This window comes from Heloderma suspectum, chromosome 1 (assembly GCF_057233095.1).
Source record: "Heloderma suspectum isolate Gila_16-S chromosome 1, 16-S_ref, whole genome shotgun sequence".
NCBI classification, from domain to species: Eukaryota; Metazoa; Chordata; class Lepidosauria; order Squamata; family Helodermatidae; genus Heloderma; species Heloderma suspectum.
Window position 1 is genome coordinate 129,874,262 of NC_139458.1, and position 254,153 is coordinate 130,128,414.

General features: G+C 43.1%; 2 protein-coding genes and 1 non-coding gene across 11 annotated transcripts; 2 read left to right on the forward strand and 1 right to left on the reverse strand.

The window, feature by feature from the left end:
- Positions 1 to 362: 362 nt before the first annotated feature.
- On the forward strand, positions 363 to 79,177 carry HRAS (HRas proto-oncogene, GTPase). 3 transcript variants are annotated; one of them, XM_084857291.1, is made up of 7 exons: positions 363 to 729; positions 35,713 to 35,839; positions 49,808 to 49,962; positions 61,326 to 61,504; positions 68,381 to 68,540; positions 72,653 to 72,777; positions 77,078 to 79,177. In XM_084857291.1, exons 3-6 carry the CDS (start codon positions 49,852 to 49,854, stop codon positions 72,770 to 72,772), a joined length of 570 nt encoding a protein of 189 aa, XP_084713417.1. In that variant the 5' UTR covers positions 363 to 729; positions 35,713 to 35,839; positions 49,808 to 49,851; the 3' UTR covers positions 72,773 to 72,777; positions 77,078 to 79,177. The 3 variants fall into 3 exon arrangements, with proteins under 3 accessions (XP_084713417.1, XP_084713395.1, XP_084713406.1); XM_084857269.1 differs by lacking the exon at positions 35,713 to 35,839; XM_084857280.1 differs by lacking the exons at positions 363 to 729; positions 35,713 to 35,839 and adding an exon at positions 49,407 to 49,515.
- An 11,416-nt stretch (positions 79,178 to 90,593) lies between these two features.
- On the reverse strand, positions 90,594 to 227,268 carry LOC146357860 (uncharacterized). Of its 7 annotated transcripts, none has more exons than XM_084857303.1 (15): positions 227,069 to 227,268; positions 136,475 to 136,795; positions 126,260 to 126,333; positions 124,333 to 124,418; positions 123,550 to 123,589; positions 122,439 to 122,519; positions 114,413 to 114,520; positions 108,117 to 108,226; positions 106,010 to 106,058; positions 101,552 to 101,672; positions 100,235 to 100,329; positions 98,500 to 98,565; positions 97,987 to 98,086; positions 95,567 to 95,719; positions 90,594 to 94,060 (listed from the first exon to the last, which is right to left on the reverse strand). In XM_084857303.1, the coding sequence occupies exons 3-15, from the start codon at positions 126,323 to 126,325 to the stop codon at positions 92,373 to 92,375; spliced, it is 2,763 nt and encodes a 920-aa protein (XP_084713429.1). In that variant the 5' UTR covers positions 126,326 to 126,333; positions 136,475 to 136,795; positions 227,069 to 227,268; the 3' UTR covers positions 90,594 to 92,372. The 7 variants fall into 7 exon arrangements, with proteins under 7 accessions (XP_084713429.1, XP_084713438.1, XP_084713447.1 ...); XM_084857321.1 differs by having other exon boundaries at positions 91,701 to 94,060; positions 114,413 to 114,484; XM_084857312.1 differs by lacking the exon at positions 136,475 to 136,795 and having other exon boundaries at positions 91,691 to 94,060.
- Positions 227,269 to 227,609: 341 nt separating this feature from the next.
- TRNAA-AGC (transfer RNA alanine (anticodon AGC)) lies at positions 227,610 to 227,682 on the forward strand. Its single transcript has one exon. It is a non-coding gene; the product is annotated as a tRNA-Ala (tRNA).
- Positions 227,683 to 254,153: the final 26,471 nt, after the last annotated feature.

Genomic DNA, 254,153 nt, shown 5'->3' on the forward strand with positions numbered 1-254,153 from the left:
AGCGGCGAGCTCTAAAAATAAGCTCTGCGAGAGGCAATTCCCCTCGCTCATCGCGCTACGCCCGTTTCCTCCCTCCTTCTCTCGAGCCCCCGCAGACCTCCCAGCGCCCAGGCCAAGGCGGCGGCGGCGGCGGCGGCGGGCGGGGCCAGGGGAGAAGCGAGCTCTTGGGCGTGATTGGCAGGTCCCGCAGCCCACCACGAGGTCGGAGTAGCGGGGGAGCCGTGGCCGGGTGCCCGAAGGTTTCGCTGAAGCACCTATCAGCTGCTCCGGGAGGTTGTGAGTGACGAGTGGGCGGCGAGCGGGGTTTGGGCGTGTGCTGCTGGCTGCCTGGGGCTCGCCTTGTGCTGCACGCGCACTCACGCACACACGCATTGTCCAAGCCGCCGCCGCCGCCGCCGCGGTCACAGCAGCCTGTGAGCGGGCGGGCGCTTGGGCGTTGGGTGCCAATGCGGGGAGGGCGCTGCAAGCAGGGGGCTCCTCCGCCGCCGAGGTGGAAAGTTCGCCCCTGCACCGGGCCAACGGGGAACTGACGAAGAGCGAGCAGCCGCCTTGCAGGAGAAGGGGCCGCCTCAGGATTTATCCAGGACGAGGCTTCCAGCCCCCACCCCCATGCAAAGTTTGCATTCTCCCCCAGGCTGCCTTTAAAGAGCCCCACTTGCTCCCCTTGGAACGCGCCGCGTTGCTCTTCTGCCTTGCAAAGGAAGCAGAGCCGTGGGGAGCGGACAGTTGGTAAGTAAACCCCTTCCCTTATATTTTGCTCTTTTGGCGCTGGCTGGGAGTACACTCCACTCTCCTCTCCGGCCGTTGATTCTTCTTGCTTGTAAAGTAATTCGTTAGCAGCAGCGAGCACAGGAAAGGCAGCGCTGAAGCGCCTGTCGCCCTGTGGGCGTCCCCCATCTCTTCTCACCCTGCTGGGAATTGTTCAAGGGGCGGTGGGTTTTGTAGAAGCCGGAGGCACTGCAGTGGCGCTGGCGGCGTGTCCCAGGGCGCGTGTGTCGACCGTGGGGAGCTGCTGCTAGCCAGCCGCAGCCTGACGTTGCAGAGCTGGGCTTTTCCTGAGCCGAAGGGGCAAAAGGCGGGCTGGCTTTGGCTGTCTCTTTTCCTGGAACTCGGCTGCAGCAGCTGTAATGCGAGTCTCCGAAGTGAGCTCTGAAGGCCAACCCTACCCCCACCCCCCGTAGCTTTGTTTATTTTCAAGTAGAAGAGAGTCACCACCCAGGGTGGTGGTGGTGGCAGTTTGGGGGGCGGCATGCCGTTTTGGACAGAAGAATCTTCAGGGGAGGGAGAGAGGGAGGGGTCATACAATCTGACAAGGAAGCAACAGTGGCTGCGAGTGTGAAGGAAATGGCCTGGCGTGTGTGCGAGTGTATGTATGTGAGAGAGAATCGGTATACAGTGGGGTGTGTCTGATTGTATATAGACTTAGGGCAAGGGTGGGAGCAGAAATGTGCTAAGAGGGTCGGGGGGAGCAGCCGCTTGTATTCTTCAGGCATGTGGGTTTCATTCTCTGGTGTTTGACTCCTCCCCTTTGTTGTGAGTCCTTCACTTGTAAAATCTGATTTTTGTTTTTTAAAGTGAGGTTTTTCACGGCTCTTTTTTACACCGGCTCCATACGTAATGGATCGCTGTTTTAGAAAGCTATTGGTCGAGACGGGCTAGTGTTTTCCTCTTGTGCCCCAGTTCAGTAGCCACCTTATTGCAGCCTCTGACGGCTATGGACCTGCACTTGTTTGCACGAGGAAATTCAGTTGCCAGGCGTAATACTTTTCCTGCTGTTCTCCTGAATCTGCCACTGGGTTGGGGCTAGGGGTGGGAGGGTTAAGAATCACCTGCTCCCCTGTCTCTCTGCCTCGGTTTACAGTGACTCTGCTTTCTGAAAACACATCCTGTCAGCCCACAGAACATTGTGTGTGGGGGGGGGAGGGGCGTTGCATCCTCCAGAAGAAACCTCCAGCCAGCTGTGATGCTTCCTTTGCCTGTTCTTTTCTTCCAGAGTCTTTGCCCCCTTGGCTTTTTGCCAGGTGTCTGGGTACCTCTGCATTTATTATCACTTATTTTTCTGAAATTCATCTCCAATGTAGGGAGTGGTCTGAGATGATAGTGAAGTAAGTTTGTCCACAGCTGCAGATCAAGGTGGCTGCTGATATTTTGGCATGTGAAAATACGGACTATAACTCTTGATTCCCATTTATAGTTCCGAAAGGCTTTAAGGGAGAAGGAGCTGGTTACCAGCAGTGTTGTCTCTGTCTCTCCTGCCCCTTGGAGAGACTTAATCCTTCCATTTGATGCGGGTTGCTTTCTAGCCTGTAGTAGCCTTTTGGTATGACTGTGCACTGAGTGAGGAGGGGTTAACATGGCTTCCTTCCTTGCTAGTTGATGCCACTCCCAATGCTGTAAACTGTCACTTGAGAATAGTTCCTGGGGACTCCAATTCTCTTAGTTAACGGTGGGGGAAATCCCAGGTGCCTAGTTGGCCAGGATCTTAGCACTGTCATGCTGCATGCCCAGGAATGTCACATCCCCAAAGCCTCTGCGCTAAATGTTGGCTGCTGGATTTTGAGATTTGCTGCTGCCAGTGCCTAAGCGTTTTAAACAGGTTTTCATCCTTGCTTGGGCTAAGCAATAGTGTCTGCGTATATTGAGCTAGGAGAGGAATGCATTTATTCCCTGTAGAAACAGTGTAGGAGAGATTCACATCCTGTTGCTAAAAGCAAAAGTTGTTCCAGGCAGTGGGATCTGGCCACTGACTAAGTGTATAGTGGCTCCCAATGGAACACTGTCTTCTCATTCAGAATCCACCTGTGAGCCCCACCCATGAAAGAGGATGTTGCTGCTGCTCCAGGGCACCTTGTGACATGTTGCTGTCTCTGAGCACTTGGCTTTTAGCAATCCACCAATCTGGTGGGGCCTGCCTAATGTAACATTTGCAAATTGGCTGCCTAGAAAAAATAAGCAATTATTTAGCATGCTAAATATATCTGATAAGAATCAGAAAAGCCTGAGCTACGCAGCCATTGCTCAAATACATGTGCGTGTTGCTGCAACTTCTCCTTGGGGATGGACTGAGGCTGCTGTCCTACATAATTACTTAGGAGCAAGTCCCATTGAAATAAGTGGGGCTTAGGTCTGAGTAAACATGCATAGGATTGTATTTGTTAATTGAATATAGTGACATTGTTAATCTGCAAAAACAGTCCTTCTGCTTATGTCAATCAATGATGAGGTCCCTTTCTCTTAACTGACAGATTAGTAGGAAAAATCAACAGTTTTAAATCATAGTTTTGTTGCTTACTCACTAAAATAGTTTAAATCACTGACTTAAATTAGTTAAAATATGAGCCAACAATGTGATATGGCTTCAAAAAAGGCCAATGCTATTTTGGGCTGCATTAATAGAAGCATAGCTTCCAAATCCCGGGAAGTACTAGTTCCCCTCTACTCAGCACTGGTTAGGCCTCATCTGGAGTACTGTGTCCAGTTCTGGGCACCACACTTTAAGAAGGATGCAGACAAGCTGGAGAGAGTTCAGAGGAGGGCAACAAAGATGATCAGGGGACTGGAAACAAAGCCCTATGAAGAGAGACTGAAAGAACTGGGCATGTTTAGCCTTGAGAAGAGAAGACTGAGGGGAGATATGATAGCGCTCTTCAAGGACTTGAAAGGTTGTCACAGAGAAGAAGGCCAGGATTTCTTCTCGATCATCCCAGAATGCAGGACATGGAATAATGGGCTCAAGTTACAGGAAGCCAGATTCTGGCTGAACTGCAGGAAAAACTTCCTGACTGTTAGAGCAATACGACAATGGAACCAATTAGCTAGGGAGGTGGTGGGCTCTCCCATACTGGAGGCATTCAAGATGAAGCTGGACAGCTGCTTGTCAGGGATGCTTTGACTTGGATTCCTGCATTGAGCTGGGGGTTGGACTCGATGGTCTTATAGGCCCCTTCCAACCCTACTGTTGACTTCTACTTCATAAAGGAAGAACTTGGCCTAGAAACAATGGTTTGTTTTTTTTAAAGAGAGGTGCTTGGTCTTGCATCTATCTAGAAGCCATGTCCTTGCCCTCGAAATCCTGTACCTTAATCCCAGATGGTAAAGGCTGGCCGCTGTTTCTCAGTAGGGAAGGAAAGCCATGCTATATATGTGGAAGAACACATGTTATCTTTAGTCATATTTTGCTTGATGAAGTTCTGGAGCTGAGCTCTGGCTGAAATTAAGTCTTGACTAGGCAATGAAAGTTTTTTCTTGCTCTGGTAAGGCAGGGCTGAGATATACTGATGCAGCATTTCAAAACAGCAAGACTATTTTCAAATGAAAAATGGGGTTAAAAAAATATTTAATTGTACTTATTTTGTGTGTGGATGGATGTTACTCTGAGGACTGTTCCCCCCCCACCCCCAGTTAACCATACTTTTATGGAAACTATGGGCATGTGCACCTGTTACTTAAGATGGAAGGGAAACTGATTTGTTACACTTTACTGGCATCACTGAGAGCCAGTGTGGTGTAGTGGTTAGAGTGTCAGACTGGGACTCAGGCGATCTGAATTCTAGTCCCTGCTTGGCCATGAAGCTCACTGGGTGACTCCAGGCCAGTCACTACCTCTCAGCCTAATCTACTTGCCCAGGGTTGTTGTGAGGATAAAATGGAGAGGAGGAAGATTGTGTAAGCTGCCTTGGGTTCCTTGCAAGGGGAAAGAAGGTGGGATATAAATGTAATAAATAAATCTAAAGGTCTTGTACTCAGGGTTTGAAAAAATGGAAGCTTCTTCACCTGCGTAGAGATGATTACACTGCTGATGCATGTATGGAGGTATGGATGGGGAAAATGTGTGGCCGAATGTATAAGGCTTTGTATCTTGTTATGTACTAGTTATAATATGAAGGGTTCATAACAAGATACAAAGTCTTTAATAGGGAGGAGCTTTTATGGAATGTTGAAATCACAAGGATCTGGAGGAAATGGGGGACTTTGGGTAATGGGGATGAAAAAACATGCATAATGTTTCAAACAACTTTTTATTCACAAATTTGCATTAAAATAATTTGTCACATGGGATTAATATTATGATACAAACATTGATTTGACAGCTTGGAGCTGTGGCTCTGAATCCAAACTATCCTATGGCTCCCTAAACTCTGTCTAGGGGCCATAGGATTGCTCCCGCCAACCCATTTGTTGTTGTTGTTCAGTCGTTCAGTCGTGTCCGACTCTTTGTGACCCCATGGACCATAGCACGCCAGGCCTTCCTGTCCTGCGCTCTCTCCTGGAGCGTGCTCAAGTTCATATTCATTGCATCAGTGATGCTATCTAGCCATCTCATCCTCTGCCGTCCCCTTCTCCTTTTGCCTTCAATCTTTCCCAGCATCAGGGTCTTTTCCAGGGAGTTTTCTCTTCGCATTAGGTGGCCAAAATATTGGAGCTTCAGCTTCAGTATCTGTCCTTCCAATGAGCATTCAGGGTTGATTTCCTTTAGGATGGACTGATTTGACCTCCTTGCAGTCCAGGGGACTCGTAAGAGTCTTCTCCAGCACCACAGTTCGAAAGCATCAATTCTTGGGCGCTCAGCCTTCCTTATAGTCCAGCTGTCACAGCCATACATTACTACTGGGAAAACCGTAGCTTTGATTAGACGGACCTTTGTCGGCAAGGTGATGTCTCTGCTTCTTACTATGAGTCTAGGTTTGCCATAGCTTTCCTCCTAAGGAGCAAGCGTCTTTTAATTTCATGGCTACAGTCACCGTCTGCGGTGATCTTGGAGCCCAAGAAAGTAAAATCTGTCACTGCTTCCATTTCTTCCCCTTCTATATGCCAGGAAGTGATGGGGCCAGATGCCATGATCTTAGTTTTTTTAATGTTGAGTTTCAAACCAGCTTTTGCACTCTCCTCTTTCACCCTCAACAAGAGGCTCTTTAGATCCTCTTCGTTTCTGCCATTAGGGTGGTATCGTCTGCATATCTGAGGTTGTTGATAATTCTCCCAGCAATCTTAATTCCGACCTGTGATTCATCCAACCCGGCATTTCTCATGATGTACTCTGCATATAAGTTAAATAAGCAGGGTGACAATATGCAGCCTTGTCGTACTCCTTTCCCAATTTTGAACCACTCGGTTGTTCTGTGTCTGGTTCTTACTGTTGCTTCTTGACCCTCGTACAGGTTTCTCAGGAGACAGGTAAGGTGGTCTGGTACTCCCATCACTTTCAGAATTTGCCACAGTTTGTTGTGATCCACACAATCAAAGGCTTTAGCGTAGTCAATGAAGCAGAAATAGATGTTTTACTGGAATTCTCTTGCTTTCTCCATGATGCAGCGAATGTTGGCGATTTGATCTCTAGTTCCTCTGCCTCTTCTAAACCCAGCTTGTACTTCCGGTAGTTCTCGGTTCGCATACTGCTGAAGCCTAGCTTGTAGGATTTTGAGCATCACCTTGCTGGCATGTGAAATGAGCGCAATTGTGTGGTAGTTTGAACACACTTTGGCGTTGCCCTTCTTTGGAATTGGAATGTAAACTGACCTTTTCCAGTCTTGTGGCCACTGTTGAGTGTTCCAGATTTGTTGGCATATTGAATGCAGCACTTTAACAGCATCATCTTTTAGGATTTTAAATAGCTCAGCTGGAATACTGTCATCTCCACTAGCTTTGTTGTTACTAATGCTTCCTAAGGCCCACTTGACTTCACTCTCTAGGATGTCCGGCTCAAGTTCAGTGAGCGCACTATCATGGCTATCAGGGACATTCAGATCTTTCCTGTATAGTTCTCCTGTGTATTCTTTCCACCTCTGCTTCTGTTAGGTCCCTGCCTTCTTTGTCCTTTATCATGCCCGTCTTTGCACAAAACGTTCCCTTGAGATCTCCAATTTTCTTGAAGAGATCTCTAGTCTTCCCCATTCTGTTGTTTTCCTCGATTTCTTTGCATTGTTCATTTAAGAAGGCCTTCTTGTCTCTCCTTGCTATTCTCTGGAACTCTGCATTCAGTTGGGTATATCTTCCCCTTTCTCCCTTGCTTTTCGCTGCCCTTCTTTCGTGAGCTACTTGTAAAGCCTCGTCAGACAGCCACTTTGCTTTCTTGCATTTCTTTTTCTTTGGGATGGATTGAGTTGCTGCCTCCTGAACAATGTTACGGACCTCCGTCCATAGTTCCTCAGGCACTCTGTCTATCAGGTCTAATCCCTGAAATCTATTCCTCACCTCCACTGTATATTCATCAGGGATATGATTTAGGTCATGCCTGAACGGTTTAGTGGTTTTCCCCACATTCTTCAATTTAAGCCGAAATTTTGCAAGAAGCAGCTCATGATCTGAGCCACAGTCAGCTCCAGGTCTTGTTTTTACTGACTGTATGGAGCTTCTCCATCTTTGGCTGCAAAGGACATAATCAATCTGATTTCGATATGGACCATCTGGTGATGTCTATGTGTAGAGTCGCCTCTTGTGCTGTTGGAAAAGAGTGTTTGCTATGATCAGCATGTTCTCTTGGCAAAACTCAACTAGCTTTTGTCCTGCTTCGTTTTGTACACCAAGGCCATGCCTGCCTGTTATCCCGGTGATTTCTTGACTTCCTACTTTAGCATTCCAATCATTTACACTAACATAAATCCTCAAAGTGACATTAAAAGATCCTGTATTCAGGCTATTGGTTCCTGTACCCGAGACTACCACCATCATTAAACATAATGCTTTTAAAATTTTCTATAATCAGGTTATGATTAATGAATATACACATGTTGATTTGTTATGTTTTGTACAATTTTCATAGAAATGAAGTTCCCTAAGGGCGCTCCTATGTGCGTTTAGACAGAAAACATGTATAGGATTGTGCCCTTAGTTGCATTTTAAAAAAATGAGTGGGTGGAAACATAATATGGGAAAGAGAACACCTTTGCCTAAAGAAGAAAGAATGGAGGCCTGCATGTGTTGTTCAGAAGTGAACATGCCTTCTATCTTTCCATGCTCCTTCCTTGCACACTTGGATGTGGGCGCTCCTGTTTCAGAGATCTATGGCCTAAGCAAACTTTTTCTAGCTCATAATTAGTTGCCAGCATAGCTTTTTGCTATGCTGTGGAGCAGGGGTGCAGAAACTCAGGCTCAGGGGCCAAATCCGGCCCATCTGGGTTCCCCTTTCGATGCCTCCTTTCTCCTGAGCCCCAGTCATTTGGTGGGTTCTCAGCTTTTTGTGCAGTTTTTCTCCCATTGTAAAACATCGAGATGCCTCTCCTAAGGCTTAGCTACTGGCAGTAAGAGTTTAAGCTGCAATATGCTGGTATTTTCGGCTCAACCCCTTTTGCTTTTGGCCCCACTCACCTCAGAATGCACCCCCCAAGAGCTCCTCCAAAATAGAATTCAGTCCTTGGACTGAAAGAGGTTCAGCAGCCTTGCTGTTCAGTCTCCAAATACCAGTTGATAGGGGGGGAAAACAAATGGGGGCTGTTGTCTTCATGCCCAGTTTCTAGGCTCCTCAGAGGTATCAGTATAGCCACTGTTGGCAATAAGCAGCTAGGCTCTTGGTCTGATTCAGCAGGGAGGTTTTTATGCCCAGTCAGTTGTTGGTGTTACAGTACTATCAGCAGTGATTGACAGCTTTACATCCTGACAAAAAGTCTGGAGAAATCACAACCACTGATTGCTGAGGCACATTCTAGACATTTGATGCAGGAATTCATTCCCCTGTACTCTTGTTCCTTATTTCTCTGTTGTTTGGTTCCCTCTCCATTCTTCTCTGGATGGTGCCACGCAATAGGAATTTTGAAGTATTTTTCTGTTCCTGGTGCCATAGGTATGGGGGCTTTATTTTCAGAAGGCAGGGTATTTTTAAAAATAAAATCAAATAGCACTTGGAAGACCTTTAAGAAGCAGTACTTTCATTGTTGAGTGAAAGAACAATGTATGATTGAATGTTTAATTTTATATTGGTTCACCTGTATGGTTCTCTAAACCAGCTAATTATGCAACCCTATTCCATAAGCTAAGGCAGCTGTCCCCAACCTGGTCCCCTTCAGGTGTTTGGACTACAATTCCCAACATCCCCAGCAATTGACCATGCTGGCTGGGGCTGATGGGAGTTGAAGTCTAAATCCTATGAAGGACACCGGGTTGGGGGAGGCTGCCATAAGCTGTGGGCACTTTACATTTTCAAAGTGTTCCAAACCCTGTTAATATAATTCTAGTACTGTCCCCTGCCCCATCTCTCCTTAATGTCCTTAAGGCTGTGATCCTGTACATTAGGAATGGGGAGTATGTGGCTCTCCAGATGTTGGACTGCAACTCCCATCATCCCTCACCATTGGCTGTGCTAGCTAGGGCTCATTGGAGTTGCAGTCCAACACCATCTGAAGGGCCACATGTTCCCCATCCCTGCTGTACACACTTATCCAGGAGTCAGTCCTATTGAACTCCATGGGACTTTACAGTAGATGTGCATAGGATTGCACTGAAAGTCTTGGGTTCTGTATTTTACAGTAGAGATGCATTTAAAAAACACCCAAACAAAGCGTGCCTTCTGCTCTGTCTTGCTTACCGTGTTGTCAGCATATATAAACAAATGTTATTTCCGTGGTCCTTAACCTCGCTTCCACTGGCTTGTTTTTTATTTAACCATATTGCCCCTGAATTTCCCTCCCTTCTCAATTTAATACTGTCCCCCATAAGCAGAGTATATGCCAAAGGTCGCCACCACATGCTGCCCCTGATATAATGACCTTAAGGAACTATCAGGAGCCATAATGAACTTCTGCAGTAAGGAAGTGGGGAGAGCCAGTCCTGGGAGCAGACTGAAAAGTTGATGGATGAGGAGTCTCTGCCCTTTGGGAATTTTGATCCCTGGCCTCCTGCCAGGCCTCCTCCGTTGTTACATGAGGCTAGATAGCAAAGGGGGTCTTGGCTGCAGTGCCACAGTTGTAGGTGATGTTTCTCAGAATGAGGGAAGACAGCCAGGTGGAAATTGTGGGCTTCATTAGTATAATTCCTTAAAAATCCAAGCCATTGATTTCTAGTTTCTAGTGCATTTAGCACGTACATTAAGTTTCTAGAAATAATCTTTCCTGAAGGGGTAATGCTTTCAATGCAAGCTGATGCAGCCACAGAATGGTATCTTTGGAAACGCTCCTATTGTGTATTCAGAGAGATGACATCATATGCTAGTTTATGCACAAGAAAACTTTGTATTTGAAAATCTAAAAAGCGTTTGGAACTTATGTGTCTCTAGATTTTCCCCCCTCAAATCTGCATTTGACTCTTCCATCTCTCCCTGCTTCCACCGACCCAGTGGAATCTTGGAAAGTGATTTGGGAAAGAGTATAATGTTAACTTCTTGCAAACACTTCCGTCATACAGCTGGATCCTATGTATGCTAACTTTGAAGTAAGTAACACTGTATTTAATGGGACTTCTTGGTAATTGTGCATAGGATTGCAGTTACAGCCTTGCAGGTGATAAAATAATTTGTACTGCATGTTTCACGGATTACCAACAAGAATTCCAGGGAATGAAATGGATGTGATTCATCAGTAAACCAGTATGAGGGAACACAGCTAAGAGAAGATGTATATTTACTACTTCTCTGTGTGTAGGTTGTTAAACAGCAGTTAGATGAAAAGTGGAAAAAGGTCAAATACATTTAAACTTCACTGGCTTTCAATACAATGGATCATGTCCTATGGCATTTTCATAAACTTTTAGAGATCATTGAGAGTCACAAGCACATTTTAGTCTAGTTAATTGATTTTCATACTGTCAAATAATATATTGAATACTATTCTGCTTTGCTTCTAAACTGTAAACTATGGTGGATAATTGTGTTATTTTTCAGTGAGAACATAACTGTTATGTTAAATTGCTGTTTTTTTGTTGGTATAAAAATGGCAATAGAATGGGGTGCAAGGATATTGTACAATAGTATTATTTCATCAAAGTTCCCCAGGGAGCCATCATCTCAGTTTTGCCTCCAGTGCATGCTGTACAGTTGGGTAGAGCAGCCTTTCTTAACCTGGTGCCCTCCAGATGTGTTAGACTACAGCTCCCCTAATTCCCATCCAGGATATCCATTGGTCGTACTGGCTGGGAATTGTGGGAGTTGAAGTCCCAGACTTCTGGAGGACACTAGGTTGGGAAGACTGCAGTAGAGGTTTTCCCAGTTAGCTGAATGGAATCCATCAGACCTTGGTTAATTTCATTGCTTCCTAGTTATTGCTGGAGAATGCAGTGGACTGAAACCATATCAAATTTGCACTCTAGTGTAATTTAATGGGAGCTGTGACATCTTGTCACAGTGATGGGTTGCTTTAACACTGCATTTTAAAGATATACCTGTGAAAGTGTAGTGGATGAAGATAACAAAGCTAAACTTCTAAGGGCGCAATCCTGTGGGGATAGGCAGCCACCTCTGAACTCAGAGGCGACCGCCTATCCAATGCAGGGCAGGAGAGGCTGTTCTCGGGAAGGCGGAGTGAGGGAAGTGGTTGCCAGATGACACATAGGATGTGTCGTACCGGTATTTCCACCTTCCCCGCCACACATCCCGGAAAGCCCCATTTTCACTGCTCTGTGCTTCTCTTCTGTGCACGGAGCTTTTCTGAGCTGCCTGCAAGGCAGCACGGGAATGGGGGAAGGTCGGTTCTCTGGGAACTGACCTCAGAGCCTGGGCTCCAAGGTCGTTTCCTGGAAACCAACATATTCTATGGCCATCTGGCTGCTGACTAGCGGCCATAGGATTGCTCCCTAAGTTCATGTTTATGCAGATGCATTCATCAAGACATCGGGATTGTCCAGATCTCCTTAGTGAATGTGTGCTTAATGGCAACCATAGGTTTACTGAGACATAATTTGTGAAGCAATTTTTAGTGTCATAAAATCAAATTGAGAAGGTGTAGCAGCTTTGGAAAATAAAAAACCTCTTTGGTAGAGATTTGTTTTAAGTGTATTTTAAAAAAAATCCAGTGTCACTGTAGCAATCCTTCCCTTACCAGTACAAAAGATCAGCCATTAATTGTTATTTCACTGTTATCTTCAATCTGTGAACATGGTTAGAAGAACACATGAAAAATGTTTATCTTACAACAGCTTTTCTTGGCTGTGATTCTAGATATATTTAAGTAGGAAGTAAATCCCATTTAACGCAGTAGAATTTACTTCTGAGTAAATATGCTTAGGATCAGACCAAAAGACTTGTCACAAACTCTGAAAAGCAAATTTTAGCCTCGCTTGGTCTCTCTCTGTAGTATGTACATTGCAGTCTAGGTTTCACATTTCCCGACTGATTTAAGCAAAAACTCTCTTAAGCTTTGTGTTGAAAATGGCCAAAGTCTTTATCACTTCTCCTATTTTCATATTTTCTGTAAACTGAAAAATCTTTGTTCATGGAAATGATATCTTTGTCTGAGATTTGACTTCTCCTCCCATTGGTCACTCCCGCTGTTTAGTTGCATGAATCAAAGCTCTGGGATTTTGCTTGTCAGGAATGGCAAAAGGAATTTAAGCTGCTTGACCTGTCGTGTTGTTGGGATTCTGAGCACCTTTGTGGATTTTGAGAGCATAGGTATAAAAGTTCTCTTTTCCTTGGCGAAGATCTGAAATGATGAGAAATACTTAATCCTTTCAAAATTGCAGACCTACACATGAAGCTGCTTGCTGTACTCCTAGAATAGGGGTAAGTGACTTGTGGCCCCCCAGATGTTGTTGGACTACAACTCCCATCAGCCCTCAACTTTGGCTATGCTGGCTAGGGCTGATGGGAGTTGCAGTCCAACAACATCTAGGGGGCCACAAGCTGCTCACTGCTTGACCTTGGATCTTGCTATTTTCTGTCAGGAAGTCCTGATGCTGTATTGTAGGGGTTGCAAATCTTGCTCAGAGGCAAGGAGCAGGCATCTTACGTCTGGTTATACAGATTTTAAGTAAGATCCCATTCTCTTCTCCCCTTCCCAAACAGAACTGGTTTGACTGACATAGTAGAATAGGGATGGGTGAGAAATTCATTTTGCATGTATGGAAAGCCATACATTTCCAAAGTGTGTTTTTTTTTTAAGTGTTCAAAGGGCAGTATCTAAGAGGGCCGTTGCACAAGTGGCCTATCCTGCTGATTCTGTTGCACAAGCAGGACCCATTCCTTGTGCAATGGAGATTTATCACTTCCTGTAGGAATCCCCAAAATGCGTGGAAATGCTCGTTTTTGGATCGGGTCAGGTTGGCATACAAGTACCCTTATACGAACTCCACTGGCCTGCCCCGTTCCAGAAACGATAATTTCTGCTCATTTCTGGTTGCTCCTTGAAGTGCTGAATCTCTGTTGCACAAGCAGTAGGTCTCACTTGTGGGACAGAATCGGAAGGGGCACAGCGCTCGTTTGATGCTGCCCCCCACAACACATGCATTTCAGAATTGCACACAAAAATGCATATATTTAAAAAGTGCTCATATAAATGTGTATATTTACAAAAAATGCACAAAACAGACACTTTATTGAATGGGGGAAGTGTGCACATTTGCAAAACTGCGCACAAATGTTCATGTTTGCAGAAAAATGCACACAAAATTTAGGTCTTTAAAATGCACAGGAAAATGTATAGTTTTTTGTGCAGGCTAAAAAAAAATGGTGATCTCATAGAATCATAGAAAGTAGGGTTGGAAGGGGCCTATAAGACCATCAAGTCCAACCCCCTGCTCAGTGCAGGAATCCAAGTCAGAGCATCCCTGACAGATGGCTGTCTGGCCTCATCTTGAATGCCTCCAGTGTGGGAGAGCCCACCACCTCCCTAGGTAATTGGTTCCATTGTCGTATTGCTCTAGATTCTGATGTGGAATTGGGGCAGAACGAATGTAATGTTGGAAAAATGAGAACCTGAGCAAAATAGAGCTTGACAGTTTTGCCCATCCCTATAGTAGAAGCAACTTGCTTCAGGCAGAAACAAGTGCTTGACCTGCGGAAGCATGATATTCATTCCCCATCCTCACTGTAAATAAAAGATCTGTATAATTACATATGGCCTGATAGAATATTTGCTACCAACAATGCGCTTCATCAACCTCTGTTATATTTGGTATTGAATTTGGGGTTTTTTTAGTGGTGGGGAAGGGTTCAGTGAGAATATTTTATATTAAATGCAGATCATTTGTACTGGTGAGACATGTCACCTTCCGGTTTTCATGTCTCTAAGTTGCCCTGGATGAGATTAGAATGTGCATTACCTACACTGCTCAAAAGTTAGAACATCAGTCCCCAACCAGGACTTGGCGCAAGAACTGTTGCAGCTTTTGTGATGCAAGTCATTGCATGGACTCAGGCAGTGCTCAAAGGCAACTGGACTGTAGGCAGACATGAGCTGGCCCAGCTGTGTGGTCTCCATAAGTTGACCTAAACACATAACATCCCCAAGGACTTGGCTCATTAACATTTTGTGGACTTGACAGTGCTGTAGAAATGCTTTGCGCCATCTCTCTTCCACTATAATGGGAGTATGACAATTAATAGGGTTGGGGGGAATGGAGTGGAGGACTGCGGTTGGGATGGAGTGAAGGGGAGAGGACAAAAGGTGGGTTGAGGACAATGGTTTAGCAATTATTAAAATGAATGAATAAAGAAGGCTGCAATCCTATGCATGTTTAGACAGCAAAAAGTCCTACAACTCCACTGCTGGCTGGGGAATGCTGGGAGTTGTAGGACTTTCTTCTGTCTAAATATGTATAGGATTTCACCTTGAGATAGTCTTTTCCTTTGACCAACCTGATTATTTGCTGATTATTCAGAAACTCTGCTGGTTGAATTCCATTTTATTTGTTCAATCTCCCAAATTCGGCTGCATCTTTTGATGATGAGATATTCTGGAGTGAGATGTTTTAAAGAGTTTTTTACATTGCTTCTTCTGCAGCATCCCTTTAGCATTGGTTGTCCTCAGCATAATGCTCAATCATTTCCCTTATGACCTTTCATATTATTGGGACAACCCCCGCCCCCAGTTTTTCAAGTTTGAATTTCAGTCATGCAAGCCAAGCTTCTCCTGTTAGGACTGGTTCATGCCCTCTCACAAATTAGGACATTTCTACAATGCGATGTGTGCATTTTCTACAATATGTGGGCAGTACAACTTAGGACCAGGTTATCTTAAAGATCATCTCCCGCTATATAGACCTGTTAGACCAGTGGTCCCCAGCGTGGCGCCTGTGAAGCTCTTCATTCTCTGCCCCCTCCAAAAATTTATTTTTTAATAAAAATACCTTAAAACATGTTAGGGCGCCAGGTTCTCCTTCCTGTTCCTGAACCTGCTGCTGATCAGCAAGCAGGAAGAGAAGGAAAGAGTTCCTTCCTGATCCCATCCAGTCCCCTGTGTGCTCTCTCGCTCTCTCCCTGCCCAGTTTCTAGCCTTGCTATTTCTCTCCACCCAACCCCTTTCCTCCCTATTTGTCTCTCTTCCCTGTCCCTAGCCTTCTTTTTCTCCCTTCCTTTCCCCTAGCCTTACTCTTTCTCTCCCACTCACTCCTTTATCTTGCTGTTTCTCTCCATTCCGAGTCTCTAGCTTTGCTATATCTCCTCTTTACCTCACTGTTTCTCCCCCCTCCTAGCCTCTAGTCTCGCTCTTTCTCTACCCCTTTGCCTTGCATTTTCCCCTCCCAGCCTCTAGCCTCACTATTTCTCCCCCGCCTCTTTTGACTAGCCAGCCCCTGACAGCAGCCATTATGCAACTAGCCACATCCTCTGTGGGAGCCATTTTGTGGTGGTGCCACTTTCAAATTCACAAATGTGCCCACGGGTCCCAGGAGGTTGGGGATCCCTGCGTTAAACCACTGTGATCTTCAGGGCAGTCCTTGCTGTCTGTGTCACAGCCTGCAGAGTCCTATCTGGAAGCAACCCAGCAATGAGCCTTCCCCATTTCTCCTTCTGGAATGACCCCCCCCCCTTCTGTGACACATCAGGCACCCACAGTCATGTACTTTTGATGATGGCTAAAAATTTCCCTCCCTGGCTTTTAAACTTATCTAAATGTAGTTCTGCTTTTAATGATGTATTGTTTTGTAATACGTTGTGAACTGCTTCAGGTTTTTTTAAATGGGAAGTGGCATATAAATGTTCTAAAATAAATAAATAATGAAGACAGAAATACATGCCTTGCCTTGATTTGTATCGGTAGCTCCTATACAATATATCGTAGGCTATAGAATTGTGCCTGCTGCTCCAATGTGCACAGAGGATTACTGGTTCAATGTGTGTAAACCATGAATGGAGCCCTATCAGTTTTGCACAAGCTGACTTGAAGAGCCAAGCGTCAAAACATATTTAGCCCAGTATTGTTCAGCAGCCCTTCAAAGAACCATCTATTCATAATGATAGGGTTGCCCTGCACCCCGAGCCAGCTACCTACCCATTATCTCCTTTTTGGCCTTGCAAGCTGGGAGGGATGTGGGGCTTCTTCACAGACACTGGGTACTTCCTGAACTTCCTTGATTTTCTTTTGTTGGACTCGAGCTAATGGCTAGCTGTGGAGGCAACTTAAATCAGAGCTGGAATTATTCTACAAACCAAACGGTTGCAAGGAGTGGGAAGTTCCATTCTGGGACAACATTGGGGTAGACAACCTGGTGCCCTCCAGGTGTTTGGATTACAGCTCCCAGCAGCCCCAGCCAGCATAGCTAATGTTTAGGGATGATGGAAGTTGTTGTCCAAAACATCTGGAGGGCTTGGGTTGCCTATCTCCAGGCTATGTGGTTACAGTCACTTCATGTGTTTGAAGACAATTCTTCAAAGTGCTGTGTAGCTTTTTGTTTAACAGTCTGATCTGCAGACACTGGCGGGCGATAGTGTTTATCTCCATGCTGTGAAAAGCTTTACCTGCTGCTTTCTGCACATCAGGCTGCTGATCAAGGCATCACAGCAGAATACGTGGTGATTTTCTGTTCTTTAAACTTGGTCATTTGGAAACTCCCTAGCACAGCCTTTGCCAGCCTGGTGCCCTCCAGATGTGTTGGACTACAACTCCCATCCACATCAGCCAACATGGGAGTTACAGTCCAACACAGCTGGAGGGCACCAGGTTTGGGTAGACTGCCCTAGTGTATGGAGAAGGGAAACAGGAGAGACCTACTTACTTCAGAGCAATGGCACACAAGTTTGGGAAAGGCTCCAGTACTTATGGAATTTTTTTATTTCTTTAAAACCATGTGAGTCTTCTCCAGACTCTAGAAATACTGATTTGACGATGGAAGGGTATGGGAGATAACTTGGAAATAACTGTGTTAATGTTCTGATCTTCGATCTCCTAATTCCTTCAAAGATTTGTCATTTAAGTGAATGATTAATAACCCTGAATACAACCAGTTGCTAATGTAAGAATGCAGGCAACCTACATCCAGGCATTTAACCCAGCTATTCATGATATTTCTTTTTCATTCATTGTACATTAGGATCTGCTTATTATTGGCTAACTTTATATATAAATTTAGTAATCACAGTTGCAAAGTATGGATGATCAAACCTTTTTCTTAAATTCACGTGCCTCTAAATCTGCCTTTGGTATCCTAACTGTTAATATTAAACTAATTAGTTCTTGTTATTCTGTAAGTTAAATAATTGAGGACACAATCCAATGCAGGTTTAGACAGAAAGTCCTACAACTACTAGCATTCCCCAGCCAGACATTGTTGTAGACTTAGTTCTGTCTAATCATGCATAGGATTGCACCTTTAGTATGTGTGAGATGTGGCCATGATAATTCAAGGAAGAATTGATGGATTTCAACCAAATTTGGTACATAGTACTAAGACAAGATAAAACTGATAGACTAAACAATCCCTTGTGCATCTGACATGAGTAAATATTCTACCACCTTTTGGTACTGTTCATTGTACCTGCACATCTTGGTACATAGTAGACATGCATCCAGACAACTGTGCCTTCCAGAGCAATGTCTCTTCTTTTATGAGCATTTGATCAGGAGTAGAATGGATTGCAGTTCTAGGGGATTAAGATTCCACACTATAGCTAACTGCACTCCTCATCCCTCCATGCATAGTTGGGGATAGAAAATATAGTTGTACCTCACTGGCATGAACCCCAAATGTTGACACATAATGTGCTCTTGTTTAGTTCCATTAGATGGATGCGGTTCCTCCCCTTCAGCACGCTTCTGTGTTAACAGGTGTCAACTGAGTTTTGAAGCTTTTCTTTGTGGTATGTTATAGCTATAATGTCTGCATATGAATCTTTCCAGAGCCTGAACTATTTCATAACAAGGAAGCCATGATTCATGGACCAATATCTGAAATGCACACAGAATCTGTGGCAGAAAGGTTACAAATGTTTTGAAGCTGGTACCTTTGCTTTTTCAAGAAAATGTGCTGGTTGTATCAGCGCTAGTAAACACATGAAAGCCAAGGAGGGCCTTGGCCCTTTGTTCACCTACAGGCCCCATGTTTGGGCTGATCTGGAGTAGTGTGCTTTGTGAAGCACTTTCCTGTCATTAACCAGATGTTTGGGTGCCAATGCACTGGCACCAAGAGAAAATTGGTGCAAGATGAATATATGCTCAACTCTCCTGAAGGGGATTTTTTATTGGTATCGATGCCACGAAGAATAATTATTGTGTCAGCTTCCTCCTGGTTGTGCTGATGAAGATGTTCAGACAATCTGCCATTGTTGCAGTGTGCAGTTTCTGACAACCACAAACTGTCATTGTATTTTGAAGAGTGTATTAGATACCTCTCAGCCAAATACTTTGTTCAGTCATTGTTTCAATGTGAGACTGAAATTGCTTCAATGGAATGTAGTAGATAATCGTACTGTCTCAGCCACATGGTACTATACCTCACCACCTGTGTCCTTATTCCTCATCTTCTCTTTCAGAGACACTTGCACAGTCTCACTTCATGATGACCACCTGGGCAACACTTGTTACAGAACTTTCAGCAAAATTCCTGCATGTTTTCATCTGATCAATTTTCTGTGTTGTATTTGCAAATACTAGTCTATCCAGCAGAATGGATCCTTTTCTGAGATTGTGCAGGTGTGACATCTGCTGGTTGCAGGGTAGTTTTTACCTGTTCTTCTATGGCTTTCATGCCTTTTGACTTGTCCAATTCAAGGGGCATCTGGAGTGAAGAGTGATATTGGGGGAGCTGAGAACTCATTTTTTTCCTAGTGCCTTTTTGTGGTCATTGTGCAGCTGACTTCTCATTACAATGATGAATCTAGCTAGAAGATTTCTCTCTTCTTAAAACTCAGAACTTTTGGCCTTGATCTTGGTGTTGAATAATTTGAAAGAATAGTTAAATTGCTTCAAGGAGGCTTTTTAAAACTGGGGACAAGACTGGCTGCTGTGGTGTGCTGATTCTTTCATATATGAATGTTTTGTGTAGCTTTGCCCCAATGAAATCCTTATTAGAAATGTCATGTTGGATATTGTCTGGCATTACTGCCTTTGTCACAACATTAACAATGTTGCATGACTTGTAATGAAATGAATTCCCATGTTCTAAAATGATTTCGTTCATCTTTGAAACATTGGTGAACGCTCTGAAATGCTTGCACCCTGTGAATTCATGGTGCTTTCATCTTGTTGTCCTTCCGAACACCATCATGCCTTTGTCTTTCATGTTTTATTCCATGATCAGGAACAGTGGAGCAGAAAGGATTGTCACTTTAGTTCCCAGAAAAGTCTCCCAATTCAAGAGCATGCCATGAGTCAAAAAGGGTGTGCTGAGGCTCCTGCATCTGTGCACAGCACACTGGACTCAAATGGGCATAGTTTATGTGGTCATCAGCAAGGAAGTACTTGTTAAGTTCTTCTTGGGCTTAAAAATGCAATTTCTAATCTGCTTGCCTTGAAACTCTTGCATGTAATAGGATGGCCTCCAATTTCCTTCTGTAGTTCAGAAGAAACTGTACCATTCCTTGGCTCTTGCTCCCAGACTCCTGCACCTTGTAAGATAGATTTACCCTTCCCATTGTGCCTGTCGTACTTTTATCCATTGCTTGCTGCATTTCTTTTGTCACCAGCTTGATGATGTGTCTCTTCAGTGGGGTGTTTCTTCCACAGTTCATTGAGGAGCAGATCATAGAGTGCCACTGATGTTGCTAAATGTGCTTCCATAGATGAATCTAACTAGAAATGCTTGTCCTCCAGCATTTGACGAACTGTTGTTGAAGGGCACATGTCTGCTTCTATCCACAGCTGGCCAAGTCCACTCCCTTCAATGTATTACTTAGGGCTTTTAGGGAAGAAAGTATTGTGTGGTGCTCTCCAATGCAAAGAAGCCTTTCATATTGCCTCAGGACATAGTTCTCTCTAGGGCTGGTGCAGTTGTGGCTGCTGAAACATGAAGCACTCCCTAAGGCTGCTGCAATTTGTGCAACTTATCTCCTAGCATCAAATTATCTTTCCTCTAGAGTCTTAGTATAATAACCTGGGTTTGTTGTGGGGCTCAGAATTTTGGTGTCCAACTGTGCAGGAGTAGGGGTGGACTTCTTTGAACCCCTGCAGAGTAGTGCCTCTGTGATTTCAGGTGGACCAAAGCTTATGGTGGAGTTTACAGTCCCAGTTCTTCATTAATTTCTACACATATTGGCTACTACTGGCATGGGGTCACCATGCTTGACAGTGTCTTGCTCCCAAATGAACAGTTGGACACAATCGTATGCAGTCTCATAAAGGACACTTTCCTGGAGATGATGGGGTGTAGTTTGGGGTGAGCTAAAGCTTATTGTGGGATAGATCCCCCCCCCCCGAGTTCAAACTGGAGTTTTGGGCAAGTTGTTGTTCTATTTTTTAAATTTAATTTGAGTTCAAGGAGAATAAACCTCCAAAATGGCAAATAAAAAATGTCAAGTGCTAACATTTTTCTCTACAGAATCCACACAACACATTTCTGTAATAAAAACAATTTTAACATTCCAGTCACATGGAACCAAAAACATGGACATAACAGGCCCCACTGTCATTACTGTCACTAGGGAAAGGTCAGAGGGATGGAATAAGGTTATAAATCTGGGTGGTTGGCTAGCATGTTTTTGTGTTCTTGTTTATTTTTGACCAGTGGAAGCTGGTGGCTCCAACGTCAGTGGGATAGCTTATTTAGAGTCTGACTGGTTCTGACTGAAACCTGGAGTGGATTCGCTGCCCCACTGACATCTTGGCCATCAGCCTCCACTGTTTTTGACCATATGATACTTTAGGAGTTGTCAACACCTCTAGGCTGGAGTGTGTCCCTCTTCCCCCACCTCTGCTGTCTCAGTAGGAGGAAGCCAGTGGAAGCCTCCATCAGATGCATTGATGTTGGCCTTTGTGAATTAGGGTGCCTCCAGATGGATGGCTTTTAATGCTACAAATGAAAAGGCATTGTGCAGCTATTTTGTCCTTCCTTAACAGACTATCTGTGGTAAGGAATAAAATGGAAGAAGTGGTGAGAAAATATGGGAAGGTTATGAGTAGAAGACAATGTTGCTTGGACTTCCTGTAAAATTCCATGAATGAGGCAGGGTGAGGGCACCGTAAAAGCCCTGATCTGGAAGCAGTTGTAGTCTCAGTAAATTAGCCTTATTAGTCTAGCAGTGTGTAATTGCATTACTGTGGTGCTTTTTAATAAGCCACTTTCCTTTGACCCCTTCACTGATACCAAGAAACTGTTAACACAATGAACATGTGGTATAATTGCATGTTAGACTTCAACTAGAGAGACCCTGCTCAACCAAGAAACTTGCTGCATGGTTTTGGCTTCAGTGGGACTACCTTGCCCATCTCAAAGGGTTGTTTGGGAGGATAGATTGAGATAATCCCATGTATGTGGCTATGGGAAGGCACTAGTCCAGCCTTTCTCAACCTGGCACCCTCCAGATATGTTGGACTACAACTCCCATCATCCTCAGCCAGCATCACCAGTGATGGCTGGGGATTATAAGAGTTGTAGTCCAACACATCTGGAAGGACACCAGGTTGGGGAAAGCTCCTGTAGGCTGTGTCCTGAATGAAGCAAGGCAACCATCCCTTGGTGGCTAGAACCTGCACCCAGCTCTTATTTGCATTCATGTGTCGTTGTGTTCTCAAAATGTGGTTTTAGGATATCACTGAGAGTTTGAAAGCATCTCTTAAAAAAAAAAAAAATTCAGGAGTTGTTGCATTCTGCTTACCATGATTTACATGGTTTTAATTGATGGCCTGGACTATAGACCATTATTGTGTAAGTGTGACTCCTGGTGCCTAAAAATTCGATGTGCATCAGTTGTGATGACTTTATGTCATTGGAAAAGCACCATCTCATAGTTGCTAACATCTGGTCTATTTTGCTACAAGCTCTTTTTTAAAGCATGTTTTTCACTGTTGGCTCTCATTGGACACTTGAAAGTTGATTGATTTGGGTCACTTCTCTGATTAATAGAGTCTAACGAAGTGATTTAGAAAATACGTGAAATAGTTAAAATACCCAATGCAAAAATATTCTATTAAAAGATGTTACTCTAATTAAAATATAATATGGCTGAAGACCTGTATTAGCTTGTGGGTTAGTGAAGTCTGTTCCTTCTTTTGTATCTCTTTATAGCATATATGCAGAATAACTGAGAGCATAGGCCTCCCACTCTGGTTTTTGTGGTTGAAGCCAAATATTATTAATAGCAATGTGTATATTTACCTGTGCAGCCCCAAATAGTGAGAAGGAACCAGAAGGGAAATACAGAGCATGAAATTAAACAAGGAGATGCCCAATGAAAATGAGGTTTAGAAACTGAGAGAAGGAAATTTAATCTTCCCCAGTGTATAATGAACAACTCTTTTTGCCTTTAGAGTTCTTAAAGTGGATTGCATGTCTTTGGAGCTTCACATTAGTAAGGGTTGATTTAAACATTTCAAAAAGTATCTCAAACTGATTTTAACATTCTTTTAATCCAAGTGGAGTATTGCTTCTTGCAAGAAGAAGAGAAAAGGGAAGGGGAAGAGGGAAGACATAATAATATTGTGTTGCATCAGCTGGCTATAGGTAAAGTTCTCTGGATTGGAGCTGGGTGGAGTAGCTATTAAAGGCCTCAGAAAGATATAAGGAAATGCCAACCTCAAAGAGCCATTTGCATCCAAGACAGAGGGGAAACACTTTGCTGGTGGTTCCTCTGCGGCTGGCCTGAGCAATTTGGAGCTTCCTTCTAGTCAGGAGGGAGTGATAGGCAGGCATGTTGGTAGGCCTGGGCTCATGGGGCCCCAGCCCTGAATCGATTTCCAAAGGCCCTGGATCTATTCCCCAGAGACCTAAGTGTCCACTGGAACCCATAAAAGGCTTTCTTCTCAGCTTAATTGCCATGCAGGGGGCAATCTTCTCGGGGGGTTGCAGCTGGGGAGGGAAGGGTTGACCCCCCCTTCCATCATGCTGCAATGTCCCCAACCTTCCCTTTGCATGGTAATTAAGCTTTTACAATATCTTTCCATTGATGCTAATGGGATATTTTTCTTCAGCTTAGCTGCTGTGTAGGGGAGAGGGGGGATTTCCATCACAATGCGGAGGTGGGAGGCTCACTCTCCCTTTCCCGTGCATTGTAAAAGATAAAGGTAAAGCTGTCCCCAACCAGTCGTGTCCGACTCTAGGGTGTGGTGCTCATCTCCATTTCTAAGCCGAAGAGCCAGCGCTGTCCGAAGACGCTTCCGTGGTCATGTGGCCAGCATGACTGAACACCGAGGTGCACGGAATGCTGTTACCTTTCCCGCCGAAGCGGTACCTATTTATCTACTTGCAATTTCTTGCTTTTGAACTGCTATCTGTGCATTGTGCCCCCCCCCCAAATCTTCCCTCTGCATGGTAATTAACCTTAAAAGGAATTCCATTAATACCAATGGAAAGAGTGGGCCCTGAATCTTTTAAGTGCCTAGCAGCATCCTGGATGGTAGGGGTGCCAAAGCTGGTAGCCTCTTGGTTTTGAGCACAGTTGTTCATCATACCTCATGCAACTACAGATGGAAAGCCAAGAAAAGAGTGCTAGTGTATAATGTGAAGCTGCACTACTAGAAAACTTGGTATGGAAGCACTCTGATCAGGCCTTACTGTGTCATGCAAACCTAGCAAGCATGGGTTATGCAAGGGTTAAACAAAAACAGACCATTGTGTAACCCTTATATAACCCATGTTCATTGGGTTTGCACAACAACAACCAAGTGGGGACTGCATATTCAAAATGGCAGCTGCATGCACCGCAGCCTCACCGTGGGTTAAATAACCCACAGTGGTCTGCTGTTGTTTCTTGTGAACAACCCCATTGGCTGGGTTCACACAGCATGACAATCTGCACTCAAGGCTGAGTATGGGCTAAATATGGGTTATTATTGAACTGTGGGTTGTTGTTGAATCATGGGTTGTTGTGTTGTGTGAACCCATCTGCACTAACAAACCATTGTTTGTTAACCACGGACAACCCATGAAGAGAACCCATGGTTTGTTGTTGGGTTGTAGACTGTAGGTTGTTTGTGATTAACAAACAATTGTTTGCTTGTGTGTCTGGGTTCACACAACACAACAATCCATGGTTCAACCTCAACCCACAGTTCAGCAATAACCCATATTCAGCCCATACTCAACCTTGAGTGTGGATTGTTGCATTGTGTGAACCCAGTCATTGTCAGAAAGGTGTTTCCATGTCTGATATAAGAGTGTTTCTTGTTTTAACCTCACTGGGTACAGATGGTGCTAAATATTTGTAAAGGAAAGTAAAACTATGCTCACATTTTGGATCATGAGGTAAGTCATTGCATAGCAAATGTATTGCTCCCAATAAAACACTATATGAAGCAAGATTGAACTGAAGGACAGTTGAAACCAAACACTGCTGTGCCAGATGACTTTGATCTCAAGCTTGGGTACTTATAATCATGACATTCCATTCACTTCTCCCAGTGGCTGAAATTGTGGAGGCCTGATACTGGGAAAATCCTGGAAGCATGTTCCTCCCATCATGCAGTAAAGGTGATACTCAGGAAGTATCTATGACCCAATCTTTAATATCTTTCAGGGATGACAAAGCTCTTCAGGAGAGGAGGGATAAGAGAAAACTATGATAATCACACAGCACCATCTCTTACTCTTTTTAACCTGAGCTGAAAAGAGCATCAGTGTCTTAGAAAGTTGATGCTAAATTCTGACACTAATAACTCTGCCTCCCAAATTTATATGCCTAACAAACCCGGTGCTCCTGATCTCTTAACCAATTACTCCCGATCTCTTAACCAATGGAACCAATTACCTATTGACTTAACCAGTGGGCTCTCCCATACTGGAGGCATTCAAGATGAAGCTGGACAGTCGCTTGTCAGGGATGCTTTGACTTAGATTCCTGCACTGAGCAGGGTTGGATTCGATGGCCTTATAGGCCCCTTCCAACCCTATTATTCTATGATTCTATGAACCATGCTTGAGATGGAGATTGGCAGATGAAATTCCAGCAATCCTGCTCCTCTAGAAACATTGTGTTTTTCTAATCAGACTGCCAAATTGTAAAAATGTTAATACTCTCTGGTTTGTAAACTTCAGGACTTCCAGCATTAGAATGTAGGACAGCTTTTCAACAAATGTGGGGATGGAATGAGAGGACGTAAACATAGGTTTCTAATCCATGGGGGAAAATGCTGTGTTCTAGAGTTCTAAATAATATGGCAACAATATAATAATAATAGAGCATAATTATCTTACTTTGTGTTGCAGTAGCTTTGTGAACAAAGAATATAAGCAAACAAGGAGGAAACTGTCTTTACTCATGGCAGCATGCACGTTAAACTTGCCCTGAGGCACACTTTGTCCTTTTGCTTGCCTGGAACGCTGTTGCATGTTAGTGCATGCATGCACGCGCCCTTTCTCATAAGAGATCAGTTTTAAATCCCTTCATGGAATGTATGCTGCCCAGGTTTTAATTATGTTATGATGTAACAGTATATCATGTGAAAGCTTTAAGGATTATCTATCCACATCCTAAGTTTTACTTTACAGTGTATATTAACAATTCCTAGAGGCACAGATCTCTACTGCAAAGTTTTGAACTAGCTGTTGCAACTTTAAAATTCCAGTTCCACCATTATTTCCCCTTATCAGGATAATTGGGGCTTCGAACAGCAAATCAGCATGCCCCATGAAACACTAGGGAGGTCGGACAACTACATAAAAAGGTTTGTCTTAATGTTTTTGCTGAAGCAGTTCAGAGAGTGGTGTTTCTCACGGACCATGCAAGATTGAACAGAAGAGCAGCTGTTAGTAAAGAGCTTGAATCGTCCATAGTAACTGAGGGTGGTGGTGGTCCATGACTTCCTGTGTGAATTGCAGATGCCAGAGAGAGCTGGAAAGCATGTATTTCAGTAACTTCAAAATTTCGTAGTGTAAGAGAACTGCTTGTTGTATGATATGATTCTAAAGTAACCCATCTTCAGAGGAGACTGCCTGCTGCATCTCTGCATGATACGCTGCTTTGGAAGGAGATGTGGCCGGCCAGCCTCTGTCAAGGGCCTGAAGAACTTGTTACATCTCTGCTGTGAGTGCAGTTGGATGATTGAATTGCTTCCAGTGCAGAGGAGGCTGCCCATTGTGACTCATGCAGAGACACTGTTCTGAAAAGTGACTTATATAGAGGGATGATGTGGGCTCCGCTGTGGGCAGATAATTGTTACTTTTGTGTACTCTGCTTTTGGGCAGAAAGAATGAAGGATGTGTTCATTATAATTCAGAAAAAAAGTGCGTCTTGGCTATCAGGAATTTAGACAACACTAGTCAGCTACTTATAACATAATAGAAGAAAGATGAGAATGAGTGATGGGATTCCTTTGCCCGAATGGATTCATTTCCAGTCTTTGGGGCCCCTTCATGCATTAAGTGTCGGCAAATGTATTTTTCATCATGAATACATGCAAGCAAGACCTGCAACTAATCCAGTCTCATCTTATTACATGTCTGTCCTGTCCTGCCAGTATGCTTAGGGTGGCATACATAGTTCTTCCATCACTTACTTTGTTCTCACAACAACCCTGTGACACATGTACCCTTTTTATCATGTATGTGGTTGGAAGCCTACGTGTTGTTATATGTGCCCATGTTAAGTTTTAAGGTGTTCACCATAAAAACGTGTATTTGGATCAAGACCTGCTGATCTGCAAGCAGAAGGATTATTCTGTGCCTAGTAATGACTCGGATCCAGCAGGGGCTCCTGCCTCTGCAGGAGTGGGTGGTGGTGAAGTACTCTGCCCATTTCCCCTTCCCCCTGTAGCTCTCAGTGCCACCTCCCATACTATTCTGGAGATTTGCAGGGGGCAGAGAGAAGGGAAAATGGCGAAGATTGTCTCTTCCTTATCTGCCTGCAGGAACATCCAGTTAGCTCATTTCTGCTCTGCATAATTCTGGACGCAACCTAAGGAAAACAAGCATTCCTAAAATCCCATTAATCAAATGTGCTTTGTGTGTGTATCACAGTAAATGCAGTCTTGCATCAGCTGCGCAAAAATCATATTATGGAGACCTGGCTGGCTGAGGCCGCTGCTCCAACTCTTGCGGTCATGTGCCCAGCCGGATTTTCATACGCACAGCAGCCGAGGGCTGGGGTTCAGGGAGGGACAGTGGCTGTTATCTACCTGGAGTCCTTGGTCTTCACCAGACCCCCTTCCTGAGAGACCAAGGTTGCTGAGTGCATGTACTGGAGGTTGGGCCTGAAGGGCAGTGTGGGGATTCTGCTCATGTACCGCCCACTCCGCTGCACGACTGACTCCCTGGCAAGGTGCTTGAGATGGTCTCTGATGTGCGTGTGCAGTCCCCTAACATATTGATCTTGGGGGACTTCAGTGTACATTCAGATGCTGTCCTCATAGGGGCACCTCAGGACTTCATGGAGACCATGGCTTCCTGGGAGCTGTACCCTATTCTAACTGGGCCCACCCATGTAGCTGATCATGCAGTAGACCTTGTGTTTGTTTCTGGAAAAACGGGGAGTGATCTGGAAGTCGGGGGTATATCCACCCTCCCCCCTTGTCATGGTGAGATCACTATCTGGTGACGTTGGACTTCTCAGTTCCACAACCCCTCCGCAGGGGTGGAGGACCCATTAAAATGGTCCGCTCAAGGCATCTTAAGGATTTGAATGTGGATGCGCTTGGGGATTCTCTGGAGCATGCAAACGGCCACTCGATCGAGACCCTGGTGAGTGGCTGGAATGCTCCAATCACTGGGGCATTAGATCAGGTGGCTCCGAAATGCCCTCTCCCCCTGAATAGGGTTCAGACTGCACCATGGTTTAATCCATGGTTACAAGCTCTGAAACAGGAGGTAAGACGGCTAGAGCACCCGTGGCGGAAGTCTCGCTCTGAAGATGATTGGACATGGGCTAGAGCTGTATCTTCAGCCTATCATGTGGCGATGAAAGCAGCAAAAAAGGAATATTGTGCTGCCTCTATCGCGTCCTCAGAGTGCTGTCCCAGGAGGCTGTTCCAAGTGGTCCGAAGCCTGGTTGGTCAAGTTGCTCCGGAACCACTGGAGCATTCTAAGGCCTCCTGTGAGGCCTTGGCAAGGCACTTTGCAGATAAAACTGATCAGATCAAGAGTGTTATTCCGTGCGCTGTGGATACAGTTAGCAAGTGAAAGGTGGCCTGTGGCAAACTGGTTTTGTGGGATTGGTTCCAGCTTCCTTCTGATGAAGTGGACAAGGTGCTTTCATCTGTAAAGCCGACCACCTGCTTACTTGATCCCTGCCCATCTTGGCTCATTATGAGCTGCAGAGAGAGATTGGGTGAGGGGATCAGGGCGGTGGTGAACGCTTCTCTTGAGGAGGGAGTGATGCCATCAGCCCTCAAGGAGGCAGTGATAAGACTGCTCTTAAAGAAGCCCTCCTTGGATCCCCAAGTTTTGAACAACTTTCACCCAGTCTTGAATCTGCCATTTTTGGGCAAGATAATTGAGTGGGTGGTGGCGATGCAGTTGAAGGCACACTTGGAAGAAGCCGATAATCTAGATCTATTTCAATCGGGCTCAGGCCTGGGCATGGGACAGAAACAACCTTGGTCACCGATATGAGGAGGGCTTTGGATAGGGGCGAATGCCTTCTTTGTTCTCCTTGACCTCTCAGTGGGTTTTGATACCACTGACCACGGTATCCTCCTGGACCGCCTGGAGAGGTTGGGCATTGGAGACATCGTATTATGGTGTTTCCGGTCCTTCCTCTCCGGCAGGTAGCAGAGGGTAACAGTGGGAGAGAAGGTTTTGGACCCGTGGCCGCTCACTTGTGGGGTGCCACAGGGTTCCATCCTCTCCCCGATGCTATTTAATATCTATGTGAATATTAAATATTATATCTGCTGGGGGCTATCATCAGGAGTTTTGGGGTGCGGTGTCATCAGTATATGGATGACACGCAGCTCTACCTCTTGTTCAGATATTCACCAGGGTTGGCCGTAGAATCCCTGTCCAAATGTCTGGAGTTGGTGAGTGGCTGGATGGGGAGGAATAAGCTGAAGCTGAACCCTGACATGACCGAGGTACTTTTGGTGGGAGACCAAGAGGAGGTTGGGGGATGTTGACCTGGTGTTGAATGGGGTACGGCTACCCTTGAAAGACCAGGTCCGCAGCCTGGGGGTCATTTTAGACTCCCAGCTGTCCATGGAGGCTCAGGTGTCAGCTGTGAGCCGGACAGTGCTGTACCAACTCCATCTGATACAGCGGCTGTGCTGCTGTCTTCCCAACCATCCGCTCCCATCGGTAGTACATGCCCTGGTCTCCTCTCGTCTAGACTACTGTAATGCGCTCTACATGGGGTTGCCTTTGAAGTCAGTTTGGAAGCTGCAGCTGGTACAGAACACAGCGGCTCGCCTGATTAAAGGCAGCTGCTAGCGTGATCACATCACTCTGGTGATGAAGGAGTTGCACTGGCTACCAGTTGTTTTCCAGGCCAAATTCAAGCTGTTGATTTTGGCCTTTAAAGCCCTATATGGTTCCAGCCCAGTTGAAGGAGTGCTTCCAGCAATACCAATCAGGCCACTCAACAAGATCTGCCTCGGATGGCCTTCTCTCTGTCCCATCAGCCAGGACAGCTAGGCTGGTGAGGACGAGGGAGAGAACCTTCTCTGTGGTGGCCTCCACACTGTGGAACTCCCTCCCTAGGGAACTCCGCCATGCTCCCTCTTTAATGAGCTTCTGCCATGCATTGAAAACTTGGCTGTTCAGACAGGTATTTGGGGTGGGGTAGGGTACTTTTAGACGATGTTTTAATGTGTCGTTTTATTGTTTTAAATTGTACTGTTGTACATCGCCCAGAGTGGCTGGGTGACTGGCCAGATGGGCGATTAAGAAATGTAAATAAATAAATAAAATTTGACCTGTTCTAAAACATTTGTAGTTGTTTCCAAAGAACCTCTGACTTTATGTATAAAACCACAACAATGAAACATCCACTCCTCCCTAACTTCCTAACCTTGTTGCTGAGAAAATCCTGAGAAGATGATTCTATGGTTTGTCATCTCAGATCATGTCATCTCAGGCCCAATTCTTATATGAGCAGTTTGGACACTGCTTCCCTGCGGCTACATCCTATGCCACTTGGAAAATGCATGAAATGGGTGGGGGGAGAATTTGGGGCTTGTGGAAGGTTCCCAGGACAGTCCGACCATGGTCTGCCTAGCCCAGTATCATCTACTTGACCGGTGGTGGCGCTCTAGGGTCTCAGGCAGGGTTTTTTCCTCGGGAGGATTGAGGGCTCAGGGTTGGAACCTGGGACTTCCTCCATGGAATGCACGCGCCCTGCTGCTGAGCTACACCCATTCAGGTTTAGCAGTACGTGTTTCCGTAGACTGGGCCCCTCTTGTGCGAAGTACAATTTCATGCATTATTAAAACAGTATGGATGTAGAGGTGGCGCCACGGCTGCTTGGGCAACAACTGAATTTGGGCATGAGGCCAGAATGTTTGTGTTGTAGAGAATGACATATCAATTGTCCAAGCTGTAGATCAGACATATGATTGCTTCATCCCTCCATGCAATTTCAGGCGGAGAAAGGGAGGAGTAAGAATGGGCAGGTATCGGGAACAAGATGGAGAGGGAGTGTGGTGCCGCCTGGGCTTGTGGAGAGTAGAATCAGTGATTGAATGACTCTTTGCAGAGGGTGGGCTATGTTCGTGGGCTGGAGTGATTTATTTTAATAGAGTTGGAGGGAGCCTTGAAGAGCATCTAGTCCAAGCCCCTGCTCGATGCAGGAAATCCAGAGACAGAGCATCCCAAGACATGATAGCTCTCTGGTTTCAGCTTGAAGGCTTCCAGTGAACTCTATCTTATTTAAATTACAATATTTAGTATCCCACTCTACAATCTTGGGGGGACTCCCAGAGCTCCTTACAAAAGGGGTTTTAAGCAGCAGTAAGCAAATAAAGTAGTAAACCAAGCAAAACAAGTAAAACAAAAGTAGCTGAGTATTTTTAGGCTTCAAATGGAGGTTTAAAAGTAATAGGTCAGAGAATCCAAAATGTCTGAGCAAGTAGAACGGTGTTCATCTGAGATGAGTCTCTCCAGGAAGAACGTTCTAGAGTTGGGGTACCACAACCAAAAAGGTCCTTTCCACCGGTCACCACCTGCTGGAGGCAGGGGGTGGGTAGGGTGGCTGAGGCCTGGGGTAGGACCTCCAAGGAAGACCTTGGTGCTTGGGCAAAATCATGCAGGAGGTTCATGTTGGCAACCAAGAAGTGTTGTCCACTAAATGAGCTAGTAGATGGCTTATCTGAAGGGTTTTCTTTCATACTGTTTGCTGCATTGCTTAACTCATGGTGGTCTAGGAATAGCATGCTTGCACTCAGCACAATACTCCATCCCTCCTTTCTGTGGTAGGGGACAGGTAGCTCAGTTGTAGAGCACATGCTTCGCATGGAGAAGGTTCCAGGTTTGATCCCTGGCATCTCCAATTAGGGAAGGAAAAATTCCTGCTTGAAACCGTGGAGAGCCAATCAGTGTCAACAGTACTGGGCTAGATGGACCAACGGTCTGACTCAGTCAGTGTAAGGCTGTTTCCTATGTTCCTATTTCCTTGAGCCTGAGTGCCCGTACTCCTGCCCGCTGCTTTATATTAAATATATTGCCTCTGCAGTGTTTCACAACTTCCTTGCTCCATCTCTGACCAATTATATGTTCCCCAATGGAAGAAAGCATGTAAAATAGGGAAGCATACAATACGTCTTTGATGCTAAGCAGGAGGGCTTGATATAACTTTGCAGGGAACATGATTTTAATATAAGACTGGCTCTGGCCCGCTTGCACTGGCTGCCTGTATGTTTCCGAGCCCAATTCAAGGTGCTGGTTTTAACCTATAAAGCTTTACGTGGCTTGGGATCACAATACCTGATGGAGCGCCTCTCCCAACACGAACCTACTTATATATTACACTCAACATCTAAGGCCCTCCTCCGGCTGCCTACACCGAAGCTCGGAAGATGGCGACAAGGGAGAGGGCTTTCTCAGTGGTGGCCCCCAAATTGTGGTCTGATCTCCCCAGTGAGTTCCGCCTGGTGCCAGCTTCGTTATCTTTTCGGTGCCAGGTTAAGACATTTCTCTTCTCCCAGGCATTTGGCAGCATATGATAAGTTTTAATCGATCCTGGAATGTCTTATGTTTATGGTTGTTTGCGTTTGAGATTGTTTGTTGGAAGTTGTTTTAGACACATGTTTCTTTTGTGTATATTGTCCGTTCATGTGCTTTTATGTAAATGGTTTTTAATCTCTGTATATTGTATTTTTAATGTTTTTAATCTTTGTAAACCACCCAGAGAGCTTTGGCTATTGTGCATTATAGAAACGTTAATAATAATAATAATAATAATCAACAAGATTTTTGCTCTAGGAAGAAATAGCGCTAAGACATTTACAGGGATTATTTCCTAACTAGAAAAATCTGAGTTGCAGCTGTGTTAGGTTCTCATTCGTTAGATGATGTCTCTCCTTCTGTCTTGAAGATATCCCACAGCACCCAGGTTGCGAGAGAGCTTGTTCATCTCTAACAGGGATTCCGTTGAGCGAGCTGTGCTGATCAGTTTCCACTCAGATAAAGTGTGCTGGCTCATAGCTGTGCTGATATTCTGGATGCTCTGCTATATATGGGGAGGATGGGTCAGGATGTAAACAAATGCAGTCAAGAAGTCAGGAAGCTGAATATGAGATGGGAGCACAGTGGCTCCAGCCTTGCTGCACAGACTCAAACCTACTTTTGAATGTAAAGAGCTCTAAATACAGGATATCAGATTCTACTAAATGGCTTGCCTGGTTGCCAGGTTGATTAACCCTTGTCTTTGTTAATGCTGCAGAAAGACACACATGCTCCTCCTCCTTAAAACATTTCCTCTCCTATGTGCTGATTTGGGGCTTTTGTCCAAGTTAGCAAGAAGGAGAAGGTAGTTGTGGCTGAGAAATGTATCCAGAGTTCTCTTGACCTGGGCTTTCCAAAAACATCATACCAGCACAGGGCACACATGTTTGTGTGAGACAGAGGGTGAGCATACATAGTCCACGTATACAAGAAATTGGGGTTATAAATTCATTTAATTCTTTTGTGATTGCTTTCCCCTCCCTCTAATTAATGCAGCCCATGTGGTAAATTCACAAAATGTCTTCCACTGAAAATACTGCTTTTTTTTTACATGTGTGTACAACCCCGCCCACCTTTTTCTTCATGTGGGTGGAATTTGTATATTTATTAAAATGGCTCCTCGCCTTCATTGTGCAGCCAGATAGGGGCAGGGCAGAGACTCTATAAAATGAATGGCTGGTAGGGTTGATCCCTCATCTTGTGGTTGCTCGTTTTGAGGCTCTTCCTGGTCACGTGATCCTTGGGCTTTTCAGTGCAGTTGGGCATTGGCTGGTACTTTGTGAGTATTTTCTCCAGCTGCAACAAGGAGGTGTGTGTCATGTCTTCCGTATTTGGGGTGCAAGGCTGTTTGGGAGTTCCTCAGCAGGATGCTGACAAGCTGGTATTCTCTGGACCCAGGAAGCATTGCAGAGCAGTATTTCTCTAACTTGCTGATTATTAATTTTAATTTTAATAATTTTATTATATTATTTCATTATTTATTTATTATTACATTTCTGTACCACCCAGTAGCCAAAGCTCTCTGGGCAGTTCACAAAAGATGATGAGCCTGATCTGAACTGCCAGGGTTCAAGAAATAGCAGTGCTCAAGTTGTAAGAACAGTGGTGCTTCATGACGAACCCTTCTAGAGCAGATTTGGGGGCCATGTAGGTGACTGTAGGGATTAGACCTGACAGAAAGCCATTCTCTTTCTCACTCTCTCTGTCTGTCTCTCTCTCTCATGTATTTTTTTCCACAGGGAAAAAAATAACACTCGATTGACTCTTGCAAAATGAAAAGTAATTCTGTGCAACAATTTCTTATACTTTTCAGAATATTTGTTTAAAATGACAAGAAATGGTTTTTTAAAACATTTGTGAAAACTTTTTGAATAATTTGCACACTGGGAAGGGAAAAACAGCTTATTCCCTGACATGAAGAAGTTGTGGTTTAAGTAGACAGGCTGTATGTACAGAATGGGGCTAAAACTGCTGAGTTAAAGCATTTCTCAAGTTCCAGCCGGTTTCCAGTGGGCAGGGTAACATTACTTGATGCCCTGTGACTGACTGTAGTTCTGTGCAATTCTGGAAGACAGTGGCTCTGAGCATTCTCTGTGCCTGAAGCTAGGTCTTATTCAGGTGAGGAGAATGGCTGGCTGGATTAAATTGTTATCTGAAAACAAATTTATTGATACCTGTTAGAGCGATTGTGTGAATCTTCATACATCAACGACCTCAGCAGCTGGCTGCTTAGCATTTTGCATTAAAACATCGCTGAGGAATTTCTTAGGGCTTCTTCACATGGAACTTTTATCCTGCTATTGTGATTGGTTACTCACCGAAGTTTGTGGGTCCTTTAGATGATGTCATCAACCTCCAGGCCGTCTCCCACACTAAATGACCTTTATTCCATTTTTAAATAGATCGGAGATAGTGAGCAATCTAATTACTGTGCTTGAGCACTGCTTAAGTTCCCTCCATGAAAAGAGGAAAAACCTCAATAAGAGGAACTAGACCACTTAGCAGCTGTATAATGGAACTTCTGGAAGATTCAGATAAGGGGGGAAAGGATGGGGAAAGGCGGGGGGGGGAGGAAGTGTGTGTCAAGGGAGTCTGTTGTGATCCTGCATTTAAAACAGAAGCAGAAAGCCCTGTTTTAATTGCAGGATTTTAGGCTGGTGTAGAGATGCTCTTAGCTTCAGGACATGATGTGAAGCATTGTGGCAGAACAGATAATGTTGAACTTTATGGTTGAGGAGACCTGGGTTCAAATTCCCGCTAAGACATGAAGTTCACAAGCTTGACCTTTGGCAGGCTGCTTTCTCTCAGACTTACCTACCTTACAGGGTTTTGAGGATAAAATTGAATGTCCCCACATATTTAGCCCTGAATTTCTTGGAGGAAGAGTTGAAAGCAAATCTGATTAAATGAACGACGTGATTCAGCCTATGTTAAGGCAGTGAAAAGCCTCATTATTTCAATGGGAGACTTGGACATGCACTTAACTCTGCTTAACTCTCGCTGGGTTGTGCTCTAAATGTGCGTCTGTTTAAAGCATGTTTTCTTATTTCCGCAGTCTGCTGCGTGATAACAGGATGATTCTTAGAAGGGGCAAAGCAGTGGAGGCTGTGTCTTGGGGCCTTTTGACACAGTTGGTCCACCGCGTAATAAATGTGCCTTTTGTTTTTCATCTGCACACAGTCTTGCCTCAAGGATGAGCTTCTGCTGAGGAGAGACCTCTCTGTGGCTCAAGTGCTGGGAAAGTATTTTGTACCTGAAGAAAACAGCGATTGGTGCGTGGAATGCGGGTGCATAAGTGTTATCAGAGGTGTGTCTGTGCATGTGATACGAGTAGTGATGGGGAACAGCTCTTTCTATTTCCCCTCCCCTTTAAAAGTTTGTTTTATTTGTTAACACTTCGGAGCTTTTTGTTTCTTCTCTCCAGTGGTTGACCAGGAGAATTGCAATGGGGATTGCCCCTGTGCAGTAAGGGTAATGCCTCTCCCCTCACACAAATTAATTACATGGGCAGTGGCTCATCAACAGCAATCATAACACCTTCTGAAGGTCATCTCTGCCTAGGGGCCCAGCGAAGAACTCTCCTTGAAGTTCTGTGTGCATCACAGAGACCTTGGAGGAAGAGGGATCTCCCACCATACCAGATGGGAGAAACAGGTACCCCCAAGAAGAGAATTCAAAGGAGGGTTGGATTCAGTCTCTTTTTGCACCAAGCTACGACTGAACGACTGGACAACAACAACAACAACAAGGATGATATTCAGAAGTGGAGCAAACCGTTTTCATGGCTTCTGGTTATTTCCAGAGTATGGTGTGAAATGAAACCTGACTTCTCCCCTTTCCACAATATTCTACATCAGCCTTCCCCAACTTGGTGCCCTCTGGTTTAGGGAATGATGGGAGTTGCAGTGCAGCATATTAGGAGGACACCTGGTTAGGGAAGGCTACTCTACATGCACCACAGGATTTGGGACAGAAGTGGGGTTTGTGGTAAGCACACAAATAATAACGAGCCGCTAAGGCAAGCCAAAACTTGTAGATCCCTGGCATTGGATATAAATATTTTGTAACTGAAAATAAACTTTTCAGGAGTTTATTCCATAAGTCTGAAATGTGACTTGTGTGTTAGATCATCACATGGTAGACTCCAGCTTGTTACTATAATGAGTGCTAATTTATTATTAGAAATGCAGATAATATTTCCTGCTTAAAATAGTGTTGGTGTTTTCCTAGTCATATGAATATTGTACATTTGCTTGAGCGCACACAGTTGCTTATAGCTTCTGATTGTTTTATTAACATGCAAATTAGTTGTTTTTGGTTCTTGTCTTTCCTCCACATGTTTTCCATGCTGCTCCTTCCTTGAGTGTGTTGTGATGGCCATGGCTGCTTGCTTGTAGTGTTCACCTCTGTTCCTTTTGTGACAAGGTGATGATTTGATTGGAGTAATTGGAGAGCCCTGATCTTGAAATGAGCCTTTTGTCCTTGCGCCTTGATTTTCTTCCTTCATCACCCAGGGAAGCACTGGTATTAGAGGGAAGCTGTCAATTCTAATGAGTCTGAAACTGCTTTCCTACTCACTCTGTGTATGTGGATCCTTTTCATGGAGAGACCTCTGTGTGTACAGCATAGATGAATGTCAATATATTGCTCTGAAGGATTCAGGTTCCTGAAATCTTTTTGGATCTGCCACCAACTTTCTTTAAGGCATTAATGCAACTGTTTTTTCAGCACCATGAGTTAATTATGGAAGTGTAAGTACACAGTAATCGCCAGTGGTATCTGATGTTGACCAGTGCTTACTGTGGATGAATTTGTATTTCTGAATGAAAAATAATTACTGAGGAACTAGATCATAGCAGATTTTCTTCCCGACATTAATTAATTTATGCCATTAATGGCTGGCTTAGGACAGAGTCTGATGCATGTTGGTATGTATCATATGTATAGCCATTTATGGGGGGAATGGCCTGCCAAGAGGTGATTACCTCTCAATGTATGTATGATGAATACCCATTGGAAATGTAACATTCCCAATCTCTTAAACATGGTTAGGAGATCAGAGGGCATTTGATGGATGGATGCATTCCCTCCTTTCTCTCCTCCCACCCCATTCCCCCTTGTCTTCCGTATTTTACTTTAACCAAAGTGCAGTATTACATTTGCTTCAGCACCAGCCATGGGTTACTAATGTTAAATTGTCTTTGTAATCAGAGTTTGAAATCAAAGTTTGAAGTGAATTTGCAAAGTATAGTTAGTGTTAGTACAGATGTCATGCTTCATCTATAATAATAAAAGAGGATGTGTGTCTGTCCTTAGCACTATAGTGCCAAGATCATGAGACCTAATCACCTGAAAATTGGTGTGGATATTAAGAGGACCCTAGGGGTGTGCACCTTGAGGTTATTTGGATTTAAAAATGCATTAATAATTTAATTTTGTGTGTTTGAAGCCTGCAGTACTGGCTTCAGTCACTAGGTGGCAGATCTCCCTAACCAGCACATAGCATTGCAGTTGATACAGTTTGAAGCTGGGGGAATAGTCCCAGGGAAAGCATTATGTAGCTGCCCCCTTCTGTGGGGCAGCCCTCCTTCAGGAAAACGGAGTGGACAGACCCCTCCCTTGGGGCTATCAGGGTTCACTATGTTAGGGGCTGTGCCTAGGGGTGCCAGTAGGCATGGCTTCCCTCAGCCAGGGTGGGCCAAATGTGTTTCACTCCAACAGCTGCATAACTTTGCTTGAAGGCTTTACTGTATCAAACTAAGGGCTATTCCAACCCATGTGAAGCTGGGTCTGTTAGCTAATTATGACTAAAACCATGAATCAAGTGGGAAACTTACACAGGACAGAGCTCATGGCGTGTTTTCTATCCCCTAATCATGGTTAGAGTGATTTGAAACATTACACATATGCACCAGGGTTTTGTGACAGACTCCCATGTGATACAATTACATGTTGTCACATCCTGAAAATATTGGAAAATTAGTGATCTGTAAAATGTTGCAATGTGGGACTTTACCACATCATGGGTAGGTGGATGTTCTTTGTGGAAGGGGACACAACCACTTTATCACTTGAAAATTTAAGAGAATAGTCACCTTGTGATGTGTTTTTTCAACTCAAAACTAGACACATGATCTGGCCTTAAGGTAGCAAAGAACAACAGGCTGCATGTGATAAAAAATGTAGATGTTCTTTGTAATGGGAATAAAATGTGCATGCATGCGTGTGTAATAAAAATACCACTTGGATGTTTTAATACAAATCCTCATGATCGTGTTGTACTTTTAATCTGTTCCATAGCTCTGCATTTTCCCACTATTCTTTTTATACACATAGCATGAGGCAAGCTAGTGTAGGAAAAGGGGGTTCTTGGCTCAGGGTAGGGGGCATTAGCAGAGCTGTGATGGGAGGATGGGACACATTTTCATTTGTAAAACAAATTCTGAACAGCTGAATTTTATATTTCCAAAATGGTGGATCCAACATTTTTCCCTGTCTTGTTCCCAGCGGCCCTAGAGACGACATTGTAACCATCACATGACCTCCAGTACCTAAAATGAATGTGTGTAGACCCCTCCTTCCCCACTTCAGCTTGGGAGGCTGTACATGCAGATGTGTACATGTCTCGTGTACATGTATCCCTCAAGTCAATTTTTCCCCCTATTTCTTTTCCCACTCCCCCACAAACCTACATTTTGTAACATCTTGCCTGATGAAAAGATCTGGAGAACTCAAAGGTTTGTTGCACATTTATAAAAATAATATTGATTGATTTTTTCAGAGAATTTCTATACCACTTTTGCTTTTTAGAATATGGTTTTTTAAATGTCATTCTGTAATGTTAGTTCACATACACTGGGACTTTGGCAAGAAAGACCCGTCTATCCCCCTCTTTATTGTCCTTCCTCTGGATGGTAGAGTTCATCTCTTCCCTGCCCTGAGGTATGGTTTTATTGCTGTATTGTTCTTAGCTTTCTTACTGGCTATAGTTTTTACGGGCTGGATCCAGATTTCACCATGTTTGACTGGGCTGTTGGAACCCGCTGCTCCTCTCCATGGCAGCCCCTCCAGCCCTCTGAAAACGCTACACAGAGGGTAGGGGGACCCTGCTGAATTGGGTGAGCTCTGGTGTGGGGCGTGTGAGTGAGAGGGGGGGTTCTCCAAATTTGTGCAGGGGCACCTTGCAGAGACCTTCCATCTATGGAAGGCAGATCCTGGATCTAACCCACCATTAAATATTGTTATGGTTTTATACTTAGAGAGACATCTCTAAAATCAAAATGAGCACTTACGAACATCACACAGTAGAACTTGGGTTCTTCAGAGCTGGTGTGGTGGCTAAGGATGTGAGCTCTGGCCCAAGAGATCCATGGATCTGCTCTCTCAACACAGCCATGATCTAACTAGGCTGCCTTTGGCAGATCATTATTCACTTAAGCATCTGCTGTATAATATTAGCCTACCTCACACGGCTGTTGTAAGGTTTATGAAGCTAATGTATGATAAGTGCTTGCTTGGAACACTCTGAAGTGCTAAGTACACACTAACCAGTAATGTGGGGTGGAAAATTTTTCCAATGCTTTATTTTTCCATGGGAACATTTCCATTTCATAAGTTCATTAGTAACAATGAATGGATGCCAATTGCAAATACAATATTAGATAAGCTTGACAGTTTCAAAGTTGTAACAGATGTTTTCAGGTGAGTATCCTTGGCAATATGTGTGTTTGTGTCATTGAAACATATGTCTCAGTGTGAAGTAGAACTAATAAGTAGTGACAGCAAAACTGAAGGTGCCCCAACAACTGTAGTGGAAGAGAGTTGAACTTCGTTGAAATAGATGAGTGGTTGTTAACATATCGTGCACAGTTCTTTGGGTTACTAAAATTAGTGTGTCAACTGTTTTCAGCACCTTTTTCTTCTTAAATATAAATAATGTAAGGGAAGAATATACTGTTGTCTTTAAATGTTTCAAGTATTCCAGTAAAAAATTCTACATAATATAACATTTCATTCACATTAAGTGTGTTTAATTTTCCTCCTCAGATATTTCAGGTCAAATACTTGTGGTGTATTGATACAAAAAAATGACTTGGGATGCTTTGAGTATTATCACTAAGTATTATTACAAGAATCAGTTCAGATATTATTGAAAAGAGACTCTGATGCAAAGCCCTACTGACATGCCCTCTGGGACATGCTGGGAATTGTAGGACTTTTTTCTGTCAAAACATGCATAGGGTTGCACCCTAAGAACACAAGCAGGTACGGGAAGTTGCGCTCTTTCAAGTATTTGGGTCCCAAGTAATTTCGTTCTTTAAAGGTAAGTACCAGCCCCTTACATTGGACCCAGTAGCGAAAAGGCCACAAGTGCAGTTCTTTTAAGATCGGAGTGCTGTGAACGAATCTGGCAGTACCATTTAAAATTAAGTTAGCTGAATTTGAACTAGGACAGCCCCACATTCAAGGACAGCCCCACATATAACACATTATAGTAATCCATCTAGGAGGTTACCAGAGCTCAGCTCACCATCACTGGGTTATGCCTGCCCAGAAATGGTCATGGTTGGCAGACCAGCGAAAACTGGTAGAAGGTACTCGATGCCACTAAGGCCACCTGAGCTTCTAATGACAAAGCTGGGTCTAGGAGCAACTCCAAGCTGTAAATCTCTTCTTCCAGAGTGAGTGCAACCCCGTCCAAAATAATTTCAACATCATTTCCTTGGACCCAAGAACCACAGTGCCACCCTCTTGTCAAGAAAGAGAAAAAAATCTAAAGTGTAACGACATGCTTTAAAAATCTCAGTTTCAATAATTACAGCATTCTAAAAAAGAAAAAGAAGTAGATTATACATAAACTTCAATAAAAGCAGACCAAATATTCATTTATAGGGCCATTCATGACTGTCACCTAAATACCACCCTTTCATATGTTGCTAGTATGTTAGGTCTTCAATCCATTGCATTATAGGAGGTGAGCATCTATCTTTCCAGTGTTGTAGAATCAGTCTTCTAGCAATCAAAAGGGTGTGAAAAATACATTTACGCTGACCATGTGTTAACTTCCAGGAAGCAGGTAAATAATTTAAAAGAACATGTACATCGGTATATTTTAAAGTGTTTTCCAATACAAAGTTTATCCATGTGATAACTTCCTCCCCAAAAGAGGCAACTATTGGATATTTCCAAAACATGTGGTTAAAAGAAGCATTAGCTGTATTGCACCTCTAACAGTTAGCCGAGTTAGACAAATCTTTATTAAAGAGAAGCTGTGGTATCCAATAGACCTGAAACGAGAGTTTTTGCTTAATAAGATGTAACTGAAGATCCATAGACACATCAGATACAGATGCCGAAGCGGCGATCTAGTGATTAGGCAAAATAGGACAATCCAATTTCCTGTTCCATTCCTGCTTAAGACCCTGTGTATCATATTTATTAACTGATAATAAGTATTTGTAAACATGAATCGAGGGTTAATATATCTGGTCAGCTTCAATAAGTGTTTCCGATAGCAAAGGGGACTCTGAGGCCATGAAAGCAACGAGACTGAATCTAGTTTCTAACAAATGTTGCAATTGCAAATATTGCCATTCAGTTGTAGCGGGCAAATCAAATTTATCCCACAAAGCCAGGAATGACAAAAACTCATCAACACGCAATAGTTGATCCAAGATAAAAATCATCTTATGCATCTAGGTCCACCACAAAAACGTTTTCTTTCCAATTTGTAAATCTGGATTTCGCCATAGATTTAATTTAGCATGGGAAAATGGATCGAACTGTAACTGGCGTGACATTATATGCTACACACCTCTGACTGCTGAGATTGCTGGAAGAACTCTGTCCGCTCTAATGTGCCGAGAACCTAATGCCATCCATTTGGAGAGAGGCTCCAGACAGGAAGATTCCAAAACTGACAGTATTCAACTGACCAAGGTGGAAAATCAAATTGAAGTGGAAAAGACCAAAATTTAGTACAGGCAAACAAATAAGCCTGATGATATATAGCAAGATCCGGAAACCCCACCTTCTTTGATTGGGAGTTGTATCCTTTTCAAATATATTTTTAGTGGAAAGGACCCCCCCCCCCATTTGCAAAACGAAGCAAATATTTGCCAGGTATGGGACATACAACATAAACAATTTGAGGCATCGTATTCATAGAATCATAGAATAGTAGGGTTCGAAGGGGCCTACAAGACCATTGAGTCCAACCCCATTCATCTTAACTACATTACATTAAGTACAAACTCAACTTTAAAGATGCCCATCTATCTATATCTTGTGAAATCTCATTAATCAACTTATTTAAATTTAGCTTAATCATTTGAGATATATTTCTAGGGATAAGTATTCCCAAAGAAGTAATAAAATCTGGGCACTGTCGAAATTGCCAATTAGGTACATTCTAGTGAAGTTGCTCTCTCCAATCGGCATCATTTCAGACTTTCACTGAATACCTGGACAAATCACCCAGAGTATTAATTAGTTTCACCAAAGCTGGAACAGATGACTGGAGTTTTGAAATAAACAGCAAAAACTCATAAGCTTAAAAAAATAATTTTGACTTCTAAACCAGTGTGCACAAAACCACGAATACTACTGTTCTGTCTAATAGCAAGATAATAGAATACTACTGTTAATAGTACTACTAGTAATACTACTAGTAATACTACTAGTAATAGAATACTGATATATAATAGAATACTACTGTTCTGTCTAATAATGCCAGGGGTTCCAAACATAAATAGAATATCAAAATGGACGTCCTTGCCAATGTAGTAAAAATAAATATTCAATGAGTTTTGTCAAACTCCGTTTCTGCATCCAAAGAAATTATAGCTGCCTGGTCAGTCCTTTCGGAATTTAAGGTGACCAGATCAACAACTAATCTAAGATTATTAGCTCCCTGTCTGTTTTTAATAAATCCTACCTGGTGTGGTTGAACCAGTGTTGTAATAACTTGTTGCAGTCTATCAGCCAAAATTGCTGGGAATATTTTAATCTCTAAGTTAATTAATGATATAGGTTGATAGTTAGCAGAGTAGGTATGATCCTTGCCAGGCTTAGGAATCACAGTAATATAAGCATATAAGTAATATAATGAGTGGGGTACCGCAGGGCTCAGTCCTGGGCCCAGTGCTTTGCAACATTTTTATTAATGACTTGGAGGAGGAGGAGGAGGTGTAGGGAATGCTGATCAACTTTGTAGGTGACACAAATTGGGCGGGATAGCTAATACCTTGGAAGACAGAAACAAAATTCCAAGTGATCTTGATAGACTGGAGCACTGGGCTGAAAACAACAGAATGACATTTAATAGGGATAAATGCCAAGTTCTGCACCTAGGAAAAAGAAACCAAATGCACAGTTACAAGATGGGGGACACGTGGCTCAACAACACTATAAGCGAGAAGGATCTTGGAACTGTTGTAGATCACAAGCTGAATATGAGCCAACCATGTGATGTGGCTGCAAAAAAGCCAAATGCTCTTTTGGGCTGCATTAATAGAAGTACTTCCAAATTTGGAATTTGGAATAGCTTCCAAATCCCGGGAAGTACTAGTTCCCCTCTACTCAGCACTAGTTAGGCCCCGTCTGGAGTACTGTGTCCAGTTCTGGGCACCACACTTGAAGAAGGATGCAGACAAACTGGAGAGGGTTCAGAGGAGGGCAACAAAGATGATCAGGAAACAAAGCCCTATGAAGAGAGACTGAAAGAACTGGGCATGTTTAGCCTTGAGAAGAGAAGACTGAGGGGAGATATGATAGCGCTGTTCAAGTACTTGAAAGGTTGTCACAGAGAAGAAGGCCAGGATCTCTTCTTCATCGTCCCAGAATGCAGGACATGAAATAATGGGCTCAAGTGACAGGAAGCCAGATTCCGGCTGAACATCAGGAAAAACTTCCTGACTGTTAGAGCACTACAACAATGGAACCAGTTGCCTGGGGAGGTAGTGGGCTCTCCCATACTGGAGGCATTCAAGATGAGGCTGGACAGCCATCTGTCAGGGATGCTCTGACTTGGATTCCTGCATTGAGCAGTGGGTTGGACTCAGTGGTCTTATAGGTCCCTTCCAACCCTACTGTTCTGTGATTCTATGATCATTTAATGATGAAGAACGGGAGTCTGATTAAAAAAAACATTCAATTTATAACCTGCCTATATACAAATACTCTCTAGTATTTGATTATAAAATGTGATTATAAAGGCAATAAAGCTTTAGAAAAGCTGGAAAATTTTTGTACCACTCAATTGGGAATCCGTCTGGACCTAGTATTTCCCAATATTCATATTCGTAGTTGGTTTCATGATTTACTCCAAACGCAAAGACGCCAAAAGAAGCTGTTGTGAGAAATCTAAGCATGAAAGATTAATGTGAGAGGAAAAAGCATCCATATCGTGCTCTGATATTTCGCTACCAGTGCTATACAGATCGGTATAAAACTTCAGAAATAGTGAATTTATATCTATAGTATATGTAAGTATATATCGTGTCACTGTCATCTTTTATAGCTGAAATAACATTTTGATGTTTTTGCTGTTTAAGACGATATGCAAGGATCTTACCGGGATGGATGTTCACCATTTCCCCAATATGCCTGTCGTAAACAGGTCCACCCATTACCAAATTCAGGCACCAATCCAGCGCCTGCACAGCCACTCCTGACTTGGAGGCTGTCTTCATGAGTGATTTAGTGCAAAGTTAGAGCATTTTGAGTTCCTTCATGACAGATGTCATTGTCACCAATCTGCTGCCAACCAGCCACTTCTCTTTTGAAAAGTCACATTTTCTGAAACTCCTTTTACTTTGACTTCTTTACTGAAAGCGGCTCTCTGGTGGTTTTACCACAGTGTGCCATGTCCATCCCCCTGCACATTAAATCTTAGGTGTGCCTCTATGACTTGGCACTGACATGGTCAAGGGGGTAGGATCCCCCATTCCCTCTTGTTTCCCCAATGGAAGTAGTTTTTCCCATTGAAAAAATCCCCAGGAGCACAGCAGCGACCCCTCACATTACGCATTTACTTTAGGTAGCCTGCTTTTAATCTTTAACATATGCCCACTTCTGTGCAAGTTTACTCAGAAGTAAGAAATAAATCTCCCTCCCCTGCAGTGAAAGGGTTAAAGGCTAACTTTAGTAACTCACTCTAAAATGCTCTTTCGCTTCTCCATGTGAAGCTTAAATCGATGTTGTGCTTCTTTGAAGTTCTGCAGTTTCAAGTCATTTCTCTGTAACATAAAGTCCCTTCCCCGCTTTATCACAGTAACAATCTTTCTAAGGATCTTTCGGTTTATGGGAGCTTCTCATTGGGAGAGGGAGAAAGGGGGGCAGGGGTTGGAAGCAATAGGCAAAAGTGGACACGGGGAAAAATGGGGTGGGAGCAATTACTCTGCTGCAGATTGCTGGAATGCGTTGAAATTGGGGTGGGGGAAGCTCTCAGGGGGAGCCTTCAGATGCTGCACTGGAGAACTGGGGATTTTGGCTTCTTCAGGGAAATCTGCACACATGGGGAAAATTAGTTGCTCTGCATTCATAACAATGAATTAGCAGGGGGAGCCGGACAGGGATGGGAAACAAGCCTCTCTCATTGGATGAGCAGCCCCTGCCAGTTTGGTGATGTTGAGTTCTACTCCCCCCACCCCACCCCACCCAGAAGTATGTTCCTTTCAAGCACCATGTGACCCCTGAAAACCAAATTTCAAAGGTGTCCTACACTCGGCTTATCTTGCTTTGTGTGCCCCCGACAGACCAAAGCCGATTCCATGAGAATCCAGGTAATACTCCAACATGCTTCTCATTCTGGTGTTGTGAAGATCCTCCCCCCCAGATGTCAAAGAGAAACAGAGCTGAGTGTTATGAATGTACTGAGGACACTTTCCTCCAAAACCTTCTCCCAGAGGCTTCATATAGACTACATTAAAGTGCATGGGGGATAGAATGGAACTCTGCAGGACTTCATAACATAAATGTCATGGGGACGAACAGAAATCCCCCAATGCCACCGTCTGGAAATGGACCTGTAGGTAGGAGCAGAACCACCATATTGCTTTCCCCCTACAGAACCCACAGAACTAATCTAGCAAGTCACTGTGGTCAAAATGCTGTGGAAGGCATTGATGCTGGGAAGGCAACTGAGCCTCTCTTCTGTTATAAAACTTAGTGAAAAATTAAACTGAGAGTGAACCTGGGGCTAAGATTAACAGAAAGCTATCTAGGATCAAAGTACATGATAGGTTGTCTGCGTGACCTTGATGCCTATGCTGCTTGGCCGGGGTCCACTAGTGACTTATTTATTGTAATTATTTATTTTTGCTGAGCATTGACTAACAAGGATGCATGACCTTTATTCCTCATTGTGTGTCTGTGTGAGCAATTTGGGCCATTCCAGCCATTGAGATGAAAATGAGCCATCTGGGCAACAGCCTTGGCACTTGGCCACCACTACCTGGTTTCAAATCATCAGCATTTGACCTTTTTGTTGACTTCTGGCAGTCGGAGAAGCCAGAGGGTGATGGTGGGCTGGGTTTCTATTTTGAATACTTGGGGGGGTTGTTTGTGGGAATCTCTGCCTAGTCCCTTGTGCTAGTGCTGCTGAATCAAGTTTTGTTGCTTTTTCCCATAGAAAAATTGGGAAGAAGTTAGAGCCAGGAGAGGGAAATCTTGCTGGTAATGGCAGTGCAAATTTGGGCAGCGCTTTTGCTCTCCCCTCCCTCCACTCATGGGCACTGTAAATGGCCTTGGCCAGCCTATTTTGTTCCAGTTCAGGCAGTGTGCTCCTCAGCTTCCCCTTGAACGTTGTGTCTGGGAGATTGGGGAGTATCCCCATGAGAATTAGTTCATTTGGACGTCTTGCTAACTCTTGTGTAGAAACAAATATGAGGCTGCATGAGGAGGAATGCTGCAGCCCTTCTGAAGCCTTAACCTAACCGATGGGGCACTGCAGTATCCCTGTTATAGCCAATGGTATCCAGGGACAGGAGAATTTTATGTCTTTGGAAGGTTGAACTCTCTGGAGAGAGTTGTGTTATAATGCACCCCAGAAAATACATAGGCTTGTATCCAGTGGTGACTTTTCCTTTAGCAGAAAGTGTTTCAACTAGCTTAAGTTGGTGTATGCAATTTTCACATACCCCCACCCCACTGCATCCCTCCATGCCACATCCTGTTCTATTCCAGAGGACCCCCAACCCTCAGAAGCAGGGTTGTAGGAGTGTGTAGTGTGTGAGTGTGTAGGAGAAAATTTGGTGCCTTGACTTGCACGAGTGGAAGTGCTTTTTACAAAGGCAAAGCCACTGTTGAATGCAACTCTTGGATCCAAAGCTATCTTCCAGAGGAGAGATACAGCCTGATTGTAGAAAGCTTGCTACTTTCAGTGGAGTTCTTTGTGTTTGTACTGCTCTGTTGGTACTGTAGTATTAGTTAGAAGTTGTAACTTTACACTGATATTTGTAACTGTTCTTAATTGTAATTCTTTGTTATGAAATGTAAATTTTCCCTGAGGTCCCATTGGGGCCATATGATGGTGTATCAACATGATAAATAAAAGATAAAGGAAAAACGTAATAAAAGGCACCCAGCTGCTGCTATTTCTCAGTTCTGTTGCTAAGTGCTTGCATCTGCCTTTAATACCACCACTTTCTTTTTCTCCGGCCCCTCTGTATTATGTCTCTTGATTACAAGTTGCTGTTGATTGTTTTGTTCTACCCTTGGACAGTTTCTCTCAAAAGTACCAAAGAGGACAGGAGAAAGGGAAGCCTTTATAAATCAGGGACAGTTCAGATAACAACCTGGTTCACATGACACGCTGGGCTCACCATGGGTTATTTAATCTACAGTGAGTTGCAGTACATGCTGGGCGCCTTTTTGAATATGCAACCCCCAATGGGGTTGCAGCATGTCATCCAAATCCAGCCATCCAGGGTTATGTGCGGGATAAACAATCCTAGCATAATGCCACCAAAAAAAATCAAGGGTTTAACCCTTGCATAACCCCTGATGGCCGGGTTTGGGTGACATGCTACAACCTCATTAGGGGTTGCACATTCAAAATGGTACCTGGCACACACTGTGGCTCATCGTGGCTTAAATAAGCCACAGTTAGCCCTGCGTGTCATGCGAATGTATGTTCTACATAAGAGCAATCAGGATCTTCCCCAGGCACATACTTGTATGGGTTACATGTGATGTGTGGTGATAGAGCTGGCATCAATTCCTGTGATTACAGCAGCACTTTTCTAGTTACTTTGATTGTGGGAATTGTTGCTGGCTGTATCCATGGCTTCTCTTCTTCTCAGGTTATGTTACCTACACAAATGTGTGCAAGAAATAATCAGGACGTAGTGTGTGACTAGGCCCCAAATTGTGAATAGGCCCCCAAATGGTGATTTTTTTTAAAAAAAATGAAGAATCCCCCCCTCCAAAACGTCTTCTAAGAAATCCATCCAACATTGACAGTTAATTTCTGGCATTGATCATCCTTCATCTGCTGAGAGAGAGTGAACTTCATCGTGACATGTGGAAGAGCAGAGCAGGCATTCCAACATCGTTAGCAGTAGTTTCATATTTCCATGTACAAAGTGTTGATACCGTTCATCTTCTAAACATCAGCCGTGTGAGGTTAAGTTAGGCAGAGTGGGGTGGGGAGAAGTTTCATGACTGAGTTGGGGTTTGAATCCTGTCCAAACTTGGCATTCTCTTTGCTGCACCATGCTGGCAATATATTTTAAAGTAAACTACTAAGCACTGATTAACTGGGCTTGAATAATGAATAGCATCCATTCCCCACTTTCTGCATGTCCTTCACTTTGCCTGCCCTATATTGTGTTTATGCAATGCCTAAAGAGAGCTGCTGTAATCCCCTTTAGGGCTGCTGAGTGTTGAGGGCCATTCATGTAATGAAAACAATCTGCAGCTGGTGGGCTCTTGGATCAGCAGAAGAACCTGAACATCAGTGACCATAACTCCGTCTTCCAGGTGCCTTTCCTGCAGTTCAGCCTTCTCCAAATGCTGCCCCCCAGGTGAGTTGGAGTAAATTCCCACAATCCCACACCTAGCTATGCTGTGCTGGCTGGGAGACTGTGGGAATTGCAGTCCAACACATCTGGAGGGCACCAGATGACAGAAGGCTGCTATAGGTGTTCCTGCTTCGCCTCATTAGCTCTTGCGTCGCCATACTGTGGTGCTCTTACTGCGCAAATAGTTGTGACAAGGGAAGAAAAGGCTCCTTCAAGCTTCATGGTGTTTATGCATTTCTCTTTTCTTTCAGCCAGCTGTGTCACAAGGGGACCCTGAGCTGGGGCTGGCCAGAAGATGACGGAATACAAGCTTGTGGTGGTTGGCGCAGGAGGTGTTGGGAAAAGTGCTTTGACCATTCAGCTTATCCAGAACCATTTTGTTGATGAGTATGATCCTACGATAGAGGTGAGAAACCTTCTCGTTTTGAGAAAAAAAAAAACCTTTTACCCCCCCCCCTTTGTTTCCTCCTTTTTTCTTAGCCTTAATTGTCTGTGTCTACTGTGTGGGCTCCTGAAAAGAGGTCAGATATGACATTTATCCACTCTCCCTTCCCCACTACAGAAGTGAGGTTGACAGATGATCTACAGATGAGAGGCAGGGCAGACACTCTCCATCCTTGCACATTGACAGATTCTCCAAAGGAGTAACAAGCACAGAAAGAGATATGCTATGCAGGTAGAATGCAGTCAGTTTGAAATAAATTCTGCTTGAAAGAGAGTGGCTGGTAGAAAATCTTCTATCATCACCACGTCTTCTGCTAATGGATAGGGTGCTAGCTGAAGGAGTTTGGAAACCTGGCACATGCTTTGTGTGTGACATCATGCTAATCTAGGCATTCAGCGAAACCGTGAACTAGAGCAGCCTTCCCCAACCTGGTGCCCTCCAGATGTTTTACACTACAAATCACAGAATCTGGCTGGAGGATTCTGGGAATTGTAGTCCAACACATCCGGAGGGCAACAGGTTGGGGAAGGGTGAACTAGAGTCTTTCCAGAACTGTACCACTTCAGGCTATGGGGAAGATTGCATTATTCAGTGTTTCCCCATGTAAAAAGCCTGCATGTGGGAAGCCAGGGAGAGGTAGGGGTGTGCGTGTGTCAGAGCCATTAAAAATATGATTTCACCACCACCACCACCTACAGTCAGCTTGCTATTCATAAAATGGTGGTGGTGGGGAACAGCAAGTAACTGTGCTTGAGGCTATTAGATACTATGGCAGTATATCACAAAAGTTGCTCATTGCAGCCATGCATGGTGATAATGGCAGGGGTACACATGTGGCTTTTACTGTGGAAACGAATGATCAAGAAATTATGGCTACTGGATTGGATCCAGATTTAGGCATGTGCAACTGGGCTGGCAGAAGCAGACTTCACTTCCCCTCCTCCCCACTGTAGCCCCTCTAGCCCTCTGAAAATGCTCTACAGGAGTCCAGGGGACCCTGGTAAATGGGATGAGCTGTGGTGTGAATCCCCAGAAGCCAGGTGGAGGCACCTTTTGTAAGCCGAGCCCTTCCGTCCATGGAAGGCAGATCCTGGACCCAGCCATTGTGTTTAAACTTTCCAGGTTTTAGTCCTCCAAAAACAGCGAACTTTGAATGCCTGTGGACTGTTTCTGCTAAAGGCTCAAAGAAAAAGGTAATCTTGCTACTAGTTGGCTTGGATTTTTTTTAGTCTGATCCTGTGCATATTTCCAGAGGCAAATCCTACTGAGTTCAGTTGGACTTATTCCCGAATAAGTGTGCATATAATTGCAGTGTTACTCCCCAGGCCTATGCATGTTTACTCAGAAAGATGCTCCACTATGTCAGTGGGACTGACTCCCAGTTGTGAAGCCTTAAACTGCATGATGTGCCCCAAAAGTGAATTGCACATTCACGGTTCTTCTTAAATCAGGTTGGCACATGCGTACAACTGCCATGCGTGGCCTTGGAGGAGGCGGGGGCTGCATAAGCACACAATGTTGCCAGTGATTTAAGCTCTTCTCGATCAGCTGTGTTACCATTCGGAATGAATAATGGCCTGCTTTGCAGAACAATAACATACCGTTCCACCTTCATTTTGCAGTGACAGTAGTGATGTGCCGTCAGCGTGAGAGAACTTGCTGTACTTTAGGAGGAAGAAAGGGGTTGGCATAGCAATATAGTGTGCAGATGTTCTGGCACAGTTATATGAGGGTGCTTGCCTGGGAAGGCAAGGAAAGGTATTAAGAATGTATTAAGGGAATTAGCACATTAGCCAGGAGCTCCAGGTTTGAGGGATTTCAGACTTGGTCAGAGGTATAACTGAAGATGAGAGCCAATTGCATCTGGCTGTCTATTCAGGATTTCAAACAGGAGTTAAAATGAATGTGTGAGGAGAAGGAGTACGGTAGCCTCTCTTCTCTCCTCCATCATGTTTGTGGCCCTCTACTCATGGAGGGTGACTGTCTGAAGAGGAGAGCCCCCCTCTATCCGTGGGGGTTCTCCACGTGTGTAAGAACCCTGATTTTCCAGCATTCTCAATTGTGTGGAGACTCTTCAGACAGTCACCCTTCAGGAGTAAACTGTGACAAACGTAATGGAGGAGAGGGGTGGGGAAGAGCACTCCTCCTCACGCATTCAACGCCTGTCTTGTCTGTCTTGTCTGTCTATGAAATGAACTGCATTGGGCTCCTGCCTCCCTGTTTGTTGGTTTTTATTTAGAAAATGTATAAGCTGCCTTTTAAGGTAGAACCCTCCCAAGGCAGCTTCCAGTAGTCTATAAAGCATCAACCATCTACAATTTCAAAGCAATAAGGGCCAGCAAATAAAACAAACTCAAATATTTAAATCCCTTTAACAGTTACAGCTAAAATTATTTCTACTCTGCAGCCCAATAAACCAAATTAAGGTAAAGCCACTAAGAACAGCTATGTTTTTAAGGGCTGTATGTAATGTTGGTCTTACTTAGAGTACACCCATTGAAATGAGTGGGTCTTCAGTTAGTTATAACCAATGTAACCGCCATTCATTTTGATAGGTCTACTCTAAGTAAGACTGACATTGGATACAGCCCGATGGTTTTGGGGCCTGCCGCGAAGGGTCCTGCCGCACCCCATGAGGCAGTGCATTCCACAGATGTCAGTCCGCTATCAAAAGATCCCTCTCCTTTGTGCCTGCCAGCCTAGTCTTTCTCAGAGGCAGGTATGTAAGGAGGGCTGCAGTATAGGTGTCACACGGATCAACCATCGTGCCTCCACCAGTATGGGCGGCCCCATTCTGCACCAGCTGACACTTCCAAGCCGTCTTCAAAGGCAGCACCACATAGAGCACATTATATAGCCATGTTTGGATGTCTCTCGTGCATGGATTACTGAGGCAAGGTCCATCCATTGGAGATAGGCTCAGAGGATGATGGGAGTTGTAGTCAACCACTATATGAGGACCTGAGGTTGGGAAAAAGCTGCTCTGTGCTTTAGCTAGGCCTGCCAGCCAGTCTGCTCCTGTCTACATCTGCCACAAACAGCTGTTCTTTGTGCCACACGTTGCCATCCATTGCCTACTGATTTCGGAAACTTCCCTGCTTATTCACATGGCATGACTGCTTATTGCCTGTGTGTGCGTCTTCCTGTTTTTCCTTAGAAAGAGAGAGCCTGAAAGGCTAATTTATACTGTCCCACTACAGCATTTCTCTCTCCTCTGATATTGTGGGGATCAAGGGTTAAATGAGCCAGACTGAAGGGAGGCAGGCAGGCCAGACATAGACTGTCTGGGGAAGAACCGTCGGAGTGTGTGCGAGTGCTGGGGCCTCTGCTTTGTAGCTCCAGTGTCTGGTTTTGTCATTTTTAAAGTGCAGAACAGGAGCTTGTATTGTGCTCCATAAGGTCAGTTGAGAGGGACTGTAATAAAATGAGGAGGAAATAGGGTCGGGAGCATTCTGCTAATGCACTTTTAAGTGAGAGCACACTTGGTTGTTTACTGACTTTTGTGGGGCAGGGCGCGATCTCAGATCCTCTCCCCACTACCCTTCATATTCATTCATAGTTGCCAAGGTCAGTCCATCATTGTGTGAGGGGGACAGACACTGTGGATCACTATTCCAGATGTGCTTAGCTCCCCTAGGTAAGCCATCAAGGACAAAGAGAATGTTTCTGTTGCGTCAACTTCAATGTAATCAGTAGTGCGGGCAATTTCCTTCCCTTTCTGGTGTGGTTTCTCTTCCTGTGTGTACTTGTGTTTTTTTAATTCAGCCTTCTTATTTTCCAAACCTTTAGTAGGTCCACTAGGCTGGAAACCCCAGGAGCACTTTAAAAGTTCTGATTTTTCACTTAAACATGGTGTTGATATAAGCAGCATATGATCACCTCCAGACACATGATAGTATATTTCAAGAATTTGTATTAAACTTTGTAGAGCTGATGAAAGCAGATCTCCCTGTGACAACGTCAAGAACATTTCCCACCTGTAAATTCTTCCTTACTTACATAGTTTGGGCCCTTTGGAAGTAGCTTGTTAGTATAGGAGGGAACACTGGGGGTGGGGCATATTTCTGAATTTGGGGCTTTCCCCAAATGCCAGGGCACTATTAATACATTAGTCCAGCCTTCAAAAACTGGGTTGGACTACAGCTCCCATCATCCCCAGTTATGGGATTTGTATTCCAAATCTGGAGGGCACTAGGATCTGGAAGGCTGTCCTAGCCTCTTGGCTACGTGAGGCTTTAGAAGTAATTTCTTCAGTGAGGAATGGCGTCTGTTCCCGCTGCATCTCCCAGATTAGCTTCTGTTTGCTTTTTATTTTATTTTTCTTTACCACTTGCAGATCTTCCAGTACAATGAAAACTTGCTGAGTCAGACTCCCAGCGACTGCCTAGCATGAGACATTAAATTAGAAGAGGGAAGAAGGACACTATGAAACTATGACTGTGATGATGATTAAATGGCTTTGACCTCTAGGGTCACTTACAGGGATTTTTTCTTCCTTAGGAGCACTCCGACTGGTGTGAACTGAAGGGGTTTTTTTTGTTTTAAAGAAGTTGGATTCTTGCTGCACTTCTCGTCAGTCACAGGATTTCAAGCCAGGATCTCCTACCATGCTGAATCCTTAGTGCAGTTTGTGATTTAGAAGATGCAACTAGGCTTATCTGTAAAAATGGTGATTGCTTACAACTGGAAGATAACAATTGCACCAGTACTGTACGAATGGCTCAAATGGATATGGTTTAATAATGACAAAATTGATGAGCTATGTTTTGAGTACAGGGCACTAAGAGAGGCCTCTTGGATAGTTTTGTAGAAAAGTGGGCTCTTCACTCAGTCATTTTTGGAATGAAAAATACAGTGATAAGGATTCATATGTATTTATTTTTCCCCCTCACTATGAGAAGCTGATGTAAATGAGAAGATTATATGTCCTTTAGAAACAATTTTAAAAGGAACTTCCAACAGGAGGAGGCTGGCTCCTGTAAATCATGACCAAGGAATTAGGCATATCTGCAAATTATGTCATGCATTGGGGAATTCCGTATTTCATGATACAAGTGCAGAATCCTGAGAATCGTGAATTTAATTTTTTTGAAATGATCCAAGTTTCTAACTGTTTTGGTTGTGAAGAAAGCTTTGAAAATGTGCTAAATTTGGCCTGTTTAAAGACTAAAGGGCGCTTGTGCAATTTTTGTTACTGAATGACTGGAAGCTAAATATGTGAGCTGCCTTAATGGAAAAGTATTGTGTGTGTGGTGTGTTTGAGCAGTGTTAAAAGTTTTTCCCTATATTCTCATCATCATTAGATATTGAAGTCATTGACAGATGACTGTGCAGGTGTGAACCTGACCATAGCATCTGGGAAGGGTCTGCAAAGCCTTCCTTTGTGTGGTCTAGCTTGAGATCATTTACTTTGCGGAATTTGGAGTGTTCTGGTTGGGAGGTTTCCTTTTTTTCCGCAGAAGTGCACACCTCTGCAGTGATGGAGCCTAATAATATTTCCTAGTCCCAGTTCCAATGTCACCTCCACTGGAATGCTTTTGAAACCGTTCCCATTGGTATTATGTGTCTAACATGTGGCATGATCTCAGAAGCTAAGCAGGGTCAGCCCTGGGTAGTACTTGGATGGGAGACCGCCTGGGAATCAGGCTTCCTGCACTGAACAGGGGGTTGGACTCGATGGTCTTGTAGGCCCCTTCCAAACCTATGATTCTATGTCCTGAAGAGGTTTATGACCAGGAGACCATTCCAAACACAGGCCTTTCTTGATGAAAAGTTCTTAAGTGAATACCTGTCATGCTTATCCTGGCAAGCTTTTGTTGTGTCACAAACTTGGACCTCTGCAGGTTTATACCTGTAAGACATTTGGCATCCTGAGTGTCTTAAATCTAGGCTTTTAACTTGGCAACTGGTCAGAGAAGTGCATCTTAATAGAAATTTGCTACCCATTTCGGGAGTAAAACGGAGCTGAACTAACTTGGCCATTTCACTTTTCTGCTCCAGTGAGCCGCAGAGAAGCAAGAAGCAACTGTATACGAAGATGGAATATAGTGGTTGAGCAACCAAAGAGACAGTTTCCATCATGCTTGTGAAAAGCCACTGGGGAGGTTCCTGATACATTATTGATGGGAGCATATAAATGCCTTTCTCTTGTGAAAGAGGGAGATGCCAGTCATCTTGAAAGCAATTGGGATCTGGCCAAGCAGTCACTCAGTCTTCATGGACTTTTCGGCTATTCTGTCTCCCGAGTCCCCCTTTGGGAGTTGGTTACTAGGATGATCACAGTGAAGCCTATCTAGACCCACACTGTTTTTAGCATTGGCAGTTTGAATATTTAGACCATAGTCTTGGGCTCTGTCAGAATGGTTCTTCCTAGACTAGGCATTCTAGTGAACTACTGAGTCTCCTACTGATTTCTAGAGGAATTTGGAGGCCACTCTTTATAATTTGGTTCTTCTCTGAGATTAAAGTGTTCTCTTCCCTGCTCTCTGGTTTTTCTCCAGAGGCAAGACATATCCAGGCACAGTGACTGCACAATGACTTAGGTACTGGGATTGGGGGCACCTTCCAAAGCAGATTTGGGGGGCAGGGAGAGGTGGCATAAATCCTGTTGGGTGGGTGGAAGTCCACTTGTGTGACATTGGATGTTGACCATATAAGGGATGAGCAACTTGTGGCTTTCCAGATGCTTTGGCCTATAACTCCATGATCCTTCACCATTGGCTATGTTGGCTAGGGCTGATGGGAGTTGTAGGCCAAAACATCTGGAGGGCTACAAGTTGCCCAACCTTGACCGAGAGCTAGGGGTGAGCAATGAAATGGCCAAGTGTGCTGGCAACACCAAATTATTCAGGGTAGTAAAAACAAAAAAGGATTGTGAAAGAGGTCTAAAAGGATCTCTCCAAAATGGGTGAATGGATCATAAAATGGCAAATGCAGTTCAGTATAAGTAAGTGTAAAGCAATGAACATTGGGGGAGGGGGGGAATCCTAACATACTCTGATGGGATCTGAGCTTCAGTAACTGAACTGGCCATTTTCCAATGTATTCTATGACAAAATGCTCCACAATCTCAAATGCGTCTGTGGTGTCATAAGAAGCGTGTTCTAAACTCAAAATATTAGAAATACTAGACAAGTGTTATAATTTTATTACTAAAAACTAACAGTGATGTTTTTCTAACCCTATCTATCTCTGATGAGGTAAATGTTCCCCCAATGACGTCCCATGGCATGTGCGAAGCTACTGATACCCAGAGTACTTAATCCTGCTTCCCTAAACCAGTTTTCTTTGAAAAAACCCATGGGCCATTTTTACACCCCAATGCGTTGCTTGTGTTTGGGGCATAAAGACACCTGAATGGCAACATCAATAGATTCACAGGATATTTTATCCCCCAGGTGTGTGTTTGCTTCCAGAAAGAAAACGGTAAGTAGTAAGAGGCTGAAATTTGGGGACATTGTGCAGCTGGTCGTACCCAACAATATCAAGGGAGGCCTGTGTTGTAGGTCTGCTTCTGTGTTAATTCCTCAATGTAAAGTGCATTTGAGGAAAGTTTGTCACCCCACCTGATTGGAGGAGGGTATTAATCCAGTCTGTAGCAGTTGTGAAAAAGGTGAATTCCATGGTCAGGATACTTAGGAAAGGAATCAAAAATAAAACTGCCAATATTGTACTGCGCTTACACAAATCTATGGTGTGACCGCACGTGGAATACTTTGTAAAGGTCTAGTTGCCACATCTCAAAACGGTATTGTAGAGCTGGAAAGGATGCAGAATAGGGCAACCAAAATGAACAGCGGGCTGGTGTAGCACCTGTTTGAGGAAAGGTTGCAACATCGGGGGGGGGGTTAGTTGAGAAAAATGGTGAGTAGTGGAGTGAGGGAACATGATAGAAGTTTATAAAATTGTGCATAACGCTAGATTCCAGGGCCATCAAATGAAGCTGAATAGTGGGAGATTCAGGACAGATAAGAGGAAGTACAATTCAACTGTGCATAGTGGCATATCTAGCCACTGAGCTGTCCTTCTGGTTCCAGTTATGTATATTGGGCTGGAAGGGTGGGGAAAAGACAATTGTGCTGCCTACCTATTCTCCAGGTTGCAGAGTACACGCATCTTTGTACACCAGTGTGGATCTAAGGGTATGAATTCATAATGTTAGAAGCAGCCCTTCTGTATTCAGGCTTCTGGGTGAGACCTCAATTTTTGAAAGTGGCAAGCACAAACCCCCATGCTGTTTAAAAGCTGACCTGAAAAATCAATATAGTTCATTTCAAAATCTTTTTTGGAACAGCTAATGCTGGGAATGGGGTTACTAAAGTGAGAGATTTTAGGGACAATTATTGGGATTTGAGATAAATATATAAAGACATATACTCTGACATATACATATATAGTACCTTTGGGAATGGACAGAAGCCCTTCAAATTAAAATATTTATAGCCAGGCAGAGTTGGATTCTAGAATCAGGGCCAGCATCAAGGGTAGGCATGGTTGGGCACCTGCTGAGGGCCCACCACCCGAGAGCCCTGTGGAGATGCTCGTCCTCTTCACCTTTGCATCCTGCTTGTTTACCTGCCCCTTGCTCTGGTGCAGACAGCGGTGGTGTTGAGAAGGACAAGCAATAGGTACCACGGCCTGCTTGCTCCCTGGCTCTCTGTCTGTCAAGCAAGGAAATGGCAGCAATGATGAAAAAGAGGAGGAGCAATAATAGCGGGTGACAATGGCAGGGAGAACGTAGACTTACTGAGGGAGGGTGCCTTGACCAAGGACCCTTAAAAATCCTGAAGCCAGCACTGTCTAGAACAGACATCCTGGGTATTTTCATAGGTGTAACTTGGTTTTGATGTGAAGTATTATGGAACAGGCAAACAGGAGGTGCTTATGCTGCACACAAACTCCACCCAGAGCTTGCCATCGTTAATATTTACTCACTGGCCTGTATGTGGTGCGGCCACAGGAGATGGCTGTGACCCACCTCTGAGCCAAGCTGCTTTTAAAAGGATTGGTGTACACTAAATAAAGTTAAGAAAATAGGTGTGTTAAGGCTGGGTGGCTCTGGTGTCAAAGGCATGGCTTGTCTGTCAGGAGACAACACTGTCAGTTCCTAGAACAAAGCCTGGCTGTTTTAGTAGCTATGCAGGCAGCAGAGGTGTGACCTGTACGAATGTCCCTACACCTTCCACTTTAAGAGACTGGCTTTGGCCAGCGCTGTAACTGGTTCAAAATCCACTCAGGCCAAGGTGGCTTCCTGAGTTGTTAACACCTACTGTTCTTTAAGTTCAGGGGTTAAATACTGTTGCCTGCTGGAGAGAAAAGTCCACACACCACTCCTGCCACAAATCTTCTGCTTAACGGCCCTAGACTTGCAATATGGTTCTGGGCAGAAGGTCCTTCCCCAGGTGCCCCAAGAGAGTGTGAGATCCTGGTTGTGTGTATGTTGTGTATATGGCTGCTCTTGATCTTTGTGTGTCTCTCTGTACTGTGTTGTAGTGTACAGAGAGGTGGCACTTAGTGTGGGGCTTCCCAGCCTGCTCTGCTTGTGTCTTCCTTTGTGCGTAGCTATATGTATGTGGTGGGGCTTATGAAGGGGGAAGCCACAGCTCTCCACCACATGGAGAGACAACCCAAGAAACTGCAGAGCAGAGAAAGGGGGGAGAGAGAGAGACTTCCATCCCCACTGTCTCTGCCTCCTCTTCTGCTTTCTCTTTCTGGGTTCCCTCTGTCTCCCTTCATGCTGCCCATTCTATGCTCCATCCATCCCCTCCCTCTGATCCCCCCCAAACTGCCTGTCCCTTCTTCCCTCCCTTCCAGCCTCACCCCCTACTCTCTTTCTTAATCTCCTTCCTTGCTCCCTTTCCTCTACTTCCTCTGCTCCTTCATCCAGCCACAGTGACTTACTAACCATCTTATGATATGAGAACTGGGTCAGAGGGAGAAACCGAGTTTGGACGATCAGCGAGGGAAACAATGCAGCATCAGTTGTTTCCCCCGCATGTGCCGGTTGCACGACCGGGATTACCCTAATTATCCGTGCTGCATTATGGGTTGCCGTGTTGTTCCAACCCAGTGCGAGCATAGTGATTTTTCACCCATTCTACAACCCACGGCTTGCAGTAGGGATTGTAGGGTGGGTGAAAATTCATCACGTCTGCACTACATGCCAGGTTCAGACAACATGGCAACCCATGACATGGTGCAGGTAATTAAGGTAATCCCAGTTGCACAATTGGCATGTGTAGGGGTCAGAGACTCGGTTCACATGATATGACAACCCACCATGGGCAGTCAGCCATGGTGTGTTGTCGTGTCATCTGATCCTGGAGCATTTTCTGTGAGGTGGCTTATTTTTCGTGCACAAGCCACACTGAGAACCCATGGCTTTTTGTAGGGTTGTTTGTGCCCATGGTGGGTTGTCGTCCTGTCCGAACCCGAGAAATCAGTTTTATTGTGGGTTGCCGCAGTCAGCTACAGAGCCTCTTGGCAAGAGTGGCAAAACCCCCAATGCTGCTCGCTTTTCACGATCTCGCGAGTGACTGCCCTTCCACCAAAGCCAAAACTGCACTTTAGAAGGACTGCCACTCATTCCCATTTGGCTGTTTTCCATTTTTTGGTGCTCAAAAATGCGCAAATGGGGTCATAATTTTTTGTACAGAGCATAGAAGTGGCCAGAGGAGCTTACAATAGGCAGACATAACATGGGGTTGAGGGTGAGTACAATTGGATGGCATAGGAAGGGGCATGGGGTGCAAGAAAGGAGAGACAAGGGTGGTTCAGAAGAGGCTTTGATTAAGAAATGGGTCTTGTGGAGGGATTTGAAGGAGGAGGTGGGAGTGTCTTGACAAAGAAAGAGCACAGAGATGGGAGTGGGACTGTGAGAAAGGGAGTGTGGGTGACTGGCAAGCTTGTGCCGAACAGGAGGAGCAGCACTGAGGAGTAATAAGATGAGGTCCACAGGCAGAGCGCTCTGAAAATATGGACTAACGGTTCAGTGATGCAGAGAGACTGTGTGACAGGGAGCCAAGATAAAACCTTAAGGAAGAAGAGAGCCCTTGATGACAGAGGAGAGAGTGATTATTTTAGCAGAGAACTTCTGAAGCAGCCTTCCCAACCTGGTGCCATCCAGATGTGTTGGACTACAGCTCTCATGCTCCCACAACACATCTGGAGGGCACCAGGTTGGGGGAGAGGTGTGGAAGGGAGGGAAGTCAGCCAGCAAGGTAGGGTGGGGTTTGCAGCAGTGGAGGTAAGTGGAGCATGTACGGTGTACGTTCCTGCTCACTTGCTGTCCTCCTAACACCTCTTAATTCTCTCTTGGCTTGCAGGATTCCTACAGAAAGCAAGTCGTCATTGATGGAGAGACCTGTTTGTTAGACATCTTGGACACGGCAGGCCAAGAGGAGTACAGCGCCATGCGAGACCAGTACATGCGGACAGGAGAAGGCTTCCTTTGCGTCTTTGCCATTAACAACACCAAGTCCTTCGAAGACATTCATCAATACAGGTCAGTAGAAATTAAACCAATTGATGCCAGTGCAGGACACCCCCTTTTTTTTAAGGAAAAGGAAGGCCTGGAGGAAGGGGCCATGCCACTGGTGCCCCATTAAGATTAACCGAAGTGGCAGCTTTCCTGTCCCCCCAAAGAGGAGCCTTTCCCTGAGGACCACATTAAGCAGATAGCTGATATCAGTGACTCAGGTGAAACTCCATCCAAGGGGATTGCTGGTTGACCAGGGTGTGGGGGCTCAATAAACGTAGCATTTTAGTGTTTATGGTGACTTATGCAGCCTCTCCCATTTCCTCCCTAATCAATGGAGCTGTGCTGCTGTTAGTGAAAGGAATCTTGTGGTGCCTACTGCATGAGAGGGAGGGAAGGAGAGAAGGGGTTGTGTGCTACTTCAGGGAGAAGTGAATGGGTTGATTGAGGCTTTGATACTATTTTGCTATGGTAGCTCTGATGGTGCCCAGGCTGTTTTTAGAAGATTTGAGTGCAGTGTTCCAGGGGTCAAACTACAAGAAAGGTTAATTGCACAGTGTGTAGCTGACCTGTTTTTGTTTTTTTTTACTTGAGAGTAAATGCACAGCCCCAATTTGGATTGGGACCAGCACACACTAGGAGGGGGGAGGATTAAACCATCCCCCTGCCCCGCTTTTGCTTCCTGAAATTCTGCTTCTTTAAAAAAAGAAAAGAAAAACAACTGTGCATGCACGTGGGGTAGGGGAAGTCACACAGTACAGGGTCTGTGACTTGCATGGCTCCCCACCCACCTTCACGGCCAACGGGGGGATCACAAGGCCAGCACTGGCAGTATGCCCCCAGCTCCTCCACGTCTCTTTTTGGAGATTTCCTATGGCTTGTTTTGCAGGACTTGAGGCTAAATTGGGACATCCATGATTGTGCCTTGCTATGGCCCTACTTCATCAGAGGCAGGATAGCTCTGTGGCTACAGTAGCTTCCTGCGTTCAGCTAGTGCCCTGCCTCTTCCCCTGTCTGCCAGAGGCGGTTAAAGTCCTGGCTTAGAAAAATGTTTAGGTTTCTGCTTTATTGGCAGTGAATTGGTGAGTATTAAGAAAGGGCACCGCTCACTGTAACTCCTGGACAAGCTTCATAAAAATGAATGGGCATTGACAGATTTTCAGGTGTTTATTACAGGGTTGCAAGACATTTTAGTGTAAATACAGTGGGCAATGTCCAGTGGCCAGGGGGCTGCATCCCCCCCATCACTCAACTTGCCGCCATTCAGTTGCACAGCAGCAGGAAAAAGCCCCTGCAAGATACCATAGATTCTTTTTAAAAGGATAGATTGGTAGTTTGTGCCAAACCTTGGCAGCATGGCAGCAGCAAAAAAGTGCAGTTTTGCTTTACAATATACACAGCTAAAGTAATATCTGAAATGGATGTTCAACAAGGAAGACTGTATACATGGCTACCCTGTTCATGAAATTCCCCCCCACACACATTCCAATTCTGAGGAGAAAGAATTGTGGAAATTGGAGGCCATTTGTATACATTTCCATGTAGGATACTGACAAGATTCACAAGCTGAATATGAGCCAACAATGTGATGTGGCTGCAAAAAAGCCAAATGCTCTTTTGGGCTGCATTAATAGAAGCATAGCTTCCAAATCCCAGGAAGTCCTAGTTCCCCTCTACTCAGCACTGGTTAGGCCTCATCTGGAGTACTGTGTCCAGTTCTGGGCACCACACTTTAAGAAGGATGCAGACAAGCTGGAGAGGGTTCAGAGGAGGGCAACAAAGATGATCAGGGGACTGGAAACAAAGCCCTATGAAGAGAGACTGAAAGAATTGGGCATGTTTAGCCTTGAGAAGAGAAGACTGAGGGGAGATATGATAGCGCTGTTCAAGTACTTGAAAGGTTGTCACAGAGAGGAAGGCCAGGATCTCTTCTTGATCATCCCAGAGTGCAGGACATGGAATAATGGGCTCAAGTTACAGGAAGCCAGATTCCGGCTGAACATCAGGAAAAGCTTCCTGACTGTTAGAGCAGTACAACAATGGAACCAATTACCTAGGGAGGTGGTGGGCTCTCCCACACTGGAGGCCTTCAAGATGAGGCTGGACAGCCATCTGTCAGGCATGCTCTGACTTGGATTCTAGCATTGAGCAGGGGGTTGGACTCGATGGTCTTATAGGCCTCTTCCAACCCTGCTATTCTATGATTCTAAGATTACATTGCTTTGGGGGTGTGGTATTGGGGAGAGGCTCCTGCACTGCTTTTCCATCACACACAACCTGTTACTGCCTGGTAAACATCTGAACCAGGGCACAGAGTACAGGGAAGGTCAGTGACTTAAAGTTATGTGAATTTTTCCAGTTTGGCTCCTCCAGCATTCTTGTATGAGCAATTGGACTGAACTAGTCACAGTCCAAGAATAGTGTGGGAATGGGGGGTGGGGGGGGAATCCCCAGGGTGCTGTGTACAAAATATTTAGCCAAGAATGAATTGGAAGGACTCTTTAATTACAACTGCACCTCTTCTTTCTTCTGATGGTAGAAAATGAGTCAGGAATTCCTTATCCTTTTATCAAAGAAATATTTGCATTTTCTGATGTTCATTACTGGAAATGGTGCAAGAAGTTACATATTAGTGAGTGAGTGAGTGAGTGAGTGTGTGTGTGTGTGTGTGTGTGTGAAAGAGAGAACGAGATGGAGGGAGAGAGAGAGAGATGTACATTAGTTGTACCTTTCCTTGAACAAACTCATTGGGAACCCCTGAGGTTGATGGAGAGAAATCGGCTCTGACAAGCCCTCATGCATCTCTTGGGTCAGTGTCCTCCTTGGTGTTTACATCTTCTTTCAGAGCAGGGAGCTGAGCAGCCTTCTGTTGGAGTAATGGAGCTTGGCTCTTTCCTGAGGGACATAAGGAAACATCCTGCACCTGGACAGCAGCCCAGTGGCTTGGGGATATGGCACCAAGCCTGGGTGTAGTTTGTTGTTGACAAAGGGTTTGTACTCACAACCTGAGCTCGGTTCTTTCTGCTCAACACAGTGGGGCCACCACACTCTATCTAGCAGGAGTTCTCAAACTTTGTCCTAGCAGAGTGTCGTGAGATCAAGAAAAAGAGAAACTCTTCTGAGTCTCCACAAACATAAAACAAGTGAGGCTCTTTGTGGTGGGTGAAGGCCAGGCTCTGCAGATGCTGTGGGATGAAGAAAATAACACGGAAAATGATAACTGGGTACAAATTCAACTTCCTCAGAATCTCAGCATGCTTTCTGTGTTTTCTTTTTAACAAGCAAGAGCTTTTTAGTCCTTATGGTTGCAAAGATAAGCTTGAAAACATGTAGGCCAGCCTTCCCCAACCTGGTGCCCTCCAGATGTTTTAGCCTGCAACTCCTGTCACCCCTGACCATTGGCCATGCTGGCTGGGGCTGATGGGAGTTGTGCAAAACATCTGGAGGACACCAGGTTGGGGGAGGCTGACATAGGCAATGCCTACTGAGTTCTTGAAAACCAGGGATATAGCAGAAAATACAACTGGTGTTTGGGAGCAGGACCTCAGTACTCTTCCCAATTCCTTGCCCTACTTTATGAATAAAAAGGGGGGAAAGGCAGAATAGATTATGGAAACTATACAAGTCCTTAATTTGCATAATGTATACAGAATCCAGGTTTTCTGGATGCAGAATCTGGATTGCTTAGGCAAAACAATATTGTTTCAGCATAGAATGTGCACAGCCCTGGGTATAGCTCTGACAGATGAATGGGGAAAGCATAGGTGTCTGTCAGGGAAAGGCCCTCTCAGAGATGCAAATAAAGATGATAAAGGAACAGCCTCTGTCAAGGGGACATGGCCATGTCTGTTTCAGTGTTTAGGATGTGGCAGCAGCTGGGTTTGCACTGACCTGCCCTATGGAAAGGCAGTCTGCCTCACACTTGGAGAACCTTGGCTTTAATGGCTAAAGCTGTCCTTTTACATCATTCTTGTTGACCTAGTTGTACACGTTCTTTGTATTGTGATCGGAGGAGCTGCCTTTGTGCCAAGTCATACCAATGGCCCAGGTGGCCCCATATTGCCTCTTCTAAATGGCCGCCACTCTCTAGAGTCTTGGGTATGTGGGTTTGGCTCTCAGGCCTGAGATCATTTTGGTTGCAGATGTCAAGGATTGAATCTGGGAGCTTATGCATGCAAAGCCTGCGCTTTACTACTGAGCTATTTTCCCTACCCCCCACCCTCTTCACCCTACACACACAATCATGTATATAATATGCACTATGATGGCTAGTATGGAATAAGACATGCTGTGTGGCATTTTAGCTGGCAATATTTATTTCTTGAAATCTACAGATTCTGGTGGCACCTTCAAGGTGGACACATTGATCATGGAATACATTTTCATGGGCTAGAGTCGACTTCAGCCATTGCTGGTTGAGGCTGTTGGGAGTTGGAGTCCAACAACCTCTGGACTGTCACAGGTTCCCCACCTCTGGTTTACTTCATGCATTTGTATCTGATGACATGGAGTGTAGCCCATGAAATCGTATGCCGTAATTCATTTGTTAGTCTTTAACGTGCTACAAGAATCGTGGTTGCTTTTTCCCCCAGTAGACCAACACAGCATCCCCCCTGGAAGTTTGGTTTTTTCGGTTTGTAAAATAAAGTTCAAAAAAGTGTTCTCTGAGATCTCAGAACGCAAAGCTTTGGGGGGTCTCGGGCAGGGATTCCGCACTCGGATGATACTAGGAGAATTTCTGAGATATCCCCCTTCCTTTTTCTGCCCCAACCTCAGTTTCTCTGCCCCCTCCCCATCTCGCCTTCTTTCTGTTTTGAAGGTATACCTTTCTGTTCCATTTTTACATCATCCCTGTGGTCTTGATCTGCTGGGAGGCATGAGGAGGTAATGGTCCTGCCTTTTGTGGGTGGGTGGGGGGTTTAGATGAGTAACCTTTTGGTTTCTTCCAACTCTGCAGTTCCACAACTTCTCACACTTCTACCACTCCAGTGTTTGCCCCAATGTCCCTTGTTCAGCATAAGCAAATACTGTGCTAGCAAGCCCTATTTCCCTTGAGACACCAGGTTCTTCCAGCAGCAGCAAAATCAGCTTTTAACACTGAAGAAAAACTGGTCAAATGTGATCGCTGCTGTAGAAGAGACAGTGTAGTAAAGTGCTAATCTGAACACCATGCCCTTGATAACTTCCTGCATGATTTGTTTTAAGTAAAGAATTTGAATTTCTTTGGCATGGGGCTTCTGGGGCAGAAGGGTGGGTTGATTTAAATCAGCAAGAAAAAAGGTTGATTTAAATCATGTTTCCAATGGAAATTTTTTCATATATTTCCTGAATAATGGTGCAAAGCCGACCACTAAACAATGTTAATTGTCAACTAAGACTGCACTCCTGTGCATGTATAGACAGAGAAAAGTCCTACAACTCCCAGCATTCCCCAGCCAGTTTCTTTCTTACAAGCAGGCTTTGCATCTCTGTTTCACTGTATATATTTTGCATGCTTTCCACCTTTTTTTTTTCTTCTTTTTTTTACTATAGAGGGAATGTCTTTAAAATATTCCTATATAGGGTCTTTCTTATGACCAGCACCTATGACAGTTTGAAGTTAAAAGCACAATCCTATACATGTCTATTCAGAAATAAGTTCCATTGTGTTCAGTGGGGCTTACTCCCAGCCAAGTGGTTATAAGAGTGCAGCCCAAGTGTAGGAATACAGGAAGATGCAACAAAAATGAAATGCCCATGATTGATAGGTAAGAGTAGAGTTTGATAGTTATTGGGTAGGCTAGAACAGTTTATTTCATCAGGCGAAAATGAAATTCCTAAAATTGGTTGGTAGGCTGTAAATATTCATATTTGGGAAGTGATCAGATTGGTTTATTTCCATAGAAAAGCCTTGTTTAACTCAATGGCCCTGTTCGGATGTAACGGTGGTGTCTAGCGGCAAATCATAGATTAATTAATGTGAAGAAGCTGCTTCCTTTTTGCATTAACAACCATTGAAGGCCACATTTGAGGGTTGTCTGTGACATCCAAACAGGGGCACTTGGGATTATTCGTGGGTTAAACAACCCCAAGTTAACCCAAGAATAAGTCTTTAATTAAGCCGCAATTTGCCATCAGATGCCGCTGTTACGTCTGAACAGGGTCAATGTATCTGATAGAAGTGTTGCTTTAGTTTAGAGATTTAACTGTATGGCTAACATATTTATATTGAAATAATTTAATGTTAACCTAGGTATTACTTAAAAGAAACTTGGTATTTACATTTTTTTAAAAAATACGATTTTTCTGATAGATTTATTTATTTTTAATTATTTATTTTGCTACATTGTCTTTTTGTCTTAACTAACTCCTCAGCCTTGCTTGACCCAGCTCCACACAGAACAAGCCTATCCAGCCTGTATATTTGCACATGTGACTTTAATGAGAGAAACTGAAAGCTCAGAACTTTCAAGAAGGAAGAGCTGGTAGTTAGGCTGGAGAGAGCCATTTTTATGAGATGGAAATGCTGAAATTAATGTCCATGTTTGATTGGTGGGTAATTCAGTGTGTGTGAGCGTGACACACTATTTTTTATGAGACTGTAAGTGTAGGTTTAGCATGTTTATCATGAGATTTAATTGTAACTATGTAACTTTTAAAATGAGAAATTTAGTATTTTATTTGATTTTTTAAAATTAAATCTGATTTTAATTAAAACAACAATCATTTCTATCCACCCTGATGGGTGAGGCGAGGCATGGATTGCGACTCCTCCTCCTCACCAAATTGTCAGGCAGAAAATGTCTCTGGAGTACTACTCTGCTTCTTTTCATCTTCTCTGTTCAGGCTCCTAAAATAAGGTCCTCCATACAGCCAACAATGGCCTTTTACTAATGTGCCTCACTTCTGGTTTCTCCTCTGAAGGGAGCAGATCAAGAGAGTGAAGGACTCTGATGATGTCCCCATGGTGTTAGTGGGGAATAAGTGTGACCTTCCAGCTCGGACTGTGGAAACGCGGCAAGCCCAGGAGCTGGCTCGGAGTTATGGGATTCCCTACATAGAGACATCAGCCAAAACTAGACAGGTACGTAGTTGGCAAATGTGAATGAAATCCCTTTCCCCACCTTCGGAATTGACAGAAGAATCCAGTCTGTGCTCCCCATGAAAGTCCAGTCATGGTGTGTTGTCATCAGATTCTCCCATGTGAAAATCAAGCTAAGCTTCTGCAGAGCACGGGTAGGCAGTGTGGTGCCCATGGGCACCAATGTGCATCTGCACACCTTTTTCACCGCCCACCAAGGTGCCCTACCTCTTCCACTTTTAAAAAGAATTAACACATTTTCTTACTGGCACCTGGGATTGCTTCAAAGCAAAGTCACATGTGTATGCCTGTATGTATGCAGAGTTTGCCTTCAGTGAAATAGGTTTCTTTTGGCACTGAAAACTGTGTGTTCAAAGGAATTGTTTAGCAGGTTGGGACTCAGACCCCACCTCTGCCTTGTACTCAGTCTTTGGGCAGGTTACTTGTCTTTTTCTGTGCTTCCCATGGCAGCCATTTTGTCTTGGCGCCTGAACAGTTTCTCAAGTTGCCAAATGCGCCCCAAATGGTTGCCTACCCTGCTGTAGAGGATTTCTGCATCTTCATGCATGTGAAGGAGATGGGGATTCTTCCCTCCCTGGATCACTTAGATCTCGGTATATCCGAGTGTTGAGACTAATGTAGTGTGGAAAGTAATGCTACTTTTCAGTGTGAATTATAAATAATTATAATTATAAATAATTATTTAGTTACAGGAGAAACAGAAACGTCACATCTTAGCCTCCAAGTTTAGAAACCTCCTCCTGCTGGTGGTTCAGTCCTTGCTATGGCTGAGGGAAACTGGCTAACTGTCCTTGTGACAGAAGACTGTCGCCTTCCCTCCCTCGGCAGTCTGCTTACCACTCTGTGTTCTGCAAAAGGATGGCTATTGCGCTTACCTTTCCCCTTCAGACAGGGCTACAGTTGCTGCCCGCCAGTGGTGAGGCTGGCACATGGCCCTGTTGAGCAAACAACATACGTTTGCTGTCAGGCTGCCAGAGCTCCAGCTGTTAATTGTGCAGCAAGTTGTATAGCCTCTGCTGATGGTCCCTGAGCATTGCGCGGGACGAGGGACAGCACTGTGGATTGCAGCAGGCTTGGGCTCAGGTTGTTCATTTCTATTAGGGTGACGCTGGGAGAAAGCTGGCAAGTGGTCTGGCTGAGCTGCAGTCTTCTGGTGGTGGCAAAGGTGAAGTTTAAGCCAGAGGTGAAGGTGGTGCTCTAGGGACTCAGGCTGTGCTGTGTGTCCAACCTCTTCCCTCTGCCCAGCTGCAGCAGCCACCTGTGACTAGTCCATGCGGTTAACCGTCTCTCCCAGTGGTATGTTCATGGCCCACTTAGCCTGTGATTCTGTGGAGAAATGGGATATTAGATGAGCAGTGCACAGATAATTGCTGGCAACAATCCTTTTGATTGCAGAAGATGGGGAAAGGACTGCTGTGATCACAGGGATTGGTGCCAGCTGTATTCACATGCAGCCTAGAACGGGGCGGGCAGAAGGTAGATCTCCAGATGTTTGGAACTTCAACTCCTAGAAGCCCCTACCAGCATGCCAATAGTCAGGAACAGAGATGTAACATTTCCAGAAATTTTGAGGCTGGGGGGACATTGGGGGGGGGAACATTGGGTGGGTGGGTAAAAAAAGGAATTTTGCGGGGAAATAAGCAGTACTTTTGTAGAGCTCTTTACAGATCTAAAGTCACTTTGTTGCTTTAAGACAGCCTTCCCCAACCTGGTGCCCTCCAGATATTTTGGACTTCAGCTCCCATCAGCTTCAGGAAGCATGGCCAATGGTCAGGAATGCTGGGCACTGTAGACCAGAACACCTGGAGGGCAGCTTTAGAAACATAAAGCAGCCTTTCTGTTCCTAAAGTTATTTTATGTATGATTTAGTTTGCTCATAAAATTATCATTATATTTTAAAACTTTTAAAAATAAACTCGGTACATTTCTAATTGTCTGAATAGATTAGAACTACATTACATGACTGCTACAGCATCAGAAACACAAGATGCTATAGAACAAAACCCGTCTGTCAAGAATGCACATTTACTGTCAAGAATGCACAGTGGTGACTCTACTCACATGTTGGGAAGATGAGCATAAATGTCTATCAATAAAATATACTTTAGATCAATAATTTTAATAAGGAATGAAAGAACTAACTATGCTGGGAATCTTACAGAGAGTATTAAAAATATTTTCCCTGTGGCTTCATTATTTCCAGACATTTTACATCTCTAGTCTTTCTGTAAAAGCATTCTTATTACATAGTTTTTAGTAATCATTTTGGAGGGAGTAAAGGCTGAGTAACTATATATAAATGTCTTAAATTCTAAAAGAAAATATTTCATAATCCAAAGATCTTTAATTTTTTCAGTTTTTCAGAAAAAAGCAAAAATGGTCCTCAGGCGGGGGGACATGTTTTCCTCCCTGAATTTTCCAGGTTTTTTTTCTGGGCCTTCACATCTCTAGTCAGCAATGCTGGGAGTTGAAGTCCAAAACATCTGGAGACCAGGGCCCCATCTACCTGAGCTTTTTACTCGAGGGCAGCTGTGACTCGAGGTCCCTCACGACAGATGACGCAGTCGCCACTTTGCAGCCATCTGTGGTTTTCTCCCAGAAAATGTGGATTTCCGAGGAGATGTTTTGATGTGATTTATTTATTTATTAGGTTTATTAGCTGCCCATCTGGCCGGCTACCCAGCTACTCTAGGTGACGTACAATACAAATAACACAAAATACAACATAATCAACAAAACATGCCTGCCTGAACAGCCAGGTTTTCAAAGCCTGGTGGAAGCTCATCAAAGAGGGGGCATAGCGGAGGTCACTAGGGAGGGAATTCCACTAAGTGGGGGCCACCACAGTAAAGGCCCTCTCCTTAGTCCTCACCAGCCTAGCTGTCCTGGCTGATGGGACAAACAGAAGGCCTTCCGAGGCTGATCTCGTTGAGCGGCATCCCTGGTGTTGCTGGAGGTGCTCCTTAAGGTAGACTGGACCCGAACCGTATAGGGTTTTAAAGGTCAATACCAACACCTTGAATTTGGCCCGGAAAACAACTGGTAACCAGTGGACTTTTGGTTTGCTGTCAGTTTCCCTGCGGTTGCGAGCTATCTGTCCCTTCCCTAAACCTACTTTGCATTTTACAGAGGGCGTGTTGTAGGCATACATAGTGCTTGCATCACTCTGTGACGCCCCTTCACTCCCCCCTGTCCCTTCGCAGCTGTGCAGTTGCAGAGGCACAGAGAGGCATTTTCATTTATTTAATCACACCTTTGCACATTTTTGCAGCTTTGTATCTTCGCAACGGTTGCTTTCAGACTCAGTGCCCAAGGGCCGGGTGGGGGGTGTCTTGGGAGAGGACCAACTTCTCTCCGGCCTCCATTTCAGAGGGATGGGTAGGTGAGAGTCTCAGGCTGGGGAACTGACAAACAGATGGCGTGGAAATGAAGGAGCGCAGAACACCCACTTTTTACCCAACGAGGGACACAAAGACACAACAGAACCCCTAAAATACAAAACAGCCACTGAGGTGTCGCACCCCCATGGTCACAGGGCTGCACAGCTGCGCATTAAAGTAGAATGGCAAAAAAAGGGCATGGCGGAGTCTGTTAGGGAAGCGCACAGTAAATCACGAATGTATCCCAACAGAAGCTAATCCAAAGCTGCAGTGCTGCGCAGTTGCGATGGGGCGGGGAGTGAAAGTGGTGCCATGTAGATGGGGCCCTACTCTCTGCCCACCCCTGACTTAGATTACACTTGCTTTCTCCATGTGATCTTGGGCACATGAAAAACACAGAGCGCAGCTGCTTATGTGAAGAAATGAGTGTGTGAACAGCCCTGAGCTGAGCATTTGTACTAGTTCACAACAATGGGATAATGTGTGTCTCTTCCAAATCTTCTGAATCGAAACACCCACCTTTACAAAGCTTTATAATTCACATTGAAAAGTAGCATTACTTGGTTTCCACACTACATTAGCTATGTTCACACATTCAAAACTACCCCTGTCAACAGTGGGGAAGGTATTGTTAGCAACCCTTTTGAATAGACCCTTTGAAGTTTCTTTTTCGTGCATGATTTGTGTTCATGACACTCTCTTGCTCTCTTCCAGGGGGTTGAAGATGCCTTCTATACTTTAGTGCGGGAGATCCGGCAGCACAAACTACGCAAATTGAATCCCCCGGATGAAAGTGGCCCAGGCTGCATGAATTGTAAATGTGTAATATCATGACCAAGGTAAGTCACTGGGGAAAATTCCCCCCCCCCCAATTATGCACATCAGTTAAGTGCCTGCAGAGTTCCTTTTGCCTCCTGAATGGGACCAGGCCAGAGGCAGTGAGAATTAAAGGCAAACAAGCTCGGTTCCTTAGTTATTTTCCCAGTGGGTATTTTCCCTCAGCTATTCATCTTTATAAATTTGATTTCCCTCAAGTATTTTGGAAAGTAGGATGGGGCTTGTCAAACACGGACTGCAAGCTGCACAATTTTGAAGCAATTAAACCAACCAGGATTCTTCGGAGAAGATGCTTTGAACAAGACTGTCAAGAATAGGTTTGCCTTTATAAATAATTTTGATTAGAACCAGAGTTTCTGTATCTATCTCAGCCCTTCCTAGCTCTATTCCTTATTCTGAATGCTTCTTTCTTGATCGCTGCCCCACCCAATTGCATGGTGCTTCCTGTTGCTACTGGTGTAGTGGGGTTGCAGGGATGCAGTGCCAGGACTTTTTGATTAGCAGGGGACGCTGATGTCATCTGCCACCACTCTCAGAATTCCCTGTTCTCTCTGAGCTAAGCTGAAATCCTCACAGTAGCTGGACCGGGGTGGGGAGACAAGTTTCTCAGCAACAATATATAATTCTGAGCTATCCCTGTGGTAATGCGCAAAGTATTTTGGGGGTGGCCTGGTCTCGAATGGACAATTTAAGGCCATTAGCTTTATAAAAGACCTGCTCCTAGCAAATGAAAAGGGTTAGAACTGGATCAACACAGCTGCAGTGGCATGGCTATAGTGGCAGTCTTGATGAGCATCTGCACTGCAAAATCTACCACTGCAGCACTGTGTGTTGCTCATCTTAGGTGGTGGTTGCACTGCGGTCCTTCCACACCTTAGACGTAACTGTAATGTGCCTCTTTCTTATGGAAGCTGTATGAAGCACATGTGTGAATCAGCGAAGAGGCTAAATTTGTCCTGGATTGAGTGGTAGCTGGAGAGACTGTGCCTGGGCATGGTCAGTGGCCATTTCAGAGCTTCTGTGTGGTAGAGTTAGAGCTGGGCAGCTTTCCATACTCAAGTATTTTAAATTCATATTCTGATGCACTGTAAACTGTTTCTCAACTCAAATACAAACAGAAAATATATTGGAATGATTTGAAGATGGTCTTTCAAAATACAAGCGTTGACACTTCTTGAGATGTTGACACTCTTTGCTATTGACACTCAACACTATTGATGAGCATTGACACGCAAGCCTTTATACAGTAGTGGTGGGAGAGACATATAGCAGAACTCTCCATTATCTGCCCTTACGGTTGCAATCCTAAATGCACTTATCCTGGGATAAGTCCCATTGAACTCTGTGGGGGTTATTTTTGAGCAGACATCCATAGGATTATGCTGTAAGTTACCTAAAAGTTACCTTGGGTATATAGATTCACAACAGGGAGTCTAACATAGTCTGCCACATCTGTGTATTGAGATCCCTCCCTCCCCGGTATCCAGGTGGCCTGGAATAAAGGTAAGCAAGGCCATACACTCTTGACTATTTGATATATAACTTTGGAATGCCTTTTTTGATTCCACACATCTACTATCCCCCATCGCCCACGCTTTCAGAGAAAAATAATAGAAGCTACAACTTGCAATAGAGGTAGAGAGGGAATTTAGGCCTTGGATGCAGGTGGTGGGGGCAGCAGGGAGACAGAGACAGCCTCAGATATTGAGATTAGCTTTGCCCCATAGCAAAGGTTCATGCTGTTGGGATCATCTGAAGAAAGTTCTCTGTTGGTGTCTGCAGTGACTCTCTTTCCTGGTTAGAGGTGCGGCCTTTTGATTTCTATGCATAAATATTGAGGTATTTATAGGATGAAAATAGGTAGGATGAAAACCTTTAAAATGTGGCATTGTTGCTTATTCTGCACAATCTAGCAATTCTGATGGAGAGAGGCTAGCAGTTGAGAAATAAGCAGAGCTTTTTCCTCCTTCTCCTCTGGAAACAGGATTTAGTATGTTTCTTTATAAAAAATGAGAACGACGCTTCCCTCCACCCAAAACATTACAATTGAGGAGTGAATGGATGTCAAGTAAGTCAGCTGGGATCTCCCAGCAGGCTCAATTCTTGAGCTGCACCTAGGGCAGCTATTGTTATTAAGGGGGGTTTCCAGATGTGCAAATAATCCAGATGTCTGATAGTATTTCCTCTGGCCGGGGATGTGAGTTGGGTGGGTGGGGGGTTATTTCCTGTTCTTTTGCTGCTGAAAGTGCACAGATGAATCTCAAACGCTCCTTAAAGTGCCTGCCCGGGAGAGATGCTACTGCCAAAGGCTGTGGGGAGGAGAAAGCCCTGCATTTGCCAAGTGTGCGTTCATTCCTCCGTCCCATGCACTACCTACATTGTGTGTGGAAATGTAGAGCTCTGGCCATTCTGAACTCTCTCTTGTTAGAAAGCTGCCAGTGAGGAGAGCATAACTTGGCAATGCACTTGTAGGTGTGGTCCCGGCTCCCTTTTGTGGAGGAGGAAATGAGAGCTGGTTTCCCCTTAATTATTTGCAGCACAAGTGGGATCCAGCTTTATGTTGGACAGCATCTTTCTGACAAAGCAAGCTGACCCCATAAGACTTGGAGAATTACTTAACCAGAGATAAGGCCGCAGGAAGTGTGGTGTGTAGTAAATGGGGGCTGGGGGGAGGCAGGGGAACAGTGGGGTCATTCACAGGAATAATCTTCCAGCCGCTTTTATATAAAGAGTCTATATGGAAGGTTCACTCTTTTTTCTTTTCCTTTTTGTTTGGCATGCTGTCAGTTCACAGTTCATGACTTTACAAGTGTCCCATATTAGAATTGTGTATGAAGTTTGGTTCAGCTATTACTTGCCAGGCCAGTTCCAGAGAATAATACTGGATGCCTGTGCCTCAGCTCCCTGGCAGTTGAACTGTGGGGTGCCACAGGGCATTATTTTGTTCCCAGGATGGTTTCACATCTATATGAAGCCATTGGGAGTGGCCGTTAGGAGATTTAGGGCATACTGATGATGCCCAGCTCTGTTTCTCTACAACATCTCAGTTAGGAGACTGTGCACATTCTGAACCGGTCGGTGTCTGGATGCAGTCATGGGCTGGACAAGGGCTAATAAACTGAAACTGAATCTTGATAAGACAGAGACCCTATGAGTGAGTGGTTCCCAGGTCTGGGAATTACCTGTTCTGGATGGCATTGCACTCCCTCTGAAGGAGCAGGTCCCTGGCTGAGGCTGCTCCTGGATCCATCTGTCACTGGAGGCCCAGGTGAACTCAGTGGCCGGGAGCGCCTATTACCAACTTCAGCTGGAGCATCAACTGTGCCCAGGGGATAGCTTAGCCACTGTGGCTCATGCACTGGTGACCTCACAATAAGACTACTGCAATGCACCAGCTAGGGGTGGTGAGTGAGACACCCAGCCATACTCACATTAAACCTCTGTTAAAAGAACTGCACTGGCTGCCTATTAGCTACCAAGCCTCGTTCAAGGTTCTGTTAACATACAAAGCCCTAAATAACTGAGGACCAGGATACCTAGCATGGTAAAAAAAGAAAAGAAAAAAAGTTGGAAGTAGCAGTGGGAAAACACAGGAGGATTATGAGTGGAAAGCAACCGCGTCTGGAGCCCTGTAAAATTCAGTGAATGAGGCAGAGCAATTGCAAGAAGAAAGCCTCATCTGGAAGCATCCAGGGTTCCCAGGCACTGATATGGAGAAAGGGAGAAATAGAGGCAATTGTCAAAAAGGACTGGCTTTTCAGTAGCTACTAAGTAAGTTCAGTACCACCAAACCAGTCCCAAAATAGACTTGGCAGTAAGCAGCTTGCCCCTGCTGCTAAGTAGTACATCGCTTTTTACTGGCTACATAAACTCTGCTTGTGAAGACCCAGCTGTAACAGAGCATAATGCTCCTGTTCTAAGTATTAGCCCCTTCTGCACTAAGGCAGCTGTTGCTATGCACTGGCTGTGCAGTTGTGAGTGGTAATGTGCCTCAGGGCCCCCGCACCCACACAGACCAAGCCAGTCAATTCTTGAGCAAGAGCAAGTTGAAGAAAAACTTGGTACACAGCTGCTTTCCTCCAAAGCAAACGGTCTTTTCTGCAGATCCCCTGTTCAGCAAAGTTCTCTCTATCTCCCGGAGTAGTTTTAAAGCAATGCAGTATGATCTCTTCTCTGCAGAACCTCGTTCTTTAAAAACAGTGTGTGTCTGTTTATTTAAAGCGCTCTGAAATCAATTATGTATTGGGATTCTTTTTTTAAGGGAATGGTGGGCTGTCCTAATTCCTGTTTTCTCTGTTCCAGCTGACCAGAAAGTGACTTGGAGGGGTTTCCACTATGCGTAGCGCGGAGATGGAGGCGATGTGAAAGAAGAATCAAATGGATTCAAAGGAAGGGGACAGACAAGATGGTGTTTGCAGGCCCCAAGAGCTCCGCATGGACTGTCTCAAAACTTCACCAAGGCCTGCAATGAACTCTTTTTATTTTTTAAACATCCCTTCTCTTCCCTTTTGGCCTCCTTCCCATCCCAGCAACTTGTACAAAGCCACAGATTGAATCGCAGTAAATTATTATGAGATGGTCTTGACACTGGTTTCTGCATCACTGTCCCTGGTCCAGAGGACTGACTGGCATTGCCTGTTCTTTTGGAGCAGGCATTGGCAGAGGGGAGGGGGGCCCAGGCAGAGCAGGGGTGTGGGCTGTTCCTTCAGTCAGTTTGAGCTCAGCTTATCAGGGGGCAAAGACTGGCTCAATATGTGGGTGGGCCTGGCATTTTAGAAAGGGAGCAGATGTATAATTTCTGTGTTGAATGGCTGTATCTCAGAAAGAAGGCTAGCTGTTGTTTGCAGAAGATCAAGCCTCTTTGAAGAAGTTACACCTGCCATTGCCTATCATTCCATAGTGGTAGGGAAAGCTAAATGCTCTCAAGGGGTCTCAACCATTTTCTGTGGCTGGGAGGTGGGATAGGGGGAGACATTAAAAATACCTCTTTTATAAACAGGCTCCATTCTAATTTCAAATTGTTGTTCCTGGAGCTGTTTTCCACTCACCCCTGCCCATGTTGGCTTACCCTGGTGTAAACAGGGAAGGTAGTTAATTCTCTTATTCGTGGCCACTGTTACTCTCCCCTATGCTAGAATAACCCAGAGGGTTGTCCTTGCAGAGAGAAGTAGTTCTGTCTGGTGAAAGTTCCCTGCAGGCCTGGCTTGTATCCTCAAAAATCCCCGTGGGGAGGAGATAGCATTTCTTTGATGTATGTCACTTTTTTATTTTGTGGCGCTGGGAGGACTTGTGTGTATGTGTAAATATATAAATGACTCTACAGCAACATGTCAACAGAGAGTGAAGGACCTTTGATTCTACAACTCTTAACCCATGTGTTTCACTGAGCCCAACTTTTATTTTGTTATTTGCCTGGTGGGGCTGAGGTTGAAATAGCCCCTCCTTTTACCCTTTGGGGGCACTGGGGAGGGGAGCTATACTATCTTTTTCTTCCTTTCTTTCTTCCAAACCATTGTGTCTTATGGGATGGTGTAGGAGGGAGGGATATCTAGTGGGTGAGAAATGGTCACTTGTTGGCTCTCCTGTTTGTTGTAAGCTTGGCCCTTTTTCTGAGCAGTTTTTTACGCTTGTTGCCTGTGCTCGGGCTGACTTCATTGATGTGCTTATTGCAAAACTTGTGTACTTCCTGGAGGTGGAGCTGGTCTCTGGAGACTCCGGAGCTTGTTTCCTTGTTCCTGCTCTGACCTCCTCTTTCCTTTGCAGCCGCTGTGCCTACGCTACTGCATGCACAGCTCCAGTTCCTGCTCTTCAGGTGGCAGCTCCTCTGTATTACTGTGACTGTACCAATTATACTTGCTGTAATTAAAAGTTTTTCCAGTAAGAAAGCAAAACCAGGTGCTTGGCTCTGGTTGAATGATGGAAAATCATTCCCTTCCAATAATTAGGCAACACGTATGATTTTTAAAAAGTGTTGGGGGTGTAAAAGAGAACCCAAACATAGCCTTAAATGTCATTAAAAGTGTTTTGTTCTCAAAGGTGTGTTTATTTTGAAATTCCAGGCCTGTTCACATGTCGCATCTCCCTTGGTTGATGCCTTTTATCCAGCATTCCCGTGGGTTAATAAGCTGCCTCCTCTGTACTGATGGATGGCAGATTTAGCACTTCTGGCTGTGGTATCAGTGATTTGGCCACACATTTTTCTCCCCTGAAATCAAATGCCTTGGAAAGCGGCAATCAAACCATTTCCACCACACCTTAGAACAGACTGATTTATCTTTACCCTGTCCAAGGTTTTTCAGTTTTTTCTGACCGTCTTGAACCCTGTCTGTCTTTGGAAGACTGTTGGGTCGCATTCATAGCTGCTACTTTGTAACAAGAGTAGATGAGCTGTAATATGATACATGATGTCATGAAAAATTATTTATACACACACTTACGGATCAGTCCTATTCATTACAGTGGGGTGAGGAGCCTTTTTTCTGTCAAGGGCAGCATGCTAGTGATGGGTGGGGCCAAAGCCTTGTCTGTCTGTCTGTCTGTCTGTCTCTCTCTCTCTCTCTCTCTCTCTCTCTGCCACCTCCTTTTCTTTTTCTCTCCTCCAGTGGGCTTCTCACAAAAAACCTGTTCTCCCCTCCCCAGGGTTTTCAGAACAAAATTGGAAATTTTGGGAAAGATGGGAAAATATGCACGACATTTTTAGTGCCATTTACAAGGTTTCTGATGAACACTTGCTGAGGTTAGGAAAGCAGGTAACACTAAGAAATGGGGACAGGTTCTGCTATGGGACTCCTTGAAACAACATTCCATGTTGGCAGTTCACCGTTTTAGTACTGAACTGGAGGTTGTGGGAAGCATTCTTGAAACAAGCAGGCACCTTCATTATGATGACACCTTAAAACCACCTACCAGTGCAGAGTTCAGTCACATGCCTCCTTGCATATAAACAGGTGTGCCATTGCTACAGGCTGAATTGCATGCACACATGTATCTTATACACACACACGGGCACGTGTTGGCTATGCTTCCAGCTCTGCTTCGATGGTAGGTACAGATGCAGCCTATAGTGAATGCTCAGCTATTGTATTGCTATTTGTTATACTAATTGAGCTTCAGTATTATTATGGAACAGCAGCAGCTGCCACAAAGGAGAAAGAAATGACTTACAGCTTTGTGAATACTTTTCATACTCTGAAGTAAATGTGGACAAAACTGTGCTGATGGCCCTTGCGTAGCCCTTCCAGTGGTGGTTGCTTTTACAATATAGTCAGCATTATGCAGGGCAATCTAAATGATTGAATCAGAGTACTCCTACATGGTAGGCTTATAGAATGAAGCTGTAGAACGGGTGTAGATGATCACTTGATAAATGCTGGGGTTGTTGTGCTTGGGGACACTTGGCTGCACACAGCTGGAAACAGGATTCTGGAGAAGATAAATGTTTGGTGTGGCACAGTGGTTCTTGTGTTCTTAATGTGTGTGTTTTTTCCAAACTGCAGATACTACAGCATTACTTTAAAGGAAAGGATAGTGTTTGAAGCTTTTAGAGGTCTCCATCTACTCGTGGCTGCAAACTGTATATTCCTTACTCTAAAAGAGAATTTCAACGTGTTGTACATCGTTTCTCCCCTCCCTTCCCCCTGGGATTGTTTCTACTATATTTCTACCAATAAACCAGCTCCGAGGTTGAAGGTTCACTAATAAACAACCCCTACCTCACCATGTCCACTGCACTCATGGGGAGGTGAAGAGCACTGTGTCTGTCCGTCCGTCCATCCAGCATCACTCTACCGGTTAGTGGTGAAGCTGAAATAGGAAGTTTCCTTTTCTTCATCATGCAGATCCTGGCTAAAGCAGCCAGAATTCCACATTTGCAATCACTTCTTTACAGTTATAAGGATCAGAAACTTGCTTTTAAAAACAAAAGAGCTCAGCATGCTGCCTGCACTCAAGTTAACAGGTTAGGCTTGCATAGACACGTGAACAATGAACTTTTCCTCCTTGCTGTAGCTCTAGTCACTTTAGTACATTTCTGTAAGATTAGAGCAAGCCACTGTTGATGTGGTGGGGTTTTCTAAACAAAAAGGGGTAGAAAACCCTACTATCATGTGGTCCATCCATTCCACTGTGCCTTGCCTTCTGTCCTGCTGTTACTCCAAGTTAAAAATAGCCCTAAGCATTGTTCTTTGTCCTGAGTCTGCTCCGTGCCCCATTTAGAATCAATTACTTAGGACAAATGCATTGATTTATTAACCACACAGGCAACAGGATCACTACACCCCTTGGCAAAGCAGCGGTGGGGAGGATGAGAATAGTAATTCTGAAACCAATCTCAAAATCCAAATTGTAGACAGTGCCCCCTTATGGCTGTTCATCACACTATATTTCTCATTTGAGAAAATGGGTTTGTAACAGGTGAATTAAGTTTATCTTAGACTTAGCTGCCAAGACAGGCTAATTTATTTAACCTCAGCTAACTTCAGGTTAATTGATTTAACCTCAGTTAATGGGACTTACTTGGGTACGTCCCATTGAGTTTAATGGATTGCCTCTTCCCATATGTGCTTGCCTGGACCCTAAGATCATCCTCAGCAGTCCTTCTCCATGAGCCCCTGCCAAAGGAAGTGAGGTGGGTGGCTACTAAGAAGAGGGCCTTTTCTGCTGTGGCTCCCTAGCTGTGGAATGAGCTCCCTACAGACGTTTGCCTGGCACCTACGTTGTACTCCTTTGGGTACCAGGTGAGGTATTAGCTTCCTAGTCTTTTAGCTTTGGTGTTTTAAATCTGCATTGCTGCTAGGTTTTATTCTGGTTGTACTATTATATTGTGGTTTTAAGCTTTCGTATTTTATATTTTTTATGCTATGGTTTGTGGTTCTAATTTTTGTGAACTGCCCAAAGAGCTTTGGCTATTGGGCAGTATAGAAATAAAGAATGGGGGCTTGCTCCCAGTTAAGTGTGCATAAGACTGCAGCCTTAAAGGCCAATAGATTTAATATGGCACATATCTGTGAAGTGCTATTCTCAGAAAATATTTGAGAACAGGAAAAACTCTCACATTTCTCTGCGTATGTGTATGTGGGTGCATGTGTATACACACTGAGAAAATTCATGCATGGAGGTGTTTTATAAATAAAATCTGTTGAGGCTAGCATTTCATGGATCTGAAGGATTGGGCTTGGGCTCTATCCTGTGAAAACTGACACAATGAATCTGTTACCCCTTAAAGTACCACAACATAGTTTTAGTTGCCCTATAAGCAACTGCAGAATTGTGTTGAATGTACTTTTGGCCAGGTCGGTGGAGGTTGCAGCGGTCTCTACCATGCCCTGTCTTTGGTAAGAAAGGCATCACTGCTGGATGACTGTTTTCTCTTTTCTACCCAAACTTTATGAGAAAGACCACTACACTGATGAGATAAATTTGCATGTTGATTCTAGCACTCAAGAACATTTCTTGCTCACAGCTTACCAAAATGAATAGTAGGAATGCCACAGCTCTTGGTGTCAATGCAACTTGTGTAGGGGAACTGCCTGCTGTAGTGCGCTTACTGAGAAGAGGCAAACTTTAATGATACCCCTCACTGGTGACTGAATTGGAAGAGCTAATAAGCTTGCTTAACAGAGGAATTTTGCTCAAGTTTGGGAAGGTTCTGGAAAGGGAGAAACTGTGATTTGCAGTAAGGTAATGGTAATTAAGCAATTTCTAAAATACTCTGGTAAAACATAAGCCCTTCATCAAGCACAGTATGCCTACTAGAATAAGCTAGAATTTTATCTTTTAATTTAACCTAGCAGGATATTTTCATTAACCTGAATACACTTTCTGAAACTTTTACAGGGAAAGGTCTAGTTTTGAACTATAGTGGAGGTGGTAAACCTCTAGCTGGGCACACAAGTTGGAATGTTCCCCATGGGGAAAAATAAAAACCCAACATATACTTGCACATCAAGGAGAATGATTCTGTCCTACCCTTCTCCCAAACATCCAGTTTCTATGTGCAGGAAAGTAATGTCCTGTGTCTGAAGTGCAGACACAGGTTTAACGCCTCATTGGTTGTTTGAGGCAACTAGGCCTATGCTGAAAAGGTACTGTGGGCTTTTGTTCAGCCCCCCGCCCTTTAAAATTTATATCCTATTCAGGCCTAAAGCATCTCTCTGATGGATACCTTTCCCGAAAATTTCCGTGAAATGAGATTTCATAAGCTCCCCAGGCAGTTTAGGATGTTTCACACATCTATTGTATTCCTGCACCTGTGTATACCTATGAGCGGGAAATGTGAACACCAATGAGAAAAGTTCTCAAGAGTCTACCTTCCAAAGGCATGAGTTTGGAAACTACTACATATATTCTAAAATGTCACTATCAAGCAGCCCTCATTGCACTGGTGAACTGGTTTCACAGAAGGGATTGTAGACCAACTTTACCTTCCTAACTATTGCACCTTATGTCATTACCCTCAGTGGACACGAAGAACAATTTTTCTTTCCCTCAAAGGCTTTTGCTTTGTTCACATGCCCCCTTTCTCCACTTGTTCGTAAGCTAAACGTAAGACATGTGCAGTGTGTCTTTGCCTTACCTGTCAGACTGTTTCAACTACCCCACATGCAGCAAGCCATTCACAGGTGGGTACCTAATTATGCTTCCTACTTGCATGGTTTATTTGTTGTTGTTGTTCAGTCGTGTCCGACTCTTCGTGACCCCATGGACCATAGCACGCCAGGCCTTCCTGTCCTGCGCTCTCTCCCGGAGCGTGCTCAAGTCCATATTCATTGCATCGGTGATGCTATCTAGCCATGTCATCCTCTGCCGTCCCCTTCTCCTTTTGCCTTCGGTCTTTCCCAGCATCAGGGTCTTTTCCAGAGAGTTTTCTCTTCGCAATGGTTTATTTCCATGCCCATAAAAGCTGAGGATAAGTATGGTAACTGTGTAAAGACAAACCATGCATGGTGAGTGTAGAAATGTCTCACTATGTAGAAGCAATTTCAAGTGGCCTTCATGCGGCAGTGACAAACATTTTCCTTTCAGCTTGCATACTGTTATATTAACTTGATTTGGTCAAATACAATATGCCATAACCCATTTTGATTTTCTGTCCTTTGGGACCAACATGGCAACTGCTACTTACAGAGCAGGGGTACAAGACATAATTGGCAGCTTCAGGTATTTCTTCCACCATATGCAGCAGGAACCTGACATGTTGTTCTCATCTTTTACATTGGCTACTATCTCCAAATGGTATCGGCAACAAAAATAGAAGCTGGAATTAGCTGCCTATGCGAGAGAAACAAAATCCATCCAAGGTGTATGTGGAGATGAAACATCTGACAGAGTCCACCAGAGGGCACTAATCTATAAAACTAAAGAATTTGCAACTTACCATCATTCTTGGTCTCTTTACTCCAGACATTTTCACCATTTCAAACCTTGGACCAACTTACCCCTATTGAGCATTTGGGGGCCCAGTTCTTCATTTTTACCATATATTGGTATGGTGGTAGTGTGGTGTTGCAGCCCTACTTCTGTCAGGCTGCAACCCAGTAGTGAAGACTATTGCTTTAGTCCATGGCTTCACAGATTGCAGAATGCTATTAACTATTCAACACTCTCGGCACAAAGCACTTGGAGAAGTAGAACGCTAGTATTTGTGTTACTAGATGAGATTAGATGAGAAAAGACAATAGCTATCTAAAGTTAGGAACCTTATAGTGCTGTTCACCCCAGTTCAAAAGCTCAGCACAAGAAGGGGCAAGCAGGCAACAAAGAAAGCAATTCCCTTATCTCAAGTACATAATCCAGTTGCAGCAGTTTGTGCTAAAGTTTAACTGTTATTACAACCATGTAAAACACAGCATTTAAACACTATGTACAATTCTTTTGGACAATGTAAAAAAGTGAATGATTTTTGTTCTGCACTCCCTACCCCCTCACCTGCCCACCCCAAGCATGTACATAAAAATGTATGAAAGCAATAATACAGTACATAGAGTTACAGAATAAGCTCTTGGAAGTGTAAACAAGAATAGCATTAAAATATAAAATTAAAAAGGACAATGGCAGCAGAGCTATCAAAGTGCACAAAAAAGACCAATGTATTGAACTGCGGCGGTTACAAGTTTCAACAATGGGAGAGTTTCCAGAATCCCTGTGCTGAATTCCTGCCAGAGACTGCACTGTTGGTGCTAAGAGGGTTGGCTCTGACCAACTCCTAGTTAACACTGGACTTTAAAACTAAGTACATCTCAGCTACACACACCCCATTTAGGGATCAAGTGAGGTGTGTGTCATTTTCCTGAGTTTTTGAAATAATACTGGCTCTGTTCCCCCTACTTAGGAATGTTCTAGGTGCCACTCATTATTTTCTGAAGGGCAGGTCAAGTTGCTCTTCACCAAGCTTGCACATTAGTTCAAGGCAGATGTTGTACTTGCCCTGTCTTGACTTACATTAGGAGTGTGCTCATAGATCAAAGGGTGGTGAACCCGATTGGGAAAGAATAGCATCAGGACAAAACACCATCAACTGCTGTAGAGCTCATTATGTCTCAGCTGGACATGGGTAAATCCAAAAGTGGAAAATATTTACCTCATGAAATTTCATGTAATACAAAGGCTAAACACTGCTGAAATCCAGACTGAAATCCAGGTAGCTTCCTGCACATGGCAGTCTAGTTTGTACAAGGGTACTATGTAGATTGAATAACATCTCAAATGCTGCCAGAATACTGAACAAAAGTTGCTCCTCTCCTAACTCATGACAGGTGATCTCCAGATGAGAAAACCCAGAAAACAAGATGCAGTTTAAAACTGTGATGAAACATTGCCACATCAGTGAACTACCTCCACTTAAGAGAGACCACCCTTTCCACATAATACACATTGTACTGGTTCTGCTTGCATCCTATTCAGAGTCTATTTTAGTCTCTGGCATTGCCTAACCCTCTCTTCATTCTCCAGGCTTCTCAACTTAATTCTTTAGCACTCAAGTCCACTTTAGAATTCATTAAAGCTCCCAGAACTTTCATCAGGATATTTGTGGTGCTGGGAAACCATTACAAAATTGGTTTTACCTATATGTCTCACTAAGCTAAAATTCAAGATAAGGGTGAAGAACTTTTGGTATGTACACCAAGTTAGGCACCTCCTCATGTCCTCCATTGCTCGGACTCCCTCATTTTTGATTTAGTCCTAGTACAATTTCCATGGGATATGCTGGTTGGATTAAAGTGGTGTCTGGGAGGAAGTAGAGCTGCATAAGAAAGTACTGTGCCCTCGTCCCCTATCTTCCATTTGTAATAGCAGCATCCAAACTAGAGTTGGAACAGGTCACTGGTGGAGAAAGGGGTTTGGCTGTTTGCATGAGCTTGACAACCAAGTCCCCAGATGAAGCGAGATTTACAGTGCAACATGCCCCCATCCTTGCTGGCTGGGGGCATGTTGGGAGTTGTAGGTGTTTTATCTGTCTAAACATGCATAGGATTGCGCCTTTAGACAGTAACTGGAGATAGATAATGCAGGAAAGCACTGATGACTTAGAAATTGTTTGAATTTGCTTCCATCTGGGTTTTAACATATTGGAGAATGCTGAACATATGAACAATAAACATCCTCTGGCACAGAGACTATATTGGGAAGCCTTAAGCACCAGTTTTCAGGTTTTTGTTTTTACTTTGGTGGCTATACTGCTAGGAAAATGCTACATTTTAAAGACATCTAACACTAGTTACTATCTATTTCATTCAGGTTTTACTAGCACCTGCACAACTATTATCTGAAAGCCTTTTCACAGTACACTATGCAGTGTAACTAAAGCCTCTGTATACCTTACATTCCTAATGTAAATAAGACAGTTACACCCCTAATGCGTGAACAAATGGGCGGACATCCTGTCTCATCCTCGAGATGGCATCTTCCTTACTTTCAGTAGGATCATGGAGCCAATTAGAGGTTTTCCCAGTTAATCTTACACATCATTCATAGGTCATGCAACGCTATAGAGTGTTTTCTGTGGTGAAGTCCGGGTTGCTGGGGTTATTGGCTTGACCAACATTACAGAGAAAGTGTCATGCCTTGAGAAGGAGAAACCAAGGCTGTTTCTCACTTGGAATTTGATTGATGAAATGAAACTCTCTGCAGCTAGAAACTTTCAAGATCTTGGTGTGTTTCAAGGAGACTAAAGAATCCTGCATCTTTGGATTGCATGCTGAGATAAATATTCTTTGGGCCAAAATTCCATAGCAAATCCAGTCAACTCTTATTCTTAGAGCTCCATTGGCCTTAGCTCAAAGTTATACTCTAGCAAATATCCCATCAAAGGAAAAGCTGAAAGCCTTAGAGCAAGGAGTGGGCAACTTGCGCCCCCCCATATGCTTTGACCTACAATGCCCTTCAGCCCTAGCTACGTAGCCAATGATGAGGGCTGAGGGATTTTTAGGTCAAAACATCTGGAGGGTTATTAGTTGCCCACCCCTGCCTTAGAGCCTTCCTTCCTGCACCGTCAGTTTAATGAGCAATTCATGCACTGCTGTTACTCCTTTTGTTCTAGAAGATACAAACATTTCCCCTCAAGGTAGCACTTCTGATGCAGGGACATCACATTTTCTGAGCATTCAGTTATAAATAATTTTGTTGCTGGGAAAATGTGATTCTGGTCAGCTAATGCAATAAATCACTATTAAGGCAGTTAGTGTTAATGTTGCAGTACATATTGAACAGGGCCTGTGATGTGCACGATGGTGGTGGAACAGATTTTTTTTTTTACCATCTTAATTCCCTATACTGTTGCATGGTCTCTTAAATCTCTAATGGAGGATACAGCCATACAGCTTAAAAAAAGAGCAAGGCACAGGGTAGCACCACAGCTGCTGGCCACCTCCCCTCTACAATGACCCGGTTTGCACTTAGCAGCAAATTGTGGGTTAATCCACAATTTGCTGGGGTGGTGGGCCGCTGCCATTGTAATTATACAAACGTCAGTTGGCCTGCTTGGAGATTGCTACATGATGTCTGAACCCAGACACTATGGGTTAATCATGGGTTAAACAACCCAAAGTTAACCTACAGTTGTTAGGTTAACTTTGGGTTGTTTAACCCATGATTGACCTATAGTGTCCAGGGTTGGACGTCATGGAGCAACCTCCAGTTGGGCCAATCGAAGGTTGCATATTTGGAATGGTGGCAGCATGCACCAGGCATGTGCTGTGGCAAATTGTGGATTAACCCTCAATATGCCATTGTTACATGTGAACGGGGACAGTGTTTTCCTCCTCCCCTTTTGTTTATCATCCTATTATTTCTGTGGGAAGACATGAGGGAGTACAGCCCTGGGGGGATGGGCAACCAAAGACTCATCCAAAAGCTCTTAAAAGCAGCACCTACTTTAATGCCACCAGTATGTGACCAAAGAGACTGTATCGAGGTGGGGACAGGGGGGCAGGAAGAGACATGAATGTTCCAGTTTAGACTAATAGAAAGGGAAAGGCTCCAATGTGCAGAGCTGCCTTCTTATTGTCCATTGACATGAAAGATGTTTAGTGACAAGAATGAGAATCCAAAAGGCAAACAGTTGGCAAGCATGTGGACTGGGAGAGAATGACTTGTTCTCAGTTATATTTGGTCCAGAGTCTGCACTATTACAATTCACTTTGTTCTGACGTGCCCCTTGTTCTTCCTGTGCAGTTCTTTGGAAGTCTGCAATAGATATGTGCACAGAGAAGAATAGGAACATGAAAGGACAAGCCAAACTGGTTCTGCTGCCTGAAATAAACCATTTGCATACCGATAGGCACTGTAGCTTCCCATCATAATGATCTATTTCTGAACCATATCCTTCCTCAGAAGTTTAGCGGCTGATTTTGAGATGTTATGTTGTTGTGATGCTTAAGGGACATGTCTGGGTGTACTTAGAGCATTTTTTCTCCAGGTTAGCAACAATATGAGCTCCAGAAAACAGACATTTTAAAGTCAGACATCGTCTAGGTTTATACAAGGGACAGTGTGACACTAGAAGGAATACACACAATTATTTAAAAATCTGAGTTTTAATTAGGGCAACAGCCCTATTCACCATGTTATTTGGTAGCCAAACCCAGGTGGAGCAAGACCTCCTATTTCTACTAGTGGGAGTTCTCTGCAACTGAAGCTTTAAAGCAGGGATGGGGAATGAGTAGCCCTCCAGATGTCAGATACAACTGCCACCATCCCTGACCACTGACCTTGCTAGCTGGAGTCCAACAACATCTAGAGAGCCACCGGTGCTCCACCCCTGGCTTAAGATTTTGATGTGCAATGCTGTAGGGCTTATCAGGGGCCTGACACTCCTTTCTTCCTGTCTTAAGCTAACTCCATAGCTCACCTGCTACAATTGCTCAGAGCATATATTGTCAATTAGCTGTTCTTGGGAAATATGCGTTAGAGGTTCAAGGCACGTAGGTGTTACTGGGATGTGCATTTGACAGGTATGAAGCGTTCCTAGAAAAGCATCTTTGAAAAGAATGCATTACAGGACAACCTTAATCACTCTGAATGCTGGATCCCACCTTGCTAGACAGGTAAAGGAGGTACAGATACAGAGAGATACAGGAACTGAAAGGTCAGGCTGGTAGAGTGTATGCGGAATATATACAGGTACAGATATAGATCTATTTATTTATTTATTTATTTATTGCATTTATACCCCGCCTTTCTCCCTCTCGCAAGGAACTCAAGGCGGCTTACATTATCCTCCTCCTCACCGTTGTATCCTCACAACAACAACCCTGTGAGGTAGGTTGGGCTGAGAGTCTGTGACTGGCCCAAAGTCACCCAGTGAGCTTCCATGGCCAAGTGGGGACTAGAACCCGGATCTCCCGGCTCCCAGTCCGTCACTCTCACCACTACACTACACTGGCTCTCAGATCTATCTATCTATCTATCTATCTATCTATCTATCTATCTATCTGAGAGAGAGCTTGACTGAACAGAACCTCATCTCCTTGTCCCTATTAAGTTTAACTCCAGTTAAGGCAAACAGGAGTTGTGCACGCTTTGAAGAAAACCACTGCTGGTTTCCAATAGTCTTTTAACACTTCTCTGTGTGCTCTAGAAGCCAATGAGCAAAACGAAGGCTACTGATCTTTAGCCTTAAAATATTATCCTAGAAGGATTGATACACACAGAGATGTGTTAATTTTTCAACAATGGTGCAGCAGCTAGAGATGTAACACTAGGGATGGCGGAGAACTTCTCCCCGAATCTTCGGGGGGCTGAGCGCCAACGCATTCGGCCCCCCGAAATCGGCGGTGAAATTCACCACCGCCACCCCCCCCAGGACAGGACTTCCCTTTGGCGAATGTCCCTCCCGCCGGCGGGTCCCGGCAGTGGTTCGGCAGCGTTTCGTCACGGGCTGGGGCGGCGGCCGGTCTCCCGACCGGCTGCCGCCACCGCCACTGCAAAAAAACAAAACTAAAAAAAACCCGTGATATGCTATGTAACGATTTACGTAGCCTATCACGGCTAGATTTCCAAAGTCAGCCGTGATAGGCTACGTAAATCGTCATGTAGCCTATCACGGGTGACTTTGAAAAGAAAAAAAAAGCGCGTACGCAAATGGCGGCAGCCCATGGGCGCCGCCATTTGCGTTCCTTATTTTGGCACGTCTAGTCTACGTAAAGATTTACGTAGACTACGGCGAAAATAAGGGCAACACAAGTAGCGTGCCCTTATTTTCGCCGTAGTCTACGTAAATCTTTACGTAGACTAGACGTGCCAAAATAAGGAACGCAAATGGCAGCGCCCATGGGCCGCCGCCATTTGCGTACGCACTTTTTTTTTTTTTACTTTTTGTTTTGCGGCCGGGGAGACGGGGCGCTTCTCCCTGGCCTGAATTTCGGCCGGGCGAGGCGGGAAGCCTCCCCACCTTCACCTGAACTTCGGGGGGGAAAGCGAAGCGCCTCCCCCCCACCGCGAAGCCAAGCTGCGAAAAGGTAAGTGACTTTCATACATCCCTATGTAACACATAAAATGCCACTCAAGCATGAGCTTTGTTCTTCCTTGTGAGGGGTTTCTGACCACCCCCATTTAGCAATGACTTTACTCTCTCCTCCTCCCAGAGCACTGCAAGTATTAACTACTCATTAATCCTATAAGGATTAAGCACGATTTCCAATAGGAGCGGCAGGGAAGACATCATGCAAACTTCCCTAAAACCATAAAGAAAGCTGAAGTGAGATTAGAAGAGGGATTCCTGGCTCTCACTGCTATGCTCAGGCCTTTTCTATGGATGATAAAGGGAAGCTCAAATTGCCTGCTATGGGGCTCTATTTCACTTTAACCCTCTCACGTCTAGAGAGAAACTGGACAATCCATTAAAATGTGTGAGTGTAAACACTGATGTATAACAGCTCTGCATACCTTTTACTGTAGCAATTCAACCTTGATTACTGGAGAAAAGATTGAGCATTCTTTTTACACCAAGCAGCAGTAGAGAAGCTTCAATAGCTATAAACCTGTATTTGAGGAACTAGGCCTTGAGTAATTTTCTTTTTAAAGCTACGTTCTTAGTAAAACCTCCATTTTTAAAGCACATCTTAAGTGCCTAGGAAAGGCTATCTTGTAAAGTTATGCCTTTTTGCCTTGGCCACTGTGCAGGTTTGTCTGTTGTCAGCAAAACGTATTTCAGTCACTTGTAGGGTTGTGAGCCAGCTCACTTCCAGCATCTGCACAGAAAAACAGCTGAGCTTGCTACACCTCTTTTTCTGTCTGCTACTGCCATCTTTCCTGTTGTATACAAACAGTCCAAGCTCATGAGTACACAGAAGCTGCTAGGGATTCAGCACACTGGGACAAATCTGCTGGTGAATGGCATGCAACCTAGGCCACCACCTTGGCTTCCCTTGGTAATTGCCCTTGCTTTCCATATGGCACGTTACATAGTTCAACTGAATAGAAAATCATTCCTCTGCATGGGATGTTTTTATTAATCTTTGAGAAACCTCACCAGTGCAAACAAGTGAGGGAGCTAAAGAACTGAGAACAGGCTTGCTGAATTGCCTGATTTTACTGCACATGAACATGAACATGAGTAATGTGTGCTGGATATTGCATAGATGCTGTGAAAGCTAACTTCCCTGGCATGAAGCATTCATAGCCTCATTTACAGAACTCTATTGGCTGAAACAGAAAAACAACAACGCTATTGCTACGGAAAAATGTGCTACTACTGGCCCAAACCTGTAACTGAGTAGTCCCCTGCTTCCTTAACAGTCCTTCTGTCTCATTGCTGTTCTAATGTTCTTAATTTTTCAGCTATAAGGAAACAGTACAAATGATTTTGCAAGGTTAAATCTGTTAGACATCTACCCAGTTGTGTGGGAGGAGATACGAAAAGCAAGATTCAAAAGCACTTTGGAAGCTGTCTGAAGAGGAGAACCCCCAAGTTTTTAAAGAATATATTCACAGGCATAGTCTCCTGAAGACTGGCCTGTATTCTAAGCCCATCCTGAATTCTTGGACACAGTATGACTGGCAATATGATTGCTTTCCTGGTCTTATATTAGGTTGTGCATTTTTGTTCCAACCTTTCATGAACAAACACTGTATATCCTTAAGCTCCTCTTTCTCAGTTCTGTTAGAATGTGACTGATTTAGACATTTTCAGCATGGGAGGGCAGCCTAGATAGAAATGGTTATCTGAATGAGTTTTGAAAACCTTGGGTGGGACTTTTGGCTTTGGCCTTTGAAAACCTTTGGGTGAGCCACCCAAAACATTTACTGACTTCTGAAGACAATCACTGGCAGCTCCACCCTCCTCAGCTTCCATAGCTGCAGGAACAAGTATGTCACCACCAGCTGCTTCATGGTTGGTGGCCTCTGGCAAAGGCATAGCCACTTGCTTTTTGCTCAAGAAGTCTTGCTCTGTAGCATGAGCCAAGTGAAGAGGGGTGGTGGTCTTTACTATTCTGAAAGGGCTGTGCTGCTCTTGTAACACTGGTGATGAAGTGGGCCGGGCATGGAAGCCTTCTGACAGCAGGAGCACATCACAGTCTGTCTCAGATAAGACTGGCACACTGCCTCCTCCAGAAAGTCTCTTGTGATGGGACAGCATGGTGAATGAGGTGGGTTGGCCAAGTCCTTTTGGGTGTTGTACCAAATCTACCATTTCCCAAGTTTGTCTCTGCAGATTTTCCATCTCCGCAACCGAAGCAGACTTAGGCATTGTACACTTTAATGCTGGAGCACAGAGCTCAGTCTGTGGTATCAAAACTTCCAGTTTCTTAGAACTGGGCACCTGAATGGGAGATTTCTCTTCCCCAGCCTCATCTTCAGACAGGTTGTCATACTGAGATGCATTAGAAGGTCGTCGTTGTCCATCCTGGAATGGGAGAGGGAGAGCAGCAAGTACTTTGACTGTACATGGAGCTACTATGCTTTCTGGCAAGTCACATGTTGTGGACACGCTGTCTCCTAGTGTAGAAGAAGAGTGTATACTTGGAGGCTGGCACTGGTGACCTAGAAGCAGTGTAGCATCTTCAGATAATAAATCTTCAGAGGATGAGGTGGTGCTCCCATGTTGAAGCACTGCTGCATTTTGTACAGACGATGGTGATTCCAAAGTCATTTGCTCATCAAGGGATAGAAGCAGTGGCACTTGATGGGGCGACTCTGCCCCCGATAATGTTGTTGTACCATTGTGACTGATAGAAGGGTCTGCTTCTAGGGCCCGACTCTGCAAGACAGGCTCCCACAGAGAGCTGTCCATTGACATGCAACCTGTCTGAACATGTAGAACCTGGGGAACAACATGATCTTTGTCATCTGTAGAAACAGAGGGGTTGTTTTCCTGTAAACTACACCTCTCTGTGCTGCTGCTCTCTAATGAAGCAGCCTCCTTACTGGCTGGAGGCACACCTGGACTTTCTCCGATAACCTGAATCTCATCCAGCATTGCAGGATTATCTTCTGATGGGTTTTTATTGGAATTTGCTTCCACTTGTTGCTCCTCAGTTTCAAATGTTTGGCTTGGCTGATGATTCTGGAATGGACTGGGGTGCAGATCAGCTGGTTTGGCTTGCATGGGTGGTCCATTGGGTTGTGGAAGATATGCTCTCTCATGTATTGCCATATTTGAATTACCAATTATTTCATTCAGGTGAGAAGGACTTTTATCTGGAGAAGGTTGTACTGCAGCATCTTTGTCATGGTTGCGGTCACTGACAGCATTTTTCTGGTCATTAACTGCAACATTGGGCTTCACTGACACCAGATTGAGAGAGCGCTCCAGCCCCAAAGGTTTCTTGGGGAATTCTTCAGATTTTGCTGTAACAAAAAGGCCCACACATACATTAGCCTCTTATTTTGAATCCAAGTGTAATGGTGGGCAGATGAAAGGGACCCAAACTTTGTTTAGTCTAGTTTAGGAAATGGCCAGGCAAAACGACCATCTAAAACAGCGGGCCAGAGCCTCCTATCATAAGGAGGTACAAGACTTATCACCACTTTTCAAAAGAAAAATGTGTCACTTAAACTAAAGTTTAAGTTTAAAGTTTAAGTGTTAAAGCCTAACAATCTGATTATCTAGTGTGTCCAATTCAGATACATATTTTCCTTCTAATTCAAATGATTTTGTGATTTTTGCAATTTGTTAATTCAGAAGTAAAACTGACATGGTACAGTTGGATTTTTAAATGGTCTGTCCTATCTTGCATTAAAAACATTCATGCATGTAAACATTCATACATGCAAGCAGCACAAGTAGGACTCAAGGGATACTTGTAGTGTCATGTGTGAGAATGCTTTACATGCACAAATGCCTTATTTTGTAGCATGTTCCCTAAGAAGAAAGGCTAAAACATGTGGGGATGTTTAGTGCACGGTGTGGACAAAGTGGGTAGGGAGACTTTTTCTCCCTCTCTCATAATACTAGAACTCAGGATCATCAAATGAAATTGATTGACAATAGATTCAGGATAGAACAAAAAAAGGACTTCTTCACACAGTGCAACTCACTACCACAGGATGAGGGGATGGTCACTAGCTTAGATGGCTTTAAACGTGGGATTAGGCAAACTGATGGAGAATGAGTCTATCAGTGACTTTTAGTTCTGGTTTCTTTAGGGAGCCTCCTGGTCCAGAGGCAGCCTGTCACTGAATACCAGTTGCTGGGGGGCAATAGTGGGAGGAGGCTATTGACTTCAAGCTCTTCTTATCAACTTCCTGAGACATCTGGTTGGCCACTGCGGAGGACTGGATGCTGGACAGGGTAGACTTTTGGTCTGATCCAGCACGGCTCCTCCTATGCTCATTCTAGAAACATGAATTTGCACAGCTTCCCTTGAGAGCATAAGAACTGTATTACCCTGATGGCACTAAACTGGGGCTGAAGGGAGTTGATCCAACAACCATTTCTGGAGGGCCACAGGTTCCCCAGCCCTGGTCTATACTGACTGGCAATGACACAGCAGGGTTTTAGACCAAAGTCACTCTCAGCCCTGCCTAGAGATGCTAGGGACTGAATTTGGAAACTTCTGCATGCAAAGTATTTGCTCTACCATTGCACTACAGCCCCTCCCCCAACAGATTGAGCCTCCTGGTCCTTCCCCCAAGAGCCAATTGGTGGATCTTTCGCTTCTGAAAGAACTGTATGTTCATAGGTTCCCCATCTAGTTAGGGCTATCATACAGAACACACATAGTGTTCCTAGATGGAATGGAGTTTTAGCGTGTGAGCTACTCAACTGAAATCTGCTCAGCCAAAAAATAGTTAAAGCTTGGTTTCATGATAGAATATTAACAAAAATAACACGGCTGTTCTATTTCTGCTTACCTGGAGGTGGAAGGTCAAATTTCATTTTGCGTAGTTCAGCCATGGATGCTTGCAATTGCTCAATTACAATATCATCTTCATACTGCAAGGAAGCAGCAGTTTTTTCCTGGAGGAATTCCCTTAGATCTTCCAGGGTCATTTTCAACAAGTGCTCTAAGCAGACAGCAGAAAATTCAGCACAATAAAGATATCACAAGGGTTCTTATATAGTTTCTACTGAATAATGCTGATCACAACGAACTAGCAGCTATCAGTGCAGAGAATAAAACATAAAATTTGTAATAAGCAAGGTTCCATTTATGTTTTCCTGTTTATTTGCCTTTTTCTGTATTTCGAGCTCTCAAGTTAATATCCCCACATCCAGCCTGACAAGAATTTACAGTGGTTCAAAACTTCATCATTATGGTTTTTATATTAATCAGAATCTCTCACATGAATAAAGCATTGCCTGGCACACTGATGTTTGCAGTCATATGCAGACTGTTCAGATGTTACACCTCTAGAGGGAGTAGAGCTACATTCTATAACTTGATGCAGTTGTTTGCAATAGCTCAATCTCTTACAAGGCTATTTGGCCAGGCAAATGCACAGTCCTCAGGCATGAAATTCTATGGCCATATGTTCAGAATTACTCCATATAAAAGCATCTGTAATTACGTTTCTAGTCTCAGACATACTTTGTATGTAAAAAAACAATACTTTTCACAAATGTAAATGAAATTTGGGGCATCCACTTTGCTCTAATACATATACAGAAGTGCTACATATAAACACTGACTACATTTGCACAGTACATTTGTTCACTTCATCTCTCTCGCACATTGCACATATATACTTGTCCTGAGGACTAACTCTCATGTCTGAACAAATAGAGTTCCTTACATGACCCACAGGCTGTATTTGAGTCTGTATAGTGAATACCATGCTTCAGAAAAGCATTACAATAAATCTGCTAGTCTTTAGGGTGCCACAAGCCTTCTTTGTGTTTGTTATACAAGACTGACATGATTATCCTCCCCGCTCTTGAATTTGTCAGAAAAACATTTCAGCATTACTTTTCCTCATTCTATTCTATTCCATTCTCTTATTCCCATTCTCCCCCTTATACATATACACACACACACACACACACACCCAGAAAGGAAAAATACATCTTGTGTCTCCCCTTAGACTTGATAAGAGTAATTTAGTTTTCTAAACCAATTTGCTTCTAATCTGTGTGAGAACTCTTAAGCTTAAGGCAGCAGTTTTTTTAAAATGCACAAAGTAGCAGCTAGCTGAGACCATCTGGTAACCTTTATTGACTTTCTAGACACAAGTGAATTCCATCCAAATTACAGTTTTCTCAGAGGATTCTAACATGGAGGTATGGGTGTGCCAGGTTATGGTTTGTACAGCAGATACAAAAGGAATTTGCAAGCAAATCTATGGGTGATGCCCATAGGTGCAACCAAACACACAGCCAAATCTAAGATGGCAGTGGTCACTGTGTATAACCAAAGCCATCACAAATGCAAAAGCAAGTCTTGTTGAATCAGTCAGATAAGCAAGGAATCTGTAAATACTGTTCTTTTTTTTAATTGTGGTTAAGAAATCTGAGGATAATGCAAGGGATATTGACACAAATTGTGAAAAAATATTCTTATCCTTAGTTTTAAGTATAGTAATTCTAGTATGATTTCTCTTTTTTGTTCAAAGGTGAATTATGTTAAAGAATTCTCTGTGGGTTTGCAATGATGCAAAACAAATATTCACAGCAACTGAAGGAGTTTTCAGAAAACCTCTTGAAATATATTACTTGTATAATATGTGCCATATAGAGAGATGGTGTAACGTGTGTGATGCTCTCTACATCGTGAATGCAGCATTTGAAGGCAATGGGAGGATTTTAGAGCTTTCCTGTAAGTTCAGAGGTTATTGAACTGAATAGGGGTGGTTTCCTACTTGCTTTGGCTGTGGTTTCAGGAAGGTCTAGGGGATGGACCACTATTTGGTATTTCAAGTATTGCTGTGGAAGTGCACACAATTAGATCTCATGCTACGGAAGGACAACTTATGTGGCTCACCATTAGTAAACAAAGTGAACCATTTAAATCAGGGATAGGCAACTTATGTCTCTCCAGATGTTTTGGCCTATAACTCCATCATCCTTCACCATTGGCTATTCTGGCTAGGGCTGATGAGGGTTGTTGGCCAAAACATCTGGAGAGACACAAACTGCCCATCCCTGTTTAAATGAAAACAAAAGGCGATATTAAACCCCGAGAGTAGCCAAGCTATATTGGAGCCCATGAATGAAGCACAAAACCTTCAGGAGCATTGCTGGAATCTTGTCTTTATAAACAGGCTCTCTTACAATAAATCTCCATTCCCAGGGTCATGACATCATTCACATTAAACAGTCAAGTCAAATATCTTACTTTTATGCAATTTAAGGATGGTGTAGGCCATGGCTGTCAGAACCCTCTCTCCTTCCATAATGTAGATATCCCATAGTCGCAGTGTTAAAGTAAATGGAGTCTGTTTATAATGTTAAAATAATTAGTCCTTATACATTGGCATAGAAACCAGAATGCATGCATAAGTAGCAAAGTGTCCTTTATCAAACCAGTACATGTTTTCAAGCTAAACTCAAGACTACTTGTACTTCAATATGCATTTCTTATGTATCTAACAAGTAAATTCAGACAGATATAGTTTCCATTTTGGCGCTTTAATGTTAAAAATCAAATCAGTCCAATCCAAAATCCTATGCATAACAGGACTTTTTGTTGATCACTCAAATCTTAGTTTAGACTGTCATCCCAGTTTATGAAAATACTTAGAAGCAAAAGATACATAATATTTACTTTGAAGAGCCGCAAATTATACAGCATAAATAAAGACAGTGAAGTTGTAAGCATGCTGACGTTCTTGCTCCCCAAGACACATACCCGGTCAATGAAGCACTGCAGGAACCACTTAGTTGTATAAATCCCTGTAGACATCTGTTCCTTGTCCTAAGAGAGAGTCAAAATAAGGAAAAAATTAATTTCAGTGGGCAAACAAGCTGGAGGCTTATTGTTTTAACATTGAAAACTAGCATTCATGTCCTTGAAACATTCAGATTCCTAAACATAACACTTTCACCTCTTTGCTTGGCCTTGCCTAAATTAAATTCTACCTAAGAAGTGATATCTATCTTTGCTAGGTACACACACTAGGTATCTTTTATATTTATTTCCTCCTTGGATAACCAATGTATTCCCCTTCCCCTCTCTTTAACCAACATGATATACTCAAAACATTAGTTTACGCATCTATAGCATTTTGTATCTGTCTGGAAAATAATTATTTCACATTAATCATTATATCATGTCATTTAGAAAGATATTACGAAAGGATAAGAAGTTCAACAAATGTTCTGGTTAGTTGTTGCAGAATCCTATGGGATGGCCAAAAGTAAACCTACATATCACATCTTCTACAATACTAAATAGCCATCTACAATGCAGTCTACCCATCTAGTTGAATACTTAGAAGAGGAAATATACCATAAACTAGGCTTAAGTAAAGCCTGCTGCTACCAGAACTAATTCCACTGTCCTTGATCAAAGCTACCAGACTTAGCAACCTGAAGCAGAACTTCTACCTGATATTCAATGCTGAAATTTACATTCAGTAAGCTATTTCTGTGAGACACCGAAATGGCTCAGTTTTAGAGGAATATATTGAAATGCCACAGTCATAAAGGCTAAGGACAGATTCCTTTGGGTCAAGGTTGGCCTTCTGCAAGGTATGAGGCATCTCTACCTACCTTAAAGTTAATTACCTGGAAGAGTGATGACAACTGATGTAAACTGGGCTTTAAACTGGAGAGTTCATCAAGGATAAAGCCGATTCTGCCATTCACTCCCTCACATAGCTTAAGGTGTTGGTGTTAAGATATACCAGGGTAGTGGGGTAGCTAAATCCCTTTGGACTCACTGAAGTTCATCACAAGTGGCATTATGAAAAGTTACAGTTAAAGAAAATGGCATAGCATTCAAGAAAGTGAGTCTCCAGCATACATTTTAAATGACGCTATGGGCAGTAGCCAGCTGTGTCATTCTGCTAACACAAATGATGTTGCAGTAGCGGAAACTAAGTTCCGAACTATGCGCAGAGAAGAATCTAACTAAAGTTACATCTGTACAACCACAATTGTGCAACTGGTTGCGCAAGCATAATACACAACCACTTGTACAATAGGTTGCGCAAGCGTAACGTGCAAGTGCTTGTACAACAGAAAGGTTCAGCAGAGCTCCATTAGCCCTATTTGAGTTTGTGGAGTGACACCATTGAATACTGCGCATTAACTATACAGGTGTTACAGTTTGCAACTGGTAGCAATGCCCTGTCAGTGTCTAAATGAGACTCTCATTACCTTGAAATAGTTACCTGTTTCTCCTATAAAATTCTCCAGATTTGAAGAAGTTTTCATGTTTAGCCATTCTGGTCAACTATAATTTAAAAATTAATTGTTTAGATAAATGGCACCTTCTCCACTAACTGGAGCAATAAAAAGTTTAAAATGGAAATGGTGCATGGTCAAATACTTGACCATTTGTGAGCACAACAACATACACTCCGATTACTCTGAAATTAAATGTATATGGTAAATGTTCACTTAGAAACAGAAAATATTACCATGTGCTTCTTCAGCTTTGGAAAAAGTTTGTTTAAGATTGCTTCGTGGTGGGCTTGGAATCTCTGCAGCTTTGGGAATCCAGGAATGAAAAACCCTTTGAAGAGAAAAGACACAACCAAAACACAGTCAGAAGGAATGAGAAATGAAAGCTGAGCAGCACAGTATCTAACGTGAGTACATAACATTCTCCTTCATTTCTTAAGACACTCAATTCCAGCTGCTCCCAACAAGAATGAAGGGCACGCATATATATATTAAAGTGCAGTGCTCTTCTTTCTAAACTACCAGATTTACAGTTTCATATTTGGACAAGATCTGGAATTCTGTACATGACCAAAGAGGAGGGTGCTATTACACTCATGTCCTACTTGTAGGTTTTCTACAGGCAACTGGTTGGCCACTGTGTGAACAGAATGCTGGAGAAGATGGGCCTTTGCTCTGATCCAGCATGGCTGTTTATCTTCTTATCATCATGCAGCAGATCCAAAGAACCAAAGACAGGGCATTTATTATTCTCTCAAAATACCTTGGGCAGTATCCAAAGCTTGTCATGGTACTTTTACTAGTAATGTTGCATGAGCATAAATCAATGCTAGTGCAACATCATTAGTGCTTGCTAGGCAAAGAGAAAAAAACAATGATTTGCCACTGAATTAATGCTAATGACATTGTGCTAGTGCTGCTCTACACTAGTGCTCTGACAGCACTGAATACTGCCCATTGTGCTTAGCCAAGCCTGCTTACAGGACTCTCACTGATTTGATAGCTTTTGGAACAGGCCTGAGTACTGCTAGTAGTTACAAAAGTAGAGTGCTCACTACAGTGTGGCAGGACACACTTATACCATCACTAAAATCTAGCAGATCCCTTTTAATCCATAAGAAAGAGAACCTGAGATAGTTCTAGGGGGTTTTGTCCTCTTTTACAAATTAAGAATTTGCATATGGTAAAGGGATCAAAGGGCTGTTCAAACATTCATTTTCTGTTACTTATATATAGAATTACACACAACAGATATATAGGATTACACACAATACCCTCCTTTTTCAATAAAATGTAGTCTGTACAAAGATACTTCTTCTCTACTCCTCCTCAAACCTCCAGCGTGATGAAAGGAGCTTTAATTTAGCCACATTTTAAACGACAAATCACTTTTTCTGGAAGCGCCTGGACAGATGCATTGAGAGTTGTAGTCTGAGCAGCCCAGAATGCTGCCCTTGGAATATGATTTGAAGGGCAATATAAAACACTATTTATTATAAGTAAATATAAATAAAATAAAGGAAAGGAAGATAGTGTTTTCAATGAAACCTTACCATGCATTGCATGCCTCTGATTGGTAAGTAGTTGTGCCAGTGCCCAAAAGGCATCCTCTTCATTTAAATACATCAGCAAGATAGCTGCAATCTGACTCATTCCCTGGCAGTAGCTCACTTCCTGAAACATCCAAGGATGTAGACGCATGTTACACAAGATTAGCTTCATAGCAGAATGCACTATGCACACAAACACAAAATGAAACTTTTCTCCAAGTCCACTGAATGGGACAGAGTTTTATCCAAACTATTCGGACAGGTATGCAATTGCTGACCCGCAGTAACATACATACATTGATTTGTTTGTTTGTTTATTTATTTATTTGCTTTGTACCTTGCCTTTCTACCAAAAATGGCACTCAAGGCATCTTACAATCACTGATAAAAAACAATAATAAGCAAATACATTAAAAAAACCAATTAAAAACACAACAGCAAAAGAGTAAACACAGCAAAAACATATCCTTAAGGGAGGAGACATAGCTCAATGGTAAAGCATATGGTCTGCATAGAAAAGGGCTAGGAACAGATGTCCGCCAGAGACTGGACTGGCCCAGCCCAAGACCTCTGGCGGGTCAGAAAATCACCCTCATGCCCTGGCAACCTGACTAGGAGGTAGAACAATCACCAGAGAAGAAGCAATGGAACAAGTCTGGGTCCTAGCTGACTCTGAAGCATAATCTGAAGGAGAGTTGCCAAGAACAAGTTTAAACACCTAAAGTTTTGTGATTCAGTAATGAGAGGCAGAGCCCCAAGCCTCAGTTAATGAGTTTTTGTTTTTTTTTTAATTTCTATACCGCCCAATAGCCGAAGCTCTCTGGGCGGTTCACAAAAATTAAAACCAAACAACACACAATAAAACAATTTAAAATATATAGAACATTAAAACCACAATATAACAATACAAACACAATAAAACCTAGCAGCAGTGCAGGAGTTTAAAATACAGATTTAAAACAACAAAGATAAAAATTTAGAAAGCTAAAATGCCGGGGAAAATAAAAAGGTCTTCACCTGGCGCCGAAAGGAATACAATGTAGGTGCCAGGCGAACCTCACTAGGGAGCTCATTCCAGAGCCGGGGTGCCACAGCAGAAAAAGCCCTCCTCCTAGTAGCCACCCGCCTCACTTCCTTTGGCAGGGGCTCACGGAGAAGGGCCGCTGATGATGAACTTAAGGTCCGGGCAGGCACATATGGGAGGAGGCGATCCTTCAGGTAACCTGGCCCCAAGCCGTTAAGGGCTTTGAATGTTAACACCAGCACTTTGAATCGGGCCCGGAAATGGACTGGCAGCCAGTGCAGCTGGAAAAGTACTGGCGTAATATGAGCTCGCAGGCCAGTCCCTGTTAACAATCTTGCTGCCCTATTTTGGACCAGCTGAAGTTTCCGGACCGTTTTCAAAGGCCTGCCTCTCCTGCCCAAGTGAGAGAGAAAGCCAGGTGCTTGGGTCTCTCTTCTCCTCTTGTCAAACCCCTTTTTTACAGGGCACCTTGGGCTCCCCTTTAGCCAAGCTAAAGTTAAGAGAGTGAATGAGTTCTGATGATCTAAAAAACCAAACAGATATAGAAAGACGGTACAGATTATGAATGGCAAAGCAGGGGAATAATAAAAACCCGGCAAGACTTTGGAGACTGTACAGAATCAGATTAAAAATTTCAAATTTTGTGGGTTGAAAATCATGAAAAACCCAGCAAGATTGTAGAGACTACAGATAATGAATTACAAACTCTAAGAGGGGAAATCATGAAAAATCCAGCTACATGGAGATAGACTATACAGACACTACCTGATATATTAAAAAAAAAGAAAAGCAACAGCCATCAGTGAATTTTTTGAACAATGCGTTGGCATGCCATGATTGATTTGATTTGTTATTGTTTATAATTAATACCTCACTGCAACAGTGTGTGTGGTTTAGTCGCTTGCAGCCTGGCTTCTTGCTCGCTTGTCCTCATGATACTGGCTGTTCATACTATGCCTGTCCTTCCCCTTGTCAGCAGCTTGGCTAAAGGGGAGCCCAAGGTGCACTGTAAAAAAGGGGTTTGACAAGAGGAGAAGAGAGACCCAAGCACCTGGCTTTCTCTCTCACTTGGGCAGGACAGGCAGACAGATGTGCCAGCAGGAGAAGCAGACGGTGACTCTGACCCAGAGCTTGGCTGGCTGAGTAGGTGTGGATGTGTGGCAGCCTGGCATTAAGCAGCAGTGGCACTGCCACTGAGGCAAAGCAAGAGAAAGCAGCTGCAGATGGCAGGACCCGACCAGACTGGAAAGGAAGGGGACATAAGAGTTCCTGTTGGCTTTGCTACTGAGGCAAGAAAGCCAAACTCAGGTGACTGCAGCAGGTGAGCGTACAGGGGTGGGGTGGGGGGCTGACACAACAGAAAACATATAAGCAGTGGCGGTGGCAGCAATGCTGCTGCACAAGAACAAAGCAAGCCAAGAAATGGCTATGGAGAGCAGGAAGGGGTGGCCACAATCCACCACCCTTCCTATGTTCTGCCAACTCAAATGGGGCAGACTGAGGCCAGAGACCTTGGAGAGCTGCTGCCAGTCACCCTTGGGTTAGACTGTGGCGTTATTCAGTATAGGGCAGGCTCATCCATTCACACATACTCAGCTGAAGGTTAAGTTCAAGAACAGGCAGAGTTTTTACATAAAAATGTAAAAACAGGCCTGCGGGATCAATCTTGTTTCCCACAGTGGCCAACCGGATAACACCGGGAAGCCCATAAGGAGGTCTGCAGACTTTTCCTTCTCCTGCCCATTGAATGGGCACATGGCCAAGCTTGTTGTGCACTAGTACTAATCTCCAGCATGCACAAGAGGAGTTATTTTTAATAAAATTACTGGCTTCTCCTTAACAGCTCTGACACAATCTTAAGATTTTCTGCAACGGCAAGGGAAATAAACATGTTTGTACCATTTTGGTGCATTACGTCAAAATATTAAAATGTCACAATTACCACCATTAACACTTGATCCCAGAGCTCCTCAGCCTAGTTGTTTCTCTTTGCTCATCTTCCCAACCCAGCAGCCTGTCAAAACTTAACAAGTTCCTCTTTGCCTCTCTCTTTAATCACACCATCTCACTAGGTCCCCTGACCAATCAATGAACCCTGACCCCAGGATTCCAGTGGGTTCTTCCCCAAGGGATAACATAAAATAATTGTAACATATTGTTTGCAGTTTAAACATCCATATAAATTAAAGCAATCACTGTAACTAGGAATGTATGAGAATTTCATTTTTGTTTGCAAAATATGCGAGCACGCTCTGTTTGAAGCCCTGAATGTGAATGCGAGCACGTGTCCACCGAAAATGTTTGCAAATTGCTTGCATTTGATTTGAACAAATTTCCCAGTTCAATTTCCTGTTGACTGATTTCCCTGTAGACTGAATCAGCCTGGCTTTACTTGATGGAGGAAACTTGTGCAAATTAAGAAATGTGCACAAATTTCACATTCTATCACTGCCTGACTTGCACAATTTCCCCATTTGCACACAGCAAGCAGCGATTGCAAACACATACAGGAATCAGGCACAAGATGAGCAGTGAGACAATATTCAGAGAATCCTAGTGATCTCGAACATCGCTCGCTCACCCATCCCTAATTATAACCAAAAACCAAGAAGTTTAGATTGAAATATTCTGTATACATTCCAGCAACTACATGAGCACAACAATGCTTTATTTAGAACATCAGGGAGTTTCATTGAGTCATATAAAATTACCTTCAAGCCAAAACATCACTTCTTACTGTTGCATAAAGTGAATTCAGATAACAATACAACTGTTTTAGGCATTACTATATGGAATAAGAGACAAGCTGCACAAATGCCACTTTAAATTCTTGCTGAACAGCCAATTCAAAGGGAAGGATAACCATCTTCTGTAAAACACTGGAAAAAATTAGTCTTCCCATGCTTGGATCTTCTGGGTTAATCCTTCCCTGCTGGCACATGGAAACAGCAAATTCTGTAGCTAATTTAGGCATATTCTCTCCTCTGTGCCCTTTGGCTGGAAATGAGTTAACTGACTGTAACAAATTGGAGTCTGGAGCTGTGAAGCTACCACTGAATGCAGCAAAAGAGGTCACAAGGAGAATGGACAATACCCTCATTCGATGGTAGGGCAGAATCACAGAGATGCTACTCAGAAAGCAGGACTATTTTTTATTTTATTTTTTGCCTGAGCACCAATGAATTTTGTTAGCAGTAGCTGCAACTAAGGATGAGAATGTAACTTTTAAAAAATAATCTTCCAAGAAAACAATGCATACAGGTTTTGGCAGTACTGAACTCTTTCTCTGCATTTAATGACTTAAAAGGTATCATACTGAAAGTATGTTTTGCCACCTTATTACTAAATTCTTTTTCTAAACTAAACTACAATCTTATTGCCAGATAAGAACTAGGCCAGAGCCTTTCAGTTTCCAGCTGGATCTCTTAACTTCTTACCGTGTTGTAAACTGAGTAGGCCGATAGGACATGGAACAAAGCTTGTTGCCTATACAAAAAAAAAAAAGATTGCTGTAAGAATGGCACAGAGTGGGGTCTCAATGACAAGGTTTGGACAACACACCGTGACTTGTGGGTTATTTAACCTATGACAACATGTGGCACCCATGGGAATCAGATTGCATATCCAGTCCCTACTCGGGTTGTGTCTTACAAACTCAGCGAGCGTGAGTTATGCAAAGGTTAAACAATCCTCACATAACCTTAAAACAGACCATGGGTTATGCGAGGGTTGTTTAACCCTCACATAACCCATGCCCACCTGGTTCACATGACACAACAACCCCCAAGCTGGGGTTGCATATTCAAAATGGTAGCCTCATGCACCCCAGCCTCACTATGGGTTAAATAACCCACGGTGGTCTGTCGTGCCATGTGGACAGCCCAAATGTCACATTTTCAGCAACAATTTTATAAATCAGCCAATAGTTCTTTATTTGTAGTGTTTCAGAAGAAGAGTATTGTAACTATAAAGCAAATAGGAAATAGCAGAAGCACTGGCATGCTGCACAATGGGTTGCTGGCTCTGATGTAGTCTGCCAATTCTTGCCTTCCAGCCTACCTGCTGAAGTAGGGAACTTTAGCTAGACTGAGAAAGAGGGAGAGCAGGTGGATTGCAGAAACACCATGATGGATTTGGGATGAGAAACTGTTGCTCAACATGAGTGCCTTGCTATCACTGAGCGAAAAAACTCATTCTCGCTAGGATATTGCAACCTAATTCTGTATGAAGATTTTAATTATACTGTTGCACATTGAGGCCAACTGAGCTATGTATACGCAGTCCCAGTTTTCATTGACGTGGTAAATCTGAGTCTGGACTGTACTACCTTCAGCCTGCAGCTAGGAGCTCACATGACTGAATGCTCCCCCCCTACAAAAACATTCCTCTACACAGAAAGCTAAACATCAGGGAAGAAGGTTCTCGCCTAGCCTTCTATCTGGAATGCTAGTATTCATGTGCAGGAAGCGTTTTATTTTGTAGGGAAGCATTCAGTCATGTGAGCTCCCAGCTCCTCACGTGGGTGGCAATCTGAAGTGGTACATGTTTACTGCCTCAGTGAGGGGATGAACTACATGTTACACAAAAGTTCCATGTCACTTTCTCCCAGTGCTTTGGTTCTTTTTCTTTTTTCATCAAAAGCAGCCACCTGAAGCTGGTGGGGTGTTCCTAGCTTGTTAGTTGAAAGCGGAAGCAACAAGTGCGTGGGAGGCAGTATGCATGATCACTGCTGCTCAGCCTTGACAACCTATCGTTTAAACAACCCATGGACCTTCGTAACATGCAAAATGAAATTGCCATTACGTGTGAACCAAGTCACCGAGATATAAGGGTTATGGAAGGCCAAGTCCTTATGACGTTTCTAAAGGAACTTCAAAAGTGACATCATTCTCATTCTACAGATGGTGAAATTAAACAGGGGCCAGACCCCCTCAAGACAAAAAAAAATCTGGATGTCCTGGAACTAAAGCACACTCTGATCCAAACTTCTTTTGAATGCGTCTTTCAAAGGTTAATCCTTGCCCCCACCCTCTGAAAGGGGAATAGAGATGTCTGGATCTTTAACTCTCTTTGTTTATGTTTATTTACTATACTTTATTATTTTGTTTCATTAAGCTGTTTTCCTAGAATATAAATATAGTACACAGGTTTTTAATTAACAGCCTACTCTTAATTAACCATCTCTCTGCCAGCCCTGCAGAGATCTGCTCATTATGTTTTAATTTATATTGTTCCCTTAGATTCGTCAACAAACAATTGTAGCAGCTGGACAAAGGATCTGAGGGTTGCGCGAGTGGACTTCTGTTCACACAGTGTGACTTTCCCCCTTCCTTTCCTCCACTCTGCGCATGCACTGCAAATCTGTTCCGGAAGGTCCCCCAATCATTTGGAACAGATTCAGTGGGTACAGAGGTGGGAGGGGAAATCTGTTCTGCCAGCAGTGTCTATTCTGCTGATGGATGGACACCAATGGATACAACCCAGAGATAAAATGTATTTAAATATGATGTGTAAATGGGAAAGGTCCATGTATGAGAAACTCACTTCACTCCATAGCGATCCCGGAACATGATGTGGTTTCGAAAGGTGCGATTGACATCCAGGTCTATCTGCTTGATTTCTGATGAGAAACTCTTGGCTTGTTCTTTCATTTTCTGGATGAAGAAAGATGGGTCAAAGCATTCAAAACCTTTTAAAATATAACAGATATCCAAGGAGATGGATCCATCTCCCCCCCCCCCCGCACACACACTTAAAAAAAAAAGGAAAAGGAAACAGGACTCGCCATTTCATTTCTAATGGCATATGCTCAAATGGATTTCATCCTCTTAGGATACTTCCAGACAGAGGGCTCCTAATACTACCAATCTCTGTTATTGAGCTGTAAGCTAGAATTGGAAATAAAATTAACTATCCTCAGTTCAGAGGTCTTGCACTTTTTTTGGTGTGTGTATCTCCTGATGTTCAGTCCACACAATGGGCATGGCATACCTGTGTGGGCAGAATTCTCTCCTCCCCTTTCCCTACCCCCCCCATTGGTCACAACACACACCTTTCTCCCAGCACTTTGAAGCACCATTATAGCACCCTGTTTTGTGTGCACGTTTTCTTAGTTTTTGAAATAACTCAATTGTAAACAAAACAAATTAAGTTGTTCTTTTAAAAGAGTGCCTGCAGCACAGGGCAAGAGGATTACAGCTAAGCTTACCTCTAAGTAAACCTTGTTACAGATCAGGTGGCATGTACCCTCAGTTTCACCGGAGTCTCTAGTCTAGTCAATTTCATAACCAGATCTAATCAGACAACCCAAACTAATCAGTTTCACAACAAGAAAACTTGATAACTTGGTTTTCCCTGCATGTTACTTGCACTTTCTACCATAGCTTAATTCTGAGTAAATTAATAAATAGTGCCTGCAGCACAGAGCTAGTGGACTGCAGCCTTTCAGCAGGAATCTACACATCTGTACTGAGAGGTAAACACTGCTGTTTTCAATGTAATCTACTAATTAAATAGCTAATTGAAGACTGTGGATTGAGGAAACCTCATTCCAGAAAGCAATTAATTAAGCTGAGAGCTAGTAGATCAGGGGAAAGGTTGCAGTGCAGGATATGAAATGGCTCTGAAACTGGAAATGCATGGCAAGCAATAGAGAAAGGAGGGGCACCCCAAACACATCATTCACATTCCTCAGGGACAACTCATCAATTGCACACTTTTCTATCCATATCTGCAAAAGAGACTGCATTGCTATTCTGCTATTTCCCTCCTTAATAGATTTGCAGGAAGAAAAAAGACAGAGGAAGCACCATGTGAGGATTACAATTGGTTTACAATGTCATCTGGACCCCCCTATATAATTGCATGAACAATGCATGATGATTGCATATTAAAAACCTCATCTGGAAGTACCTTTACTCAAGATCAAAAGGGAAGGAATAAGATTTGTTTTCTTTCTTCACCAGTTCCATCACTATGAAACCAGTAATGAGAGAGAAATGAGAAGCACGTAGTCTCAAGACAATTAGCTTACCATCCTTGCACTAAGGGCCAAACTACCTGTGATAATTAATGGAATCTGAGTAGGCATGGAGGGTGTCTTTAATCTTTTCCTTCCCTGCTTTACAGAAGAAAATCCCTCCTCTTCAAGCTAGCATTTGCTTGGGTGGGGTGGGGTGGGAGGAATCCCCCCATTTTGGACCTAGTAAGGAAGCTTCTTGTTACTGATGAATGTCATATACCCCAAAGAAGCAGCCTTTTGGTTTTAAAGATACATACAACAAAAATTGCTGATTAATGTTGATACACAAATTTGGAATAATCTAGTAATCTGATTAGAGGAGGTTCCAGTAAATAAAACCCACCACTATGATACATTAGGTATGTGAAACTTGGAAAAATGTTCTTCTGTCATTCAGATATCCCTAGGGTATACCAAGCTAATACATTATTCCAATGCAGGTAAACATTTTGAAGGACATTACATTTATTGATGGGGCTAACTGTCATGATGATGTATGCAGACTATGACAAACTGTAACATCCCCCCCCCACACACACACACACACCCTACCAGATCATTAAAGGCAGAATCCTATGCAAGTTTAGACAGAAAAAAGGCCTACAACTCCCAGCATGCCCAGCCAGCCATGCTGGGAGTTGTAGGCCTTTTTTTCTGTCTAAACTTGCATAGGATTGTGCTCTTAGTATTTCAAGAGTCTTTGTACACCAACCCACATATTTTTTATATAAGAGTAAAATTCTTCTTCGAACTGTAGGTCGCTTCCCATGTTATGATTTTCACTCAAGGAAATATGCCTGAAAGTTCACGATATTATATATAAGCATGTCTATTTGCATACCAGACCCCCAAATTTTCAACAGACTTGTGGCTGCCTCTCAAATGAGCACATGTATAACACATACTTTCACTGATGGAAGTGACATGCAGATGCTCCCAGTGAACGATCATAATGAAGGAAATAGCCAGAGTTTGCAAAATGGATTGCTGTTAGAGAAGGAACAGGATGGGGGAGGCATGAGCCCTGATCCTGAGATGCATATGGGAAGATGCATATGGGAAGACTTGTGATTGCAGCAGAGCTTACAGGATCTGGGTATGACACTTTAGCCAAGATAAAAACAAACATGAAGCTTTGTTTCTCATGGCAAGATGTATAAAATATTTTGGGAGACTGACTTCACATGAAACCTATGCTCCTGTATTCATTTATGAAAACGTTTCCTCTGGCTCCAACTTTCTTCTAGATCATGAAAAGCTAATTGCTGGCCTCAGGTGGCACCAAGGATGAGGAGGATTATGAAGAGCTGATATCTGGGATTTGTGTCCATGGAAAGCCTATTATACCATGAGTTCCTTGTTTATTGCAGACCCCTCAGGAGCTTAGTTAAACTGCTTGTGACTTTTGTTTATTCTGATCACTTGCTGTGAGACATGGCCAGGTGGGAACAACTTGGCAGTGGCCGAGATAATTATGCCAAGAAGAAGCCTCTTATTCTGCCCTGCTGGCTAGCATGATCTATTCTATTTCCTTTAACTTCTCACACCATTATGAATTGGCTGGACTTTACAACTAGTCAAGCACAAATATTAATAAGCAATTAGTATTAATTTTCTCCTTAACTGAAAACGTATTAGAAATACTTGAGGCTACTGGATGGCATTACTTAATCTTGCTATGCTTAACTTTTAGAGTGTCACCTATGGGCTAGCCTTAATGCTTCAATTGTTGAAAATAGCACAAAGATGCTTTAACACAGGTCCTTAGCTGTAAATCCAATTCTCCTGAATAGGATGCCTTGAAAATATAACTTCTTTAGTTAGTGGAAGTAGTTACTGGAAAACACAGGGACCTGTGCCCTGCCTTGCTTGGGGCTCCAAGAGTTGCTTCCACAGCATTCTTTCATTTGTTCATAGGTAGCATATATGCAGCAACTGTCTGTAAATTTTTGTAAGAACTGGTTTCATTAAGTTGTTTTGTAGCCAACTGGAGTCTTATGTCCACTGTTCAGGATGCAATGGATAGGCCAATAAAAGGTAGTTTAGGACTCAAAAGGCAAATTGATGAATTCTTGCTCATCACACATCCTCCGCAGGAAAGAAGCTGTTTGGATTTTAAATGTTATTCATCAAATACTTCTACAGAAGGGGGCTACAGAGAAAGAGCAGAAGGATTCCATGGAGATTTTATTGTGACTCCTGTTGTCAGCTCCACTCTGTGCTGAAGTATCTGCTGAGGGTCAGAGTGAGCATGTCTTCAGAAAGCATGTGGCAGTTACGTGCTGTCTGTCAAGCTTCAAATCCTGGTCCATTTTTAATGGTGAATCATGCATATAATTTAGGTAATGATAAGGCCTATTTTCTAAGCTGCTTTTGTTTATTTTCATTAATCAATACCTCTCTTTTTTAAAATACAGAACTGACTGTGGAAATGGTGCCTTTGCTTTGGAGAGAAGCATCTTTGTTATTATTAATAAGTTATGAGATCTAAGACTAAGCTATGGAAAAGGGCTTGAAGAAAACATGACAGCCAAAAGGGTTTCAGAAGAACAGGAATCTAAGTGATCCTCTTGCATCTGTGATATGCCTGCTTTTATAACATGAATTCTTCCAGTGGTGGCAGGGAGAAACTGTCATGGTTCCACGCTTACAGTTCCACAGGATTTGCAAAACACTGCTAGTGGGATGTTCGCTACCGAGGAAAAACAGACAGCTAATTAGAATGCACAGAGAAGCCACTCATGGGTGCCAGGTGGTCAATGATATATGATGAGGCCAGGACCGCCCAGAGGAATCTGGTGGCCCGCAGCAATGGAATTTGGGACACAACACAAACAGTTGCAATAAAAAATCCTCAGTTTTCAAAATTGCCTTGGTGTCAGGGTGGAAACTGAGCCCATAGAGCCGCAGAGCAGTTCTGATTCTGAGGAAGAACAGCAATCTGTGGGAGAGGAGCTTGCTCATCTCTCACAAGCACAGCAGCTGGCAGAGATTCCTCCTGCCAGCATTCCTGAGAGAGATAGCGACCCTGGCAGTGAGAGGGCAGGGGAGGGGGGCTTGCTGGACGCTCGGCGCAGACGCAGGGAGCGGCGACAGATGGAGGGCGCGGAAAGGAGGCGCTCTGCTTGTTTGGCGCTAAAACAGCGGTCATGTCCCGAGGACCCAAGGGTAAGAGGGAGGATCTTTCCATAGCCCATAAGTTCAGAGTCTTCCCGCGGTTCTCCTTCAAACGGGGACCAACTGCCTTACCTGGAGCTTATGCTACTTTGCTATCTACCCCAGTGCAGTTCCTTGCTTAGTCGCTAGTTATTTGTATCTGTAAGAGTCATTAAGTAATAAAAGAATAAAGCCTTGGAAAGAATCCTCGTTGTCTGTGTCTTGAGTTGGCTATTGGAGGGGACTGTAAGAGGCAGCTAGGGCGCTCCTGACATTTGGCCCATGTGAATGGCTCGCATTTTATTTTTTAAAAAATCTTGTCAGGTCCCCCTCTGTTGTGTGGGGACCCGGGGCAAACTGCTCCTGGATGGGGCAATCAAAGTGCCCAGTAGAAGAGCAGATATTGGAAGAGCAGATATTGATCTTGGGGGAAAAAAAGCCATGCCTATGTGCTGAGATGAAATGATAGGTGATTATTATGTATACACACACACACACAGACACACACACTCTTATAAAAACTGCAGATGGCAAACACCATCTTAAAAGAAGCATTCTCCACATAAGAGTAATGTTTCTTCAAAGATGGTACCTGCTACAACATGTGTACATCAATAAAAAGTATGCTTCTTGCTTCAGAAGTATTGGGTTGGATTCACACTAAGTCAGTTGCACTTAAATCCCATTGATAACTAAGTTAAATCATGACTAACTTTTCACACTGATTTCAATGGAAACTAAGTCCAACTAACTTAGTCTGATCCAATCCACTGTTTTAATCCACATGTAAATGTATTCGAATTTAATAGAGTAATCAATTAAAGTGTCTTTGATTGGATTGCAGTCCTAGTATTTTGCATCAAATATTGACTTCAACAGTCACATGCTATGAATTCAAAGAAGCTACTTTTTGATTTCAACTGTAATATGATTTCCTTTTGACTTTTTTTTCAGGGCAGAGCACAAATGTATAGTTCATGCTATACCTTTCCCAGAGAGGTTTGTATTTAACTGAGGTGAGGCAATATGACAAAACCAACATGAGTTTATAAAGGAGATCCTGTAATATGCACATTTGTTTAAATGAGAATTAACTGACTGGCTTTTTAACTATTGAACAGGTATATTTAGGGCTTTGTTTCAAAGAATCTTGCATTTTTATCTTAAGTTTTCCCCCCACAGTAAATGCATATTTTTTATTTATTGCTTACAGTCTGCATGTTTTCCCTCAAGGTTGTGCTTTTGTGGTTAGGATAAACCCAGTTTTCGAACATTAAGTTTTGTGTTTGGGAAAATACAATTCTTCCTCCAGATAGCAATTAATTACTATTTAATTGCTGTGTGGAATGTGATTACAAAAGTGTCATGATTACCTACTCAATACTTTTGGTCACATAACTGATGATGAGATACTAGCATCTGATAAGTGTTTTTTAACAAGCTTTTGTCTCATTTATTCATTACACTGCCGCTGTACAACTTGAGCATGGGAGAGTTCATTTGCTCTTTTTAAAGTGAAGAACACCAAGCATATCTTTCACTTTTGAATCAAAGTACCCTAAAATGCTGAAATCCAGGGGAAAAAAAGCAACCATGAGGTTGGTCATTGCTCCAACATGCTTTGCACTTCTGTGCTATAGACCACAAAAGATGCCTTCCTTACCTCATACTTTCCTTCATTCTCCATCTTAATCTTTTCAACGTCCAGCAAGAGTGACCAGACCTGGCCTCGCACCTGGAGGGGAATCCCTTTATAAACTCTGCGGAACATCTACAAAGTTTTAAACAATTTCTTAAAATACAACCTTCTAAGAGATATGTATATTTCTCAAATTCAGCAAATACTGTAGTAGCTTGATGATCCATAGATAAGGGTACCAAGTCATTCTGAAGTTAGCTGTCTCCTCTTACATTTTCACTCTTAGCTCAGTTTCCTTCAGAAGCTGCAAGCTGGCATGGTTAGCAGCAATCATATGCATAGTACATGGGGTACGGTTACCCTTGAAAGACCAGGTCCGCAGCTTGGGGGTCATCTTAGACTCCCAGCTGTCCATGGAAGCTCAGGTGTCAGCTGTGAGCCGGACAGCGCTGTACCAACTCCATCTGATACGGCGGCTGCGCCCCTACCTTCCTGACCATCTGCTCCCATCGGTAGTACATGCCCTGGTCTCCTCTCATTTAGACTACTGTAATGCGCTGTACGTGGGGTTACCCTTGAAGACAGTTCAGAAGCTGCAGCTGGTACAGAACACAGCGGCTCGCTTGATTAAAGGCAGCCGCCAGCGAGATCACATCACTCCAGTGCTGAAGGAGCTGCACTGGCTACCAGTTGTTTTCCGGGCCAAATTCAAGGTGTTGGTTTTGACCTTTAAAACCCTATACGGTTCCAGCCCAGCCTATCTCAAGGAGCGCCTCCAGCAACACCAGATAGGCCGCTCAACAAGATCAGCCTCGGATGGCCTTCTCTCTGTCCCATCAGCCAGGACAGCTAGGCTGGTGAGGACGAGGGAGAAGGCCTACTCTGTGATGGCCCCCACTCTGTGGAACTCCCTCCCTAGAGAACTCCGCCATGCCCCCTCTTTAATGAGCTTCCACCATGCATTAAAAACATGGTTGTTCAGGCAGGCATTTGGGGTGGGCTAGGGTAATTTTAGGAATGTGATGTTTTTAACGTTGAATTTTATTGTATAAACTGTTTTTACATCGCCCAGAGTGGCTGGGTGACCGGCCAGATGGGCGATTAATACATTTAATAAATAAATAATAGGAAAAGAGAATGTGCTTTATTGTTTGAAATATAGCATTAGTAGTCTTTTTCACAGTGAATATTCTCACTGGGCAGCTTATTTGTATGACTCCATAAAGTTTGGGTTAATGCTGTGTCGAAAATTTCTCCCACTTTTTTTCAACCGTTCTCATTCAATTTGATAGAAGAGAAATTGCTTTCAAAAAGAAATTCAATTAACCCATAGTGTTTGGGCTTGAGCATCATGGAGCAACCTCTGATTGGGCCAATCCGAGATTGCATATTTAAAGAGACAGCAGCACGCACCCAACACATGCCTTAGCAAATCATGGGTTAATTAATTAACAATTTGCCACTGTTACATGCAAACTGGGTCATTATTTCATTTAACATAATTTATTTTATTTCTAATTGGAAAGAGGAACAAGGAACTATGCAAGGCACTGAAACCCTACTGACTGTCCACTGAAAATCCTATCTACCCCCCACCCAGCTTCTAAGATTTCACCAGACCTACATAAAGACTAGACATTTTTCACACACGCACAAAGATACACACATTTAGATGCTTTGGATGCTGAATTCTATGCTCACTACCAAATTCTATGCTTGCATGGTGTGATCTCTGAATTCTGTGTATAATTCCTAGCTGGCTAGGAATGTTACTGATTCTAAAATAAAATACTTGGCTTTAAAAAATGAAAAAAATAAAATGGATTGGGGAAGGGAAATATTACATGAGGAGATGAGAGGAAAGATTAAGCCACAAAGATATGGATAAATCTTTAGTCCGCCTTATCCTGGATGGGGCACAGTGGCTTTACTGCAAAGGAGATGACAGCCACAATCCCAATTCTATCCCTAGACTGTTGAAATAAAACCCTTTCCAAAGAGCTTCAGAGATCAATGATGGTAACAGCACATTCCTGTGGTACAGTCCAGATCAGGGCCTGAAGGTAGGGGGTAAGGGGGCTTTTTAAAATCTGGATCTGCTCTAGAAAATAAAAAAAGACATAGCTTCTAGATACGGATTTAAAGTAATGCCTGTTTTGGCCCTAAGAAGCTTCTCTGCAGAGAAAGGAAGAGGATTTTGCTTTGGTTCTAGAAGTTAGATTTTTAATTAGTGCAAAACCAGCAGCATGTATAGTAAATAGCTTTCAGCACTACCTCTCTGCCAAGATTTTATTTCAGATCACTGTAGGGAGCATGTTACCAATGAGATGAAATTATAATTAATGAACTGCCTCTAGTTTATCTATCTATCTGAAGTTCTCTCTCATCCTGCCTCTCCTTAAAATGAAAGTTATAAAATGTCTCTATTCCCCAAGGAATCACTAATCACAGAAGAGCAGTCATTTCACTTCACAATAAACTATTTTGGAAGAGAAAACAATAATCCACACTAGGAGATATTATAGCTTGTGCTGAGAAGGCAATTCACCCTTTCCTTTAGTGTTTTTCTCCAACTCTTGACATGATTTAAATAGGGAAGGATATTCAAAGGCTATTTAGAGACTTTGCTGAGGATATTTGGCACTTCAGAGACACCTGCTCCCCTTCTTCTCACAAGAGTAAGCTAAATTAGAAGAAAATGTTTACATTTTTCTTTATTTAGATTAAGGAACATATAAAAACACTAATTACTCTTAAAACTGTAGTGCAATCAACTCTGTAAATATATTTTTGCCAGTTAGGCATTGCCATGCTAGTAACAATAATGTACCTTTCCCTCTCCACATTTACCTGAAAGGTATAATTCAACCAGAATTTTGTGCCAAATGCATGTTGCTAGCTACCTTTCATGCTCAAGACAGTGCTGACTAGGAGTGCCAATATTTGGGTTCTTTCGCCAGTATGATGGAATGCTTCAATACTGCCCAAATAGTGTATTCTGTATTCAGTGCTGGTGGCCTTTAAGTCTCAGGCACAGCTGGCTGAAAGATCCATTCTTACAAAGGGCCTGTTTTGGCATTAAGCATTTGCAGTTCTATTCCTCAGGTGAGTGATGACATGAACACTCGACTATTTGGTCTGCCGGCACTATTGTGCAGTACACTTGCTCTCTGATTACAGCATAACATGACCTTCTTTGTGAAAGCTCATGAGTGGGAGGTTAGAATGTGGAGGGGTCTGTCTGATGGAGATGGGACTAGGTATCCTTTTGGTCATTTCCAAGTCTATAATCTACAATTTCAAGGATTACATCATCAGGCATCAGAGGCAGCCACTGTAGGCAGCAGTTGTTGGATGCATTCAAAGGCAGCAGTATGGGAGAGAGACAGATCTAACCTATGCAGCATAAGCTACCAGAAAGTTTTGTGCAAGCTCCATTAAAAGGAATGGAAGCTGTATAAGAGCAGGTTTTGCCCATATTTGTTAATTAGGCAGGGTGGGGTGTGTGTGTTGTCATTTGGATTTTTTGCTTCAGGCACCAAAATGTTTGAGGCCAGCCCCACAGGACTGGTGTTCCCAGTATCTCTGCTGTAAATCGGGGGTGGAGAACCTGTGGCCCTCCAGATATTATTGGATTTCAGCTTCTATCAGCTCCAGCCAGCATGGTCAAAGGTCAAGTATGACATATGTTGCAATCCCAGCAACATCTGTGAGCTCACAAGTTCCCCTGTAAATCAAGTACAGAACCCTACAATTTATCTCAGAAGATGTCTACCCTAAAGAGAACCTGAAAAAGACAAACTGATATGGATTTGGATGTAATGTGCATGTAGTTATTCTAAATCTGGGGGGACCCAATCAGCTTTTGAGATATTCTGCAAAACGTCATTGTTCTGCAGAAGAAACTGAAAGTGGTATGAAATTTAAGAAACTAAAAAATCCACACAGTATTTGTCTGCTCAGAGGCAATGAAGAATCCAGTTTCTCATGTCAACAAACCATGGCCCAACTGGTGTACTGAGTGCAAAATGATGGAGGCTGGATTGATCAGAGAATAGACCACACAGTCCAATGAGAAATGGAACCTGAAAGCTATGAAGAAGCCTATCAGCTCACTGATTAAGCTGTCAAACTTCAATGAAATTCCACCACTTGGGACACATGCAAAAAAACAATTAACCAAATTACAACTCACAACTTTAATAGGTGGATGCTAGCACAAAGGCAGCTTTTGTTTTCTTGAGTATAAATTTATTACAAGCAAGGGAATGGAAGCTTTCATAGGATGCAGATGAAAAACAGTGCTAGAATAAATACACAGGTAAATGAGATAGTAAATAAAGTAATATGGATGCAACTCCTCCTTGATATGTCCTTAAGATCAGGTCTGTACCACAATGCTTCCTCTTAAATTTAATATAAAAGTGCTTTTGAAAGCTAAGCAGGCAGGCTGATTATTTCAACATACTAAACATTTCACTGCAAGGAGAAAGGAAAATTTCCAGCACAAAAAACAGTATAACAATACATTGCTTTGACTTTTAAAGTTCAATAAATAGCAATAAACACAGAACTTACAAAACATTTACTGAAATGTTACAAACCAAGCAAACAACAAAGAATCATTCAAAACTAAGAACACAGTGACCACAACACAAGGCAAAATAAGAGGAAAACATTGTGATGCGGTCAGCTAACTCCTAATGCTCCTCTGAAGCAGGGAATGTGATATTCTACATTGGAAGAGGTCTGGAATGAGCTCCCTAGTGAGGTTCGCCTGGCGCCTACATTGTATTCCTTTCGGCGCCAGGTGAAGACCTTTTTATTTTCCCAGGCATTTTAACATTTTAGCTTTCTAAATTTTTATCTTTGCTGTTTTAAATCTGTATTTTAAACTCCTGCACTGCTGCTAGGTTTTATTGTGTTTGTATTGTTATATTGTGGTTTTAATGTTCTATATATTTTAAATTGTTTTATTGTGTGTTGTTTGGTTTAAATTTTTGTGAACCGCCCAGAGAGCTTCGGCTATTGGGCGGTATAGAAATGAAATAAATAAATAAATAATACATTGCTTCACGAGTGAAATCTCCATCTGTACAGTTTTCCTAAGGATGTCAAATGCAGTGGGATTCTAGAGTATGGGAAGTATCCTCTCTGACCCTAGGCTTCCACTGAGGTGAATGGAGGAAGCCCTTCTTCTGGATCTCCAAGGATGTCCTTCTACCTTCTCAGTTCTTTCCCACTTCTGTGTCTGCACCACCATCTTTTAAGGACCAGATGACCCTGTCAGTGCAGGGCCAGATCCCTACCACTACTCCATAACCATCTGCTGGTATCCCACCTTGAGCCTAACTTGAGGTCCACTGGCCGGAACTATGAGTAACACGGCAGGCCATAGGTCTCCTTACAGAGCGCAATGAGATGCTGGCAGAAGGAGGGAGTTTCTCCCCAACAACTGTTCTTTTAAAAGTGGAGATAAATCCCAAGGTGTAGTTACCAATATTCCCCCAACACTATGTACTTATTTCTATTTTGTGTGTGTGTGTGTGTTTCAGTGTCTTATTTATAAATCCCCTTGAAGACAACACCATAAATACAACCCCCGCCACATAAGAATTAACATAATGGCTTGAGATTCTAAGGGGAAAAATAACTGTCCTAATCTTTAACTCATGGTATTCATGCATGCTGCTATTTGGGGAGTCAGAAAACAGGTGTGCCATAGTAGTATGTAGAGTGCAAAGGAATGCAGAATCCAGTCAAATGGTTACAACATCCAGAGCCAGGGCTGGGACACACCTACTAGTGGCCATTGTTGATGAATGGGAATAAGATCAATAGCATAAACACACAGTTAAAGAAGGACAATTTCTTTCTGTAGTGAGCTAGCTGTTCCCAAGAATGGCTGAGTATAAATTCCACAATGTCAAATTTGCTAATAAATTCCAATTCATGTTGGAGTCTCTTTTTGAATTTTATTTTTGTTGGGAGTATGGCAATGTTAACATCCGCTACAGAATGACCTAGGAGACTGAAATGCTCTCCACTGCTTTTAGTGCTACAATTTTTAATGCCTAATCTGACTGATCTGCTTGGCCTAGGTAAATGGCAGAAGGGCATTACTGGCAGATGATGGCATCCATCACATTAGAAATACTGCAGATCAATTAGCTGATTAAATTATAGCTGTTACTGTTTGGTCCCATGATAATGTTGCCCATGTAGTACTGAAGACATAGATGGCACCAGGATTTGTGTATCTCCATAAGGTGACTCATTGTTGCTGGCAAGTAGCTGCTTTGGATTGGGGTGATGTCTATAAGCAAGGACTGGCCTACTACCCAAGATGTGCAAGAGGAACAGGCCATATTTTAAGATGGGCTGAAGGTACTTGATGATGCACTTAAGATGTTTTAACTGAGAGTTGCAGGTGATGGCAAGTGGCACTCTGTTATTTTTTCTACTGGGCTGTCCCATAGTATGTGGCTCCTGGGTACTGTCAATCCATCTGTTTCTTCACTTCCCTGGGTTAATATGGTAATTTAAAGAATGCCTGCTAAAAATCCTACAGGTGTTTGTCTCTGTAAGAAGGACTAAAGCAAATGCAGTGATATTGCAGGGCTAGGTTGTAAACGGATTGAGTTGTACATTCCAGATAGTAACTGGAAGCATATATGTATATGTGGCAATGAGTTGGTTTGTGGCGAAGGGGCTTGCGCAACTCAGTGAAGCCATAAGCTATGCCGTGCAGGGCCACCCGAGACGGACAGGTCATGGCAGAGAGTTCTGACAAAATGTGGTCCACTGGAGAAGGAAATGGCAACCCACTCCAGTATTCTTGACAAGAAAACCCCATGGAACGTATCACAAGGCTAAAAGAGATGACGCCGGAAGATGAGCCCCTCAGGTCGGAAGGTGTCCAATATACTACTGGGGAAGAGCAGAGGGAATTTCCAAGTAGCACCAGAAAGAGTGAAGCGGCTGGGCCAAAACCGAAAGGATGAACCTGAGCATACTCCGGGAGAGAACAGAGGACAGGAAGGCCTGGCGTGCTGTGGTCCATGGGGTCACGAAGAGTCGGACACGACTTAACGACTGAACAACAAATCTGGATTGTGTTCAGGAGATGAGGTGGATGTTGTTGAAGTCTCTGTGGAATTTCTCAAAGGCTTTCCCAAGAATCCAGGTGATGAAGATGTATTCCATATATCTCAAGCACAGGAATGGCCTTCAGAGACAGGAGCTGAGGAAGTGTTGCTGCAGATCATTCATAAATATGTTGGCATGCTATGGAGCCATATGGTTGTAGTACCATTGATCTAAAGATACAAGCTGTCCTCAAATCTTGGGATGGGAAGGGCAAACTGGTAACACTCAGCAGCCTGATGTGCTGTAGAATCATCAAGACTTGCATTCCTGCTGGCTTGTAGTCCATCTCTGCATGGGGTTTTTATGTACCTCCATGGATGTAAGAATAATACTTTGCTGGGAGATCATCAATTGAGTGTAATTTCCCCAGGAAGTCTGTGGGGTCCTGTAAATAACTACAAGTGCTAATGGCATAGGACCTGAGGAAAGAGCTCACACAGCCAGACACACCTGTTGTGAAAATTATATTGCTTCGTTTTTGAAAAAAGGTGCTATGTCATCCCTGCTCCTCCCTTTCACAACTGTTAAGGACAAGAACGTAAAAGATATTACAGCCACTCTGTAAGGCACTGAGGCACTCTAAGGCACTGAACAGTAAAGACATCAGGGAGGAAGCATTGTTGTAATTGGAGGATTACCTTCAAGACATTCTTCTAGAGATTAATTTACACACATAATTCACATTCATAGGGCTGAAATAGGCCAGAGGACAGATATGGTACCTTGTGAAATTATAAATAAAGGCATCAACAGCCTACTCATTGATTTCAACAACATGATGGTTAAAAGGAGGAACACACAATACTTTTCAGTTTTCTTTACAATAACAAACAGTACTTCTTTACAGTAAATAACAAACAATTATAATACTACTAACATGAGTCATACTTAAGATCCTCACCTTTTCACTGGTTCTGTATTTTCCCCATTTTTTTAACATCTTCAGCCATTTGTCCACTCGTTCAATCTCTTGAAGTTTTTGCTGGAAAAGCATTTTGAAAGTGAGGTTTAGAGGACTTTTTCCCAATTTATGTGAAAAAAAGAGAAAGAGATCTCAATATCCTGGTCAGCACACTATGGTGTCATATGGTTTGAATGAGATTCAGGAGATCTAAGGAATTCCCCACCCACCCCACAACTCATTCCATCTTAGAAGGTTATTATTTTCAAAGACAAGTGTATCCTATATCCTCCTCCTTCCGTTGGCATAGTATCACTGTCTTGAACCTCATCCAAACTGCAGCTGTACGCTGTTAGTTAGACAATTAATACCATCCCCCAGCTAGCTATGCTGGCAGCGAATGCTGGTAGTCCAACACTTCTGGAGGGCACCAGCTTGCAGAAGGTTGTATTCGTCCCTTTAACTTTAACAGTGTAGCCAGCCAGATGACAGCAGCACATAAGATTCACAGTTAAGATACTGGATGACATAATGATGGTTATCAGATCTTGTGGTCCTTAAGGTAACATGGATACCCAAGAGTGAGGTGCTCAGTCTCCTTCAGGCCACTCTCTGAAGGAAACTAAGTAGGTGTCTCTGTTATTCCACTCTCTTTCCCATCCCTGAGAGTTATCTATGATGTCCAACTGCCCTTCTGACAATTGCACCCAGAATTTACCAGACAGCCCAGCTGTCCCCTCTGTTTAGGCCAAGCTAAAGTGCAGCAAGCAATCCCACAGTTTTGTAAAGTACAGCTTTGGTGTTGCATTTTAGAATACATAGAGGAAATCTCTTTAAACCTCCTTTTTGATAATGCTCCATTATCTCCATAACTGGTGAATGTCTAAGCACCATCACCTCAAAGTAAGTCTAACTGAAATCAATGGGACTTATCTTCCAAGTAAACATGTTTAGGATAAGGGTGCAAGAGATATTTTTGTTTATCCAGTGAATTAGATTCTTATGTTAATAACTGAAATGCCTTTCACCACTTGCTACTAAAAAGCAAAGCCAGCAGCAGCTTCCACCTCCCCATAATTGCCCCACAGAAAATAAAGCCTCCGGCTCCTACCTTCTCCTCCAGAGCACTGCGGGTTGGTAGTTCATGCTCGCTGAAAGAGTAAAAAATTCAAATTGAACCAATGTGTAATACCAAGTGTAATATGAGCAAAATGTACTCCTCAGAAAAGAGGTCTGAAGTTATTCCCCAAAGGCTGGGCAAAAATTAGCAGCCTCCAGTCTTCTTTGTTAAGGAGTTTCCTATTAAGCTGGTGTTTATTTCTCATTTAATCACATTTCAGAATGACTGCCTGACTCCCGAAATATGTGGAAGCAGCATCAGGAGGGGGATCTCTTTTGGGCATTTATAATGTTCACATTTATAATGAATGCATTATACATAAAAATGAAGCTATGTTAGTATAACCACCACAATGGAGACCACAAAATAGAGGGTTTGTGATGCTCACTTGAGTGAACATCTGAATCCTTTTAAAGGGAAGCTCCAGCAGATTGGAACACTTTTGGATTTCCTTGAAAGACATTCATGGTTTTCAGGAACTCTCATCACATCAGAAGTATATAACATGCCAGTAGGCAGAAGACCTGCTGGAGAGCAAGTCCTATCACACCTTACCTGGTATACCACAGCTGCAGCTTTCATTAGCAACAAAACGCCATTCTCTATGCATCTCATTTGCACAAGTGGACTGAGATGGTAGGCACAGGCACATAGGCTGAGACAGAGTGGAAACTGGACAAAGCCACAACACAGCCATAAATCACTGAAAGGAGTGCAACAGTAACCCTCAAGGCTAGTTTCAGCAAAAAAAGGGGCAGGAAAATGGGAACTTACTGCAAAAACCCAAATCTGTCTGTAACTTTATAGAGAGTGAAGTCAGCATCTTCCCATGGATCAATCTGAGCCCCTTCCTGCCTTCCCTGTAAACAAAACAATAAAGCACACCATGGTGGAACCTAACAGCATAAAGACTTTGGCATACTGATGGCACATTAAGAATCAATACAAGAAATACAAGAAAGAAGACAGCATATGTTCTTACGGCATTTTTATTCATGCAAAACTAGCCTTGGGCTGATTACATACCACATATATGCTGCAAAGATGAGACAGTTAATAAGGCAATGGGTGGATAGGGGCCATTTTTGTAGAGCGGCAGCCATTTTGCTATGTTGTTATACTATGCACGCTGCATAAAAATTATGTTTTTAGTTTTGTGCAAGTACCTCAGCTCTATGGAACCTGCGCTGAACATGTCAACATTCTTCTCCTTCCTGTCTTGCACTGCTTGTATGCTTCAGCATCAAACTGGAAGGGACCTTTTAAGAGGCACACATTCTGGGTAAGAAGGAACAAGCACCAAAGATGGGGCACCATAATGAAGTACATGTAACTTTCCTGCCATTGTTTTCAGACCCAGAATCCTTTCAGGAGATTCTGCTTGAGGAACGTTGGAAGAATGTTTGTTTGCTTGTAGAGATAGAGGGCATATAGCCAAAGCGAGCTATATACACTGTGGCCAGTTCATTTTGCTGTCATTAAGACCAAATGGCTTCTCCAACACAAGAAATGCATGTAAAACCAAGCTGTAAGGATGTCTGGGTGGGGGAGGAGAGAGGTGCCATGGTTCAGTGGTAGAGTGCATGCTTTCCATTCAGAAGGTCCTAGGGTTCAATCCCCGGCATCACCAGGCAGGGCAAGAAAAACTCCTGCCTGAAACCTTGGGAGAGCTGCCAATCAGTACCAACAATACTGGGCTAGATGGACCAATGGTCTGACACAGTATAAGGCAGCTTCCTATATTCCTATGACGGCACCCATCTAGGGAAAATGTGATATCCAGAAAGATGGAGTGGGCTGACCATAAAATCTCTCTATTTGTTTACCTTTTTTTTTCATCAGCCCTCTTAAAACAATACAATAATTATTTTCTACTAAGAATAATATATCAAATTAAAATGACCATAATACCATCTTAAAGCTGGTCACCCAAAAACAGCCTGAAATGGCTTTGCAGGGTTTCTTGCTCTTGGCAATTCTCCAGGGGAAGACAGTTGAACAATTAAGGAGTAGCCACAGAAAACTTCCATGTCCCCATCACCAATGGAATAATTAAGGGGATGCTCTGAGCAGATCTGACAGACTGAGATGACACAGAAGGGTCATTACAGTCCACAAATCTTAGGCAGTTGGGCAGGCTGTGATCATTTTAGCTTTGTTTGGAAAAGTGATATTGGAATCCATGACTTATGACAATAGGCTATCTTAAGAAGCTACAGAAGCCAACAAAAATAAAAGCCAACATTAACAGCAAATCATTATGTGTTGTTACCTATGAGTTTGAACTTAGGGCAGCTTCTTATGATATGGCTGTCATGTGGAAGAGACATAAAATTGCCTCCATGTGGCAAGTACAGCAAAAAGCAAGTCATCCTTGTGAATTGGCTCATTCCATATTGTGTAACCACACTGCCACTAAATGCTCCTGGCAGTGGCTTGTGGCAACTTAGTACCAACAAGTCAGTGGGCCAGTCTGCACATAATGACAGCCCATGGGTTAAACAATCCATGGGCTGTTGGGGACAAGTAGGAGAGAGCGGACTTGTTGCCTGCAGTGCACTTGCCACATCTGCTTTTACTCAGCAACCTATGAGTGGATCCTTTGTAGGCTGCTGAGCATGACATGTAAATGAGGACTGCTGGGTTGTTTAGGGGCTGAACAACCCAGCAGTTAACCCAACAACAAACCATGGGTCCTTACCTTCTCATACTTAGCAATTATTTCTGTTCTTTCCTCTGCTATTAAGGCATCTATGTCTTTCTTCATGTCAAAAGCTGTAGGAAAAGGAAAAAGTGAATAAAATAAGTAGATAGTGCACATAGCTGCAAAGTGCTAATAGAAAAAAGCTCTGCTGACAACTAAAAACCACAAACCTTATCCTAGAACTAAAACCAGAGTGAAGCTTCAAAATCCAAAGAACACTTATATGCCATTCATATCACACAATATGGACACTGAGTGTGAGCAAACCATATATTTGAATAAATAATTTTTTCCTTACAGGAAATAGACAATTGGTATTAGACACAGACACCAATTAAAAACATAAATCATAAGAAGAGCCATGCTGGAACAGATCAAGGCCCATCTAGTCCAGCATTCTGTTCACAGAGTGGCCAACCAGCCACTTGCGGGGAACCCAGAAGCAGGACATAAGTGCGACAGCAACCTCCCACTCATGTTCCCCAATAATTGGTGTATAAAGGCATACTGCCTCTGATAATGAAAGTAGTGTATAGCCATCAGGATTAGTAGCCACTGACACTCCATGAGTGTCCTCCATGAGTTTGTCCAATTGCCTTTTAACCTTCCAAATTGGTGGCCATCACTACATCTTGTGGAAATGAATTCCATAGTTTAATGATGTGCTGTGTGAAGAAGTACTTCCTTTTATCTGTCCTGAATCTCCCACCAATCAGCTTCATGGGATGACGCCAGGTTCAAGTATTATGAGAGAGGGAGAAAAATGTCTCCACACCGTGCATAAGTTTGTATCATGCACGGTGTGGATACTACCTCAAGCATGTCTCCCCTTATTTGTCTTTTTTTTTTAAGCTACACAGTCCCAGATGTTGTAACCTTTCCTCATATAGGAATTCAGCTCAAACACTTTTTATCTCAATAATGAGTTCTCTTCCCAAACTTAGTAGTAGAATTATCTTAAATATTTAAATTTGGGGGAAATAATTTTACCAACATAATATAGTGGTTTCCAGTTCATTTCTCTACACAATTCCAAGTGCTTGTTCGAGCTTTGTCAGCACAATCCTATGCGTATTTACTCAGAAGTAAAGTCCCACTGTGATCAATGGGACTTACTCCCAGGTAAATGGGCACAGAACTGCAGCTTAAAGCTCTAAATAATCTTGGCCCAGGGTATTTGAAGGAATGCCTCTTCCCAGGTCTTCCGCCGAAGTCTCAGAGATCATCAGGCGAAGTCCTTCTCTGTGCCTTCTGATGTTAGATGGGTGGCTCCGAGGGCCAAATGCACATGCCACAGCCTTCTCGTGAGCTCCATACCTCGGGAGGCCCATCAAACCACCTAGCTGCCAGCTTTGACAGGCTGGGTGACTTTCCTGATTCGATAGGCCTTTGGTTAACTGTTCCTGCTGTTTCCAGTTTTACCTTGCCTGCAAATGATGTGTTTTAAAATTGTTAAGATTTAGCTATATTTTATATAGATTTTAATTGTTTTGGAAGCTGCCTCAAGAGCACTTGGCTGCTTGTAGGTTGGGCTAGTAGGCGAGATGTCACTTTTTCAGTGTGTTCTGACAACAATGAACTTTTAAAAATTCTGCCCAACTCCACATCTGAAATCATGAGTGTACTGTGAAAATCTATCCTAGAATACTGAAACCTGAACATTTTAATAAAGAAGTATGATCAATAAAAGCTGCATTGCTTTTAAAACATCTTTCATACAGCAATTTGGATTTCTTAGGTCCTGTGCACAGTTCTGAAAGTAGTGACTTCAACACCTTCTTCAACCCAGTTTCAGAATTAACTAACTGGCAAAAAGCCTATTCCTTACTGGAGAAAGCAAAACATCACCTCCACTGTTATGACAGATGTATGTATTCTATCATCTGCACATGTAACTATTACCAAAATTAATAGCAGTGTCATGCACTGATTAAGAAAATGGCATATGAAGCTATTTTATCATCAATACCAATGAGCTGAGTTTGCACACACCACATTAAAACTGTGCAAACTATTAAACAAAGTACTTGCACATTGGAAGTGTAACTTCACATACTCCTTTACAGCAGTGGAGACAGGCTTATATGGAAGGGTTCCAGCATAACTGGGTAGTGATTCACAACATTAAGGGAGCAATCCTATGACCACTAGTTATGGCCATAGGAAGGGGACGCGATGGCGCAGCGGCTTAATGACACTGGAGTCTGCCGGCCAGAAATGGTCGACATACCAGCGGTTCAAACCCAGCTCCGCGTGACAGAAGTGAGCTCCCGTCATTTCATCCCTAGCTCCTGCCCACCTAGCAGTTCGAAAGCATACCATCTGCGAGTAGATAAATAGGTACCCCCATTGCGGTGGGGGGAAACGCTGGCAGCACTCTATGCGGGGAGCAGAAACCAGTGCTGGATCTGCCAGGACACGATCGGCGGAGCAGTGGAGAAAAAGCCCGGATAAGCTGACTTCCCTAAGAAGGTTGCTGGCCGGCTGATGCAAAGCTAGCTTGCCCTCTTGTGGTGCATCAGTGCAACAAAGACTAGCAACGACCGGTGCCAGAACATCTACTGTGTAAAAACATTGTAGACTCCCTGGCAATGTGTGCCAGACGCTAAATAATAAATGGCCATAGGATATCTGGTTTTCCAGGAGTCAACCTTGAAGCCTGCGCTCTGAGGTCGGTTCCCGGAGAACTGACCTTCCCCCCCATCCGCGCTGCTTTGTAGGCAGCACGGAACAACCCCAAGCTTGGAAGAGGAGCACAGAGCAGCCAAAACAGGTATTCCGGTGGGGGTTCCGGGGCAGGGAAGGCAGAAATGCCGGTATGACACATCCTATGGGTTGTCCAGCAGCCTCCTCCCCCACTCTGCCTTCCTGCAGCTAGACAGCCGAAATCAGCTGTCTAACTGCAAATGCAGGGCAGGAGAAGCGCAGAGGGAACGATCCCCTCCGTGCTTCTCCTGCCCTGCATTGGATAGGCGGTCGCCTCCAATTTCGGAGGCGGCTACCTATCCCCATAGGATTGCGCCCTAAACCTGCTTTTAAATTTGTGGGTTGCACTGAAGACTTCATAATTATGAGCCAGTATATATACACATTGGTATGTTATGCCTACACCTGGCCAATCTTTAACTATGGTTAAGAGATTTGGAGTACCCACTCATGCACTCCTTCCTCCTCCCCATTCACATTTAATTGTTCCCATTTTCAGAATTAACCATGGTGCAGCATTATTTTATTTAATGAATTTATATGTTGTTGTTGTTGTTGTTCAGTCATGTCCGACTCTTCGTGACCCCATGAACCATAGCACGCTAGGCTTTCCTGTCCTCCGCTCTCTCCCAGAGCGTGCTCAAGTCCATATTCATTGCATCAGTGATGCTATCTAGCCATCTCATCCTCTGCTGTCCCCTTCTCCTTTTGCCTTCAGTCTTTCCCAGCATCAGGGTCTTTTCCAGAGAGTTTTCTCTTCGCATTAGGTGGCCAAAATATTTGAGCTTCAGCTTCAGTATCTGTTCTTCCAATGAGCACTCAGGGTTGATTTCCTTTAGGATGGACTGATTTGACCTCCTTGCAGTCCAGGGGACTCGTAAGAGTCTTCTCCAGCACCACAGTTCGAAAGCATCAATTCTTCGGCGCTCAGCCTTCCTTATAGTCCAGCTCTCACAGCCATACGTTGTACTGAGAAAACCATAGCTTCGATTATACGGACCTTTGTCAGCAAGGTGATGTCTCTGATTCTTACTATGCTGTCTAGGTTTGCCATAGCTTTCCTCCCAAGGAGCAAGCATCTTTTAATTTCATGGCTACAGTCACCATCTGTGGTGATCTTGGAGCCCAAGAAAATAAAATCTGTCACTGCTTCCATTTCTTCCCCTTCTATATGCCAGGAAGTGATGGGGCCAGATGCCATGATCTTCGGTTTTTTAATGTTGAGTTTCAAACCAGCTTTTGCACTCTCCTCTTTCACCCTCAACAAGAGGCTCTTTAGCTCCTCTTCGCTTTCTGCCATTAGGGTGGTATCATCTGCGTATCTGAGGTTGTTGATCATTCTCCCGGCAATCTTAATTCCGACCTGTGATTCATCCAACCCGGCATTTCTCATGATGTACTCTGCATATAAGTTAAATAAGCAGGGCAACAATATGCAGCCTTGTCGTACTCCTTTCCCAATTTTGAACCAATCGCTTGTTCCATGTCTGGTTCTTACTGTTGCTTCTTGGCCCTCGTACAGGTTTCTTAGGAGACAGGTAAGGTGATCTGGTACTCCCATCTCTTTAAGAATTTGCCACAGTTTGTTGTGATCCACACAATCAAAGGCTTTAGCGTAATCAATGAAGCAGAAATAGACGTTTTTCTGGAATTCTCTTGTCTTCTCCATGATCCAGCAAATGTTGGCGATTTGATCTCTTGTTCCTCTGCCTCTTCGAAACCCAGCTTGTACTTCCGGTAGTTCTCGGTTCGCATACTGCTGAAGCCTAGCTTGTAGGATTTTGAGCATAACCTTGCTGGCATGTGAAATGAGCGCAATGGTGCGGTAGTTTGAACACTCTTTGGCATTGCCCTTCTTTGGAATTGGAATGTAAACTGATCTTTTCCAGTCTTGTGGCCACTGCTGAGTGTTCCAAATGTGTTGGCATATTGAGTGCAGCACTTTAACAGCATCATCTTTGAGGATTTTAAATAGCTCAGATGGAATACTGTCATCTCTGCTAGCTTTGTTGTTAGTAATGCTTCCTAAGGCCCACTTGACTTCACTCTTGAGGATGTCCGGCTCAAGTTCAGTGAGCGCACCATCATGGCTATCAGGGACATTAAGATCTTTCCTGTATAGTTCTTATGTGTACTCTTTCCACCTCTTCTTAATCTCATCTGCTTCTGTTAGGTCCCTGCCTTCTTTGTCCTTTATCATGACCATCTTTGCGCAAAACGTTCCCTTGAGATCTCCAATTTTCTTGAAGAGATCTCTAGTCTTTCCCAGTCAGTTGTTTTCCTCGATTTCTTTGCATTGTTCATTTAAGAAGGCCTTCTTGTCTCTCCTTGCTATTCTCTGGAACTCTGCATTCAGTTGCATATATCTTCCCCTTTCTCCCTTGCTTTTCGCTGCCCTTCTTTCCTCAGCTATTGTAAAGCCGCATCAGACAGCCACTTTGCTTCTTGCATTTCTTTTTCTTTGGGATGGATTTACTTGCTGCCTCCTGAACAATGTTACGGACCTCCGTCCATAGTTCCTCAGGCACTGTGTCTATCAGGTCTAATCCCTGAAATCTATTCCTCACCTCCACTGTATATTCATAAGGGATATAATTTAGGTAATACCTGAATGGTTTAGTGGTTTTCCCTACATTCTTCAATTTAAGCCAAAACTTTGCAACAAGAAGCTCATGATCTGAGCCACAGTCAGCTCCAGGACTTGTTTTTACTGACTATATAGAGCTTCTCCATCTTTGGCTGCAAAGGACATAATCAATCTGATTTCGATATTGACCATCTGGAGATGTCCATGTGTAGAGTCGCCTCTTGTGCTGTTGGAAAAGAGTGTTTGCTATGATCAGCATGTTCTCCTGGCAAAACTCTATTAGCCTTTGTCCTGCTTCATTTTGTACACCAAGGCCATGCTTGCCTGTTATTCAGGTGATTTCTTGACTTCCTACTTTAGCATTCCAATCCCCTATGATGAAGAGGACATCTTTTCTTGGTGTTAGTTCTAGAAGGTGTTGTAGGTCTTCATAGAACCGATCAACCTCATCTTCTTCGGCATCAGTGGTTGGGACATAGACTTGAATTACTGTGATGTTGAATGGTTTGCCTTGGATTCGTACTGAGATCATTCTATTGTTTTTGAGATTGTACCCCAGTACTGTTTTTTCCACCCTTTTGTTGACTATGAGTGCTACTCCATTTCTTCTAAGGGATTCTTGCCCACAATAGTAGATATGATGGTCACCTGAATTAAATTCGCCCATGCTTGTCCATTTTAACAAAGGCATTTCCCAAGGTGGTTTACATTACAAAAACACAGCTATAAACACAACAAAATACAACATAAAATATTGTATTTTATTATGTATTACATCTGAAATATACTGCATTACATCTGCACTCACTGTTAACACTGACTCTGATGTTTATGGTAAGCTTTGCGGATAAACAAATTGTGTAAATGAGCATAGTGCAAATGAGCTCCCATTATTATACAGATCATGCAATGATTTCAACAGTGACTGCTCTGTGATGGGCATTCATTCAATCTGTTTCAACCTGCTTGAACAGAAAGTTCACCAATGTTTGTCTCTCTCTGATGCACTAATAATCATCTGTAAGTCTGAACTCTCCACAAAGTTAACAAAAGGACTTTCCTAGATGACATGGAAAATTTCTTGAGAATTAATCCACCTGAACTGGGATTTATAGATAATGCTGTGTACATCAATCCTTCTATCTCCCACATACAAATAGAACACCAGTATAAAAACATTTCATTGAAGAATAAACTGTAATGACATTATCCACCTAAAGTAACATTTATTTTCAAAACAGCTTATACTGGAGTAATCCATATCCTGCATGACCTCTATTTAGAAATCTCTGAATCACTGAGCATATATGGGTGGGGAGGAATTGAATGATTGGTTCACACATATTCACACCAAATAAGAACTATAAAAAGACAGTAATGGAAAATCATGTTAATGATGGAAAGTCAAATTCTCCAATCTAGTTTCCTCACTTAGATCGGTAAATGTGGAAAACAGAGTAATCTGCTACGAGAGAGAGACATGCAACAAAAGATCCTTAGTCCATGGAGAAGCCTGTCAAAAATCTTTCCAGGGTTTCAACTACTTTTCTCCAATTTTGATGGTCCTTTCTACATATATTATTATTACATGATTTATTAAATGTATATGACCACTCATCAAAAAATAATCTCTGGATGGCTTAAAACCAAAGCAAAGCCAAAGACAATATTAAAAATACAATAGACAAAATTAAAAACAAAAGTAAGGCATAAGACATTCCTTCTAGTGAAGACTGCATAAAACAATTAGCAGTTGAAATTACAAAACCAGACTAAAAACGGTGGGAGTCCAAGATTTATTTAAGACACAAATTTGTTTAAAAGGCCTGGGTGAATAAAAAGGTTTTCACCTGGGCAACAAGACCATAAAGAATGCACCAGGCAAGCCTCTCTGGGGAAGTCATTCCATAGGCAAGGTGACATTACTGAGATGGCGCGCTCTTTATAACCACCTGTCTCACTTCATTTGGTGGGGGCACACAAAACAGGGCCTCCAGTAACAATCTTAAGGTTCAGGTAGGTATATATGGAAGAAGGTAGGTATATATGGAAGAATAAATCATTGTATGATTTATTTATTTACATTGAAATCTATTTATATAAATGTATCCCATCTTTCTAAGCATATTCCAGCTCAAGCCAGCTTACAAGAGTTTTGAATAAAAATAATATAACAAAATGATAGCACTTATAAAAACAACAGGAAAGGTTTGACTTGAGAGCACAATCCACGCTTGTGTTAATTAGGGGAATGGAAATGTGGTCCTATACTCTCCAAATCGAACACTTTAGCAATTTTTTTTCAATAGAATCAAACAGCAATGGTGCAGAATTGTTCAAGGTGAAAACTAGAGTTGATTTCTTCTGTGATATCAGCATTGCCATCACATACACTCTCTTTAAGGCTCTACACATGACAGCAGCATGACCAGTGTGTCAGAACACAGTTATTGCCAAATTCCTATAAAACAGGAGATGGTGTTGAAGGACAATTTAACACACAGAAGGGGTGGACGTACTGAACCCTCCAAGCAACTCCTGCTTCCTCCCCAAACTACTTCTCTCCAGCTGCTTTTCATCCTTCATACGTTACTTCTGGCCATAGAGCCCCAACTACAAGAAAAATGTCTGGGAAGGGTTCTCTGGTATAGGGAGGGCGAAGTAACATATGAGTTTGCCACCACATCTAGTTAGTCCTTTAACTGGAATTACATCCAGGAATAAAGAGAGAACAATTATTTAGACATTTTTATACTAAATGATTTGGACAACAAGAAGCAAAAGACTCACCTTATGAAAAAAAAAATAGCAAGACTTCTCTGACAAATATAGCCTGATATATCTGTTGACATGGGGTGCCTTCAAACAATTGTTTACTGCTTTTTTTCTGCTAGTTAATGTGGTTCACATGCAATAATGTGGGAAGCCATGCATTTGTAGCATCCAGTCACAGGGGAAAGGAATTGTTTTGTATTAGAAACATTAGAAAGGGGTTTCAGTGCACAATTTTAAAAATCCAGTTACAACATGGGATTTTCTACTTCATTACAATTATAAAAGCAACGTCAGCAATTACTTAAAAAACCTGGTTGATATTTCCATCGCAGACTAAGGAATATTGATACAGATAGTACATTATGACCAAGTTCAAATTGGTTTGCAAAGCTCTACCTCTTAAAAAAATTACACACATACATATTTGTATGCCTCTTAAATCAGTTACTTACATACATACATAAGTCCGTGGATTTTACTTACAGGCTCACTTAGGACATGATTTTTGTTTTCTGAATTTTTGTAAACAGCCTTAGTTGGTTCCAGAAAGGTTGTACAGAGATGCAATAAAACACACACACACATCAACAAGGATACAACTGGGTACACTGGTTAAATAGCAAACAAAGATCATAAGCCAGAGGCCATCACTGTTTTCTATTACAGTCTGATTTGTTCTTGTTTCTTGAAAAGTGGATGAGAGATTGGAAGCCGGTCCAGGGCTCTGAGTAGCCTTCCAACCAGATATATACAGCAAGCAAGAAGTTGCCCTTTGTGGAGAAAAGGAATGCAATGGAGAGGCAGGGGGAGGGTTTGGTTCCATATTTTGTTATGTATTTTGTTATGTGGCTGGAAAGGACTGATGAATTCCACATCCAGCAATTAATGCTTGGGGTAGGTTCTTACAGGCTCAAGGGCTTTGGAACAGCTTGCACACTTGTAGATAAAGCAGAACATGATTCAATAGAAGGTGTGCTGCAGCAGAGATGTGATTTCTAAAAACTATGTAATAAGAACACTTTTATAGAAAGACTAGAGATGTGAAATTTCTGGAAATAATGAAGCCATGGGGAAAAAAAATATTTTCGATTCTCCCTGTAAGATTCCTGGCATAGTTAGTTCTTTCATTCTTTATTAAAATTATTGATCGAAAGTATATTTTACGGACAGACATTTATGCTCATTTCCCAACATGTGAGGAGAGTCACCATTGTGCATTCTTGACAGTAAATGCGCATTCTTGACAGCTTGGGTTACATGTTTCTGATGCTGTAGCAGTAATTTAATGTAGTTCTAATCTATTCAGACAATAATTACAAATTTACTGAGTTTACTTTTAAAACTTTTAAAATATAGTGATAGTTTTATCACTTAGCAAACTAAGTCATACATAAAATGACTTTAGGAACAGAAAGGCTGCTTTATGTTCCTAAAGCACCCCTCCCCAACCTGGTGCCCTCTGAATGTTTGAGACTACAGTGCCCAGCGTTCCTGACCATTGGCCATGCTGCCTAAGGCTGATGGGAGCTGAAGTCCAAAATATCTGGAGCGCAGCATGTTGGGGAAAGGCTGTCCTAAAGCAAGAGTGCTAAAAAGATAAGTATTGCTTATTTTTCAATTTTTCAATTTTTCCAACATTTCCATTTTTCCCGAAAAAACACATTTTTTTCCATGGCCTCAAAATTTCTAGCTGCAAAGATTGCCAAGAGCGACAAATTGAACCACTTGGAGTCTATGTGGCTAAAAAAAAAGGTGGGGAAAGGTTTTTAAATAAAATAAATAAAATTAAAACACAACACGGAGTTGTTTCAAAATTGGGACCTACCGGGGTAGATCTCCACTGCAATAAAAGGCGTGTGAATTAGCATGAGAAAAAGAGCAGAACAAAACTGAACATGCACTGAGAAAGCCATAGCAGTATCCTTTTGGGTCAAAGACCTGCCATACGGAGCTGGTCTTCTATGTGGCAGAGTCCACTGAGTAGAGAGAGAGAAAAACACCTCACCGTCTCTAGTCTGAACATGGTCATCCAAGTATTTGTCCTCAGTGTTAATTTTGTTCTGTCAACAGTACTACATTCACATAACCATCCCTCCAAAAATGAAACAAGTGAATGATACAAAACAAAGCATGATGGGCCTTACCTTGAGAAGGCTAATATATCTAGGACTGCACCTGTTGAAGCTACCTACAGTAGCCTCTCCCACCTTGACGCTACCCAACAGAAAACATTCCAAATGCTCAACAGGTGCCTTCACAACTGGCTCTTCTGTCTGCGGCCAACTCTTTCAAGCAGTTCTCAGCTTGGTCATTCTCAGCCTTGCCCATGCATTCCACAGTCAGTGAAAAGTTATTTGCCTTTTTTGTGGTTTTTCTGCACAAGTATTGGTCATTGGTCAGGTAGAAAGGAATACTGCTGTTGTAGCTCTTCCTATGCGGATAATCTCATTCTCCCACTGGGTTGACTGGAAAAAAAATCCAAGAGAAATATTACTTTTTTTAGCATCTAAATCTGTGGCCATTCCCCACCACCACTGTTGCCGCTGCTTTCTCCACAGACTTCTGATAACTTTGTCTTACACAGGATTCAAACATGATGCCAGAAGAGTTAAGATATGTCTGCAGGGCAGCTTTCCATACTATTGATTGCAGTTCTTATCAGCCTTGTAAATAAGTTCACAAAAGTTACTAGTTCATGAAAATGTTGACTACCCTGCATGTCTGCACACCTCCATATTGGTAATTTGTAGCCCACTGACAGCCTGAAAAATAAAGAGCCAACTGTTTTCCTAATGCACAAGTGCTGCCTTGTTTGGTCACCAAAAGAAAAGTATTTGCTGCAGGTATTTACAAGCCTACAATAAGTGCTAAATTAGAAACAAATGAAATATACATGAGGACAGTTTAGAGATGTAAAATTTCTGGAAATTTTGAGGTCATGGGAAAGGGGGTATCGGAAAAAATTAAAATTTTGGAAAAATTGAAAAATAAGCAATACTTATTTTTGTAGAGCTCTTTACAGTTCCAAAGTCACTTTGTTGCTTTAAGACAACCTTCCCCAACCTGGTGCTCTCCAGATATTTTGACTTCAGCTCCCATCAGCTTCAGGCAGCATGGCCAATGGTCAGGAATGCTGGGCACTGTAGTCCAAAACATCTGGAGGGCACCAGGTTGGGGAGGGCTGCTTTAGGAACATAAAGCCGCCATTCTGTTCCTAAAGTCATTTTATGTATGACTTAGTTTGCTCATAAAATTATCGTTATATTTAAAAAGTTTTAAGAGTAAACTCAGTAAATTTGTAATTATTGTCTGAATAGATTAGAACTACATTAGATGACTCTTACAGCATCAGAAACCCATAGAACAAAACCCAAGCTGTCAAGAATGCACATTTACTGTCAAGAATGCACAATGGTGACTCTCCTCACATGTTGGGAAATGAGCATACATATCTATCAGTAAAATATACTTTAGATCAATAATTATAATAAGGAATGAAAAAAGCTAACTCTGCTGGGAATCTTACAGAGAGGATTAAAAATACATTTTCCCCCATGGCTTCATTATTTCCAGACATTTTACATCTCTAGTCTTTCTATAAAAGTGTTCTTACTGCATAGTTTTTAGAAATCATTTTGTGGGGAGTAAAGGCTGGGTAACAATATATAAATATGTTGTCTTAAATGCTAAAAGAAAATATTTCATAATCCAAAGCTGTTCAATTTTTTTCAGAAAAAAATTAAAACCGGCCCTTCAGGAAAAAACACAAAAACAGAAAAACTTATTTTTTCCCTGAATTTTTCCAGTTTTTTTTCCAGGCCTTCATATGTCTAGGACAGCTGCACAATAAACGTGACATATTTTCCACCACTTTGAAAACAGAATTTGGATTGTGGCTTCATTGGTCCTTCACTGTATTACGGCCTGCCAGAAACTGGAAAAAGGAAAATCACAGTTCCAGTATCTCTGTGCACATATACTACGTGTTTGCAAGTACCCCACAATCCAAAATTTTCAAAATCTCATAGTGGTGCACCTTTACACATGCCTGAATTTCTCAGGGGCAATGTACACACACACTAGAATTGTACCAAGCATCTTATCTGGGAAATAGAGATAGGTGTCCACACACACCTTGTTATAACTGCATGCATCTTAAATCATGTTTTTAAAATGTAATGTTGGAAATCAAGCCTTCAGTCTTGTTTTTAGATTGCCTGAAGAGAATACTTACAACTTAAGGCTTAGTCTCATCTTTACAAACACCAAAGCCAAACTGTCATGATCTCACAGTGTTTTGCCCAATAATTGCAAGAAGAAAAGACAAAGTTCCAAAAATTATACTGTCTTAAAAATGGTCCAATAATAGCAGATCACAAAGAAGAGAAATACGTTCCCAGGATGCAAGATAGAATTTATTATCGGAAGCCCAACACGTTTCAGCCTTTTTTCTTATTTTAGGCCTTCTTTGAGGGTAAAGAAAAAAGTCTGCAGATTTTTTTTTTTTAGCAAAAGACTGTCTCCTGTGTCAATCTACTGGCGACCCAATAATAGTAACCAACCATGACTTTCATGGAAAACAGCCTGCTGTCCCTATGGAGGTGGAATTTGTTACTGAAGGAAGGAGAGGAGCTCCATGGTGAGGGTCAATGAGATGCAAACTGGTCTATACACTAGAAACATGCCAGGTGCATCTAAGTACCATTTAAATTAACAGGACATAAAGTTAGGCAGACTGTATTTGAGGTTACCTATCTTTTACTGCCCCTTAAGGGATCACTACCTTGTTGTGGCGAAGGGGCTTGCGTAACTCAGTGAAGCCATAAGCTATGCCGTGCAGGGCCACCCAAGACGGACAGGTCATGGCAGAGAGTTCTGACAAAATGTGGTCCACTGGAGAAGGAAATGGCAACCCACTCCAGTATTCTTGCCAAGAAAACCCCATGGAACGTATCACAAGGCTAAAAGATATGATGCTAGAAGATGAGCCCCTCAGGTCGGAAGGTGTCCAATATACTACTGGGGAAGAGCAGAGGGAATTTCCAAGTAGCGCCAGAAAGAGTGAAGCGGCTGGGCCAAAGCTGAAAGGCCACTCAGCTGTGGATGTGTCTGGTGGTGAAAAGAAAATCCGATGCTATAAAGAACAATATTGTTTAGGAACCTGGAATGTAAGATCAATGAATCAAGGTAAGCGAGGAAAACAATAGAATGGGAAAGACTAGAGATCTCTTCAAGAAAATTGGAGATCTCAAGGGAATGTTTTGTGCAAAGACGGGCATGATAAAGGACAAAGAAGGCAGGGACCTAACAGAAGCAGATGAGATTAAGAAGAGGTGGAAAGAATACACAGAAGAACTATACAGGAAAGATCTTAATGTCCCTGATAACCATGATAGTGTGGTCACTGAACTTGAGCCGGACATCCTCGAGAGTGAAGTCAAGTGGGCCTTAGGAAGCATTAGTAACAACAAAGCTAGCAGAGATGACAGTATTCCAGCTGAGCTATTTAAAATCCTAAAAGGTGATGCTGTTAAAGTGCTGTACTCAATATGCCAACACATTTGGAACACTCAACAGTGGCCACAAGACTGGAAAAGGTCAGTTTACATTCCAGTTCCAAAGAAGGGCAATGCCAAAGAGTGTTCAAACTACCGCACAATTGCGCTCATTTCACATGCCAGCAAGGTTATGCTCAAAATCCTACAAGCTAGGCTTCAGCAGCATGTGAACCGAGAACTACTGGAAGTACAAGCTGGGTTTCGAAGAGGCAGAGGAACAAATCGCCAACATTCGCTGGATCATGGAGAAGACAAGAGAATTCCAGAAAAACGTCTATTTCTGCTTCATTGACTACACCAAAGCCTTTGATTGTGTGGATCACAACAAACTCTGGCAAATTCTGAAAGAGATGGGAGTACCAGATCACCTTACCTGTCTCCTGAGAAACCTGTACGAGGGACAAGAAGCAACAGTAAGAACCGGACATGGAACAACTATTGGTTCAAAATTGGGAAAGGAGTATGACAAGGCTGTATATTGTCGCCCTGCTTATTTAAATTATATGCAGAGTACATCATGATAAATGCCGGGTTGGATGAATCACAGGTCGGAATTAAGATTGCCGGGAGAATGATCAACAACCTCAGATACGCAGACGATACCACCCTAATGGCAGAAAGCGAAGAGGAGCTAAAGAGCCTCTTGTTGAGGGTGAAAGTGGAGAGTGCAAAAGCTGGTTTGAAACTCAACATTAAAAAAACTAAGATCATGGCGTCTGGCTCCATCACTTCCTGGCATATAGAAGGGGAAGAAATGGAAGCAGTGACAGATTTTATTTTCTTGGGCTCCAAGATCACCGCAGACGGTGACTGCAGCCATGAAATTAAAAGACACTTGCTCCTTGGGAGGAAAGCTATGGCAAACCTAGACAGCATAGTAAGAAGCAGAGACATCACCTTGCTGACAAAGATTCGTATAATCAAAGCTATGGTTTTCCCAGTAGTAATGTATGGCTGTGAGAGCTGGACTATAAGGAAGGCTGAGCGCCGAAGAATTGATGCCTTCGAACTGTGGTGCTGGAGAAGACTCTTAGGAGTCCCCTGGACTGCAAGGAGGTCAAATCAGTCCGTCCTAAAGGAAATCAACCCTGACTGCTCATTGGAAGGACAGATACTGAAGCTCAAATATTTTGGCCACCTAATGCAAAGAGAACAGTCACTGGAAAAGACCCTGATGCTGGGAAAGATTGAAGGCAAAAGGAGAAGGGGACAGCAGAGGATGAGATGGCGAGATCGCATCATCGATGCAATGAATATGAATTTGAGCACACTCCGGGAAAGAGTGGAGGACAGGAAAGCCTGGCGTGCTATGGTCCATGGGGTCACGAAGAGTCGGACATGGCTTAACGACTGAACAACAACAACAACAAATTGTCAGGGGATGTCAGCCATCTGTCAGGGATGCTCTGACTTGGATTCCTGCATTGAGCAGGGGGTTGGATTCGATGGCCTTATAGGCCCCTTCCAACCCTACTATTCTATGACTCTATGATTCTAAATCTCTTACTGGATTATATCCACTGAGTAAAGAATTTGGAACTGCTCCCAGAAGTGGCATATTACATACTTGATTCAATGGTTCTCTCTTGCTTTTCTATTCATGGACACAGCTTTATTCTGTATTTTCTATAGCTAGAGTTGAACACACTTATAGGTGGATGCCCCTGAAAAGCACTCAAAAACTCCAACTAGTGCAGAATGCTTCTGCTAGAATTTTGACTGAGGCACAGTGCTGGGACCTCATGATCTCATTATTGTATCAGCTGCATTGGCTGCCAGTTCATTCCCAATTGCAATTCAAGGTGCTTGCTATTACCTTAAAGTCCTAAATGACTTGGGACCAAGTTACTTGAAGGATCGTCTCCTCCCACATGAACCTGTCTGTCCTTAAAAGATCAGCTTCTGCATCTCTGTTGTGTGTGCCATTGCCTTCAGAAGCACCGTTGGTGGCAATGTGCGAAGGGGCCTTTCTCAGTGGCAGCACTCTGTCTGTGGAACTCCCTGCCCCAAGAGGTTAGGTCATCTTTTTTATCTGTGTTCCACCAGCAAGTGAAGTCTTTTTTTTTTAAGCATTAGACTCTGAAGTTGCTTAGTTTGACTTATTGACTATTAGATTACTTTTTTGTGTTTGCTGATGCTTTTAACTTGTGCTTTATTGAATAGCTTATTGGCTGAATTTGCACGACACAACAACCTACCCTTCCAAAAAAGCCATGCAGCATGGGTTGTTGTCGGAACAATCCATGATCAGGCTCACCGTGGGTTGTTCTCCCTTCCTTCCCCCTTGGTCCTCCTGCCGGCCCTGGTAAGTGACCCACAGGACTTGGCAGCAGAACCCATCTCATCTGCCACCAAGTCCCCCTCTCTGCAGGAACTGCAACCTCTGTTGACGTTCCTGGCGTTTTTCCTCCTCCTGACATTTGCACAAATGGGGGCCAAAAAGTATTATTTTAAAAAGTCAGCCCTGGTAATATGTGCAAATGTCCTCATTTTTTAAAAATTGATTTTGGATTTTCAGAGATGTATAATTGTACAACTGCAGCTGTACAAAACAGATAGGCTTGCCTTGTCCAACAAATAGCTGTCAAATAAACAAGGTAACTGACAAGAGGAGATTGTATATACAGTAGATTGATTTGATGGCATTTGATGGTTGACAGGTGGGGAAAAGGGGTGTAGATCACCCCCTTAGCAAGATGATCCCCAGAGTTTTAAATATTGCCCTGACCCTTGGGGGTGATCTGCTTCGAATCCCCACTTGCACCAGTCTCCAGCAAGTGTTTTTCACATAGATCTACAAGCCACTCCCTATTTTGCTCCCATTCACACTAACCATGGCTATCTTTGATTGCGACTCCTTTTTTTAGAGGGGAAAAGCAGGGTAAAAATGTCTTAAAGACAGAAAAGAAAGAATGGTAAATACTTAATAGGTGGTTTCCCATTGGCAATTTCAGGAAGGGGCTGAACTTGTACAATATTGTTTTGATCAAAGGTCACAGGGGCAACACAGGCACACACTCTGTGCAAACTACTCCTTATATAAAACTCCATACTGTGAATTGTACCCCTAATTTACCCATACTATCCACATTGTGTGATCTGCAATACCAGTAATATTTCTTGCTGAGGCACATAAAAATTATTCTGAACTGGATTATGCCAGTAAAGTTGTCCCTGGCTGAACTGCATTTTGTTTAGGGGTGGAATTTTGCAGTCACTTTACCAGATGCCTGGGATGCAGTTTAAAAAATGAGAGTGAGGGAAGACTGAAACATGGGAGTTAGCATTTCCATAGCACCATGATTTCATTTGTCTACAAACTGCTTATGTAAGAGAGCTCAGTTGAATATGATTTTCAGATTGAATCTAATGTTCAACACTTTTTCTTTACATGGTTGATTGGATGCTGCCCATCCACAGCATCTCCAGGTTATGGTCATTTCAAAGGAGTACTATATATCCCTATTGGGTCTCTCACACCCCAACCAAATCTTTCATTTCTCCCCCTCCACAGACCCCCAGCAAGTACTTTGCTCATTTTAACAGAAGCAGTTAAGACCAATCAACATGTTTTTCTAGATAGCTGAAAACAGGTGGTAAGAATTTTAGGAAATAAAAAACCAGCATCCTGGTGTACAACAGTAATTACACCTCTTATGAAATTCTGATTATTTTTAACCAGTAATCTGATTAGAACCACAAATACAGGGAACAGAGGGCCCTGTGAAATGGAGCTGCACTAGTAACGATCAGAATTACATGCAAGGGGGTAGACGTTTCTTTACAAGCATGTCTGACCTAATGGTGTGTAAAGCAGGGGCTGGAGAGGCAATTTAAACATTCAAAAGGGGAGCAAAGGCCACAGATGCTGAACTCACCCAAGGCTCTCCTCAGATACCAAAAGTGAGCCCAGCTGGAAGAAAAGTGACTGGGAGGAGAGGGTTCAGCATCAACCCATTGTACAATTAATTAATTATTAAATTAATCGATTATTAAATTTATATTCCTCCTTCCTGCCAAAAATGGCACCTAAGTAGATAGGCACACAAACTAGAAGCTCACAATCAAGATAATGGTCATCTAGTATTTGTCCTCAGCATTCATTTTGTTCCGTCCAAAGACTAGGGGCCACTGGTGAGATAGCCGTCTCTAGTGCATACCAACCTCACTGATCTTAACGGTGGGCACTTAAGGAGGACCCCTAAGACAAATCTTAGCAGGACTGTATGAGCGAAGGTGGTCCTTCATATAACCAGATTCCAAGCTTTCAAGGCTACTAATTAATGATGATTTCCCAGTTGCACTCTGTGCCAAGTAAGAAAGAGTTGTAAAAATTTCATACCTTTTTTTAGGGCTAACCTTCCACCTCTACCAGCCCAATTATAAATGTGATAGAGTAATGGCAGCTACTTTGGATTAGTCATCAACATATCTACACTCCCGACCCTATTTCCTAGTGCTGTGATGGGTTGCTTAGTGTTGTTTCCAAATATTAGAAGTGTACATTGCTTTAGCTGAAAATGGAGAAACAAGCAATCTAAAATGTAGGTGTGACATTGGGGGAGACAAGCTACTTTAAATAGAAACTAATTTTTTCAGTGTTAATGTATTCTTCCAAGACTTCTGCAACAATTCTTCAACATCTGCTATTTTTAGGCCTTGCAAGGCATAATTAAGACAAACATTTATTTTGTTTTAGCCTGGAATTCATCTGCCAGATGATGGAAGTTCAAGATACACAAGCCTCGTTTTTAAGCTCAGTTTAAAAACAAAACACAAAAAATCCTTTTGTTTGACCCATATTAAAATATATGAGAAAAAAGCAGAAAATTGAAGAAAAATATTTGAAGCACACAAATATTTCTAAGCCCCTCTTCTCACAATTCAAGTCAATTCACCATTCTGTACTATATACATTATATGAAACAGGGATCAAATAAGTGTAAGTGTTCCTTTGGAAGTGCAAACACACAAAACTGTACTGTTCCAAAGTTGTTAACAACTTTTTCCTTCAGTTTGTTTGGGTGTTTGCCATTCAATTGAAATAGTTAGCTGCTAGAAGCACCTCTGAAATTAAACAACAAACTCTACTAGCTTTTCCCATAAGATTAATAATTGTGAAAGTATCTTGATTACAGTTTGCTAAGGATCCCAAATGTACAGTAACTCACAGATTTGGGGTTTTTGAAAACTACGCTTAAAGGGTCTCGATGCCCTTATGAGGCAAGCTCATGTCCTTCTTGCTGTCTTAACATTTTGTTTCTCTGAACTGCTCTCATGGAATACTTGGCTACAGACAGTTGCCAACTATCTCTAGACTCTCTTTAAATACTAACCAACAGCAGTATGTGACACAGTACTTCATGGCAAGAGGGAAAAACACCTATGGGTTTGGGCTGAAAATTTCTTTGCCTAAACCAATGTATAACTTCTTTTCAAAAGAACTCAGACACAAAATAAATAATGTATTTTAAACCTCTACAGCTGCTTTTCAATGACCTTCATTTAAGACTGCAGATCTCTTCAATCCACTGTGTCACTGGCGCTCCCACAGATACCGTGTCTAATTGAACATATGTATTATAAGAGGTTTCCTGGCCTATCTTTCAGTGAAGCCCTTTCTGCTTGGCCTGTTTTTGTCCACGTATGTCAGAGGCACATGGCTTGATTCTTTTTCTCTACCCTAACCTAAGGGCTGAAGACAGGTTATAATATCTTAGGGAGCAATCCTATGGCCGCTAGTCAGCGGCTAGATGGCCATAGGATATGTTGTTTTCCAGGAACTGACCTCGGAGCCTGCACTTCGAGGTTGGTTCCCTGAGAACCGACCTTTCCCCCCCCCCCCATGCTGCCTTGCAGGCAGCTTGGAACAGCCCCGCACTCAGAAGAGGAGCACGGACCAGGGAAAATGGGGCATTCTGGGGCGGGGAAGGTGGAAATGCCGGTACGACACATCCTATGTGTTGTCCAGCAGCCGCTTCCCTCGCTCCACCTTCCCACGGCTAGACAGCTGAAATCAGCTATCTAGCTGCAAATGCAGGGTGGCTGAAGCGCAGAGGGGACGATCCCATCCGCGCTTCTCCTGCCCTGCCTTGGATAGGTGGTCGCCTCTGAGTTTGGAGGCAGCTGTCTATCCCCATAGGATTGCGCCCTCCATCACATTTTTTCCTTCCAACCATTCTGCAAAGTTGATTAGACAGAAATATGGGTTTCCCAAAGCTTGGGAATATTGAGGTTCCCAATCAAACAGGACTTTGACCCTTCCCTTATCCAAACCCAGTTCAACTGACTTGATATATATTCCACTGGTTGGCAATTTTCAGATGAGTCTTCTCACCAAACATCCTTGAGCCTCCCTGCAGGTAGAGAGGTGGGTAGGTAGGCACGTGTGTATGCACATGCGAGCCCAGGACAACAAGCATTAGAATGCACTTCATCTGTCTCTCTAAGGATAAATAGTGAGCAAACTGCTGATAGCAAGGAGGAAATCTCTTAACTTATTAAAATAAATGTTCCCCTTAAAGTAACACCACATTTTGCACTTGCAAAAATGCAGTACTTGCCCCACACTGACATCCACTGTCATTCTGATTATCACACAGACAAGACATCTGGATGGATACAAGTTGCCCATTCCTGCTTTAAAGTTTCTCATTGACTGGGTTCAGATGTCACAATAACCTACGATGGCTTAATTAACCCATTGTGAGTTATTCTGCAGTCTGTTGGAAGTTTTTTTTAACCCATGATGGCTTATTTGGCTAAAATAACTCTTTCTGAAAATCCACAGTCAGCAGAATAGATTATTTAACCCATTGTGGGTTATTGTGTAATCTGACGATCACCGCAGGTTATTTTGGCCGGCTACAGAACTGTGAGGGAAGGGCAGTCAAAACTGCTGCTACTCTGCTCTTTGCTGGCTTAGCGCTCAGGAACACGTTAAGGCATCCAAGCCAGCAGTGTGTGTGTGTGTGTGTGTGTGGGAGGATGAGCAGGATTGGGACCAAACCTCATAGCCAGCCTCCCCTACTCAGGAGGCGTCTGATACATCATTAAAACCCAGCGCCCTGACACTGACAGCAACAAAAATCCCAGGTGAACCAAAAAGGGGGAGATGTCTATAATAAGATGCCTTGGGGGTCTGCAGGATCAGGACCAAACCTCACAGCCAGCCTCCCCTACTCAGGAAGCTCCCAATGTATCATCAGAACCCAGAGCCCTGACAGCAACGAAAATCCAAGGTGGCTGGAAAACCTTGGGGGTTTGCAGGATCTGGACAAAACTTCATACACAGCCTCCCTGAGTCAGGGGGCACCTGATTCACCATCAAAAGGTTTGAAGGTTTGCAGGATCAGAACGAAGCTTCACAGAGATGTAACACTCATTTGCTAACGCGCTAAAGTGGAATTCTCCCCATAGCAATTGCTGGCAAAGGGGCTTTAACATTGGCAAAGGAAATTGCCAAAGAACAAAGCAGAAGCAAAAGGGTGCAAACAGAGCATATGACTATTTTACTCAGTTCCTATAAAATGGCATGTTTGGCTGCCCTCTGAGAAAAAGGGTGACTCAATAAACTTCATTATTTCTTGTGAATCTTTGAAGTTGCTCCTCTGTTGTGTTCCTTCAATTAGTATCTCTTTCACTTTTTTGCTTCTCCCAAAATCTGTTACCAGAACAGTGGCCATGTTCCGTTGCTATGATCTCTTCCAAATCTACTTTAAAAGAAACACTGGGTTTCTCTACACAAAGGCTTTTTATCCTGTGATTTTTACCATGGCTTCTGCTTCCAGATTCTTTGCAGGATTAAAAACAGCCCTTTACATGTGCTTCCCTTCCCCCCTTTTGCCCCCTCCCCCTTTTTCTGTGAGGTCTATATGTTTAATTATGCAGCCACTAGACAGCGCTGTTGTTATAGCGCCACTTCCTCTTTACACAGACAAATTCAAACTGATTCGAACAGCTTCTTTTTATTAGCTTATTATTTCCATTTCAAATTAAGTCACAGAAAAGGTCAGAAACCATGGGAGAAGCACTGGAGGTTGACAACGTCATGTAAAGGACCCACAAACTTCCGTAAGTAACCAATTTCAATCACAAGATAAAAGCCCTATGTGGAGAAGCCCACTGATATAAGGAGGACAGACTGCATGATGGAGGAAGTACAGTAGCATTTACCTTTTCCACTTAAAGTAAAAAGGAGATCTCAGAGTACTGGGGAAAAATTAGGGGTGTCAGAGAATTTCTCGCCGAAACTTTGGGGGGCCGAGTGCCAACGTATTCGGACCCCCGAAGTAGTTTCGGGGAGAAATTCTCCACCCCCCTGCCCCCCGCCCCCCCCGGGATGGGACTTACCTTTCCCGAATGTCGCTCCCGGTGGCGGGTCGCAGCGGCGGTTCAGCAGGGCTTCGACAGGGGCAGGGGCGGGGGCGGCAGCCGGTCTTTTGACCGGCTGCCGCCGCCGCCATTCCAAGAAAAGTAAAAAAAAAAAAAACGCCCCCGTGATAGGCTACGTGACGATTAACATAGCCTATCACGGCTAGATTTGCAAAGTCAGCCGTGATAGGCTACGTAAATCGTCACGTAGCCTATCACGGGTGACTTAAAAAAAAAAAAGCGCGTACGGCTAATGGCGGCCCCCATAGGGAGCCGCCATTCGCGTTCCTTATTTGGTCGCTGTAGTCTACGTAAAGATTACGTAGACTACGGCGAAAATAAGGGCAACGCTATTTGCGTTTACGTAGACTTTACGTAGACTACAGCGACCAAATAAGGAACGCGAATGGCGGCTCCCTATGGGGGCCGCCATTTGCGTACGCGCTTTTTTTTTGTTTTTTTAAAGTCACCCATGATAGGCTACGTGATGATTAACATAGCCTATCACGGCTGACTTTGCAGATCTAGCCGTAATAGGCTACGTTAATCGTTACGTAGCCTATCACGGGGCTTTTTATTTTTTTTTATTTTTCTTTTGAAGTTCGCGGCCGGGGAGACGGGCGCTTCTCCCCGGCCTGAATTTCAACCGGGCGAGGCGGGAAGCCTCCCCCCCAGCCTGAATTTCAGCCGGGTGAGGCGGAAAGCCTCCCCCCCCGAGCCTGAACTTCGGGGGGAGAAGCGAAGCGCCTCCCCCCCACCGCGAAGCAAGCTGCGAGACCAGGTAAGTGACTTTCGTACATCCCTAGGAAAAATCCATATCCATGCATTGTAGAACCTGGTACAATATGGCTGTAAACAAAGACAGGGTGGCTGTTGTTTTAACAATAAGATCACTTTGATTTAACAGCACTCAATCACATCTTCCATTCATTTAATTGCTCAGTATAACAAATATTTAAATATTTGCAAAAACCAGTGCTTGAATTACAGGGGGCCAAAAGGGCCCTGGCTCCTTGCTACCAATTTTTTGCAAGAATACAGCATAATTCAGGACAGCATAATTCAGATAAAATGAGGGGTCGAGGGATGGAGCTTGTGGCGTTAACAACCCTTCTACCTTTTCTTCCATAATTCAAGTGCTGAGATGAATATAGAAATATAAAAGGAAAATTCCAACAATGAGACTTAGGGAAAACATGCATCTTATTGCATTTTGAAATATGTCGCCTAAGAGGCAAGTAGTATTCTACTTGATCACATATAGTTTCAGATAGACTGCCCTCCTTTTCCCTCTTTCTGCTCTAATAAAATTAGGAAATCTCAAACTGGGAACAATTGTTTGCCTGGTAGAATAACTATATGGATGCCCCATCACAGCTACGCACAAAATGTTCTTCTCTAATAAATAATCAAAATGCACTTTCTAGCTGAAGAGAGCTATCTGAAGTTCCTCTCCGCTATGGAGGTGGGGGAAAGGAGGGAGCAATGCTTTTCTCCTTGCATTACTCTTTAGCCATTTTGGAACAACTGATTTGCCCTTGGAAATGCCCCCACGGACAATCACCTGGGTAACATTTGTAGCCCACTGACATAAATTAGGATTTCCTATTTGGTTTATTCTAATTGTTGCCAGCTTCCAGGAACTCCACTTTTTAAACTAAAGACAGCAGTGTGGCTTACCTCCTGCCACCTACTGAGCTCCTCCAACTGTCATGTACTGCAATATAAATGCAGAGACATTTTCTCTTCAGGGTGCCTGATAGCATAGCTACCAAGCAAGTGAAGTGACTGGTTACAATAGGCGTGGTTTGGCTTGGCAGCCAAAAAGATAGCACTAGCTTTAAAAAAAATTAAAATGAAGACAAAATGTGTTTTGTATTAGAAAAAAGAGTCTAAGCTCTTTGAAGGACTGCAGAGTTTTTTAAAGTTCCGTGGGCACATTAGAAAGCATCAGGGGCAGGATAAACACCCATGGAGAATGAAAATGAAAGTCACTTTGTTCTTTATAGTACTGGTAAAAAAATTCTTGGAGGAGACTTTTAAACAGAGTTATTCAAATCTCATAACACGAAAGAAAAAAAAAAGCACTGCCCATGCTATCCCTAAACCTTCCTAGCACAGACAAGGCTTTTCACCCACGTGTGTACAGTGATGATGAGTGAAGGAATGTGGACATTGTAGATTTAAGATGTGCCACTAAGGGCATTTTCTCAAATGCCTTTTAGAGCCAAGACTGACATAAATCCAAGAGAAGCTCAAATGTGCTGTGAACATGTTTTAAGCTCTTTTTAAAAAATGTGTGCGGATCTGTAGCACACCAGTGAATCCAGTGCTGTAGTCTGCTATACCTGGCTGCTACATTAGCCCTTGTCCTGTTCAGGAACAAAGTACCCTGCAGCCCATTCCCTAAGAAAGGAGATGTTTTCTTTTCTACAGAGTGTTTTCTTTTCTAAGGAACAGCAGTAGCAGCTACAGGAATGGGGAAGTCAAGGGAGCGACCTCCTCACATGCTCCCTCCTCTGCCCCCTCTTGCTGCATCTGGAAAAGGGCCCTGCAGCTACAACCTCCTTCCACCTCAGGAAACTAGCTCTAGAATGCTTTGTTCCAACACAGGGAGAGTGAAGCAACAGAACAGCCAGACAATGTAGCAGACCACTGTTAGATTTGTTAACACGCTATAGACTCACATACATTAAAATCTGTATTCATTCATTCATTCATTCATTCCATTTATATAATTTATGCCCCACCTTTCCTCCAAGGGGTTCAAGGCAGTATACATGCTCCTCTATTTTATCCTAACAACCTTGTGAGACAGATTAGGATGAGGGATAGTGACTGGCCCAGGTCATCCATTGAGCTTCATGGCTGAATAGGGATTTGAACCCATGTCTCCCAGTCATACCTGCCAGCTTAAGATAACAATTGAAGCATCTTGTTTTTAGATATATGTCAGTCTTCACCCCTAGTCTCACAAAAAGTGAAATACTTGTGAATATTATTAATTCAGGACAGACAACAGCTTAAAAAAGAAAAAGAAAAACAAGGGTACATACTTGTAGTTTTGACATTCAATTTAAGAATGCAAGACATGTAATAATCAAAGTGCCATTTTTTAGCCACCTCTGTATTATATAGCTGCACATCTAAAACCAAAATTTAGAACAGGGGATAGTCAGAAAAGCTATTTAATAGGACAGAGCATGCTTTCCTATTTCCCCTATCTTGCCAACTGAGGGAGGGAAATAGACAGGAAGAGAAGGGGCACATTCTTTATTTGGCTTGCCAGGTCACAACCCAGAGATCAGTGTACAACCTTTAAATTCCCTGTTGCAATGGAGGATGAGGCAGCTATACCTTCTGTTGCCTGTTCCTCCCCATGTCCAATCATCTTCCCCCCTCCTCAGCCTTCCGTGCAGCACATCTGGTGCCCTGCATTTAAAAATAAAGGCGCCTGTACCTAAGTTATTAAAGTTATTGTTCACTTTTCTGTTGTAAGTACAGCTGTTTCCTGTTAACCACAAACTCAAGATCATGGTTTGCACACCTTAAAATAAATATTAAAATGTTTTGCATCAAAAATACACAGCATAAAGTTCCCAATACAGACAATGGCTAGGATTCAATGAACTGCTTACGTTCATACAAGGGGCTATACCAGTAGAATTTTTGAACTTTCCCTTCCCTTCAAAGAGCTGATCCCCATGCCATTTTGCTAACATTTTCAGACTCCTCTCAGTTTCAAAAGCAGTTGGGTATGGGGCTGGCAGATGGGTTGACAGGGCTTCCATGCAGACTGTTAGCTGTTCTATCTGCAGTGAATGGCAGCCTGGAGCCAGGCCAGGGACAGCTGTTCTACAAGGCCAGGTGGGATGTTATTGGGTCTTCAGATCACCTGATCCTGCTGGGCTCAAAAGCAGCAGTACATCTTCTAGTCAGCTACTGCAATAGTGCTTCAGAGGAGCAGTGATCAGGCTAGCAGTTCCCTCTGCTACAAGCTGCCCCAGTGACAAAAGGTGTAAGGTGCTGTTCAAATCACCAATCTGAGACTTCCCCAGTGCTTTAAAATGGGAAGAGCTGAAGTTCAAGAAAACACAAGTTCTAAACTTGTGGCCCTTCAGAGGTTGTTGGATTTCAACTCCCATCAGCCCTAGCCAACATGGCCAATGGTCAAGAATGATGGGAGCTGGGAGTCCGGCAATGTCAGGAGACCCACAGTTTTGCCATCCCTGATCTAAAGCCTCTAGGTGTCACAAAATCTGTTTAATGGTTCTTTGCAACCCAGCCATCAATTTTTAGCCTTTGTAAACTTGTACTACAAAAAGAACCTCTTCTCCCTGGAAGAGTTTAACAAGATATACTATTCATAACACCTTTGTAAGAAACCTCACAACTGATACACGTCTTTACTTACTTAGAATTATGCTCCCTTATGCAAAAAACTTACAAAGAAGTTACCTTCTCTTGCACCTATTTGGCACATTTTAAAAAATTATTTGGCCTTGTGCTGATCAAAGATACTCTGTCCAATTTCCATTTAGCAGCAATTATTTTTTGTAGTTAACATTCTCTGGTAAGCAATGGCTTGACTTTCTTTAATATAAGCCACATAGTAACTTTCCTGGATTCACTGGAATTGCACATCCTGTTATATGTTTAATGTACCCAATATCCATCATCCATCCAATATCCTTTAATTTTAGGGCAGTCATACCAAATATGCATCAGCTCAAGCTTTTTAAGTTGATCTGCTGCTCAGGAGTAAGCGACATTGCACAATCCCTTTAATGGAAACTTAACAGTGCTACAATACTAAAACTGAGAAGGATTTAAAAATAGAAGTGCTGTAGCTATGTTATTAAGCGTGGTTTACTTTTATTTTTGAAGTACAACCATTTCCTGTTAAATAACCACAAGCTGATAAGAACAGGGCTTACCTACTGACAGCACATAGCATAAGAATAAAAACCAGAAGTTAGTATGAGGGGAAGGGAAGGGGCAGGTCGACATCACATGAATGAAGTCTCAGATCTTTCTGTTTTTCATTCTCCATACTAACTTAGAAAATCTATTTAATAATCCCTTATTCACAAGATATTGTAGCACCCAAATCTGTTACCCACAATCTGTGGTTATTATTCATATTCCTAAAAAGAAGCAGGAAGGCATAGCAACAACAGATGAGGAGACACTTAGGGCCAAGCTAGACCTGGAAAGGGAAGTTCTGTGACTGGAGCTCTCAATATCTTTTTCTTATTCCAAAAGCCACCAGCGGGGAGGGAGTTTGATTGGGACTGCAGTGCGGGGGGGGGGGGTGGATTCAACTCCCCCGCTTTTCTGATGCAAATAGCCCTCTAAGGGAGCTATTAGCTGTAACTGGGAAACATATAGGCAATTATATCAAAAGCTATATACAGGAACCTGTTTGCTAGCCATGTCATTTCAGCAAATCATCCATTTGGGAACTGCATCTGTATATCTACAGTACTTCGCAGGTCAACAGTGGCTAGAGCAGCCTTCCCCAACCTGATGCCCTGTTTTGGACTACATCTTCCAGCATTCCTAATCATTAGCCATTTTGGCTGGGGCTGATAAAAGTTGAAGTCCAAAACATTGGGAGGACACCAGGCTGGGGAAGGCTGGGCTAGAACATTTGCTGGCACTACCCTCCTTTGCATGTAACATGATTAAGTAAAAACAAAGGTATACTTTATATTTACATACCATTTGAAGAAGGGGACACGAGAAAGCAGATAACCTGTTATATAGAAAAATTAAGGGACCACACCTACATGGTTTTATATGGACTAAAACTAAATTTTAAAAAAGGAGGTAAGTTTGTAATGGTCGGTGTCCCAGGCAGACTAATTTCTACTTGTTAATATGTAAAAGCCTTTGGACTCCAGAGTGCTCTTCCTGATCTGCAATATCCTGCAAGGTGAACGTTTACACACTTTTACCAAGAGAAATTGGTTACAACAATTGCATTACTGTTACTATCTTTGTCTCGTTCACTCAGACCAACAAGACTATAATGTTCTTCTTAACTATACAATGGGAATATGCAGTCTTGAAGATGAGTGTATGATGCAACAAATAAGCAATAAAGCCAGAGAGAAGGTTGTTACCTGTGAGGCACATGAGCTTGTCTAGATTGCTTCTCAAGTTTAGGCTGGGTATTTATTTCAACTATTTTTATAGCAGTTGCTACACAGTTTTCATTATTGTTGTAAGCTGTTTTGCAAGGGCTGTGACCAAGATTATAGATAAATGAATGAAATGAATTATCCATAGAAGAATATGGAATAAGAAACTGCGAGTCATACCTGTTTCCAGTTCAAGTATACCTATTTCATGCTATTGTGAGCATGAGATTTTATCACAGAACCCACAAGTTTTTTGTTACGACTTTATAAAACAGTATGTAGGAAGTGTGCAGTGGTTTTGCTGAATTCATAAAACCCTGGTCTGCCCTTTCCCTTCCCGGTTCCCTTTTTGATGCTTAGCCCACATCAGATGACAGTATCAAATTACACAGATCAGTTCATATGAATACTAATATAAAATGATAATTAAATAAGTTCTGTATATCTGAACCTGTTAGCAGCATTTCAAAAATCCTATGACAAAATGTTTCCTATAATTCTAATTACATCTTATTTAATACAAAAGGAATTTGAGACTGGCAGACATAAAACCAAATCTCTTATTGAAATATTCATTTCCATATTCATCATGCTTTTTCTGATTAATCCCTCCCCTCCCATTTAAGGAAATACTGCAGTTAACTTCCCCTGTGACAAAATCCTAATGCCTAAGAACAAATCATTTGATGCAAGAGCCTCATCCTCAGTGAAATCTATCTCAAAAACCAAATCTCAGAAAAACAGAACATATTTTATTTATTTATTTATTTATTTATTTATTTCATTTCTATACCGCCCAATAGCCGAAGCTCTCTGGGCGGTTCACAAAAATTAAATCCAAACAACACACAATAAAACAATTTAAAATATATAGAACATTAAAACAACAATATAACAATACAAACACAATAAAACTTAGCAACAGTGCAGAAGTTTAAAATACAGATTTAAAACAGCAAAGATAAAAATTTAGAAGGCTAAAATGCCTGAGAATATAAAAAGGTCTTCACCTGGCGCCGAAAGGAATACAATGTAGGTGCCAGGCGAACCTCACTAGGGAGCTCATTCCAGAGCCGGGGTGCCACAGCAGAAAAAGCCCTCCTCCTAGTAGCCATCCGCCTCACTTCCTTTGGCAGGGGCTCACGGAGAAGAGCCGCTGACGATGATCTTAAGGTCCGGGCAGGCACATATGGGAGGAGGCGATCCTTCAGGTAACCTGGCCCCAAGCCGTTAAGGGCTCTGAATGTTAACACCAGCACTTTGAATCAGGCCCAGAAATGGACTGGCAGCCAGTGCAGCTGGAAAAGTACTGGCGTAATATGAGCTCGCAGGCCAGTCCCTGTTAACAATCTTGCTGCCCTATTTTGGACCAGCTGAAGTTTCCGGACCGTTTTCAAAGGCAGCCCCACATATAACGTATTGCAGTAATCCAGACGAGAAGTTATCAGAGCATGGATAACTGTAGCAAGGCTATCTCTGTCCAGATAAGGGCGTAGTTGGTATACCAGCCCAAGCTGATAAAAAGTGCTCCGTGCCACTGAGTTCACCTGTGCCTCAAGTGACAGTTCTGGATCCAACAGCACCCCCAAACTACGAACCTGATCCTTTAGGGGGAGTGCAACCCCCTCCAGAACAGGTTGAATATCACCTAGCCGGGCAGACGAACCACCCACTAACAATACCTCCGTCTTGTCTGGATTGAGTTTCAGTTTATTAGCCCTCATCCAGTCCATTACCGTGCCCAGGCACTGATTCAGAACAGTCACTGCCTCACCTGGTTTTGATGTAAAAGAGAGGTAGAGCTGGGTGCAATCTGCATATTGATGGCACCTCAGCCCACACCTCCGGATAACCTCCCCCAGCGGTTTCATGTAGATGTTAAACAGCATGGGGGATAAAATAGAGCCCTGTGGAACCCCATGGCACAATTGCCATGGCACAGAGCAGTAATCCCCCAGCACCACCTTCTGGAATCGGCCATCCAAGTAGGAGCGGAACCACTGTAGTGCAGTGCCTCCTGCTCCCAACCCAGACAACCTATCCAGAAGGATACCATGGTCGATGGTATCGAAAGCCGCTGAGAGGTCCAGGAGAATCAACAGGGTCGCACTCCCCCTGTCCCTCTCCCGGTAGAGGTCATCCCACAGGGCGACCAAGGCAGTTCCCGTTCCAAAACCTATGTGCAACTAATCTCAGATTATCAGAGTGTACCATAAAAACTGAACCAGCATCCAAACAAAACAGAAAAGAGCATTCTTAAAAGGGAAGATGTGTCTATTTTAAGGGACTTGAATGGACATTGTTACATTTTCCAAAAGGGAAGGTCTTTTTAATATTTCATATAGTAGAGATTAAATTCTGTTGCTCTCTTGAGTTATGAACTATTGCCAAGAGGTGTGGGTTTTTTTCCTCAGGGTTGGGTTAGATGGTCGGGGGGAGGGGGAGGGACAGCCATTTGAAGCTGGATTTTGTAGAAGTATTTTTGTGTCCTATGACCACTTCTTCTGAATTATTCCTCTTTCTCCCTTTTTACCCACATTAACCAGCATAAAGATTCTTATAGTGATGGTTAATGGGACATCCACCAGAGGAGAGAAACTGTTCCAGCAGCCAAGTGAATCATGCTGCAGTAATGTGGGTGGGAAAAATCACATGCCCAATTTCTAAGGACACAACCTTTTATGGTATTTTTTAGAGCAGAAACTGATCAAATATCTTGTAGCACTTTACCGTTCAGTGTACTATTGTTTAAGATAGCAGAGCAGACTTCTCAGGATACAAAGTGTTACTAAACAGCTTGTGTTAGAGAAAGTAACACAATGCATTCCTACTTCTTGTGTAGAGGAGCGAACTGGACTGTAAAAAATATGGTATGCTTACTATAAAGTTGTTTTAGTGTCACTGTAAAATCAGCCTCTGGCCTCCCAGTGCTGAACACGCTGCACTGGAGTGCCATCTAAATCGATGGGATACACATTCTAATCCTAAACATATTATTTGGAAGCAATCACCCATTTAGCAAAAGGCAGCATTAGATTAACCATATTAAGCCTAGAGAATATTTAGAGTTTCAAAGATCAGTTTTGTGTTTATCTCCCTTAAGGATTTACAGGAATGCTTCCATATACAATAGCCATAAAGAATCAAGGAGAGAGGGATTGCCACAGTGAAACAAAGACTGAAGTTTACACAGAATTGCAACAAGGCGGAGGTATAAATATGCAGCCTGATAATATTTTCAAAAGTAATGGAAGACAGATAATGCAATCACATACAAGCTCTAATAAAGTAGCGACCAATGAAATCCAGGCTTCAAACTTATCCTTCCACTGAAGGCTTCCAAGTAATTACTTAGGGGGAGGTGTCCCCTTCCCTTCTCCTACTGCTTTTATTCAGATTGAGCACATCCAGTTTCTTCCTCCATCTCCTAGAAAAGAGCCTTCTGCCAGGCAGCATAGAAAGGTGCACACAAGTCTTGGGTCCTCCTGGAAACATGCATTTGGAAAGTGGTCTGATTTAGCAAAGAGAGGCAGCAGGCAAGGAAAGGGTTGGCATTCAAACATCCCCTAGTGGTTCTCTGCTTATCAGCTCCTCCCAAAGTTCCTTTTAAGGGGGAGAAATAGCTGCTGGGGGCAAATTACACATACATAGATACATGTGGGTGTATAATGTTTAGTTTAGCCCTGAAAAACAAATGTAACAAACAAACCTTACGGTGTAATTAGGACTCTGTGTATTCCAAAGTTCCAAGGAAGTGCAATAAAAGCATGGAATTTGGTATTGAGCAGGAATTCAATATACTAGAAATATAAGATAGCCAGTTGGTCAGTCCGTACTATTGTATTTTTACTGTTTTTAGTGATGTTGAATTTTATTGTTTTGCCATTTGTGGTTGTATGCACATATTTGTTACATTATTGTTCACCGCTCTGATATCTTTTGCTAAAGGGTGGTTTATAAAGATCCTAATAAATAATATATAAATAAGATTTCATTTTTGAAAAAGCAAATTTCTTGCCCCTTGGTAAACATGGATAAGCTTGAAGGTGTCTTGTGAAGTCTCAGAAGCCAGAAAAGTCTCAAAAAATATTTCCAGTGGTCAGGGGGTAGGACTTGCCCCTTCCCATAACTATCAGCACAACATTATGTAAATAAGCAAGTAAGCACTTTCCCCCTTCATTTATACAAATTCCAAATTTGGTGTACAAGTTGACTTTTTAGCAGAATACACCCCAGTCCTGATTGTGATTGGCTGATGAGCTAAGACATGTCAAGTATCAGTTTGCCAAATTATCACATGCCATTCCAAATATAAATATGCAACTGGATGGAGGCATGTGTGTGTGTGTGTGTGTGTGTGTGAATTTGTGCCTCCACCCTCACCTATTATTGGATTAATCCAAATAAGAATTTTGGTTGCATAGTATTTTGTACAATGTTTCTTCATTTAGTAAACAAATAGAATAAATCTTACTTTACCAAGGGAGTCTTAACTACAGAGAATCAGAAAAAGCATGCAGAAATAGAAGATTAAAGTGAGGAAAATACATTTCTCACAGCTTGCATTGTTCCAGTTTTTCATTAGAACAGGACCACATTATTGCTATGTTTCAAAGTTTACTGCTTCATTTCCAAACAAAAACATAGTTAGACTACTGCAGAACAGAACACAATCCTAGCTTTAGCCCTTTAGGCAAGACACTTCAAGCATCTCTCTCAACTAATCACTAAAACATAAACAGCAACAGTACCTGTGTTTTAAACAGATAATAGAATACAACAGTCTGTTATCAGCAATTCCCAATGGCTTTGTGAAAAAGAAAAGATTTTACTAACCTCCAGAAATAGAGTAGGGAGGCAGCTGTCTGAGCTTCTCTTAGAAGGAAGTTTGAATTGGGCCCAGAAATTAATTGGCAGCCAGTAGAGTTGCCTCATATTGTTGGTACATGAGAATGTCAGTCTGCACCCATCAGCAGGCAGGCTGCCACATTCTACACAAGTTTCCAATCTGTCTTCAGAGGCAGCCCAACATGGAGCACATTGCCGTAATCTAAACTGGAAGTCCTCAGTGCATGAATACTAGCGGCCCAGATCTCAATCTTCTAGCAGCAGAAGATAGACCCATAATAAATTATCTAAATATAGTGTATTTCTCAGCCACATAAGGCGTTGGGCTGAACAAGCAAGCACAAAATTATGAGAATACAATAATGCATGATCACTATCCATTACTAAATGTGTGCATTGCCATTATGGTCTGGAAACTACAGAAAGGAGAACTTTAAGCAAGGGTGATGAATGAGCAGTTGGACTTGATGACCTCTCTCAGTGATTCTCTAACATAGGAAGTAGCTAAACAAACTTCCTGTTGCCTTAGGGGGGTAAGGGGAAGCAGAATGGGGAAACCAAGCTGGAAGTTAATGAGCTATTATTACCTTTAGCATTTCTCTACAAGTATGCTGCTCTAAACTATCAAAGTTTGTAACTTTTGGCAAAATAGCTGGATTGGTGCCTTGGCATCTGGAGAGAGACTGTGTTGATCCCTAGAAGCAATGTATTTCTATAATTAATTATGAGGGAGGGGGAGACACTGCCAATCTGCACAGGGACAGTAGCAGGCACTGAATGCAGATAACTCGTTTGAGACATTAGTTCATTGTTGGCATTTCAGAGAAGGAACTTGTTTCACTTGTCACCAAAAGTGCCTGACACAGACTAATGTAATTTAAATGCTTCTGTAGTCAGATCTTCACAGCCAAATCACCCCTTACTTTGCAGTGTAAAGGAGACCCTTCCATTTAGGAACTGTGGAACAGTTTTTCCTAGAGACAGATAGATGAGCACAAGTAAAATAAAACATGAATTAACCAGCTCTGGCTGTAAATACTTGCACAGCTGAAGATCATGGCTGTCATGGCATTGATATACTAGTAATGTACATCTGAACATGCAACCTTAACTATGACCAACAAGTACAGGCCAGTGGAAGCCTTTAAATAGATAGTTGTTAGCTTTCTTGAGTCTCTTTCAAAAGACAGGATATAATTTTAAAACATAACCACATATTAAAAGACAAGAACCTAGGATCCAATTTATTCTTTGGGGGGCGGGGGGAATCAACACTCTCGCCAACTTTTACAATAACTGCAGATGATGCTTTTGGTATAAAATTCCATGATAATCCTTGCAGCCATTCACATGTTGAATTCTGCAAGTGCCATCCTCTCTGGAGTCCCATGAAACATCAAATCCAACATCAACATAAGAATTTCCTTCTTAATGCAGACAGGAACGACCATATTACCTCTGTGTCCACAGTCCAGCATCCTGTCTCCAGGACGTACCTGGACACTTAAGTAAGCTTTAGCAACATACAGCATTGTCAGTATACTCCATTCCCTACAATGTTCTCTCTTCCACTTGCACTTTAAAGGTATTAGGAAAAGCCTAAAACATCAGGCTAGAGCATCCTACCTCAAGTATTACTTAATATCACATTCCTATTAATTCCCCAATAATATTTATTTGCTAGTTTGATAGATGCCTCACATTAACCTGATCTTTACAGGGAGCCATCCATGATGTCTGCAAGATTTCTCTGAAGTGGTAATAAACAGCTTTAAAAGGTAAATGATATCAGCAAGAATAAAGCATATGTGACTCAAAACACAGATGACTAGCTGTACAACATCAGTAATGCATGTAATTTCCAGGGATTGCGAAAACCTGCTTTAGTCTCCATTCTAATGAATGAACACTCAGAAACCAATGGCAGCTGAATACAACAGCCATAAAATTCAGTTGTAAAGGTTCATTTTTCTAATTGGGATTGTTATACATATTATATGTTTATGCCATGTAGAAAAGACTGAGAAGGAAAAGGATCAGGAAAAAATTAATAGTACCGAAGCTGGAAAGGAGGTATACTTGAGCTTTGCCTTAACAAACCAACCAACCAACAAACAAAAAGACAAAAACATTGTCTCAGGGACCATGTCACACATGGGAGATGAGGAAAATGAGTGGCGAAGTTCTGAGTTAGGCATGCACACTTACCATTGGCTCCAAAATAAATAGTATAGCAAAACAATGTTAGGAAAGCAACTTAGCCACCATTGTATACAAAGTCATTTGGGGCCAGTTCACATGACATAACAGCTCATCTTGGGTTAATTAACCCTCGAGGAGTGTGGTGTACGCTAGCTGCCATTTTGAATATGAAATCCTGATTGGGGTGCTGTCTTGTTGTTCAAATTTGGCCATTGGGGGTAACGCGAAGGCTAAACAACCCTCGCATAAGCCCTGATGGCCGCCAGGTTTGGACGACACAATAATCCTCAGTCGGGGGTTGCATATGCAAAAGGTACCTGCCGACACCATGGCTCACTGTGGGTTAAATAACTCATGGTGAGCTGTGGCATGTCATGCATACCAGGTCAGTGACTGTGCTTGCATGTAATGCTAAACTGTAGTTTAATGCAGCCTTCCCCAAACTGGTGCCTTCCAGATGTGATGGGCTTCAGCTCCCATCATCTCCAGCCAACATTGCCAGTGCCAGTGACCATGCTGGCTAGGGATTACATGGGTTGTAGTCCAACACATCTGGAAGTACCAGGTTGGGGAAGGCTGGTTTAGCATTATGTGCACAAACCTCCAGTTCCTGTGGTCACCCTCTCATGAGGAGATGGGAAGTATTTGTTTCCATTTTCAATTAATTGCAGTTTGTCATTCTCTATGAGACAAACAGTGGTTAGTGTTAATTATGGTTTATGGAAATAAGACAACTTCAAGCCATTGGTTAACAATCCTGACTTGTTTCAATAAACCATAATAAACATTATTCACAGGTTGTCCAGGTTCAGACATTACAACAAACCATGGTTAGTTGGAAATGGAAGCTGCCCTGGAGGAAAAGATGTAAGGTGGGAGCAAAGAAAGGTTGAGGCTTGTGCATATAACAGGATGATTTTGTTTTGGGGGAACCAGGCTAATACTAGCATTAGATTAATTCATTTCCAAAAGGCCACATCAATTTAGTAGATGGATTATATTTTATAAGCACAGATTCTGCCTCTATAGTCCTTCACAACTGTCCTACAAAAACTAGAGGGTGGGGGGGGGTGGGGGAGGCTACGCAAGTATGCAGTTTATCTATCTATCTATCTATCTATCTATCTATCTATCTATCGAAGAAACACAGACAAGAGAACTCAGTTTCTGGGCTCAGTATTTATAGACACTATTCTAGATTTCCTGTGGGAACTTAGCTCTGAATTACAGTGGCTAGATTTTCCACTATGTCATCACTTTGCCTAATATCCCAAACCATAAAAAGCTCATCATAGCCTACAATGCAGATAACACTACTTAGCAGCAAAGTCCTTCAAACTACTGATCTGGCAGTCTAATGTAGGATTATAAAGATTTTTTGTGAAAGTTGTCAGTATTTTTATACTGATTACCAAAGTGATTACCAAAATTAGGAATATCAAGGGCTCCTTTTCATTTTTCAGGAAAAAAAAGTCTCGTGTCCAAACTTTTCTCTAACTTTCATTAGTGCTGATTGCCACTGCAAATATTATATGAGAAGATTCTCAAATCTGATACCAATTTTACAAGCTAACCCCAAAACAGTAATTTATTTTTTTCACTACAACCAAATTGGGCAACTTCTTTTATACAGAAATGTATACACACAAGTAAGATGATTTACACCACAAAGGTCTGCTGATAAGACATCCTTGCAGGACAGTTTCTGTTTTACAAACAGCCTGTGTAAGAGGCTTCCATAGAGGGAGCTTTGGTTCTCAATCCCTACAGATTAGTGAATAGGAGTTCCTCTGTGTTTGTGATGAATCACATGACCAGTACCAATTCAGCAATTCGCCTGAAATGGCTTTAATCTAGGAAGAAGCAGACAAGCAGATAGCAAGAATTTAGGCCCAACATTGAATACATCAGTACTGAATCATATAGAAGAAAGTGAGTCTGCAGAGTAGACACAGAGCTTTCATATTAACCCCCTTGATTGCCATATATTAAATTTTACCTTACATTATTCCAGGCATTATTCCACCGCCCACCAACTGAGCTCTTTCACCCCTGTAACTCTCTTCTCACGTTTGGATCCATGAGTAGAGTGACAGGATCCTGCTGCCTGACATTCTCACTTAGATTGCTCTGAAGATGGGGGCTAGCATCCCAATGACGCTTCTCAGGGGCTGCTGGTGATGATTCCTCACCACAAAGAACAGACTGCTTACCTATAACTGTGTTTCTTTGAGTTGTCACCTGTGAACTCACTATGGGTTATGCGCCTGTGCAGAACAGTAAATCAGAACATTCTAGGCTAAATAGAGTTTTAGGCGGGAGCCCCGCCCACCTTCTCTGCACATGCTCTGGGAATGACCCCCGCCTGTCCCTCAGTTCCAGGTTTGCTGCAGCAGAGGAATAGAAAGGCAAGGCATTGAAGTATGGGGGGAGGGAGGATTATGTGACTTCACAGATGACCACTCAAAGAACCACAGTTACAGGTAAGCAGTCTGTCCTTCTTCTTCATGGTCTATGTGACTCACACATATGGGTGACTGAAAAGCAAGGGACTTACTGGAGAAGGGAGATGTCACACCAGAATTAAAAGACTGCTCTGAGCAAGCTCTGTTATCCAGGCAGTAATGTTTGATGAAGGTAGAGGGCTAAGTCCAGCTCACTGCACTTCCCAGTTGTGAGAGAGAGAAACCTCTGAAGAAAGCAGCAGAGGATGCTATGGCTCTAGTCGAGTGACCTTGTACTTGCAGGGGGAGCTGGTAAGCAAGCCAGTTGATAACCAAGAGGTACGGCTGAAACCACCTATTTGGCGAAGCACTGAGATGACACCAGGAGACCCTTCCTTGGTCCCAAATTGCAGATGAATAAGCAAGTAGATTTTCTAAATGATGATGTTCTATGAACACAGAACAAAAGTGCGTTTCTGATGTCTAGGCTAGGGAATGAAGCTTGACCAACACAGGGAAGGTAGCTTGAGGGAGGAAAGTTGGTAGTACGACATCCTAAGTTAGATGAAATTTTGAGACAACCTTTGGAAGAAAGGAGCAGTCCAGGACCACTGTGTCCTTATGAAAGGTTAGGAACGGTTGGTCATGCCTTAAGGCACATAGTTCACTCGCTCTCCATGCCGAAGCAATAGAAAAGAGCAAAGCCACTTTCATCGTGAGGAGCCTGAGGTCCACCATGGCCATAGGTTCAAAGGGTGTGGCCATTAATTGGGCCAGTGCCACTGACAGATTTCAGGCTGGGAAGGGGGGGCAGTGGATAGAGGTTAGCAAATCCTTTAAAGAACTGTTTAATATGAGGGGGAGAGAAGAGACAAACCCTCAGTATTGTCATAATTAGCTGATATGGCTGCTAGCTAAACTTTGATGGAGAAGAGTGCTAAACCTCTAGATTTCAGGGAAAGAAGACAGTCCAATATACTAATTGGCCAAAGGATTTTGGGTCCTTTTCTGTTGGAGCGAGAAATTTCAGAAAGGCCTTACACCTGGCAGCATATGCCTCACAAGGTATTGTCTTTGCCGGGAATGTGAAGTGTTGTTAGAATAATGTCCCTTGCAAGCACCCAATCCAACAAGTCAACTCTCATTACACTAGAGTGGCAGACCAAGTACCCCCTTGCTTGTTCAGGTACCAGAGCACCACAGTGTTGTCTGTGAGTACCTGAACATGCTTGTGCATAAGCCGAGTCTCAAAAGACTGTAGGGCCTTCTTGACAGCCAACAATTCCAAGGCACTGATGTGTAGAGATTTCTCGCTGCCCAGTCATATACCTTGAGTCTGTAGAGAATCACAATGTGCTCCCCACCCGAGACTGGAAGCATCAGTCACCAGAACGCATGAAGGTGTTGGTGGCGAGACGGGCATGCCCTGTACCAGATTGCTTGGCTGCATCTACTACACCAAACTGTCCGCAACTATTCCTGGAATTGTCAGTTGCACTCAACAAGCATGGGTGGATGGATTGAATGACTTTAGGAACCAACTCTGAAGACACCACATTTGGGGCCTCGCACAAGCAACCACACACACCGTCGATGCCATCAATCCAAGAAGCCACTGTATGCTGAATGCTGTTGTTGTACGATTCCAAAACAGTTTTGTGGCTAAGTTGACCAGGGTGTTCAACTCTGTCGGGCAGTAGGTAAGCCCTCACCGTCATAGAGTCCAGAATTGCACCGATGAATGGTATCCTTTGAGTGGGTTTTAGACAAGACTTCTGTTCGTTGATTATGAAGCCCAATGAGTTCAGAAGGTACAGCCTGGGAAAGACGACTTTGGGATGATGCCACAATTAGCCAGTCATCTAGATTTGGATACACCTCGATTTCTTGAGTGCGGAAGTATATACAAACGACAGCCACGCACTTCATAAAGACTCAAGGTGTTGTGGCCAAGCCAAAAGGGAGCACCGTGAATTGGAACATATCCCTTCCTATAATAAAATGGAGGTACTTTTGGTAGTTGTCCCTGATGGCAATGTGGAAATATGCATCATTGAGATCCACCGCTGAGAACCAAGCGCCTTGACTGAGGAGAGGCATAATAGTGGCTAATGTGGTCAGCGAAACCTCCTTGTGTGGATGAACTGTTTAAGATTTCTGAGTTCCAAAACGGGTCGAAGTCCCTCATCCCTCTTCGGCACCATGATGTAATGGGAAAAAAAGCTTATTGTCCTGTACGGAAAAACTGTACAAATGGCATCCTTTCCAAGAAGAGTATTAATCTCATCATGTAATACTGTCGAAGACGCTGTCACCTCCTTAGTACCAACAGCGATACCGATGAAACTCTTGGTATAGGACAATCTAATAATGGTGGAGGAGGTGGAATCAGAGTCAGTTGAACAGTAACAGGCTCAGGTACCTGCTTTTCATGCGATTTGGCTTTTTTATTTTTCTTGACTTCAGTTGAAGTCTTAGGTGCTCTAGCCTTTTTTGAGAGTTTCTTTGCGGTAGAAATGGTGAGACAGCAGCCAGGAGTAGGCGGGTCCGTCTGGCCCATGGCTAGAGCCAGGGACTTAGAGCACGAAGGTGGTGAAGATTTCTCCAATATCGCCCTCCAGACTATGCCTTGGAGACCTTTAAAGTAGTGGAATCCACAGCTTCTAGCGCCTTCTTCCTCCATAGGGCTTTTAAGTAGTCTGATTGGTGGTGCTTAGTTTGTTTTGTGAAGTTCAAACAATGCTTGCAGGACTCCACCAACCATGAGTTCCCCGCAGGCAACGCAAACACAGGGAATGTCTGTCAGTGGGGGGAAGCTTGCTGCTGCACTGTTGTTGTTGTTCAGTCGTTCAGTCGTGTCCGACTCTTCGTGACCCCATGGACCATAGCACGCCAGGCCTTCCTGTCCTGCGCTCTCTCCCGGAGCGTGCTCAAGTTCATATTCATTGCATCCGTGATGCTATCTAGCCATCTCATCCTCTATCGTCCCCTTCTCCTTTTGCCTTCAGTCTTTCCCAGCATCAGGGTCTTTTCCAGGGAGTTTTCTCTTCGCATTAGGTGGCCAAAATATTGGAGCTTCAGCTTCATTATCTGTCCTTCCAATGAGCACTCAGGGTTGATTTCCTTTAGGATGGACTGATTTGACCTCCTTGCAGTCCAGGGGACTCGTAAGCGTCTTCTCCAGCACCACAGTTCGAAAGCATCAATTCTTCGGCGCTCAGCCTTCCTTATAGTCCAGCTCTCACAGCCATACATTACTACTGGGAAAACCATAGCTTTGATTAGACGGACCTTTGTCGGCAAGGTGATGTCTCTGCTTCTTACTATGCTGTCTAGGTTTGCCATAGCTTTCCTCCCAAGGAGCAAGCGTCTTTTAATTTCATGGCTACAGTCACCGTCTGCGGTGATCTTGGAGCCCAAGAAAGTAAAACCTGTCACTGCTTCCATTTCTTCCCCTTCTATATGCCAGGAAGTGATGGGGCCAGATGCCATGATCTTCGTTTTTTTAATGTTGAGTTTCAAACCAGCTTTTGCACTCTCCTCTTTCACCCTCAACAAGAGGCTCTTGAGATCCTCTTCGCTTTCTGCCATTAGGGTGGTATCGTCTGCATATCGGAGGTTGTTGATAATTCTCCCAGCAATCTTAATTCCGACCTGTGATTCATCCAACCCGGCATTTCTCATGATGTACTCTGCATATAATTTAAATAAGCAGGGTGACAATATGCAGTCTTGTCGTACTCCTTTCCCAATTTTGAACCAATCGGTTGTTCCATGTCTGGTTCTTACTGTTGCTTCTTGACCCTCGTACAGGTTTCTCAGGAGACAGGTAAGGTGGTCTGGTACCCCCATCTCTTTCAGAATTTGCCAGAGTTTGTTGTGATCCACACAATCAAAGGCTTTAGCGTAGTCAATGAAGCAGAAATAGACGTTTTTCTGGAATTCTCTTGCTTTCTCCATGATGCAGCGAATGTTGGCGATTTGATCTCTAGTTCCTCTGCCTCTTCTAAACCCAGCTTGTACTTCCGGTAGTTCTCGGTTCGCATACTGCTGAAGCCTAGCTTGTAGGATTTTGAGCATCACCTTGCTGGCATGTGAAATGAGCGCAATGGTGCGGTAGTTTGAACACTCTTTGGCATTGCCCTTCTTTGGAATTGGAATGTCAACTGACCTTTTCCAGTCTTGTGGCCACTGTTGAGTGTTCCAGATTTGTTGGCATATTGAATGCAGCACTTTAACAGCATCATCTTTTAGGATTTTAAATAGCTCGGCTGGAATACTGTCATCTCCGCTAGCTTTGTTGTTACTAATGCTTCCTAAGGCCCACTTGACTTCACTCTCTAGGATGTCCGGCTCAAGTTCAGTGACCGCACTATCATGGCTATCAGGGACATTCAGATCTTTCCTGTATAGTTCTTCTGTGTATTCTTTCCACCTCTTTTTAATCTCATCTGCTTCTGTTAGGTCCCTGCCTTCTTTGTCCTTTATCATGCCCGTCTTTGCACAAAACGTTCCCTTGAGATCTCCAATTTTCTTGAAGAGATCTCTAGTCTTTCCCATTCTGTTGTTTTCCTCGATTTCTTTGCATTGTTCATTTAAGAAGGCCTTCTTGTCTCTCCTTGCTATTCTGTGGAACTCTGCATTCAGTTGGGTATATCTTCCCCTTTCTCCCTTGCTTTTCGCTGCCCTTCTTTCCTGAGCTACTTGTAAAGCCTCATCAGACAGCCACTTTGCTTTCTTGCATTTCTTTTTCTTTGGGATGGATTTCGTTGCTGCCTCCTGAACAATGTTACGGACCTCCGTCCATAGTTCCTCAGGCACTCTGTCTATCAGGTCTAATCCCTGAAATCTATTCCTCACCTCCACTGTATATTCATCAGGGATATGATTTAGGTCATACCTGAACGGTTTAGTGGTTTTCCGACGTTCTTCAATTTCAGCCGAAATTTTGCAAGAAGCAGCTCATGATCTGAGCCACAGTCAGCTCCAGGTCTTGTTTTGACTGACTGTATGGAGCTTCTCCATCTTTGGCTGCAAAGGACATAATCAATCTGATGTCGATATTGACCATCTGGTGATGTCCATGTGTAGAGTCGCCTCTTGTGCTGTTGGAAAAGAGTGTTTGCTATGATCAGCATGTTCTCTTGGCAAAACTCTATTAGCTTTTGTCCTGCTTCATTTTGTACACCAAGGCCATGCCTGCCTGTTATCCCGGTGATTTCTTGACTTCCTACTTTAGCATTCCAATCCCCTATGATGAAGAGGACATCTTTTTTTGGTGTTAGTTCTAGAAGGTGTTGTAGGTCTTCATAGAACCGATCAACCTCAGCTTCTTCGGCCTCAGTGGTTGGGGCATAGACTTGAATTACTGTGATGTTGAATGGTTTGCCTTGGATTCATACTGAGATCATTCTATCATTTTTAAGATTGTACCCCAGTACTGCTTTTCCCACCCTTTTGTTGACTATGAGTGCTACTCCATTTCTTCTAAGGGATTCTTGCCCACAATAGTAGATATGATGGTCACCTGAATTAAATTCACCCATGCCTGTCCATTTTAGTTTGCTGATTCCCAAGATGTCGATGTTCAATCTTGCCATCTCATGTTTGACCACCTCCAGCTTACCTTGATTCATTGATCTGACATTCCAGGTTCCTAAACAATATTGTTCTTTACAGCATCGGATTTTCTTTTCACCACCAGACACATCCACAGCTGAGTGGCCTTTCGGCTTTGGCCCAGCCGCTTCACTCTTTCTGGCGCTACTTGGAAATACCCTCTGCTCTTCCCCAGTAGCATATTGGACACCTTCCGACCTGAGGGGCTCATCTTCCGGCGTCATATCTTTTAGCCTTGTGATAGGTTCCATGGGGTTTTCTTGGCAAGAATACTGGAGTGGGTTGCCATTTCCTTCTCCAGTGGACCACATTTTGTCAGAACTCTCTGCCATGACCTGTCCGTCTTGGGTGGCCCTGCACGGCATAGCTTATGGCTTCACTGAGTTACGCAAGCCCCTTCGCCACAACAAGGCAGTGATCCATGAAGGGGACGTTATACTGATACTTGAAGCTTAATAAAGAAATTTCACCACTGAATATGAAGCTACTGTGTCCACAGTGTTCAAACAAGAGTACACAAGAGTGGGAGAACCAAACACTCTCAAAGAGTAACAATAAACAGCAAATTGCTGCCATATTGGTTCTGGAGAACAATATAAAAATTGCTAAGGATGAAATTTTTAAAAATAATACTGGCAGAAAAAGCATGCAACATATCATGTATTTTAACCTACAAATGTTAACTATGTGAGAAGTTACACTTGGTCCATTTGGTATCTTCTAGAGATACAATAATTAGGAAGATCTGAATTATGCCATCTCTCATATAATTACTTAATAAAACAATTTACTTAATGAAGGTGCCAACCCATAAAAAAGAACACCACCTGCTTAATTTTTTAGACGATTCAGATCCTACACAACAATTACTAGTATTAAGGAACCTGTTATATGTGTATATATATAGCTTACACTATTAATAGACAACATAGAGAGAAGGAAAAAACTGGAAGAGATCAAATTAGGGTGACATCCAGACTTCCACTAATGCTACAGGACTTCCCCCTTTCTCTCCTCTCTCCTGCATCCCCCACGCCCCTCAAATCTGCTCTGGAGCATCCACCTAAGTCTTTGGAGCAGATGTGGGGGGGCGGTAGGGGGGCATGGAGAGCTGGAGAGGGAAGGGGGAATCCATTCTGCTGGCAGACATATAGCTGAATATAGCCCTTAACCAGCTGGGGAATGGAGGGAGTTACAGGACTTTTTTCTTTCTAAAAATGCATAGGAATGCACCCTAAATTACTAAGTATAAACCTAGCACAGACAAATGTATTTTGCATGTTATATCTCCTTCCGCTATAAATTTCTCTATAAATCAAGCATGTAACAGAGGTTATGAAGTTACATCAAGTCATCCAAAGGGACACTGCAAGTCCAAAGGCAGAGCATGCCATACATGCTACGGAGGCAACAACATGGGCTGAAGTCCCCTGCCACATTTACGCTTCATCACTTAGTTATTCATATAACCAGTTTTGACTTCAGCAGAATTCACAGCACAGAAAACACACCAATTATATAGTAATTAGTTTAAAACACCCTAATCTAATATTGTCTAGCAAAATGCATCCCAAATGCTTATGATTGCTTAGAGCTCAAAGAGTTCCTTCATTAAGGGTGCAATCCTATGCATGTTTAGACAGAGAAAAGGCCTACAACTCCCAGCATACCCCAGCCAGCAAACCCCTGTTCAGCTGTAAAGCTAACTGTATTTGAGAACTTCAACAGAGAAACATCACCCACGTACAATGTCCATAGTAAAACTGTAAAAAGTAAAGATGTGTAGACTGCTTTGATGTATCAAAAGAAAAAGGTCTGTGGGTAAATCTATAAGATCTTCCACATGAGCAGGGTAAGAAGATAAAAAGAAATAAGACGATTCCAAGGACACTGAGGAAATGAGGCCTACTCAATTTTTCAAAAACAGATCGAGCAAGAATACTTCAGCCCTAGAGAAAGGAATTAAATGCAAGACTCTCCAAGGATAAGCAGTGAGCAAAGGGCAACGTGAGAAAACAAGAAAGGCACAAAGAGCAATGTGTAGACTCTTGGCTAGCCTGATGTAAGAGTCACCTCTAAAATCACCACCCAGAACTTGTCCTGTGAGGAACTTTCAAAAGATAAAATATTTAAAACTACATCTTTGTTTATATGAAGGTTCTCCTTGTAGGATTAAACTTCTGAAATGCCTCCACCCACATATTTTTGATAACATTCCTCTTGGAATACAGCCATGTGTTACTTATCCAGGGCAAGTAACAATTCCTGCTTCATTTTGTACACCAAGGCCATGCCTGCCTGTTATCCCGGTGATTTCTTGACTTCCTACTTTAGCATTCCAATCCCCTATGATGAAGAGGACATCTTTTTTTGGTGTTAGTTCTAGAAGGTGTTGTAGGTCTTCATAGAACCGATCAACCTCAGCTTCTTCGGCCTCAGTGGTTGGGGCATAGACTTGAATTACTGTGATGTTGAATGGTTTGCCTTGGATTCGTACTGAGATCATTCTATCATTTTTAAGATTGTACCCCAGTACTGCTTTTCCCACCCTTTTGTTGACTATGAGTGCTACTCCATTTCTTCTATGGGATTCTTGCCCACAGTAGTAGATATGATGGTCACCTGAATTAAATTCACCCATGCCTGTCCATTTTAGTTCGCTGATTCCCAAGATGTCGATGTTCAATCTTGCCATCTCATGTTTGACCACCTCCAGCTTACCTTGATTCATTGATCTTACCTTCCAGGTTCCTAAACAATATTGTTCTTTACAGCATCGGATTTTCTTTTCACCGCCAGACACATCCACAGCTGAGTGTCCTTTCGGGTTTGGCCCAGCCGCTTCACTCTTTCTGGAGCTACTTGGAAATACCCTCTGCTCTTCCCCAGTAGCATATTGGACACCTTCCGACCTGAGGGACTCATCTTCCGGCGTCATATCTTTTAGCCTTGTGATACGTTCCATGGGGTTTTCTTGGCAAGAATACTGGAGTGGGTTGCCATTTCCTTCTCCAGTGGACCACATTTTGTCAGAACTCTCTGCCATGACCTGTCCGTCTTGGGTGGCCCTGCACGGCATAGCTTATAGCTTCACTGAGTTACGCAAGCCCCTTCGCCACAACAAGGCAGTGATCCATGAAGGGGTGCTGCACTGTAGACATTTACAAAAAGGGGCCTTAACATACATGCCTCTCGGCAATCCAAGATCACGAAGAAAGAACAAGAGCAACCAACTACTATCTAACATACATACATATATGCATATATATATAATAGAAGAAGAAAAAGACCTAACTACCTCAGCTAAATATGAATCTCAAAAAGACGAAGTTCCCAATGAGGCACCTTCTCAGAAAGGTTGAAAGAGAACTGAAGAGATGGGTGGGAACCCACTGGGACATGTGCAGTAGACAGTGGGGGAGGATTCCCACCAAAAATGTTTTTCCTTAACTATAGAAACTTCCCAAACAAGGCTCCGCAGAGGTGCAGAGCCCATATGTGTGATGCAGAGAGACCATGATGAAGAACTAGGAATTGCCCTGGACTCCAGTCGGTGTGAGGAGAGAATTACAAACATGCATACGAATGCCAACCATAAACAGAAATGGTCCTAAGGTTTAGAATAAAGGCATATAAGGAGGGGCATTAAATGGAGTCAGGGGAATCCCCTCCACACAACAGGATTTGCTTGCCCTACTGCAAAGGGAGAATATGCAAATATCTTATGCTCCAGGGCAGACAAATCTTCCATCTGAAATGGTTAAAACCAGGACATCCTGTCAGTGGGGTCTGTTTATTCACTGCCGAGTGAGCTGTGTGAAAATGAGAGCTGACAGAAGAGCCAATACAAGCATCTTTGCTATACACTAAAATCCATGTGCTGGCAGTATACCGTGCTGGCAGATCAAACAAACCTCTGTTTATAAGGAGTACTCAATAGTTTGGCACATACTTAAAACATTGTTCTTCCCTCATTTTTTCATTTGCTATATTCAATAGCTGGTAGGGAAACATACACATGTGTGCATAGTCCCCCCACCTCCCATTACTCTTTTTTAGTATGTATGTAAAATATCAAGTCTGTAATCCAGGAATAGGAGGTCCCCTAAAAGACAGACATTGCTTTGTTGAAAATCCAAGACCACCCTTAAATTCTAGATTCATGCCAAAAGATAAGGTACATTGTGCATTTACTGCCACTCTTCTTTAAAACAAAGTGCTGATCCAGCTCCAATCAAGAGGTAGGTAGGTGGCAGGGGGATGCGTGTGTGAGAGGGGGCGGTACAAGGTGAGGCAAGGTCAGAAGGCAAAACAGCAACAGGAGGGCTGCAGTCAGCAGCAGCAAAGTTGCCAAGCTGCTCATACTAGTGATCAAGCCTGACTTAGAAGCCTTTATAGGAGCTCAGGAAGTTAACACCTGACTCATTCTGGCCCATTTTTTGTTAAGAAGTTTCCTTAGTGATCTGACTCATCTTTCTGCAGTTCTCCCTTAACCACAGATGGGTGGTGACACGCTGGCTGACTTCTTTCCTGACAACCCCAGGTCCAGGACTTGCTGCTGGCTCTAGTACAGCTGTTCCACATCTACCACAAAGTTGGAGATTTTATTTATTTCTTCAAATACATTTTAATTATTTATCCTAATGAACTGATGAAAAAAGTCTCTGTATAACAAATGCTATAAGCACTATTTTAAATCAGCATATATCACACATTCTTTTGTCTCCTCACCCCCTTTAATGTGCAAGCATAAAGTTATCTAGCATTAGGGCAAGCCTGTTGTCAGTCAAACCATCTGTATGTGCATGCCTGTGGACTGTTCCAACTCATAGCTAGCAGCAGGAGCCCCATATGTGTAGAGCTCCATATTGTGGACATTGTATTTTATTCTTGAATGGTAAACTATAAGTTTGAAGCATTTTGAGTCAATCCGTATCTTACAGTATGAAAAACACATTGAATCTGGGCTTGCTTTGAATCTTTGCCATAATTTATTATTATTACATTTATATCCCACATTTTTCCCTCTTGCAAGGAACCCAAGGTGGCTTATATGGGCCGCCTCCTCTCCATATTATCCCCACAACAACCCTGGGAAGTACGTAAGGCTGAAAGCAACTGACCCAAAGCCACCCAGTGAGCTTTAGACTAGAACCTGAACCTCCCAAGTCCTAGTCCAACACCCCAAACACTACACCACACTGGCTCTAATGCCTCTATGTTTATCTCTGCGGGCACTGTTCTTAAAATGTACATCTGCATTCTTAGGACTCTTAACTATTGTGCTTGCTTCTAGTGTCACCTAGGGCTAATTGGGGTGGAGAGAATCGGTGTAGTTACAACTGTACACTCAAGCCTGGAGAGATGCAAGCTGGCTGTGTATGTAGTTCAGTGGAGACCCAGCAGGAATGAAGGGGATTACTATTGGCATCAGGCTACATAAATCAGCTAGGGCAAAGTAGCAGCGGGCAGATCTGTCAAGTCCATTTCCATGGGCTTCCTCCTTTCCCCACCTTCAAGTCTATTCCTTGCTGTTTCTGTGCAGATAGTATGTTCTTTGTGGGAAAATATCTGTGTAGATTTTTGGATGTATTTTTTAAAATGTGTGCATTTTTCAAATTGTGCATATTTCTTGTATGCAACTACCCATTTACTAAAGCATGTTTCTGTACATTTTTAAAAATACATATTTTAGACACTTTTTCCTGGTTTGCAGAATACATTGCAAATCTGGAAATTTACGGTTTTCCAGACATAAATTCTGTCTGGTCCTCCATTTCTGGCTGGTGCATATTGGAGAAATCTGCATGCATGCATGCATGCATGCATACATACACACACACACACACACACATACATACATATATATATATCAAGCGGCACAGATTTCTTACACATCCCTAATGCAAACACAGCCTTATTCAAGTGGAAAAGCTTACAGGGGAGCATTCGGGCCTGAGGGAGTTTTATATATTACCATCTTTTATTTCTTCATGGGATGACCCTGATAGATTTATTTATTTCTCATAAAGGAATGCACTAGGCTACTATTCTCCTAATACATCAGGAGCCACCTGATTCACAAAGCTCTTTACTGTCTCCATGGGATTGTAAAGAGCCATATAGCACACTGGCATTTATACACGATAGAAGGCCATCTATCTAAGATATCATGTGTGTGCACACCCTGAAAATGTCCGAAAATGATGGTTTTCTTGCTGCTGGTGAACTTAGCTTAGCACATGCATGGATATGTTAACCCATAAGAAGGTCAGCAAGTGCAAGCAAGGTTCTCAAGACACATCCATTTCTTTCTCCCCTGTGTACTTTACATAGGTATAGCTAGATAGCTGACCAGTGCATACAATTCTGGCATAGTGGCAGGTAACCAGACCATTTACAGCCCTAGATGAGCTTTAGTGTTTTCTGTCCTGCTAACAGTATCTGTAATGAGCCTCGTGTGGCGCAGAGTGGTAGGCAGCAGTATTGCAACTGAAACTCTCCCCATGACCTCAGTTCGATCCCAGCAGAAGCTGGGTCCCAGGTAGCTGGCTCAGGTCGACTCAGCCTTCCATCCTTCCGAGGTCGGTAAAATGAGTACCCAGATTGCTGGGGGAAAGGTAGTCACGACTGGGGAAGGCAATGGCAAACCACCCCGCTATAGTCTGCCATGAAAACGCCAGTGTAAGCAGGCGTCCCTCTAGGGGTCAGTAATGACCCGGTGCTTGCACAGGAGGAACCTTTCCTTTTTCAAACAGTATCTGTGTAACAGATGTTTTTTGTTTTTTTTAACCCATCTGAATTGCTGTGAGCAAACCACTGGACCTCTTTGTTCTTAATGTTATATTAATGTCTGGCAGACTATCTATTCTGTTAACAGTGGGATATTTTTCTTTCAATTACAAGGGATGCAGAAAGAGAAAACTATCTCTCTGTGAATTCACACTGATGCTGCAAATGCAGGCCCTTTGTGGATTCTTTCTGGATTCATGGTACCAAAGGGTCATCCATTCTTTAGAAGGCATACTGCAACTACATCAGAGCAAAACTTGAAAGCTATCACTTGAGTAAGTTGCTTTGCCCATGGGAAAGTGTTTACTTTAATTACTAGTACATATCAGAACATTCCAAGTACCCCCCAACATAAATACTAGGAAACTGGATCCTTAGGTCTGGGAGTCATATGCAATTCCCTATCCTCTCCTTGATGGTTCCTTTCCCCAAATGCTTTTGCTGCAGCCCAATACCTGCGAGCCAGAAGCAGCACCTCCAAAATACACAGAGAGGGTCAGACCTAAGGCATTGTCCCAGGGAAAAGGTATGGTGATAGAAGTCACTTTAGCAACATACTGAAGGCATGGTTGGCAGGAGGACCCTTACAGCTCCTGCAGGCACCTTCCACTCAGTCAAGTCCCAGTTAGGTTTGGCTACAGAAAATGTTTGAAAATGAAGTTCTTCGGTGTGATGGTAGTGACAGTATCTGAATTTAGGGGAACCCATGATGCAAACAGAACTTCACCAGTGTGGATTAAGTTATGAAACTCTCTCAATTGAGATCCAGTTGTCCCCCATGCTGGTGACCTTTTGGCATTGCTTTAAAACATATCTATTTTACCAGGCCTTTGGCAGTTAGCTCTGTTGAAAAAGGATGTGATGGATGTCCTGCTGTAATGTTCTCTGACTATGAATCTGTGGGGCTTTAATGGTGTTTTATGATACAAATAATTGTATGGTTTTAAGTATTATTGTGAGTCACCCTGTGCTCCAATGAGGAGGAATATATGGATAGATAAATAAATGAGGAGCACCTCTGCAAAATAAGGTTCATCTTGCAGCCTGCGCCTCAGGAGAAGAGAACAGCAAACAAGCCAAGAAGGTGACTATACATAGGTGAAAATGTGGCAAAAGGTCCAATCCTGTCCAACTCACCAAGGTTCTCCACCTCAATATAAACTACAATCAATACAATCATGCACATGAGCAAACAGTTATCCAGATGCAATGTAAAAATGCATGACTGCTATTGACTTCCTTTGATGTAATTACAATGGATGGTTTGTGTTAGAGCTCTGAACTAGCAGTGAACTTTAGGCCTAGTTATGGTCTGATAATACTTGCCAGATCTCTGCTACCTTCATTTTTCTGCAACACATATATACATGACAAAAGAGAAGTTCTTTATAAAAATGTATATTGTCAATAATAAAGAAAACTCCTGTTTGAAGTGACTCCGCAGACCTGAAAGGTGAAAAAGCAAACTAATTTTTAAAAAAACCCTAAGTGGATGAGTGGGAGGAGCCTGTGCTAAGCAAAGTGAAAGCAATTTTACTAAATGTCCACTGCTGTACACCTCATCTGACAAAATCCTAAGTGGTGGCCTCTAAATCTAGCGATTGAAAGACTGTATGAGCAGATCAATCCTATAGGGAATGGAGACAGGGGAAAAGAGGCAGAAGAACTGTCACTTCCAGTACCCTGTTGGTTCCTACTATAGCAGGGTGGAAGGGTGGGGGGAGGGAGATTTTTCCCTTTTTATTTGGCTGATTTCTTTTTCACCTTTCACTCCCACTGACTCCAATGGGAGGAAAATAGACTACACCAGCTCCAGGGCCGGTGTAGTTCTTCCATGTGCCAGGGGTGTGCCAAGGGCACAAGAGGGCTTTGGATTTTGTGGATTTACAACAAAAGCAACTTTCATTCATGCTCTCCATGTCGGAATTCCAAAAGAGGAGTATTAGCTGTGGATGGTGTAGGCTTGTAAGATCAGGACTTTCTTTCTGTGAGACCATAGCATGCCCTCACAAGACTGTAGGATTGCAGCCTTAGAGATCAAACTTAGCAGCCACACATCTTCTTGCAATTCTGAATTTTGAGACACAGAATGTTTCCACACTAGGGCCCTTTAGTATTACACAATCATGCTCTTCTGCAATCAGCTGATTGCAGAAATATTTTTGAAGTTATAAATACATATGACTAGCTACACTTGTCTTTATAAAGATAAGCATATATACAAAAATGAAAACATTAGCTCTTCTTTGTATTAAAATTCAGAGAAATATAAAACATTAAATTTAAAGGAAAATATTCAATTATAATTTAATTTTTTATTAATTTTATTTGATTTAATTTATATCCCATCCCACCCTTCCTCACAAACAGCCAAGGGCATCTAACAGCCTATAGAAAACACAGAACACCACATAAATACTAAAATCATGACTCTAAAATCCCAAATATATAATAAAACACAATAAGGGAGCAATCCTATCTGGGCCAACGGTCACCTCCGAGGCCCGGGGCAACTGCCTATCCAGTGCAGAGTGTGAAGAGTGGTGAGGAGCGGATCTCCTCCCCACTCCCCCCACTCGGCTTTCAAGGCTAGACAGCCAATTTCGGTTGTCTAGCCATGGGACCTTGGAGTGCGGGAAGCAGCAGCCGGACAACACGTAGGATGTGTCATACCGGCATTTCCAACTTCCCCACCCCAGCACACCCGCAGGGACACCCCGTTTTTGCCAGTCTGCACTCCTCTTCCGAGCGTAGAGCCATTCCACACTGCCTATGAGGTGGAGTGGGAGGAGGTGCAGGTCGGTTCTCAGGTAACCAATCTCGGAGTGCGAGCTCCGAGGTCAGTTCCCGGAAACCAACCTATCCTATGGCCATCTAGCCACTGACTAGTGGCCATAGGATTGCGCCCTAAAACTATCAACACAATAAGTTAAAAAAACTAACATAGCACTTGCCTTTATCCCCAAACCCTGCACAAATATGTATTTAACTGGCACCTAAATGACAACAGCATGTCTTAATCCCTACCCGAAGGGAGTTCCACAGCCCAGATGTCATCAGTGTGAAAGCCCTGCCACATGTGGTAGCTTCATCGGCCACATTCCTCAAGGGCACCACAAGCAACACCTCCTTGGCCGATCTTAAATCCCAGATTGGTTGGAACTGGGAAAGGCAGTCCTCCAAGTATGTGGAACATGAGCTGTTTAGGGCTTTGTACGCTAATGCTAATACCTTGACTTGGGCATGGTAGCTCACTTGCATCAGCTGCAGCTTCCGGACCTTCTTCAAAGGAAGCCCCACACAGAGAGCACTGCAATAGTCCAATTGAGAAGTTATCACTGCCACAAGTGGCCATAACTGGCAAACTAACCGTAGCTGACCATAAGCACTCCTATGGTTGGTTCACCAGCTATGACCATTCCTGGACCAGGATAAACTGGCAACAATGGTCCATGCTCTCATAACTTCCTGATTGGACTATGAATTAACCTTATTCACATTTTGCATAAATTAAGGTAATTACTCAGATTTTTCCACCTAACAGTTTATTTAGATAATGTTGTATATTTTGATGGCTTGTTTTACTTTTACAACATATAAAATATGTCCAATTTTCCATTAATTTGTCCCATCTTTGTTTTTTCAGACATTCTCATGTAATGTGTTAGCTTTGTCATTTGGGCATATTTACGATATCCCAGGCATTAGGTAAGCAATTGTGTGAAGCAGTGGACATATCATTTGAACAATATTTCAATCACGCCTAGAAAATCTCAAATTATCATACATGTGCATTCAGGCATGTCTGCTTGCACAGCTTCCCCTCTCTTCACTTCATATGATTAAAACTTATTCAAATCATGTGGGCAACATCACATAAGCCATCCATCCACACACTTTGAAATCCAGGCAGCAGCTGTTAGGATAACATCTGGATTTGCTCTGATGTTCTAGTCCTCAAGGGACTCTACCAGCACATAACTTATTCATTATAATGCAGCTTGCAAGCTGAGTACTTAAAAGATTTGTGCCTTAGGGGCTGTCAGAAAGTGCTTCTTTGTGCTATCACACCGTATTATGCCAAACCTCACTTTAACCTCAATCATTTATATTCAAAGGGGCTTAACAGTGACTGGTATTTAACCAAAAGGTCAAGAGCTGTGTAATTATCAGAAACTTTTTCTTTGCACCAGTTGGCATCTCCATGTTTACAGACTTCCTAAGCAATGCTAAAGTATCTCTACAGAAAGTATGTGATAGAATTTGACTCTGGGTGGAAGACCAAACACACACCTTCTCCTAATCAGAGCCCTGAGCTAGAGCCATGCTGGATGCGAATTGCAATCCAACGTATCTGGGGCACCAGGCTGGGGAAGGCTAAGCTAGAAGGAGAGAAGCACCCCTTCTTCCCATTCTCTATGCTTGCACACACTTAGAGAACACACTCCCAAGTGCACAGGGGCATGGGAAATTGTGGGGAGGGGAGGAAGGTTAGGAAACGAATGAGCTTTCTCCTTTCCTTCTACCCAGGGTGCACTGGGGGACCTGAAGATATGGTGCAAATTCTGTGTGAATATGCCCAAAATGTGACTATTCATGTGCAACAGCAACCCCAAATTAAACATCTAACAACTCTGTCCCCGATTCGTGTTAATTTAAACCAAAGTTTTTGCTGAACTAACTGCAGGCACATTTTACTAGAATCCTCAAAATGTGCAGTTCTTTTCGGCTCCCAGGATCCTCTTCCCAGGAACAATTTACAAAATCAAATTAATGCTATTACCTACCAGTGACAACTTCCTTTCTCTTCTTTCCCTAGGTTAAAAGGTTTAAAGGGGGATACACTCATCTCTGCTCATTCTGGTTTGCCATGCTACTTCAATGACAACTCAAGTTCCTGTGTTCTTCTGTCCACTTTCTGTACTGCATACTTATTAGGCAGTCATATATGGACCTATTGCTTTCAACAGCACAGCCTCAAGGGATCAAACACTGTTAGCGCAACAAAACCACAAGTGTTGTTTCTTAGAAGCACGACATATTAGCAATTATATTTACAAATGAACGTGGTAGCTACCCTATTTAAACTGCAATTCACCTTAGAGTCATGGGGCATAGGTAGAGTATTGGAGTTGAGTATTAATAAAGGCTGTAAGGCTAGAATGTTTGTAAAGCTTTGTACCTGATGACTATTTTCAAATAAAGAACTTATCCCATATCGCCTACAGCCTGGAGAGTGCCAGACCTGATTTCTCATACCTTGTTTACAGGACGGTACAGGAAGCAGGGAGTAAAAATTTCACTGTTGCTTAGTATATGACTTTAGAGTATTCCAAGCAACTCATATACGTTATCTCAATAACCAATACAATAATAAAGGTAGGTCAGTATTATAATTCCCATATCACAGATGGGGAAGGGGGTGAGGTTGAGAGATGATGCCTTACCTAAAGCCACTTAGTGAGTTCATAGTAGAGGCAAGGCAAAATTTGAACCAGTGTCATTATACTACACTGAAGTCCCAGTCCATCTGCAATAGCTGATATCAGCTGCTTTGGAACTTTGTGGCTGAGAAGTTTACAAATAATAGTAGCAGCACAAGGATTCTACACTGGAGACTAGGAAACTGACTCCAGCTGCTGCTTATTCTGTTCTGCCCTCCCAGCAATCAATGGAAACAAGGGCTCCAATCCTGGCTACAGAAGGGTGGGTGCAGCTAACAGAGCAAGGTCCCACTGTGATCGGCACTGCCCCACCTGAACCAGGGATATTATATCACACTGATGAAGTCGCAATCAGTCTGGATCAGTTCATATGAGCTGCTTGGGTACTTTGTGGTTGAGAAGTTTATGAATAATAGTTTTTATTTATTTATTTTTTTGGCAAATTCTTAAAGTGATGGGAGTACCAGACCACCTTACCCGTCTCCTGAGAAACCTGTACCAGGGTCAAGAAGCAACAGTAAGAACCAGACATGGAACAACCGAGTGGTTCAAAATTGGGAAAGGAGTACGACAAGGCTGCATATTGTCACCCTGCTTATTTAACTTATATGCACAGTACATCATGAGAAACGCTGGGTTGGATGAATCACAGGTCGGAATTAAGATTGCCGGGAGAATTATCAACAACCTCCGATATGCAGACGATACCACCCTAATGGCAGAAACGAAGAAGATCTAAAGAGCCTCTTGTTGAGGGTGAAAGAGGAGAGTGCAAAAGCTGGTTTGAAACTCAACATTAAAAAAACTAAGATCATGGCATCTGGCCCCATCACTTCTTGGCATATAGAAGGGGAAGAAATGGAAGCAGTGACAGATTTTACTTTCTTGGGCTCCAAGATCACCGCAGACGGTGACTGTAGCCATGAAATTAAAAGACGCTTGCTCCTTGGGAGGAAAGCTATGGCAAACCTAGACAGCATAGTAAGAAGCAGAGACATCACCTTGCCGACAAAGGTCCGTCTAATCAAAGCTATGGTTTTCCCAGTAGTAATGTATGGCTGTGAGAGCTGGACTATAAGGAAGGCTGAGCGCCGAAGAATTGATGCTTTCGAACTGTGGTGCTGGAGAAGACTCTTACGAGTCCCCTGGACTTCAAGGAGGTCAAATCAGTCCATCCTAGAGGAAATCAACCCTGACTGCTCATTGGAAGGACAGATACTGAAGCTGAAGCTCAAATATTTTGGCCACCTAATGCGAAGAGAAAACTCTCTGGAAAAGACCCTGATGCTGGGAAAGACTGAAGGCAAAAGGAGAAGGGGACGATAGAGGATGAGATGGCTAGATAGCATTACCGATGCAATGAATATGAACTTGAGCACACTCCGGGAGAGAGTGCAGGACAGAAAGGCCTGGCATGCTATGGTCCATGGGGTCACGAAGAGTCGGACACGACTGAATGACTGAACAACAGCAACAACAACCATGTTTCTGTAAAAACCACCAAGGCAGTGTACAACAGATCAAAAATAATAGAAAACAATAAACCAACAGTAAACATTCATTAAAAGCATTACAAACAGTAACATTACTAAAAACAATTTAAAAGGGCCCATTAAAAGCATGCATCTTGATACCTTTTCTAAAAGCAAAGAGGGTGGGATCCAACTGTATTTCTGAGGGGAGTGTGTTCCACAATTTGGAAGCAACACAGGAGAAAGCCAGCCCATCAAGTGGCCTCTGCAAGTGGCAGTACCTCAGAAGGGCCATTCCTGCAGATCTTAATGTATGGACAGGTTCATAAAGAGACAGGTGGTCCCTTAGATTGCCAGGTCCTAAGCCACTCATGCAACCTTTGGATACACAATATACTGCTACAGCAGTTTGAACTGCCTACTGCATTTACTGTTTTGTACAAGCATAAATTCTGTCACTGTTTTAAACCTCTCCCGCTCTCTCTCTCTCTCTCTCACTCTCTGCTGGGAGAAACTGTCTGAGGCTTTGGAGCTGGGTTTTATCAGTATGTTCAGAGCTGGCCCTACTATTAGGCAGAGAGAGGCAGCCTCCTGAAATTGCAGATACTGAGGGATGGGAAGCAGTGGCGAAGTGTTAAAGGACCATGCCATGCAGCCTGACCTGTGCCCCCTATGCTAGTCTTCAGTCCTCAGGTGTGCTGTCCCATGGCCAGTGTTGAAGAAAGATTCAACTGCCAGTTCAGTTGGCTTTTGTATGTGGAAGAGGGAGGTGTTGTTCTGTCCTTCACCTCAGGCGGCAAAAGATCTTGGCCTAGCCTTGAATATGCTGATGACTTTGTTCTATATTTTGATAGCAAAGCAGCTGAGAGCCACTAACTGAATCATGAACTATGGCTGGAAGCAGTGGTTGAATCACTGAGGGTTAACAACCCTGAAATTAACTCCAAATTAAGTAAACTCAACTCTGCCAAATGGTGCCATCTGTGATTGAGAGGTGGTGTGCAGTAGAACCAGTACAGTCTGAGGGTGCTCATGAAGAAACAGGTGGCAGCAATGGCCAGGAGTGCACATTAGTAGTTATGGATCCTGCTATAATAATCTTTTTTATTTATAGTCTCTACTATTACAATGTACTCTATTTGGGGGCCACTCTTGAAAGCTGTCCAGAAGCTTCAGGTAGTACAAAATGCTGCAGCCACCTCCTATTTGGAAAAGGGAATAGAAGAACATTCAACCAATATTGAGGAAACTATACGGGTTTGCTTCTGGCACAATTTGAAGTACCAATTCTTCTGCCTTCAAACTACATTGAGTTTATTGTATTTTTATTTTATGTAAGCCATACTGGTTAAAAAAAAAAGATGTGTGGGATAAAAATCTATTGAAATTCCAAACTTCACTACCTGAATCTAAGAGGAAGCTCTTCTTTACAAGTCTAGAATTTAGAAAGAATAATAAGATCTACTTGTTCTGCAAGGCTTTTAGTTGTTAAGTGCTGCACAGCATGATTAAGTGTTCTTATTTATGACTGATACTATTATTAGTATTTTTGTGATGCTGATTTGTGAGTGTTTTAATTTCAGTTATTGTATTTTATTTTTAATGTTTTTCTTCTACTATCCACTTCTTCAAGTTCATGGAGAAGTAGGGCAAAATATTTTAAATGAATACAAAACATAATTACACCACCTCCCAAACCAATGTATGCAACTATCTTCAGTGCACACCTCTTCACATACTACTATATGAGTAAGTTAGATCCTCTCATCCTACACTAATCTATATTGCATTACAGAAGGAAACCACTGCAGACAGCTATCAGCAGCTGTGGTGGTAATATCCTCTATTAAAGCTGCAATCCTATACACGCTTGCCTGAGAGCAAGCCCCATTTGCTCAGAAGGATTTACTTCTGAGGAGGCATGCATAGGATTGTACTTTTAACTGTACTAGACTTAGGTGGCAGCTTATACACAATGATTAACTACGTGAAGACCAAATAACTTTTGACTGCTGGGAATTGTTTCATGTGAACAGACTTCAGGAATAGAAGTGGTTTACTGTACAAGCATTCTAGTGTCACAGAACAGCCTTTTTAAACTCATTACACCATCAACTGCCTCCAACCGTTGCCAGTCTGATAGTGATAACATTCCAGACAAGAGGTTTTCATTTTGATGAAAAGCACTTGCAGCTTAAATGAAAGAAAAGTTGTGAAAAACTCGCTTTTATGTGATGTCATTTTAAAAAGCAGTTTTCTTTGCCCCATGAAATTGTTTTACTTTCGTCCATGTGTGGTTTTTGCTTTTAAGTAGTCTCATAAAAATATTGTGTCCTCCTGTACACATTTAAGACCATTTTAAACCTGTTTGGACTGAGAAAGCAGTCACCGGTATTTCACATGGGCACTTCACAGAAAAGCTGTAGTTGGCTGATAAAAATCAGAGAATGCACATGGAGTCAATAGCTTTGAAGAGAAAGAACACATGGATTTTATTTTATAAGATCAGAAAAACTACTGACATTCATAAGGACACTGCCAATATCTTTGCACAATGTCTAAGAATTTTAATTAATTTACTAAAATATTTAGAGACCAATCCTATGGCTCCTAGACAAGCACCTGTGGTACAACAGGAAGCTGCAGTTTTCCTCTGCACCTTTAGACAGAGCTATGAGCACAGAGGATGAGATTCAATCATGAATCTTCCCTCCCCTACCCCCTCCCACCACTGCAGAAATCTCTTACGAAGTTCCAATTGCAACTTCGCAAGAGAAGTCAGAGTGTGAGAAAGGGGGCTGAGCTGGTAGGAGGGTGGGATGGGGAGAGGCAGGGATACACAGTATCCTATGGCCTCTCCAGTCCCCTCCCCACCCACCAAAAGGTAAGTCAGCTAGACAGGCTCAGAGGCCTGACTAGCAGCTTTTTGTATTTTAAACGGAGGTATGGAAATGAAATCCTACACCACCACAGATGTTAAGTATTGTTAGATAGATGTTAAATAAATAGGGGATAAGATAGAACCCTGTGGGACCCCAAAGCAAAGTGGATAGATTTAAATCAAGGCAATTTAAATCAGGGAGAAAAAAAAGCTGATTTAAATCAAGTTTCCCATTGATATGAAATTCATATATTTTCTAAACAAAGCAAATTTGACAGTTAAGCCATTTTAATTTACAACTAAACAGAGTATTATTTATACTGTTTTATTCTTATAGCCAAGTTTTGCAACTCTTCATCCTACTGTCAACTTTTTGCAGGATTCCCTTTATCAAGGGAGGAAACATCTTTAAAATATACCCATATAGGGTCTTTTTGAGGACCAGTAACTATGACTGTTTGTGAGGTTAAGCATGGGAATATAAGAACCTGCACACTGGACAATTTTGTCTTCTTTCTAGTGTTGCTTCTTTCTGTTTCACTCTCACTTGGTTCACAGACACAGAAAGGTACCAAACAAAATGAAATACCCATGGCTAATAGGCTGAAATAAGAACAAACAATTAGTTACTGGGCAGGCTACAGCAGTTTATTTTCATCAGGTAAAAATGAAATGTTTGTGCTAGGCAGACTGTAAATAACTGCATTTGAGAAATGATCAAACTGTCTCTTTGTTTACATAGAAAAAACCTCCTTTAACGAAATGGATCTGGTATAGGTATTGATTCAGATTAAAGATTAACTGTAGGGCTAACATGATTATATCCAGTTTTAATAGTAGCATCATTATTTTAAAAAGATTTGGTACTTACAATTTTATAAAACAAAATAAAATCCAATTTTAAATTTAAAAATCTGATTTAAAAATAAAATAAAATCAATGTTTATCCAACCTGCCCCAAAGCATAGATACCATAGAGTTGAGCAAAAATCCCCCAGCACCACCTTTTGGAAATGGCTGTGCAGGTATGAGTGTAACTACCAGCATGGTCTCAAAAGTCTGTAGGGTCCAGGGGAATCAACAGGTTCACACTCACCCTGTTTCTCTCTTGGCAAAGTTCATCTCATAAGACAACCAAGGCAGTTTCAGTACCAAAACCAGAACAAAACCCTTATTGAAATGGATCGAGAAATAGGATCTGTAGAAAACTCTGTACTGCTAATCAAAAATAACCACAAGAGATGCCCTTTCTCCCAAAGATATACAACATATTAATGGTCCATTATTCCTTTTGCTAACATGCACAGTAGAAACACTTTCATTTTTTCTGTTTGAAGCTTCACTGTTGTGAAGTTCGGCCTGTTCAGAACAAAAAAAACAAAACAAAACGAAGTAAAATACTTAAACATTCCAGCTGTCATGCCAATTGCTATGGAGAAGAGGCCTCAGTTTAACGACCTCATCTTCCTGGCTACAGTGAGGGAAAAACTTTGGCCTGGAGCTGGATTAGCAGTCCTTGTATCAGTTTATGGCTTCACTGAGTTACGCAAGCCCCTTCGCCACAACAAGGCAGTGATCCATAAAGGGGGTATCAAAAGAACATGAATGCAAACCAACGTTGATTTCAGAAATTAAAGAATTCTTATTTTCAAGCAAAATGCTGAATATGCACACACAATGTGGCACATGGAGTCTACATGTGCAACAGTAGTGAGCCTTTTATATGGGAGATGGAAAATTATCTTCAGAGAATGGAGGGGGGGGGAGCTGTTTCGATGTTTGCTTGCATATGGCAGAAGTTGCATATGGCAGAAAATTGGACCCTTCCCTCCACCTCACAAAACACCTAAGGCTATATGTTCCAGAAACCCTAGTCCAAATATTTACAAGCTCAGTACAGTGATAGTCACAAATATACCCAATTTCAGGCTAAATATTGTGTTCCTTTCCTGATACCAAACTACCCAGAACATTTCAAGGAATCTTTCTGATCACCTATTTCCAGGACCGTCCACACTCCACAATTCCATTTGACGTATAATATGATTGTCAATTTCATCAATTCCAGGTGTATCAGTGATTCTCCTGAACAAATGTCTGAGATAAGTAGTAGACTGGATGAGGATGAAAAAACTGAAATTCAGTCCATACAAAACAGAGTTATTGATGGCAGGAGACTCAGTGAACCAGCTAGCTAGGGAAATGCCCTTCATAGATTAAGGCATGTGTGCAGCTTGGAGGGCACTTGTGGATTCGATATGAGAGAGAGAGAGCTTCAGCTATGGAGCAGTTTAGAAATATAATAAATGAATGAATGATTCAGCTTTTTGCCTGGATTCCCAGGTAGCAACTGTGATCCAGAGTGGCTTTTAACCGCTTAGTTCCCCAGCTGTGCCCACTGCTGCTAAAAAAGAAAGGAGGGGGCAGACCAATTCCTGATAACTGTAGTATTCTCTATGAGGTCACTCTTTAAAATAGCCAAAACTTTAGCTAGTGCAGAACACCACAGTCCAATTATTGATTAATATAAGACAGAGTGAACATATCACACCACTTCTATAGCTGCAGTGGTTACCAGTTTGTTTCCAGGCCCAAATCAAAGTGCTGTTTTTGATCTCTAAAGCTCCAAATAGCCTAAGTTCTCATTTCAGGAAATGTCTTCTCTCACTTCCAGCTTTGAGATCAGCTCTACCTGACTATGGGCCAAAGATTCAACTCCTGAGCGTCCCTCTGGACTAAAAACACAGGGTTGTTTCTTCCTAGCCCCTTTTACTGTAGCATAGTTAATAGGCATGATTGAATAGCAGAAGCCAAAAGAAATAAATAAAACCACACAATCTAGGCTTTTCTGTGAAATGAAAGATTTCCATAAGATCTCAGGGAGCAGGTCCTAAATCAGGGGTGCATAACCCATGGACCTCTAAGGCCTGCTGTGCTGCCTCCTTGCGGCCACCCCTTCTTGCTGTGAAGGGTGCTGCTTCCACGCTGCTAATGATGGCTAGGAAGCAGTGCTGCTGATCAGGGTCACTGGGGCGGGGAGACAGCTTTAGCCTCCCTCAGTGTTCCCGAAGCAGACTCCTGCCCACCACAGCAATCTTGCATAGAATCACTGCAAAGTCTCTCCCCCACCCCAGTGATCTTGAGGACCTAAACAATTTCTAAGGTCAGTGAAGGACTGGATAGGGACAAACTGAGATTTAATCCAAACACGATGAAATGCTGCTGGCTGGCAAAAGAGTTATCTAAGTTTAGGTCTTCAGCCTGTTTGGAGTGAGGTTGCATTCCTCCTTAAAAATCAGGTTCACAGTTTGGGAATGCTCATGGATCTAGCACATCTTCTAGAGGTATAGGTGGCAACAGCAGCTAGGAGTGCCTTTTCCAGAAGGCTTGTATGCCTGCTGAGCTTTTTCCTGGAGAGGATCAATTTAGGTACAACTACACATGCCTTGGTGAAGTCCAAATTGGATGACTGCAATGAGTTTTAAGTTGGTCCAAAATGTAGCAACAAGGGTCCTTATTGGGACCTGCTCCATGGACCATAAAGCTCCAATACTTTAATGTCTCCAAAGGCTTCCAATTTATATCTGGACCCAATTCAAAGAGTTGTGTCCTTGAAAGCCTTAAAAGGCTTGAGCCTAGGATATTTGAAGGACGGCCTCCTCAAATACAAGCCTGTCAATCACTCAGGTCACCATCAGAGATTTTATTCCATGCTTCCCAGCTCTCAGAGATGGGGCAGGTGACCACACAAGAGTGGGCTCTCTGAGCAATTGCCCCCAGGCTTTGAAATTCTCTCCCCAGAAGATTCATTTGTCTCTCTACTGATGTTCTAATTGAGGAGGAGAGATTTTTAAAATTATTATTCCAAAAGGCTTTTGGAAATAGCTATTTTAGCTGCCTGTTACTTTCTGCTGCTGCATATGTAGTCAATCTGCTGCTATTCATTGTTTGAAATCATTTTGGTATTGTGTCTTACTTTTTTATGCTTGTCATTTATTGCTAAAATTATGATCTCTTCACTGAACTGATGTGTTTCTTGTTTTGTTAGCCATCTTGGGTATGTTATCAATAGAAATGCTTTTAAAAACAACATATGCACATTTTCAGAGAGAATATAACTTAAGAAGCAAAATGCTGGAAAGTGCTCTGGCAGTGAGACATATTCTAACTGAGATGAATACATGTATTATAGTCCCAGTATCATGTGGGACCTTTATACATATGGAAGAGACTCCTGACAGTGAACCTGTATTTTTCCTAATTTGTTGTTCAGTCGTTAAGTCGTGTCCGACTCTGATTAGCTAAAAGGAATCAAATAAGAAATAATATCCAAGCAAATCCTATTCTCTGATTTTAATATTTAGTTAAAGAAAAACAGATGCTCCACTGAAAATCTATAATGGTTTCTGAAAAGTAGTAAGTACTTTGATTTTTAATTCAGGAAATGGCCTCAGTGTTTAGCCTATACAGAATATTAAGCTTGTCTGGACATTGTAATGGTCCTTTGAACAATGTTTTGTTTACGAAATTAAGATGGCATGACAGGGTTTAAAGGTCAGTCACTGTACAGCTAACATAATTAAACTATGTCCCCTTTAGATGTTATTGACAAATGTCTTCTTTATCCAGCCCCCCAGCCCCCGCTTTTAAAGTTTAATTAAATGGGATTAAATTTTTGATGCAGAGGTGTCTTCTCAGACAGCTATTTGAATCAGCTGTATAGTTAAATGCTACTTCCAGGCCTGTCAAGTCAATACAGCTTTAAGAAAAGTCTTCTGAGTGCCGGACATACAAATATAATTCTAGACCATCATTTCTGATGTAGGTGAGTAAGAGAACAAAAAAGGATTAAGATGCTACTGTTGTGTCAGTGGGCTGCAAACTTTCACCAATGTAATTCAATCAACTAAATCTATTTATTTATTTGTACATTTAAAAACTGCCCTTCATCAGATAATATCAACTGCAGATTAAAATCTCCCTTCCCTCCAATTAATCTGTGGGGCTGACAACAAAGACTCCTTGACTTCCAATTCCACAGATGTGTACAGTTTCACCATGCAAGCCGCATGCATGTGCTGGATCCAACATGCAGATCGCATTGGTCCTAGATCTGTCTTATGGTTATGGTTGACTGCTCAAAGTTGTATTCAGATATATGTTGTCTCCGTCTATACTGTTTGTGAGGTTTACATAAATGGTTTTTAAACTTTGCATACTTTATTTTAATCTTTGTAAAACACTCAGAGAGCTTCAGCTATGGGGTGGTATAGAAATGCAATAAATAATAAAATAACACATCATATTCAATTAGAAAAAACTTAAAGATGGCTCTCTTCCAGTCTGCATTCCAATCTAGCACATCACCAGTTTTCAAGGTGAAACTAGTATAGATTCTCTTATAATAGTAAGAACACATGCAATGGAGGCAGATCGCATTCAGTTAAAATTAACATAAGAGTGCTTTTATAAAGAGAGCTGGATCCTGTATTTAATTTTTGATTTGTGTTTAGGTTATTTTACAAATTACGGCCAGAATCCCCACCCCACCCCCAAAACATGTGCAATTAATTATGTGTGCCACAGCAATTGTAGTCTTGGGTTTCTTGATCAGCCCCATAGACCACATAGCAACTGTTTTTGAAACGGAGGGATCAATCCTATGGGGATAAGCTGCTGCCTCTGAACTAGGAGGCGACTGCCTATCCAATGCACAGAGGGAGAAACGTAGAGTGGATAGTCTCCTCCGTGCTCCAGCTGCCCTGCATTCACGGCTAGACAGTTTATTTCCGCTATCTAGCCACGGGACATCGAAGTGCGGGGGGGGAGGCCAGACGACACATAGGAAGTGTCATACCGGCTCTTCCACACTCCCCACCCTAGGGAATGCCCCCTTTTGCTCCGCTCCACACTGCTCTTACGAGCACCGAGCACGGGGCCATTCTGTGCTGCCTATGAGGCAGCAGCGGAGGGGTGAGGAGGCAGTCGACCTTGGAGCGTGGGCTCCAAGGCTGGCTCCCAGGAACCGACCAGTCCTATGGCTGTCTAGCAGCCATAGGATTGCACCCTTAAAGTATTTTCAAAAGCAGATTGTCATAGGGCATGAGAGGCTCTGCTGTTTTAAAAAAATCCTACTGATTATGTGAAGGTCATTTGGCATGCCTAAAGTAGCTGTTTGGATCTCAGCCTATATTTTCCAAGAAAGATATTTCTGCATCATTTTGATAGAACAGAGAACATTCTATGCCCCTAACTTTGACCCCCCAAATTAAAAATTAATATGGTCCTTCCTTTTTACAATGAGTGGTAGCTTTTGTTACTCTTGAATTTAATACACAACATTTAATAAACTGCCCCTTTCATTCAGAATCCTCCAGAAACATCTTCACTGATATTATGAAATATGTGAATTTAATCTTCTAGAAGGCTGGACGTTGATCAACCTAACAACTTTTTATTCAATCCTGTGTTGCAGGAAACTCAGTTCAATGTTGGTATATCAATCATTTGATTTTGTAGAAACCCAGTCTTTAGAGAATTCAATTAAATGTCAACAATCATGAAAAGTTTGCCTCTTAGCCCCTCCTCCCCCTTTAAGAACGTAGGAGCCATGATGAATCAGACCAAAGGCCTATCTAGTCCAGCATTCTGCGAGCCAACCAGCTGTTGGGCCAGCACTGTGGCCCAACCAGCTGCCTGTGGAAAGCCCACATATAGCCATCAAGATAGTAGCCACAGATAGCCTTATCCTCTCTTTAATTAAACACAATTATTAATTAAATGCAAACTGTTTCATTGCTCCCTCATAGTACTCACTACTAGAAACTACAAGAAGCAGTTAGGTGTCTATCTAAATTAGCACATAACTGTTCTGAGAATTCCAAGAAACAATTTTAAAAGCTTTTTTTAAGGAAAACCCAAAACTTACATTCACAAGGGGAAAAAATCATAAACAAATCAATTAAAGATTCATTCAATTAAAATCCAATGCTGTGGATGGCACTGCTTGCTCACCAACTGGGTAACTGAAGAAAACACATCATGTTTTGCAGAAATTAGGCAGCTTATATAGAGTTTAAAGGGACAGTCCACAATTACAGACCTACAATTCTAAAAAATGTCCAAGGAAGAAGGTTGGAAAAGGGAAAGCCTGAGCAAAGAGATTAGCCTTTAAATGCTTCTGGAAGAGATGATGAATTGAGTGAGGTGGAAGGGGACAGGGAATTTCAGTTATAAGGGGTGGCCAAGGAATATGCACATAGGCAAGAAATAAAGGTTGACAGCCTGGGCTTTTAAAGCAGGCAAGGTTGTAAATATATATAAAGCAAAAGAACAGAGTGAACAAAAACTCTCCAAGGCAAATAAGGAGACACTTGAACGGAACTGAAGATAGATGAAGCCAGTATAGTGAAATTAGGTAACCAAAGTTGGGCCATCTATCCACTATCCTACCCAATTAACAGTGGAGCAATGTCACATCTGATTTTACCATTTTGCTATCTAGTGTGAAATGTACAGGCTAGCACACTGGGTAGTATTCCATGTTATTGCCAGTAACAGTTCTATACAAAAGCTTTCCAAATACTATAATAGCCAGCACTACTGGTTTTTATGCCTCCTTGCAGGAGGCATAAAAGTAGCTTGACTGGCACCACACATCAATGCCATCTCTGCTTAGTACCAAATGAGACTGAAAACAGGAAATGAATGAATGCATGCCTGCTTGGCAGGAGTGGAGGAGAATCCTCTTTTCTTGGCTGAGCTAACGATGTTGACAACGCTTTCCCTTAGCAATATGGCATTATACTTGTGCCAAAAAAATTGTGACCAAATTGGGATTTGAAAGCACAAAGCAAAAGGCAACGTGTAAACTACTAAACACACACACACACACACACACACACACATGCTTACTTAACATGGGAAACTCTTTCCTAGAAATTAGACAGGAGTGGAGTTTTTATAGCGTTGACTACTCCAGGGAAGAGTTTTCCGTTCTGCAACCAATTACACATCGGGTTGCTGTATATATTTAGGGTTCACCCATCCTGCGAGTTTCTAATTAATGTAAGTAGTTCAATGTGTCCCAGAACCCAAATTACCTTTTCTGCTTTCTTAAATGCCCAGGAATTTCCCTAGGATTGGAAGGTAATGAGACTGGTGAAGGAAAAAAATTCTAGCAAAATGCACTTTCAGCCATACTTGCCTCAGGACTTGAGAGGTCAAATGTCATTACAGCAAAGAGGGGGAAGCAGAGACCAGTTAAGAGCTCGAAATCGTATTTGTGGACATATGTTCTAATCAAATTAGTAAGCTTTATTCTTGTTGAATAGGTATGCAATACCTATTCCAGAACATTTTGGCATTACAGTAACCTTTTCTATTTAGAGAATGCAGAAATAGCAAAGGCTATAAGCAGGGTCAGCCCTACCATTAGGTATAGTGAGGTGGCCACCTCAGGTGACAGGTACTTGGGGGGGGGGCTTGCAAGATGTTGGAGGACAGAGTTGTATGTGCCACATTACTTGCCTTATGCCCCCTGACCTAGCCTACCCTCAGGTATGGTAAAATACACTATCCTGTCACCAAGGGTGAAGTAAGATTCAACTGTCAGTCTAGTCAACTGCTTCTGTAAATGGAATGGGAGGGGAAACCATCTTATCTCAGGCACCAAAATATCTTAGGCTGACCCCAACTATAAGCAAAGAAATTATACTGTTTACATCTACTACTCCTACAAATGAGCAGGGGAGAAACTGTTCTCAGCTCAGTCAAGCCAGTCTGATTCAGTAATGAGAGAGCCAAGGGGTTTACTTTTTCAGGTTGCTGATTGTCCTGAGGGAGGAAATTTTGCTTTCTGAAACGCATCAGGCTTGAATAAATTTTGATACATCTGAAAACAGCTTCTTCCCTGCTCATTTGTTGCATTTAGCGCCTTTCAGTTTTGATTTATCTTCTATTCCTAGTAATAATTTTTAAAGTATTTTGTTGTTGTTGTGGAGTAATCATAGAAGGAACATTTCTAAAACTACTACACAAAGACATGGTTCACATGACACAGCACAGTTCATCGTGGGTTATTTAATCCTTTCATAACCCACACTTGCTGGGTTAACCCAACATGACACCTGCCAACTGGGGGTTGGATATGCAAAATGGTTGCTGCACATGCCACAGCCTCACAGTGAATTAAATAACCACAGTGGGCTGTCATGTTGTGCAAATCGGACCAAAATCTTCTACACTGGCTGGGTTCACACAGCACAACCCACACTCAAGGTTAAGTATAGGTTGAGTGTGGGTTGTTGTTGAACCATGGGTTGTTGTGTTGTGTGAACCCAGCCATGCTAACATACCATAGTTTGTTAATCACGAACCACCTACAAAGAGAACCCATGGTTTGTTGTTGGGTTGTGAACTGTGGGTTGTTTGTGGTTAACAAATGTAGGTTTGTTAGCACAACTGAGTTCACACAACACAACAACCCACATTTCAAAGACAACCCATAGTCAAACCATACTTTACCCTGAGTGTGGGTTCTTGTGTTATGTGAACCCAGCCAATGTGTTCTTAAAGACTGTTATTCCCCATTTGTCATGATGTAGTACATACTTTGTGGTACTTGAAGATGATACCACAGAGCAGGGGGTAGGCAACCTGGTGCCCTCCAGATGTTTTGGACTATAATTCCAATAAGCTCTAGCCAGGGTTATGGAAGTTGTAGTGGAAAACATCTTGAGAGCATCAAGGCACATTGTTTACCAAGTAAACAAAATTTGTGACAATTTTCTATATCTCATTTATTCTCTGATTTAATACTTACGTTATTCAGATCCTGCCCTCAGACAGATGCATACAGTCTGCCATGTTTGATGTTAACTTATTAAAGAGCTTCAATACATGTTCAAAATACAAACTTGTTTCATATGGGGTATGGCAATGCAGACAGTGATAAAGCAATACTCTTCCATGTGTAGGACTCTCAACAACTTCATTCAGGGCCAAACTAATTGCATGAGTGCAATTAACACACATATTTTAAAAGATGTAAATAGCAGCTGCAGGGGGTGGGGGCAGAGCAGAAGTGGGACCACATGGGTGGAGTAGAAGAGTTTAACCCAGCTCCACCAGGCTCCTTCCTCCATCAATTGTCACCTAGCAGCGGCCAGTCCATTAGGGTGTAGCAGAGAGAGAGAGAGAGAGAGAGAGAGATGGGAAGCAGGTCCACTCAAAAGGCTGAGGGACGAACAACTTTTAGTTATTTATTTTTTAGTTATTACATTTCTAATTCTCCCAATGACTTATGTTCTCTGGACAGATTTCAAACAGTTAAAAAACTAAAATCCCATAGAACAGTTAAAAATATAAAATACAATACAAATATTTAAAATAAAATACAATATAATGCAAAATAATAAACAGCAGAGGAATAAACAAACAGCTATAATAACTTAGAACTAGATCTCTAAAATGCCTGGGAGAAAAGAAAGGTCTTGCCTGGCACTGAAAAGATAACAATACAGGTGCCAGGCGAACCTTTTTGGGGAGTTTCTTCCATAAGTGGGGTGCCACTACTGAGAAGGCCCACTCTCTTGAAGCCATCCACCTAGCTTCCTTTGGCGGGGGCACCTGGAGGAGGGCCATTGAAGATGACCTAAAGATCCAAAAAGGTACATGTGGGAGGGGGCATGCCTTTAGATACTCTGGTCCCAAGCCATTTAGGGCTTTAAAGATCAACACCAACACTTTGAAATGGGCTCAGAAATGGACTGGAAGCCAGTGCAGCTGACAAAACAGTGGCATCACATGATCACAGCAACCAATCCCAATTAGTAACCTAGCAGCTCTATTTTGAACTAACTGAAGTTTCTGAACCGCCTTCAAAGGCAGCTCCACATACAATGCATTGCAAGTTACCAGAGCATGGATAACTGTCACCAGGCTATCTTAGTCCAGACAGGCTGACATACCAGCTGCGACCCTAAGTTGATAAAAGGTGCTCCTGGCCACTGAGGCCACTTGGGCCTCAAGTGACAGTGATGGATCCACGAACTTTCAGCCCCTCCTCTCCTTGAACTGCGTCTATTCCAACTGGGCATTATAAGAACTTTGCAACTAAGAATTAGTGTCTGAGTTTGCTTTTTCCCTCCTCCCAACCCATTTTTATTTTGTGTCATGTCTTTTAGATTGTAAGCCTCAGGACAAGGACTATCTAATTACGATCTTTGTAAGCTGCTCCGGAAGCTTTTTGACAGAAGAGCAGGGTAAAAATGCTTCAGCTAAGTAACTCCCACCACCATTGTCCCAATGAAAATCACCAGCCTGAAACTGCTATTTGCATTGGGAAGGAAGTCTCCACTGGCACCAATGGAAGTTTTCCTCTTGTTGCAATTTCAGGAAGATTATTTTCATAGGGACTGTGGTGGTGGGGTGAAGAGTTAAATTCTCCCTTTCCTCCCCCTGTAGCTGACATTTTTAAGGAAAACCTACACAGTAACTGCATCCACACAATTAATGTCACATTTAGTTTGGCCCCCATTTAGGTCAATTATTTAGATGAAAGGAAAATCCAGCTTGAACTTACCTTGGATCAACAGAAACTCATGTTTTTTTCTCTTTAGGTTATATTTGGAAAACATAGCTAAAGAGGTAAGGCCCAAAGATGTAAGTTAAATTATCCGAAGACTATTCTTCCTAACCTCTATTACTTCAGTCAAAACCCCTTTAGTTAGCTTTAACACTTGCTGTAATTGAAAGTGGAATTAAAATAAGGAGGGAACAAGCTCAGTAGCAGACTTTGGGATGCCCCCCCCCACACACACACACCTTTAGCAAACTTGATACTAACAAGAAGTAACCCATAGAGTTAAGAAGAACCAAACTACACATTATGCAGAGTTCTATGTAAATTTCATTTAAAAGGGTACGTAGCAACATTTCTTTTAAATGAAAAGCAACTCATTGACGCTGCAATTAGGAGTGGAGAAAGTGCCCCTCCCCACCTGCTCTTTCCCTGCTGGTAATGCGTAAAACCTCTATATTTTCCCTGATGGGGGAGAAAAGCAACTTGGGAAGAACTGAAAGAAAAAACTACTAACAGGGAAAGGTTTAACTCCCCTGCTGGCCCACTAACCCTGCCTCCAGAGGCTGCTTCTCATCAAAAGAAAGAAAGAAAAAGACTAAGGGGAAAGTTACATGGAACTCTGCAAAATGTGTAGCTTGGCCTTGAGTGAAAGAGAGCACTACAGAAACAAGGCAGTAAGTGCTGAATAACTTCTAAGGAAGCACCTAATGTTTTTCACTTTTCATCAAGTGAATGCAAGAGGATGGAGCAGGAATTCTCACTCTCTTTAAAAAGTACATATCCCCTATTGATGAATTGCTTGTCATGAAAATGTTGCCATAATAAGAAACTTGCAACCCTTTCTAGGGGTGCCTCTGATCTCTATAGACAAGATAATTACTGCTATGAAGCAGAAGGGAATTCTGGGATGTCTTTACAAGCCTATGCTGAGCATCATAACCCAGCAGGGTGGGGTGGGGGAGAGTAATATGTATTCTTACACAAGTGTCCATCCAAACAAACATAGCAGTAAGGCATTTGTTCTTCAATGTCTCTCACAAATAATATTTTTATTGCTTTTGTTAATGTACATGCACCTTCACTGCCAGCCACCTCCTAGGATACAGTGACAAACACATTTTAGGGGATAACTGGGTAATTCCATTGGGCTTGGCTTTTAAGCTAACTAGGCCTTAACACTTTATGTAGAACAAAGCATGCTTGGTTCACTTAACACTGCAGCTGTGCTAGGCTGAGTTGTTAAATCTTAGTGACTAAAGCACAGCAGCAGCCAAACCCCAGCCAGCCACTTTGTTTTTGTTCACATGTGGTTGTGAAAACATACACCATATCCATTATTCGACTGGCCAACTGCCATTGTTTAATTGCTGACTACAGAAACATCATGTGCATTGTTATTTAAATGTGCTCTGTAATGGAATGATCTAATTATTTTTCAGGACAGTGAGACTCTAGGACCTGGTTCACATGACATGACAACCCACCATGGATGCTCATGACCAAGGCACCCTGAGAACCCATGGCTTGTTGCTGAATTGCTCAGAGTGGCTTGTTGTGACTTCCAAACCTGGCAGGCCAACTTCATTGTGGGTTATCAGGAAAAGCTAGAGAGCTGCCTGGCCACTCCTCGTGATCTTGCTAGTGCTGCTGACATCCCCCCTCATCACTTGCCAGTGCCCTCTGCCCCGTGGTCCTAAAAATCAAGAAGAAAAGACACTGGAGAGGGTCACAAACGTGTTCACAACTGTTCTTTTAAAAAATCTGGTTTTGCACAAGTACGCAGATGTGAAAGTCCGCCACTATGAAATTTGCATAAGTCTCCCCTCAGTTTTACTGTTCTGCTCTGCCTTGAAATTTGTCTATGTTTACCGATCCACCTCACTGCTCTGTAACCCACATGTATATCTGACAGCTAATAACGGAGACCAGTGGAGAGAAGTGAAAAGCATGAATTGGGGTGGGGGGAGCCAAAAGCAGATGGCAGCTGTAGAAGGATCTTTTTAGGCAGGTGTGCTCACTTCAGGAATAAGTGAAGCAGCCTTTAAAAAAAAAAGGTGTTCACTAGCATTCTAGCAAGGGAACCACAGAAGAGGAGATGAAATTGACAAGGACATTGACAAGAGGGGGATATCAGTATGCTTGGCTAAATAGTGGACAGGTGGTCTTGCACTTGGCAAGACCCTAAAAATGTTTTTTAAAAAAATGCAAACACATTACCAAATTCATCAGGGCTCCAAAAACTAATTCCATTTGGTGATATGATGGGGAGGGCTCATGCCCTCATGAGCTGGCAACCCCAGTAGACCAATTACAGAAAGGGTGCTGACACAGGGACAGTGGAAATGAGGAGATCTGCCGCAACTGGGCCTGGGATACATGCCAGGAGCCAGCGGGAGGACTGAGGAGGAAAACAAGCCACAGAGTGTCAAGGGCTCCTTGGAGGCCTCTCTCAGTCTAATCCAGTAGCCAAGTCCAGACACAAACAAAGGGATTCTTTTCAAAGCTTTATTCCTCTTTTACAACTTAACAACTCTACTGTTAGCAACTAGATATGAGCAGCAGAGTACCTATGCCCTAAGTTGGAACAGTTGGTCCCCGTTTGAAAGGGAATCACTGGCAGACCCTGAACTTAAGGGCTAGGGAGAGTCCCTCCCCTTTTCCCTTGGATCCTCTGGGCGCAACCATTGTTTGCACGCCAACCGGGCACTACACCTTCTTTCCGTGCCCTCCATTTGGCGCTGCTCCCTGCATCGGCATCGCGCGTCCAGCAAGTCTGCTTCCCAAGCTCTGTCACTCCCAAGACTGCTATCTAAGCTAGGAATGTCAGTGGGAGGAATCTCTGTCAGCTGTTGGCCCTGGGAAAGATGAGCGCACTCCTCTCCCAGGAGCGATTCCTCTTCCTCAGAATCAGAACTACTCTGGGATTCTATGGGCTCAGTGTCCACTCTGACACAGAGTACCTCATTGTCTGTCAGGTTAGTGAGTGAACAACCAACCCACGATGGCTTATTCTCAGGGTGGCTTAGCATGATGAGCAAATTCACCCTGGGTGTGAACAGGAATTCTACCTCTGTCTTGATTTTAGTGGTCCCTCACTGATCCATCTAATTGGCACACTTTGAACAATGCACTGTAAATACGTAGCCATGCAAAGGTCAGGACAGGACAGCTTTGATTGCAAAAAGTAAATTACAGAAGAGAAACATTTAACAAGGTTAATGGATATTCCAAAAAAGAAAGACAGAATTCACAAGTGCTTCACAACCATATTTCCTGCAGTTACTACACACAACTGTCTCCCAAGTTACAAATAATTTATACTAAGATACATGGATAGGAAACAAGACTGAACATATGAGAAAAATTTCAAGCTGCTTTTAAGCATTATAGCACATAATCCTATATATATCTCTACTCAGAAGTGAATCCCATTGAGTTCAGTGGGAATTACTCCCATGTAAGTGGGTACAGGATTGCAGCATTAATCTTACATTTTGTTTTTAAGATGCAGTTTCACAACAAGATACCTATGACCTGAAATTAAATGTCAACTTTCCCTCCACTCCTAAGGATTCCCATCCAACCTGTCCAGAGCAAAAAGCATATTCATTTTCAGCCAGCCAATGTTCCGAAGTCCTGTCCAACACGACACATTAATGTGCAGTTTTGATAGTCACTTAAAGATGACTAGAAAAACATGCTATTTTATGTTATTTTCCCTCACCACTGGTCTATATATTGTGCCTGTGAGTAATGCATGTTGATATTATCAACATGAGAGCTTCGGCTATTGGGCGGTATAGAAATGAAATAAATAAATAAATAAATAAACAGATGCCAAAATCTAAGTCACATTTTCCCTCACTAATCCTACCACCCTGCCACCATAAAAGGCACCTATGACCTAAAGAGCTATTATACACATTACATTTTGGAGCATTTGCTTCAAGCTAGTTATCATCTGTCCCCATAGTATCCTAAAGGCAGTATGCAGTTATTCTCTGGTACAGTCTAGTGAATTATCTCTAGCTACTTTAGAGGACAGCTTGCAGGAACTACTAAAACAAAGCAATGACAAACTTAGCAACCCAGGCATATCTGACATGTGCCAGTTCTATCATCTTTGGGGGTCTATATATAAATAAAATAATGTACATCTAAATTACAGGCACCTAAATTTTAAAAACTGATTATTCCTTCATAGGAGGTGGCACTACAGCTAAGCAAATTATGCTATATAGTTTAAGAAAGATACTGAAGGAATGCAACACTGATACAATTCATACAAGAATTCAAGTTAATATTAACACCTAAATAAAATATTCACTTCTCCCTTTTGATTTTCTTTCTATTATTGTTCTCACCTTAAATCCACCTCAAAGAACTCACAAAATGCATTATTTTCCTCTCCGTCTCCTTTTTCGGGCTTACCAAAATAGAAGTATTTCTTCAAGCCGTTTTCAGAGTCCAACTGATGCTGCTCTCAGCACAAGTCCCAAGCTTAAGACTGATGCAGAATACTGAACCCCATTAAGAATTAAGTGAGAACAGCCACACCCTGCTCCTACACCTCATATGAAACTGCAACAAAACAAACTCCAGTATCCTACACCATTTCTAGTCAAACTAGGTTCACAACTAATATTGCTTCATTTAATCATCATCATCTAGCTTTAGGGAGCATTTATATAACACTAGCTGATATACCCGGGATTGCCCAGGATGTAATTTTGTCATAGGCACTATTTGTTAGAAACACATTAAGGTAGGTTTACCCTTCTCAGAAAGGCCCCATAAGAAAGGTGAAAAGTTGAATCCACCAGACTTGATTAAAAAAGCACACAATTATAATGAGCAGATTTAATAAAAAACACTACTAAAAATGCAAGAGACTGAATCTGTAAGCACTACTACAGTATAATCCACACTGAATCTCATGTCACTATTAAAATGTTCAACAGAGGCTTCCTTGCTAGATATTGCAGGAACAGGGAAGAGAAACTAAATGCTAAAAGGTGAAGGAAGTCAGAGTGAATGGGAGAGAGACCAATAGAATGAAAGATGACCAATAGGATGACTCATAGCTGAAATCAGAAGCCTGGCCTGTACCATGTACCATGGAAGAACCGTAACTCAGTAGAACAGAACATGTTTTACATGCAAAATGTGTCAGGTTCACTCCCTGACAACTTCAGTTAAGAAGATCAGGTACCAGGTAATATAAAAGACCTTTTCTCTGCCCCAAACCCTGGAGAACCACTCCCAATCAGAGCAGACAATATTGGGATAGATGGACAAATAGTCTGACATGGTATAAGGCTGCTACCTATATTCCACATGGTGGGTGGATAGTTTTCTTTATCATCTGTTATTTACAGCCAGGCATTAGAATGAAAAATACTAGAGTATGGAAAAGGGCAAGTGGAAATCTGCCACAATATATCCATGCAGACATGATGAGCAGCACAACAGTTTTTGTTAGTATTTTTACCTTTCAGTTTCACAGTCAAACACAATGTGTGCACAAGACTTTAAAAAGAAGGGCTGGCTTGGGTGATGACTTTGGCATGAGGTTAAGTGAAACTGGGATAGCACTAGGATTTTCAATAATCAACAATCACACTCCATATGCAAAGAGACCTGAACTTCTTTTATTCATTTACTGAACAACCATTTCCTGCTACCTCCAGACAAGGCAACTGTGACATCTGTACCATTTGTTTCCCTTTACTATTTTGTTCAAGCTGCGTACCCTGCCTGGAAAAGTATATTCTATTTGTGGGTACTTCTACACTTCATCCAATGCTGCATCAGTTCAGTTGCTACATCCTGTTCAAAGTATACAAAACCACAGAGGTGTAGCCAGAAGGCTAAAAACCAAGCAAAAACCTCTTTTATGCATGGTTAGGAGACATTTCTCAAATGTAATATAAGGAGACACTTCAAAGTGCTACATTGTGTCAAACGGTGACATAGCTGTTCCAAGTGGGGGATAGGGCCACTTCAAATATATGAAATCTAGCCATCATGCACATATAAACAGTTGGGCAATAGGTTTGCATACATGTTCCCTATTGCACACTGAATGAACAGGTGAGATGGGACATGCATCCATACCTAGATGAACGTATATACCTGACTTTGTGATACTGAATAAAGAACTGAGGAATAAGCGATGCATATCACATCGTATATGCAGCATGGAGTGGGCCTGCAGCCCTACCACATATACAGGATTGTCAGATTTCAAATGTCTGAATTGGCTCAGATATCCTGGTCTGAAGTGTTCACAATTTGCACATTTGTTTTAACCCAAGTTAATTAACTGTGCAATCCTATACATGCCTACTCCCATGTAAGTGTGTATAGGATTGCAGCATAAGCTACCTACTTGAAGACTCATTCAGAATATGGACCTCATTCAGAATAAGGACCTCATTCAGAAATAGATCCATTTCAGGGTAGCTTCACAGTAGTTTAGAAGTAGTTTATAAATGCTCATAAACTACATTCAAGAAATGTGCCTCCAAACAACTGTGCTCATATTACCCACAAAAGCTATTTTATACAACCAGTTTGTCATAGGAAAATAGCAATTATTACATGATAAATGTGACCGTGGAAGTCAGCACTGAAATAATAACTTTCAGACAAAAGTTATGTCAGAACAGTCAGGCTATTTCATTCTCATTTAAGGAAGGAGGTATTAAAATCCCACTATGCAAGGCAGGGCTGGGCAGAAGGAAGATGTTCAGATGTTTTGGACTTCAACTCCCAGAAGCCCCTACCAGCATGGCCAATGATCTGGAATGCTTGGAGTTGAAGTTCAAAACATCTGCTGACCCCTAGTATAAGGAACTTGGTAAATGCTGTTTTTCAGCATTATATGGGAACTGTGACTCAGCTTAGTGAGTACAGTTAATTTTTTAAGAGTAGACCTGAAATATATCACCACTGTTTCCCTTTGCATTGTTCCCCTGCCCCATAAAAACATCCAGATATAGTACCCAGAAGTTTTTCTAGGCAGATAAACTCACCCCCTGCCAATATCTTATTTCTCTCTCCCACAAATGGATCTGTTCTTGGCCATCTCAAGAGAAACTGAGCTCTGCTCACTTGAGGTACCTCCCAATGTTCAGTGGTACCCCACCACCACCACAGTCCACCCCATTCAGGAGGATCCCTGTCCCTCAGAAGAGGCTTTTGAAGGGAAAGTCACCTTCCACCAGTGTTTCAAGATCCAAGCCAAAAACTGTACATCAAAAAGTAATTCCATTCAGTTCTTGTACTGTGAGATAGAAACTACCTTCCTGAATAAAACATTTACATATTATAGACATTTTGAATATAACACTGTCTCATGGATTAGAAAAAAATATGGAAAGTTACAGGATTCAAGACTCATGAGCAAACTTTCCACTATAATTTACCGTCTTTCCTCTTTCTGCTCTAAATTACCAGCCTTGCTAAAAAAGAATTAGACTTGAAGAAAGCAGTCTGAAATGGCCATCCCAGCTTTTTTTTTCATTTGAAAATCACAACTGCACATTCTGAAATGAGAATGATCACTCTTCAGTGAATGAGTCAGGCACACATGCACACAGTGAACATGAAAATAATAGGACGACAAATCTAATGTGGTCACCTATCCAGTGGCAAATTATTTATTGTCTTGCAGAAAACCAATTTTCCTCAGTGTCAGTGAAATGAATCTCTCTGTTAACTTTACAGAGCTCAAGTTTGAAGGTAAAAATTTTCATTCATTCCACACTTCGGAAATGTGAGCCTTAGAGCAGTAGGTTGTCCAAAGCAAAATTAAAGTTTAACTATATAACTGAGTGCCTGTTTCTCCTGTGCCCTGAAGAGCCCAGGTTCCCAACTACATTAGGAAAAAAGTAAAGAGAGAGTGACAACTATGAAGGATAAAACATGGCTAACATTTCCTCTGCTTCCCATGTCTTCCAGCCAATATTTATATAAATTCCACAGCAGCTAATGGTGTACTGGACTTCCATCTGCCATGATGCTGTTTTTCCCACTGCAGTATCTCCAACCTGTTATAGTCCAGTTCCACCCCACCCCCTACAGCTTTTTCATTCTCCTTAATCCTCCTCATTTACTTTGGACCAGCCCCTTCTCCTGACTGTGTTTGGAGATTCATCTTCAACCTAGGACACAGAAGCCAGGGATTAAGTAGACATCAAGGTTTGATATAAGAATGCAGATTTTAAAAAAGTGATTAGAGACATATTCAGCACTAAGGTTTACAAAGAGTCCTCCATCAGTTTTGCTCTCTCAGCTATAGACATTATGCCTCACTTTAATATTCCAGTGACCTCAATGGGTCTGTTGTTAGATGGTTCTTTGTTCACACTAGCCTTACTCACTATAGTAGTCTCAGTAGATCCTATTTGCATTATGATTTTAGGTGGTTCTATATTTTTAATAGATAGGATACAATTTCATACAGGGCACTGCTAATTGTAAAACTTACAGTACAATCCTATATATTACTCAAAAGTAAGTCCAATTGAGTTCAATGGCACTTACTCCCAATTAAGTCTGTATAGGATTGTAACCTTAATCACATTAAATTAGGTTCTTAAGAGGTTTATCCTAACAGAAGAAATAATTTTGTCATCCAGCATTAGATGAAGTGGTGCTTCAGCAGAGGAATAGGCTCTCAAAATGGAGTTTGGAAAGGGAATAAGCTTAAATAAAAAGAGTTATCACAGAAGCAGGCTCAAGAAATATCAGCTACATGGTATCAAAAGCAGGAGCCAAACAATAAAGTTGATGCAGGTACAAAATATCACAGGTGAAACCATGCTGAGATGGTTTAGACTTGAAGGAAGGATACTGAAAATCAGGGGGTTATTTTGATGGGGGTGGGTTAACGGCTTAAAGACTCTAGCTAACATACACCTGGTTTGCACGTAATGACAACTCAGAACACAGACTGAGTATGGGTTGTCATTGAATCACAGGTTCTCCTTATGTGCAAACCCTGCACTATGGTTTAACTATGGGTAGTTAAGCACGGGAAACTCAGAGTTCATAACCCAACAACAAACCATGGGTTCTCTTCCTGGGTTCTTCATGGTTAAAAACCCATAGTAAAGCCATAGTGCAGGGTTCGCACACAATGAGAATCCACAATTCAACAACAACCCATGATTCAACAACAACCCATAATCAATCAATTATCTGGGTTGTCTTTATGTGAGAACCAGGCATAGAGACCCATTCTGCAAATAATGACAACCCATGTGGGAATAAATGAACGTGCTGCCTCCCACCGCTGCTTCTGGTTTGCATTTTGTTTAGAAAAAAACCCAGGAATGCCACATTCCTGGGTACTCTGACATGATGTGTGAACCTGAAACTCTGGGTTGTTGAGGGGAAAACAATCCAGAGTGTTATCTCATAGATTGTTGTTGGGTTAAAAGTCTGGGTTCTTTTCCCTTCAACAACCCAGAATTCTGAATTTGCACATCACACTGAACAACCCAGGAATGGAGAGTTCCTGGGTAGTTTTCTAGATGTAAAGTGGAAGTGGTGAGCAGGTGGATGGCAGCATGCTCACTTGCTCCCTCACAGCTCTGAGCAACTATGGGTGAGAAGAACTCATTTCGTTTTAATTTGTATACCAGAAAATTAGATCCTTTTTTGAGGGTGGTATTCAAAGGAGTAGACCTGCTAAACGTCTTTCTAACAACCTTCCTTCCTACAGCACTTTCCAATAGTTCACTGCATGCTTTTGTTGTTCAGTCATTCAGTCGTGTCCGACTCTTCGTGACCCCATGCACCACAGCACGCCAGGCCTTCCTGTCCTGCGCTCTTGCAGAGGCCACTTGATGGGCTGGCTTTCTCCTGTGTTGCTTCCAAATTGTGGAACACACTCCCCTCAGAAATACAGTTGGATCCCACCCTCTTTGCTTTTAGAAAAGGTATCAAGATGCATGCTTTTAATGGGCCCTTTTAAATTGTTTTTAGTAATGTTACTGTTTGTAATGCTTTTAATGAATGTTTACTGTTGGTTTATTGTTTTCTATTATTTTTGATCTGTTGTACACTGCCTTGGTGGTTTTTACAGAAACATGGTTGTTGTTGTTGTTGTTGTTCAGTCGTTCAGTCGTGTCCGACTCTTCGTGACCCCATGGACCATAGCATGCCAGGCCTTCCTGTCCTGCACTCTCTCCCGGAGTGTGCTCAGGTTCATATTCATTGCATCGGTAATGCTATCTAGCCATCTCATCCTCTATCGTCCCCTTCTCCTTTTGCCTTCAGTCTTTCCCAGCATCAGGGTCTTTTCCAGAGAGTTTTCTCTTCGCATTAGGTGGCCAAAATATTTGAGCTTCAGCTTCAGTATCTGTCCTTCCAATGAGCAGTCAGGGTTGATTTCCTCTAGGATGGACTGATTTGACCTCCTTGAAGTCCAGGGGACTCGTAAGAGTCTTCTCCAGCACCACAGTTCGAAAGCATCAATTCTTCAGCGCTCAGCCTTCCTTATAGTCCAGCTCTCACAGCCATACATTACTACTGGGAAAACCATAGCTTTGATTAGATGGACCTTTGTCGGCAAGGTGATGTCTCTGCTTCTTGCTATGCTGTCTAGGTTTGCCATAGCTTTCCTCCCAAGGAGCAAGCGTCTTTTAATTTCATGGCTACAGTCACCGTCTGCATATGTGCTTTCAGATCACAGAGGACAAGGTTGCAATAGCAAATACATGTTACTTCCTCTGATTCTCAAAAGGCAAATTCCAAACCTGTGAAGCTGATATCATAAAATGGGTCTCTCTTACTCTGGAGAAATGACTCCATATTCTAATATACATCTGTTTCCAGATTCCTTGCAGCTCTAATACACATACAGCCTCATTTACAGTCACCCAGATAAATTACTCCTCACATCACCCTGACATGTGTTATCTTTTGGTTCATTCACACAGATACTCTGAACACATTAGCAAACTTTATCTCCATTGCTGTTAACTAAAGGAAAGCACACTTCAAATGGATAGACCTCCCATTCTTTGTTCATCTGTATTCAATCCTCTGTGTGTGAAGAGTACAGGAATGAAGTAATTATGCTTGAATAATTTCTGTAAGGGTACTTACTGTGCTTTGCCAATATTTTCTGTGAAATCAGCCTAGGAATTACCTTGCCACATGATTAACCACCTCAAGATATTTGCACATTTATATTAGCTGGGCCTAAGTACCATACTTTGTAATCCATAATCATAAGTAGCAGTTTTGACTGTTCTTTGGCACCAGGAGGCAAAATTCCACAACCTTTCCCCCCACCTCAGCAAATGAAGAATCACTTAGAAACAGTGGGCTATGGCAACAATAACTTCTGCTGCCAAATATACAGCACTTCCCTGGTTTTAGTGGAATGCTTTTTAAAAGCAACCCTATAACATGCTACCAGTCATCTTCTGGAGAAAGCAATGGTCTCACTACAGCTACACCTGCTCTATATGGTTAGCAGAGACCGTACAATATAACTGGTAGAGTTTTTAATGGGGGGGGGTAGAAGAGAAAAACAGGTTCAAGTATCTGTTCAGTGAAGCTCACTGGAAAACATTGGCCTAATCACTTTTTCAGCCTCACCTGCCTCATTGACTTGTATGATGATTTTAAAAAAGAGATGGGAGAACAATGTATGCCACCCTCATCTCCCTGAAAGAGGAAGGGGATAAAATGAATACATTTTACCAGCTAGTGTGAGAAGAAGCCCCAGTGATGAAGCATCTCAGCCCCATTTACATAGCCTCAAGGTAAAAAGAAGTTAAGCACCCATGTAAGGAGAAGGTAAGAGCTACTCATTTAATCCAGATAAGTCATCATTTAATTTATTATCATCAGCTGAAGCTAAAACAAAGGCACAGCACAGGGGCTATACCCTCTCCTTAATCCCATACCCATTGTCCATTTGCCTGATAAAAATTCACAGGGAGCTCAACTGACCTAGATTTGTATTCACTAGAATCTAGTGCAGCCCAGTACTTGAGCCAGCCCCCCTTTTTTTAAATAAAAACAAACAAGACAGCTGAGAAAGGGAGCCTTTTTCAGTACCTAGCAGGGAACAGTTCTTATCTCAGATCACTCAGCTGTGGATCAGACGTAAGGGTGTTTCCCTGCCAGGAGAGGGGGGTGGGCCTGGGAAAGAAGCTGACGGGTTGGACATTCCCCATGGATGTCCATTCTATAGGAAGGCTATGGAAGGGCATACGGGGGTGGGGATCATTCTTTATGTCAAAGAGAACATAGTGTCAAACAGACTAGAAACTTTAAAAGAGGCTGACTCCTCCACAGAATAATTGTGGATGGCAATACCAGGCCCCCAAAATAATTCATTACAGGGGACTGGCTATCATACCCCTAACCAAAATATTCAGCATGATTTTGAGATGGAAAATGAAGTCAGGGAGGTATCCAAAGAGAAAGTGTTGTCGATTGACTTCAATTTCCTTCACATAGACTGGATACATGCATATTCTGGTCACAACACAGAGGTGAAATTTCTAGATGCCCTAAATGATTGTGCCCTAGAACAGCTGATTAAGAACTGACCAAAGGGGAGGTCAGTTCCTTCCAGGACCTAGCGCAACATGACAGTATTGATGATCCGTTTAGGAACAGTGACCACACAGTGCTATCAGATTTAATTTATTTATATGTAAGTGGAAAATTGCCAATTGTCAGGATTCCTGATCCCTCGAGCACACACACTCAGGCAATCTGATACTGGACACCAAAATCAGTGAGACTTCTTTATTGTAGGAAATCCCATGGCCAAAGCTTAATGGTTATACTCTTTTGTAATCATATAGCTGACGGTCAGTAGCTACAGGCTCTAAGTAATTCCAGAACAGTCAAAAGCTAAACACTACCACCGTGACTGAGATCCTCATCAATGTGGTTTCCCTGTTGCCATTTCCACGGCTCTGAACACAAGGGAAAGGACTCAGGAGTCCTGACATATCCACCCAAGGCAATCCATACACGAGGTTCCAAACCTCGGACAAGGAATGGGAATGATTCCTGGAATGATTCCTCCCAGGCAATCAAAGGGGTAGATTCTAGAAAGGCCTAAACAAACCACACCCACAGAGAGTTAGTCCAACTTTGAATCTTCCATTGGGAACTCCAGGCTACATGGTCAAGGCCTATCGAATTCAGGGGTAAACCCACACAAGCAAAGAGTTCTATGCCATAGCTTGCGCCTTGGTAACTCCACACTCCATGAGTCCAGACAGAGAAAAGTCCAAAAATCAAGATCAAACCCAGCCTGACAGCACTCTGGCCTGACAACAAGGAAAACAGACAATCTTCTTTGAACAAGAGTTCGGAGTCTATGAAAAGCACCACAGTACAGAGAGGCCATGTGCAGAGTACCTCCAGAGGCTCAGACAGCAGTGAATCCAAACAGAAAGGATTTCAGGCAATGAAGATGAGATGTTCCTAGCAAAGGTTCCTTGCCTTTGCATCAGCTTAAAAGGGGAAAGTGTGCCTGAAAGTCACCTCTTCCGGATCCCTTGACAGACAAGGGCTTTTGGCCTTTCAGCAAGGCCCCTGTCTAAACAGGGTGTCACTGCTCAGCCCTCCAGCACTGACACTTCAACCTGGGAGACCCTTCTGCAACCAACCCCCCACCTCTGTCAGGTTCTCACAGACAGCTTCCAGCCTCCCTGCTTGCCAAGGCCAGACCAGCAGGGAGACAGGGAGTAGGGTGACTCCCCCTGGCTCTGCCCTGAGAACACTGACAGAGATAAGCTCACACAGATTCTGACATTCCAGAGGCTGAATAAGCCCAAGCCCTTTCAGGCTACTTCTGACCAAGGGCCACTGCATTGCTGAAGCTGGGCCTGACATCAATGATGTCCAACACGGTCACATTCTATTTCAAAAGAGGAAACTTCTTTAAAATGAGAGAACTGCTAAAAGGAAGTTGAAAAGGAAAGTCAAGAAGATCAAATCTCTCTAAATTGCTCAGGTGTTAATCAAAACCACAATAGAAATGTATACTGCAGGTCAGGAAAGGCAGCACAAAGTCCAAGAGGTCACCAGCATGGTTAACAAGCAGCATCAAGGAAGCTTTTACAGAAAAGAAGGCTTCCTTCAGAAACTGGAAGTCTTGCTCAAGTGAGGAGAACAAAAAGGAACATAAACTTCCACAAAAGAAATACAAGAAGGCAAAAAGGGATGCCAAAAAGGATTTTGAGAAGTATATTGCTAATAACACAAAGACCAACCATAGAAATTTTTCAATACATCAGAAGCAAGAAACCAGCCAGGGAGGCAGCTGGACCATTGAATAACAAAAGAGTCAAAGGAGTACTAAAGGAGGACAAGGAGACTGCAGAGAAGCTGAATGACTTTTTGCATCTATCTTCATTGTATACCCATGGCTGAACAGATATTTTCAGGAAGGGAATCTGAGGAATTGAGACAAACTGTTGACAAGAGATGAAGTTTTAGACTATACTGACACACCTAAAACAAACAAATCACAGGGGCTAGATGGTATCCATCTGAGAGTTCTTAAACAACTCAAATGTGAAATTGCTGATCTTCTAACAATAATACCTACTTTGTGAAACTTCTTCCCTGATGAAGAGATCTGGAGATCTTGAAGGCTTACATATTTTTTGTGATCTTTTGGATGGCCTATAAAGGTATTACACTAATATGGAGATAAAAGGAAGAATTTGTTCACACAGCACATAGTTAAATTATGGCATTTACTACCACAAGATGGGGTGACGGCCACCAACCTGAACAGCTTTAAAAGGGGATTAGACAAATTCATGGAGGATAAGGCTATCAATGACTACTAGTCCTGATGATTATATATTACCTCCAGCGTGCTGCTCAACACCAGCTGGTGGGAAGCAAGAGAGAGAGAGGGCTATTGCCCACATGTGCTGCTTCCCATAGGCATCTGATTGGCCACTGTGGAAACAGAACGATTGACTAGATAGGCCTTTTGTCTGATCCAACAGGATTCTTATGATCTTAATAATTAGTATGATAATACTAATATACAAATTCAGTTTATACTAATTTGCACTTTTACACTGAAAGATTAACTTGAATAATTCAGCCAGCCTTTAAGTACGGTACTGGTCGGTTTTGTAAACATTTAAAACTATACATGCTTTTCTGTGACACTGTTTTTTCTTCTCTCTTATTGTCTCTTATGGTGCACAGAAGAAAAACTTTTCAATAAAAAGTGAAGTTTTAAAAAGATGATGGCGGGAGACCCTCACTTGCTTAAGATAGTAAAGATTGCCATAACACAGCAAGCTGATTTCAGATGTCACAGGCCCACATAAAAAGAGACACAGTAAAGGTGATTTCTTTTAATGGATATAAAACCCTGATATAACAAAAACAGTTCATGTTTCCTTCTTTCTGTGCAACAGGCCATAAGCAGAAGGAACGTCAAGATTTAACAGTGGCCCTCAAAAACTAAGAGGTCCATATAAATAAATAGAGGTTTGATTCCAACCATCCCCTGTAGGAACTTCCATTACTTATTCATTTGGTTGATCATACTAATGTATCTCTAATTTACAAAGCATCAAAAGCACAGTGGTACTTGTAGAAAATTCAATAGCAGGCTTCGCCTTAATCCTGAATTTCTGTGTGACTTAAGAGTGTCCCATCACATTGTTAGACTTGAGATTTTGTAGTGTAATTCTTTTGCTCTGTCAAGACAGTGACCTTTCATTTAAAAGCTTCAGCAAATAGATCATTATGGAAAAGAGTTTTGCCTCAGTACAAAATATATATAAAAATAAAAAATGGGGAACTAGCTAAATTTAATTTAGAGAAGTTAAACAACTTTCAGAGCTGCAGTTTAAATAGCCACAGCACTTACAGCAACTATTTTTATCTGATATTTAGCTGGATATTTCTACTAGAACCTTCTATGGTATGAAGGATGTAACATGTGATTTAGGCATGACTAATCACCCATTTTGTGAATCAGGATTCTTCAAGTCCTACAGTCATCTAAAAAACTACTTCTAATACTTTAAACCCCAAGCTCAACAAGTAAACTTGTGGATCAGATGAACTGGCAGTAGTGCATTGCAGGCATGTAGGACTGAACAAACGGTATGCTAAATGGTCTTCATTGCTGTCTGTGCTCTACATACAGCATCAGTTTGGCAATCCATAGTTCATGACCTCCGGAGTCTGTATTGAGGATTTACACTGCAAGCTTACACAGTCAAAAGGACAATGTTATTAGCCTCCTGTCAGTCAATACTCTGCAACAAATAGGAATTGGGGGTGCGGGGGGAGAGCAACCTGGCCATGCTTATAATAAAATCCTGAATACAACTACAGCCATTGTTTTTATTCCTGCAAAACAACTGGTTTCCAAGGGGGCAAAAGACATACATTTAATTGCATGTCTTCAAAAATATTAAGAAACTGAATACATTTTTGTACACATTACTGCTCAATTAACTTAAAATAAAACCAGACAAAACTAAACCTTACACCCAGCAATGGCCACCAAATACCACCTCAGAATAAAATGGTCTTCCCAAACTTCCTGAAGATGCTTAGGCTCTGGTTTGGGGAGCCACTATGGAAAGGGAGTTATGTCATTGTAAGCAAGCCGCTGGCCCGGTTTGTGCGATAGCAGCTGGGGAAATGAGCCATGGGGGCTTATTTCCCCCATTACACATGCCGATTGTGTGCTGGGGGATCAGCATAATTACCCTTGGCAGCACAGTTTGTTGTGTCATTCAAACCTGGCCAGGGTGGCTTGTTACCCATGACAACAGGCCACCCTGACCAGGTTCACATGACACGACAAGCCATGCTGCTGAGGGTAATCATGCAAATCCCTCAGTGTATGACCGACACACACATCATAGTTAAGAAGCCATCATGGTTCGTTATCTGTCTGCTGATCATACAAACCCAGTCAGTGGGTCAGTTTGCATTACACGATAACCCACCCTGAGAAACAAGCTATGCAGTGTGGGTCATCATCAGAATAATCCGTGATGAGCCGGACAGATGGGTTGTTCTCCCCGTTCTTCCAGCAGGTTCTGTGTATCCCAGGAAATGTGGCGGCAGAGCCTGTATTGTCTGTTGCCAAGTCCCACTCCCCACTTCAATCATTTCCCTGGTCACATTTGGAGCTTTTTCTTTTTTGTGTGCCCTGACATTTGCACAAAACAGGACTAATCTTTTTTTTTATTTTTAACACCCAAGGAATGTGCACAGATGTCTTTGTAATTTGTTTGGGGGGGCAGGGGGATGTCGGTTTTCGCAATTGAGGACGTGTGCAATTACGGGTGTCAAACTATATAAAGCCTTACCTTGTCTATTGCCTTGCATGTTTCAGCTGTCAAAGGGAACAAAGCATACTAGGAAATATACAAGGTAATTGACAAATGGGGCTGCATATACCCTAGCTTGACAGCCTTTGACAGCTTACATGTTGCAGGGTGGAAGAAAGGGGACCAGATCAGTCCCTTAGCAAAGTTATCCTTATGTTTTAAAGTGTGGAATTTACCTTTGGGTGTCCCCCCTTCCATTCCACTCCTCCCCAAAGTGGTTTTAAGAGTGATCTAGGGTCCACCCCATTTACAGAGTAAAAAGGGAGCTGCAAAAATGGGGTCACTATCTCCGGTTTATTATGGGTAAAATCCAGCTAAAATGTATCACCTTCAAGTCTTGTTTATTTACTCAATTGAAAGTTAAGCATTCGCTTAAGCCCCTCTGATTGTAAAGTATTTAACTTTTGCTGGATCATGCCCTATTTATTTTATGCAAAGACGGACTTTTAAAGCATCTTGAATCCATAACAATGATACACACACACACACCAATAAATCCAAGACAGACACTTCCTCAACTGGTATTTTCTTTAAGCCATTTCGCTTAAATACATACAATACATTAGTACATAATCATGTATTTCATTTACTGATTCCCCCCATTTTTGCATTGCTAAGTATCATTACTGAATAAACCGTGAATTAGTAATAAATCCAATGCTAGCATTTTCTCATAGCTAACATTTACACCAAAAGTCAGATTTAGACAAATTCCACTTGCAGTTACCCTCTCTTAGCATCACAGCATAAACAGGCAAATAATGACTAGGTTTGAATGATCAGCAGAGGAAAAGAACTGTGGCTTCTTTTCCCCTCCCTGTGCGTACTGCTCGCACACCCGCCATTTTCTTAATTACCTTTGCTATGGCACAAGTTGCAGTGTCATCTGAACCTGGCGAGGTGTGCAGTAGGGGTGGCTTCCAAACCAGTCCACAACCCAGAGCTTGTTGCAGGAGTTCTAGGGTGGTTTGGAAGCCACCCTTGCCATGCACCTTGACAGGTTTGGAAGACAAAGCAACCCATGCTGCAGCAAGGGTAATTAGGAAAACAAGCAGGCATGTGAGTGGCATGTGAGGAGCAGGGAAAACAAGCCACTGTGGCTCCTTTTCCTCACTGATCGTCCAAACCCAGCCAATCTCAGTTTAAATCCAAGTTTTAATTTCACCTTGGAATTAGTCTCATATTACTCAGACTATGCTCCCATTAACAGAATTAGCAGACACTTTTGAGCTGTTTAGATTTAGCACTTCATGCCGATGTCTGCTGGAACAATGTCAATCTTGACACTAGACTCATGCCCTTATCATCCCTTATTCTCCTAGTTCAGCCTTCCCCAACCTGGTACCCTCCAGATTTACTAGCATGGCTGGCTGGGGCATGCTGGGGGTTGTAGTTCAACACATCTGGAGAGCACCAGAGTGGAGAAGGCTTCTGGGTAGTTTTCATCCAAACTTGAAATTCAGGGTGGGAGCAAAGGAAACAAAACAAACATGCTATCCAAGTCCATCAGGCATTTTTTGGAATACATAACTGGCAAGAAATCTTATCTGCCAATCCAATTCAATCTCTACTATACAGACAGAATCCTTAAATGCAGCAAAAAGATGATAAAAACAAGCATTCAACCTTTATTAAGCTAAAACAAAACTTCAAATAGTTCTAAAACTGTGCTTGACATGGGACAGAGAGAAGTGTATTACTCATTGTCAGTAATGCCAGAGCTACTGCCCAATAGGTGCCTGTGACAGTAGCAAGACTACAGCAATACACATTTCTGTTCAGCACTGCTAGTTGCATTTGAGAACTTTGTTTCTGGTCTCAGCAAGTGCCTCCTAAAACAATGGTTAAAAAACCCACCTGAAATATGTATATATAAATGCGAATGATGAGCGTGCAACAGAAAAAAACCAACATGTGCATCCTGCCTAATTAGAGGACAAGAAAGCTTCCACATCAATGAAATGTTATCATCTGTAGAAACTCTTAGCAATGAACAGCAAGAAGCTGATTGATAGCATTAGTGGTGCTAAAAAATAGTGGACCAAAACAACAACTGGTGTATGTACTGCAAACATGAAGAAGCCAAGCCGGGCCAGATTCTGAGGATGGCAAGGTCATGTATTTGCCAGAAATGCAAGACTGCAATGGGTCCACCACTTCAAGAGCAGTGTCATTCTCACTATGCATAGAGCAATAAGGTGGTCAGAGGCAGCACAAGACAATTCTTGGTTTGCAAACCCTGCCTTTTCCAGATTAAAAAAATACCACTGAAGATGCTCTGCCCAAGGTCATCAAGAATCCTGTCACTGAAACTAAGAAGTAACGTAATTATCTCCTAGCACAAAATTCAAAATAAAGTAACTTCTAGTATTGAGTGGTTGCAAGTTTTCACTATCAGTTGCTTATCACACATCTATTTTGCATGCACATTCTCTGCGACCATAATAATTTTTTCCAGAACTAATAAGCTAATTATTTTTAGGGGCCTCATTCATTTTTGAACACTGGCGGTTAGTAATAGGCTGGTAGAGCATTTAGTCATCACAGCTATCTGTTTCATAGGCTCAGAGATGGGACTATTTCCGTTTAAGCCCATGTTCCTGCATGTGTGTGTGCAAAACGATGCACATTGTGTTGCAAAAGGCAATTTCTACAGACAAGCAACCTAACTCCAAGAGTAAAACTTATCAAGTCAATAGTCTACTTGAAACATTATAATATCAAAATGCCTGTTTGCTTTTGTCAACTTACAAAATTCACAGCTCAGCAATATTATCAAGCACACAAATCTCAATAGCCACATATCCCATTATCTCTTGCTGTAAAATATAATTTGAGTCATGTGTTCTCGTCACATTGCATGTGAAAGAGCCTCAGCATGAAATTGATTATATGTGAAAATAGTCTACAGCCATTTCCACACTGTATGGGGCACTTTTTGCAGCATCATAAATTCAATCAGAAAAAATGGCTCAAGGTTGTTCCTATGTATAGGCTTCCAACTGAAAATTCTCCATGAGATCTCATACCAACAGAGAAAAACTCAGCTAGTTCCCATGTGTGAATTTTTCTTCAGTTGTGCACTTCTGAACTTAACTACAGGGTTCCACTAAAAATATCTGTTGCCAACATTATTTAATAATGCTGCCTTTTTCTAATGCATATAATTCTGTTTGCAACAAGACTCTGGAGTTGAAGTAGGTACAGAGAGTAAAGGCACAGTGCGTGTTTTTTCTGGAACTCCCACGTTATACTGATTGTTGTTGTTGTTCAGTCGTGTCCGACTCTTCGTGACCCCATGGACCATAGCACGCCAGGCCTTCCTGTCCTGTGCTCTCTCCCGGAGCGTCCTCAAGTTCATATTCATTGCATCCGTGATGCTATCTAGCCATCTCATCCTCTGCCGTCCCCTTCTCCTTTTGCCTTCAGTCTTTCCCAGCATCAGGGTCTTTTCCAGGGAGTTTTCTCTTCGCATTAGGTGGCCAAAATATTGGAGCTTCAGCTTCATTATCTGTCCTTCCAATGAGCACTCAGGGTTGATTTCCTTTAGGATGGACTGATTTGACCTCCTTGCAGTCCAGGGGACTCGTAAGCGTCTTCTCCAGCACCACAGTTCGAAAGCATCAATTCTTCGGCGCTCAGCCTTCCTTATAGTCCAGCTCTCACAGCCATACATTACTACTGGGAAAACCATAGCTTTGATTAGACGGACCTTTGTCGGCAAGGTGATGTCTCTGCTTCTTACTATGCTGTCTAGGTTTGCCATAGCTTTCCTCCCAAGGAGCAAGCGTCTTTTAATTTCATGGCTACAGTCACCGTCTGCGGTGATCTTGGAGCCCAAGAAAGTAAAACCTGTCACTGCTTCCATTTCTTCCCCTTCTATATGCCAGGAAGTGATGGGGCCAGATGCCATGATCTTCGTTTTTTTAATGTTGAGTTTCAAACCAGCTTTTGCACTCTCCTCTTTCACCCTCAACAAGAGGCTCTTGAGATCCTCTTCGCTTTCTGCCATTAGGGTGGTATCGTCTGCATATCGGAGGTTGTTGATAATTCTCCCAGCAATCTTAATTCCGACCTGTGATTCATCCAACCCGGCATTTCTCATGATGTACTCTGCATATAATTTAAATAAGCAGGGTGACAATATGCAGTCTTGTCGTACTCCTTTCCCAATTTTGAACCAATCGGTTGTTCCATGTCTGGTTCTTACTGTTGCTTCTTGACCCTCGTACAGGTTTCTCAGGAGACAGGTAAGGTGGTCTGGTACCCCCATCTCTTTCAGAATTTGCCAGAGTTTGTTGTGATCCACACAATCAAAGGCTTTAGCGTAGTCAATGAAGCAGAAATAGACGTTTTTCTGGAATTCTCTTGCTTTCTCCATGATGCAGCGAATGTTGGCGATTTGATCTCTAGTTCCTCTGCCTCTTCTAAACCCAGCTTGTACTTCCGGTAGTTCTCGGTTCGCATACTGCTGAAGCCTAGCTTGTAGGATTTTGAGCATCACCTTGCTGGCATGTGAAATGAGCGCAATGGTGCGGTAGTTTGAACACTCTTTGGCATTGCCCTTCTTTGGAATTGGAATGTCAACTGACCTTTTCCAGTCTTGTGGCCACTGTTGAGTGTTCCAGATTTGTTGGCATATTGAATGCAGCACTTTAACAGCATCATCTTTTAGGATTTTAAATAGCTCGGCTGGAATACTGTCATCTCCGCTAGCTTTGTTGTTACTAATGCTTCCTAAGGCCCACTTGACTTCACTCTCTAGGATGTCCGGCTCAAGTTCAGTGACCGCACTATCATGGCTCTCAGGGACATTCAGATCTTTCCTGTATAGTTCTTCTGTGTATTCTTTCCACCTCTTTTTAATCTCATCTGCTTCTGTTAGGTCCCTGCCTTCTTTGTCCTTTATCATGCCCGTCTTTGCACAAAACGTTCCCTTGAGATCTCCAATTTTCTTGAAGAGATCTCTAGTCTTTCCCATTCTGTTGTTTTCCTCGATTTCTTTGCATTGTTCATTTAAGAAGGCCTTCTTGTCTCTCCTTGCTATTCTGTGGAACTCTGCATTCAGTTGGGTATATCTTCCCCTTTCTCCCTTGCTTTTCGCTGCCCTTCTTTCCTGAGCTACTTGTAAAGCCTCATCAGACAGCCACTTTGCTTTCTTGCATTTCTTTTTCTTTGGGATGGATTTCGTTGCTGCCTCCTGAACAATGTTACGGACCTCCGTCCATAGTTCCTCAGGCACTGTGTCTATCAGGTCTAATCCCTGAAATCTATTCCTCACCTCCACTGTATATTCATAAGGGATATGATTTAGGTCATACCTGAACGGTTTAGTGGTTTTCCCGACGTTCTTCAATTTAAGCCGAAATTTTGCAAGAAGCAGCTCATGATCTGAGCCACAGTCAGCTCCAGGTCTTGTTTTTACTGACTGTATGGAGCTTCTCCATCTTTGGCTGCAAAGGACATAATCAATCTGATTTCGATATTGACCATCTGGTGATGTCCATGTGTAGAGTCGCCTCTTGTGCTGTTGGAAAAGAGTGTTTGCTATGATCAGCATGTTCTCTTGTCAAAACTCTATTAGCTTTTGTCCTGCTTCATTTTGTACACCAAGGCCATGCCTGCCTGTTATCCCGGTGATTTCTTGACTTCCTACTTTAGCATTCCAATCCCCTATGATGAAGAGGACATCTTTTTTTGGTGTTAGTTCTAGAAGGTGTTGTAGGTCTTCATAGAACCGATCAACCTCAGCTTCTTCGGCCTCAGTGGTTGGGGCATAGACTTGAATTACTGTGATGTTGAATGGTTTGCCTTGGATTCATACTGAGATCATTCTATCATTTTTAAGATTGTACCCCAGTACTGCTTTTCCCACCCTTTTGTTGACTATGAGTGCTACTCCATTTCTTCTAAGGGATTCTTGCCCACAATAGTAGATATGATGGTCACCTGAATTAAATTCGCCCATGCCTGTCCATTTTAGTTTGCTGATTCCCAAGATGTCGATGTTCAATCTTGCCATCTCATGTTTGACCACCTCCAGCTTACCTTGATTCATTGATCTGACATTCCAGGTTCCTAAACAATATTGTTCTTTACAGCATCGGATTTTCTTTTCACCACCAGACACATCCACAGCTGAGTGGCCTTTCGGCTTTGGCCCAGCCGCTTCACTCTTTCTGGCGCTACTTGGAAATACCCTCTGCTCTTCCCCAGTAGCATATTGGACACCTTCCGACCTGAGGGGCTCATCTTCCGGCGTCATATCTTTTAGCCTTGTGATAGGTTCCATGGGGTTTTCTTGGCAAGAATACTGGAGTGGGTTGCCATTTCCTTCTCCAGTGGACCACATTTTGTCAGAACTCTCTGCCATGACCTGTCCGTCTTGGGTGGCCCTGCACGGCATAGCTTATGGCTTCACTGAGTTACGCAAGCCCCTTCGCCACAACAAGGCAGTGATCCATGAAGGGGACGTTATACTGATACTTGAAGCTTAATAAAGAAATTTCACCACTGAATATGAAGCTACTGTGTCCACAGTGTTCAAACAAGAGTACACAAGAGTGGGAGAACCAAACACTCTCAAAGAGTAACAATAAACAGCAAATTGCTGCCATATTGGTTCTGGAGAACAATATAAAAATTGCTAAGGATGAAATTTTTAAAAATAATACTGGCAGAAAAAGCATGCAACATATCATGTATTTTAACCTACAAATGTTAACTATGTGAGAAGTTACACTTGGTCCATTTGGTATCTTCTAGAGATACAATAATTAGGAAGATCTGAATTATGCCATCTCTCATATAATTACTTAATAAAACAATTTACTTAATGAAGGTGCCAACCCATAAAAAAGAACACCACCTGCTTAATTTTTTAGACGATTCAGATCCTACACAACAATTACTAGTATTAAGGAACCTGTTATATGTGTATATATATAGCTTACACTATTAATAGACAACATAGAGAGAAGGAAAAAACTGGAAGAGATCAAATTAGGGTGACATCCAGACTTCCACTAATGCTACAGGACTTCCCCCTTTCTCTCCTCTCTCCTGCATCCCCCACGCCCCTCAAATCTGCTCTGGAGCATCCACCTAAGTCTTTGGAGCAGATGTGGGGGGGCGGTAGGGGGGCATGGAGAGCTGGAGAGGGAAGGGGGAATCCATTCTGCTGGCAGACATATAGCTGAATATAGCCCTTAACCAGCTGGGGAATGGAGGGAGTTACAGGACTTTTTTCTTTCTAAAAATGCATAGGAATGCACCCTAAATTACTAAGTATAAACCTAGCACAGACAAATGTATTTTGCATGTTATATCTCCTTCCGCTATAAATTTCTCTATAAATCAAGCATGTAACAGAGGTTATGAAGTTACATCAAGTCATCCAAAGGGACACTGCAAGTCCAAAGGCAGAGCATGCCATACATGCTACGGAGGCAACAACATGGGCTGAAGTCCCCTGCCACATTTACACTTCATCACTTAGTTATTCATATAACCAGTTTTGACTTCAGCAGAATTCACAGCACAGAAAACACACCAATTATATAGTAATTAGTTTAAAACACCCTAATCTAATATTGTCTAGCAAAATGCATCCCAAATGCTTATGATTGCTTAGAGCTCAAAGAGTTCCTTCATTAAGGGTGCAATCCTATGCATGTTTAGACAGAGAAAAGGCCTACAACTCCCAGCATACCCCAGCCAGCAAACCCCTGTTCAGCTGTAAAGCTAACTGTATTTGAGAACTTCAACAGAGAAACATCACCCACGTACAATGTCCATAGTAAAACTGTAAAAAGTAAAGATGTGTAGACTGCTTTGATGTATCAAAAGAAAAAGGTCTGTGGGTAAATCTATAAGATCTTCCACATGAGCAGGGTAAGAAGATAAAAAGAAATAAGACGATTCCAAGGACACTGAGGAAATGAGGCCTACTCAATTTTTCAAAAACAGATCGAGCAAGAATACTTCAGCCCTAGAGAAAGGAATTAAATGCAAGACTCTCCAAGGATAAGCAGTGAGCAAAGGGCAACGTGAGAAAACAAGAAAGGCACAAAGAGCAATGTGTAGACTCTTGGCTAGCCTGATGTAAGAGTCACCTCTAAAATCACCACCCAGAACTTGTCCTGTGAGGAACTTTCAAAAGATAAAATATTTAAAACTACATCTTTGTTTATATGAAGGTTCTCCTTGTAGGATTAAACTTCTGAAATGCCTCCACCCACATATTTTTGATAACATTCCTCTTGGAATACAGCCATGTGTTACTTATCCAGGGCAAGTAACAATTTCTTCCCAGTGGATAGATTGCTAGTCCCACTGCGTAAACTGCCTTGAAACACCTGTCTGTGTATAATTGGCAAGCAACCTGGTTTGTTTACCTGGAAAGTTAGAGTACAGTGAATACACTAACCCAGAAAGTATTGGAAAGACTAAAAAATCCAAATGAGAACCACAACAATGTATCTTTAGTTACAATTACCCTCAGTGCAAACCCAGCAATCAAGCAAATAGCGGGCACACAAGCAGTATACACAGGAGCAAGGGAAACAAGCTACAGTGCATGGTTTCCTCCACTGATAATGAGAACCTGGCCAATGACTGGGTTCAGACAACACGATAACTCACACTTAAGGGTTGAGTGTGGGTTGCCATTGAACCGTGGGTTGTTGTTGAAACATAGATTGTTGTGCTGTCTGAACCCAGCCACCCTAACCACAAATAACCCAAGAAGAGAACCCATGGTTTGTTGTTAGGTCGTGAACTGTGGGTTGTTCATGGTTAACAAACCATGGTTTATCAGCGTGGCTGGGTTCAGACAACACGATAACCCACAATTCAACAACAACTCACACTCAACTCATACTCAGAATTTGAGTTTGGGTTATCATGTTGTCTGAACTCAGCCATTCTAAGGTAGCTCTCAGTTCTCAAGATACACAGTACATGCCGACAACCAGCTAGGGCAAGCCTGCACAACTTGTGGCTCACTAAACTGACTGGTCCACCAGCCATGCACTGTGATCTATCCTGGTGCTTGACAACCTCCCCCACCCACCCTCATCCCTGCTCTGCTATCTTTTGCAGTCCCATACAAGTAGTGAAAACAGATAGTCCATTCTACGGGGCTGATGGATTGCTGGCCACTTAATGGATCAGCAGTTGTACAGGCCTTAACAAGAGGATTGATGCTTCACGAAACTGCTGACACAGGCTTTATTTTAATTATTTTTAAACACCCTATACAAAGCAGCATTGTTATAAAAGGTTATATTAGGGCGCAATCCTATGGCCACTAGTCAGCAGCTAGACAGCCATAGGATACGTCAGTTTCCAGGAACTGACTTTCCTGCCCGCCCGCACTGCCTTGTAGGCAGTGCAGAATGGCTCCGCACTCAGAAGAGGAGCACAGAGCGGTGAAAATGGAGCGTTCCTGGGGGCGTTCCAGGGCGGGGAAGGCAGAAATGCCAGTACGACACACCCGATGTGTCGTTTGGCAGCCACTTCCCCCGCTCCTTCTCCTGCCCTGCATTGGATAGGCAGTCACCTCCGAATTTGGAGGCAGCCGCCTATCCCAGTAGGATTGCTCCCTCTGGGTGTTTTATAATTTTACTATTCCACATCTGTGGGGAATGCCTGAGTAGCTGATAGTAATATGAAGTAAATATAGTTGTTTGTAGGCACTAGTGCAAGGTGTGTGGCCTCACAGTTGTTTGGAAACAATTACATCAGGGTAAATGTAGTTATGAAAGTAAAGAATGTCCAATGACCTCATGAGCAAAGAGGTATGTATAAATGTATAGGGCTAAGTGTATACCTAAGGACAGCTTCACACATTTAAAACATGAAGGGTCTGATTCAAAGAATGCCCCAACGATGCATGAAATCGATACAACTTCATGCAAAAATGCATGTAATCGATGCACCTAACTTGTCCCACAGATTTCAATAGAATTTATGCACACTCAACATTCACTGGATTGAGCCAGAGTATAAAGCAACACATAGGTACACCTAGCTTTATGTGGATAGGATTCAATGGTTTTCAGGATTTCATTCACGCATAAGTCTTGGTTCCTGAGATATTTTTCCCATCATAACTACATTGTTTATTAAATCTCCGGAATGATAGTAGGAACGCATGAAACAGACTTAAGTCCTCATAAAATAAATGGGATCTTCAGACAACAAATGCTCTCTTAAATGTGCTCACTGTTTTTATTTTCGAACTTGCAAGCTTTGTTCATCCTGCTTTATACAATTGAGATTGTTTTAGAACACACTGCAATGGTTCCTTGTTTAAAAATAGTTTACAAAGGATAGGTCTAATTATTTTTGTTTAGCTTTTCTGTGCGGTTATTCCTAGAGATGTGAATGACGGGGGGAAAACAATGTGGGGGGTGGGGTGGGAGGGACAGGACAGAATGCTTTTTTAAATGGTTTCTTCCATTCCCCCCTCCAGGGATTTTTGGAAAATGGGGGGGGGGGTCCTGAAGTTTTCAGTTTTTTTTTTTCTTCCAGACCTTCACATCTCTAGTTATTCCAACCAGAAAAGAAAAATGGCTGTATCATATATATTCAGCTACTTAGCAATCCTAAATTATCATTCTTGTCTCAAGAAAAGTAAAACCCTACTATTAGTCACAGGAAGAACTAAAAATCCCACTAAGCATGAGAACAGATGATGAGCTGTTCTAAAGTTTCCACTGCGTGAATGTATTATTCATACTGATACAGACTTTTCTGGCACTAAGACAAACACCTGGACTAAGGCCCCTAACATCGCAGGAGGTTTGAATTGCCTGTTGCTGTTTGCAGGTCTCTGTAAAAAGGTAACAAGCAGCAGACAGATGGTAGCAACATGCTTTGAGCTGACTGGTGAACTCCTTCAGGATGATGGGGACTGTCACTAAATTATTTCCTGTACTAGTTGGAAAAAAAAAACATACTGAATTCCCTTCTCTAATGTGTCTTCTCTCAAAGGTAACGTCAGCACATTATGATGTTCTGCTTTTTTTTTTCACTCCTGACAAATTATTCTGGTGGTAGGAATATGACATCCGCAGTACAACCTGCACAATCCTTCCCTTTTCTCGATGTGCCTACAGCACAGAAAATGCACAACTTAAGAACTATTACGTTCACTACAGTCCCTCTAGCTACGTCCTCACGCACACTGAAAGTGGTTCCATGTAACAGATAAGAAACGAGATATATCCAGTCTCCTTTGACTGTACCATGAACTTACATTCATTCCAGTCGATTTATCACCACCCCTCATTTGCTTCCCGCTCCCCAGGCTTCCCATTCTTCAGAGCCCGAGCCAGATGGGATCTACCCAGAATCCCACAAAAGCTCTCAAACCACGGTGCTTCCCATACGCACGGACACAATGGCACCGCGCACCCTCTCCTGCAAGCACGCCAACGTCCAGATAATACAAATTCCATACTCCCACTACTCAGCACACACCCTCCTGTCCTCACACACACACACAGTCACCCAATCCCGCCCACACAGCTCCGTAGCCACACGCCCTCCTCAACCGACACAACTAGAACACAGAGAGCGCCTTTCACTACTCTCCGGATCCAACCACCGCTCCCCGACACGGGCGGCGGCGGCGGCCCCCCTCCCCGTCTGGGCGCCGCACAGTTCAGCCTCCCCTCCCCTCCCCTCCCCTCCCCGGCCGGCCGGCCCCTTTCTACATCCAAGAAATGTAGTTCGCCGCTAAGTCTCTTCTCTCGCACACCGCAGACGCAACAACAGACGCCGCCAGCCAGGCTGTTGCCCTCGCCCGCAAACAGCCCGTCCGTCCCTCTGCCTCCCAGCCAGCCCTTCGCAAGAACGCACCACCGCCGCCGTCTTCCCTCCGAGCCCGTGGGACGGCGGCTTTGGCCCCTTTCGGGGAGTCGGGCAGCCGCGACAGCCCCAGCACCGACTGGCCGACCGACCGACCGACGCCGGCTCTCCTCTTTTTACCTCAGGGCAGCGCGGCGGGCGCGCGCTGAAGCGGCTGGGATCCCTTCCTCCTCGTCGTCCACGCTCTTCATCCTCCCTTGACTGATGCTGCTGCCGCTGTATCCGAAGGGCAGCGGCGGCCCGAGCAGTCCCCGCCTCACACAGTGCGAAGCAGCCCCCACGCAGGAGCAACCCGCCGCCGTCAACGGCGCCTCAAGCCTGCCCTCCTCTCTCCCCCCCCTCCCCTCGCCTCCCTCCCCCCCCTCGCGCCCCCGAACGCACGCTCGCGTGGGACAGCGTGACGCATGCGTGCTGTAAAGCTTCATGGGAAATGTAGTTCCCCACCGCCCCCGCCTCTCCTTGCGGGGTGACCGCAGGACGGTGACTCCTCCCTGCCCCTCACTCATCCACTTCCGTATCTTGTTTTGTTATGGAGAATCTTACATTTCGAGAGAGAGTTCATTTCCCACAAGAACAGACCGACAAGCTACTAACGAATGTAGCTTAGAGACGTAGCTGAGGGATGCTATATAAGAGCCGAGAAGACGAGGCTTTCTGCAGAGGGGAATTAGCTCAAATGGTAGAGCGCTCGCTTAGCATGCGAGAGGTAGCGGGATCGATGCCCGCATTCTCCACGTTCGCTTTTTCTCTCCACTAACCGGACGGTTCGTTGTAACCCTTCAAATAACCTTTTAAATAGCGAGATAGACTACTTGATGCATGAAGGAGCTGCTGTTAGGCGACGGAAGGAGGAGTTCTTGTTACTGCTAATGCTTTGGGATTTACCCCGTTTGGAAAAAAGTAAAATATCCCGGTATGAAGTTTGTTCCAGTAAAAAACAGCGATATTTCAGAACTGGGAAGAAGGCTGTTCGCTTTCTTTAAAATAAAGTGAAATATATAAGGAAATAAATATAGGTCTTTTAACTTTTCATAATAGTCATTGTACTTAAAATGTTACTTCTCCAGATCTCATAAATATAAAGAAGTGTTTGTGTGTGTTTTAAATTACTGCTGTTTAATCGATCCAGTTAGCAAGCGTTACACTCCACATTCCATTGGATCAAATTAGAATAATTCAAATTAAAATGAACAAGATTCTGTAAGAGACGGGAAAAGAATTTTTTTTAAAATATCATGGCTGGCTGGGGAATGCTGAGAGTTGTCGGACTTTTTTCTGCCTAAATATGCATAGGATTGCGTCCGTAGTGATTTATGCGGAAAACATAAAAGACGGTTGCTGTTCTAATAACAGAGATTTAATAATCATAAAAGCAATGTTAAGTGTATTGTCACACAGAGATACAGAACCTTAAATATAATGTTAAGGTCATTGGTCAAATATAAAGAGCTGCATTTAAGTGTGAGAATTAATACCTCCTCCTCCGTGATATATAATCTTTCACCTGCCAGGAGTCTAGTCTGACATCCCTTATCATTCTTTCCGACAGTTATTTCGGATAAGCCAGTCTTGAGTTTTTGGTAGCGAGGCGTCCAAAAGCGCAGCCAGCTCCACATTGATCTGGCGTATCCAAGGCGCCCTCTACTGGGTATACCAACAACGTTTATTGGCGCAGGGAAAGGAAAAACGGGAACCCCTTCTGCGGAACTTTGCTGCGTGGGACATATGTGCACCATCTAAAACTGTTAAACAATGCAGCCAGCCGCAGCATATGCAGGAGAAGCCCTCTTATGCCTGAATTATGGGTGGCCAAAACGGATATTGCTCCTGCACTGCTGCATGCAATTCCCCCGGAGCAGGACAGTTCAGGCAGATGCTGAATTTGCACGAACGCATTGCAGATTGTGTCTCAGGAGGTGGGGGTGGAAGAATGCCAGAAAAACTAATCTGGTATGGCAAAGACCAAGGATTTTATCCATGCAGGGGTGTCGAACATGGGTACTAAACTGCCCTTCTGGGGTTCTCCAGATGGCCACGCCCTCTTCCCCTGGCTGCATGACCTCTCTCCTGACTACGGTTCGTTGGTTGTCCACATTTTGCACAATTCCACCCCACCCCACCCCTAAAAAGCCTCTCTTAAGAGTTAGTTACTGGCAGAAAGAGCTTTAAGCTACAATATACTGGTAATTTTGGGCCCACCCCTTTTGTCTTTAGCTCTGCCCACCACTGGAATGCAGCCTCCCACCCTCCCCCCTTGAGAGCTTCTCCGAAATAAAATTCTTCAACCCTCAGGCTGAAAGACAGTCAACACCCCCTGCTATATGGGAAGTTAATATACTGTGACTGTAAGCTCAGGGAGCAAACAGGGTTGCAGGAAATACTGGGTTGCGGGGGGAGCACTTGCTACCGTTTGGAGTCATCCCGTGTGTGGGTGAATTCAAACCGGATTCATATCCAATGGGTGTTCAGTCCTTGAGTGTGCAACAATACAGACCAGATGTGGGCAGAAGGTAGATGGGGACCTACTAGTTTCTCTCTGCATTATTTGCAGTAGTTTGGCAAGGATTTCTGGCTCCCAACTGTTTAACTATAACAACAACAAAATGACACACACAACCCAACTCTACCCTAAATTATACTGCTGGGATTAAGAAAGTTTAGTGGATTTTTGTGTGGAAGGACTGTGAGCTCAGTTTACTTCTGGTACTCAGAATTAATTCCTGGACTCTGAATTCTCAAATTCTAAGTGTATGTCTTTTGCACCAGGCTCTAGTTAGTGGGTCTTGAGGTTCTATTAAAAAAAGCTAAGGAGATCCTATACAAGCCTGAAGTCTGTCCACCCCCCAGCATTCATTGCCTTGGCCTGAGAAAGTCCAAGCTTCCTCGATACGTTTCTAGAAGTCACAGGATCCCAAGCTGGTTATGGTGCTTCTTCCTCCATTGGTATGTGATCCCTTTCCTGCTGTTTCCCCACCTGAGTGTCACCATTAAAACTACCCAAAGTAATTTGTAAGGGAAACATTCAAGCCTCACACAATAAAAGGCACATGGAAGGGAGATGTATTAAGGTGTTAACTCCATCCTGTCAGTATATCTGTGTTACAGACAAAGCGAAAGACACTGTACACAGTTCTACAGTGTCCTCTGAATTACAGTTATAGACAGAGACTCATGAAGTCTCTCCTTCATATAAGTTGTTTGGCCAGTAGAAGAAGTAATTTGTAGCCTGCTTGCTGATAATGCATAGGCTAGCATTTGCAGTAGCTGCTAAAAAGCTGACTCATGTGGTATGCCATAACATTTGCTGTGCTGCTTCTGTCTGAATTGGGGAAGAAGCTACAGGGGAAGGGACACAGCTGGAGCTTCCAGGACTGGCTTCTGCAAGAACTTGCCAAATCCAGGGAATCCTCATGTTATCTCCAATCTCTGATCAGAGATAACATGTGGATTCCTCTCCCCTGCCTCCTCCCCAAGCCTCCAGCCTAGGACTTGGGCTCGGGGAAGGGGAGTGGTGCCCAACCCTCCATGGGCCAAATTGGGAACCTCCTCTGGCTGGATTAGGCCTGCAGGCCAGAGGTTGCCTTCTCCTCCAATAAATGTTTGGCTGACTGACTGACCAACCAATAAGAGGAACTCTTTATCTTCCTCTATGACACTGTAGTTCCAAAGGCTTTAGTCCCCTATACTCTTTGTGATAGCAATATGTACCCCAAACTGTCTCCTTCCCATACTTCAAAGAATGGGCATCTGCTCACAGGGGCAAGGGGGTGCAACTGCCCCCCTCCCCCAGATTCCAGTCATGATGTCATTCTATGAGCTACAGGGCCGCTGTGCTGCACCTACCCCATTTGTCTCTACTTTCAGTTTCCAGCCACACAGGCAAGGCTCGGGACAGGACAGCTGGAGTTTTAGAGAAATGCAGATGGGGCTGTGAAATTGATTGAAGCCGCAGTGCAATTCATTAAAGTTTAGAACGGATTGTTGTGAGAGAGAAAGAGAGAGGTACCAGTTTTAACTCTGACAGGAAGCCCAAGTGGAACCTCTTCCCATCTCTCAGTGTTGGCCTTGGGGCTTAGGCAGTGTGCCACACAGCTCCACAGTGTTTTCTTTCGAACTGTAAGAAGTAAAGAAACCTCTTGTGAAGGTACCTGAATCTATTGTGTGTTGCACGTAGGGCAGAAGAGCCATTACAGGGGTGAAGGAAGTCCTGGAAAGAACTGAGGGTTTCAGCTGCAGGTGGGAAGACATTATCTGGACACCAGTTCTACCCAGTGAGGAATGACAGAGTAGACCTGGTATACAAATTTCTCAGAGGCTCAATCTACCTATCTTGGTAGACCTGGCACCCAGGCCTTATTGCTGCTCAGTCACCGGATCTACCAGAAATGGTAGACCTGTTCTCTGATGCTGTTAGGGCTTTTTAAAAATGTGGAACCATGCACAAAATGTACAGTTCAAGGAAAAGTATGCAATTCTAAAAGAACTTTGCTGTAGTTCAAAATTCAAGCCATGCAAAAGTTGTATTGTTAGCTGATGTAACAAGTATTTGGTAACAATGTGAAAAGTAAAGTGAGTAGTCCAGGCTCCTCAAGAACCCTAAAACCTGATCGAGTGTGCTCATTTCTCCTTCCACTGCTAAAGACACTGCTCCCCACAGACTCCACTGCTACTCTCTAGAGCAGTCTTCCCCAACCTGGTGCCCTCCAGATGTTTTGGACTGCAACTCCAATCAGCCCCAGCCAGCATGGCCAATGGTCCAAAATGCTGGGATTGTCGTCCAAAACATCTGGAGGGCACCAGGTTGGGGAAGACTGTTCTAGAGAGTGTTCACCAGTATTTCCAAGATGAAGGAAATCATTCTAGGATGAGTCATGTGAAGTTGTCAATGTTACAATAAGGCCAGTGATGCCGTAAAATATACATTATGATATTCTTAAGATAGCTGTACTGCACTTTATTCTAATGTGACAGGTGATTCACTCTGCCCCTGCCGGAAGTCCAACACCAGTTGGACTCCTCTACAAAGTCATCATGCCCCCATGGACCAATAGGATGAGGGTCTAGATCCATGGGGTACATGTAGGGGACTGGTACTGACCATGTAGGGGTCATTTCCAACCCCATGCTCAGAAATCCTATACTGGAAAGAGGGATCACCTGATGAGATAATGTGACCTATCTACAAATTCATCATGCCACCTCTTCCTATTCAACCACAATAGCATGAGGAGTTTGTAGAGGGGTCACATGATCCCATCAGGTAAACCCTCCATCCAGAGCAGGACTTCCAGACTTGGGACTTCCAGGGATGAGGTTGGAAATGATCCAGTGTCTGCTACCTTGCCTCCTGGACCTTGCCCTGTGATTGATGCTTTGTTCTACTGACCCTTGGACTCTTTCTTGACTCTGCTTCTAGACTGTGTAATATATATGACTGTCTGACTATGTTTTCATCTCTGATTGCTATGTCAGCCACTCCAGCCTTAGCCTGACCCCCTGTATCTAACTGATTCCAGTCTCTCACATGTATGGCAGGGGCTAAACTGAAGAATTCATAGAGGAATCACATGACCCTCATCAGGTAATGCCTCCATCTGGGGCAGGAGTTCCAGAGGTGGGACTTCTGGGGATGGGGTAGGACTTCTGGCAGTTGCAGGGCTAAACCCCTGTCACATTTGAATAAGGGTCAGGGCTTAGAGTTAGATGTGAGGTAGCCTTTTTCAATACTCGCTTGACCTTGGCATTCCATCTCCCATTACAGGCTCACCAAATTCCAAGTACAAGCACCTTTCTTTGTGCCACATGGGGACAGAGCTGAGGGAGGAGGATGGAGATGTTCACATGAACTGGACGAAAGGAGGGGCATTTGCTTTGAATGCTTCCCCTGAAGCTTTAGGAATGGGGTTTGCTGGCTTGGTGTCAGGCCCAAGGGAAGTGGTCTGTACATAGTGCTCACTGTCTGTTCTGGGTCACTCTGATAGGGCAGTATCCATGTTGGACAAGGCTGGAGACAAGGCGGGACCTTGGAGGGTGATGTGCATGAAGTGCTGACTAGAAGGTTCTCCCATAAGGAGCTCTTGTTCCAGCAAAGGACTGCAGTAAATTGAGGCCTGAAGAAGCCTGGCATAGCCTTGGGTTTCAGTGGTTCCACCTGAGCTGGTTACTGACTGTAGTTCTTTAAGGGCTGGTGTCAATTTCTGCAGTTTCATCTCCTGGTGGCTGAGGACCAGGGGAAACTGTAGGGATAGAAAGATGCTGAGCACTTCCCCTGAAGTGGGATTACCTGTGAATTGTCTGAATCTGAATTCTCCTCAGGGTACTGTGGAGCCTCAAAAGTAGGGGATATGACACCATCCCCCCAGGCATGCCCCTCCTCAGCTGACTTGGTCCAGGCTTTGATGGGTATCATTTGTGAAATTTCTGGATGAGTTGAAGTGCCTGGGCATGGATGGTGGGCTCCCATGAATGCTCTTCTGGGCTATAACCTTTCCAATCAACTTGATATTGGAGTCACCCCCTCATTACCCAGCTGTCCAGAATATCCTGTACCTCAAACTCCTCTTCTCCATCTATTTGTATGGGGGGGGGCATTGATTGATACTGATTAGGTCTCAGTCAGATGTGAAGGGAACTAATGGAACACTGGATGAATTCTCATGGAGCTGGGAAGGCGGAGATGGAAAGCCACAGGATTCATGATCCAGGTTATGGGGAAAAGTCCCAGGAATCGATAATCCAGCTTTTGACAAGGGTGCACAATATTGAGGTACTTGTTGGAGAACCAAACTTTATCTCCCATTTAGAAGGTTCTCTTTGTCGTCACTTCTTATCAGACTGGGCCTTATATGACTTTTTTTGCTTGTCCCAGTACTTTTCTAAGGTCCTTCTGTCCAGCACGCAACTCTTCTAGGAACTGGTCAGCTTCTGGTACAGCACTATGTGGGCAGCAGGGATTAGGGAAGTATCAGGGATGGAAACCATAATTTGGAAAGAATGAGCTGTATTGCATAGATATATGAACATTGCACAGTGACAAACTCAGCCAGGGGTAATAGTGAGGCCCATTTATCTTGTTGATAGGTTGTATAACAAAGCAGATACTGTTCCAGAGTTTGATTTTAAGCAGAGGAGAAGTATACTTCTACATCCATTGCCTGAAATAGTACTTTCCAAAAATTGGCCAAAAATGGGAATCCTCAGTCAGAGACGAGTTGGTCCAGGAAACCTTGTAGTCAGAATATACACTGAAGGTAAAGTTGCATTTACCCCCCTGGTGTAGGTGACATTGGCATGGTTCAAAATGAGCCATTTGGGTAAAGGCATCAAGTACCACTAGGATGGCCATGTATAGTTGAGACAGAGGTAGCTTTGGAATCAAGTCCAGGGTTACATTTTTCCAGGGTCCATCTGGAGTAGACAAGAGATGAAACAGGCCCTCTGGTTGTCCAGAGTGATCCTTCACATGGGCGCATGTTTCACAGGAGGTAGCATAACGTCATGTGTCTTCCCTCGTGTGTGGCCACCAGAAATCCCTCATTATTGATGGAGTGTTTTAAAGAGTCCAAAGTGGCCTGTCAGGGGGCCCTCATGATACAGGTGAAAACATGGAAACGAATGAGACTGCCAGGGATACACAGGCAAGAATGCATATCCAGACATCCATCAGATATATAATTGCCCTCAGGAGGATTATCATATTCTGCCAGTGCTTGAATCTGTGCTTGGTATAAGCATCTCATTGTTGCTGTTGGCGGACAAGGGTTAGCAAGTCAGAGTCCTATATTGTAGCTGCAAAATTCCGTGGATGTAAGAGGCACACCTGAGGTATGTCCTTAGTTTTCTGCAAATACTAGGATGTCCAAGAAAGAGTATCAGCTTGGCGGTTTTGGGTGTGTGGAATGTACACAATCTGAAACTAAAAAACAGAGTCCACCAGTTTTGGTGCTGGTTGAATGTGCTCAAGATTGCAGTGAACAGTCCGAACTGTCACAGGGCACTGTGCTCCCTTGAAATAATGGTGCCAGGTTTCAAAAGCTACCTTGATAGCCATTAGCTCCTTCTCCCAAATGGCATAGTTGCATTCCAATGATGTCAGGGAGGAAGATAGCTTATCATCTTAGCAATCAGCCATCATACAATTCCAAAAAGGAACAACCATCAATCTGTTAAAGTCTACACAGCAAAATAAATTCAAATTAAAATAACTATTAAAATATATAAAAACAAAAACAGTCTGATTATACCTAGACAGTAGAGTACAGAGGGCAAGGTTCACAGCTCATAGACATTATAGACAATGTAGATTAAGGACACCTTCACACACTGTTTTGTTTAGCAGGATCGTTCTTCTTTAATCACTGATTTTCACAGGAGTTTTAAATGACACCACTGCTCTCCCGCTGCTATCTCACAACTTCCCCTCCCTCTTCCCATGTTCTCTGAGAATGGGGAAAACCCGGCATTTTCTGTGCTTGCAATTGAAATCTCCATTTCCCCTCTGTGTATTTCCCCTTTAGTGCTTTGTCCCGCTTTGTGTGGGCATGTGCTAGGGGGTGTTGCTGGGCGGTGTTGAACTACATTGTTATGGCAAATCGGTGGGAGGGTGGGGCAGGTCACTGACCGCGCTTCCGGTGACTGTTTCTGCCTCTCTACCATTCCACTATGGTTGCTTGAACTGTAAAGTGATTAACCATCCCAAATGCTTCTCTGAGATCCCCCTGAACATTGCAATGCTTACTTCTGAGTAAACTCATTGGCTGTAAGGCTTTCCTTTCCTGGAAGCAAGTACCACTGAAATCTGTGTGTCTTGCTTCTGAGTAGGTATGCATAGGAGTGCATTGTAAGTCTTAGAGTAGCAGTCTTAAGGTCTCCCATCCCCTTCAATGCATTTACTTGGAGTTTCCCCCTTTCACTGACTTCAGTGACTGCTTCTTCTCCCTTTTGCTCACCAGTTTGATGGGCTTTTTTCATACAGCCATTGAATGGACTTGCACTCATGCCTGTGAAAACATCTGTACAATTGGGAAGCAAGCCAGCCACTATCTATTCTCCTAGCCCACCTTGCAGGGTCGTTGGGAGCCAGAATAAGGGGGAAGAGCAACAATAGCACAGGGGGGGAAGCAAGCTGGGTCTAATGAAGAAGGTGTCCCTGTGAAGCAGTCACCTGGGGTGTGAGGGCTGCTAGTGCATTGACTGTATACAAGCCCGTCTGTGGATTTCTTACTTCTGTATTTGGGAACCTGGAAATTGGTACACCCTTCGAACTCAGTAGTGCAAGCAATGTACTGCATTTAATTCCATCATGCACTGACATATTTAGCAGAGAAGGACTAGCAGCACCAGCAACCTCGGGGTAAGCCACCGAGAAGACTCTCTCTCCCTCGCCACAAAGTCGGAGGAAGGAGCGGGGCAGGGGACCAGCTCCCATAGCCCACTATCCCAGTCACTAGAAGGTCTTCCAACTTCCCTCCCTAAAACTAAAACTGCTTTAGAGGAATGGAGGGATGGACAGAGCTATCAGTCATGTTACAGGAACCAATGACCAGGGGAGGGGAGGAGGCATGGGGTCAGCAGCCCCCTTCTGTCCTGATTTTTCCATGCAGCTCTGCCCAGCCATGAAAAGGTATAGAGGGGAGGGATGCGCTGTGAGAGATGCCTGTATACCGGAAAGGATCTGAAATCAAAAGGACTGGTGTAGTGGGATAAAATGCCATGTGTGAAAAGAACCTAAGACTTTGATCCAGTTACTTTTGAATGTGCTTTCAAGGCAAGTGTAATAAAATTTGCAGTTCTGAATGTGGTATGTCCTGGTCACACAGCAAATACAGTAATTTCTCATGGCTGATTTTCTTTTTTCCTTGCCAATAGTGGCTGTATGTGCGGTTCTCTAAATATAGTAGAAAATGGGCATGGTTTTCCACCACTATTTTGTTACATGGGCACATTCAAGATTCTTTGGAATATTCTGAGATGTCCAGTATAATCTGCCAGCAGGAGGAGATTTAGCTGGTCTTGTGTGAAAATAACCCTTTGTTCCCTCTTCACTAGATGTTCAAAACAAAGTGGCAGCTGAACAGGAATACACATAATACTCGCGCAGAAGGGATTTGATTTAGAAAGAAGAATGTCTGCACAATTACTTCGAAATGAGACATCTTTCAGGCGTTGCAACAAGCTCCTTTAGCCTTCTCATAGCCTAAGATTAGTAAATAAGGAACAGAGAAGCTCAAATGTCAAGCCATCTCACAGAGCCAGTGTGGGGTAATGGCTAGAGTGTTGGACTGGGAGCCAGGAGATCCGGGTTCTAGTCCCCACTCGGCCATAGAAGCTCACTGGGTGACTTTGGGCCAGTCACAGACTCTCAGCCCAGCCCACCTCACAGGGTTGTTGTTGTGAGGCTAAAATGGAGAGGAGGAGGATTATGTACGCCACCTTGGGTTCCTTAAAGAGGAAAAAAGGTGGGATATAAATGTAATAAATAAAAATGTCAGTTTTCAAGAGAAGTAAGCACATGGATGGGGAGGTTCTCTGTCTTGTCCTGGTTGATATTAAATGGCTCCAATGGCCACATTAGATGCATCTGCCCCTACGATAAACAGTTTTCTGGGGTCAGGGTAAATGAGTACTGGAGCTGAGGTGAACTGTTTTCGGAGGCAGTCAAAAGCAGCTTGAGACTGAGGGGTTCACTTGAAGGCTGTCTGGGTTCACATCAGGTCTGTCAATGGAGCAACTATGCGGAAAAAGTGGGGGATAAAGTGACAGTAGTAATTTGCAAAGCCTAGGAATAATGCACCCCCAAACTACAACTTCAGTCTTGTCAAATTCACGTTTTTCCAGCTTTGTGTATACTTGATTTTCCTAAGGCTGCTGCAGAATGATTCACAGATGCTGCACATGAAGATCTGGAGTCTTAGAAGAATTCAAGATATCATCTAGGTATACAATCACAAAACAATCCAGGAATGCCCAGAAAATGTCATTCATTAAATGTTGAAATGCAGGTGATGCATTATATAAACCAATGGACGTGTCCAAAGCATCCACACTGTGTTTGAATGGCTGCCTTCCACTCATCCTCTTCCTTGATACGAACTAAGGTGCATGCAAAACAAAGATCCAGCTTGGTATATATGGTAGCATTCCGCAGCTGGTCAAATAATTTGGGGATCAGAGGCAATATGCATTGGTTTTGCACAGTGATTTTATTGAGTGCTCAGTAGTTGTTGCACAACTGTTATTCCCAATTTGTCTTTTGACAAATAAAATAAGTTCCCCAGCAGGTGAGGTGGAAGGTCAAATGAACCCACATTTTAGATTTTTACCCAAATTCTCTGGGGGCTGTCAGTTCAAGCTCTGACAGGGAGTACGGTTGGCCCGCAGGGATGTGCACTCCTGGAATAAGGTAAATGGTGCAGTCGCAGGGGTGATGAGGGGGCAAGCTGTCTTCTTCAACTGGTTTATGTGTTTGAAATGGGCATACTTGTTGGGAAGTTGTGGTTCTGTCTCAGAGGGACAGCGGCTGCTGACTGGATCACATTACCCTGGAAGCAGGTATTTCAACACTAAGCTGAATTGAACCAGACAGACCGATCACTCTAATGGATGAAAGGACTGTGTTGAGCAAGCCAGGAAATCCCCAGTACAATTGGGAAATGTCATGAGGTTACGTCACTAAAGGAGAACCATTCCCCATGATTCTGGATCTCAGTCCATAAGATCTGTGTTTCATGTTGGATGGGGCCAGATGTCAATGGACAGCCATCAAGCGTTTCAAGAAGGACAGGGGTTGCTTTGGGAGCCACAAAATACATCCTTGCTGGAGATGCAAACTGACCGGTTAGCAAAGATGGGGCTTTTGCTTGTGAGTCGGCGCCTTTCAGATGTTGAACAAACTGCTGTATGAATAAGGTCCGGATAGCAGAATTAGGACTAACTTGATGGCAAATATCATACCAGTCCATATATTGCTCAAACCTGCTTGTGCAGCCCAGGCCACCAGCATTTGTGACTGAAGGAGGTTACAGCCAAATTCTCACCCTGATTTATATGGCCCACCCTGAAGTGAGCTTGGTATATTAATCTTGGCCGTTTTGCTACCAATGGAACCTTTTTTCTGTTTTCCATTTTTTTAAATGTACATTTGGTATTCAAAATTGAAAATTTTTATCTATCTGAATTGCTTGGGCTTAGTTTTTAATTTGAGCTGTCCATTTATATAGTTTTTATTAGTGCCTCTTACCTGTTGAGAACCCTGACAGAAGCTGTGTGTCTCGGCAGCCTGGGCCAGCACGTCAGGAGTGCATTGCCTTAAATATAAGCACTGGAACGTTTCATACATGCTGGCCAATGGATAACCTCAAAAAGCAGGACATTGGCTCTTTCAGCCTGACATCAGCCAGCTTCCATCTGTGGAAATCCACCGGCTTCAGGCCGCAAACTCACCTCCTGCTTAGCAAGTCCACCTGCTTTCGCTAGTGAACTTGCCTTCTCACCCCATCCCCCAGGTGATCCACTTTGCTCTGCTGGATTGCGTCCTTCCATCTGCCAACTCACCTCCTCCAACTGGCATCCACATTGGTCTGTGTGCTTTACTTGGTCTTTCTGGGAGACAAAGGTTACACTTGTATAACAATATGGCTCTGAATGGGCTCCTCAAGAACTGAGGAGCCAGTTCTATCCCAATCCAGTGGCTGAGGGACAACACACCCAAGGTGTATGGGTTCCCACGGCACCCATCTTCTTAGAAACCTGGGATTCGCGAGGAGACCTAGAGTGCTGTGGAATGTCCCAGCCCTTTCATGCCAAGGCATGTTCTTCTGCTGGCCAGTAGCCCAAGCGGGACAGCAAGAAGGGGACCCAGGGAGGGGAAGGAGAAAGGGAACTGTCCTCACCTTCCTTAAGCCCTGCGGTTCTCGTCATCACTTGTAGGGGTTGCCTCGAGAAAAGCGTGGGTGCTTCATACCTCCCTGGAAGGCAAACGCACAAACGGTAAGAGGATTAAGTCGAAAGTTCCACATGCCAACATCCACAGGATTCTGGCTTTGCATGTCCCCCACCTTTGTTGAATCTGAGACTCAGTCACACTGAATGAGCTTGAAAGCCAAGAAGGGATTTGATCCCATGTCCCACCAATGTATATTCAACACTAACATCTTTTCTGAAGATATTGCCTGTGCTTTTTTATGTTGGGGAGGAGGTATGTGTGTGAGCTCTGTTCAGTTTTTGCCAGTGGTGTAATGGAAAATTCTGGATTGCAGGAACTCATCATGCAGGAACAGCCCCATAGCTGCGCCCCACAAAAAGAATCTAAAAATGCAGTGAGGTTTACGTAGCATAATACCCCTTTTTTAAAGTTGGTTTCAGTGGATCTGCTCTAAATATGATTAAGTCTGTATTCTACCTTTAATTCATAAGACCAAAATACATTTAGTACAAAAGGAAAAAAAAAAGAATAAAAAAACATATATCTTCTTATATTATCATTTGCAATAACCATAATTAACCCCTGGAGTTATATGTAGCATGAACTACATAAAGTACTGATAATCTTACACTTAAAACACATACTAATTAAAGTTCCATAATTAAAATAGTAAAATTCTTAAAAGGCAATTGTTAATGACTTCCAGGCTTTCCAGTTCTTAATGCTGAAATCAGTGGCCTTCTGCAAGGTAGATCAGCTCCAGCCCAGCTAATGCCAACTGTGCCATGTTCAACTGAAACCAATGGTGCGGTTTAGTTAGGATTTATTTAAATCCTATTGCTTTCATTGGGATGTAGCCATGAGTAACTGTAGCTGAATCAATGTGTCAGGGTTCCCCTTATGACCAGGACACCCTGAACAACTCCTTAAGGATCTCTTGCCTCCTTAAGAGTCCCACCTTTTAAACTATGCCTTCCCAATAACGTGGGGTTTAGGCTGTAGACATGGGGTGACTGGCATGTCAGACACCTGGGTGTTAACTACAACAGTTTACTGGTAAATTAAAGCAAGCAATTTACAATGTATGGTATTTACACAATGGAGCTGAGTGATACAAAAGGCATTAAGAAAAAACAAAAACTGCAAAACTGCAAATTCCTTTACCCTAGCTGCACATAGACTTCTCCAGGCTGCTTCTTCCTGCTCTCTCTTCCTGCTCTGGTCTTCCCCTCTCTCCCTCACCCTCACCCCCGGCTCTCTCTCCCTTTTTATCCCCTTCTTCCCCAAAACCGAAAGTACTGTTTCAAACCTGGAGAAATGAAACCTAACTCAGGAAAATGAAACTTAACTGGGGAAATGAAATTACTCTTCTCAGGATTACCCCTCCCAACAAAAAACCCCAGACCTCTAGGCCTGACCTTTTTACCATGCCTCTGTAGACCTCAAAGCTTCACACAGTGCCAGACTGCTTTTGTGTGGAAACAAAGAATGAAGTTGCTTAATTCTCACCCTAGAAATAATTAGAATCATAAAATCAGAGTTGGAAGGGGACATTTAGGCCATTGAGTCCAACCCCCTGCTCAGTGCAGGAATCCACTTTAAAGCATCCTGACAGATGGATGTCCAGTCTCTGCCTGAAGACCTCCAGGGACAGAAAGCCCACCACCTCCATAGGTCTTTGGTTCCATTGTCTGACTGCTTTGGACATTAGGATGTTTTTCATGATGTTCATCCAAAATCTGCCTTTCAGTACCATAAGCCCAGTATTTAGTATCCTACAGTTCTGACTGATAGAAAACAGGTCGTGTCCCTTTTCTGAGTGACAACCTGTGAAGTACTTGAGAAGTGCTGTCATATCCCCCCTCAGTCTTCTCAAGGCTAAACATACCCAGTTCAATCTTTCCTCGTAAGACTAAGTTTCTAATACCTGACCTTCTAGTCCCCATCTTTGTTGCCCTTCTATGAACTTGTTCCACTTTCAGAGTGGCCCATGCCATTTTGCTAATTTCTGCATCGGACAAGATGGGGTCCCCTTCCCATTCCAAGAAGAGAAACTAGTGGGATTGGCTGTTGAATCTTACTTCAACACTGCTGATGGCACAGCGTTTTCTGTTGTACCTGAAGGTACAAGAGTAGTTTGGATGGTACAGGGGACGCACAATGGCACAAGCTGCTCTGTCCTCCAACATCTAGCTGTTGCTGTTCATGCCCCCATCAGCTTGCATGGTGCTTCACAGAGGACAAGAGGTCAGGTACTTCCCCAATGGTGTTACAATCTAAAATGTAATACGCTGTTGTGGAATGCCCTCTCCAAAGAGGCTTGCCTAGCACCTGTGTTGTGGTCTTTTCTGTGTCAGGTGAAGACCTGTTTATTTTCCCAGGCTTTTAAGCCCTTCAGTTAAAAAAAAACATACAAAAAACAAGTTAGCACATTTTTAGATCTTTACACTGCTGTGGCATTCATCTTTAGTTTTATTTCGTTTCAGATGTATGTTTTTTATATAATGTTATTGTATTTTATGGTTTTAAGTTTGTTTGTGAACCGCCCAGAGAGCTTTGGCTAATGGGTGGTATAGAAATGTAATAAATAAATCACATTTGTCACAGGGGAATATACGGAGAAAGGTTAGGCATATGCAGTTCTTTTAGTTGGATCAGACACAGGGAAGGAATATGCAGTTGTTTTAATTGCAGGTGCTTAGAGCTTTTCTTGCTAAGAGAAAAGTCACTGGAAAAGACCCTGATGCTGGGAAAGACTGAAGGCAAAAGGAGAAGGGGACGGCAGAGGATGACATGGCTAGATAGCATCACCGATGCAATGAATATGGACTTGAGCACACTTCAGGAGAGAGAGGAGGACAGGAAGGCCTGGTGTGCTATGGTCCATGGGGTCAGGAAGAGTCGGACACGACTTAACGACTGAACAACAACAAGAGCTTTTCTATGCAAGACCTTTATTACATGCTCGTGATTCCATACTCATGGTTGTCTACAGTAGATGATGTTGTGATCCTCCATTTTTGTTTCTGTTTTTTTCAGAGCACTTTCTCGGGTTTCTTTAGAATGGGGAACATGGGAATTATTTCTGAATGGGCTGTTTCTACTGGTGTATTTATGCTATTCTGGTACAGCACAGTTCCACCTAGGGGTTATGTAGTGAAAAAGCAAGAAAGAAAACACTCTTTGTGTAACGCTCGAATCTCAGTTCTGCGATGAAACCAAAAGTAGATGCAACAATTAACAGCCTCATGTAGAAAAGCTTTTCGTCTTTCCTACAGGTGGAGTTTCAGCAGGGCACAAGAACATCTATCTATCTATCAGAGGCAGGTTTCTCTTTAGCACCATGTAGTGGAATGGCTGGGTGTCAACAATACAAAAGACTGCAGAGAGTCAGGCCAGTGACAATGTACTTACAATGAACAGGCTTTGCACGCCCCCCACTCCCACCAGAATCATTTTCTTCTGTGGATGCCCTTGGCTGAGCCAGTACTGTGATGTCACACACACAAACCCAGCAGAAGTCAGAGCAGCAAAAGTGAATCAGACACAGGAAGAGCATTCATGCTGTCCTGAGTTCTCAGAGCCCTGACAGAGGTGTCCAATGTGAGTTCACTCAGAAGTACGTCCCATTGAGTTCAATGGGTCTTACTCCCAGGTAAGTGTGTTGAGGACTGTAGCATGAGGTTCCTTTTTAGAGGACAGCAGTGACTTAATTTAGCAAGCCCTGTTTGGCCATTGCTGATGTCAGATAAACCCAGAAGTCAAAGCTGCAAACAAGGACCAAATGCTGCCCATGCTGACCCCACCACCAAATATTGCCGCCGCCTCTGCTGAGCTCTCCTGCAAATCATGCTCCCCCAAGCCTGCCACCCAGAGGACGTGCTTTTGGGGGGGGAGGGTGGTGTGGGGGTTGCTCTCCATGGCCTGTCTTCCCCATGGCAGCCCTCTGAACAGGTGTGCATGATGTACATGGGGAAGGGAGTACACGGCAAGGGGTTAACCGAGCGTGCCAGTCCTTCCCGTGTGTGTGCATGTGTCAGCTGGGCGAAAGTGCTGTGTGTGTTGAGTGTTGGGACAGGGGAGGGGCGTAAGCCCTGGCCACACCCAGGCTCTGCCTCCCACTGGGTCCCTCTGCACCCACCATCATGCGGTCCTGAGCCACTACTAGGGATGCTGGAGAAATTCGATATGGACTAAAATGAGCTCAGATTTCTAAGAATCCGACCTGCAGAATGCTCTGCAGAGCGCCCCCCTCAGGCCATGAGGGGTCCATGGACTTTCAGATGTTTTTGTTCCTTTCCCAAAATTTACGCATATTTATTCGTAGGAAAATATGCAAGTTTCTGCTGAGGAAAAGTTGACTGGAATCGGGGACAATTTGCTAAATGTTACATGCTGAGGTAAATTATGTAAATTGCTCCAAAACCTCTTACGAAATTATCTGTGTATTTTTTCCGCATGATGGGAAAAAAATCCACATCCGTCTGTGAGTGAGTGATGGAACAAAAGGCATCTGACAATCTGTGAAACACAGATAGAGCAGATTTTACACAGTCCATACATCCCTAGCCATCACCCACTACTGCATGCCACCCCTGTGGGCAAAAAGGTTGCCCAGGCCTGTTTTAAACACTTGTTTCATCAAGTCTAGCTGTTGCTGCTGCTGCTTTTATTGCTGTTGTTTTGGTTCTAATTATTTTACTTTATTTGCATGGATTTATTTATATTGTCAGCCACCTCAGAAACTGAAGTTGAGAAGCAGGACATAAATATGACAAATAAATAAAGCCTCCCTTGTGCTTTAGAATAAATACCACACCCCATACCCCACATCTCAGTCATGGGTGATTTGTTTGCCCTTGCATGCTCCTTTGTTTACTCCATTGCTCCATGACTCCAACATCTCAGCAGAGAGATGCACACCCTGGGGCTCCTCTCTCCCGCTGCTGCTTGCATGAGACCTATGAGACCCTGAAACTGCCCTCTGCCACAGCTGGCACCCAGCAATCACGTCTCCCCCTCCCCCAAGCCATGGGCTGCGCTGGCATTGTGACATCACACACAAGCTCAGATGCCAGCTGTAAAGGCTGACTGCAAGGAGCCCTCCCCCTCAGCCACTGGCTGAGCTTTATTGGTGTTATCCCTTCTGAGCCCTGGAGACTGCACTCCTCTGAGGCTGGCAGTGGCCTAGGTTTAGCCACTAGGCCACTTACACATGGCCAAAAAAGAGGAAAAGCTGCACCACAAAAGAAGGCTGCCATCTGCATAAGATTTGCATATGCTAATGTATATGTATAGATGCAATTTGAGAAACAATAATGATAATTTGAATAGAACTAGAATGCATCTCATCACAGTGGCCGGATGACTCAGTGGCCGGATGACTCAGTCTGCTTTTGATGGGCAACTTCAAGGCCCCTACTGCTCTCCCTGCTGATGGTTCTCTATCATTCAACCAGACTTGGACTGGACAGCTCTTCAAACAGAGGACAGCTTCAAATACTGGACTGTCCTCTATAAAAGAGGACACGTGGCCATCCTGTTAGCCACCGAGGGATGTCACAGAACGCCAGAAATTTTACCTGCCAACAGGCCAACATTAGCATGTGGCATCCTCGGCCAGCTGCTGACATTTGCATGGCTTGGAGCCACCATTTAAAATTCCCCACAATGCCCTGGAAGGGTGCTACACGAGGCGCATTGCGGGAAATGCAAAACTTTTGCTCCAAGCTACCTGGGGCTGATTGCAGTGCTGCTGACTCTGCCAGGAGCAGGAAGAGGGCCACTAGAGGGGAGCTTTGCCAAGCCCCCCTTAATTTGGGAGCCAGTTCTGGCTGCAAAAGTTGACTCAAGGGAGACCCCTCTCTGAGCTTCAGTTATGTTTCTAGAGCCTCAAAGTCAGGGACTTCACTTCACCATCTTATTTTGTCCTGAAGATGTAGTTTTATATCTGCACATTCTACAATAAAAGAAATGAGCAAAACTGCAGAAACTTAGACTTTTAGTCAGAGAAAGCATCTGATATTCTTTGGATGGGACAATACAGGGCTGCCGCTGAAAATGGCAGTCCCAGGTTGAGTCTCTTTGTCCCCATCTATAAACATGTGGGGCTGGGCCCAGATTTCAGTGTAAGGAAATGCACTTGTGGAAGTAGATTTCCCCGCCCCCTTCCTCCAGTGGCAGGGCCCTTCAGCCCCTTGAAAATGCTATACCAGGAGTCAGGAGACCCTGCTGAATGGGGTGAGCTATGGGGGGTGTGAGGGAGGGGACCCCCAGAAATTGGGCAGAGCCCTTCCTCTCGCAGAATGTCCCTTCCTCTTGTGGAAGGCAGATCCTTGGACCCAACCCCATGGTCACTTGGGGGTTGGGATCACGTGATCACTTGGGGGCGGGGGAGGAAAAATGGGTGTGATCCTTGAGTGACTGCTAGTGGGAGTTTAGTACTTTGTTATTCTGGAAGTCTCTAATTGAGGGAAAACCACCACGGATTCTTGGATGATACTTACAGCTACCGTCTTAACTGGCAAAGTGCACAGAACCTACGAAGAAGGCTGCCATGGCAACAGACAGGACAACAAGGACCAATGGAAATGGTGCAATCTGATTGGTTGCTCACCTGGAGTTCTTCACATCAAAATTCTAGTGCTACATACATCACCACTCACTTCTGTGGTGTCACCACATTTGGAAAACTGTGTACAGTTCTGGTTGCTGCATCTCAAGAAGGATATTTTGTACAGCTGGGAAAGGTGGAGAAAAGGGCAACCAAAATGATCAGGGGGCTGGAGCAACTTTCCTTAGGAGGAAAGGTGACAATGGTTGGGCCTTTTTAGGTTAGAAAAAAGGTGGAGGGAGGCAAACATGATAACCATTTTAAAAAAATTGTGCATGATATGGAGACAGTGGGAAAAATGAAGTCCTGCTCCCTTTAATCATTCTCTCTAATATTAGGCAGGCACTCATCATGACAATTCCCAAAGCAACACCCCCAAGGAAAGTCCAGAATGCAAGCTGCTGAAGTGAGCCTTCTCTCTCTGTGTGTGTGTACTTTTAGAGTACTTTCAAATGAGTCATTTGCAGCAGAATTCCTATGGCCCCTTTGCTCATATTTAATGAGCAGTCCAGATGATGCAGCCATTTCATTTATTTGCATTTATACATCACCTTATCTGCTAAAAAGCCACAAAGACAGTATACAACAATTTAAAGCAATAAGACCTTGCGACTATAAGAACAGGAATATTATAAAAACAGTAAAAACTGCACATTTTAACAGGCTAAATTGCAGAGATGCATCTTCACACCCTTTCTAAAACAAAGTGGGGGCCAATCATCGTTCTTGATGGAGCACATCCCATAGTTTGGGGGGCAACTTTATTGTTGTCTTGTGGCCATTGTTCAGACTGCAAGAGCCTCTTGCTGGGACAATTTCCAGCACTTCCCTCCTCCTGTGGCTACTTCAAACTGTTCAGATGATCTGCATTGCATAACATAGAATCATAGAATAGTAGGGTTGGAAGTGGCCTACAAGGCCATCGAGTCCAACCCCCTGCTCCATGCAGGAATCCAAGTCAAAGCATCTCTGAGGTGGCTGTCCAGCCTCATCTTGAATGCCTCCAGTGTGGGAGAGCCCACTACCTCCCTTAGGAATGTCAACCTTTTAGAACGGAGGAAAAAAATTGCACAAAACCTGGGAAGCCACCAAACACTCAGCGACTGAGAGGAAGGGGGCATGGTCATTGGACGAACCCTGGAGGGCTACACGGTAGCCACTTTTTATTGGAGTTTTCTAGAATTCTTATTCTTTGACCAGCTAGATTCTTCATCCCAGATTTCATACATTTGGTACAAATTGTCTTGACTGTATACTGAATTACATTTTCAAGAATGTTAATGACAGAAGAAGGTCAAACAGGCATATTGGCTTGGATTCTGAGGTCCCTTTTGCAAACTGAAGACTCTTTCTGTTCATGGATGGGCTTGCAATCCAGCAGAGTGTCCCACTGACAGACTGGGGACGCAGTTCTTGTGGATTTCCCCTGCAGCTTCCCTGCTCCCACTGTTCTGGAGGGACCCCAATCTTCACAAAAATATTCCCAAGCAGCACAAGGGGAAAATCAGTAAACGTCTTCTCTTCCCCTTCAGTCAGTGGGAGTGCCCCATGAATGGAACGCTGCTCAAGGGTCACTCACTCCCAATGGTGGAGAGGAACGTGGGATCCAACCCTATGTCTTAACTAGAGTACATGCTATCCATTCAATAGACTTAGAATGAAATATACTAAGGCTCATGGAAAACAGCACGTTTGTTTGTTTGTTTCTATGCTGCCCTTCAACAGTATTTCCAGGGCAGTTTACAAAAGTATCTATAAAGAGTACAATAATATAAACATATATCATTATCTTAAAACAATGGTTAAAACAGCAGTTAGCATAAACACAGTTTTAAAGGCCTGGGGGAATACAAAGGTCTTCACCTGGTCATTAAAAGGTAAGAATGTTAGCACCAGCTGAGCCTCCCTGTGGAGAGAACTCTGCAAAAGGGGCCCCACAGTCAAAGAGGCCCTCTCCCCTCTCCTCACTTAGCTGCACCCTCTGATCATATGACTTCATAGAAATGTCATTCTCCCCTGGAAAGGTTCACCAGTTAGTAATGCAAGATCCAGCAGTATTCATAGGGAGGTCTCCCTGATGGCAAGAACTTTGTCATACTGGACGTCTGGTGTGTTGTGTGAGTCTCCTGCAGGAGAAGAGACGGCAAGTAGTCCCAAAAGCCCAGTGTGACCATGGATGCCACAGGTGTGGCACACACTGTTTCCCTCTCCAGCTGCTTGAAGAAAGGAGGGACACATGAGTTCTCCTTCCCCAGCTTGATTTGGAGGTGGGATGGTATTGCCTTCAGTTCCTCCCCAATTCTAGATAATGCCCTAGTATGAATTAAAACACTGAAAGCCAGTGTGGTATGTGGTGCATAAAATGTTGGATGTGGATGAGTGATCCTTGCTCCATCTATGAAGCTCACTGGGTGGCCTTGGCTAAGTCACTAGCTGTTGACCTCATGGACTTGGAAGAACTTGTCATGAAGATCAAATGGCAGAGCACCCATGACTGCCCCCCTCTTTCCCAAGTAATTTGGGGTAAGGGCCGGGTACACATTTAATCAATAAATAGGACAGAGAGATGAATGTGAAGATAAAAGTGGCTAATACTTTAGTCCAAAAAGAGACACAAAAGCAAAAGAAAAATTTAATATACTTTTAATACAAATATGCATCTCATGACATTAAAAGCACCCCCAAATCATGCTGATCTTCATTATAAAAGAAGAAGAAAGGGTAGTTCTGTTTTTAAAATTAATGGCTAGATCTGCTTAACTTTGAACTACAAATTGTCTGATAGAATAAATGCATATAGGACACCGTCAACACCCTTTGGACAAACTTCCCACAAATGGGGATTTTCCCTAAATTTCAGAATTTAGGGTGTTGTAAACAGTGTCTCCCCCTTCATGGATCACTGCCTTGTTGTGGCGAAGGGGCTTGCGTAACTCAGTGAAGCCATAAGCTATGCCGTGCAGGGCCACCCAAGATGGACAGGTCATGGCGGAGAGTTCTGACAAAATGTGGTCCACTGGAGAAGGAAATGGCAACCCACGCCAGTATTCTTGCCAAGAAAACCCCATGGAACGTATCACAAGGCTAAAAGATATGACGCCGGAAGATGAGCCCCTCAGGTCGGAAGGTGTCCAATATACTACTGGGGAAGAGCAGAGGATATTTCCAAGTAGTGCCAGAAAGAGTGAAGCGGCTGGGCCAAAGCCGAAAGGACACTCAGCTGTGGATGTGTCTGGTGGTGAAAAGAAAATCCGATGCTGTAAAGAACAATATTGTTTAGGAACCTGGAATGTCAGATCAATGAATCAAGTTAAGCTGGAGGTGGTCAAACATGAGATGGCAAGATTGAACATTGACATCTTGGGAATCAGCGAACTAAAATGGACAGGCATGGGCGAATTTAATTCAGGTGACCATCATATCTACTACTGTGGGCAAGAATCCCTTAGAAGAAATGGAGTAGCACTCATAGTCAACAAAAGGGTGGGAAAAGCAGTACTGGGGTACAATCTCAAAAACGATAGAATGATCTCAGTACGAATCCAAGGCAAACCATTCAACATCACAGTAATTCAAGTCTATGCCCCAACCACTGAGGCCGAAAAAGCTGAGGTCGATCGGTTCTATGAAGACCTACAACACCTTCTAGAACTAACACCAAAAAAAGATGTCCTCTTCATCATAGGGGATTGGAATGCTAAAGTAGGAAGTCAAGAAATCACTGGGATAACAGGCAGGCATGGCCTTGGTGCACAAAACGAAGCAGGACAAAAGCTAATAGAGTTTTGCCAAGAGAACATGCTGATCATAGCAAACACTCTTTTCCAACAGCACAAGAGGCGACTCTACACATGGACATCACCAGATGGTCAATATCGAAATCAGATTGATTATGTCCTTTGCAGCCAAAGATGGAGAAGCTCCATACAGTCAGTAAAAACAAGACCTGGAGCTGACTGTGGCTCAGATCATGAGCTGCTTCTTGCAAAATTTCGGCTTAAATTGAAGAACGTCGGGAAAACCACTAAACCGTTCAGGTATGACCTAAATCATATCCCTTATGAATATACAGTGGAGGTGGGGAATAGATTTCAGGGATTAGACCTGATAGACAGAGTGCCTGAGGAACTATGGACGGAGGTCCGTAACATTGTTCAGGAGGCAGCAACGAAATCCATCCCAAAGAAAAAGAAATGCAAGAAAGCAAAGTGGCTGTCTGATGAGGCTTTACAAGTAGCTCACGAAAGAAGGGCAGCGAAAAGCAAGGGAGAAAGGGGAAGATATACCCAACTGAATGCAGAGTTCCAGAGAATAGCAAGGAGAGACAAGAAGGCCTTCTTAAATGAACAATGCAAAGAAATCGAGGAAAACAACAGAATGGGAAAGACTAGAGATCTCTTCAAGAAAATTGGAGATCTCAAGGGAACATTTTGTGCAAAGACGGGCATGATAAAGGACAAAGAAGGCAGGGACCTAACAGAAGCAGATGAGATTAAGAAGAGGTGGAAAGAATACACAGAAGAACTATACAGGAAAGATCTTAATGACCCTGAGAGCCATGATAGTGCGGTCACTGAACTGGAGCTGGACATCCTCGAGAGCAAAGTCAAGTGGGCCTTAGGAAGCATTAGTAACAACAAAGCTAGCGGAGATGACAGTATTCCAGCTGAGCTATTTAAAATCCTCAAAGATGATGCTGTTAAGGTGCTGCATTCAATATGCCAACAAATCTGGAACACTCAACAGTGGCCACAAGACTGGAAAAGGTCAGTTGACATTCCAGTTCCAAAGAAGGGCAATGCCAAAGAGTGTTCAAACTACCGCACAATTGCGCTCATTTCACATGCCAGCAAGGTGATGCTCAAAATCCTACAAGCTAGGCTTCAGCAGTATGCGAACCGAGAACTACTGGAAGTACAAGCTGGGTTTAGAAGAGGCAGAGGAACTAGAGATCAAATCGCCAACATTCGCTGCATCATGGAGAAAGCAAGAGAATTCCAGAAAAACGTCTATTTCTGCTTCATTGACTACGCTAAAGCCTTTGATTGTGTGGATCACAACAAACTGTGGCAAATTCTGAAAGTGATGGGAGTACCAGACCACCTTACCTGTCTCCTGAGAAACCTGTACGAGGGTCAAGAAGCAACAGTAAGAACCACACATGGAACAACCGATTGGTTCAAAATTGGGAAAGGAGTACGACAAGGCTGCGTATTGTCACCCTGCTTATTTAAATTATATGCCGAGTACATCATGAGAAATGCCGGGTTGGATGAATCAGAGGTCGGAATTAAGATTGCTGGGAGAATTATCAACAACCTCCGATATGCAGACGATACCACCCTAATGGCAGAAAGCGAAGAGGATCTCAAGAGCCTCTTGTTGAGGGTGAAAGAGGAGAGTGCAAAAGCTGGTTTGAAACTCAACATTAAAAAAACTAAGATCATGGCATCTGGCCCTATCACTTCCTGGCATATAGAAGGGGAAGAAATGGAAGCAGTGACAGATTTTACTTTCTTGGGCTCCAAGATCACCGCAGACGGTGACTGTAGCCATGAAATTAAAAGACGCTTGCTCCTTGGGAGGAAAGCTATGGCCAACCTAGACAGCATAGTAAGAAGCAGAGACATCACCTTGCCGACAAAGGTCCGTCTAATCAAAGCTATGGTTTTCCCAGTAGTAATGTATGGCTGTGAGAGCTGGACTATAAGGAAGGCTGAGCGCCGAAGAATTGATGCTTTCGAACTGTGGTGCTGGAGAAGACTCTTAGGAGTCCCCTGGACTGCAAGGAGGTCAAATCAGTCCATCCTAAAGGAAATCAACCCTGACTGCTCATTGGAAGGACAGATCCTGAAGCTGAAGCTCCAATATTTTGGCCACCTAATGCGAAGAGAAAACTCCCTGGAAAAGACCCTGATGCTGGGAAAGACTGAAGGCAAAAGGAGAAGGGGACGGCAGAGGATGAGATGGCTAGATAGCATCACTGATGCAATGAATATGAACTTGAGCACGCTCTGGGAGAGAGCGCAGGACAGGAAGGCCTGGCATGCTATGGTCCATGGGGTCACGAAGAGTCGGACACGACTGAACGACTGAACAACAACAACAACAAAACAGTGTCTCAGTCAATAGCTATTTTGGGGGGGGGGTGTCAGAGTCCATTAAAAAAGCCATTGAAAGTTAGCTGGAGACAGCCATCCTGGAGAAAGACCAAAACTGCCTCCCCCCATGGTTTCAAGATGGTACCACAAAGCCAGGCTGTTCTGGAGTTTTCAGTAATAAAGGTTATTTTTGCCTTCTACAACTTCAGTGACCCCCAACAAATTATGCAAGCCAGATGTAACACTCATATTCATGTGTGTGTTTATTGTAGAATGGAAAGATTTTTCTCCACTGTCAACACAAGATTTAATTTCTACAGTGAAGAGCAACATGTTCAAACCTGCCTTGGAGTTATACTAATTGTTCTAGAAGTTCCACTGTCTAATCCCAGATGGTAGGCACAACTCTCTGGTTGCTTCATCCTTAGAGAATTGCATTCTCTACACATGCCCAGAGATGCTCTCTTCTTTACTGTTTCTTCATATATTCCTTGGCATTAACAGCCTCTGAGACTGAGCCTTCGTAATCCCTAGCTCAAAGGAGGCCTTGCTAGTAGAAAAGCTGAACTTGGACTAGGACCCAGGAGACTTGGTCATGAAGCTCACTGGGTGACTTTGGGCCAGTCAGCCTAACCTACCTCACAGGGTTGTTAGGATAAAATGGTGAGTAGGAGGATCATGGACATGTCCTTGGTCTCCTTGGAGGAAAGGCAGGATATAAACGTAACAAAAACAAAAAACAAATACCACTGAGCCTGATGAAGAGTTCTGGAGAACCTGAAACTTGCACCATCTTTTCCGGCATTTAGGTTGGTCATAATAAAGGTATTGCCTAATGCTGGATTTTAAACCACCCACCCACCGATACTGGATTATTTACTCATGGCCTAGCATGGCTATCTTTGTTTTATAGTAATCCATTTAAAAACTTTTAGGGTGCAATCCTATCCACGTTTACACAGAAAAGAAGTCCTATGATTCCCAGCATTCCCCAGCCAGCCATGCAGGATGCTGGCTGGGGAATGCTGGGAGTTGTAGGACTTTTTACTGTCTGAACATACATAGGATTGCACCCTTAACTGACTAAAATGTTGCTCCCAATTAACCAGGCAGCAATTTTTTTTTTAAACTGTTTTTAATACAAGTACTTATAAAAAGTGTCATGTGCACTAGCCATGCTGCGATGCCTCTGTGTGTTTGGTGGCCGTCTGAAGGGGGGCTATGTGGGTACCAAAGGCCTAAGATACAGCTAAAGAAAGTATTGGTTTTACCCATATGCAAATATTTGCAAATTTAATCCATAGATTAATCAACAAATATGTGTACAATTAACTGTGGAATCCTATGTATGTCTACTTAGAAGTAAGTGCCACTGAGTTCAATGTGACTTACTCCCTAGTGTGCATAGGATTGCAACCTAAGGGCGCAATCCTATGCCTGTTTAGACAGAAAAAAGTCCTACAACACTGCTGTGAATTGTAGGACTTTTTTCTGTCTTAACAGGCATAGGATTGTGCCCTAAGTGACTTAAGACTGCTACCTATATGCACTTACATGGGAGTAAGTTTC

What these genes read in the sequence shown, in the direction of transcription:
- LOC146357860 (XM_084857303.1), bottom strand. Translation starts at nt 126,325, where the DNA reads ATGAAGAAAGACATAGATGCCTTAATAGCAGAGGAAAGAACAGAAATA. An exon ending in CCTACTCAGTTTACAACACG is followed by an intron (nt 101,673 to 106,009) that starts GTAAGAAGTTAA and finishes TGGATGTTTCAG; the next exon opens with GAAGTGAGCTACTGCCAGGG. An exon ending in TCAGAGGCATGCAATGCATG is followed by an intron (nt 100,330 to 101,551) that starts GTAAGGTTTCAT and finishes TTCTCTTCAAAG; the next exon opens with GGTTTTTCATTCCTGGATTC.
- HRAS (XM_084857291.1), top strand. Translation starts at nt 49,852, where the DNA reads ATGACGGAATACAAGCTTGTGGTGGTTGGCGCAGGAGGTGTTGGGAAA. An exon ending in AGTATGATCCTACGATAGAG is followed by an intron (nt 49,963 to 61,325) that starts GTGAGAAACCTT and finishes CTTGGCTTGCAG; the next exon opens with GATTCCTACAGAAAGCAAGT. An exon ending in GAAGACATTCATCAATACAG is followed by an intron (nt 61,505 to 68,380) that starts GTCAGTAGAAAT and finishes TCTCCTCTGAAG; the next exon opens with GGAGCAGATCAAGAGAGTGA.